The sequence below is a fragment of the Megalobrama amblycephala genome, linkage group LG17, assembly GCF_018812025.1.
Source record: "Megalobrama amblycephala isolate DHTTF-2021 linkage group LG17, ASM1881202v1, whole genome shotgun sequence".
Classification (NCBI taxonomy): Eukaryota; Metazoa; Chordata; class Actinopteri; order Cypriniformes; family Xenocyprididae; genus Megalobrama; species Megalobrama amblycephala.
The window spans coordinates 23,281,866-23,508,631 of NC_063060.1; the positions used below are offsets into that span (position 1 = coordinate 23,281,866).

The window sequence follows — 226,766 nt, forward strand, 5'->3', positions numbered from 1 at the left end:
TGCACTAATTAATCATATAATGAATAACCATAGAAACAAATGACAAACAGGAACATAAGAACGAGGAAACAGAAAAAGATGAGCAAACTAAAAGTCCTTGAAAATGAAACCGAAACAGATTAAACTGAGCATAATTGTGACAGTACTTCCTCTGTGGTTAGGGTTAGGCTTAGGGTCTCATCGATCTCCATGTGAAAACGCTCATGCCTGGCTCCGACTTACCTGCATGCTCACCTTCTTCCTGTTACATGCTTCCCTGGACTTAAGATCCCCAACTTATCCAACTCCTTCGTCACCTGCAAAAGAGAGAAATAAGCTAAGTGTGATTGTTTGCAACCTCTCTCCAAATTACTCACTTACCTGATTGTCTGCTGTTCACTCGATTCTCTACCTGTAAATAAAGTTTCTGCTCAATGATACCTGATGATTATATGGATGAAATGGATAATGCAGCTAACATGCGAACAATCATCTCTAAACTTAAATCATCTTAATAAATTAAGAGAGAAGTGAAGGAACACATGTGATCTACAGGAAAAAGACAAGTGAAGAATTTGATTTAAAGACATTGTGGAGTTCGTTAACAGACAAGATAAAAGAGCACAGCATCCTGTGTTTGAAGATCTGCAAGATAAACCTCAAGCAACAAGGAAGTCACTACATGAAGCTCTGTCAGGATGAGTGGTATATATGGTAAAAAGAATTTCACCTCCATGGCAACAGCAGTAAACAAAGCCAAACAAAGTTCTGACTCAAGTCCATCTAAGAAGAGTCTGACAAATGCTAAGCAGATATGCAACAAGCCTTGTTTCTTTTGCAGAGATGAACATATTTTGGAACACTGTAGAAAGCTACAAAAGTTACTTCACTAGAATAAGTTGGACTTTCTAAAAAGCAAATGTCTGCATTTCAGTTGCCTGAAGTCGAGGCACATAAGTAAATCTTGTGAGGAACAATTAAGTTGCTGTCTATGTTCATTGGTACATCCTACAGTCTCTCAAAGAGCGATTCCAGTGAGCAAAGATCACATCCCACAGCAGAAAGAGGTACATAGGAGCCACAGGAGGTAATTCATGGTGTAAATGAGGAGCTGTGAGGACAGCTCTGGGGTGGACGGTAAATGGACCATTGAGGGAAGGTAACTGTAACCGAACCAAAGATAGAGTAACTCGAGTATATTCTAATCGAATATCTGTTTCCAGATTAGAAGATTTGTGGAGCCAGCAGTTCAAATATGACTTCTCTGAATGGTGCAAGGAAGAAATAATGGGAATGTCAAAATCAGACCTACTGTTCATGGAAAGGGGCTCTCAATCAACTACAATGATTGACGGGCACTTCTGCATTGAATTACCATTATGATGTGGAAATGCCTAACAACCGCAGCCTTGCTGAGCAGCGTTTGTTAAACCTGAGAAAAAGTTCCTCAATAATCCATTGTTTCATTATGACTACTGTATGTTGATTTTATGAATTATATAATCACCAAAGGCTATGCAGTGAAGGTTACAAACCTAAGTTGTAATGATGGAAAGGTACAGTATGGTACTTCCACACCATGGAGTGTATACCATCCCACCAAACATAAAATTCATGTGGTAATTGATTGTGGGGCTTCGTTCCAGGTAACTACTCTAAATGAAATAAACTTCTTCAAAGACCAGACCTGACCAGTATTCTAATTGGAGTTATCATGAGATTTCACCATGAGCCTGTGACATTTATTGCAGATGTGGAAGTGATGTTCCACCAGGTAAAAATTCCCTCTGAAGATGCCGACTTGCTCAGATTCTTGTGGTGGCCTGATGGTGACCTTGGCCAAGCTTTTGAGGAGTACAGAATTTAATACATCTGTTTGGCACCACATGATCACCAAGCTGTGCTTAATTATGCACTGAAATGATGTGCGAAAATGATGTGCTGACACCCATATGGATGTTCAATCCTCCAGTTGGATCTCACCACGGAGGTGTACAGAAGCGTATAATCAATTCTATTAAGAAAATTCTCAATGCCAATTTGAAGGTTCAGAACCTAGATGAGGAGGGTCTTCAGATATTTCACTGTGAAGTGGAAGCTATCTTGAACAGTTGACTCATACCCCTTAATGGTCCAAATGATCTAGAAGACCCCCCGACCACCACCAATTTGACTATATTTCGCTTATTTTTTCTCAAGCCAATGAACAGACTTAAACTCATTATGTCCTAAACTCACTGCTCTCTCTAAGTTCTCTCTCCTCTCCACTTCAATTAGTTTTCTTCTATGTTCTACATATATTCCTGTCATAAGCACAGTGGTGTGTTGCCAAAATCTGAGCAGGTGAAGGGCCGCTGTTCGACGGGGGAGCTGCAAACCTCAGACCCCTGCTCAGAACTGAAAGATATCGTGATAGGCTCCTTAACTGCACATAAACAAACAGTACAGAGTTTTGAGAACATATTTTAACATCCAAATTAATAATATTCAGTATTATAACAAATAAAAATCAGTTTATTCAAGGAAAAATATGTTTCCAACTGATGCTGACTGACACATTCAGCTGACTGACATCTCATTCCCTGTATATTGCATTGCATTAACTAAAATACACTGATTATGAGTATTTTTAAAACGTAGAATAATCTAATTACAAGTATTTAATTTTTGGAATCTGATTATGTAATCCAGATTAATTGAGATTAATATTATTAGTTACTGGCCACAGAGCTACAGTGTTTTCACTTTTTGAGGGAATCAAGCTTTCAGTTTTCTCTGCTATTAGGCTGGGATATAAGAAAGTATTAAAAAAAATGACACACATCACCTTTACCTGCTCTGCAGATTGATATTTTAGCACTTGAATCACTTTGAGTGTTTCACTTAAATGCTACTAGATGTTTCTTATTCTCCTAACATTTTCCCCCAGGGAGACCTAAGTATTGTTTGACAACTACTGATACATGAGGTGATACATGTCAAGCTTTCTGACTTGAATAATTATGTTTACAGCAAGTTTTGAAAGCTGATTTTCTGTTCAGAATAACAAATTTGAGTCAAAAGACATTCCGCTACCCTGCACTGACTGGCAGATAAACACAGTTGCATGCATCTATTTTTGAAAGCATCTTTTATCTAACACAGCTGCACAACAGAGATAAAAGACATTACAAATTGAAAATGTATGAAAATTTCCCTTCAATGTGCGGCATTATTGCCATTTTATGTCTGTAAAATGAAAAAGAAAAGTAGAAGCTGATCAAGCTTACAAAGATTTTTTTTTTTTTTTTTTTTTTTTTTTTTTACATTTCCAATTTTATTTATTTTTTGAAGTAGCATGTAAAAAAAAAAAAAAAAAAAGTGGAATAACATGAACCATAAAACCAGTGCACCACATATTAAAAAAGTAAATTTTAATTTTATGTTGACTTTGGGGAAAAGCTCAGAATATGACAACTGCAAAGATGTTTTGTTGTTGTTGTTGTTGTTGTTGTTGTTTATAACATCTTTTCAACTGAATATTTAAGAGAAATGTAATTTCTAGGAATGACTGTTCCGTCGATAATTATACAGAAGCAAATTCTAGTAACTGCTATTAGCTACTATATATTATACCTAAGAATACTATACTGTTTTTTTATACAGTAAGAAATATTGTATACAGGTTCATAATTAATGTAAATAGTGCATATTGTATAATTATTAATTATAAAGTGAAGATCATGGTAACCCACTAGTGTTATTGCATCCTTCTAAAGGAATTTCTTATTATTTGGAACAGTTTTCTAAAGTAAAAAGCATGATAACTCTCTAGTAATGATTGAAGTCATTGTAAGCTTTTGAGGTTTTTGTACGTTTTGGATAGTAATTCCTTCTGACAGATTTGGTAACACTTGAGTCTTTGTTACCATGATCTTCAGAATACTGATCCAAATGCCCAGCAATTCCTTTAGAAGGATGTATAACACTTGAGTTATTACTATCCAAAACCTTACAAAAACCTCAAAAGCTTACAATAACTTCACCATTACTAGAGAGTTACCATGCTTTTTACTTTAAAATACTGTTCCAATTAGTAATTCCTACTGAATGATTTGGTAATATTTGAGTCATTACTAGTGGGTTACCTTAATCTTCACTTTAGATTTAATAATTATACATTATGCATTATTCACATTAAAGGGTTAGTTCACCCAAAAATGTAATTTCTGTCATTAATTACTCACCCTCATGTTGTTCCACACCCGTAAGACCTTCGTTCACCTTCGGAACACAAATTAAGATATTTTGATGAAATCCAAGATGTTTTTTTATCCTCTATTGAAAGCAACGAAATTAGTATTTAACCCTTTCTAGCGTGAGTTTAAAATATTCTAACTGTCCCCCCAGAGTGAGTTTTTTTAAGGCGACCGTTATTTTAGAACGTTTGCCTTTAATGTTTCCATGGCGACGCGTCTTGCGTGTCACGAGCGCTGAACGCAGCAACAATAACACTGTATGACAGATGGATCGCTATTATTTAGTTTTTCCTTTTATATTTAAAATATTCGCAAAATTGCTTACCATGTCATCAACTATATGATATTCCGATTCTCAAATATGTGTAAGTGAGTGTGCTTTGTCGTTTTAAAACCTTTATAAATGATCTTTATCTTGATCTATAATGCGAGATGTGCGCCGCCATCTTAGTTTGCGCTGCAGTTCACAGAGTCCTGTCAGTCGGATTTACAGCAGGTGAATTCATCAATTTCTCCCGCAATATATGCAAGTAAGTGGCTGGTGAACTGGAAGAATAATAGAGTAAACTTTATAGTTACTTAGGCCCATTATGTGCGTCTGATATGAATAAATGTCGGCAAATTATATTTGTTATTGCTGCTTCCACTGATGTCGGACATCAGTGTGTATTTTATAAAACTCTTAATGTATTGTTTTAATGGTGCTTATACATATTTAAATGTATGAAACCTTAAAAGAAACATTATGTGGCTGAAAACGCTGCATAGCTGTGATATATGACAAGAGCTGCGCGCGTCCGTCTCGCAGCCAGAGCGCGAAAGCACAGTTTGAATCTGGCAGTTATGTGACGTCGCTGAACGTTCGAAATCCCATATGTGGTACCATACGCCCAGGGGCACAGAAATAAAAATCCCATATGTGGGACCATACCGCTCAAAGGGTTAATGTCTGGAAAAGTAGTAAAAACACTGTTAAAAATGTCAACGTGACTACAGTGGTTCCGTCTCTCCCCTGCTATGCTATTTTCCTTGCAGCTTCCAGGTTCTACGTCTGAACGGTGACTCAGTATTGGCCGACACCTCTTCACGTGAGCAGCACGAGCATGCGTGTAATGCTGAAGCAGGAGCTGGCCAATAATGAGCCGCCGTTCAGACGCAAACACGGAAATGCAGCACTGCTCTAACTGCTTAACTGACTGACAGGGAAGAGGAAAAATCATTGAATAAAGTCGTAATTTTTGTTTTGTTTTTGCGCACAAAAAGCACTCTCATCCCTTCATAAAATTAGGGTTGAACCACTGTAGTCATATCAACGGTTTTTAACAATGTCCTTAGTACCTTTCTGGACATTGAATGTACTAATTTTGTTGCTTTCAATGAAGGATAAAATAAACCCCAAAAAGAATGTGAATAGCGTTTCATTGCAAACTGCTTCTGTGAAAGCTTTACATCATTTAGCAAACAAATGAAAGAAAGTTTTTACACTTTCACAATAGAAAGGTCAATAATTATAAAATGGTTTAATTTTTTTTTTTTTTTTTTTTTTCCAAAATTATTTTAAAGGAGTATAATGCCTTGACAAAGCTATCCGTTATCATTCAGGGTCATCTCAATGGCAGTTGCTCAGCTGGTGCATGACACCCAAAATAATGCAATTTGAAATTTTTCCTCTTTGCACCTGGGCACATAGTTAAACAATTACTGTGGAGTCACAGGAAAAAAGACATCATGACATGTTGACAGTGAAAAATGCACATGAAGTCCATTGCACACTTAAAAAAAAAATAATAATTAGGGACTGTTAAAACATATATAGTATGTTTTAACAGTCCCCAATATTCATAAATTAGCAGACTACAGTCCAAGACTGAGAAACATGTGGTCGCCCTGTAGTGGGCAGCAAAAGTCTTTTCAACACTATCTTAGGCAGATGCAATGGCCTTAAATGAATTACAGTAAATGAGACTAACACTTTAAAATCATTAACATTATTCATTAACATAGATATTACAAGGAGAGGGTGACTTATGAGGACATTACCCCATGTCCCCATTTTTCAAAAGGCTTATAAATCATACAGAATGAGTTTTTTTGAGAAGGTAAAAATGTGCACAGGTTCCTGTGATGGGTAGGTTTAGAGGTAGGGGTAGTGTAGGGGGATAGAATATATGGTTTTTACAGTATAAAAACCATTACGCCTATGGAATGTCCCCACAATTCACAAAAACAAACGTGTGTGTGTGTGTGTGTTCTAGATATTTTCTCTGAAGTGACTTAATATCTTATGCAGTTTTACTTCTCAAGGGCAGTGAATGTGAAAAATGAAAATTAAACATCTTTGGATTAACTATCCATAAATTTTGCAGCATAAGGCTATTGTTTGCATGTTTCAATGCACAGCATCAGTGTATTACTGGAGGCCATTGAGGATTTGTTGAAGAGTCCCTGACACATCAGGGTCCTTGCTAAACATCAGCCTGTATTGACGGTGTCAGCCATACCATTAATAAAGTTGGCACATATTTGTCAAGAATTTGATCTGTTCCAGTAAATAAAAAAAATAAAAAAATAAAAGAATTGATGTTTTTCATCAGGTGTTATATCCCTGAAAACCCCCTACTCATATGTTATTGACAGTGGCTCACTGTTATCTATACATCTCTGTTTTTTCACACTTTTCTGTGAGAAAAACCCTGCATCCTGCCCAGTGGGTTTTTTATATCCAAATCTGACAAAAGTGTTGGCAAGGAAGTGATGTCACTTGAAACTTACTGTTTGAACACTGTTGTTAAGCAGGTGTCTGGGGTTACTTTGAACTGCTAGGGAAATGAATTTACTGGAAGTCACAGGTTTTCTTATGAGCACGTACAGGATCATAATACAACAATCTTTTTTTTTTTTTTTTTTTTTTTTTTTCAAAATCTGAAGTGATAATGTCTGATGTTTTGTTATGATTTTGCTGTCTACTGAATCAATAATGAATACCATGGTTTTTTGTATATTGGAATACGGTATCCTTTGTAGAAACATGGTAATCATTTAGTGCACTTTCAAATATCATAACATCATTTTATATAACTATAAGAAATTTTATAAGGGCTTGGTGGGCATGAATTCAGTTGGACAGATGTCATTTAGCTTTCCTTTAAATTGGAATGAACTGAAAAGTCATATGTGTCTTTTACAGAGAATTGTATGTTGTTTTACAGTAATGAATGGCAAATAATATTTAAAGCAGCTGAAGAGTCATGAATGTAAATCTACTCAGGGCTTGAAACTTCCTCTGCCAGGGCTGAGTACCAGCAGGGAGACACATGCCCTACTGCCAGCCCTGTTTGCCTTTAATCAGCATGTGCAACTAGGAGAAAGAGAATGCTAGAACAAATGTATGATGAAAAGGCAGTTATGGAGAAAGGAGACAGAAGGATGTCTATGATCACAGATGCCATAGTGCCCTAGAATAGATGAGAGCAGTTGGCCAGACTCTACCACATGAGGGTCCCTTTAACCACAAGCCACTAACTATTCAGTTTGAAGCCATTTCTGCTCTCGGGAGGAATGAAAGTGATCCACTGAGGATGAGGATATGTTCATACAGAACAGTATGCTCAGATCTTCTCAAGCTCCAATATTCCAACTTCAAGAATCAGCTTCCTGTTAGTTCATGAATCTGAATTTGAATTGAACTGTCTTTAATACACATCCAAGCCGAACTAGAATGAAACATGAATTGCAATTCAAAATTTCAATCCAACACAAACATTAAAAGTTAAAAAAAAAAACAATAATGTAACAATAGTAACAATAATGATGTATAAAATATATAATGCAAATGTACTTATTTAAGCTGATTAACTTCACCATTAACCCTTTCATTTAAAGTCATTTTTAGATTTGAGAGTGACATCCACAAAAGTAAAGACTCATAACTCCAAAACTATAGCAAGGAGAGTCAAAAGGTAGATATCACAAAGGTACGTATAAACTTTTTATATTTTTAGAGGGGAAAAAATGATTACATTTGGACATTCTCATGCTGAGAAACTGCTGATAAAGTACAAATCTTACATTTGGGAGCAGTTTAGTGAGAACATACACTGCATAGCTTTTTGTAATAATAGTGCACCAATACATAAAGCCTTTTTTTTATTATTATTACGTGGTACATATCAGTTATTAATTTCGGACTTCCATTTTTTAAGGCAAGTAAAACTATTGCATTTTTATTTATTTATTTGTTTATTTATTTATTTATTTTACTTTACTTTACTTTAAAGGTGCCCTAGAACTTTTTTTAAAAAGATGTAATATAAGTCTAAGGTGTCCCCTGAATGTGTCTGTGAAGTTTCAGCTCAAAATACCCCATAGATTTTTTTTAATTCATTTTTTTAACTGCCTATTCTGGGGCATCATTATAAATGAGCCGATTCAGGGCTACTGGCCCTTTAATTCTTGTGCTCTCCGCCCACGGAGCTCGCGCTTGCCTTGAACAGTGCATAAACAAAGTTTACACAGCTAATATAACCCTCAAATGAATCTTTACAAAGTGTTCGTCATGCATGCGGCATGCATGCGTCGGATTATGTGAGTATTGTATACTGTTATATTGTTTACATTGATTCTGAATGAATTTGAGGCTGTGCTCCGTGGCTAACGGCTAATGCTACACTGTTGGAGAGATTTATAAAGAATGAAGTTGTGTTTATGCATTATACAGACTGCAAGTGTTTAATAATGAAAATAGCGACGGCTCTTGTCTCCGTGAATTCAGTAAGAAACGATGGTAACTTTAACCACATTTAACAGTACATTAGCAACATGCTAACAAAACATTTAGAAAGACAATTTACAAATATCACTAAAAATATCATGATATCATGGATCATGTCATTTATTATTGCTCCATCTGCCATTTTTCGCTATTGTTCTTGTTTGCTTACCTAGTCTGATGATTCACCTGTGCAGATCCAGACGTTAATACTGGCTGCCCTTGTCTAATGCCTTTCATAATGTTGGGATCATAGGCTGGCATATGCAAATATTGGGGGCGTACACCCCGACTGTTATGTAACAGTCGGTGTTATGTTGAGATTCTGAGGTCTTTTAAACAAATGAGATTTATATAAGAAGGAGGAAACAATGGAGTTTGAGACTCACTGTATGTCATTTCCATGTACTGAACTCTTGTTATTTAACTATGACAAGATAAATTCAATTTTTCATTCGAGGGCACCTTTAAATACTGGGGAAATATACTCTTGTTATAGTTACACGGTAAGTGGTATTTGTTACCCGCTTGTTCTATGAAGTTACAGGGTAAGTGTGACATTGCGGGCTGTAAATTAAAGTGGTGCTTGTTACCCTCTTGCTCCATGTAGTTACAGGGTAAGTACAATAAAAACACATATACAATCTGATATCACTGACTCTGAAAATTTTATTTGAAAAACAACTTTAAATTAACTTTTCATTTCAAATACTAAAGTCCTGACAGAAAGTAGCCTGTTTTGTCCCTTTCTTTGTTTTTTCTTGCTTCTTCTTCCTCCTTGTTATTCTTCTTCTTTTTCACTCTTTCCACTCATGGATCTTAAGAAGGAATCCCATGTCTTTTGCTATTCTTTATTGTGTATTAAAAGAAAATACAGTATACCCAGAAATGTTCTCATAATTTACTCATCTTTTCGCTTCAGACCAACTGTCACCAGCGTGTCGAGTTCACGTTTGACAAACCTGTTGTGAAGCGCAACGTGAAGTGTGACGTATGCGCACTGTGAAACTTGTGCAAGAACTGGCATCTCTGTTCTCCTTTCTTGAATGTTTCATATTGTTATTATCTGTTATTGTTTGTATTTTGTTGTGAGCATTATAAAAAAGAGAGAGAGTTTCTGTGTATGCTTACATCACGCTTCAAGTCAAGCATGAACTCAACCCTCTCATGCATGCGCAGGTGACAGCTGGTCGGAAGCGATAGTCTACAGTTTCAAAAGTTTAAAATATCTGTATTTTTCTTAACTTATCGTTTCACTTCAGAAGACATTGATTCATCCATTGGGGTCATATGGATCACTGCCATTATTGCTATGTGCTGTTTTATGCTTCAGCTTTTAGGAACCCATGAGCTTGCATTAGCAGAGATTATTTATTTTTCTAAAAACCTTCGGGTAACACTTTATTTTACAGTGTCATTGTTACACATGTTACATGGAGTTACTGTAGTAATAACTAGAAATTATGCATCACTACATGCAGTTAACCCTAAACCAAACCTTCATCCTAACCCTAAACCAATAGTAAGTACATGCAGTTAATTATTAATTAATAATTACACTGTAACACTGGCACCTTAAAATAAAGTGTAACCAACCTTCGTTTTTGTTCATCAGATTGTGTATGTGTTTTTATTGTACTTACCCCATGACTTCATGGAACAATAGGGTAACAAGCACCACTTTAATTTACAGCCCACAACGTCACACTTACCCTGTAACAACATGGAACAAGAGTATATTTCCCCAGTATTAAAAAAAAAAAGAAGCGATGGTTTTAGTTTAACTTACTTTGAAACACGGAAGCCCAAACTTAATCAGTACACTTTTGCAATCAAAAAAACTGTATAAATGCACTGATATGTACCCCGTAATTAAAAAAAAAAAAAAGTGTATTGGTACACTATTATTATAAAAAGCTATGCAGTGTATGTTCACGCTAAACTGCTCCCAAATGTAAGATTGTTGCCTATCATAATAGTAAAGTACTCCTTAGTTCTAAAATACTTACAGTATAAATAATTTCTTTATTTTCCTGGTTGTTACCTCTTTATTCCCCAAACTTTACATATTGTTCCCTACAGATAGGTACTTTATAGGTACACTATAATTACTGAAAGTTACACTGTAAATTTGTTTTAATTACACAGTACTTTCCAGGCTGTAATCTAAAGCATTACCAGTTTTCATTACGTATCTTTGTTATTTGACATGCAATAACTAATAAAAGGTAATAAGGTTGGAGGACAATTCATTTTTGGTGAAGTTCCTCTACATGTGAGCTGCATTTGGATCAAATTTTGTGGTGGTAGCATAAAATAATCAAAAGTTACAGCATTTGGAACCAAGGTAGCCTTTTTGTTTAGCTCTTGAAACCCCCTCGATTGGGCATTTTTTAAATCATTCCTCCATGAGGAATATCTTGTGATCAACGCAAGGGATAATGTTGATTTAGGACTCTTTTCAATCAGAAGCACTGTAAGTAATATTGTGCCATTTTCTACAATCTATGCATGTTTCAGGACAGACTGTCCTCCAAAAAAAAGACCCTATAGGTTGTTTTTCAAGCACCTCATTGCGACCTATATTTACGTTTTAAAGTCATGTGCCCTCTAGCTGGCGTAAAAATAATGACAGTGTCGTGTTACATCTGTCGTCATGAAATGACATATGACTGTCGTTACCAATCAAAATGCGTGTTCATTTAAAAGCAATGTGTGGACTCACGATCGCATGATCACATGATTGCATATTGTTATATATTGCAATGCTCTGCCAATTGAGCTACGTGAAACACAAAACAATGCATTAAAATGAAAATGTCCTGTCTGTCGACGCTCCTATGGGTCGTATTTCAGGGAAGTGACAAATGACCTATATAGGTGTATTGGTTGGAGAACATGTTGTTCAGGAAGTTACAAGTGAAAAAGCCATGTGAAAGCTACATCTGATTGTATCCCTAACTCCATGAGGAATATCTCATGATCAAAGCATTATGTTTTAATTTTAATCATGAGAATCTGCTTTAAATAATGATGTGCACTTTTCCATAAACTTTTCGGAATATGTTTCATGAAGTTACAAGCAAAAACGTGACATAAATGCAGCATTACACCATACATACATCAACATTAATATGGAGTTGGTGCCCCTTTGCAGCTATATTTTGTGGGAATGTTTGCCCATTCACCCAGTAGAGCATTTGTGAGGTCAGGCACTGATGTTGGATGAGGAGGCCTGGCTTGCAATCTCCGTTCCAGTTCATCCCAAAGGTGTTCGATGGGGATGAGGTCAGGTCTCTGTGTGGCCCAGTCAAATTCTTCCACTCCAAACTCCTCCAACCATGTCTTTATGGACCTTGCCTTGTACACTGGGCCACAGTCATGCTGGAATAGAAAAGGGCCTTCCTCAAACTGTTCCCACAATGTTAGAAGCATATCATTGTCCAAAATGTCATGTTATGCTGAAGTTTTTCCTTCACTGGAAGTAAGGGACCTACGAAAACTGCCATATACCATTATCCTTTCTCCAACAAACTTTACAGTTGGCACAATGCAGTCAGGCAGGTAACGTTCTTCATGATTCGTCACTCCACACAACACGTTTCCACTGCTCCAGAGTCCAGTAGTGACGTGCTTTACACCACTACATCTGACGCTTAGCATTATACTTGGTGATGTGAGGCTTGCATGCAGTTGCTCAGCCATGGAAACCCATTCCATGAAGCTCCTGCCACTCAGTTTTGTACTCATATTAATGACAATGGAAGTTTGGAACTCTTCAGCTATGGAATCAGCAGAGCATTGGCAACTTTTACACACAATGCGCCTCAGCACTCGGTGACCCCGCTCTGTGACATTACTTGGTCTTTCACTTACTGGCTGAGTTTCTGCTTTTCCTAAACTTTCCAATAATGCCGCTTACATTTTACCAAAATTTCATGAACTGACTTATTGCAAAGGTGGCATCCTATCACAGTACTACACTTGAATGCACTGAGCTCTTCAGAACGACCCATTTTTTCATGATTATGTCATTTAAATGCAAATATCTATAGGTGCCATCCAAAATTCTGGAAATACTCCATTTGTTGCATGACAATATACATTTTTATGGGTAATATCATACTGAAAGGAAATACTATTTACAGCAGATCCTTTGAATTCAACCATTTTAATCCTACTTCCTTGAATTCAAATTTGAATGAATGCATTGGTTTTTTTTTTATTCTGACTGAATTCAAATTCAATTCACAATGTGAACTGGAATTTTAAAGGCATTCATGATTCGCTTTTGAATAATGCACAATCCTGAAACTGCAAAACATAATGAACTCACTGCAGTAGGAATCAGGTGTCATTTCACAACGTCAGTAGATGTATTTTCACCGGCAGTAAAGACAGGAAGTAGCTTTTCTCGTCAGCACATTTCAGTTTCAATTTCTGTCTCTCTCGCATTTCCCTTTTTTTTGTCAAGAGTTTATGAGAATCTGATGGCTGTAACAAATGAATCATACTTATGAAGAGTAAATCTTTGATGTAAAAAAGACTGATGAACAACATCCTGAGAGGAGAGCTTCTGAATAACTCAGTCTCAAGCTACTTCAAAATAAAAACACGTCTTATGGTAATACGGTACTCATTGACAGATTAAAATCGTTCATAGCTGAACCATACCAACCAAGCACCAATAGTGTTTGGGGGGTTTTATGCAAACAGAAAAGAAAAGATGTTTTCTTCACTCTTTTCCAAATGTTAAGGTGTCACTTGTCATTCACAGCTTTTTAGTTCCTCATGAAAAGCTGTTTTATGGTAATAGATGTGTTAGTGTGCAAACCAGGAAGATCCGACTGTGCCAAAAGCAGCATATTGTTTAATATTTGACATGACAGAGGAACATTTGCATAGTGTAGAATTTATACATGACAAGATAATGAAATGTTTTTGTAAACCATTTTATGTTTAGCAATAATTTTACCAGAGTGTTCTCCAAACAAATCCTAACAAAGAAGTCTTAAAATGTTAAAAAATAAATGTTTTCTGATGTTTTTTTTTTTTTTTTAAATCTATTGCAAAATATATAAACAATGGTCAAAGCATTGCTAGTATAGCTTAATTATATTTTCAATCTACATATATTTATATTGTCCCAAATATATTTAAAAATAAATACATTGTGCATGTACCCAAAATGAAGATTTGAAGAAAGAAATGTCTTGCATTTGAAGTACATTTTTGTAATTAAACAAAATATATTTTCAATTCGAGCTGCACTGTTTGCAACGTATATGTTATATTTGAATATATTTGCCAAATATTTTGACAAATTGCCTGGCCTGGAAGCAACTAAAGATCGTTACAGTTGTCAACAAGCAGGAAGTGTTTAAATCTCCACATTCATGAATGTTGATGTCTGTGTATGCAAAGTGAAAAGTTTTACTAACCGCTGGCCAGAGACTTTAATTGATCGACTTGAGATCAAGCCCTCAAAAGGACACTCTGAGGATTGTGTGGTTTTGTCAGTGTGCCTCTACTGCTGTTGATTAAATGAAGATGTCACCCTCGTCTCTGTCTGTGGACATTTCTATTCCCTCCTCTCATTTATTGTGCCGAAATGGATTTGTCCATCATTATAATGGCTCTGCAGAGGCAACAGCCACAGTGAGTATACAGAGGGTGTCTTTCTCTTCATTTTCTTTGATCCTTTAACTAACACTACACTGAAAAAAAAAATGGTGTAGAAACAATATTCACTCAGAAATGTGTAGCAAATTTTTTATATATATATATATATATATATATATATATATATATATATATATATATATATTCATCATTGTTACTTGTATTGCACAAACAGATTAATAATACAAAAAAATATGACTTCAAAAAATATGACTTACTCCATGTTGCAGTTAAAATAACACTTTTTTCAAAAGTGTGAAATATGTACATTACTCACAGAGTACATTTAAGAGTTTATTTGTAAATCCAACAGAAGTGTGTGTGACACATCACATCTCAAAGTTGATATGTTAGAAGCAGGAAAAATGGGCAAGCGTAAGGATTTGAGCGAGTTTGACAAGGGCCAAATTGTGATGGCTAGATGACTGGGTCAGGGCATCTCCAAAACTGCAGCTCTTGAGGGGTGTTCCCGGTCTACATTGTCAGTATCTATCAAAAGTGGTCCAAGGAAAAAACAGTGGTGAAGCAGCGACAGGGTCATGGGTGGCCAAGGGTCATTGATGCACGTGAGGAGTGAAGGCTGGCCCGTGTGGTCCGATACAACAGACGAGCTACTGTAACTCAGAATGATCAAGAAGTTAATGCTGGTTCTGATAGAAAGGAGTCAGAATACACAGTGCATCTCAGTTTGTTGCGTATGGGGCTGCATAGCCGCAGATCAGTCAGGCTGTCCATGCTGACCCATGTCCACCGCTGAAAGCGCCAACAGCGGGCACATGAGTATCAGAACTGGACCACGGAGCAATGGAAGAAGGTGGCCTGGTCTGATGAATCACATTTTCTTTTTACATCATGTGGATGGCTGGGCGCGTGTGCATCGCTTACCTGGGGAACACATGGCACCAGGGTGCACTATGGGAAGAGGGCAAGCCGGCAGAGGCAGTGATGCTTGGGCAATGTTCTGCTGGGAAACCTTGGGTCCTGCCATCCATGTGGATGTTACTTTGACATGTACCACCTACTTAAGCATTGTTGCAGACCATGTACACCCTTTCATGGAAACAGTATTCCCTGGTGGCTGTGGCCTCTGTCAACAGGATAATGCACCCTGCCACAAAGCAAAAATGGTTCAGGAATGGTTTGAGGAGCACAACAATGAGTTTGAGGTGTTGACTTGGCCTCCAAATTCCACAGATCTCAATCCAATCAAGCATCTGTGGGGACGTATTGAACAAACAAGTCAGATTCATGGAGGCCCCACCTCGCAACTTACAGGACTTAAAGGATCTGCTGCTAACATCTTGGTGCCAGATACCACAGCACACCTTCAGGGGTCTAGTGGAGTCCATGCCTCGAAGGGTCAGGGCTGTTTTGGCAGCAATAGGGGGACACAATATTAGTAAAGTGGTCATAATGTTATGCTTTATATATATATATATATATATATATTAGGGGTGTAACACAAACATGACTGTTCGGTACGTACCTTGGTATTGAAGTCACGGTTCAGGACAGGCTTGGTACAGCCGGGGGAGAAAACGAATTGCTTCTTTTTTATTAAACGGTTTATTGAACAAATTACAATTAACAACTGAGACCAAACTATTAAATTCAAGTGCTATATTTAGACATAATAATCAACACTCAAATAAAAAAAAAATGTACACAAGGCAGGTTTTGCAACATCTAAATCTAATTATATATATTTTTTGTTATTTTTCTACTCCAATTCATTTTTTAAATATAATCATTTTCATGACAAATGTATTTAAACATATTAAATAATTATTTAAACATTATTAACGTGTAAAGTATATATAATGAATTTCTAAGCTAATATAGTGCATATATTTAGTGAATTACTCGCTTCTATAGTTCATTTCTCTAATGACCTAACATGCTGTGGACACTAAATGACTTGCCTGAGGTAAATATAAGTACGTGTGCATGAGATATTATTTTCAAGCTGTTTTATTAATGTCCTTCCACAGTTGGAATACTGTATATATATATATATATATATATATATATATATATATATATATATATATATATATATAGTTGGTGTAACTGTCCTGAGTGAATAAAACAAAAGTCTGAAAAAAACTTTATAAAGTAGTTTGTTGTAATATCCCATCCAACACATGGTGACAGCACCCCATCTTGCTGTCGCTTAAACATATTTAAGTAAAACTTGACCAAAGCATGTGCCTGAAAATAATCAAAAAAAAATGTAAACTTTGCCAGCAAATGGATATCCTACAGCAAGGAAACCCGAGCAGAGAGATATTACAGTAAACGGCGGGTATTTTCCCTTACAGGAAGTCATCTTGACAGGTATGGGAAATGACCTCTTAGCACACTTATCATACAAATATGAGCTTCAGTTTTTGGTAGTTTACACTAGACTAAGGACCTGCTGTGTTGATCTGTGTGTGTCAACTAGAGGGAAGAGCATGAAGATTTTTGTGTTTCTGTTTCCTCAGTTCAACTTCTCAGCCCCCAAGGAGGAAGCATATTTCAAAATGCTCAGTGAGGACGAGCTGCTCGCCTGCAGAATGAAGGACACAAACTTGAGGTACAGTTTTTTTCATACACTTTTCTCAAAATAACACCGAAAGTATTGGGAGGGAGAGATGTTATATTGCGCATTCACTCTCTGTGGGTTTTGATCATTATTTTAGCAATTACATTATGATTAAGTTTGGGTAGGTTTCTCTTTGTTGTGTGTGACTTCCTTTATTTTTTGGAGCTCATCATTGTGACCAAACACAAATCTATTTGACTTTCATTGTTGTAATTTCGCTCTTTTGGGATGTAATAAAGTAAAATTGTATTCACTTCAGCGAAGAAAAGGCAAGAGAACATATCGTCCTAGAATGTAGATCAGTGCAAAATGCACCTGTTGTTGTGTCTACTTCGCATATACTTGTGAACCGTGTTTTATATTTATATGTTATATTAAGAATAATTTATATATTATATTAAGAATAATTTTTTCTTCCTCTTTTTTTTTTCTTTTTTGCTAAGATGAAAACATGTCAAAGTCAGAACCAACAATAAAACTATTGCTATAACTACAAATGCATGTATAAACGCAATAGACATTTTGTTTGTCTGTTGTATGTTTAGCCAGAACTCTTGTTTAATCTTATTTACTGTTTTTCTTCATGACTTTTGTGCTTCAATACCAATAGCTAGCACAATGGTAACACTTCCCCTTATAGCTGTCATGTTGACGAATCTTCGGTTTAGCATCTTCCTGGTGGAAGTAACACATGCGGTGTCTACTTGCATATGTATACATTTATGCACAATGCAACATGATGCGTTGACCTAATTTTCTAATACTTCCTAATATCAGACAGACAGATAGATAGATAGATTTTTATATTTTGCTTTCTCTCTTTGCAGGAATAAAAAAGGTCGACTCAGTCTTCTTCTGACAAAGTCTGGATCACATGAAAATGTCAGTCCTGAGAAGAAGCCACCAGCTAAACCTAAACAGTAAGCCTTTATGATGTTTACACATTAATTTAGTATTTTACTAAATCAGGAAATGTTAGATTCGTTATTGAACTCTGGTATCGAAGTGTCAATGTGTTTTTCATCGATAGGATGATTCAGATGTATAAATGTGACTACTTACTGTATGAAGCACCTTTCACTAAAACACTAATTTGTTTTTTTAACAGCATTGCTCCAGACTTGGCTATGAGATGGAGTGATTCATTTGAGGAGTTGCTGAGTCACTCAGGTATGATCATCTCATCTTAGCATTATACTGCATTAGCATATTGAATGCATTTCAGTGTCATACTGTGTTAAAGTAGAAGTGTGCATCCCATCATAACCACAGGATGTGAAAACTTGCTTGTGACAACATAGTGTTCTTTCTGGTTTTCATGTGATTCTAACCAATGGATAGTTTGATTCAACACACAAGCACTGTTTGATTTGTACCACCTGGAATGTGATTGTCTGTCTGTGTGATGTGCATGTCTATGAGTTATACAGTTATATAGATGATAATAGTAATAAATAAATATACAAATAGCTATTATGGGCCCTCCAGTTGGACATTGTAAAGATGTGCAGATTTGGTCATATCACTGCAGGTGGTGAAATTTTGAGAAGTAGTTCAAAGGCTGTCAAGAAAATTTACCATCATTCAAAGTTTTATTATTTTAGACCAGTTGGTCATACTGCAACCACATTTTCGTTGTAATATCAGGGTAATGTGACTATGATTTTTAGTGTTGCAGATATAATACCTCACTTTCTGTTTGATGTCTTTTCTGAGAAAATTAATTAAGGTTTTTCAGGAAAATCATGTTGAACACCAAAAAATCAGTATGTGACTTCTATTGGAGATTTTACAGGGGAAAAAAATACATGAAATTAAATTAGAATTTTGCAGACCTCCAGAAATACAGTGAAGAGCAAAGCATTACTTTTACAGTTATTCCAAAATTGAATTGATTTTTTTTTCCCCTGTGTTTCATGCTCTTTGACCAGGTTGCAAATGTAGTAACTGTATGAATTTGAAAAAGGAAAATCTACATTTAATCATTGAAATCTGCATAATTCAAGGAATTGAACAAGGAATTGAGGCTTTTAGGCTATTCAGTTCAGTAGTTATAAGGAGAAACAGCAACTTAACACTTTGGTTGGTAACACTTTATTTTAGTAGTCCATTTTAGACATTCTCCTAAATATAAGTAACTTTGGTAACACTTTATAATAACTGCACACTATGAAGCATTAGTTAAGCATTAGTTAATAGTTAATTAATCACTTATAAAGCATTAATAGACATTAGTAAGTAGTTTATAAATACAGCTATAATTGCTTTATTCTTGATTTATAAGCATATCTATAATGTGTTTAATAATTGTATTTTCATACTTTATTAATTATCAATTTATCATTTCTAAATTAAGTATTACATTATTTACAAACCAGTTATTTAGGAGTTGTCAGTAGTTCATTTAGGAAGTGTAAGTAAATGATTAATAAACTATTTAAACATTCATTTATACATCTTATTATTTAGACACATAGTAATAGTGTTACTTATAGTGTTAGTAAATGCTTTATTAACACATATTCCTACTGCAATTCATGATTAATTCAGGTAGTTATAAAACATTTAGAAGCAGTCAGTTAACTATTTTTGTGAGCTCATCTAAAGTGAGGACTGTTTATGCTTTGTAAAGCTTTTATAAATGAGATTTAAAGGTTCAGTGATCTTCTGCACTGCTGTTCTCTAATGATTTAAAGTTAGTGCTGAGGTAGTTTTGACACTGGGAATATGTATTACTAAAGCATTTAATAACACGCTAAGTAACTAATACTATATGTCTAAATAATAAGATGCATAAATGTACATTTAAATATTTTATTAATCATTTACTTACACTTCCTAAATGATCTTATGAACCACTGACAACTCCTAAATAACTGGTTTTTGAATAATGTAATACATAATTTAGAAATGATAAATTGATCATTAATAAAGTATGAAAATACAATTATTAAACTCATTATAGATATGCTTATAAATCAAGAACAAAGCATTTATATCTGTATTTATAAACGGCTTACTAATGTCTATTAATGTTTTATAAATGATGAATTGACTATTTACTAATGCTTAACTAATGCTTCATAGCGTGAGTTATTCTAAAGTGTTACCGTAACTATTTGTCAACTACTAGTCATTAGAGAATTAGTAGACTGTCTGCATCTGCAACAGACATTCTACTGTCTAAAGCCTAACTTTGTTAACTTATTCTACTAACCCTAACCTAACAGTCTACTAATACTCTAATGAGAGTTAGTTGACATGTAGTTGCAAATGAATGAGAGTTAGTTGACTTGTAGTTGCAAAGTTAAGTAAAACCCTTTGGCCTGTTGGTCTGTTTGGTCTAGATGGGGACGGAGACCCAAACATTTCCTCCAGAAATGTTTAGCATTCCAAATTTCAAAATTATTAACCATACAGCTTCCAAAAGAGATGGAAGAATAAAACAGAAACTTGGCAGATTATTTTTTCTGTCCAGCTGAATACTTGTTTGTAACTAAGTGTAAATCATGCATTTAGTGACTATAATGTTATGTTGCATCTCGTTTCAGATGGCGTAGAAGTTTTCACTCGGTTTCTGCGCACTCAGTTCAGCGAGGAGAACATTGAGTTTTGGTTAGCCTGTGAAGACTTCAAAACCACTGAGTCTGCAACCAAATTGCAGTCTAAAGCCAAACAGATACATGCCATTTTCATCGATAAAGAAGCCCCCAAAGAGGTATGCACATATTTGTATTGTGAACAGTAAGAACTTTAATCAGAGTGGATCCCATATTTAATTTTGCACAAATGAAAAAGCAGCTGTGAAGGACAGAAACACAGTCCTTTCAATAATCCAGCTGACAAATTATTCATCATATTCGAAAATTCATGTCATTCCAAACTTTCCTGCTTCCGTGGAACAGAAAATTAGATTTTTTTTTTTTTTTTTTTTTTTTTTTTTTGAAAAACATGCCTTTCTCTCTTTTCCATACACTCTTATAAATAAAGGCTCTTTACTGGCATTGATGGTTCCATGAAGAACCTTAACATCCATGGAACCTTTCCAATGGAAGGTTCAGAAGGTTCAAAAATGGTTCTTCTATAGTATTACTGCTAAAACTCACTTTCGGAAACTTTATTTTTAAGTGTGTACAATTAAAATAAATGGAGTGTTCAAGCTTCAATAAGAGTGTTCACCATAAAAGTATCATAACAGTGGTTCATAAAACTTGTGTAAGTTGTTTCAAGTCTTAAGAAATTTCCTTTTTGAGTCATTGACTCATTTAATACACTACAACATCAGACCCCATAAAAAATTAAACAGATGCCATTTTGGAAAACACCTTGCTTGGTGACAAGCGACAATACGTTGCTGTTAATAAAGCTGCGCTTTGGGTAACCTCAACGGGGGTCATAATAAAAACAAATAAGGCTCTGGTAAATGATCTGCGGTGTAGTGCAACGCTGCATCAGCATCAGAGACCTACCATTGTGTTGTGCAGAGGCCATTGTCGGCCACATGACTGGGGGCAGATATGTGACCGTGTGGTTTTCCTGCTTTTGGCTGAAAACTCCCCCTCAGACGCCCACGCAGCTGAGAAAATAGACTCTGAAAAAACTGAGAAGTGAAAATGAGGCAGTGGGACCACTTGCTCTAGTCTGACCAAAGTGAGAGCGAAAAAGCAACTGAGACAGAAAAGTACCACTGCTGAAAGCCAACTTTTCTTATCAGTGCTGGTAAAGGAAAACCTTAATATTGTATCACCTGTATTTATTCATAAATGAGGAGCATTGCCAGCATAAATTAGCTTCTAACACCCTATATTGAGATCTGAGAGAATTCACCACTACAGAAATGCTGTTCAACAGACACGTGTGTTAGTCTGTAATATTTTGGAGAGTATAGCAACTGTGGCCTGGACAGAGGGAGAATGAGTCAGTGGACTCGCTGTGGTCAGAAAAGAATGACAAATTAAACACACTGTACAATAAAGTGCAAATGTCTGAGACTACTAATGAAAATGCATCTTTTTTTTTTTTCTTAACATTTGCTAATATCTTTAGTAAATACTTCAAAGTGTTTCATATTTGGTTTTGCCAGTGGGTCAATGACATGACGCTCTTATTTTGGGCTGATCTGTTAATTTATCCACAAATGCACTAACAATGCATATAATAATTTGACCTTTTTATGACGAGGCAATAATTTGACCTTTTATGACATTTAGTTCAGGTTGTAAACTGTTGTGTTGTCCACTTCTAAAAATGTAATGATATTAAGAAATCAATAATTTGTGATATTTTTTGTGATGTGTATGTGACATTATTGCAATTATTATTATTATTGAAAATGATGACCAAGATAATTTCATTTTATTATTTTTACTGTCATTGAATTGATAAGATTTTCAAATGAAAAATAGTTTTTCATTTTCTTTATTGCATAGCATGAATGATCACAAAAAAAAAATCACTTCCTTTTTAACAATAAAAACCCCTTTTTGTTTTTGTTTATTTGTTGGTTTTTTTATTGTTGTTTTTTAGATACTAAAACTAAAACTAAAATACAGATTTTTTGTTGTCTCAGACATTTACAGTGTATGTTTTGGATTTTTGTTGCACATTAAAAAAAAAAACAACAACTGAAAAATAGACTGAAAAATAGTGAGAATCTCCTGATCATAACATTTTTATAAAGCAGAAGAAAACACAGATCAGCAATGTGGCGAAATCATAGTTGGCCCACAAAAATTCTTGCATAACTCCACAAGTATGTTGTCTTTCATCACAGTGTGCAATGAAAATTTAATTTTTGATGGCTTCATGTTTTACGTTTTGCACCTTACTTCTCAGATCAACATCGACCATTCAACCAAGGCCACAATTGAGAAGAACATCCTCCGTCCGACTAAGTCCTGCTTTGATGTAGCCCAAGATAAAATCTACAGCTTGATGAAAAGAGACTGCTACCCACGATTCCTCACCTCCGACATCTACTTGACCCTGACCAAGAGGACAGGCCCACCCGCTATGACCAGAAGAAGGTCCCGCTCCTTCGTTTTTAATGAGCGCCCTGAAGGCACAGCAGCCTGGTAGATTTGTACTGTAATGCAAGTTTTTTGTTGTATATTGAACAAGAGATACCTTTTAGCTATTTATTAACATTAGTTCCTGTGAGCTATAGAGTATTTAAATACTAATCATTCTGTTATGATTGATTTCATGCCAAGCCTAATTTAATCTACATGTTTAAAATGCCTTAACATTGTAAATATCTGTTTAATGATAATGGTCTGTATAATAAACTGTACATAAATGTCATGTAATTATAGGCCTGCAGCCTTTTTTTTTTTTTTCAGTCTCAAAGACAGTACAAAAGCAATAATTAGAAGAATTTCAAAATAAAACCACATTTCAGAGGAACATGTGAGGTGGAACTCAAAATTCTAGGAAAGATGATGATAATGATTATGATGAATATAATATGAATATAATCAATCTGGTCCAATAGAGAACTGATGTGTTTTTGTAGGCCAACCCGGAAGTTAGCATCAACCTGGTTCCCTCAACAAAAACCCAATAAGATTTTCCATTGTCTTTTGGGTTATTGCAGAAAATAAGCTCTGTAACCAACAAAAGTGTATGATTCTTACAGGTTTTGTTCATCATGATAATCTTCATAAATGTACTTTTATGAATCTTGAACCCCAAATACAATAACCAGAAGTAAAAACCTAAACAGTGACTATAAATGAACTACACCACTGTCACACAACTTTAACAAAACCACAATTAAGCTTTCAACAACTTTATATAAAAACATTTTCCCTAAAAGTTTTAGGCAGAATAGTTTTCAAGAGCACGATTATAAACACAATGAGGCTGTGAAAGTAAACTAGTGAGTCGGTGTGATGACGTTTAATGTTCGTCAATCTCTGTAGTTCCATTTAGACACCTGGGTAACACTTTAGAATACTGTTCCATCATTAATGAATAACTACAGAGGAACAAATGAGTAATGAATTATTAACACTCTAGTAACTACTATTAACTAACAAGAAACTCTGATTAATGAATTAGTAAGTAATAGTGCTCAGTTGAAGGTGGTAGTTCACTATTAGCTAATCAGTAACTACTATTTTTTTCATACCTCCCAGACAACTACTAAGAACTACTATATACAGGTTCATAACTAATGTGAATAATGCATAATGTATAATTAATTCTAAAGTGAAGATGATGGTAACCCACTAGTAATGACTGAAGTATTACCAATTAATTCAGAAGAAATGACTAATTATTTGGATCAGTATTCTATAGTGAGAAACATGATAACTCTCTAGTAACTACTGGAGTCATTTTAAACGTTTGAGGTTTTTGTAAAGTATTGGATAGTAATAACTCAAGAGTTGCTACATAATTCTAAAAAAACTACTAATTATTTGGATCAGTATTCTAAAGTGAAGATCATGGTAACCCACTAGTAATTACTGTATAAAAATGTACAAAACCTCAAAAGTTCTTAGTAGTTCTCTCGGAGGAATGAAAAAACAGTAGTTACTGATTAGTTAATAGTGAACTACCACCTTCAACTGAGCACTATTACTTACTAATTCATTAATCAGAGTGTCTTGTTAGTTAATAGTAGTTACTAGAGTGCTAATAATGCATTACTCATTTGTTCATGTTTAGTTATTCATTAATGAAAGATCAGTATTCTAAAGTGTTACTGACACTTGTTATCAACCACCTTTTTCACGACAAGCAAAAGCTTTAAACACACACACACACACACACAAAGGGGTTTTACTGATGTATTTTAGGTTAAAACATGAAAATATCCTTAACCACAGACCTTATTTCAGGCATTTACACTTTTTTTTTTTTTTTTCAAAATCCTAAACACAATTAGTACAGCATTCATCTGTTGTGACCATATACCATTAACACAATTCATGTTGTGTTCACACAATATGCAGTCAACTGAAATGTTTCTAAAATGCTTAAATTTTCTTTTGACACAAGCTTACCCCATGCCAAAATCATGGATCTTTCTGGTCTTGTTTACAATGCTTAAAGGTGCAAACAGAGAAGCTACGGTGGCCTTCTGGCCGACACAAGACAAAGATGTCGTCGTCTGAGACAGCAATGGTCTCTGCTTCTAATAAACCAGACGACTACTACTACTACTACTTCCTCTTTGTGTGTATTCAACCTAATGATGATGCAAGCTGCCTCTAAAAACACAAACAATTTAGAAGAATAACAACATAGTGACGAAACGTGCTCTGTAGAGCAGTTTGTCCGTTAAGGGCTACAGTAGAAACATGCCGGCGCATAATGGCGACTTAAGGGGACGTGCTGTGTATGTAGATAGAAATGGCTCATTCTAAGGTAATAAAGGTCTTTATACACTACTGACTGATGTATATTATATTGCATTGCTGTCAACAGATCCTCCCAAATTTTACACATTGTACCTTTAAACACAGTTTGACAGAAACCTTAAATATACAAACCCGATTCCAAAAAAGTTGGGACACTGTACAAATTGTGAATAAAAACAGAATGCAATGATGTGGAAGCTTTAAATTTCAATATTTTATTCAGAATACAACATAGATGACATATCAAATGTTTAAACTGAGAAAATGTATCATGTTGGAAAATGCAAGGTCTTCCCTGAAAGAGACGATGTCTGGATGGGAACATATGTTGTTCTAGAACTTGGATATACCTTTCAGCATTGATGGTGCCTTTTCAGATGTGTAAGCTGCCCATGCCACACGCACTCATGCAACCCCATACCATCAGAGATGCAGGCTTCTGAACTGAGTGCTGATAACAACTTGGGTTGTCCTTGTCCTCTTTAGTCCGGATGACATTGCGTCCCAGTTTTCCAAAAAAAACTTCAAATTTTGATTCGTCTGACCACAGAACAGTTTTCCAAATTGCCACAGTCCATTTTAAATGAGCCTTGGCCCAGAGAAAACACCTGCGCTTCTGGATCATGTTTAGATATGGCTTCTTTTTTGACCAATAGAGTTTTAGTCGGCAACGGCGAATGGCACGGTGGATTGTGTTCACCAACAGTGTTTTCTGGAAGTATTCCTGAGCCCATGTTGTGATTTCCATTACAGTAGCATTCCTGTATGTGATGCAGTGCCGTCTAAGGGCCCGAGGATCACGGGCATCTAGTGTGGTTTTCTGGCCTTGACCCTTACGCACAGAGATTGTTACAGATTCTCTGAATCTTTGGATGATATTATGCACTGTAGATGATGATAACTTCAAACTCTTTGCAATTTTTCTCTGAGAAACTCCTTTCTGATATTGCTCCACTATTTTTCACCGCAGCATTGGGGGAATTGGTGATCCTCTGCCCATCTTGACTTCTGAGAGACACTGCCACTCTGAGAGGCTCTTTTTATACCCAATCATGTTGCCAATTGACCTAATAAGTTGCAAACTGGTCCTCCAGCTGTTCCTTATATGTAAATTTAACTTTTCCGGCCTCTTATTGCTACCTGTCCCAACTTTTTTGGAATGTGTAGCTCTCATGAAATCCAAAATGAGCCAATATTTGGCATGACATTTCAAAATGTCTTACTTTCAACATTTGATATGTTATCTATATTCTATTGTGAATAAAATATAAGTTTATGAGATTTGTAAATTATTACATTACTTTTTTATTCACAATTTGTACAGTGTCCCAACTTTTTTGGAATCGGGTTTGTAGTATAAAGCCTCTACTTCTGCAACAACAGTAGCTCAAAAGCATATATTAAAAATACTGAAACAACTGATAAGCATTTTTAGGTAACATCACTGAAATATTGATAAATAGTTGACTCCAATCTCAGTTGGAGGCACAGACAGGTGTGGAAGTTCTTTTCATTACTTGGACAGACACAGTAAAAAAGGGACTCTTTGAATTGGTTTTGATCAACGTGGATGTCAAACAACACAGAGGAGCAGAGTGAGAAAAAAAAATGTCTGGGCGAGGGAGAGGAATAGATAGAGGAGAGGAGTAGTTGGATCAGAACAAGGGAGAAGAAGAGGTAGGGAGAGGAGGAAGAATGTGTGATGGACTGCATCTCTATGATTTTTTTTTTCTTTTTTTCTTTTCTTACACATGTGAAACATATGAAAACTTATTTTTGCCATGGAATATATTCATATAAATATTTTACTATAACGATTCCAGTACCACTGTTCCACATATGCAGGATATGCAGTATGCGTAGCTGTAACGGAGAGGGAGTCCACTGGAGGCGAGCGTAGGTAGAACCCAAGTGCAGTTTAATAATATAAATCCATAACATGAACAACAAAACAGACTTGACTTGACTTGACTTGACTTGAGACTTGACTTTTGACTTGAACATAGACATAAATCCTGACACTCACCAAAGCGGGTTACATTAAACAAAGCTAGACAAGATTACAATGGAACATGAGGGCTATTTATACAGGGAGACTAATGACAAAACAAGGAACACCTGTGAACAATGAAGACAGAGGACCAATGGCAAGACAGAACTGAAATCACATGACAATGACAACCAATCAGAACATGACACATGAGACAGGGAAAGCACATGACAAGAACACATGAGGGCAATGGAATTACATGATACAGAACACATGGCAAAACAAACAATGCATAACTATGAAAACAAACCAAAAACCATGAACATGAAACAAAACCAAAACAAGACATGACATGACATTACAGTAGGGCACTAACAAAGGGAGCACCATCCCACCCCATCTATATCAACACCCCACCCCACCCCCAAAAAGCAATTTCGACGGAGGGAGCAACTTAAGTTCCGCATAGGAGACCAGTGACTATTTGATCAGTGGCTGCCCTGAGCAATTCTGGCAATTATTTTTTTTTACTGTACATTCAATAAAGTAATGACTCGTTCACTTTTGGACAGTGTGTTGCTATGTTGCCAAGAATGCACACATTCAACACTCAACCAAAAATGTTGAATGGCTTACAGTAAAAGGAAACTGAATTATATATTTAAAAAAAAAATGGATTTCATTTTGTTTGCAGGTAGAATTGAAACATGACAAGTAATGAAGTTTGTATTTATTTAACACAATGTGGTTTTGGCCAGAAAATTAACCATTTGGCCAATTGTGTGATGTAGGTGTGATGCTGTGTTAAGAATTTATAAAAAAGTACTTTAAGTATTGGTGAACGCTTGTAACCATTCAAAAAAAAAAAAAAAAAAAAAATGCAACCATTCAAAAAATCCATTGACTTCAAGACAATACTAAAATGCTAACTCATTTTTGGGTTTTGGCCTACAAGAATACATCATGCCTGCAATACTCTATTGTAGCTCATTTTAGCCAAGAACTTTTACCAATGAACAAAATCTGGTAACACTTTAGAATACTGATCCTTCATTAATGAATAACTACACAGGAACAAATGAATAATGCATTATTAACACTCTAGTAACTACTATTAACTAACAATAAACTCTGATGAATGAATTAGTAAGTAATAGTGCTCAGTTGAAGGTGGTAGTTCACTATTAACTAATCAGTAACTACTGTTTTTTCATACCTCTAAGAGAACTACTAAGAACTACTATATACAGGTTCATAATTAACATAAATAATGTATAATGTATAATTAATTCTAAAGTAAAGGCCTTGGTAACCCTCTAGTAATGACTGAAGTATTACCAAATCCTTCAGAAAGAATTACTAATTATTTGGATCAGTATTCTATAGTGAAAAGCATGATAACTCTCTAGTAACTACTGAAGTCATTGTAAACTTTTGATGTTTTTGTATGTTTTTGTACAGTAATTCCTTATGATATATTTGGTAACACTTAAGTAATTACTAGTGGGTTACCATGATCTTCACTTTAGAATACTGATCCAAATAATTAGTAGTTCCTTTAGAAGGATGTAGTAACACTTACGTAATTACTAGTGGGTTACTATGATCTTCACTTTAGAATACTGATCCAAAAAAGAAGTAGTTACTTTAGAGTTATATAGTAACTCTTGAGTTATTACTATCCAATACTTTACAAAAACCTCAAAAGTTTACAATGACTACAGGCGTTACTAGAGAGTTATCATGTTTCTCACTTTAGATTACTCACTTCCAAATAATTAGTAATTCCTTCTTAAGTATTTGGTAATACTTCAGTCATTACTAGTGGGTTACCAAGGCCTGTACTCTAGAATTAATTATACATTATTCATTATTCACATTAATTACGAACCTGTATATAGTAGTTCTTAGTAGTTCTCTGGGAGGTATGAAAAAAACAGTAGTTACTGATTAGTTAATAGTGAACTACCACCTTCAACTGAGCACTATTACTTACTAATTCATTCATCAGAGTTACTTGTTAGTTAATAGTAGTTACTAGAGTGTTAATAATGCATTACTCATTTGTTCCTGTGTAGTTATTCATTAATGAAGGATCAGTATTCTAAAGTGTTACCCAAAATCTGATTGGAGCTCACAGTGGTTTTGTGTCTAGTCTGTTTTAGCCAGTGTGCAGGTGTGCCGCCTGAGGCTGTGACTAGTTGTGCTGTGCAAACATGGCTAACAGGTACTCAATGTTTGCAATTTGTCGAGGTTTCATCCCATTTCCAGTGATTTATTCTCTTTTTCCAACAAATCATTTTCTTGGAGATGGCCACATCCAGATCTACCTCCTGATGTGAATCATTAGAGCTCATGTCAGGCTTCCAGCTGTCTTCAGCGAGACCCACGTCTGCTCCACTGTCATCCTATCATATCAAACTGCTAGTGTCTCATAGCAAACATCAATTATGCATGCACAGAAAGACTACTGGAATGCATAATGTCTAACTTTGGGTTCCACCAAGCAGAATGGAATTAAAAATATTTATATTCAACATATTACTCAGTTTCTATTTGCAGCATGAATCTGCAGAATAATTTAAACCATTTATTTTGAATAAATGCATCATGGCCTCAAGTAAAAGGTGAATGCCAAATACAAACCCGATCTCATGGGAAAATATAACTTTTACGCCATGGGAATTTTGTATGAATTTGTACAATGTGAAAATAAATTTGTACGATTTTTAGAAAATACATAACTGTCATGGGGGCATAAACAGATCAAACAGAAATGAATGAAATCATACAAATTCATACAATTAACCCTTACACTGTGTTGAAAACCCTGTAACACCTTTGATGTTCCTGGTCAAAAATTTCTGGCCTTTTATAAAATGGTTAGTTCCTGTCCTTGATTCTGATTTGTCAATAGCTGTGTTTTATTCACGATAAAACACCGCTTCACCCAACGGTTCTGTGTATCACTACACAACACCCTTAGCAACCACTCTTAGCAACGTAAACTGTATGTTCTCAATTGATGTTGTTCATTGAAGCCTATTGCATTATGTAGAGTGTTGTGAGAAAGGGATTGAGTTAGCAAGTTTATTACCTGCATTCAGATTTAGCATTTTCCTTCAGGTCAGTCCTGTGTTCATAATAAAAAATCTGTTTAAATGTCCGATGCCTTATCTTGTCCTTTTAACAGTTAAGTGGTTTTCCCATTACTGACAGCGCTAGTCAAAGCATTTATCAGTTGCGTCTTGTTCACAATATCAGTCTTTTCAATGTAAAAGTCTTTGCTACCGACTGACACACTCATTAAGAAAGTCTTTGCCGACATTGAATGGCGTAATAATGCAACTTCTGTTACTGTTCACGGTCAGGGACTATTTTTTCCGGCGGAAGGAAGGCTTAGTGAAAGTTTACTTCATGAAAGTTGCATTGATACATATTTTTGGCTTTAATATTTTCATTGTGTGGTAACCATTTTATAAAAGCTATAAGGTACTCGAGGCTAGTGCTGTATCGTGAATAAGTCACGGCTGAAGGGGTTGCCTAACAATGCCCTCAGCCGTGACTTATTCACGACACAGCACAGCGTCTCATACCTTAAAAATTGCTTGTAAATCACTCATTATGCTATATTATCGTAATGCTACATCCAATATTTTATCTTTTATTTAGGACAGGTTTTGTATTTATTTTTGAAACTGGCTGATCATACACCTCATTGATCTGAGCCACATTGATCTGAAGATAAAGTTTATCTCTGTGAAAAAGAGATAAAAAAAAGTAGTGGATATTATATCCATGTAGTGGATATTAAATAAAACTATTTAATATCCACTACATATTATCCAGAACAATTAATTAACTTCCCTTGCTGTTTTCCTTGGTCTGAACCTAGATATGCTGTGAACAGAGAGGGCCTATTCAGTAAAATGGATCCCCAGACTGAGAGGCAAAAAGACTTTTCTTGAATTATTGGAAAAAAAAAAAAAATCTATTTTGATGTCCTTACTAAGCTGGACACTATTTTGATGGTGTCTGGGGCAATTGTAACGCAGTGTTACAATTGCCCCCGACTGTACCACCCTGTGACAAGCTACACTGCTAGCTAGAAACAATGAAGCTAATGTTTGACAAAGATATCAAATGTTAGACAACAAAATGGTCATCAAAACAAGACAGGTTTGAATTCATAGACATTTATGGTTAAGACAGGAGGAAAATACTGTGGATGAAAAAAAATACCTTTTATACCTCAGAAATGAGTCTTTGTAGAAAAAATGTAACAAGCATGATTTAGAAGCTTGTCCTTTGGCATGCAGAGAGGGATTTCACAGAGCACATGCAAAATGAGTTTCATGGTTCTGTCTCATTTCTGATTGGTGTAATTTGAGATATTACAATTGTCCACTGTTACAATTGCCCCCAGTCTCCCATAAGCTCAGATCAATAAGGCCTACAATCAGTCAGTTTCAAAAATAAATACAAAACCTGTCCTAACTGAAAGAAAGCAAGTTAACAAAAAGATTGAATCCAATATTTGGTGATAATATATAATAACGAATGATTTACAAGGAATTTTTAAAAGGCCAGTAAATTGTATGAATTTGTATTATTTCATTTGTTTTTGTACGACCTCTATGAAGTTATGTTACGTATTTCCTAAAAATCGTACAAATTTATTTTTCAAACCAAACACAACATAAGTGTTAAGCACAAATTGACATGAGATTTTGTTGAACAGTACGTGTACAATTTGTACTTGTCCCCCATTAGAAGCTTAAGGATGCAGTCTATAAATCTTTAAGTTAATCAGACTAACACTATAAACCCATAATGATCATAATTAGCTCTAAAATCGAGCATCTTGGTGGAACGATTATTTTAATAGCTATTAAAGTGAACGAACTGAGGTTTCATGAATCATAAATGGATGTTGACTAATGAACTGTTTCATGAGCTGTGTGAGATTAGGCAGAAATGTGTCGTCAATACACACAGAAGACTGATTGATTTTATCTCTGACTGAAGATGTCTTACCATTAAGTAACCTAAATGGACATTTGCTCTGTGTGACCATATTAAACAAAGCTTTTTTTCCGTTTGAGAGTGGCAAAACTCTTGATGTGGGAAGTGTAATAGAGACAAGTGTTACAGTGACATTATCAAATGTATTGTTGTGTTTAACACCCCACAGTGCTACTTTTAGATACACCAGATGTTTCTGCAAAAGCATTTGACCCTGACGGGAAAGAGAAGCAACACTTAAAGCGATAGTTCACCCCGTAAAAAAACTCTGTCATTAACTTACCCTCATGTCGTTCCAAATCTGTTTCACTTCACTTCTTCCTTGGAATATTACAAAATATCTTAGGTTTTTTTTTTTTTTTTTTTTTTTTTTTTGTCCCTACAATGAAAGTCAATGGTGTTCATTTTTGTTTGGACCACATTGACTTTCATTGTTTGAAAAAATTGTTGAAACATTTTTCAAAACATCTTCTTTTGTGTTCTGCAGAAGAAAGTCATACATGTATAACGGGTATACTTAGATTTGTATGCGTACACTAGTGTGCGCGCACAGCCGAATGCACAGCCTTGCACAGCATACTTCATTTGACTCATACGCATACACAGGCGTTCAACGCATGTGCAGTTTTGAGCAATCTCTTGCCACGAGCTACAACCCATGTAAACATCTTTGTATTCTTCATTGCCTATTAATAAAGGTACTTTCTAACCTATTCACACAATCTGTCATCTATGTAGGCCTCCTTTGTCCATGTAGCTTGCATGCGTTCCATTCTGTACATGCAGTTTTTCTTTGACTACCTTATGAATCAACGCCCATTCAAAGTACACGCTGTTACAAAAATCTGGAGGTGCGTGTACAGTACGCAAGTAAAAAGTGAACTATAGTTTGGGCTTTAGGGTGAGTAAATGATGACAGGATTGCAATTTTTGGAAAGAATGGGGATCAACAATATGTTTTTTATTTGTTTTGTTTTTTGAATAAATGAATCTTATTTGAAATATCCTCTCTGCTTTGTGAAATGAAGCCAGAAGTATTTACTCCTCTATATGATGTTTAAACCACCATCATCTTGCTAAGCTACACAAATGACAAAATGTGGAAAGGATTATGGATGTTTTGCTGTCATCCTAGAGCAGATTAATAAACACGTACAGCCCATCATCTCTCCATGCCGTCATTATGCAACCATGCAGCATAATATAGGCAGTTAATGATATCCTTTAGCTGACACTAACAGAAAATCAACACACAAGAGCTTGAACCTTATGTTTGTTTGTGTGTCACCATTACCAGACAGACGGGATGGTAGTGTGAAAAAATTTTTGTGCACTGATAACACAAATTCATCTCTGTTGATGCTTGTAATAGCGGTGGGGGTGTTGTGCACGTGGATTCTTACTGTGCAGCAGGCCAAGAGGAACAGAGATGAGAGGAAGTTCATTTAGGAACCACAGCTCCCCCTGCTGGATGACAGAGTATGTACACTTTGACACATGACATGAAGGTAGTTAGCAAATAGACTGTAGCTACTGTGTTCCATAAACAGGAGTTATATGGGACTTTGAAGTCGGGGAAATCTTTTAATCTCATGATGGTTTATACAACCCCATTTCCAGAAAAGTTGTAATATTTTGTAAAATGCAATAAAATCAAGAATCTGTGATTTGTTATTTCTTTTTAACCGACAAAATTACAAAGTAAAGATTTCCAATGTGTTCACTAGCTGGTCAACGTAATTGTATTTTGTAAATATAAGCAAATTTTGATGTTGATGGCTGCAACACACTCCAAAAAAGTTGGGACCAGTGTGTCACATCACCTTTCATTTTAAAGGGGCTCTATGTAATAATGACACCCAGTGTTCAAAATAGGTACTGCAGTCCAAATTCAAAATATTGTTTGCCCCGCCCCCTCGTTCAAAGACGCGGGTTGCTAGCAACAATAGAGTACCTCAGGGATGACGCATTTTTGTAGGCAAAACCCGGAAGCGAGTTAGCATTTTAGGGCTTCCGGTTCCAACGCCGTAAAGTCTATGGGTTTTTTTAATGGATTTTTGCTAAATCACCTGAAATAAGGTCTGTGGTTAACAAAGCCTCTAAATATTTTCACATTTTGATCTATGACATAAATGACACCAATTATAACCTGCTTGTGATTTTTTAAACCTTTACTGTGTCTTAAAAACGGCGGTTGCTAACAAATTGCTAAAAGGGACTACTTCCTTTGGCGGGGACTTTAGACGTCTTCATGACAAACAAGATATTTGGACTGCATTTCTCATGAATGCATAGGCTTTCAACCGAGGGAACCCGTACGCCGCTAACTTCCGGGTTGGCCTACAAAAACGCGTCATCCCTGGGGTACTCTATAGGGAGCACAACTGACAATAAAAGCTGAGGAGACTTACATACTGTAAGCTGATGAGCTGATTTATCTGTTTCAATATGCTGTTCTTCATAGAGATATTTAGATGGATTCAGAGGCTTTTTAGGTCAGGTAGAATCTGCGATTCTCTGAACCAGTTTGTTTGCTGGTTTCCATGGTTGCAATACGCGTGTTTTCCGCCAACTGGTAACCTGTGATGTCGAAATACTATTGGATAAACTGGCAGCACACGGTTTCACACAGACCAAAACAAAGACAGACATTCCGACATGGAACGCACATTTTCAAAGTAGAATATCTGGCTGTAGCATTGTTTTTCTGAGGAACAAGTAGGTGAACTTGGCATGTTTCCTAAATATCTACAAACATATCGGGGTATTTTTATGCTGTATTAAAGTAAAAATCTTACATAGAGCCCCTTTAATTACACTTTTTAATCATTTGGGAATTACTAATTGCTGCAGTTTTGCAAGTGGAATCTTGTCCGATACAAGACAGCTGCTCAACAGTCCATGGTCACCATTGTCTGGTTCTCCTTTTCATAATGGACTATACATTTTCAATAGAAGACAGATCTGGACTGTAGACAGGCCAGTCAAGAGGCACTTATAGGAACTGATTTATAGGAACTAGCCACCAGTGCGGTCCCCTGAGAACTAAATGTTCTCCTAGGGCCATTTTCCTGGTTACATTCACACCGTCAATAGGAACTCTGAAGTGATGTATGCCGGCAGACAGAGATGTCAACAACTCCGTAGCGTAAAGGTAGAGAAGTGCCTGGAGTTTGTGCAGTAAGTATATTTCGTTCATGACAACAGGACAGTGTTTGGCATGGTAATGGATGTGACAATGTTGATATGTTTGGTCTTAGTGGAATAGATCTGCTATGCTGCTGCTGCTGTTACTGCTGCAAGTACGGGACTTGCTACTGCCAATACATACACAACAAGCTGCTGTGAGCAAGTAAGTCATCTGCTTCTGTACAATATAGCAAACATGAATTACCTGTAGATCTATACAGTTGGAGCCGGGGAAAATGGAGAGGTTCTCAAAGTGCGTTGCAAATGCTACAACAAATGCTGACTAAGTATTTGAAGTTTGAGCAGTGAGCTCAATGGCTATTGATAGAGCAGGAACCAATCACCTGTGCCCTATGGAGTATGATGTGATTGCAAGCAGACTCATTTAAGGACCTATCAGCCTGCACTATCTAGAGAGTTTCATGACAGAGCTGTGTGTTTATACATTTTTTTATTTTGTTTTAAATGGCAAGTAGTGTTTCGTATGGCATGCATTCGGCCAATCAACATATACTTATGTCACTGGTAGTTCCTAATGTTCTGGGTTAGACCCTTCTCTGAAGTAGGAGTTAATTTAGTCCCCCCAAAAGGCCTTCCTTTAACTAAAATTGTTCCCAGTTCCTGCTAAGTGAATACGCCAAAAAGCAGGTACTTTTGCAAATAGTTTTAGCAACTATGAAAATGTTCCTCCGGTGCGAATGCCCTTAAGCACATCCTATGGCGTATAGTGTCTACGAAGGCTGTAGCCCAAAGAAGGCTGAAGAAGGCTCTGTTGTTGCAGGTGCAGACTGAGGCTTGGCATTGTCTTGCTTCCCAGAAAACATGTACTGCTCTGTACAATTTTACACTATGTAATGTTCTATTTATTAAAACCAAGTATAAATTTCATCAAGTTAGTGTTTTTTTTTTTTTTTTTTTTTTTTCGCATTTTTACATTTATTCCAAAATAATAACTAAAGGCAGTAACAATTTAAACAATAAATTATTTATAAAGTAATATTCAGCTTTTCTTTTTAATAGTCAATTTATTTTCAGCAGTCATCAAGCTTTTACACACTGGTCACTCACTCACAGACACAAAGATGTACCTTTAATTTCACCACGCTGATTGCTCACTAAAAACCATGTCATTTGCCAAAAAAAACAACATTTGCGTTGTTTTTTTTTGTAATATCGATTATTTTGCCATCCATTTTTTTTAAGGAGGCACTGACTCTCTTGCCTCCTCGGAGGAAATGCCCCTGCTTCACACATATGCAAATCACCCATACCATTTGCGCTGATGCACTCCTATACCATGACAGATGGTTGCTTTTTCAGCTGTTGCTGATGAAAGTCTGGTTGGTCCCTGTCATCTTTGGGACAGAGAACTCAGTGTCCATTTTTCCCCAAAACAAGCTGAAGCGTGGACTCATCTGACCACAGCACACATTTATACTGTCTTTTGGAGCATCTGAGATGAGCTCGGGCCCAGAGAACTTTTTGCTGCAGTGGCAGACTGTGTTAAGTGACAATGGTTTTTCAAGTACTCCTGAGCCCATGTGGCTATATTTAACACAGTTGCATGACAGTATCTCATGCAATGCCATCTGAGGGCTTGAAGGTCACTCACATTCAATAGAGGTTTCCTGCCTCGCCTTACACAGCCTGAGATTTCTCTAGATTCCCTAAATCTTTTCTCAATATTATGTATGGTAGATGGTGAAAGACCAAAATACTTGCAATCTTGTATTAAGATGTGATTTTTGATCTGTTTGTTAATTCTCTTATCAAATTTAGCAGAAAGCAATGACCAATCTTTGCTGATACCTGGTAGGAAATCCTACAAAATTGTTTTATGATGTACATCGCCTGAACTGTTATATAATAGTATTGAACAAAAGTTATTGATTGTTTATTGTAAATTCTCATTCATTCACAGCTAGTTTTTAAGTTAACAACATATCACTACTGTAGCCAATTAGCCTGTTAGCTTAGGCTTTTCATATTGAAAATGTTCGATTTTACATTTTTATGCAATTTTGTTTGATCAGGCATTACCAGTGGCTACCCGTGGGGTCCTTGACAGACTGAACTATATGGGCAGACTGAACATTTCATGATACCAGATCATAACTGCACAACTTTACTTATTATTACCACCCAATGTTTTGCAGGCACAGCTTGATTTTTATCTGGATTCTCCCAAAGAGAATTCTAAATTTAGTTTCTTGTTTTCAAGCTTGACAAAGGGAATGCCTGATCTCACTGACCCTGTTGAACACAAAAAACACACAGACGTCAGAAACACACGCAGGCTTACACAGGTGCTACAAACAAATGACATAGACAAATGAGTCAGTCTCCATCAAGACAGTTTTCAGCTCTGTGCACTTCCCAGCCCAGTGTAAATTTAATGATGCATTACAGTCAATTCTACCCAGTCTGGAAATATGAAAATATAAATTATTAATGTTGTTACAATTTCTGAAACTGTGCACATCTCTGCTTTCAATTTTGTGGATGAACCAGAGTATGAAAAATATTAACAAAAGTGAGATGAGCACAAAGTAGACTGAATACAAAGCAAAGGGACAAATAAAGTTGAAAGTGTGTGTTATTGTGCTTCTGAGTGTATGAATATCCTTGGTTTCAGGACTCAACACAGGTGAGCATGTCCTCACCCTTGCCAGCTTTTTTGGAAACCAAATTCTCCTGGCCATGTGTAAGTCATTATGCATGCAAATCTGCCAGAGGATTTTCCATTGCTTCTAGAGATTTACATGGCCACTGACAGACTGAGACAATATTAAAGGAGAGCTCAGAGGGGATCAACTAGAAATTGTTCTTTTTGTATGTGATAACATTCAGATAAAGGCACTTTGTTCTGTCCACAAATTGAAAAAAGTTGGTTTAAAAAAAGTTGAAAAAAGGGACATTCATCTGTTGCCTAACCTTCAAATGTCAATAGGAACTCATGAATCAAAACATAACCTGTGGTAGGAAGTTTAAATACCACTTTTCCACTGGCCGCAACAAGCAGGCTTCTGCATTATTAAGCACTAAAGCATTATATATAAAATAAGACTGTTAAGTTTTAAATGATTAAACAATAGATACAGTGGACAGCATAAATGAGTACACTCCCTCTGAACAAATACAAAAGATGTATTTTCTTTATGATCACTAATACAATTTATGGAAAGATGGCAAAACTAAAATGTATTAAACATATACATAATAACAACTGAGAAATATATGTCATTAATAGCCATAAAATAAGTAAATTAGCCAATTTTGTTTAAATTAAGGATTGCAGAAATGAGTACACCCTAGATTTAATTCAACAAATGTATAATATTCTAGCACTTAGTATGCCCTCCATAATTTTGAATATACTGCTCTGACCCTTCTTGGCACAGATTGTACAAGTTCATGACAAATTGTCACATCTGTCCTGTTTAACTCCTGGATGATGAGCTCCTTAAATGCCCTGATCTTTAATGGGGAGTGTTGCTCAACTCGTCTCTACAGAATCCCCCACAGGTGCTCAAGAGTGTTAAGATTGAGTGCAATACATGTCCACAGAAGGTTTTTCACCTTGGGAGAATGCATATCTTCATGTTGAAAAAATGCCCAACAATGCAGGGAATGAGAAAAGGGTAACATCTTCTGTTTCAAGTTTGTGTATTAAATTCCACAGTGGTGTGGGAATTCATGACAGCATTGATAAAGCACAACTCCCTCACACCTTCAGCACTCATACATCCCTATATAAGAGCTTTACTACACTGAACTTTACTGTGGGAACCAGGCACTTCTCTGTACTCCTCCTCTAGCAACACCATAACATTTTGGATGCTGTTAGATCCAAAATGATTGATTTGGTCTCATGAGACCAGAGTATTGATTCCCAGAATCTATATTTTGTAAATATTGGCTTTGGAAATAGCTAACTGACTTTATTGTGCTTTGGCTACAGTAGGAAGTTCCAGTGAGAACAACAACCATGCATGTAATTTCTGCAGGCTGCATCTTACTCTGTGAGATAAACAGTCACTCTTTTCATAGCTTTTGCTGGCTCTGAGACACTCGCTTGGTATTTCTCCTGCTCTTTGTCTAGCAAAAAAAATCCCTCATCACTAAATGAAAGCTTAAAATGAAGGCCTGATTATTTCAGGGGCCTTGTCACAAGTCCATTGTTTTTGAATTTCTGTGTTACTTTTGCTATATTTTCACACTTAAAACAATGATTTGGTAATCCTCTTGTACCACTGTCCTCTTTTGTGCTAAGAAATAAATCTCCTGACAGTTCTCTCCCAAGTGCTTCCATTGTTGTCAGCATTAAGTCTAAGAATAATTTATTAATTTATTAAAATTAATCCTGAATAATTTTGACATGCTTCTTTGGTAATTGATTTAGCAGACTTGCTGGAAATGAAGCTCTAGCACAAGTTCTGCCAGGAAGACTCAAACGTTATGTCACTTATTAGTTCAGATCTAACCAATCATTATCTAACACAAAGATCGGTACTTACACATGTCTGAGTTCGCAGATGCTGACGCCAACCTCAGCGCCGCCGCTCCCACCACGCGCATCACGCACTGTGCGTAGGGCACCAAGTGCTGAGGGGGCACCAAAAATAGCCTAATGAATTTTTTTTTTTTAAATGCCGGTATTATTTCATTAGCCTATAGAAATATTAGGCACATTTTAGCCATGTATATGTAACAAAAAAGGGGGAACAAGAAAGATATTTAATAATTGCTCTAGTCTAGTCTAGAAAGTACGCACCCCCCACCCCACCCCACCCCCGCCCGTGCCGGATGGTCCGTTCCGGTTGTTCGCGCGGGCGCCTGCCTGACGCAGTTTGACAGATTTGAGCATGTCTCCGAAAAGACAGCAGGAGTCGGGTGCTGAGAAACGAAAGAAGAAGAAACTGCGAGATGATGCCCGTTTTGCCCGAAGATTTTGCACTTTACTTAAATGTGTGTTTTTAGCTGTTTTTAGCTGTTCTACATAGCCTACTGTGTTTACAAAGTAAGTAAAGTTGTGACTTTTAGTCCTCTAAATCTTCGTTTTATTTAAGAAGACAGACTATTCTTGTTTGTACTTATTGATGATTATTTAATTTAATTTATTCAAAGTGACATTGAATTTGCAAAAAAAAAAAAAGTCTGGATTATTTTGATAATTTTTTTTTATTTTGCTATTCTGTTTACTGTTTACAAAGTCAGCAAAGCTGTGAAGATTTTACTTTCTCTTTTTAGTGTTCTTAAGTTTTATACTGTGATGCTGCTATTGTGTGTTATTGGTATTGAGTTATGTTTGGTAATAAAAAGTTAAACTGGCAAAAACAAACGTTTTTTTTTTTTTTTTTCTCGGGGTCGGGGTGGGGGGCATCATAAAGGAATTATGCTTAGGGCACCAAAATGGCTAGCAGCGGCACTGGCCAACCTTCACCTCCATCCTCCCCACCACCACCAGGATGGTCCCTGTCCATACTTCCAGGGGGTCGGCTACGCCCCTGCCTTCATCTTCAGGCAGGAAACGCAAAGTTCGCAACCCTCAGGATGTAAGCTACGGATGGGGCCTACGCCAAAGAACCTTATCTTGTGATATTTTGCTTGCTGATTGGTAATAAATATCATTGTTTCATTATCTTGCCTCCCGAGTCTTTCTGGTAGAACATTATATCTCTAAAGAACCCTAACATGTCTTCTAAGTAATTGAGTAATTGCTGACTTTCAGAAGTTTCAGAGGGGGTGTACTAATTTGTGATGTGCACTGTATAATGTTCAAAATGATGAAGTATTGACATTTTCTGGTTGTCAAACATTGGTGGATCATGTTCACAGTTAATGTGATGAAGGTGTAAACTTGAGGAGAACTGACTTCATACATCCACTAAAATCATGACGAATCCTTTCGGTTTCAAATCATTGCAAAAATGGCTTGAGTTCTGAGAAAAGCCCCAGCATCATTTGTTTGCAAATGCCTCTTGGTTTGGTGTTTTGTTTTGTTTTTTTTGTTTTGTTTTTTTTTATTGACAGACAGACAGATGTACAGACTATAATAGTGCAGTGACCAACAATCTAGTAGTTCCATAATTCCAGAAGTGAAATAAAAATGTGTGAATGTATAAGTGTGTGCGTGTCTGGGTGTGTGTGTGTGTGTGTGTGTGTGTGTGTGTGTATGTGTGTGTGTGTATGTATGCCCATTTATTACCGATGTAATGATTACCATTGTCACACCACTCTCAATGAATCAATTAATTTTATTAATATAATATAATTTAATTAATATAATATAATATAATATAAGAGAACTCTGGTTTGGTGTTTTGTATCTAATGCAATGACTTTAAGAAGTGCTTCTCAAGTGTCCAAATGCTTTTTGCCATAACTGTGTGTTATATGATATGATATTTGAGATATTTTAAATTTTGTAACTTTGATTATTTATTGGCATTGATGGAAAATTGAACAGGAGTCCTGTATTCCGGTATCATTGACAGGATTAGATCATAAATAGGCAAATACTTCAATTTAGGTCTATTTCAGCCACATGTTATTTGGTTATGGCAGGATTTCCATTCAGTGATTTTAATACTGTGGACATATGTGGTGATGACCTAATGGAGACCCACCTGGACCATCACACAGGCAGGTGTTGGTGTAATACCATCCATATCCAGGGGTGGGCAAGTTCAAACTTTTATGCACTATTAGCACTACTAAGTTGTTGAGCATAATTAAACTTATTCGAAACATTGCCCCATGTATAAACAAAATATTTATGTATTACATTAATGACCTCTTTGTGACCTCAATACATTAGATGTTGAAATTTGCACTCAAATACAGAGAATATTATGTGGAAGAATTCTTAGCGGCTCTCCAGCACAAAACTCAGCACAAAAACTGCTCTTTCCTATGTGTGTCGCCCTGTGTAACTTTTGCATAGCAGGTTTCAAGACAATCAATCAATAAATCAATCAATCAATCAAACAAACAGTCAATCAATAAGAAATGTTACATCTTGAAGTATTAAAATGCATTTATTGCCCCTGACTCATTTTAGATTCAATCACTGAATATTTATTATTTACATATTTAAATATTTAAAATATTATTTAACATTTTATATATTTAACTTATGGCTGCCCTGTTATTTTCACCTTGGGAAAGTTGTAAATTCTGTCATTATTTACCCTTGTGTCATTCCGAAACCTGTGTGATTTCCTTTCTTCTGTGGAACGTGAAAGAAGTCATTTTGAATTTTAGCAACTGCATCAGATCATCCAGAACTGTCCATTTCCATCTAGAACTGTCCTTGCCTCATCTAGTTAAAGAAATTTAATGTCTTTTTAAGTATTTAAGTATTTAAGTGCCTTGTAGCTAAATGCATCATGAAAAATGGTGAAGCCACCCTAATTCATGTTTATGATTGTGTTTTCACAGATTAACAAATGAAAGCATGTATTAAGAATAATATGATGCTTTCTCATAAGCATCACTATTGTACTTGCATTATCTCACAACACAAACACCTCCGTGATGAAGATGTTTTCTACGTGACCTTACAGACTGAGGAGGTGACCCTGCCCAAAGCTTTGCATGCTGATTTCCATGTGTTCCATTCATGCCAGTAAATGTGTTTAGACCCTCCAGAGCCATAAAGAGTCAGAGAGTGAAGGAGACTCCATGCAGAGGACACTGCTGACAGAGATGGCCATAAAGTGAGTCCCTGCTTATTAATGGCATACTTATTTTTAAATGATATTCAAGACTGCTACGCTTGAATTTACTGGTCACAGGGAATTTCAGATTGTAAGGATTTGAAGTTAGGAATATTATTGGCAGAATACAATTTGTTTGCTAGACGTTTTGTAATCAATGTATTTGAAATATGTATCACAATCAGCTTCACCAGTGAAGGATCTCCATGTAATTTTCAAGGGTAGATTTTGTTGCTTTTCTCAGGAACCTGTTGATGATGTGGACTCCTGGGGCGAGTCCATCGAGAAGCTTCTGTCCTGTAAAGGTAAGAAAATTCAGTTCTGAATATACTGGATAAAATATTCTGCGCCATTCACTACACTTAAAAAACAAAAGTTGCTGCCTTAAATTCCTAAGTATAATCAACTTGGATGTTTAAGTCAGTTCAACTCAAATTACATGAAACTGACTCAAAAAAAATGAGTTGAATCTTGTATAACTTATTTAAAAAAAGTTGAAAATTGCTTAAATTATTTGAAAGAGTTCAAGCAATTTAAAAACATATGTTGTCATAATTTATTGATCATATAATTTTTTTACAGTGTAGAGATCCATTTAGGAAAAATCTTAAATATTACTCTTACAATTTTGATATTCTTTATCGGCAATAATAAAAAAAAAAAAAGTGTCCACATTTGTGTTTAAATGATTATCTCAAAATAATAACATAATGAAAAAGACATAAAATATGTTATAAGCTATATTTATAGAGAAATATTTATTGGAAATATCAGATTTTTATATATATACATGCAATACATTTCGTGAATCAAGATACTTGAAGATTATTATACAGTTGATGTGCCAGGTGTTTGATGGCATAATGCAAATAAAGAGTCAATTGTAAACACTAGTCAAATTATGTTTGACTAAAATCAATGGTTCATGTTGCAGTGATACATCTTAATCTCATTCCTGTTTAAATATGTATCAAATATTTGTATCTTAAATGTAATGTAGGTGCTTGAATTATATTCAAATGTTCAAACTTTTCAAATTTCAGTTTCGTCATATAAATTGGAGAACGAATACTTAACTATTTTCCATAATAAATTCTAACAATGGTGTCATGCTGCAGCGGGACAGATGGCTTTCCAGGACTTCTTGAAGTCGGAATACAGTGAGGAAAATATTCTGTTCTGGCTGGCATGTGAGGAATACAAAAAGATCACGAGTGCACCAGAGATGATCAGCATGGCAAACCAAATCTACACTGAGTTTGTGCAAACGGAAGCACCCAGACAGGTGAACTACAGCCCTCTGACTAAACTCTGCTCAAAAGTTAGTTAGAGAGTCCTTTGCTGCAAGTTTCACTTTCATCCTTGGGGGGTTGCAAGAATTCAGCATTTTAAGATGGCAGTCAGATATTAGTTTAGTCTTAAAGGGATAGTTCATCCAAAAATGAAAATTCTGTTATCATTTACCCACCCTCAAGTTGTTCTAAACCTGTATGTCTTTCTTTCTTCTCTCTTCTGAAGTATGTGGGAAATCAAACAGTTGCTGTTTCCCATTGACTTTCATTGTATAGAGAGAAAAAAAAAAATTATGGAAGTCAATGGGGACCAGAAACTGTTTGGTTACATGTTGCAGGATTTGTTCTTTTGTTTTTAACAAAGTGACTCATGCAGGTTTAGAACAACTTGAGGGAGAGTAAATGATGACAGAATTTTTTATTTTTAGGTGAACTATATTTTTACCTACACAAGTCCCATTTTATCTACAACCAGTGTTGGGGAAAGTTTCTTTTAAAAGTAATGCGTTACAATGTTGCGTTACTCTCTTAGGGGCTGTTTACACGACACCGTTTTCAACAAAAAATGGAAAACTTTTTATGTGTTTTGGCCGTTCATTTACACAACAATGGTGTTTTGGTGGCCTGAAAATGCAATTGTTTTTGAAAACGATACTGTTTTCACCTCTGTGTAAACAGTGATGGCATGTACATGAGTATTACATGTTTAGTCTATCCACCTTATTTTTCAACACGGAAATAAGGTTTTTTCTGTGAATGTGAAAGACTTCCAATTTATTAGCCGCTATATAGGGAAATAACGAGAAGAAGGTGGATAGGCATGGGCGAGGCAAGTGCTCTGAAAAAGAATGCATATATGTGCAGGCGCATAATCTTTCTTTACAAAGTAACATAGCCAACTACTTGTCTTATTTGAATAACTAACTAATAAATATTTTGTTGTAAACTTAAAAGTAATGTGTTAGTTATTTGAAAAAAGTAATCTGATTACCTAACTCGCGTTACTCGTAATGTGTTATCCCAACACTGCCCACAACAATTGTTTGATCTATTAACATTTATCTATTTATCTATTAACACCCCAAACTCCAGCTATATCATTGAGATAGCTAAAATTGAACAAAACACAATGATTTATTTGTTTGCTTGCTTGTTTTATTTATTTATTCATTATTCATTCTTTCCTTAATTTTTTTTTTTTTTTGTAAGAAAAAAAGAAAGAGGGAAAAAAGAAAAATGTATTGCCGTTATTTTCAGGTCAACATTGATTCTGGGACTCGCACAAATATTACAAACAACATCTCAGAGCCGACCCTGAACTCATTTGATACTGCACAGAAGATGATCTTCAGTCTAATGGCGAGAGACTGCTATCCCAGGTTTCTGAAGTCTGACATCTACCAGTCCGTTCTGCAAAAGCATGGAAAAAGCTGACTTCATAATGACTAATGGTACATCGAGTTTAACTATTGCCAGAAACTTTTTTTTTAATGGTTTTACATTTGGTAAGCAAGACCTTTTTAGATTTGGACTGCTCTGAAATAGCTCTATTTCCATCATTATGTTGCCATATAAGTTTTTTTTGAAGGAAAAACATGTTTACAGTGTCACATTAGGATCTATTCTGATTTTCATGCACTGTTGCCTTTTTATTTTTCCTCTTCACAGAAAATCAAACCATTTAGCTATGTCTTATATTAAACAATAACAGAAAAAAAAATCATGCATCACAAAAATGTTACAATTCATCCCATGTGGGATTAAAAACGACCTGTTATGGGCTTGAACTAATTCAGTAATTTCCTGATTATCAGCATACTGTTGAGAAATCAAGAATAATAACAAAAATAAGAATTTGAATGCTGCTTTTTTTTAACAACTTGTATAGCCAATTAATCTACAATTCATTTACATAATAGCGCAACCTACTGGTCAGACTTTTTTTTTCAAACAATTTATTATTATTATTATTGATGATGATGATGATAATGATAATGATGATGTAAATCTTTTTTATTATTAAAAGATTTTTTTTGTTTAGGTTTTCTTATGATTGATGTTATGACCGTCAGGAGGAAATTTGTAATATGAATTTAAAGAACCATTTAAATATGACCACTTTATACAGGAACATCCTAGACTTCTTATATAAAAAGGTGAAATATATATACAGTATAATTTAAATAAATAAACATAAAACATGAAAAATTGTGTGAGTACTTTATATAGTTTTTTTTTAAATATTTTTTTTATATTTGTATAATTTTAACTTCGCAGTTTTGTGGACCATGAGTAGATGGCTTATTTAATTTACAATGAGGTAGACTCCAGGTCAAGTGAGTTACAGAATCAAACTATCATTTTAAAAAGAACAACTTTTGTTATGTTATGTCGTGATCATGAGAAAACTACTTTTGTTATGTCGAGATCATTAGAAAATATTAAGTCGTGATAATGAGAAATTAACTTTTGTTATGTCGAGATCACACAAAAATTAAGTTCTGATCACGAGAAAACAAGAAAGAAAAATAATAATAATCCATAGCCTCTTAAGGCTTCCGTAGGTATAAGACTCATGTGTCTGAAACAGTTTGCTCATTCGTTAGTCCCTATATAATGCCACATAGGCTACTGTGCACTATAGGGAAGGGGTGAATGACCTAGAAAAGGCTCTGGACAGTTGTGAAACAACTTCACATATATGTACTTTAGCTTATGGTATACCTAAGTTTGGAAAATAATGATGAAATAAAATATTTTGCAACTATACACCTTTGTGGTTTAATGGATGGTATGAATATAAATAATATACATTTTTTTTCTATCACAGAACTCTCCCATCCAAGCTGGGAGGTTTTTCTGCACACAAAAATTGTTTTGACATTGTCATTAACTCATGTGGGTAATAAAATTCATGACCAGTACCATATTATAATTTAAACTACTTGGTTTGAAACTATGCAGTCCCATTGGCATTGCATTAACTTCAGCCAGTGTTCATAGATTTTACACAAGGAGGTCTATATTACCTGGATAAAGCTATCCGGAAGTGACCTTGGACACAGTTACAGTCAGTGAATGCACTGTGGGCGGTCTGAGACTAAGGTTAGAGCAGCCATTTATTTTTATTTTTTTTATTTTGCAAACTTAATGCATACATACAGTTGACCACTTGGTGGCAACAGAATACTACAATGAATAATTTTCTGTAGCAAAGCAACATCAAGCTGAAATGAATCACACAAACTCAAGACACCTGTACGCTAAAAATTCACAAAAGTCAGAATGTTGAATTAACCTGTTTTACTGGTTTACATGCAAACCAAAAACCAGGCAACATATTTTATTAAAAGAAAAAGTAGTGTAGTGACAGCAACACAGTCATTCATGTATTTGTATAGGCCTATTCCATTTGTTGAGATGTAATGGTAAATAATTTAGACAGTACCACTTCTACTTCGGCGACATGAGATGAGAACACATTTTAATAATTTTCTGGGTCAAGAGTTTGAGTTTGGGATATTTCCTCCTCCCCTGTACTGCAAGGTCACTGTGATTTTGCCAAGTAAGTCATGTTCCTGAATCAACATATTTTGTTGATCCTGGAGCAACATTCCTGTCTGAAAATTTAGTCTTAACCCTATTCCTACCCCTAAACCTAATCCTACCCATAACTTATCTCTAAAATCAGATTGGAAAGATAGGTGAATAACATTGATGTAGAAGCACCTAACCCTGGTTGCAAGCCTAAACTTGACATAAATGTTAAACTTGTCCCTCATATCTGATTGATTGTTTGATTGATTGGAATGTTGTTCCAGGATCAACAAAGATGTTGATCCAGGAACATGTACTTGGTGAAATCACATTCACCTATACTGCAAAGCGGTCTGCATGTGCTTATAGAAGGGCACTTTTCTGTTACATTTCCCACACATGCACATTTCAAAAAGCCGACTTAATGCAGGTGTGTTTACAAATTTGCCACAACACCAGAGGCCTGTTGCATGAAGCTAATTGAACAAAGAGTTGGTTTACGGTGAGTGTCCACTACAGCAGCAACGCTGACAATTACATTTGGAAATTGGCTAGCTTTGTTTCCAAATGCCCCAAGTAAATCTTAAGTAAATATCCTATTTCCTTTAACATTTTTATAAACTTTTATAAACCCAGGCAGTATAATCACAATGAAAGCATCCAAACTGCATTTAACATCAGTGTGATTATACTGGCTGGGTTTATAAAAGTTTATAAAATTGTTATATAAAAACACATTGGATGTTTTGCAGTTGTTATATATATACAGTGGGTACGGAAAGTATTCAGACCCCCTTAAATTTTTCACTCTTTGTTATATTGCAGCCATTTGCTAAAATCATTTAAGTTCATTTTTTTTCCTCATTAATGTACACACAGCACCCCATATTGACAGAAAAACACAGAATTGTTGACATTTTTGCAGATTTATTAAAAAAGAAAAACTGAAATATCACATGATCCTAAGTATTCAGACCCTTTGCTCAATATTTAGTAGAAGCACCCTTTTGATCTAATACAGCCATGAGTCTTTTTGGGAAAGATGCAACAAGTTTTTCACACCTGGATTTGGGGATCCTCTGCCATTCCTCCTTGCAGATCCTCTCCAGTTCTGTCAGGTTGGATGGTAAACGTTGGTGGACAGCCATTTTTAGGTGTCTCCAGAGATGCTCAATTGGGTTTAAGTCAGGGCTCTGGCTGGGCCATTCAAGAACAGTCACGGAGTTGTTGTGAAGCCACTCCTTCGTTATTTTAGCTGTGTGCTTAGGGTCATTGTCTTGTTGGAAGGTAAACCTTCGGCCCAGTCTGAGGTCCTGAGCACTCTGGAGAAGGTTTTCGTCCAGGATATCCCTGTACTTGGCCGCATTCATCTTTCCCTCGATTGCAACCAGTCGTCCTGTCCCTGCAGCTGAAAAACGCCCCCACAGCATGATGCTGCCACCACCATGCTTCACTGTTGGGACTGTATTGGAGAGGTGATGAGCAGTGCCTGGTTTTCTCCACACATACCACTTAGAATTAAGGCCAAAAAGTTCTATCTTGGTCTCTTCAGACCAGAGAATCTTATTTCTCACCATCTTGGCAAACTCCATGCAGGCTTTCATGTGTCTTGCACTGAGGAGAGGCTTCCGTTGGGCCACTCTGCCATAAAACCCCGACTGGTGGAGGGCTGCAGTGAAGGTTGACTTTCTACAACTTTCTCCCATCTCCCGACTGCATCTCTGGAGCTCAGCCACAGTGATCTTTGGGTTCTTCTTTACCTCTCTCACCAAGGCTCTTCTCCCCCGTGTAGTGAATTCCAGGGCCCAGTTTACGGCCGGGCCCCTCTCGCTCCGTAACAGTGGATAAAGGTTTGCTACATTTTGATTGGATCTTGGTGGACTAACACAAACAAACTGTCCACCGTTATCAGATAAAGATTTAAGGACAACATCCAGACCTCTCTTAGAGGGTAAGAAGAAGACCTCTTGTACCAAGCCTGGGAAGGACAAGTGTAACACGGTTCGTAGATGTGGGAAGAAGGAGGCGGGAACCGGCGAACGTTCAACAAAACTTTAATACCAAAATAAACAAAGAACAAAACGAAAGTAATGCCGGCAGACCCTCGCAGACGTCTGCCGGCCACACAAACATAATAAAACATAAAATAAAGTCCAGGCCTGGTCCTCTCTCGTCCTTCACTGATGTCGCTCCTCCTTTTATGCCTCCGGAGCTCCTCCGTGAGAGACTCGAGGCCAGCACGCTCATTATCACTCGCGTCACCGGCCTCGCGCCGTTCCCTCACGGCTCTCGCCCGCCCTGCTCGTCACAACAAGGCTTCTCATTGGTCCACAGGCAGTTACTGCCCTTCACCCATCTAGACACTACTTCCTAAGGTTGGCCAGAGACTGCCATAAAAATTCCTCTGGACCTTAGCAGAAATGGGTGAAACAAAGAGATCACAAAGATCCATCCAAATCCATTCAAAACTATGTTTGAAAACCTTAGAACTGATGCAAACTACACATCCATTTCATACTTATTCACAGAAATAAGTATTCTCAGTGACAGCTATTTGTAGTGCAACATCTGATACAAATTCAGCTGTTAATGTACAATTGAATGACAGTTCAATCTTTTTCCATCATGTTCAGTCTCTATTTGTTTAGAATATTGCCAAAGGTATTCTGGTGGTGGTTTGGAAAGTGAGAAATGCATTGGTAAACTTTAAAGACACTGTAAAGACTTCCAACTTCCAACAGATACACCGCTCTGAGTCTGCCCGTCAAAGGGGAAAGACACAACAGATACACCGTTCTGGGTCCCAACTCTATAAGGAGTGAGACATTAACAGATATTGTTCTGAGTCTCCCATAGGAGAAGACAGAGCAGATACAACACAGTTCTGAGCCTCTGGTCCATCCAGAGAGACAACAACAGATCCCATGATCTGAGATTACAGCTTGTGAGGCAGCAACAGAGATGATCACGTTCTGAGCCTCTAGCTTGTCAGGAAAGAGACATCAACAAACACTACGTTCAGAGTTTCCGTCCAGCGAGACAGTCACGACATCTGCAACAAGGTTAAGCTCAGGAGAGCAAACCTTCACTTCAAGGTACCTTCGTCTGCGTGTTCCAGATTGTTAAGGACCTTCTACACCTACACCAGGGCCTCATCTGCGTGTTCCAGATTTTAGGACCCTTTGGTGCTCCAGGAGATCAGCATCCCACAGAGCTTCGTGTTCAAGACTGTTGAAACAGATTCTGGCTCCTCTCCCCACTGCACTGTCACCCAGCACAACCAGTGGAAGACGTCACCGTCATCGGACTCGACCAAGTGGAACGTAAATATCACTAAACCAAACCTCTTTCCAGAGACCTTGGCATTGTTGTATATTATCAGTATATAATTTCCTAATTTCCATTAGATGTAATATAGCTGATGTTAGTTAATAACAAATAATCTTTCGTTTATTTGTTTGGTGCATAATAAGGTTCTCCACCTTATTATTTTCAGAGTAACAGTTTATCTTTCCATAAGATAGTGTAAATCTTCCATAGCCACACCCAACTTAATCACTTGTATTCTATGTAGCTTATGCACCATATTCCTTCATCATTCATAGTATTCATTTAGTAGTTGTGTTAGTTATTCTTGTTTATCTTTTTGTTAATAAAATGTATTTTATTACACTTGTGTCTTCCTTGTGCTGATAATACAGAAGAGGTTCTACAAGTTAGCAATATCACCAATCTTTCAGATAAATCAGCTGACCACTTTACATTAATTCTAAATGAATGAAAGCCCCTGTTGGGAGTGTTCTCATACTGCCAAGGTAACAGACCTTGACTGGTGCCCTGAACTAGGGAAAAAGGGGGAAGTGGTCATCTGATGTACTCATAATCACACCTTAAGTGACGTGTGATCCTAAAATCACAACGTCAGCGGTGACGTGAGTACCAATCCCTACTTTACTTCGCGTCCTTGGATGGACAAAGTAAAAATCACTACACCCGATAGCTCAGTTTGGCCGGACGGCCAGCTCTAGGAAGGGTTTTGGTCATCCCAAACGTCTTCCATTTAAGGATTATGGAGGCCACTGTGCTCTTAGGAACCTTAAGTGCAGCAGAATTTTTTTTTGTAACCTTGGCCAGATCTGTGCCTTGCCACAATTCTGTTTCTGAGCTCTTCAGGCAGTTCTTTGACCTCATGATTCTCATTTGCTCTGACATGCACTGTGAGCTGTAAGGTCTTATATAAACAGGTGTGTGGCTTTCCTAATCAAGTCCAATCAATATAATCAAACACAGCTGGACTCAAATGAAGGTGTAGAACCATCTCAAGGATGATCAGAAGAAATGGACAGCACCTGAGTTAAATATATGAGTGTCACAGCAAAGGGTCTGAATACTTAGGACCATGTGATATTTAAGTTTTTTTTTTTTAATAAATCTGCAAAAATGTCAACAATTCTGTGTTTTTCTGTCAATATGGGGTGCTGTGTGTACATTCATCAGGGAAAAAAAATGAACTTAAATGATTTTAGCAAATGGCTGCAATATAACAAAGAGTGAAAAATTTGAGGGGGTCTGAATACTTTCCGTACCCACTGTATATATATATTTAATGTTTTGCAGTTGATATATATATATATATGTTATATATATATATATAACAACTGCAAAACATCCAATGTGTAAACCACTAGCTAAACCTGACAGAGATTGGCTGCTCCCCACATTTTCCACTTGCTATTTGCATGTAGTCGAGAATTGCCCAACCTTTTTGATGCTCTCAACACTTTCTCCGGTCCACTGTCAATCCCACAATGCACCGTGCTGTTAATTTATATCATCAAATAAACATGAATGAACATCAGAAAGAATGTTGTTTCAACCGCAGAAAGACGTCAATACATACCATTTTTCAGGTTCAAGTCCACCGAATTAATCTACTAACTTCGCCAGGAGTTTGATTGACAGGTGATCTAACCAATCATAACGTCGAATCTGCCATTTTGTCCGACAAAGCAGTCAGGGGAGTTAGCAGATTAACATAGGTGGACTTGAACTTGAAAAATGGTGTGTACTGATGTCTTTCCACGATTGAAACAACATTTCTTATGATGTTCATTCATGTTTATTTGATGCTATAAATGAACTAGTATGAGGAGATGATCGGTTCACGAGCCGCTTAAACTGAGGCAATACAGCGATCTGTCACGACACATTAAAGAGCCACAAAATGGTATTTATTGTTTAAATTTCTTTAAAAATTACAAAAATTGAAATTTGAGACTTTTTTTTATATCAAAAGTAACCTATCTTGTGTGTTGATGCGTTGTCAGTGTCCTCTTTGCTCCGCAATGTATTTTTTACTGTGTGAGAACATGATGTGTCGTGTGAGAGCGGCATGGCTTGTCGGACATAGCAACAGTAACTAAAGGGGGCGGGTCTTTGCGAATGGTCAATTCCAACCTGGGGCCTATACCATGAAGCCGGTTTAAGTGGATAGCCAGGTATGTTTCAGTTTAGTTTATGCCAACACTGGGTTTTGGGCACCATAAAAATGGCTCGGCTTTTAGCGGTGTTTATCGCCGTAGTAACTTACGATCAGGTTAAGCATGTGCATGTGGAGTTAAAACTCTAACAATCTCCTCCCAGGAGTCACAATGTAGTTTCTTTGTCATATTTCCTTGAACTTTTAAAATCCTTGCACAAACATTTCAAGTGGAGAAGATGCACTGTTGGAATTCTGGCCTAGAGCGTGCTATTTGTAGCACAAATTTAAATTTAGCTTGTTTGTTTCACACACATTTACAGAAGACTTGCATAAATAAAAGGCATAAAGACAATTGAATATACTCAAGAACAATGTACACGGTTATCAAACTTTCCTATTCGAATGTATTTTAGGAGAAAACACATGCCTGTTTACGTCCAAATTAGTTTAGAAAAATTTGCATTGGTTACAATATAGACATTGGCATGCAAAATATGTGGCTGTATGTGGTTGTTTTTACATCAGCACACGTATAGACTGCAGAACAGTCTCACATGAAACCAGTATCAACGTCATATACTTTCGACCTAGAAAAAAAACATAACACCATCAATGTATCTAAATTAGGTCTAAGTGTCTGCTGCTTTCATTTACAACTTGCGAGGTTTAAAGTTAAACAGGAAACAGGACGTTATCAGAAATTTCCAAAACAATATCTGCTTGCTTACAGTAAATATGTAGTTTAAGTCAGTGTTATGATGCATTAGGTGGCTCATTTTTCATTATCGGCTTAATAGTCAGTATGCTTTAATAATCTGCTATACAGTCAGCATGCTTTGAAATTGTTTTAAGATTCAAGATGAAATAAGTCAGAGACAACTAAGACAGACCGTTGAGGGCTTGGACAACACTAAGTTGGTTTTGGTTTTCACACTTTTACTGCTTTTTCCTCTTTGCTCTTTTGCTCTTTGGATGTCTTTGCTTCAGTGGTTGACATGGTAACAAACAGATGTGTCCTGCGTGTTTGTACCCTCATGTGTACCACAGTGACTTCCTCTTCTGCACTTTTTTATTTTTTTTTTTGGTGTACGTTGATATCCAAAGAGGAAACGTTCGCTTCATTGTCATGAGAACATACTGTTTCAGTAGACATGATGTCATGCTTGCTTTTTCCTCAGGGCCTTTTTTACCAGTAATATTCATTATAGCATTGTCTTTTTGGCAATGGCACATTAAACTACATTTTTACACTAAGTTTACACATTGTTTTACAGAAAATGTGAGTGGTACTTGATCCATCACAATGCTAGTGTAATGGTTTAGTTCTGTTCATATGTTTCTAGTTTAGTTAGGGCCTGAGCACCGATGGTGTGAGGACCTTATTGTAATTGCTCGACCAATTCTTCTTCTTCTCTGAAATGGAATTGCATTTTTGAAGGCCTAAACGTGCTCAAAAACTCATGAAACTTTGCACACGCGTCAGAAGTGGTGAAAATTTACGTCTGATATGGGTTTTAGGTGTGGCAAAATGGCTCGATAGCGCCACCTACAAAATTTCAATTAAGTTTCACGTACAGGTATGAAATTCGGTATACAGATGTAACATCCCAATACCTACAAAAAAGCCCCTGGGTGCAAAAACTGTAAACCCAACAGGAAGTGAGATATTTTGAATTTTCTCTGCAAAAGTTTGGCAGTTTTTGCCATTTCCACACATTCTACTTTAACAAACTCCTCCTAGAGCTTTAATCAGATCAAGGTCATATTTGTTCAGTCTATAATCAAAAGGCCTTAGTGATGTTAAATTGTGAAGATCTAGAGTTTTCACTAAAGGGTGTGTCCATGGCGGCCTGACAAAGTTCAGGAAGTTGTTGTAACTCTGTTGTATTCAGTTACAGTCATAGCGCCACCTGTGGGTAACAGGAAATGACGTTATACACTGTGATTAACTCCTCATAGAGATTTAACCAGAAGCACATCATATATGGTCAGTCTAATCTTAAGACAAGTATGAAATTCGGTACACACATCTAGAAGCCCAATACCTACAAAAAAAGTAACTTGGAGCAAAATCTGAAAACCAACAAGAAGTCAGATATTTTGAATTAACTTTGCAAAATTTGTGCAATTTTTGCCATTTCCAGACGTTGTACTTTAATGAACTCCTCCTAGAGCTTTAATCAGATCAAGGTCATACGTGGTCAGTGTAATCTAAAGGCCTTTGCGATGTTAAATTGTGAAGATCTAGAGTTTTCGTTGATCGACGTGTCTGTGGTGGACTGACAAAATCTGATGTTTCGCCATGAAAGAGGAAGCTGTTGTAACTCAGGCATTAAGTGTCCGATCTGCCCCAAACTTCACATGTGTGATAAGAGTCCTGGCCTAAAGACATCTATATGCCAATATTCAGTTAGTCATAGCGCCACCTGCTGGCAACAGGAAATGGCATGCTTTACACTGTAATTCACTCCCAGAAACACATTTCAATATGCCACGAAGTGCCAAACATACTAGAAACATGTTAAATCATGAAACACTTGGCTAAGTGCTAATGTATGCGTTTAACACCACGAAACAGGAAGTTGTTGTAACTCAGGCATACAATATCTGATCTGCTCTAAACTTCACATGTTTGATAACAGTCCTGGCCTGAAGACATCTACATGGCAATATTCAGTTACAGTCAAAGCGCCACCTGTTAGCAGCAGGAAGTGTGGCACTTTGAAATGACTTTACCATATTTCCCTTGTATTTACTCGCTTACATGCATGTCGCCCACTGTTCACTGTTTTCCTACGGCCAACAGGTGGCGGTGAGCCTGGGTGCAAGGGCCCTTTCATCGCTGCTTGCAGCTTTAATTTTTATTGTGTTCATGTCTTGTTTGAGTCTTGTAATTAGTTTCCATTGTTTTATGTTCATGTTTGCCTGTGCTCCCATTACTTTGACCTAGTTTTTCCTATGTGTCTGATTCCTATGTCACCTGTTGTTTTCCATTTACCGTGTCTTGTTTCCTTTATTAGTCCCTGTCTATTTAAGCCCTGAGTTTTGTTCTGTCTAGTTGTTTGTTAAATGTTGTGTTGAAGTGGTCGTTCTGTCCTGTGTTCCTTGTACCCTCCCTGAAAGTTCTTCTGTTTATTAAAACCTGTTACTGCTGCATCTGGATCCTGTGCATACTTACTAGTGTTGTAGCCAAGACCACCTAAACCGAGACCAAGACTTTGGGGGGTTGAGACAAAGACAAGACCAAGACATTTTTACTGCCTGAGAAATGTCTTATTTTTAATCAATAATTACAATTAGAATAATGAAGACACATACATCCAATCAAATTATTGACGTTAACAAAGAAATCAGGCAGTGCAATCGTAATTTAGCGATATCCCCGCAGTTGTGGTCTTGACTGGTCTTGAAATAAAATCCCAAATCTTTTTAGTCTGAGACCAAGACAAGACTGATACCAAATGTTGCCGAGACCAAGAGAAGACCAAGACTTTCAAAAAAATGGTCCAAGACCAAGACCGGTCTTGAGTACTTACAACACTAATACTTACCCTGCAACCACCGTTGTGACAGCTAGGGTGTTGTGGATGATTACCATTGCCAGACCATTTCTACTGTATGTGTTCGCTAAGATATTCTGATTGTTTTTTAGTTTTTTCGGTGCAGTTGTTTGGGTATTCCAGGGTCTCACTTTACCTGTAATGTTATCACTGGGAATTCACAGTTCCCTTTCCAGCTGTTGCACTTTGTTTGTAGTTTCAGGGATCTCATTTGACATCCTTTTTTATCAATTCTGTCTTGAGTCACAAATCTATAATTTTTCTAGCTAATTATTGTTGTTATTATTATTTCATAGCTAGACTGCAACTTACTACAGAAAATGAACCTGAATGACCTAAAAAAAAATTTTTTAAAAAAGTTGGACACTTACGACACCAGATATCCTACAATTTAGTGGGCTATTTCATAGTTATTTGATAATGTTAATTTAAAAAGTGTTTTGGCAATTACAATTATTTATAATTATTTTCTTTTACGTTTTTTCTTTTTTACTTGGACAATAAACAGAAACTGTAAACTCTGTGGACATGTAATGCACTCAATCTTAACACTCTTGAGCACCTGTGGGGGATTCTGTAGAGACGAGTTGAGCAACACTCCCCATTAAAGATCAGGGCATTTAAGGAGTTCATCATCCAGGAGTTAAACAGGACAGATGTGACAATTTGTCATGAACTTGTACACTCCGTGCCAAGAAGGGTCAGAGCAGTATATTCAAAATTATGGAGGGCATACTAAGTGCTTGAATATTATACATTTGTTGAATTAAATCTAGGGTGTACTCATTTCTGCAATCCTTAATTTAAACAAAATTGGCTAATTTACTTATTTTATGGCTATAAATGACATATATTTCTCAGTTTTTATTATGTCTATGTTTAATACATATATATATATATATATATATATATATATATATATATATATATATATATATATATACATACATACATGTTGTTTGCAGAATTATTAGGCAAGTTGATTTTCTGATCATATTTTTTTTTCCAAGCACATTTTACCAATTCCAATCCACATCAATCTTAATAACTACTATTAATATTGTTTTTAATCATTTATAAGTGATATATAATTGTTCATGAAGGCTGGAAATGAAAAATGCCTTATATTCAGGTGTGCAGAATTATTAGGCAGGTTTTCTTTTACAGGCAAAATGAGCCAAAAAAGAGATTTAACTCAGACTGAAAAGTCAAAAATTATTAAATACTCATGAGAAGGACGCAATACTAATGCAATACTAGAACTTGCAAAGTTGCCATGACCAAGGGACAGCAAAATGCTCATTGGGTCAGCGGGGTCATACAAAAAAAGGTGGAAAAGAAAAGACACATGTTAACTGCAAAAGAATTAAGAATTAAGGTGAAGAATTAAGTGTGAAACCATCAGGAACACTTTAGTCTCCAGCACCACCATTTTCCAGAACTGCAACCTACCTGGAGTCTCCAGAAGTGCAAGGTGTCAGGATCTCAAGAGATTTAGGTTAGCTAAAGAATCCTAAAAAATGACCCGCTCTTAATAAGAATCACAAGCCGAAGTGTTATAAAATACATGAAGACTGGGTTTTTATAGGCCTTATAGATAGACAGATTGAGAGTGGCTCCTGAAGGACCAGCACCACATCCGCTTGTACCACTGTTTGAAGAATTCATCTTCCAAGAATCTGGCAGTAAGGTGTTTGAGTTCACTTTTAGTCCATCTCTTATCCTGAAATGTCCGTCTTGCAGCGATGGACTAAAAATGATCTTCCAAAACTTACTGCCAGATTCTGGAAGATAAATTCTTCAAACAGTGGTACAAGAGGATGTGGTGCTGGTCCTTCAGGAGCCACTCTCGTCAAGCTGTCTGTCTATACAGCTGACCCAATTAGCATTTTGCTGTCCCTTGGTCATGCTTTAACTTTGCAATTTCTAGTATTGCATTAGTATTACTTCCTTCTCATGAGTATTTAATAATTTTTGACTTTTCAGTCTCAGTTAAATCTCTTTTTTGGCTCATTTTGCCTGTAAAAGAAAACCTGCCTAATAATTCTGCACACCTGAATATAAGGCATTTTTCATTTCCAGCCTTCATGAACAATTATATATCACTTATAAATGATTAAAAACAATATTAATAGTAGTTATTAAGATTGATGTGGATTGGAATTAGTAAAATGTGCTTGGAAAAAAATATGATCAGAAAATCAACTTGCCTAATAATTCTGCACACATATATATATATACACAACAGTTCTGTCTGGTTCTCGAATCTGATTGGCTGATAGCTGTGCGATATTTCAGTGATAACAGCACTCCTACCTTTTCACCGTAGTCAGTTTAAACAATCTGAATAAGCGCAAGTAAGTACCATTTTCATTAGCCTTCGTACCTACAATGTTTGTGCACCGTGTAATCAATGAGTGACGTATGCGTGAGAGAGATCACTTCCGGCGCTTACGTAAATTACGCCAGAGTGCGCACACACCTCACGCACCGGATGCCGTACGCACGCTCAATGCAGTTGGACATAGTTGTGTATTATAGATAAAAAATCTTATAAATACTGTTCAGTTTCTCGCACAAACTGATCGTTTTGTGTCTTAGGACATCAATGTGTCGTCACAAGCCACACTGGCCTTCCAATGTTTTTCTTATTTTTGTCACCTGATTAAGTTTGTGTTCCTTGCCACCTTTGGGTTGTTTTGTTGGGGTTTAAAAGACACTTTATTTAGTAATATTTAGTAATATTATCAATTTGACTGTACTAACAATATCAGATGAGAACAAAACCTGAACAGAATTGAGCTGAATGACGAGGCTATTGTCTTCTGTAGAGCTGCTTTATAGCTGAATCGAATTTTGCAACATCAAAACTTTTATTGAACTGAATTGAATCTGTGGCTCTGTGAAGCTCCCACACTGGTCCAGGTCCTTCAGAAGGTCAGTCTGGTAGGCCTGCAACATCGCCATAGTGTGCAGGGCTCCACCTGCTGCCGCATAGGCCTTTCTAACCAGCCTCAGCCAGAGTGGGCTTCCAGATCTGGCCTGAGAGCACTGGAGCTAGCGGGTGAAGTCCGAGAAAGGGAATTACCTGTCTCAAATTCCTCTGCCAGCTCCACCTGCGATCCCCAAGGCACAGATGCCTGGCTCCTATCCCTTGTGAAGAGAGCCAGTTAAAAGCAGAGCTTCCTCACTGTAAAACGATAAACAATTACGTTTAATGCTGCTGCCCTTTTATAGACATGCCCACGTGCCAGTGACGTCATATGACTTAAAATGCGCTTCAGACACCAGAGCATGCTGAAAGCGTACCTATTGTGTCAACATGATGGAGCGTCAAGTTCCCTCAAACGGGAACTTATTAACGCTGCTACGTGAGTGTTCCTAACACAACGGATGGAACATTTGACATATTTCTCTCTTCTGACCACTGTAATCAATCTCTCCATATTTTTTTCTTCCTATTTTGTAAAGTCATAGAAACACTATCATGGAATTTTTTTTTATTATTATTAGATCAAATGGAAAATTCAAAAATCATTTTAGTTTACATTCACCACCACTATAGAAGTTTGCCCAAATATGAGGACTTCCACATGAGAGCCCCAGAAGCCTGAACAGTGTCCATTATGAATTATATCATTTGATAGAGCCATATAATAGAGGTCCACCATTTTACCAAGATCCATCCATTCAAAGATTCTTTTTTTCTCCTCACCACTGGTCTATGGGATTTATTATATTTTTATAATTTATTTATTTATTAGTTTTGCTTCTGTATACCAAGTGAAAACTCTAATTTTGAAGGTTACAGGTTGAAGTTAAATACTTTTTATACTCTAACAAACCTCTAAACATTGAACAATAGTAATAGTGATGCCTGCCTTAGTAAGCACCATTACACACATACAGTAAATTTTGCATCAAAGAACATTTCCAGGCATCTGTACCCCTTAGGCAAGAAAACTGTCACGTGAAACTCTTTGGTACATTATGTGATAGACAAAATGATGCAAATGGCATCCAATACCAGAGATCTGGCTCTATCTGCTCGTATAGTTTGTACTGAGATGATACAGTCATTGAAGTGTTTGTGAGAAATAATCAATAAATTATGTTTAAGAGGGTAAAAACAGGTCAAAATGATAATGTAAGAATTAATTCATGTCAAATGGAGTTGCAGTTGCAATTTCCTGTCTGACACTTTCATTTTTACTCATCCTTTTCTCAGCTCTCATTCTTGATTAAGTGGTGGTGCATGAGAGGAAATGACTGTGCAAGCATTAGGATGTAAATTGTGAGAGGTATGAAACTCAAAGGGTATGAAAATTTTTCAAAATTTCCCAAACAATGATGCTTGCTTATATTATGCATTTAGGTTTACAAGAAAATCTTGTCTTGTAATTTAAAGCACCAAGGTGATGGTGACTGACTCAGGTGTCTAGCGTAAACTGTAATTTTGTCTCATGTTAAGGACATCTTGGTGTCCTTTAAATGAAAGTCATGTAATTCAAGATGCATATCAGTTTCCATGTGCAAGGTCAGACCAAATGCTTTGTTCCTTTCCACACTGGAAACATCAGTACCACATATATAGCATGTACAAGAGAAGTGTATACTGCAGGGTCCAAAACCCACACACTACTAAAAAATTTACATAACACCGTCATTGTTGTCGTGTAAAGTATCCTTATTCTATTTAACAGAAAACGCTGATCCAAACCTGCCTAAAAAGCATCAATTGAAGTCCAGATATTAGATTGTGTCATAGGCAGAGTTTCACATTTGCGCTTGGGGGGGCGGAGTTGTTGTTTTAAAAGAATTAAATATATATTAAGTATTAAAAGGATTAGGGGAATAAATAAAAGTAAAAACTGTAAAATAAGTTCTACTGCAGTGAAGTAGGCCTAATCAATATAAACTATTTGCAAATAATATTTTGTTTTAAAATATGCACGTTCACTCTTACTGATATCTGATATGTCGAAAACGCAAAACGTTTTATTGTCTTGTCATATTCAGTTATGAGTTACATGAATCAAATATAAATTCTACCTAAGAAATTCAAAACAGTGACATTTTTTATGTGTTTTTTAGGCTTATTCAAAATATAAATAAAAAACACAGAAAGTCTTTTTAACATTATTTCTGGCTAACACACACACACACACACACACACATATATATGTGAGGCGCACTGGCCTTGAGTCTCTCACGGAGGAGCTCCGGAAGCATAAAAGGAGGAGCGACGACAGTGAAGGACGAGAGAGGACCAGGCCTGGACTTTATTTTATGTTTTATTATGTTTGTGTTACTTTCATTTTGTATTTGTTTATTTTGAATTAAAGTTTTGTTGAATGTTCGCCAGTTCCCACCTCCTTCTTCCCATACTTACGAACAGTGTTACACAGTGTGTTTCAGACAGACTGGGAATAGAGGTACTGCAATGTTGTATAGTATGTGAAAAAAATGACCATTATTTATTTTTTTATTTTAACCTTTTCTATTACACCCAATAAACAAAATAATGAACTTTTAAAACATCATATAACGTGTTGTCATATGATCCCTTCAAGCTGTAGGACCTGAAAGCTAAAACCTAAAGGTCATGTTCTCCAGCATGATATGAAAATTATCTAAAGAGCATTTTGAGCTTCAATGGAAGAACATCTGACATTCAGTACGAGTTCACATTATCAACGTCGCAAACTTAATTGATTAGTGAATTAAAAATACCTTAGTGCTCACAACTTATTGGGTCAAACTCAGCAGTCATTTGTTTCTCAAAGCACATTCTCTTTAACCTAATTTATGGTGCAGTCACATTTACCGTTTATAAAATTTTGCACATGAAATCAACTCAATAACTCAAAAGTTCAATAGGAATCAAGTGTTTTGTGTGAGGGCAAAAGATTTCCCCATGCAGATTTTGCTTTCGCGTACAATGGGCCTTTTATGCCCCCAGACTTTTGTCAAAATTTTCATAATATGAATGCACTTTAGGGAAAATAGAAATGTAAAGTCAACGTAAAATCAAAGGTGACCCTAGTTAGTTTCATAATACACATTTTTGGACTTATTGTGCACATCTGTCATTGCATGTTTTTCAAAGATTTATTTATTTATTTATTTTTACAAAATTAAACTACTTTTTAGCTGACATTGCCCATACTCCACAGGCAGGGAAAATACTATTAATTAATAGACAAAGAGCTGTTGTAACTAGTGTGCAAGTTGAAATACCTGCTCTACATTTTCATATTATTAAATATCCTGTTTCACTTTGCCACATTGCATTATGGAAATAAAATGTGTTTGCTGATGCTATTTCACTTAAAGTTTGACCTATGTAAAATGAAACTCTGGTTGTTTCAGACATGGTTGCAGCTGAAGGCCTTGGCTGTTACTCAGTGTGAATGTTTGTCTACACATCAAAGCACTTACATTAATAAAGCCTTAATCATCATGTCTCCACACATTTCATATAAAATTTTTGTATTTTTAAACTCGCATAAGGAAGCAAACACAAGCACAATTTTGTTGCAAACACAGTTCATTGAAGTACATTGAAGCAAGCCAATTGCATGTTTAATTTCCTGAGAGAGATTTGAATATGAACATGCACAAGCTGCAATGTGCCAGTTGTTCATGATATATACATCTAATCTTTCCTTGTTTGTTTTACATTAGTAACAGTATGCTCTAACTCTAAATCTGAGAGATACTGAAAAACGTTACCTATTCTGATGAGTCACGATTTCAGCTGCAACATTCAGGAGGGTTAGAGTTTGCCGTAAACAACATGAAAGCATGGATCCATCCTGCCATGCATCATTGGTTCAGGCTGCTGGTGGTGGTGTAATGATGTGGGGGATATTTTTTTGGCACACTTACCCTTAGTACCAATTGAGCATTGTTTAAATACCACAGACTACCTGAGTATTTTTGCTGACCATTTCCATCCCTTTATGACTGCAGTATTTCCATGTTCTGATGGCTGCTACCAGCAGGGTAACACACCATGTCACAAAGCTCAAATCATCTCAAACTGGTTTCTTGTACATGACAATGAATTCACTGTACTCAAATGGCCTCCACAGTCACCAGATCTCAATTCAATAGAGAAACCTTTGGTATGTGGTGGAACAAGAGATTTGCATCATGGATATGCAGCTGAAAAATCTGCAGAAACTGTGATGCTATCATGTGAATATGGGACAAAATTTCTGAGGAATGTTTCCAGCACCTTGTTGAATCTATGCCAGTTCTGAACCAAACCGGTACTAGCAAGGTCTACCTAATAAAGTGGCCGGTGAAATTATATATAGCTTATATAGATTTTAAAACATATTTCAATAAGTTTTAGTTACTTACATCCATCCATCTATTATTCAAACATCTCTCAGAGGAATGCTGGAGACTATATTTTTGTCGTATGTGCCATATGGGTAAACAAGTCTCAGTTAAAATCAAAAACAGAAGTGAAACTGTTGACTTGAATGGGGCTTTCTGTTTTATTGCAGTGACTTGCCTCAGTAGAAGGTACATTATTTTCCTCAGCAAAAATCCCTAAGCATTGGGACCATTTTACAAACAATTCTACTTGATTTTCTGCAAAATCATATTTCTTATGAACCACAAGCAAATGTCCCTGCACTTCCAAGGATTTGCTAACTATGTGTTAATCTTGTTACCACTTTACTAACTATAGTGGAGCTCATTATTAAATAAGCACTTCTTGAGATCTCAAGCAATTCTTGAGATAAGAAAAATTTGAGATATTGAAAAATATTTGCGGAAAGCTGCATTTGAAAATGTTCCCTAATTTATACATGTACTTTGTGGTATAAGCTATGTAGAGAAGAGTGAATGAGTATATAATGTGTGACACAGCAATGGCATCATTGCACGCTCGTAACCAAACATTTCCCTTTCTTTGTGTGTTCACAATTCTTTTAGATAGCAAACAAACACCTTAGCCTACTAGCTTAGCATAGCGCTAATCGGCTAAGAAAAGCACTTTTGATTAGCTAGAAGAAGATATCACGGGACACCTATAACTAAGACACTATTAACATTTGAGAGGTCTTAAGAAACTATATTGTGGGCCTATTTCAGACCCCTGTTGAACATTAAACACATTTTTATTGTATCAAGGATTGAAAATATGATACAACAAAATATCTTTGTGCTAACTAGCCTTTTCATTGAATCTAATCAAGAAATTTGTTACATGGTTACGTGTTACATTGTAGCCATCAGTTCAGATGACTTTATTTCAATACACCACATGATAGTATATTAATGATGGAAAAACGCAAACAACACGTGAATATGACAAAAAGAACAGCCATTGTTTGTTTTCTAAATACAAACACAGAGCTTGTAAAAATGAGCTCATGTAAAAGTCAGCATTTGCTTATCTGTCCATGAACTTTCCAGTCTGATTTGCATCTCTGCATCTGCACAGACCTGCTGTAGCTGGTTTCATATACAGAAACACTATTGCGCCTGTCTCAGCTAGTTAGCGTCACCCCAAAAACTTCCTCTCTTTTTTTTTTTTAGTGTGTGTGTGTGTGTGCGCGTTTGTGGTTAGGTGATTCTAAACTGATGACGCCAATACTGCATAAAAAGGGTTGTGAGAACAGCCCGCTCTTATTAACTGAAATAACTGAAGCACACCAACACCTATCAGCACCAGAAAAGTTTTTGTTAAAATGCCAACCATATTGTCATCTTCAACTGAAATAAAGAGCATGAACGAGGAGAATAAAACAGTCAGTCCCCGGTAAGTGTTGTTTATTGTTGTACTTACTTTCAAAAATGTGAGTGTTTGGTAAAAACAGAATATATCATGGAATTGGTGCATTTGTCTTAGAAATTTAACCGAACATGTTCTCAATCCTCAGGAGACTAGACAAGTGGCGGTTTCGTTGTCTGTTGACAGACAAGTAAGCTACTTTCACTTTTTTTTTTTCACTTTCTTGTGAATATAATCACAATTGTAATCCACTATTGTGGATTGCTTTTGAATGTATACTAATTATGTTTTATTTAAACAGACTGAACCCCAGTGAGACCCTACTGTGGTCCCAGTCATTGGAAAACCTCCTTAGATCCAAATGTAAGTGGCATGTATTAATTCTTATAATTATATTCTTATAATTCATATATTAATGTATTGATTCTAATACACTTGACATTGTGCACATGTCTGTGAATTTTATATATTTACAAGATCATTTTATCATAGCATTCATGACCAATTATTTTCCTTTGTGGATTTAATTGACTTCATGTAGGACAGGGCAAAAATATACGAACAAAACCTGCACTGTTTACTAGATGGTCAGATAGCTGGATCAAGGAACTGACTTAATGTATGCAAAGCAAAAGAAAAAAGCTGCTTCAGTTATACAAAAGCTACTTGGGCATGTAAGCCTCGCAAAAAAAAAGAAAAAAAGTAAAATGTATGGATATTGCATATATATATATATATATATATATACTACCTTTTTTTTTTTAGAAATTACTTTTATTTAGCAAGTTTATCAAAAATGACTGTAAAGACATTTACAAAATAATTCTGTTTCAAATAAATGCCACTCTTTTAAACTTTTTAACAATCAAACACCCTGAAAAAAAATTAGCATATGATGTAGCATGTTAGAATGATTTCTGAAGGATCATGTGACACTGAAGACTGGAGTAATGATGCTGAGAATTTAGCTTTGCCATAACAGGAATAAATTACATTTTAAAATATAATAAAATTTAAATCAGTTATTTTAAATGGAAATAATACTTCACAATTTTACTGTATTTGTGATCAAATGGTGTGCACAAGCGACTTCTTTTTAGATTCATATATTTCAATGTCCAAATAGTTTTTGTGTAACCAAAGCTCCTTTTGTCTTTCGGTTCATATTTTAGAGATCATATTTGCATACATATATTTTTTTGGCTGCCGAACCGATGCATTTGCATTGAGCAACAGATTAACCCTGCGGTTTGTTCTTGTAGATGGCATGGCAACATTCCACACCTTCCTCAAGTCCGAGTTCAGCGATGAGAACATTGAATTTTGGCTGGTTTGTGAAGACTTCAAAAAAATCAGGAGTTCGTCCAGGCTATCCTCAAGGGCCAAGAAGATATTTGAGCATTACATCAAGGCAGAAGCTCCCAAAGAGGTAAGCACACTAGCACAGTGTGAAGATGTGGTTTTATTGAGCGATAGAGTTATCGATCAACGTCAATATGCTTCTCACTGCTTCTCCGTCAATCTCTCAGATAAACATTGACCACGTCACGAGAGAGCTTATCAAGCAGAACGTCCAAGCTCCAACAAGAGTGTGTTTCGATGATGCTCAGAGGATTGTCTTTGGTCTTATGGAGAGGGATTCCTATCCCAGGTTCCTTCGCTCGGACATGTACAGATCCCTTCTGGAATCAGTCTCACAAAGGATTAAGGTGTGAGAACATCTAAAATGAGGGACTGTAGGACTTCAAACACATCTGTGGGACTTTTGGTGCAATGGACAAGATGGCCGTGGAGAAATCAGGCTTTGTCGATATGTAGGCCTGGACTCGGGTTGCACTGAACATTGTGATCCACATAAAAGCTTGAATAAGCTACTGTTTATATGTGCTGTATTACAATGCTCTATTGTCCTGCATGGCTGTGGCATTCACAAAGACAAATGAGCCTTCTGTACAGCTCACCTGTGATGAACCACAGGAGATCTGAAACATGCTGCAACCACAGGAACGCCATATGGACCTTATTTAACTTTTATTATTTTCATTTCTGGATGAGTGTCAAATCTGGTTGGCTTGAGATGACTTGGGAATAATGCTAATGACATTTTAAAACCTAATTCTTTAATATGAACTCGTAACTCAATGAGCTACAACAATTTCATGTCAGATGAAATGATTCATAAACACGCAATGTACAAAGCAAATGTAAATCTGACTGTTTTTGTGTGAACAGTGTGGAACTGATGGGATATTCTCACAATAATCTGTATAACACAATTTCAATTCGTCTAAGATTTCTCAGATGAATATTATTTCAGCAAGCCAACAAATAATCAAAAAAAAAAAAAGGCTTGTATTTTCTGGATCCATCAAAGTACCACTGATTTCTCTCTATAGAAAAACACAAAAAAAGTTGGTTGTCCAGGTTGTCTTTTAATATTTAAGCGGCATTTAATAACTTAATAAACATGCAAATGGAGTTATCGTTTGTTGATGTTATGGGGAAAATTTACATTCAACATTCAGAAATGTATTTGAATGTCACTGCATTAAAATATTGAACCATGTGACAATTATTTTAAGTGACTTTATTTTAGTCCACTTTGGCCGTTCATTTTTGGCAATTCTCTGCAACTACATGTCAGTTACCAGTCATTAGAGCATTAGTAGACTTTGATTTGATGCTCCCCCAACAGACATCCTACTGACCATAAGAATCTTTGCAACAACATGTCAACTTATTCTACTAACCCGAACCCTAACACCTGTTCTCAACCAGGGGGCCTCAAGATGACTTCAAATTATTTTTAAAAAGACAAAACAACTAAAAATATCTAAAATGTTTTGGGGTAGAAAGTGAAAGTGTTGTGATTGAAGGGCCTTCAAATATTTTTATGGACAGTCTTGAAGCCCAAAAGGTTGAGATCCACTGCTCTAATGCGAGTTAGTTGACGTGGCTTAAAATTAATGAGAGTTAGTTGACATGTAGTTGCAAAGTTACTTATACTTAACAGAAAGCCTATATTATAGAATATTGTTCCATATGTTATATGTGAGATTATAGAGATTGTATGCAATATTTTGTGAGATTATAGGTGCTCAGATTGTTTTTTGGCCACTGTAAGTAAATCAGACATTTAATGGAAAGTTCTAGGGACATTTCTTTACAATTAAAAACAACTGTAAGACACAGATATAGATATTAGAAATTGATATTGGACATCCCCTTCAGCATGCTGCTTTCTGTTTCATGACCGAAAGCTTGGGGGGAGGGGTGGGGGTAACATCACATGGTGACGCCTGAGTTTCTGCCACCACTTCCCTATTTACACAAACAGTGTGATAGTCATCATACTCTTTTCAAATATCACAGACAGAAGGGAAGTTGAGGCGCCCACTCAATACCCCTCTATAGGACAAAACTGATCATACCACACACGTAACGTCTAGTTCTTTTTTTTTTCTTTTTTCTAATGCTCACTTGCAAAGGAAAGTTTGCATTTCCTCTCTGAGAATATTGCAGGTTTTGTCAGGTGCTCTGTTAAAATTCTGGGTAATTTACTTCCATTGTTTTGTTGCTTTAAACAGAATAAGCACCATACTGTAAATGATTTTATATCATATGATTCATTAGAAAAAGCTTTTGATGATATGTGTACATTGTATTAAACAGAAAACTCCAAAATTACCCCAAATTATCACTTGGTCTTTAATTATTTTTTTTCTAAAATTAGTCCAATAATGTTTGTAACTTTAAATATCACCTTGATGACAATAAATTTGTGATCTCTATTAAGCATCATCTATAAGCATCAAAATAGTTATATGTTATTTTTCTGTAAAATGCTGTCAAATGTATGTTTCTTTGGAAGTAAAAACTATGAATTACCATAACTTTTGGTTAAAAAAAAAAAAAAAACACAGTAAAAGGACATTCCCTGAAATCCCTGCATGACAAATCACATGTGATTATATGTTATTTACAAACCCCATTTCCAGAAAAGTTAAAAAATAAATAAATTTTAAAAAATTAAAAATCTGTGATTTTCAGGGAATCCAGAGAAATCTCAGTACACATAGGTCAACGAAGGAGACCTCAGATAAATGTGCCTGGCCTTTGAGGCCTCAGATGGCCCTGCAGGAGAAACTGTCATGCTGCTGTGTTAAATACAGGCATATAGGCTTTTGAGTACTATGGAAAACCAGTGTCACTGAACACAGTCTGCCACTACATCAAGAAATGCAATTTGAATCTCTGTTACACAAGGAGAAATCTCTACATCAATTCTACGCAGAGACACCAGTGAGTTCTCTGTGCCTGAGCTCATCTCATATGGTCCAAAAAACAGAAATGTGTGCTGTGGTTAGATGAGTCCACAATTAAGTTTGTTTCTGAGGGGGAAAAAAGGAGGGTGAGCTCATAGTCCCACAGATGAAAGTGACCATCCAGACTTTCATCAGCGACAAGTGCAAAAGCAAATGTCTGTTATGGTATATGGGTGCATCAGTGCAAACGGCATGGGTGACTCGCATATGGGTGAAGATACCATTGACGTGGAGACATACACTATATTGCCAAAAGTTTTGGGACGCCTGCCTTTACATGCACATGAACTTTAATGACATCCCATTCTTAATCCGTAGGGTGTAATATGGAGTTGGCCCACCCTTTGCAGCTACAACAGCCTCAACTCTTCTGGGAAGGCTTTCCGCAAGGTTTAGGAGTGTGTTTATGGTAATTTTTGACCATTCTTCTAGAAGCTCATTTGTGAGGTCAGGCACTGATGTTGGCGAGAAGGCCTGGCTCACAGTCTCCGCTCTAATTCATCCCAAAGGTGTTCTATTGGGTTGAGGTCAGTACTATGTGCAGGCCAGTCAAGTTCCTCCACACCAGACTCACTCATCCATGTCTTTATGGACCTTACTTTGTGCACTGGTGGAAAAGGAAGGGGCCATCCCCAAAATGTTCCCACAAAGTTGGGAGCATGAAATTGTCCAAAATGTCTTGGTATGCTGAAGTATTAAGATTTCCTTTCACTGGATCGAAGGGGGCCAAGCCCAACCCCTGAAAACCAACCCCACACCATAATCCTCCCTCCACCAAACTTTACACTTGGCACTATGCAAATGCAGTGGTTCGTCACTCCAGAGAGCAAGTTTCCACTGCTCTAGAGTCCAGTGGCGGCGTGCTTTACACCACTACATCCGACGCTTTGCATTGCACTTGTTGATATAAGGCTTGGATGCAGCTGCTCAGCTATGGAAACCCATTCCATGAAGCTCTACGCTCTGTTCTTGAGCTAATCTGAAGGCCACACAAAGCTTGGAGGTCTGTAGCGATTGAATCTGCAGAAAGTTGGCGACTTCTGCGCACTGTGCGCCTCAGCATGCGCTGACCCCTGTGATTTTACGTGGCCTACCACTTCATGGCTGTGTTGCTGTTGTTCCCAATTGCTTCCACTTTGTTATGATAACACTAACAGTTGACCGTGGAATATTTAGTAGTGAGGAAATTTCACAAATGGACTGACAGTATTGCACAGGTGGCAACCGATCACAGTAACACGCTTGAATTCACTGAGCTCCTGAGAGTGACCCATTCTTTCACAAATGTTTGTAGAAGCAGTCTGCATTCCTAGGTGCTTGATTTTATACACCTGTGGCCATGTAAGTGATTGGAACATCTGAATTCAATGATTTGGAGGGGTGTCACAATACTTTTGGCAATACAGTGCTATTGGGATTGTACAGAAACATATACTGCCATCAGGATGACATCTTTCATGGGAAGTGCATGGTTATTAGATCAAGACAATGTCAGGTCTCATTCTGCATGTGCTACAACAGCATGATTTTGTAGACACAAGTGGATGTGATGACTGGCCATCAGATATGACTCCTATTGAAAATGTATGACCCATCATGAAAAAAAGGAATCAGACAGCGATGACCACAGAGTGTTGAGCGGCTTAAAGGAACACATAGGCTCATTTTCCAACTCCCCTAGAGTTAAACAGTTGAGTTTTACCGTTTTCGAATCCATTCAGCCGATCTCAGGGTCTGGCGGTACCACTTTTAGCATAGCTTAGCATGGTTCATTTAATCTGATTAGACCGTTAGCATCTCGCTCAAAAATGACCAAAGAGTTTTTATATTTTTCCTATTTAAAACTTTACTCGACCGATGGAAAATGAAAAGCTGCGATTTTCTAGGTCTGACTGTTTCTATAGAAACTGGAGCTTCTAACAGCCGATGCAGCGACGCGATGACTTTACCAATCATTCAACGCACCACCGTTTCTGTTTAGAAAACGTTTTGCAACGAATTGTTGGGGCTGAACGCAACCCAGATGTTGGTGCTGCCAGAAAGGTGGATGAAGGGGGAGATAGTCAGTTCAGCCCAATATCATCGGTTGTCGGCGGGACGGGAGGATGAAGGTCGAGGCAGGATATAGTCGGTTCAGCCACATTCACCAATAACAGCGTATTATCAGTGAATCCCAGTCGTCTCTGATGAAAGTTTGTAAAACTATTGAGTGTTAAATTATCACTGCAGAGGGTGTTGGTGGTGATTGTCTACTCTTTATCAAGATGGCTCTTCACAAAATTAATCCACCCCTTCTTCATATCATCGTTTTTAGGAAATTTAAATAAGGAGATCGAGCCGTTTTGTATATTATCGCAACCAGGTAATATGCATTTGCGTGACGAAGCTACATAGCAAAATGTAGGCTGTATAGACCTTATGTAGCCCTGCCCCTTTTCAGCGCTGCGCTCGTTGTCTTTTGACTTCTGGTTTGTATTTCCACAGCAATCTTAAGTATTTATGAATGAACAGCTCATTTTAAAATCTTCTGGGTCTACTGACATTTGTTAAGACATCTGCTTTAAACTTTACAATGCCATGATAACTTTCATTAACTCTACTACAAGTAAATACACTTCACCAGCTAATTATTCTTTAACAGCGATGCCATAGAAATGTACAGGGCTAAGGCAAAAACAGAAGTTCAAAGACATTATTATAAAGATGGGTATGCTTGTTTCTCTGGCGCATAAGGTAATGACAGTAACTCATAGGCGAGCCACTGTTACGGGCAGGGCCATGCTCGGTGGCTCCAGGGGGTCATCGACAGTTATTATGGTGAGGGGCGGGGCCTGGTCGGTGGCTCCAATGTGTGGTCGAGCCACCATTTTAGCCCTGCCCAAAAAATCCTGAAAACAGAATTGGTGAAAAACTGTTTAACGGTCTAACTCCACAATTCAGTTCTACATAGTTCACAGTCTTTGTAATGTTTTTCAGCATGTGTTTAGAAACAATTCTCAGTATTGACTTTACACAGACTTTAAAGATTACGAGGCAACATTAATTGAAAAAAAACAAAAACAATGATGTGCATGTATAACACATTTATTATAAATACTGCAGGTAACACTTTAGAATACTGATCCTTCATTAATGAATAACTACACAGGAACAAATGAATAATGCAGTATTAACACTCTAGTTCCTACTATTAACTAACAATAAACTCTGATTAATGAATAAGTAAGTAATAGTGCTCAGTTGTAGGTGGTAGTTCACTATTAACTAATCAGTAACTACTATTTTTTTCATTCCTCCTAGAGAACTACTAAGAACTACTATATACAGGTTCATAATTAACATGTATGATGCATAATGTATAATTAATTCTAAAGTAAAGGCCTTGGTAACCCACTAGTAATGACTGAAGTATTACTAAATACTTAAGAAGGAATTATTAATTATTTGGATCAGTATTCTAAAGTGAAAAACATGATAACTCTCTAGTAACTACTGAAGTCTTTGTAAACTTTTGATGTTTTTGTATGTTTTTGTACAGTAATTCCTTATGATATATTTGGTAACACTTAAGTAATTACTAGTGGGTTACCATGATCTTCACTTTAGAATACTGATCCAAATAATTAGTAGTTCCTTTAGAAGGATGTAGTAACACTTAAGTAATTACTAGTGAGTTACTATGATCTTCACTTTAGAATACTGATCCAAAAAAGAAGTAGTTACTTTAGAGTTATATAGTAACTCTTGAGTTATTACTATCCAATACTTTACAAAAACCTCAAAAGTTTACAATGACTTCAGTAGTTACTAGAGAGTTATCATGTTTTTCACTTTAGAATACTGATCCAAATAATTAGTAATTCCTTCTTAAGTATTTGGTAATACTTCAGTCATTACTAGTGGGTTACCAAGGCCTTTACTCTAGAATTAATTATACATTATTCATTATTCACATTAATTACGAATATGTATATAGTAGTTCTTAGTAGTTCTCTGGGAGGTATGAAAAAAAACAGTAGTTACTGATTAGTTAATAGTGAACTACCACCTTCAACTGAGCACTATTACTTACTAATTCATTCATCAGAGTTACTTGTTAGTTAATAGTAGTTACTAGAGTGTTAATAATGCATTACTCATTTGTTCCTATGTAGTTATTCATTAATGAAGGATCAGTATTCTAAAGTGTTACCATACTGCAATATTCCATAAAAAATAAAAAAATTGTCAGTTTAGATTTAATGGTGATATTATTGATGTTTATAATTGTGTTAAATCTGGCTCTACTCAGGCATTCAAAACCTACGTTTTACTGCATAATCTAGTGCGTCATAATACACGCTCAGGTTGACACAATTCATGTGGCTGAGACGTCAAAGCAGAGGTTAACAGTGTATAAGCGCACATGCAAGCCACATCCTTTTGATGAACTCATTCTGATTGATAGACAGATAGCAAAACAGCTGAAATGGAGGTTGCAAGATATAGAACGGACAGCACATTTAAACATCTTGAAACCCCAAAATACACGTAAGCAAAAACATTTGAACCACAAATACATCTTTTCAGCAGTCTCATTCACAGATGCATATCTTGGACTTGATTGCACCTACTCTGGAAAAACCCTAAAATCACATTCTTAGGAGGAAATTAAGAAAGTACACTTATTGATTGACATTTGTTTTAAACTATAATTAAAGTCTATAAGCCTATGGACCCTTACGAAAAAGAAGTTTATTCAAGTGTGCTATTAGTATTCTTCTTTTAAACTAAAAATAATAAAGTATACTTTCAGTCTAATTTATATACTTCTCAGAAATATACATTATGTACTTCTCAGAAATATACTTAAACTGCACTTAAGTATACTTGAATTATACTGACAGAAAAGTCTAAGTATATTTGGCCTATACTTGTACTCAATCTTTTGATTGAGATATACTTGAAAGTATAATTAAGTATTCTAAGTATACAGTACTTGGCTTGTAGTTGTGTTTAATCTTTTGATCGAGTAGCCTAATAAATACTTGTATTTCACATAGTTTTACATACTGTTTCATACGATGTTTGAAAATATTTATAAAGAAACAGATATGTTCCTAATTCTTAGTTCCTCAAATCGACTCTTTCCCCACCTGGATTTTCAGTCTATCTGTGTTTTCACTGTTATACGGTAGGGGGTACTTCTGAAAGAGTAAAGAATCTCCAACACTATCTCATGAAAAAATTCTTTCAAAATTCTAAACAATGATAGAAGATTGCATATGCAAATGTAAATTAACACAATCATCAAACATTAAACAGCATGTAAATCAAAACTTCCTAACGTTACTGAATGAAATGTTGAACCCATAAGAGGAAATGACTGTGAAGCTTTGGGGGTGTTGATGGACTCTACTCCATCTGTGTTTCGATCATTGTTCTGTATTCCATCCGGACGTAGTGTTTGACAGAAATGCAATTTTCTCAGCTTTTTGTTTAAAATGTTGCCTTTTTTTAAACAAAACTTACCCACATTTAAGTGTAGAGAAAAAAGGATTCATGAATGAAATGTTTTACAGTTACAGTTAAAGGTATATTTCAAGTATAAAATATAATTGTTGGTAACACTTTACTTGAAGGGGTGTGCATAAGACTGACATGACACCTTCATAATCTTGACATGACACGTGTCATGAATATGAAGGAGGTTTTATGCATGTTTATGACAACTGTCATTAAGTGTCATTCGCTCAATTATGTCATTTTTAATGCAAAGATGACATTGTTTGAGATGTCTTTGTTACGACAACTTGACATAAACCAATACATCATAACCTGTCAGTGTCTTTGTCATGACAACTTGACATTAGCAAAACATCATAACCTGTCATAAATATGACATAGTAGATTAATTATCAAACTTAAAAAACGACTTAGCTTTATGGGTTAACATTACATTACATTATTTTGGTAACACTTCAGTATAGGGAACACATATATAAACGATTAACTATGACTTTTCCCTCAATAAACTCTTAATTTACTGCTTATTATAGTTAATTGTTAGGTTTAGGTATTGGGTAGGATTAAGAATGTAGAATAAGATCATGCAGAATAAGGCCTTAATATGTGCTTTATAAGTATTAATAAATAGCCAATATTTTAGCCATATGAATGCTAATAGTAATAAGGAACTAGTTAAAAGACCCTAAAATAAAGTGTTACCAACAGTGTCATCTTTTTTACGAAATTTGAAATTGTCTATTATCTGACCTTCTGTTGGAGGAAACTTAAAAAAACAAAAACAAAAAAAACATGAAATGAAAAATAGTCATGACGCTGTTATAAAATTATTTGTCAGAGTTTTGTCACTTAATGACATTTTAATGACAAGTTCAATTTGTACCACTGTACTTGAGGTCAAGATACATATTCACTTGAGGTCAAGATACAGTACATGACACTATTATAATGGCCTCATGACAGCCAATGTCAAAACCAACCACATGACAGTTTAATGCAATGTCAGTCTTATGCACACCCCTTCAAGTAAAGTGTTACCTAATTGTTCCTATAATACCTAAATAGGAACATAGTAGTATACTTAAAGAGCTAAAATAATATATAAATATTAAACTATAAGTGTGAAGTTATGTTCACTAAAAGAAAACTTACAAATATAGTTGCACTAAACTAGTAGTTTACTGAGAGTATACGTCAAAGTGTACTTTCATATAATAAAAAAATGTATTACTAGTATAAAATTGTAAACTACTAGTATATAAGTTCACTTTTAGTACAGATAAATGAGAAACGTAGCTGTGAACTAGTTGTGCACTTAAAGTTTACTACCATTACACTTATAGTACACTTAAACATGCTTCAGTTGGGCCAATTTAGTCCCAAGCAGTATTGACATAATACACTTACAAGTTTACCACTAGTACATTCATACTAGTATACATACTACATAAAGTATACCTTAAAATATTCTTGAACATTACTTAAGTATACTTCATTAAATGAACTTCAAGTATACTTCTTTTTCGTAAGGGGATATAAGGCCTCTTGTTTGTTTTTGTAGGAACTGTGGACGAACCAGACAAATGAATCATTCAGATGATTCTTTCAAAACATAATTCTAATTCAGAATTGAGGTTCCGGCTCCGGCCCGTCTGCAGATAAAGCCAGGCTGATTACTTTTACGACACATGCTTCCTGATAGTAGAAGAAGCGACATACCAAAGGGTCACCCAAGAAGACAGAGAGACAATCCAGACCCTTTTGTTTCCTTACTTCACAGGAAAGCCAAAGAGACTGTTGAACAAATAAAACTGCTTCAAAATTGTTCCAACAATTTTAACGGACTTATCAAACATCTTTTAACTACATACATTTTGCATTATGTGTCCACAAGTACTACCTGTAAACAGTTAGGCTTTAGAACACTCACAATTCATGTAAATGTGTTAACTCTTGACTGAATGACTGAAAGTATGCCTTATTTGGACTTAATTTGATTCTTTTCCCCTTTCCTATATCCTGACTTGAATGAAATCTGTTTAAAATGTATTGTATTCCATTTAATAGAAATTATGTTAAAATGGCACTCTCTGCTGAAGCAGAAACAGGATGTAACACTTATGTTTTATTGGGGGCAGAGGAAGGCCCGCTTGAAACAGGACAATGTCTGATTGGCCAGGACTCCTCAGAGGTGTGACAAACAACTAAGTTTAAATGATCATATTGCAAGATAGTGAGCGGGAGAAGTTGGTTAGTAAACGAACAGGGAGTTGGTTCTGTTCTGGGAAAAGAAGCCAAGACAAGTACCAAGAACAATGGAGTAACAAGAAAGAACAGACAAGCAGCTCATTCAAGCCATTCAACCTTCACTCACTTTTCTTTTCTTTTACTTAATTCTCCTTTACCGCTGAAAGTCTCGTGTCCTAAGTTTCGCCGCAAAGTTCAACCAACGACTTTTGCCGCTTCAACTCCAGCGACAAAGAGACTTCCTTCATTGTTCCACACGGACCTGATCTGGACCAATCATCGACTTGGGAAACCCCTCTCTGCACGACGAGGGAAATTCACCTTTAAGTCAACGCAAGCAAGTACCTCCAGATGAAAACTGAACTGGTGCTTTTAAACGAATGATTCATGGTTCGTTCTGGTCTTTGAAATGCATTGATAGGAATTCGGTTAATCAGATCTCTCTCTCTCTCTCTCTCTCTCTCTCTCTCTCTCTCTCTTTCAAAACTCTTTCTCTCTCATTTCCTTCTTACTGCAACGCGTATGAATGTATGTGTGTGTGTGTGTGTGTGCGTGCCTTTGTGTTAGATTAGTTTGTGTTAGAATAAATAAAATCTCTTGTAGATTTTAAAAGGAAAGTGTCTTGTATTATGTGCTTTATGATTTAATGTCTTAAACTGTCGATTTCAAGTTACCGTGCTCTAATCAGCATTTTCACGATTGTTGGATATTTATATCCGTTACAAGAGCTTATTACGGCTCGAGCAAATGAACGCTGGACAAATCAGTTGCTCGGTCGTAATCTAAACAACTCTTTATTCATTTGAGCTAATTTTACTTCCTAGGGTGTTTTCCCTACATTTTCCTTCAGATTGTCTTATGCTTAAGTAAATCAGTGCATTCAGTCTCTTAAGAAATAGCTTCATGTGATCACTAAATGACTTGGTGCATTCCAGTTCCACACTAGACACTAGTGAAATATCTACAAACACTTTAACAAGCATGTCGTCACACTCTGCAGTGTCTTTTTTTTTTTTTAAACATACAACATATAAGCTAATACTTCCAAAATGTAAAATTATGCAATCTACTCCACTTCACTGCAATGCTGCAATCCTCCAGATTTAAAGTTTCCATTCTTTTAATTCTGCTAAAAGGTCATACTGTGACATGTCAATCAGGAGAGGCTGCTCATTGCAGAGCCATGGGTGGAGTGTGAAGTCCAGCTCCCCCTCTCTGGATGTAATTTAGGTATAATGAGTGGAGCTAGAAGGTCCAACCACACCCTAACCCTACCCATAACTCTTTCCCTCCACCCATTAGATCCACAGAGGTGGCACTGGACTAGGTCCAACGCAACCCATGAAGTTCAGAGAAGTGGAGCTGGATGTCATTTGGCTCCGCATTGAGCACCACTTGCTTTAGATGGGTCTAATAGCTGAAAGGAGCATTCAGTAGTAATGGTGTTAGATGCTGCACTATCTATATTGTATCTGCGTTTTATGTAATTTACAATGAGCTAGTGTGTTTTAGAGAGCAGTCTACAAAGTAATTATTTCCCTTACCTGTCCAACAAAAAAAAAAAAAAAAAAAAACAACTTGGGCACCACTACTCCATTCTCTCAATCTACACCTTGTGTATGCTAGTGATGGGAGAAACAAAGCTTTTCAAAACTTTGAATCATTTAATCCAATTGATTGGCAAAATGAATGTTTCGAGCACTGTTTTGAAGTGCTCGAAAGGCCACAAAATGGTGACACCTGCTGGTCAGAACAGTGCAAATGCAGCAAAAACTCAGCCCAAACATGCAAGAAACATTTTTTACAAACCAAAATGTTTTGTTGAAATTGTAATCTATTAAACGAAATTAACAAATCCTCAAATACCATTAAATATAAAGAGTCTATGTAATATGTGTTATGTTATTAGTTTGTATGGCTTGTTTTGTTTTGTTATAGATGTACTGCAACACTTTATATTAAAGTGCAGTTCATAGTATGTCTACAGAAGGGGTTGTTAGGTTGTTATATATGGGTATGTTTCTACACATTATATTACTTTTCCTAAAGAGTGCTGAGCCTAGTGCCCCTATCTTACCTGTTTGAGATTAAAGGAGGACTCAGTATTATTTCAAATACACTCTTTGGAAGTTAGTCGGGCCGATACCAACAACAAACGAGTAACCAATCAGCATTAGGGGGCGTATGACGGTCGAGTAGAGAGAATGAGCAAGAGGGAGATTTGAAAATAAGAAGAAAAACTGCAGAACGAGAAATGGGATGCGATACAAAAGAGAATATCACTGGAATGAAGGTTTATGACTGGGCAAGTCCTTTAGGACCCGTGTTTATATTAGAAAAGCTTTCCAGTGCTGGAGAGAGCTAAGTGGGAAGGTCCGAAAACAGACGCTGAGACTGCTTTGATCCCGCTACTCAAGTGAGTAACACTGGGTTTTGATGGTCTAGAGCCACTGTGCTGTTTGCGACTAACAACGAACACTTTGTATTTACTCTTGTGTACTGTACATTCATTTTTTGTGCTTCCTTGTCGTTTGTTCATCAGCTGTGCTTTATTTTTCGTGAAGCATTTTGTTGCGCATCAGCTGTGATAAACAGACATCCACTCTCCCATTGCGTGTGTAACAGTGGCCAGATAGTGAGAGTTTTGCAGTTAAACTACTGCACACTGACGACTGCTAATGCGGTATTTAGCATCATTGTTAATGCACTCGCCTCGCATTCCAGCAGCGATCGGGCCGGGGTTCAAAACTGACTCGGAGCAGGGTGGTTAGGATTGGAGTGTGAGTTTTGGAGGCGGAGCAATGAAGAGAGGGGTGGGTTTGTTTTGGCTGAATGTCCAACAGCATTGTTCAAATTCTACTTAGAGCACCTGTAAAAACTCACCTATTGGATATCAGTGTTGGGGGAGCTACTCTGAAACTGTAGCTTGCTACAGCTAAGCTAAGCTACAAACTAAGCTACTCATAAGTTAAAGTAGTTAAACTACAGTCAAGCTACCCTTCTGAAAAAGTAGGCTCACTCAGTGGTGTGCACAGGGGGAGGGCAGGGGGCTTGAGCCCGTTTGATCGCGAAAGTGAAAGTGCCCTCGCGGTGCCCTCGCGTTCCCATTTCTCCCCCCCGGAACGCGTTTTCGGCCAAGGGAGAAACCCACAACCCCCACCCAGAACTCAAAATGGAATGTAGCTTTTGGTCGTGCTACACCGCTACTGGAGTAGTTAGCTACTGGAAAAGTTAACTACTGCTACACTGTTTTAAAAGTAGATGAGCTACTGAAAAGGTACTGAAAAATTTTGTTAAGCTAGTAGCGATGCTACTTGTAGCTATATACGTCTCCTGTTGTCCAGTGCTTCTCAAATCTGTCCTGGGGACCCCAACCACTGCAATTGGGTGGACACACCCAATTCAAGTCTTGCAGACTCTTGTTTTCTCTTTAAATTTCATTGTGTTGTGCACAACTGGGCCACCATAGTGCAGCGGCGCTGTTTCAAGTCGAACAACTTCTCTTTCTAACATTCGTTCAGTATCTCACTAAGGGGAAGGTCTCAGGTGTGACCGATCGTGGAAGCACCAATAACACCACGTCTGCCAACCATGGCAGATCAATCACTGCGGTGATCAGGGAGTCCCACCTGTTTATAAACCGCAGCTACCTGCTGTTTCGTAAATCTCGCTCTCTTCCGTGTGGAAGATTTCGGAATCTGTTCTCAGCAGACTTTGTGAATTATTTGCTTAACAGTTTACAGATGAAGCTGCAAGGTAACATCCCAAATGCAACACATTCCTTAAGTTTGTTGGATCTCCTAAAGGATCTCCCAACCCAGTACTCCAGGAGGAGATATGCGTCATCGCAGATTCAAAGAGTTATCTAAGTGCTTCACAGTAAATAGTCTACTTGGGTCTCAGGTTGACCTTTCACAGCTGCCTCTCCCTTTTTCAACAAGGGAGATCAGTCTCTTTCAGAAAGTGTCTTCGGCTACTGGGTCTGATGGCCTCAACAGTGTCAGTGGTTCCCCTGGGATTGCTGTGAACAACATTGTGGTCAGGACAGACAATACAACAGTGATAGCCTACATAAATTGGCAGGGAGGAGCACATTCTCACAAGCTTCACATGTTAGCGAAAAGACTGATCATGTGGAGCAGCAGGACCTTCCTGTCATTACACGAGACGCATGTTCTAGGAATAATAAACAGGGAGCAGATCTACTGTCCAGAGGGAATCCTTTGTATGGGGAATGGAGACTCCACCCCCAAGTGATCCTCATGGTGAGGCAGAGATTCGGTTGGGTTGCCGTAGGTCTCTTCGCATTGCTGGAAAATGCGCAATGTCCCCTGTTCTTCTCTCTGGCTGGCGTCAATGCACCGTTGGATGTGGATGCTCTAGCCCACGAGTGGCCAGACATATTATGTGTTACGTGTTACTTTTGTCACTTTTGTCTTTGATCAAGCCGACACAACGAAGGGTTCAGGAATGCAGACATAATGATTCTGATCGCTCCATACTGGCCGGGGAGACTGTGGGTTGTGGAGATTGCGCAACTGCTCTACGACCAGCATCAACACGTTCTTTATATAATCTCAAATTGAGTGTGTTTGAGAAATGGTGCAGAGATAGGAACATTGTTCCTTTCTTGTGTTCAGTTTTGGACGTACTGTGTTTCCAACAGGACCTTCTGGATAAGGGCAGAGCCTTTTCTACAGTTAAGGTTTATCTATCCGCTATCTCAGCATGTCATATTGGTCTTGACGAGGGTACTCTGTAAAGTTAGTTTTCCTTACCACTGTTCTATAGAGTTTGCAGTCCTGTATATTGACATGAAATATTAATTCAAAATCATCTACGTACATTATTTTGCACTTTTAACATTTAAAAACTCAAATTCCAAAGCTTGTAGTAGGTTCCTATTGGCAAGACTGACTTAGTACAAGTGACATTTTGCCAATAGCCTACATACAGGGAGTTTTATTGTGTAAATAAGAGTAGAAGAATAACACAGTTACAGTTAGAAACAAACTTCTAATATCTCTGCAATATTAAAGTCAAAATCTAAGTATTATCTAAATAAAAGGTCTGTAAACATCTTAGTAAATAAGTAAGATCTCAACAAAATCTGAGTAAAATATTCTTGCCTAAGGAAAAATAAAGTTTGACAAGATCTCGTTGAATCAGAATGCCAATGAGCAAAATTGAGTCAAAATTGAGAGGGTATCAGATCGAGACTGAATACACATAAAAACTGTCATCCTTATCTACTATGAAAACTGTACTCCTAAGCAGTTCCCCTTTTCATATCACCGAGAACAGCAAACCACAGAAGTCATTACTGCAAAATTTAGATATCAAATTGTAGGCGTCTTAGTGTCCCGAAGGTGCAGTTTACCATATTGTGCTAGACATCACATGATGGAAAATTAAAGGTCTAGTTCTTAATTCTCAGAAACATAGCGTACTTGTGAAATTAAATTTCTATAAGAAGGTAACCTTGGCTTTTGCCTCGGCCATGTACATGCCTAGTCAGACATGGCATTCAAATAACTTACCAAAAGACAATATCACTTCCTTGACTCCCTAACTTACCAAAAAACCAGGAGAAAAAGGATTAACAAAAGGAAATGGCACCCTCCTCCCTTAGAGTTCAAAATAATGCATTCAGTAGTGATGTTTGATTCTTGAACGAATCGCTCTTTTGAGCTGGTTCTCTAATCGAATTGTAGTTCCGCAAGACGCACAGCCGAAGTAGCACGTCTGACTCAAAAAGAAACGAATGAGTTTGTTCAACCAACTCATAAAAGTTTGCCAAGGAGTCTGATGAGTGAGTTGATGACACAATGCTGAGGCACATACTGGAAATATGAAGGTATTGATAAATATGAAATATAGCAGCGGTGTGAACGCACAGTAAGGGGCCGTTCACACAGAACGCGTCTTTGCGTCTAAAAACGCGAGACGCGGCGCTCAGGAGTGTTTTTTAAAAAAGCGCAGCGTAGAACGCGAGGGTCTCGAGACGCGCTTTTGAGACGTGAGGCAATAACGACAATAAGGGAAATAACAGAAATAGGCAAACGGCAGAATTGACAGATACAAGTTTTGACATGGAAAAAAGAAAATAAGATAATAATGAGCGCCTCCTCCGCCATGTTGCCGTCAAATAAAACAGTTGTCATGCCAACTCGCTACTGTAAACAGAAGCTCGCAACGCTTGCCCCGCCTCCGAGTTCTTCTGATTGGTCCACTGTTTTGGAACTGACATTGATGAGCGGCGCTGCGTGTAAAAGCTGAAATTCTTTTAACTTGACACGGCGTCTTAAAAACGCGGCGCTCATGTGAGAGGCGCTGCAAAAGACGCGAGACGCGAGCGTAAGGTCATGCACGTCCGTCAAGCGCGTGTTTACATAGAAAAACAATGGAAAAGTAGCGCATTGGAATAGAAAAACGCGTTCTGTGTGAACGGCCCCTAACGCTGCATTAACGCTTGTCATTTACGTTGAATGGGTGACATAATGCATTGCCGAACTGAATTGTGGGTTCCGTCACATCGATTCACTCGCGTTGCAAGTGGCAGAAGTTTAAGATTTCTGAACTTTTCAAGCACCAACGCAGGCGTCAGCCAATCAGATCGCTTTATGCAAACACCCCAGCCAGCACAGCATGGTGGGGCCCAGATGGGTGTCACCTGGGCTGTCTAACTGGGGCCCAGACATTTTTGTCCACAGTTTCCATGGAGGCCCCACACAGGTTAGCCCAGATGAACTGAACACTGCTCAGTGTGCACACTACAGGCTGTTAAATGTAACACAGAAACATGCTGGAGTTGATGAGATAATTAGGTCATAACAAGCAGAATCACCGAAGGACAGAGGAACAACAAGAACTACAACTTCAGTCACAGCCTTCGATGAAATCAACTGAAGATAAAAGACATTAAATCTCTCAAGATCTGATTAAACATCTCCACAAACAGCATTACCAGCTTCACTTATTACTAACCAGACTGACTTTATTTCTGACATACATCTACAAAAGTTGTTATTGAGAATTACCAGAGGTTTAGATGTTGATGATTTGTTGAAAATAAGTTTGGTTTGATGTCACCGTGATCGAGGTCAGTGCTTACTTCAGTTAGGCAGTTTGACTCATGTTTGATTTAGTGTTTCTCTGGCTGCTCTTGCTGTTTGTTATGGCAAGACAGGCAAGAGAAAATGTGTTTAGCTTTGTCAGCTGTTTGATGATAAGACTATAATTGTCATCATGTTGTCACTTTGTTCACTGATCTAATGACTGAGCTTGACTGAACTCAATAAGAATATTTAAACTTTACCCTTTAAGAATAAAGTTTTAACCAATTTTTGAACAGCACTAAGATGAGCACAATAAATGACTGCTGAATTTTTCTATACACCAGGTGGTCCATGGCCTGAACAAAGTTGAAGGCAAAAGAGAATCTATAGGCTGGATACTTTGTTGGTATCAAGTGATAATACATCTTCTGTTTTAATATAAAACCAATCAATATCTGCAGACTTCACGTTAAATGATCTCATGCTGTTCAAAGGATTGGGTTAAAATAAAATATGGTCAATAGCGTCATCTAGTGGCGATCAGCGGCTTACAAGTCAAAACAAGTAGGATGGGTATCATTTTTATGAGAACTGACAGGCCAACTTTTGATTACAACATGGCAAATTTACAAGTAAAATAGTGTATGTGTAGTGTAGTTTTATGATATTAAGCTTACTACTCGTTTTAAAGAAGCCAAAGTCTTTTTAATGTTTAAAAAATAGGTTGCTATATGTCAGCTCCAGTTCCAGTGCGCAGTCAAAAAAATTATTCAGGCCCTTCATAGATATGACACATTTAAATTTCATTCACTTTACTTAAACATATCTATTTAGGAGTAATACGCATTTATATTTAATGAGTCTAACATAAAATATTTAAATAGTTTAATCTAAAAATCGTTTATTGGTTGGAGTGGAATGAAATGGGACATTTTTGTATGCAATGACGTGACTACATAGAGCAGATTGCGCCGTTTTGGTGGTCCATGTAGCAGCCACCCAATTAAATGACTTTACTACTTTTTTACTGTAATATAAAAAACGTTAAAACTAATGATATTTTAATGAAAATATTGTCTCATACATATGCAAATATTCATTACTGCATTCCAAGTCGCACTGGATGGCGTTGTTCATTGGTCAGGTCGTGCACAAATGATGTATATTAATATTATTCCTTTCAGTGCACCTAATAAATAGTCTTTTATCAGTTAGTAAAGACAGTTTCAAGTAATATTGCAAAAATGTATAAAACAAAACATCTTCTTTAGCACCTTTAATGTCGAACTCTGTATTTTGTATTTATATTCTCTCCTTTAATGGTAGCATCCCTCTTATATTTGATACTGACACAAAGGAGAAGGCACAGGCCTACAGAAAGATTTTATTGTCATCAGATGTAGCTTTGCACACTACCAGCATCTATAGAATGATCAGCATTTTATTGTTCATAGCAGAGGGCTCTCATAAATTGTTATATTTTACAGTTTGTCAAATGATACGATTTTGTAGTCTTTGCATACACATGTGACCCCTCGAAAGCCTGATACCACAGAGCCCCCCCACATAACAAATCCCAATTTAACCCCTGACTGTGCTGCTAAATCTACAGCGACATTTAACAGTGCACCCATTGTCAGAGACCCTCACGAGGGCATTTTTAGAGCCATTCTTGCCTCACCCTCTTTCTCTTGAAGATGATCAGTAGTGGCATGTAGGCTACGTCTTCTGTTTGCTGTTCAAAGGATTGGGTTAAAATAAAATATGGTCAATAGCGTCATCTAGTGGCGATCAGCGTAAAATGTAGGATGGATATAATTTTTATGGGAACTGACAGGCCAGCTGTAGTTTTGATTACAACACGGCAAATTTACAGGTAAAAAATTATGTATGTGTAGTGTAGTTTTATGATATTAAGCTTACTACTCGTTTTAAAGAGCCTTTTTAAAAGTCTTTTTAATGTTTAAAAAAGAGGTTGCTATATGTCAGCTCCAGTTCCAGTGCAAACTAACCTTATGAATATACCGCACAAGATTTCTAAATGTAATAAAAACATTAAAATGAATAAAAATATGTTTGTAAATTATTATTATTGAGCTCTATTGTGTTTAGAGTCGGTCATAAAATGATTTTAGAATGGCAATTTGAACATAATTCATCCAGATAAATACAAGCAAGCAAACAAACAAATAAATAAAGAAATATGTAATAAGTCCTTCTATATGACATGAAAATTACGGGTTTTTTTTGTTTTTTTTGTTTTTTTGTTTTTTTGTTATTGTTGTTTGTTTGTTTTTTGTTGATTTTTTTAAGAAGAAAGTCTAATGATTTTTTGACAATAAATCTAATGATTTGTTGATTTTCAGGGTTGAGTTTCCATGACACTTCTACTCGCTTGGGATCAAAATTAATAGGTTATGATGTTTTTTTTAAATAAATTTGGGTTCAGACCACATGGTCAACCGCCGGTCGCTTGGCTGTTATCTGATTGGTGGATACAAACCGGAAGCAGTGTGACGCCATCGCTGTCTCAGAGCCTTCAAAGCGCGCGAGGACGAGGAATAGCAGGAGGGTTTGCTGGTATGTTGCATCTGTTTTACACACTTGACTTATTTACTTACATTTAAAAAAAATAACAACAACACCGTACTCATACACATATAGCTTCTGCTCGTCTTGTTGTCATGTCTGCGATGTTTATGAGGAACTAATGGTTTCAACTTTTAAAGTATTTTGCTTGCCCGCTAACATTTTAGCAAAAGGCAGATTTCAATGTGATACAATTATTTATAAAACGTAAGAAACTCAATTACGTATTACGTATTACGTATTACAGTTTCCGAACTCGCCTCTACCAGTGTCACAAGTTGTTTCGTTTTCATGGTTTGATTTAATTGGATTTAATATTACATTTCATTCAGAACTCAAAGTGTCTGTGAGTTTAAATAAATGTTTTATATGTGTGGCATTGTGTTACTGATTATCTGATCAGTATTCGTGATTAAACCTTTTTTTTTTTCTTTTTTTTTTTTTTTACATGTGTCATGGTGTATGAAAGCGGATAATGGTTTTCTGTGGTTATGTCACATTTCCTTTTATAGTGGTTTCACTGTCTTGGTTTTTATCAGACCTTGATCAGTTTTGCCAGTTCTTTATGGAAAGGAATGCTCAATGACTAGACAATCAAAACTAGACTAATGCCAAAACATGCCACATCACATGTTATGCTTTTTCAGCTTTCCTTATTTGTCGTCCTACTTTATAAAGCAAGTAACTGCATTAAACTACACATACACTATTTTACCTGTAAATCTGCCATGTTGTAATCAAAACTACAGTTAACCTGTTTGTTCTTATAAAAAATTACATCCATCCTACAAGTTCTGACTTGGCTGTTTGTCAAAGATTCTTAAAGGGTTAGTTCACCCAAAAATGAAAATTGTGTAGTCAGTTTAACCTCATGCCGTTCCATAGATATTTTTAATAAAATCTGAGAGATCCATCAGCCATGTTTCCATCCACCTATTTTTACATGATTTTTGGGATGTCGCATAAAAGATGTTGGATGTAATGCCAAGATGCACCTAAATTCCAAAAATGCACCTATAAAGCGTATGTGCCCAGTTAACGTGGATAATTTTTTTATCTGATAAGAAACTACACTGGGGAAACATTTACTGAATAAATAAATCCCTTGATGTGTAACAAAAAAACCTCACGTGACTTTGCCTCGGCGGATGATGTTATTGGATAACTGGACTAACCAGCAGAGCAATTTCTTTGCACAGCATTTCAGATGTTGATTTAGTTTTTCTGAAATGCCTGAGCTAAAGTCTGCCATCAAAATGGTTTGGTATAATGAACTCCCAGAAGTGTCTCACATGATTGCGTTCCCAAACACCAGGCATATACATGCAAGAAAACATGACAATGTGTAGTGCGTTTCGTCTGTGCGCTCTGAGACACAAGTCATTTATGATGTAGAAGAGCCACAGTGGCTTCCCTAATTGCAGCAACGTCCATTTTTATTATAGATATTTTGCCCTGATTTCCCAGGAAGTGATGATTTTGTTCTCTTGAACACATGGGATAGTTTTATTCGCAAATGTTTTATGCAATATTCCTATTTTGCACATAATCTCGCAACTTTGGATGGAACAATACCTACTGAAAGTCTTTTCTCCCAAAGCTCTGACTCATGATATGGAAGTGTAATGACAATAAAGTTATTATATGACTGTGTGTTTATTGTCAATGATGAATGCTTGATGTTTGTAGAGGAAGAGCATGTCGAAGAGGAAGAGCAGTAATTCAGGACTCACTCCTGATAAGAGAAGCCGGTTATCTCAACCCGAACCAGAGGAGGAAGAGGAATCGGGCTTCTTCAGTTCAGGAGATGGCAAAAACTCATCACAGAGTGTAAGACATTTGCAGCAGAGTACAAGAAAGAGTCTTAACTGATTTTTTTCCCCTCTACATGTACTTTGTTGTCCTAATAAGAGAATGTGTGCTAATAATGGCTGTATCTGATCATAAGTATGCACACTGGCATAGACTTTTTCTATGTTTATTTTCAGGTCACAGGTGAGGTGGGCATCATAGAGAGTATCTCTCTAAAGAACTTCATGTGTCATTCGTTGCTTGGTCCCTTTGAGTTTGGTCCAAATGTCAACTTTGTCGTGGGAAACAATGGAAGTAAGTTCTTCTTCTTTGTTTCTTTTTTTTTTTATGCCATTAAAGGGATAGTTCACCCAAAAATTTAAATTCTGACATCAATTACTCACCCTCATGTTGTTCCAAACCCATAAATCCTGAGAAACCTGAGAAATTTCTGGCCCTCCATTGAAAGTCTGTTCACTTAAAACTCTTCCAAATGTTCATAAGGAGATCTTAAAATAAATCCATATGATGCGGTTTAATTCAAGTCTTCTGAAGAAACACATATAAATATTTATATACATATAAAGTATATATATTTTAGACTTTTATACATTGTTAAACATTGATCATCAAACATGCATAGAGCACATCAAATATAGTAAACAGAAATTCAACCGTATTTGCGTGACGTATGAGAACAAACTTCACTGGTTCTTGCGAAAGCGCAAACACGATGGAGTGACGCGCGAGAATGAACGTTTTAAAGCATCTGAGTTTTGTGTAAATAGACTTTCAGTGGAGGGACAGAAATCTGTCAGATCTCTTTAAAAGATATTCATTTGTGTATCAAAGATAAACAAAAGTCTTGTGGGTTTGGAGTGACATGAGGGTGAGTAAAAAATTACCGAATTTACATTTTTGAGTGAACTAACCCTTTATTTGACATGATGATAGATTATTTTTTTCTTTTTCTGTTGGTTGTAACTGTAACAGTGTGGGGGAAAAAAACAAGCCATGGCAATTTGCCTGATTTGTGTAGTTTTAGTAACCGATTGTGATGTGAAGAAAAGACATTGCATAAAAGCAAATCTATGTTGATACTTGTGTTTTTGCTGAAAGGCAAAAATCCAAACCCCCTTTTGTTAAATGTATTTTATTGGACTGCTCTGCTTTAAATATAAAATAAGAATAAATGCTTCAAGAAAATGTTTCTATTTTATTTTTATATGTAAAATAAATTTAAAACATCTTGTGTCATTTTAATTTATTGTATTATTCCTGTTGTTGTTGTATTTATACAACATCAATGTAACTGGTAGAAAATACTTATGGCATTAAAAAATATACTACATGCCTACCTTATGAGTTGGTTCTTCAAATGAACTGCTAAAAAACTAGTTTGAATCAGTCTGACAAGTTTTTCACTCATTGAACCCATCTGATATTGAAAATGAACATGTAGCCTCTAGTGAACATTCTTAGTCAACACACTTTAGGCAGTAACACGGTGTAACTAAATTTATTTAAAAAAAAAAAATTCTAAAGAGATAGTTCACCCAAAAATTAAAATTCTGTCATCATTTACTCATCCTCAAGTTGTTCTAAACCGATATGAGTTTCTTTCTTCGGTTGAACACAAAAGAAGAGATTTTGAAGAATGTCTGTAACCAAACAGTTGCTGGTTCATATTGTCTTCCATAGTATATATAAAAAAATACTATGTCAATGTGGACCAGAAACTGTTTGGTATTGACATTCTTTAAAATATCTTCTTTTAAGTTCCACAGAACAAAGAAACTCATACAGGTTTAGAACAACTTGAGGGTGAGTAAATGATAACAGAATTTTTATTTTTGTGTAAAATATGGATACTACAGTCCAGACCACTAGGGGGCTACAGACCCCTGGTTGAGGAACAGCAGCTCTTTAAGTGTGAAATGTGGCTCTCAGGAATGTTTCTTGCATTAATTATAAGAGTTTGAACCTTAATCAACTGACAGCTTTTTTAAAATAAATACATATATTTAATGTCTGGTAAAAGGGAAGTCATTAGAAAATCATTAGATGGCTTACTACAGTTTCACCAAACGTGAAGACATCTACATAATCAGATTTATAAATAGACCTATCAGTGCGAATAATAATAATAAAACAACCTATTATGAGCTTTGTAAAAAGCTTGTTTTACATTGTCATTTAATTCTGGCAAGCTTTTTAGGCTTCTTGTGTATTTGTGTGTTAGGTGGGAAAAGTGCAGTGTTGACGGCTCTGATTGTGGCTCTGGGTGGTAAGGCTCACACCACCAACAGAGGCTCCTCGCTCAGAGGATTTGTTAAGGAAGGCGAGAGGTACAGCACACCTATCCTGTTTATTATGCATGTAATCACAGTCTGTAAATAGTCTCTAATGCTGGTTTTGTGTCTTTAATGTTCAGCTCTGCAGACGTGTCTATCACTCTGAAGAACAGGGGTCGTGATGCGTATAAACCAGAAGTTTTTGGCCAATCCATCATTGTAGATCTTCGTATCTCCAGTGAGGGACTGCGGACTTACAAACTAAGAAATAAAAAAGGTATACTTATTTTTTTATTTTTTATTTTTTTCCCAAAATAACAACAATTTATGTAAAATTCACTTTAAAAAAGACCCACATTTCTAACTTTCATTCATGGAGATAACATGGGCAATTTGCCATGGTTTAGTGTTCAGATTTTTGCCATCTGTTGAAAAATAGATACAAGTAAAAAATATAGCTGCAAGCAGCAATGCGGGGCCATGCCCCAAAAGCACCGCAAGCAGAGCAGCACAGATTAATAATAAAAAATCTGTTCAGTCGTTTCTGTGTGGCTCAGTCCAATGATCATCTGATCAAATTTTGGTAGAGCAGCACAACAAGCAGAGCAGCACATCAAGCATATCAGTACAGCAAGCAGAACAGCACAGTTCGCAACATAACTTCTGAATAAAGATTAATAAAAAAAAAAATGTTTGGTCAGAATTGGACAAAATTTGAAGAAGGAGTAGCGAGAAAACGGAATACTGTACTTTTCAAAATGGCCACTACTGACTGAGTGGAGTCATAATGTAAGATGTTGAATGTTATCAGTGTAAGAGAGAGATTGGTTGTACTAAGTTTCATTTTTCTAAGTCAAAGGTTTCAAAAGTGATAATCTTTACAAAAGTGAATCTTTGAACTGGTGGTGGCACTATAGAGTTGGTCCTAGATGCTCGAAAGTTGGTCAAATTACTTTTAATTACCATTACTACAAGTGTGCCAAATGTAATAATTTCCTTATGGTTCATAGAACTGCCATTCGGGAAGAAGAAAAACAATTAATTTGTGCACAAATGCACTTCATGTTGTATTTGATAGCTTCAAATGAGCTCATTCTTATACACAATGCCAGGAACAGATGCAACTTCTGCACCATTTCCTGCCACAGTAACTCTTGCAGTCTGGACATTTATCACTGAGTTTCAAACCCACGATGCAAAGCATTCGGGACATGAAACTACAATCTCAGGTGCCTGTCACTCATCTTGTTGCACCACTGGGCAGACATGTGTTCACATTAGAGATGCACCGATGTATCAGCCAACAATCGATATCAGCCGATAAAAGCTATTATTGTCACTATTGGCCATCGGGCGATTGTTTAAACACTGCCGATGATCAGGGCCAATTATATCCTGTCAATCAAAAGGGTGCAGAAAGACATGTTCAGATTGCAACTCATACATACTATGTGAAGAAAATCACTCTTGTTGAATTTTAACGCATTAACAGTTTAAAAATGCTGACAATAAAGCAGGCTCTTTTTGACCCTATGAATCACCCGTAGTTCAAGCCAGGGTTGGCAGGTCTGCTTTTTTTTTTCCTACATCAAATATTATTTGTAGCGCCTCCCATCCAATAATCGCAAAAGGCTTTGTGCTTTATTACTTCTGATAAGCATAAAAGTTTCAGTTTTCTGTCTATTTGATCATGAAATTCAAACAATAAATGGCGTTTTGGCACTCTTAAATGTGACATGTCAACGCCTCAAGTCTTTTCTTCTTCTTCAATACAAGTTATATCTCGAAAAACATGCATGAACATCAAAGGTATGTTGAAAGATACAGTAGAACTTACCGGAATGTATCATGTCTCATGTAATCACTTTATTTGTGTTTCAACCACGGAAAGACATCAATGAAACAGCTTGTAGACAATGTCTCACATCATATCTCATTTACCTCAGGAATGTTTACCAATGTTCACAGTTCCTTGGTTATCTATACATAAACACTAGAGAGGAGCTTATTTACTGTTAATTATATGTTTGTGTAAATTTGCCATGAAGACAACAAGTGTTTATGAAAACTACCTTATGTGATACTAAGTTTTATACATTTCAGTTTTTATTTGAGTGTAATTATTATATCTGAAAATAAACAGCAGCTGAATATAATACCTCTGTTGTTAATTGTAACCTCTTATATTGTAGCGTACCAAATGAGAGGGTTCCCTGTATAGTTTGCAACACTATTTAGGAGAGGGTTTTTTTTTTTTTTTTCTTCAAGAAAAAACAATCTATTGGCATCGGCCGATAATGTGAATAATCGGCTTTCGGTATCAGCAGAGAAATTTAGTATCGGTGCATCTCTAGTTCACACAGATGCCATAGTTCAGTAGTTCAAGTGAGAATCAGCTCAAAATTACCAAAAGTTCAGATGTGAATGAACACAGAATGAACACAGACTTCTAATCCTAGAGGTAGACAAGAACAATGCTTATTGGGATTATAAAGGAATTCAATTGACACAACTTTAAAAAAGGTTGTCTCACACAAAACTCGAACCCACAATATCTGGATTAGATGCCTATCAATCATCACATTGCGCCACTGGACAGACACGTTCACACACCTGTTGAAGTTCAGTAGTTCAAGTGAGAATGAACTCAAAATGAGGAATTTTATAAAAATGCAATGCATGTTATATTTAATAATTTCAGTTTATTTCATTCTCAGAAAGACTCAGTATCTGTAACAGAATAAACTTTTACAAATTAACCATTTAGCATGCTAAGCTAACTAACATAAGGACACAAACACAGGCAGAGTCAACTTTGAAGAGATATTTCTCAGGAACGATAGCGAATATCAAAAATCTGTTCAGTCATTTTTGTGCGGCTAAGATCATCTGAGACGATTTTGGACAAAATTTGTAGGAGGAGTAGCGAATAAACTGTTTTTCATTTACTTCAATATGGCGGACAGGTACATTCAAAGAAAATGACAAATGACGCATGGTTGGAATCGGCATTAGGGAGGATTAATAATAAAGTAAACTAACAATTACAATAACCCCTAAAAATGATCACTTTAACCAGTAGATGGCTGTAGAGCTCCACTATTTGCTATTTGAATTGCTATTTGTCTAATTGACATCTTTTCATAAGTTTTTATGGTTGGATTCATATCTACATATTATGAAATCACAGTTATAACAATAAAAATAACTTTTTGTCAAAGTTTTTTTTTTTTTTTTTTTTTTTTTACCTTTTTTTTTTAAGTCAGTTTTGTACTGGTTTGTGCTAAATTTTATTGTTTCATCCTCTGTCTCTCTTTCTCTCTCTCTCTCTCTGTGGGTATGTGTGCATTGTTCTTCGTTGATCTTGGATGTGTCATGGTGTCACCACTTTATTTTTGTGATGATTGTGCATTTTGGCTGATTTTATTTGACAAATTATAACAGAGCAATTTTTGTTGTCTCACTAATTTATTCCTGTGCATGTTTTTGTGTTTGTGTGTGTGTTTTGCCACTTCATTTCTGTCTGTGTGTTCTGTGTCGTTTCTGATTTTGAGGACAAATTTTATCCAATTTGTAAGAACAGCCTGAGTTACTTTTTTCCTCACTCAAACATAAAACCAGATATAATTCGAATTTATTTTTTTATTTTATTTATTTTTGTGTAGATCTAGAAAGTGTTGGCAGCGTTACAAAGTCTCATGCCATTTGGATAAAGGGAACTTCATTTCAGCAAATGTCATTTTGGGGTCAAAAAGACCCAGAATAGCTTAGAAGTATTAAGCACTGATAAGTAGTGCTGAAAACAAAATAAAACCAAAATTGCCATTATGGCTTAGTGTGACTTTGTGAGTCTGTGTTTTCAGCATGTCTCGGTGTCTTGTTATAGTAAATGCTGCTCCACATGAACTCATCTCTGCATTGTTCTGAGATTGGGCCCCTTATATCATGCATTTGGGAGCGCAACAGGCGCCAATCATCTTCCCATACTTGTAATGAGGAGCAGTTACAGCATAAACCAGCTGTTGTCATCAAAAAAAGCTTTTTTTTGTTGCTCCTGGTTTTCCAAAAAAATAAAAGCTTGATGGTTTAACATTTGAAATAAAGATATTTAGATAGTCATAAATATTGTGATTTTACATTTGTACTGTTAAATAAAAATATCCTAATTATATACGTTTTCTTTAATGCTCATTTCTATTGTAAAATATTAAATATTTTTATTTGCTACTAATAATATAAAATGTATTATCATTGTTTTAGAGTCATGTTGATGTATAATTACAAACTTTTTCGTCAGATTTTGCAGCCTTACAAACAAGCATAGCAAACCTGAAGCTTTTTTCAATTTTTGTTTTTAAAAAGCTTTTTTTTTTTTTTTCATAAAAATCGCAATTTTATTTTTTATTTTTTTCCCAAATAATGGAGCCCTGAACTTTTCAGGTATGTGCTATCGTGACAAAGGAAAGTGAAGATTTGCTGAGGCGCTCGTAATTAAAGCCAGGATTTAATTCTTTCCTGATGTGTAATCGACAGCCAGTCGAGTCAGATGTGCACATATGCACAACATATGTGGCATCTGTGGTGCTCAACTGGTTTTGCTTTCGATTAAGTATGAAGTTGCCAATCATACCAAATTGAGTGGTTTCATGCTCAGTGATTCAGTGAAACACTGTGGTTGGTACGGACCATGTTCATAGTCAACCTGTATTTGTTGTAATCTTTTTTTTTTTTTTTACCTTGCTGTTTTGTTCATAGGTTTTGAGGACAAGGGCATTCACGTAACCTGTCCATGTTTGCATCTACCTAATTTGCTTAGCTTCTACCACATGACTGCTGAATTGGCACAAAAGTTAAATTTGATTTATGATTTGCCTCCCTTTATAATCAGGTCACCTAGTGTCATCCAAAAAGGAAGAACTGATCTCTATTTTGGATCACTTTAACATCCAGGTATTGCTAATCTTCACATTTTTCAAAAAGCTTGGTCACAAAACTATTTAAGGAATCTGTTTTGATGCATCTGTTTGGTTCTTCCATCCTCAGGTGGACAATCCGGTCTCTATCCTTACCCAGGAAATGAGTAAACACTTTCTCCATTCCAAAGGAGAGGGGGACAAATACAAAGTGAGTCTTAATGTGTGTGTGTGTGTGTGTGTGTGTGTGTGTGTGTGTGTGTGTGTGTGTGTGTGTGTGTGTGTGTGTGTATTTGTTTTTCTTAAGCCTTAGGCAAACTTGTAATTTGCTTTGCTCTTTTTTGTAGTTTTTTATGAAAGCTACTCAGCTTGATCAGATGAAGGAAGATTACAGCTACATCATGAAGACCAAGACCATGACCCAGAATACAGTGGAGAAACACAGGGAGGCGAGTGCTAAAATAATCACACTTACATATTTGCTGTTCTATATCTTGGGTGGAGCAGCTTTGGAAACAATGTGTGATTTGGATTGCTAAATAGTTATTTTTAAGACGACCTCATAGTTTTTTTTCACTCTTATTTCTGACACACCCTTTCCTCTTGCGCAGACTCTACAAGAACTAAAGATAAAGTACCACGAGAAAGAAGAGCGCTATAAAAACCTGGCTTCACTCGATGAAATGCAGCAGAAGTTGGATGTGCTGAAGAATCAGATGGCCTGGGCTCTGGTCAGGAATCACAACATGAGCTCTGAATGCATGAATCAAATCAAAATTCCAAAACACATTCATCAATTTATTAAAGGTGCTCTAAGTGATGTAACGCGTTTTTAGGCCAAAACATTTTTTGTCACATACAGCAAACATCTCCCCGCTATCCGATAGCTGCCTGTCCCCTGAACACACTGTAAAAAACGCACTCTCTGTAGTCGCCACAAGCTCCAAAAATGGTAATAAAAACAAACTGGTGCAGCCTGGACCACGAATCATAATAAACATGCTCCAGCCAATAACCGACAAGAATGATTTTAAATGCGCGTTCATGACTGTTTCAGGAAGCACGGAGGGGAGGGGGAGGAGGAGGGAGGGTCTAGCTAGCCTCTGTTTTGTTTGACAACACTTCGAACGTCAACAGGAAGTTACTCCGCCCAGGATCGCTTAGAGAACCTTTAATCGTATTATATTTGTAATGGCTTTGTAATTTTGTTATGGTGTAAAGTAGTTTTTCTACTTATAACATCACATTTCTATTAAGTTGCACACAACAAAAAAAAAGGTTAATTTTATCTATGGCGGTGAATGAAAGAATACATTAAATATATTTTTATGTTCCCATTTTTTCAAATAGCAAATGAAAAACTCAAGTGTTTTCACAACTTTCAAAAAGATGAAAAAAACTGAGAGAGATTGATATGGCAGTCAGAAGAGAGAACTTGCATCGTCACTCCCATAGCCGTTTTATTAGAAACACACCCTCACAGCAATGTTAACTAGTTTTTTGTAATTTGATGAAAAGGTAATACAATACTAAGTATAGAGTTATAAATGTACGTATATTTAAAAAAAAAAATGCAATATTTACAATGCTGATGACCGTTAAAACACGTCATCACAGTCTGTGAAAAAGTTCCATTCATGGGTTCATCAGTTTGAATCTGTCAACTCACTCACCACTTGTTAAAGAACCAGAATCATGGTTCTCACTCCTACAGGATACTCATGCTTTAAAGAGGACCTATTATGCCCTTTTCCAGAGTCTTGATTTTTGTTTTTGGGGTCTACTAGAATAGGTTTTGCATTATTGCAGCACCTCTCTTCACAGTCTGTCAGTAATACTCTGTTTAGTTCCTCTCTCTATGAAGCCCCTCCTCCAAAAAAGCGCAATGTGCTCTGATTGGTTGGCTAGACCAGTATGTTGGTCAACCACTTCAAGCATTTTTCATAAATGTTACACCCCTTATCATAACCGCAAGATTTAACACACTACTAACGCAACTCAACCAGGCCTCACCCACCTTAAATTTGCATATGCCTTAGGCGGGAATTATTTAAACGAGGGATGTTGTGACATGTTTGTTCCTGGAAGAAAATTCAAGACTACAATCGAGGTGTTTCAGGGCACTGATAAAAAGAATAAACCCCTTTGAAGTGACTTTGTGCTTTGTGTGCTATGTTTGCAGACCTTTTTCATGCTTAAACAGCAACATTACACGCTAAAGAAAGCTGAAAATGTCAAAGCATAATAGGTCCTTTTTAAATTTCTTATATAACTGAAGATTGTGAGTTGATTTTGCTGTCATTGTCACCTAATACTGAAATGTATGTCTGTGTACATCAGGTGGCAGAGTTGGAGCAGGGAGTGAAGCCCAAGAGAGAACGAATCACAGCTGAAGAGAAATCCACTATCAAATATGACCAGAAGGTGGAAGAGTGGGAGGTGATTGAATATTATTTGCAGTTTCTGTGGTCCAGTATCCTCTAGTGTCTTTTAGATAGATATTTGATTACAGGATACAGTTTGGTCTAGATTTCAGCTTTTCCTGTCTTAAGTAGGCGGTTTTTGGCAAGAATGTGAATGGCGTTTAAAGCAATCACTCACAACTTTTGTTTTCACAATTCAAGGTCGGTTTTATCTGAAATATGTTATTCCACGATATAGATTGAGATTCAAGTGTCTTTATTGGCATGATAAGAAGTCTTTACATTGATAAAGCATTGGCAACATTAAATTATAGACAAAACCAAAAATGTTGATAAAATAACAGTGAGAAGGAAAAGACCAAATAGTACACAATGATTTGGTTTGTTATTCGGTTTTGTTATTCCCATTCAAATGTGGGAGTTGTTCTTGACTGGCATCTTCCCAGTCTACTGACATTTGTTATTACATCCGCTTTAAACGTTACAATGCTCATGATAACGTTCATTAACTCTACAATAATTAAATCCACTTCACCAGCTAATTACTCTTCGACAGCGATGCCATAGAAATAAACAGAGCTAACGCAAAAATGGAAGTTCAAACACACAATTCTAAAGATGGCTGCACTCTTGTTTCTCTGATGCATAGAGGTCTATAGACTGATATGAAAAAAATGAAGGTAACACTTTATTTGTCCAGTATCCTTGTTACACATCTTACATGTACTTACTATAGTAATAACAGTAAATTATTCATAGTTACAAGCAACCAATCCTAAACCTAACTCTAATTATATAGTAAATACTGTACATGTTGTTGATTAATATTATGCAGTCAATTTTTGCACCTTAAAAATAAAGTGTAACCAAATTGAATTTGTCACATGGCACAACAGTCACATGGTTGTACTGAAAACACTTCATATTTGTGGAGATGATTTTAAGTTAACTTACTACAAAGTGCGTCAAACAAAAGCATGTATAACATTCAGAGATTTAATGCCGCTAACCATCAAAGGGTTAGTTCACCCAAAAATGAAAATTGTCATTTATTACTTACCCTCGTGCCGTTCCACACCCGTAAGACCTTCGTTAATCTTCGGAACACAAATTAAGATATTTTAGTTGAACTCCGATGGCTCAGTGTGGCCTGCATAGGGAGCAATGACATTTCCTCTCTCAAGATCCATAAAGGTACTAAAAACATATTTAAATTAGTTCATGTGAGCACATTAATATTATAAAGCGACGAGAATATTTTTGGTGCGCCAAAAAAACCCCAAAATAACTTATTTAGTGATGGCCGATTTCAAAACACTGCTTCATGAAGCATCAGAGCATAAATGAATCAGCATATCGAATCATGATTCAGATCGCGTGTCAAACTGCCAACGGCTGAAATCACATGACTTTGGCGCTCCGAAAAGCAGATTCGATACACTGATTCATTTATGATCCGATGTTTCCTGAAGCAGTGTTTTGAAATCGGCCATCACTAAATAAGTCGTTATTTTGGGGTTTTTTTTGGCGCACCAAAAATATTCTCGTCGCTTTATAATATTAATATTGAACCACTGTACTCGCATGAACCGATTTAAATATGTTTTTAGTACATTAATGGATCTTGAGAGAGGAAATATCATTGCTCCCTATGAAGGCCTCATGGAGCCATCGGATTTCAACTAAAATATCTTAATTTGTGTTCAGAAGATTAACGAAGGTCTTACGGGTGTGGAACGGAATGAGGGTGAGTAATAAATGACAGAATTTTCATTTTTGGGTGAACTAACCCTTTAAGTTTTTCCTAAAGCCAGCCAATAATATTGAAACAGCCTGTTTTTGCCATTTCTTTCCATCTAGTTTTTATAATAAGATTAATTTGTTGACACAAGGCCTCTGGAGAGAGCACAGGCACTTTTTTCTAATGGGCTGCAAATTTATAATCACAATGACTGACATGACTTCTGTTTTTTCTGAAGCGCTTTTTTCCCCTTTTTTCTTTTCTTTAAAGATCACAATCAGGTTTGGTAGACCAGGATTTCCTTATTCTTATTGTGTTTTGATAACAATGTGAAACATAACCCAAATGACAATAACAGCTACAGTTATTAATGCTCCTGTAGCATGCATACATTTTTCATAATGGCATGGAGTAGAGACCATGGTCTTGGCTCTTGGGCACAGTACATCAGGACTGTAATCTCATCGATATTCCAGTTGCTTTCATGCTGTTAACTTTTAGCAACAAGCCTCAAAGCTTTCTGACATTATTACAGAGCTCTGTTGAGTTGTGCACTGGCAGCAACCCTAGTAGTTCTTTCACTGGGAAGAAAATCTTGATGAAAATGGTTTTATTCACAGTAATGTGCAGTATGTCTATTTTGGGTTTTGTTTGATTTATAGGGGAAAGTTCAGGAGGCCAACCGGAAATCCCAACAGTTGCAGGATCAGCTGGAGGGTGTGACGGAGCGGATGCAGCAGCTGCAGCCACAGTGTGCTGAACTAAAGAGCCGAGTACAGGAGTGCAACCGACATCTCAAAACAGCCGAGGTGCATAATCACAGCACATGCTGACAAACATGCATGCACAACATAATAAGTAGGCCATGTTCAGACTGTCAGTCCAGATCCGATTTTTTTGTGTCTATCCGATTGGAATCCAGATCATATTTAGCAAGTGTGAACAGCAAGGGGAAAAAACACATAAAATCCGATTTTTACAAATCATTTTCAAATTACATTCATATGTGGTTTGAAATCCTATTCATATCACACTTCTGGAAATCAGTTTCAGTCTGACCGTTCTGATCAGATTTTGTATAGCTTTTCTGCCTGTCACTTTTTTCGCACCAAGTAAGGATGTTTACATGAGAAATGCAGCAGATGTACCATTCAGTCCATTATAAAACACCTCAAATATTGCATGTCTGCCCATTATATTATCAAAATCCAATTTAGATCGCAGTTGGAAGTTATTGCAAGCTTAAAGATGGTTTAAAGTGGGTTCTCTCATAAATTGTGATGTGTAGCTTGATGCTAATTGTAGCTCTAAGGCACCTGTTACTTAGCTGCGATTATATTTTATGATGTATTTGGTTAGATAAGCATTATAGATCATTATGAGCATTCTCAGTCAGCGCCACCGCAATAGGTGTGAATTAGGCGAAGGCTATCAATCGTTTCACGTTCAGTGTGAAAGCATAGTTTGTCAGCTATTCGCTTTGCTTTATTGCGACACTTTATCTAACAGTTGTTTTCAGGTATAGAAATTGAATAAAGTAATCAAATGTAAAATAACATTGCATTTAATCTTATTTAAGTTTTAATTATTAAATTATTTAATTATTAAAGTTATAAAAGCTATTCAGTCAAGAGAAGTGAGTGATTTACTTTTTTTTTTTTTTTTTTTTTTTTTTGATTAACATTAAAAACACCGACAACAGGAATATTAAGCTGCTGTCACTTTAAGACATAATGCATGGATCCAAAATACTGATACTGATACACGTGTGTTGTCTTTCCTGGACTATTCACTTGAGACATAACATACTATGTTTGTTTGCTAGGTTACTCACTAAGATGGGCATGTTGACACAATTTTTGTGTAAAATTTTCGTACAAGTGCAATACTTAAAAGAGAACTCAGTATTTTTGCGCTGTCTGAGACGCAGCTTTCTGTGTGTGTGCTTCAGATGAGTGCGCACAAATCTGTTCACAGTATGTGCAAGTTCTCTTTCACGTCTTCCTGAGCTTAAATGTTTAAATCGGCAAGGCTTAAATGAGTTTAGTTTAAACACAGATAGCAACATGTGCTGTTCAGGTCTCACCTGCGCTTACGTGCTTTTAACACCCGGGCGATAACAGCATAAATGACTGATCGTATTAGAGCATAAAGCACTCCTGTGTTTTGTCCTTGTTTGGTTTTTTTTTTTGTTTTTGTTTTTTGTTTGTTTTTTTATCTTCACTGTTGTAACGTTTTAGGAAGCCAGAATGTGTATCCATCGACAGAAACATACATTAGCCGAACTCTGTCTCTGTTTTAGACATTGTTATTTTCAACAAACCATATTATAGATGTGTCGTCAGATTTAAGGTTTACCACGGTGCAAGTGTGTGCTGAACTGTTGGTGGAGAACGGTATGGTTCAGTTTTTGCAAAGAACCGTTACACTCCCACTATTTACATTTAAGTTACACATAAAATATATCAGTATCAATTCTTCAAAATGAGAATCAATTAAATCCAGAAATCGGGGGAAATTTACCCAGCCCTTCTACCAACACATTGTCATTGAATCCAATGCAGATATTCTGCAAAATGAAACAGGACACACAAGTCGGATCTGAACAGTTGCCTTTATGAACTCACATCTCAGTGGTGATTGGATGATGGAGGAGAAATTCTCTTTGTTTTTTGGGGGGGCTTAGGCTGGACTTCATCGGAAAAAAGCGAACTTAAGAGACCTTGAGAAGGATAAAGATCAGCTCAACAAGCGTATCCAAGAACTTAAACAGAGGTACTTCAAAAGTGAAGCGAAAGGAAACAACGTTACACAACATTATCCTTGTACCATTTCCAGCTGTTTCACTATGACCAATTCCCTCCTCTCTGTCCAGCATAAGTCAGGCGAACTCAGCTGACACACAGGCTCGTGTGGAGAAGATGAATCACATTCAGGCTAAGCTGGAAGATCTGAGTTTCCAGGGCTCCACTCTGGCTCAGCAGATCGATCAGTTTAAACAGGCCTCTGCCACTGCTAAAGAAAGGCTGGGTAGAATGAGGTTAGTGCAGATGTTGGTAAACATGTTTTCTATATAAACATTTTCCATAAACCTAGAAATGTAAAAAAAAAAATTGTCTAGAAAAGTCACACCAGTTATTTATTTTTTAATAGAAATAGTGAAATACAAATGGATTTTGTAAACTTTTATTAATATATAATATATAATTAATATATAAAAGTTTAAAATTCATGGATATTTCTATAACAAAATATGTAAATGGTGTATTAATATTCTTTTTTTTTTTTTTTTTTTTTTTTTTTTTTTTATAGCATCTTTTAAAATATGATAGTAATGTTGTTAAATAGTGGTACTGGAATCTCTCTATAGAGTGCCAGCTCATTGAGAAAAAGTCTTTGTTTAAGAGTTTTAAGACATGAACCTAACCAACCAGCTATAAGAAAAAAAAACACAATATTGCAAATTTTAATTTGGAGCAATTAAACAAAATTGAACAAAAAGACAAAGGTACAAGGTACAAGACTGTACCTAATGGCTTTAATGAGGAAAAGAACTAGAATCCCCTGAAGCATCGCAAATTCTATAATTGCATTAAAAAGATGGAGAAATGCAAAACAGATTTTGATTATATAGAAACAATATATTTTACATTTATTGCAAACCATATACAGGGCTCCAGGCTAACTTTTTCACTGGTGCTACCAACTTTCTCGGTTGGTCGCACCAGCATGATTTTGTCTCACCGTTTTTTTTCCTTTTTTTTTTTTTTTTGCTACAACATGGGATTAATCAATGCATGCTGATGAATAGTCATCTTAATCTGCATTACCTTAGTTTTGCACTGATGTAAAAAGACTGACAGTGACATGAGACCTCATGTTGGCAAAATGTTTTAATCTTTTAACTATCAAATCAAAAAAACTGTTGGTCAAAAACAGAACGGTCTGACTTTATCTTTGTGAAATTATATGCTACACACAAAATAAGCATGAAAAAAAGTTATTTTGGTGTGGCTTTCCTTTGCTTCTCTAATTGGTGGAGATAATGTTATGTAGGTTAGTTATGCAAGTTTTCACCAGGAATTCTGATTTTGAACAGTTATTTAAAAAATAAGTTGAAATAATTTAGGCATGGCTTCAACAAAACCATTTACCATCTATTAACAGCCTCATAGCTCACAGCAAGTCTGTTTGACTTGGACTTGGACTGTTGGTCTCTGTTACTGACATTGACCATAAGACCTCTTTGTACAGACAATCCCAGCATATTTTCATGCTTTTTATTAAAATTCTGACCGTATAATTCATAATGAAACATGTTGTTTTAAACTGGGGGGAAAAATGGCCTCCGCTGGATCTTGAATGTACAACAAATGCTTCTTTTGTTACTAATTCTTATTTTGTCTGTTGACATGTCTCACTTTGTCTGTCTTGCAATGTTTTGTTTCTTTTCATTCTGTAGCCGTGAAAAGCAGGACCTGCTGCATGCGATGGAGTCTAAGCAACGACAATTGGTTGCTATGGAAGAGAGTCGAAATAACCAAATTTGTCGTTTTGGTGAGCAAATGCCGGCACTGTTGAGGGCTATAGATGAGGCTGACCGGCGGGGTCAGTTCAAGAGGAAACCTGTTGGACCGCTCGGTAAGTAACCTTACAATGTGGACAAGCTACTTCTCTCTCATTTCAGGATGTAGTTTAGCTCTTAAGCCCAGAGTATACTTCAGTTTACGCATACCCTGTACACTCAGCTTGCTCATGCGTCTTGATTTTTATTTTTATTTTTTTTATGCCAGTGATAACAAGTAAAAGGGCCAAAAGATACCTTGCAACTCTAGTTTGCAAAAAATTTTGTTGGTCATAACTTATGGAGAGAAAAAGCACAAATACTAGACAAGGATGGAACTCTTTAGTTCACACACACACTATCAAATGGAGTATACTTCAAAAGGCTCTGTGTTCAGCTGTATGCATATGCTAAAACTGAAAAGCAATGTCATATAGAATTTTGCTCATAGGGTCTTTTGTTTCTAGGATTCTGCATTCGACTGCGGGATCCAGAGCTGGGTCTTGCGGTGGAGAGCTGTCTGAAGTCTCTGATGTTAGCTTTCTGTTGCGATAACCACGCTGATGAGAGAGAGTTACAGAGAATCATGAGTCGCTGCTTCCAGCATGGCAGAAGACCTCAGATCATCGTCAGCACATTTACCAACACAGTCTACAATGTCAGCAGCAGGTAGCTAGTGAACACCTGTCCTGACCTGCCATCTTATTTAGGAATGGTTGCCAGTGTTTTCTGTAATTTGTCTTTTTCTGCTTTATTTTCATTCCCTGCATGTTTGGTTTGAGCATATTAAATGCTTTTAATTGAATGGTAATTACACATTTGGGGTGCTTTTTTATAAAAGGTAATATTTACAGGAAAAAACACACTGACCTCCCACCCTGGATTTCTTTTATTTTTAATGTCACTTGTGCACCAGTAATGATTATTTACAATAATCAGAGTTAGAACTTAAGCGCAGTAAGATTGTGACAGAAATTAGGAGAAGGTGGGGTCGGCTGAGGTGAACTTGTCTCTTTATTTAGCACTTTTCCAAACAAACAAACAACACTACAGTGGCTTACACTTAAACAATACCTCTCTTCTTGGCTGAAACATCAACACAGTAAGGCAGCTTTTGACAAGTCGACCTGTAGTCTCTCTCCCTTGTCTATTAGCCAGCAGCTTTTATTCTCTCCCCATGCTGAACAAAATAACGACTTAATTCAACAATATCTAGTGATGGGCGTTTTCAATACACTGCTTCATGAAGCTTCGAAGATTTACGAATCTTTTGTTTCGAATCGGTGATTCAGAGTGTGTACCAAACTACCCCCCAGTGATGAACCATTGAAATTTCAAAACACTTAACATAACAAAGCTTTGTTTAAGTCATGTGACTTTGGCAGTTTGATATACGCTCCGAACCACTGATTCTAAACAAAAGATTCGTAAAGCTTCGAAGCTTCATTATGGTTACTACAATTATGAGCAATATTGCTTAAATCTCATAATAATCACATTATGAGTATACATGTAAAACAGAGTATCCGAGGGGCATTAAAAAGCATTAAAAGTCATTAAATGGATTTTGTGAAAATTAAGGCCTTAAATGGCATTAAAAAACATTACGTTTTATTCCTACAGGCATTCAGTTTTTTAGTTTTGAAGAAAAACAGTACTACCAGTTTAATAACTTATTGATATGCTGTCCCAAAATATGTACATTGTGATACACACTCGGAACCAGTTTGGTAATTGCCTCCGGCCGGTGCAAAATTGCCATAACGCCGTTTTTTGATAACTTGGACCTGGAGACGGAAGGCTGCATCAGTGTTGCCAACTTAGCGACTTTTCTCAAAAAAAGCGCATTGTGACAAATATAGCGACTTGTTGAAACCTTATCTATCTTCCGAGACCCCCTGCTGCACATGCGCGAGACCGTGCTTTCCTGCCGCAGGCGCACCTGTCTCTGCGTCTGTTCTGTTCAGTGAGTGACTGAGAGGATCAGCACATTCAGTTGAGGATGTGTGCTCTGTCAGAGAACAAATAAAATAGATACTATTGCTTCTATTGCTTCTAACCTGAGTGATCATTTTACATTTACAGCCAAAATCACAGCAAATGTCTTTATCTTATGTGTATGGTGATTTTTGTCAGACAACGTTTTGAATACAAATCAGGATTATAACATGTCAGAGCTCGACACTAACGCTTGTCAGTTAGTCTAGGATAAGTTTATTTTTTTGAAGGGGCAAGTGAAAGAGAATTTTACTTGTCCGGTCAGACAAGGAGCCTGATTAAATCGTCAAAAAAAAAAAACAATTGGGAATCACCAAAACGCAAGAATGACAGATTTGATTACATTTAGTGTAAGTAGTGATCGATAGTGGATAATAATAGGCTGTATAATGGACTGACGGTTACAAGGTTGCTTGCGCAGCCTTGTTTTCATTAGAATGAAATGATTCAGCGTTTTTAACGAATTGGTTGAGTCAAGCATCCCAATGTGCATCCTATCCGCCCTAAATAGTATTGAATATTACTATTACATACTATTTAGGATGGATAGAATGCACACATTAAGACGCAGGCAATGACTCATTCATACTCAACTGCCTCATTCTTGAATGAATCAGCCATTGGAATGAATTGTTTGAATGAATGACTCAATGACTCGCATATTAAGACGGTTACTTGTCGCCACCTACTGGTGGTTTATTTTTATTTTTAAAAGTATCACTTTCCCCCCAACATTTCTTATTTGAATTTTCAAAAAAAAACAATCCAATAACATTATTTAATACAGATGTATTTTTTTATTATTATAAATGATTTCATTTGATTGGTAACAGCCCTTAGTGTTTTATTCTAATCATACATTTTACATGAATCATACAGGATTGGGTGGGGGGAAATTGCCCCTGGTAAAGGTAAATAAAAAAAAATGCCCTCAGTGTAAATATCACAAATATGCAGATTTATATATGTCAAAGCTGGAATATTCTGAAAGGATATTGCTGCAGAATAAATTTATATTTACACCAAAAAATAAAATAAAAATTCCTATTTTTTTTCCAGACAAGCAACTGTTTTACTCAGACAAGTGAATGATCGATTTACTTGTCCGAAGGACAAGCACATGACAAGGCTTAATGTCGAGATCTATATGTAGTATTTCATATTGTCTGACAACAAAACAGAAAAATATATAGATGAAACAATTTTATTGGGAATTTGGCTGTATTAAAATACATTATGTGAGCACAAAGAGGTAGCAGCAGAGAAGCAAACAAATGCAAAGGGCTGACACTTGGCAGAATTCGAATGCAACTTAATGACATAATGAATATTCTAATTGCCGTATGACTTCATCTATTGACATTTAGTGATATATATATATATATATATATATATATATATATATATATATATATATATGGCATAAATTTTTTTTGAAAATTGGCATTAAAAAGGCACTGTCAGATTAGTTTCATCTCATGCTGGTTTTTAGTACTAGTACTAGGCCAGTACTAGTTTGTCCCTCAAAGTACCAAAGAAGACTTGTATGATTAAGAAAATGATGAAATATCTGCATCTTTTTCATTTGTTTTCAGGGCTGCCAGTCACCCTCAATACCCAACAGTGCTCCAGGCCCTTGACATTGAGAATCCAGTTGTGGCCAACTGCCTGATAGACATGAGAGGAATTGAAACCATTCTGCTCATCAAGGTGAGACCAAGAGGAGGACCACGAGCATTTAACTGTTTGATCATGATGCTTTTCCACATCCTGTGAAGTGAAGAGCTCTGTTCATCTTTCCCACAGAACGCTGCAGAAGCGAGAAGGGTCATGCAGGGTGGACACCCACCACGCAATTGCAGGGAGGCCTTCACACTTGAGGGGGACCAGGTCTACAATAATCGTTACTACTCCTCTGAACAGAAACGAGCACAGTACCTCACCAAAGATGTTGAAGAGGAAATCAGGTTTGAAAACGTTAATCTCAATTTTGAGATGTATGGATTTGTTTCAGTGCATGGCTAAAAATAAATTAATTGTTTATCCTAGTCTTTGGTCTTTAAAAATCCCAAACTTGAGATGAAAATTTCTACATGTAACATATTCTAAACTAAAGCGCGGTTTAATGATAACAGTCCATAATTATAACAGAACATCTAAATGATTTTATTAGAATCACTTTCACATATTCATCAACTCAAACATCAGTTGTGGTAAACGGAAGCTCAAGCATGAGCTTGAGGTTCATGAACCAATGAGGTTCATTCTCGTGTGTTATGCAGCACATTTGAGCTTCCACAAAAGGTTTGATCTCACGTGTCAAGCAGGTTCGGTTGAGATTATTTTTATTATGCTGATCAATGTTTATATGTGAATAAAATCCTAAATTCAATCTGTTCATCATATAAAATGATTGTGTCTCTTCAGAACGCTTCGGCACGCTATTCCATGTTAATCTGAGTTTTTGTCCTAACCAGCCATGACGGCGATATGCTGAGTTTGATTTTTAATGTGAGTTTGAATATCATTTTGCATGACCTTTTATAGTCATACTGAAAGTGACAATGGATAATTCACCTCAGATGTTGAAAATAAATGAAAAAACGTTCAAACTGTGAACTCAACGTGAACAAACAAGTCAAGTGTATTCTATGACAAAGACTGTATCAGTCGCTCAGTATGTCTTTTTAATGATGTTAGCATGGTGTAATATTTATGAATTTGATTATGTACGTATCCATTTTGTTGTGAGTGCAATGAGGTTGCAGAGACTCCACACACGCTTTTCTAATTGGCTGTTGTCACGTCTCATCACGTCATGCCTGATGTGGACAGGCAAACTGCTTGTCTCTGAAATCTTATCACATTGTGCTGCGTTAGAACTTGGTGTTATACAGTTCTTGGCATTGTGAAGACTGCAAGTCTATTCCTCACAACAGCTTTTCCGTGTTAAATTCAGTATGGTGTCTAACCTGACTAAGGTCTATAAACAGAACATTGTCGTCCGATGGTTAGGATGCTAATATACTTAAAATTAAAGTTATAATTTTTGGTGTGAACAGAGTCAGACCTTAATAATGCAGACATTGGATAGGTTGCGATTTTCTAGTGTGCATGTGTTCATGCAAATTGGATATATTTTGAAAGGCTACTTATTTGGCTGTATGTAAGTGTTTGCGTCAAACTGAGGTATATTTTGTGCTTAATTTTTCATAGAGATTCCTAACTGTCTAGCTATTTCCACCAAACTTTGCACCATCCTTCAACCTGTTCTGATGTTTGTGCTTTTTAATCAGATTTACAGTTACAGTTCCTCTGAATTCTTCTTTTGATGGAATCTGTCTCAAAAATGTTCATGATTTATGATTTCTGGATCTATTTCAATCTGAGTGTGTATCTTAGCAAAAGTTGATATATATATATATATATATATATATATATATATATATATATATATATATATATATATATATATACAGTATATGTATATTAAACAGATTAAATGGTCAAAAGTGACAGTATAGACATTTATAATGTCACAGAAGATTTATATTTTAAATAATGATTTTCTTTTTAACTTTCTGTTTATCAAAAAATCCTGAAAAATATATATCAAGGTTTCCACAAAAATATTAAGTAGTACAGCTGTTTCAAAATTCTCTTCAAACAAGACTTTGCACTGAGATCGTGTCATGAACTGTGTGTGTGTGTGTGTGTGTGTGTGTGTGTGTGTGTGTGTGTGTGTGTGTGTGTGTGTGTGTGTGTGTGTGTGTGTGTGTGCGCGCATTTTTGTTTTATTTTACTTGGATGTTTTACATTAATTTGATGTTGACTTGGATTTGGAATTGATATTCTTATGTACTGTTTTCTATTGAGCTTATAAACATTAAAGAATAATCAAAACCTTTTTTCTTTGTTCTGCAGACATTTGCAGTCTGCCTTACATTCCCAGAGAACACAATTGGATCGCTTTCAGCAGGACATGCAGCAGATTAATGAGGACTTAATACAGAACCAAACTCTTCTTCGCAGAGCCTATGAAGACCAAAAGAAGGCCCAGGTCACTAAACACCAGCCGTGCACAGACCACATCATCGTGTTTAACTGAACGTGGCCTAATATATATATTTTTTGTTGTTGTTGTTTATTTTGTCTAACAGGAACATTGTCGGAAGCTTCAGGCAGAGCTGACGGAATTGCAGAATGTTGAGGAACCACAGTCAGAGGACTTGAAACCTTTGGTACCAAACAGGTTCACTCATGAATATAAGTGTGATGGCGGATTTCTGTTAGGGGTGGGAATCGGAGGGTACCTCACGATACGATACGATCACGATAAATGGCTCACGATAACGATAATATCGCGAGTCAGCGATTCTGCGATAATCGATATATCGCTAGACAATCCTATAATGATACATCGCGATATTGGTCTTAATATGAAAACAAAATGCACGTGAAAAGGTTAAGTGCATGTTAACGGATAAATCCAATCTTATATGTACATTTAATAGAGTTCACGTCACCGAAAGCAAGAAATATGAGGTGCATTTTATTGACCATCAGTTAATTTCAAAATCAAAGACTGCAATAGGAGAGAGCGGCAACAGCACTGGTATAAGGTCTCATTACTTTTAATGAAGATAATCGTGTTACGCGTCTGCGACTTACTTTCACTTTCATATGCGGCAGTTTGCGCGTCAGCTTGCTGAAGAGATCTGCGGCGATGTGTGATGCAGTAGCGTTGTCATATCTGACTCTCACATGTTTCAGTTTTAGTATTTTTGGGAGAAGTAAAATTTACATATGTAGTTTCAACAACCAGATGCATTTAGACTGAGCATAGACAGTTTTGACTGGAATGCGTCCCAGACCATCTCCTGAAGTGGTTTGAGCAATCGGATTTAAATCCGTCTCAAATGCGTTTTTAGGCATTTAGGCATTTAGACCTGGTCTTTTCACGATCAGATAGCTATCCGATCAGAGAAAATGCATGAAGTCACCAGGTGCAAACAGACCCTTTGACGTTCTTCAAGCGCTTAGATATCCACGGGAGCGTTCGAAAGCAGGCGTCTATCAGAGGATCCCTAATATATGCTTTCAAATGCTCCCGTGTATATCTAAGCGCTCGGTGAAGAACGTCAAAGATGTCTACGACTGTCACATCAATGGTATAAAAGTGCGTCAAGACTTTGAACTTAAACGTGGCTGGGGCATCTATTTTACTCACACTGCTGTCCGCCATCCTGTTAATAACCTCTTTTTCTTAGGCTAGTTAACTTAAGTTCACGTTTCCCTCATTCATGTGTTGAGCGCCGCCTTGAAGTAGGACGCTTTGAGCAAAGAAATCTATATATAGCGCTTTATTTTTTTAAATTAAAATATCGATATTTGGCGCAGCGATACGATTCTCGTATCGCACAGAGAAGGATGACGATATATCGCCATATCGATATTTTGTCCCACCCCTAATTTCTGTGTCTCATTATGTCTCTGTGTTCAGGAGGAGGAACTGGAGGAGCTCAGCAGCCGGATAAGTGCATGTCAAGTGGAATTTGAAGCTGCGCGGAAGCAGACGCAGACATACAAGAGGGAATACGAGGAGGCCGATCAGCTCTACCGGCAGCAGAGGGAAGCTATTAACAGGATCGCAGAGGAAGCTGAGCCCATTAAGGTCTGAGAAGTTTTATTCAAGAGTGTGTGTAACATCATTAGTTCCTCCTGACCAACCGCTTCTGGATGACTTTTAACCACCAGATTCCTCTCAGCTAATGTTTAAATATGGCAGCTTCAAAAGCACCAAAGTCTTGATTTTGTTTTTGGAAAAAAAAAAAACATTATTTTTCACATATTATAAAATTATTGCGGCACACATGCTGACTGGCACACTGCCAAAGTGTGCGCACAAAAACATGCCACTCTGAGAAGGTAATCGTGAATTTGGCATGTGCTCAATGTTAAAAGGTGTTATTAAGCAGTGTAAAAGAACTCTATAAGGTGCACGCCCTGACTGACACACAGTATAATTGCATGCACAAAAAGCCATGCAATGCAATATTTTATTTTTACATTTGATTATTACATTTCTGTACTAATTCTAACTATATGTTAAATAAACCTATTGTACCTGAAAAACTTAATTTAATTCATATTTTTGTTATATTTCTTTTTTCCTATTGTTTGTAATTTGCTTCCTTTTTCTTATTTTTAATAACAGAAATGAGATAATTACACAAAATAACTGTATTGTGATATATATTGTTACCGTTAAATAAATTTTCTCACATTGTGAAATAAGAATTTTGTCTATCGCCCACCCCTAATCCAACCTAGTAAACAGTTTTGTTTTATGTGATTGAGTGTAGGAGCAATTGAGCAACAACGATCAGGAGGTGACGAGGAGTAAACACCACAAAAAACACTATGAAGACAAACGCAAAGCTCATGTGGAAATGATTGAGACACTAAAGAGGGACCTGAATGTGAAGGAGCAGGAGTTACAGGTGACCAAACATTGACATCTTACACTGATTTATTAGATATGAAAAGATTAGCGTTTGTTTGACTGAATTTAGTTTTTTCTACAGGCTTCCATAGCAAAAGCCTCAGAAATCTGCCCTGAGCGTTTGGATGTGAGGAGGACTGCGAAGAGTTTGGACAGTGAAATCACCCGCCTCAAACACAAGATCAACACGCAGCAGGACCAACAAGGACACAGAGACACTATTGTTAGGTACGTATACACAGTTCCTGGGCAAATCTAACAAAATATTTCAGAAGAACGTGACCGGATGATATTTCACCTAATCAAAAGAAAGAAATAAGAAATCATAGTTTACATTCTTTATGTAAACAGAAGCTTGTTTTTTAAAAAAGTGTTACAATCTGTTACATTGTGACATTATTTGCAGGTCATTTAAACACACCTGCTCTCAGATTCTCCCCTCAGTTCTTAAAATGAACCAATTCGTATATGAAACTATTTTCTCAAACATACATTACTACACATATTAAATAAATGTATCCATGTCCAAATATGCTATCAAAAAGTTAAAATTTTCTATATATTGCTATTTATCCTAATTATTGTTAACGTATATTCATTACTTCCATTAGCCTATTGTTTCTACCTTAAATTAAATTGCTAACAGTGACTGTAAATTAAATTGCCTAAATTATTACATTATTAGCTAACTGTGTGATTATATGTACCTTTCTGAAATTACATAATTTGGACACAGTCAACTCTGACAAGATTACTCTAAATTGTAATGTTGACATGCACTCCCTGTAAAGCTGCTTTGAAACGATATGTATTGTGAAAAGTGCTTAAAAAAAAAAAAAGGAATGTTATATCGGAAAACAATACCAAAAGTAGCAAAAAGTCTCAGGTAAGAACATGTTTTTGGACATGTAACATTAAAGTGCTGTGGTGTTCTTTGAAGTATTTTGGGTAACTATGTTAATACCATGGTATTCATTCAGATTTCCATGGTATTATCTGAGATTGTACTATGGTGCTGCCACAGTACTTTTTTGTAATGTTTTGCCTGCATATTTGTGAAATGCATCTACATGCAGGTATGATTTATTTGCCATGATGTTAAAATGCTGAATTTGTTGATCATTAAAACTTCTAGGCAGTACCATGAAGCGAAGGAAACCTTCAATAACATAGCCCGACAAGTAAAGGGTCTGGAGGCTTTCATTCGCCAGTTGTCCGAGATCATGAACAACAGACACAATGTCTATGCTGAAATGAGAATGTAAGTTTTACTCTTGATTCATTACAGGCTCTTGATTTTTGCTGACTGATTTGTAGGGGTTGAACGGATCATAGTTGATCTGTACGCACTAGGCCTGTACGATTCGGCACCCATGTGATTCGTGGATTAATTGCAAAGTTTAACCATCATCAAGTGAAAGTTTATCATTTGCACATGTGTGTCTTGCCAGTTTACACATTCAAGTGGTTTTTAAACCATTCCAGAGCAAGAAGAAGAAAAAAAGAACTCAATTCTGTACTTGTGTGCTGTTATCTGTATGCACAGCCACACACACCCGAAGCACGCAAACACACAAAAAGAGGTGTGTTTCGGATGCGCAAACACTGAATTGATTCCTCTTTCATATGTCCTTGTGCTTGAACGGACACATACACACAAAATTGTCAAAATACCCATCTCGGCAAGTATTCTCGTGTAGACAGTCTCAAAGTGAATGTAAACAATTGAGAAATAACTCAGATGTGTATCATTGTATTGGATCCGTTCATTAGGTCTTAAATTGACAAAAAACGTAATATGATCTGAGTTTTGTGATCTGTTGAAACACTACAGATCTGTGATGGTTTTAAATAGATAAATGTATTATACATTACTTTTTTTTTTTTTGATGTTTTAATGTCATAAGGATAAGTTACTGTGTGACATATTCAATTATTTTTCTGTGTTGACAAATTTCCTATTAAAACAGTCATTTGCAGTGGGACATATCAAAGGGCTTGTGCATTTTAATGAGGATGTTGTGTGTTTCCAGGTATCTTTCTGTACGCTGTAAGTACTACTTCGATTCCATGCTTTCTCAGAGAGGGTACATAGGGAAGATGACTTTTGACCACAAAAATGAGACTCTCTTCATATCAGTAAGTCATTGCATGATGATAACATAACGGATGTAGTTGTTTTCTTGATGAATTAGCACGGGATGACTCGGATAAAATATTAATAGATGCATGCTGTCTTGTAATTTAAAGGTCCCGTTCTTTGTGATCCCATGTTTCAAACTTTAGTTAGTGTGTAATGTTGTTGTTAGAGTATAAATAAAATCTGTAAAATTTTAAAGCTCAAAGTTCAATGCCAAGCGAGATATTTTATTTAACAAAAGTCGCCTACATCGAACGGCCAGTTTGGACTACATCCCTCTACTTCCTTCTTTAATGACGTCACTAAAACAGTTTTTTGACTAACCTCCTCCCACAGGAATACACAAGAGTTGCGTTTGTAGAGTGTGTTTGTCGCCATGTCGTCGAAACGCTGTTATTTTCATCCCGCAGTCCAATCACCGGGTCTGATTCCGGCTCAGATTGATAGGGTAAAATTAAAGACATGTTTACAATAACACTGAGCGCGTGCATCTCCACGTTATGGTAAGAGGCGTGACCTTTCCGGGCAAGGAGCGCTAAGCTGCTGTCGAATCACAACACAGGAACCGCTGGCACAATCAGAACTCGTTACGTATTTCTGAAGGAGGGACTTCATAGAACAAGGAAGTCATCAGCCCGTTTTTATGACAGTGGAAACAGCGGTATACAGATAAGTAAATTATGTGAAAAATACTGTGTTTTTTTACACGCAAAACATGAACACATGTTATATTGCACACTATAAACACAATCAAAGCTTCAAAAAACCACGAAAAACGGGACCTTTAATTTTATTAAATAGCCCATGTTCTCAGAGTATTTTACTGTGCATGAAACCGTGACAATACTTGTCTTTTATGATCATCATTGGTCTCTTCCTCAGGTTCAGCCAGGAGAGGGTGGTAAGGCTGCTCTGAGTGACATGCGCTCACTGTCTGGGGGAGAGCGTTCGTTTTCTACTGTGTGCTTCGTCCTGTCGCTGTGGGCCATAGCTGAAGCTCCATTCCGGGCCTTGGACGAATTTGACGTCTATATGGTAAAAATTTATATATATATATTTATATATGTATATAATTTTATATATATAATGTTTTTTTATATATTGTAGTAATGTTTGACATTACTATTGTTTTTACTGTGTTTTTGATCAAATAAATGTATCCTTAGTAAGCATAAGAGACTTTTTACAAAAACATTAGAAATCTTACCAAACCCGTAGTTTCAATAGATTTCGGCATTTCTGCAGTCCTGTTTTCACTACAGAAACGAGTATATTGAAAATAACACCTTGCTGAAAAACATATTCTCAGGGAGGTAATATTTACCAATTAAATAAAAAAAAAAAAAAAAAAAGTTCTGTGTGAATGTATAGTTGCTGGTTGCTATTTTTTCACCATTTAGCTTTTTTTTTAGTTCATTTAAAAGCTTTTACAATGTTGAAATTAATGTAGTTTAATAGGTGGCTGTAAAGTCTGTATACAGTTGTGGCCAGAATTATTGGCACAATTATTGGTCAAAGATGACTCTAAAAATAAATCTGCATTGTTTATCCTTTTGATCTTTAATTTATAAAATTAGCAAAAATCTAACCTTTCATTGAAGGAAAAGAATTGAAAGTGGGGGGGGAAGTAACATTATGAAATAAATCTTTTTCTCCAAAACACGTTGACCACAATTATTGGCACCCTTTTATTCAATACTTTTTGCAACCTCCTTTTGCCAAGATAACAGCTCTGAGTCTTCTTCTATAATGCCTGATGAGTTTGGAGAACACCTGACAAGAGATCAGAGACCATTCCTTCATGCAGAATCTCTCCAGATCCTTCAGATTCCAGCTCCATGTTGGTGCTTCTTCTCTTCAGTTCACTCCACTCATTCTCTTTAGGGTTCAGGTCAGAGGCCTTGAGATGGCCATGTCAGAAGCTTCATTTTGTGCTCAGTGACACATTTTTGTGTTGGTTTTGATGTTTGTTTTGGATCATTGTCCCGACGGATGATCCAACCACAGCCCATTATAAGGTTTCTAGCAGAAGCGGTCAGGTTTTGATTTTTTATCTGTTGGTATTTGATAGAATCTATGATACCATGTATCTGAACAAGATGTCCCGGACCTCCAGCACAAAAATAGGCCCACAACATTAAAGATCCAGCAGTATATTTAACAGAGGGCATGGGGCACTTTTTATCCATGTGTGCACCAAAACCATCTGGTGGGTTTGCTGCCAAAAAGCTCTTCTTTTAGTTTCATCTGACCATAGAAGCCGGTCCCGTTTGAAGTTCCTGTCTTGTCTGACAACTGAATATGCTGGAGATTGTTTCTGGATGACAGCAGAGGATTTTTCTTGAAACCCTCCCAAACAACTTTTGGTGATGTAGGTGCTTTTGATAATTTTTTTTTTTTAGGCTTTCTGAGACTCAAGACTCAACTAATCTCTGTAATTCTCCAGCTGTGATCCTTGGAGAGTCTTTGGCCACTCAAACTTTCCTCCTCACTGCGCATTAGGATGATTTAGACACACGTCCTCTTCCAGGCAGATTTATAACATGTTTAGTTGATTGGAACTTCTTAATTATTGCCCTGATAGTGGAAATGGGGATTTTCAATGCTTTATCTATTTTCTTACAGTCACTTTCTATTTTGTGAAGCTCAACAATCTTTTGCAGCACATCAGAACTGTATTCTTTGGTTTTACTCATTGTGTTAAATGTTTAAGGGAATTTGGCCTTTGTGTTTCCTCATGTTTATACTCCTGTGGAACAGGAAGTCATGGCTGGACAGTTTCATGCTCCTAGTCACCCTGGTGTGCTAAAAGATGTAAATATGAATGGGAATATACTTCAGAGATATTTTACTCATAAAAAATTCTAGGGGTGCCAATAATTGTGGCCAACGTGTTTTGGAGAAAAACATTTATTTCTTAATGTTATTTTCCCCCCACTTTCAATTCTTTTCCTTCAATGAAAGGTAAGATTTTTGCTAATTTTACAAATTAAAGATCAAAAGGATAAACAATGCAGATTTATTTTTAGAGTCATCTTTGATCATATTTATGAAGGGTGCCAATAATTCTGGCCACAACTGTACATATTAATTATAGAAGTAGAAATAAAAGTTTATAGTTGTATTTGGATTAATGTGCCCCTATTATTTTGTATTTGAGGTATTCAAGGTCAAAAAAACACTAATTTTCTCATAATATACATTGCAGCATCACCTAATTTCTCAAAGAGTCTGATAACGGTTAATTCGAAGATTCGGTCTCCCTATACCCCTCCTTTTCGAGAGCTTTCTCTGCTTTGATTGGTCAGATGATCCAGTCTGTTGTGATAGCTTGACCGCTTACAGTGTGTGTCAGAAATGAATTGCCTATTACCTGAATTTCAGCTCTTCCTCAGCACTTGTACACACAGTGATACGAACAGTAACAATGGCGTTGGTTTTTCCATATCAATTCCAGTGCGAGTCCTCATCCTTTTGAAGTGCATACAAATTGGATTTGTGTTCACAGTGCTGAAAACAGCATCTTCTCACCATGAACAACACAAACTAAATCTTTCAGGCCTCAACAACAGCTACAGTTTTTGAGGGCAGATCAAAGTAGATGTTCATAGACAGCCAATGAAGACCATTGGTTATAACAGGAAGTGAGACTGGAATTGCTGAATTGCAGTTCAGAATCGATTCTTTGTTTCTTTTAGGAGACAATAACGTTGTCATGCACTTTCATCTTTCAACTTTGCAGACCTTTTACATTCACAAACAGCTATATTACACACTGTGTGAAAGGGAACATTCAAAAAAGCATAAAAGGGGCACTTTAAAAATAGTATGTCACACTGAAGGACACTGCTGTCACTGCTTGATATGTCAAGTAACGTGTTAAATTAATGTCATGCTTAAAAAGATTTTTCATTTAAATCAAAATGAATATGAAATAAGTCTAAAGAGCATTGTGTGAATACAAAAAGACATTTGTCATGGCTACTGATGAGAATCAGGTGAGGGAGTCATTAAGAAGAGTGTGCAGTCACTCTATTGTGTGTTTGCTCTTTCAGGACATGGTGAACAGGAGAATTTCGATGGACATGATGTTGAAGATCGCTGCCAGCCAGCGCTACAGACAGTTTATTTTCCTCACACCACAGAGCATGAGGTAAAGAGCTTCTCTGGTGTTAATGTAAAACTGTAGTTAGATTAAAAGATCTGATTCTGTTATTGCTTTATTCTTACGATTAATAATGTACTGTTCTTCTTTCCTTTTCCCAGTTCTCTTCCGTTAAACAACATGATTCGTATCCTACGTCTCAACGACCCTGACCGTAGCCAGTCAACTCTTTCTTTCGGTCAAGAATAATGCTGCTGTCCTCTGAACTGTGGTTTACACCTCTGCACTTTATAGTTCTCTATCTTTAAATTATATTTCTCTATAAATGTTTACAATTTTTTTTTTTTTTTCTTCAAAGATGTCATTTAAAAGTATGTACATTTATAAACTAATTTAGTTATTTAAAACCAAAATTTGCAGCTCTCGTTTTGTTCTGCACTTTAAATTTTTCTAAAAAAAAACCTAGTTTTTAAGTTTTATAATACAAATGTGATTACGATGTTAGTTGCATTGAAACTCGGTTGAATAAACCTTTTGAATAAGTAATTTTTTATTTCATTTTTTCATTCTTCCATTGTTTTATTTTTATCGTTGACTTAAAAAAGAAATTAAAATGTTTCCTAGTTCAACAAAAGGAAAACCCCATCTGTCACTTTATTTTGTGCATCCATTCACCAAAGTCATGTGGTTTTGTACTGCTGTGGCCTATTTCATAAAACTACCTTAAAGGATTAGTTCACTTTAAAATGAAAATTACCAAATGCTTTACTCACCCTCAAGCCATCCTAGGTTCATATGACTTTCTTCTTTCTGAAATCCATGTGGTTGTGTAAGGAAAATATATCTATACTTAAGTTATAAAGTAACATATCTAGGTTCCGCCAGACCGCCTTCCGTATTGCGCTTTTTTTTTTTTTTTTTTTTTTTGTGTGTGTATGTTGAATACAGAAGGCGGTCTGGTGGAAGCTAGACGAGGAAGCGTTTACTAACCCCCCCAAACTGTGTGGAGTATGTTTATAATGAATGGATGCACTTTTTAATTTTTACAGTGAGCTAATCCTTTAGCTCTTTCCCTGCCATTGACAGGATTTTCCAGCAGTCCATGTTTTCACTGTTTTATGGTAGGGGGGCCTATTATTAGCCTGGTAATACCAGACTCTGCTACTTCACTTTGCTTCGTAGACAGAGTCTGGAATGGCATAATAGAGAAGTGTTTTCTCTCTCGCTAGGGGACGCTTGTCTGAAGTTTAAAATCATTGGTTACCCGTAAGCCAATCAGATACGTTTAGTTATGACGTATGTTATCCGCCTGTACAGCCGCATCGAAGCACAGACATCATGCATCGAACTCAAATCTATGATTGAACTTCCACTGTAAACCTGTTGTAAACACATGATGATGTGAGCGAAATACCGGAGTGAACATGGCTGTAAACGACTTTTGCAGATTATGCGAAGTTAATGCATCCCGAAGTTTGCATCCCGTGTCTCGTTTCCCATTTCCGCGGTCGTTTCGGTTTTCGATTTCTCTAACCTACAATGTAAAACTCGGCGCTTAGCATCTACGTCACGGCTCTCAGCCCGCCCTCTGTTCGTTGATTGGCCCGGCTGTTTCCAGACCGGTGGCAAACACAAAGCTCTGACGCTGTATCAGACTGAGTACAGAAGCGAAATGAAATTGAGCGGAAGTAGGAAGTCTGACGTAGTCAGGCTAGCCTATTATGCATTTTCTGAAAGAATGCAGAATCTCTCAGAATCAAAACACAGGCAAAGCAGCAGCAGAAGCAATTGATATAAGCATTGCTTATGCACATGTAAAGTAACACGATCATCAAACATTAAACAGCATATAAATCAGTACTGCTTAACGTTACTGAAATGTTGACCAAGGACAAGGGTATAGGACTGTGCAAGCTTTGGGGTGAACGAATTTGACTTCTGAATGGGCAGAATGCAAATAATGCTGTAAATTGTGGTTTTCCAGTGCAGTTTATGACATGCAGTCACAATGGCACTGATTCAGTTCTGTGGTAATCTCTGAGCCTGTGCTTCAGTTGCGATAAGCAACTGGTGGTGTCCATCTATCTTTGTCAGTGAGTCTCTTACTTAACTCACTGATCACAGTTCCTATTTGAATCAGCTTGTCATGGCTGGTTATATCCTGACATTTTTTGTGGCGGTTCCCCTTGATAAATACATTTGTGGTTTTTGTAATTGATGGTGTGCCAACTGGCACCTGAACATTTTGCATTTTTTGTTGCCTTTTCATCGCTCAGTCATTGTTCACTGATCCCTATGAAGTATAGTCAGATATGTTAACCAAACAATTATTTAAAGGATATTGAAATCAAAATTAGAACTTTTGTCTCTGTGTTTAACATATATTCACTTATATATAATATCATATATTATATATTGTTATAGGTTCCAAAGCCATCTTTAGCAAAAACATGCATTTAAATTTTATAGTATTTCTTCTAAAAAATAATGACTCATCAAGCACTACAGAGATTGTTATACAATCAAATCCTTCCTATAATGAGAATTTTCCTCCAACAAACAAGTATCAAATCATAATTCATGGCTGAGATGTAAAGCCTATTTTATATTGATTGAATTAATTCTTTAATGTCTTGATATGTCCGGTTTAAACATCCTGTTTCAATAACACACTGGACAAAAACAGTTCTAAAGTGACTGCATTTGTCATTTAGCAGAGCATTTGTTATATCAACTCTAGAATTATTGGCACCCTTGGTAAATATGAGCAAATATGGCTGTGAATATAAATGTGCATTGTTTATCCTTTTGATCTTTCATTTAAAAATTAACAAAATTCTAACCTTTCATTAAAGTAAAATAATTGAAAGTGGAGGGAAACTAACATTATGAAATAAATGTTTTTCTTCAATGCATGCTAGCCACAATTATTGGCACTCCTAGAAATTCTTATGAGTAAAATATCTCTGAAGTATATTCCCATTCATATTTACATTTTTTTTAGCACACCAGGGTGATCATGAACATGAAATTGTCCAGCCATGACTTCCTGTTCCACAGGAGTACAAAAATGTGTAAACACAAAGGCCAAATTCCCTTAAAGGATTAGTTCACTTTCAAATTAAAATTTCCTGATAATTTACCCACCCCCATGTCATCCAAGATGTTCATGTCTTTCTTTCTTCAGTCGAAAAGAAATTAAGGTTTTTGTTGAAAACATTCCAGGATTTTTCTCCATATAGCGGACTTATAATGGAGCCCAAACGGTTGAAGGTCAAAATTACAGTTTACAGCGATCCCAGACGAGAAATAAGGGTCCTATCTAGAGAAACCATCGCTCATTTTCTTAAAAAAATAAAAATAAAAATGTTTTAACCATAAATGCTCATCTTGAACTAGCTCTCTTCTTCTTCTCTATTAGAATTCCGGCAGTGTAGACACTGCTAAGTGTATTACTGCCCTCCACAGGTCAAAGTTTGAACTAAATTGTCATATACAATATGCTAGTGCAAGTATATAACAATTAGTTCAAACTTTAACCTGTGGAGGGCAGTAATACACTTAGCAGTGTTTACACTGCCGGAATTCTAATAGAGAAGAAGAAGAAGAAGAGAGCTAGTTTAAGATTAGCATTTATTGTTAAAACGTATATAATTTTTTTTTTTTTTTTTTTCTTTTTTTTGGGAAAAGACCCTTATTCCTCGTCTGGGATCGTGTAGAACGTTTTGAAGCTGCAATGAAACTGTAATTTTGACCTTCAACCGTTTGGGCTCCATTGAAGTCCACTATATGGAGAAAAATCCTGGAATGTTTTCATCAAAAACCTTAATTTCTCTTCGACTGAAGAAAGAAAGACATGAACATCTTGGATGACAAATTTTCATTTGAAAGTGAACTAATCCTTTAATCATTCATCACAATGAGTAAAACCAAAGAATATAGTTCTGATGTGCAGCAAAAGATTGTTTAGCTTGGCAAAATAGAAAGTGGCTGTAAGAAAATAGCTAAAGCATTGGAAAAAGACCATTTCCACCATCAGGGCAATAATTAAAAATTTCCAATCAACAGGAAATGTTACAAATCTGCCTGGAAGAGAACATGTGTTTATATCATCCTAATGCACGGTGAGGAGGAGAGTTTAAGTGGCCAAAAACTCTCCAAGGATCACAGCTGGAGAATTGCAGAAAATAGTTGTCTCTGGGTCAGAAAGCCTAAAAAAAAAATTATCAAACAGCACCTACATCCCCACATGTTGTTCGGGAGGGTTTCAAGAAAAATCCTCTGCTCTCATCCAGAAACAATCTCCAGCATATTCAGTTGTCAGACACGACTGGAACTTCAAACGGGACCAGCTTCTATGGTCAAATGAAACTAAAAAATAGCTTTTGGCAGCAAACTCACCAGATGGGTTTGGTGCACACATGGATAAAAAGTACCCCATGCCCTCTGTTAAATATACTGCTGGATCTTTAAAAAGTGATAGTAAAGACTTATATTGTTTGAAAAGATTTCTATTTTGAATAAATGCTGTTCTTTTTAATTTTTTATTTGTCAGTGAATCCTGAAAAAAGTATCAGATTCCAAAAAAAAAAAAAAAAAAAAAGCACAACTGTTTTCAACATTGATAATAAGTATCAATCAGCATATTAGAATGATTTCTGAAGGATCATGTGACACTGAAGACTGGAGTAATGATGATGAATATTTAGCTTTGTATCACAGAAATAAATTACATTTTAAAGTATATTAAAATAGAAGACCATTATTTAAAATTGTAATAATATTTCACAATATTACTGTTTTTTAAATAGTAATGTGTCCAACTCCAAACTTCTGACCGTGTGTGTATGTGTGATTTCATTTAATTTTAGGCCATAATGCATTAAGTATTTTAATTAAAGAATATAAATAGATGTGTTTTAATTCAATTACAAAAAAAAAAATAAAAAATTATTCCAGTGATTACGTGAATGAAAAAAAAAAAAAAATGTATCACTTATAATTAACAGAACTAACACTTGGATTTATTAAAAAAAATTAACATTACAAAAAAATCACAGCATAGTGTGACCTTTAGGTAAGAAAGCAAGACCAAAATAAAGCATTATTAATTTTATTGCATAAGTTGCCAGTTTAGTTGTATAAATATGTTAAGAGCTATAGCTGCCACAAATCATCAGCTTATTAAAAAAAATGAATGCAATCAAGCAACGATTGTTCTGGCAATAAAACAGGTAGCATAATAATTAGTGGCTGTACAATTTAGTGTTAGTAGACAAATCTAAATTCAGGGCTCAAGTACTTTAGGTAATATAGGTAGCTTCCAGTTCACCCCTACAAAACGAAGTATAGGTCTAAAATGGTTCATCCAGAGGTCAATGCGATTCCTGGCCATCAGTCCTTGGTTGCATCGGCATAGAGCAGGAATCCAGAGAATGTGCTGTCGTCCTCGCTGCTGGAATAAACACCGTTCCAGTCCCGCAAAGTCTCCAGCCATACCTGGTCACCAGATGATAAACGAAGCACTGCCATGTTGGAGGCCTGGTCAATGTCCTGGCCATAAAGGGAGTCACGAGTTCGCAGTTTCCGAATGCCGTTCACCACCAGGGCTGCACGCAGGGGCCGATTACGCACAGTTATGTAGTAGGAAAAGACGTAAACTCCCCCATGAGTGCAGTTGAACTTACTGGCATGGGGGTCCCAGTGGCCCTCCTCATTGTAAATGACTTTGTCAAACTTGATAGGCAGGCCAGGTGGCGGGAACGATCGGCTAGGAAAAAGACCAACGCTAAATGCTGAACGCTTCTGAACGGCAGGTTCACCTTTAAGACCCTTAAATCCCCGGACACCTCGTGCTCCCTTTAGGCCTCGTGTGCCTTTCATCCCTGGCATCCCCCTCTGCCCTGGTGGTCCATGGGGTCCTGGAGGACCAGGCTCTCCCTGCTTACCTGGGGGTCCTGGGTCTCCCTTCAACCCCTTAGCCCCAGGAAGCCCATCTGTGCAATTCAGACCTGGCACGCCCATGTCTCCTTTTGGCCCTTGAGGCCCTGGCTCCCCCATACTGCCTTTCTGCCCTTTCTCTCCAAATGGACAGTCTCCTTTGTCACCTTTCTCCCCTTTGATGCCATCTGGTCCGGGGGGGCCAGTCAGTCCTTGTATGCCAGGCTCACCCGCTTCTCCCTTTGTTCCATTCCAGCCGGGCTCTCCCCTGTCCCCTGGGTCTCCTTTCAGGCCGGGTAAACCGGTATCTCCTTTGTCTCCTTTGAGGCCCAGTTCACCTGCACACATTAACATCAACTAGAATTCGAAATTTAAGGCCAATTCTCAGGAAACTGTTGCTGATTATCTGCTTGAAAAGACTACTTGTGAACATTTACATTTTCCCAGCTCTGAATATATTTAGATAATATAGTATTGCTCAGTTCTGGTGTGCCTTGTAAGAAATTATACACTGTAATTAAAAAGAAAAGATTCAAAAGAATCAACCTTATTAGGGCTTCACCATAACAGAGTTGAAGTATCAAGCTTGATAAGGTCGATGTAAATGTAATGAAATGCTTATAAAGACTGTAAAACAAACCTATATCACTTAGAAAGGTGTGGTCAAAACGACTCTGATATCTTTGAATATGAAGAATATAATATAATAAATACCAGTAGTTAGATATTACTTCTAACCCTAAAGTTCTATATTATTTCAACCCCGTCACAATTCATTTGCAATCCTTATACTTGGATAACTGAGTAAATTCTGATAGTACTGCTCCGTTTCAGTGTGTCTTGTAAGAAATTAAACATTCTAATTAAAAAAGATCATCACAACCCATAGTGGGGCTTCGCCATAACAGAGTTGAAATATTGAGCGTGATGCGGTCAATGTAAACATAGTTGAATACTTATAAAGACTGTAAAAGAAACCTATATCTGTTAAAATCATGTGGTCAAAGGGTCTTCAATGATGTCACTCATTTGAATATGTTAAAAAGATCAAAGCATTATTTTGAAAAGGGGGAAATATCACATCGCAACAGGGTGGAACAGAAATTGTATATTAAAAAACAAATGCATAAAGTATTTTAGAAAAAAAAAATCTACATGTATTTATTCTATAAAATATAACTATTTGAACTAATCCTAAATATAGTTACAGCCTTCAAAATACTAATATATATTTATCAAGCCATTATTTTTAAAGGGTGGAAGCATAACAGGGTTGAACAATGTGTGGGACAAAAACAAATTCTGGGTTTTATTTAAAATATAAAATTAATGCTCTTAAAATTCCTACATACTAAACAGATTTTTTCTTGTTTTTGTTTTTTTCTAGCAGTAGCAGTAGTAGTAGTAGTAGTAAATCATGGCACCGTTTCCTGAGAACAGTCCATAAATCAGCATAGCAACCATAACATAAAGTGCATCAAGGATTGGGTTAGAGCTTTTGTCACAAATGAATGTACCTTTCTCTCCTTGTTTCCCAGTAACACCGGGAATCCCAGGTAGCCCACTCACTCCAGGATCACCTTTCTCTCCTGAAGGAGAAAAGGACATCTGTCTACAAATGATTTGCACGTCTACTCTTTTCTGACACAGTTAATCAGAATAGATCTCAATCCTTAAGAATACACAAAGGTTCACAAGAGAACAAAAACCCTAAACACTGGTGTATTTATTAACTTGAGTGGTTACTCCTGCTTGCTCAGGATAGAAAGAGAGAAGAATCAGAGATAGAGAGCTCTAGTCACATTTTTTTTTCACAGTTTGGCAGACAACCTTTTGTGCAATCTCAGGGAACTAGCGTTACCAGTTTCGAGACAAATTGTAGGTTTTGCCAACTTGTGAGAGCATGCAGTACTACAGGAAAGGGAAAAGTTCAGTCTGTTTGATCTAGGCGTGGCAGTTGTTCGTTCTAATATGGACATGGGTGAAGCCTTGAAAATACACACAAACTCCATGAAATTCTAAGGTCTAGGTTTTCTCAAATGTTTTTCCTTGCAAAACAATGATATGTGTATACACAATCAACAGATAATGTCCATAATCCTTTGTTTATAACCTTGGATAGACTAACTTCTATATATGGAAGTTGTGGGGAAAAAGGTCATTGTGTAAACAGTATTTGCCTAAATTCCTTTTGACTCCTTTATATTAAATCTTAAATGTAAAACTTATGATTATAACATCTAATATCTTTTATACAACACTTATTTCCAGTCCTATTTGATTGGTCAAGCAACATTCAAAAAGTGCTGAAATAACAGTCCAACTACACTGGGAATTTTCACTCTTTGTATTTCTTTTCTTGTTTGACACTTAATCCCATGAGGCCACAGGAGTTGAGTTGTGAATGGCAGTGAAGCGAAAATTGACGCCTCAGGTGTGCGGATTTCATTCATACTATATTCAACATACATTTTTAATGATCCCAGCGTTCATTCCTTGTTAAATGTATGCGATTGTTTGCGATTTCAGACATAGTCACTAATTTATTCGGAAATAATCAAATGTATTATGAGTGAATGGCTGCTTCCATCCAGTTTCGAATTTAACTTGTGCACCAAATTGGAATATTGCATAAAATATTTGTGAATAAAGCGCTGTTTCCATCCAGTGAGTCAACAAGAACAAAATCAATAAACTGTTGCTAAATATCACTAAGAAAAAAATGGAAGTTGCTGCAGTAGGAGAAGCCACTGTATATAATAATTTACTTACATAGTTAATTACTTGTGCCTCAGAGCACTTTTTGGAGGCGGAATGCAGACGTTGTGCAAGACTGTTCTGGAAGGTAATTATACTAAACCACTTTGATGACAGACTTTGCTCAAGCATTTCAGAATTACCAAAATTTTCAGATGCTGTGCAATGAGATCGGTCCGCTGCTTGGACAAGTTATGCCGTCCCATCGCAAAGTCATGTCTTTTTTTTATGATCATCGAAGAATTTAATCAGTAAATGTGTTTCCATCGAAGGTTATGCACAGGTTTTCTTATCAGATAAAAATGTATTCCACTCATTTGAGCACATACGTTTTTTATGTGCATTTTTAGAACTTATACGCATCGTGGCCTTTCCATCCAGCGTTTTTTTTTTTTTGTTTTTTTTTTGCGATATCCCAAATGCGCCTAAAATAGGTGAATGGAAACAGTTATTGAATGGTTCACTCAACCTAATTCGTTCAAGCTCAGTGGTTTATTAAGAAACTACTGTTCATTGCTCAGAGATGTAACAGTTAAAGGAACACTCCACTTTTTTTGAAAATAGGCTCATTTTCCAACTCTCCTAGAGTTAAACAGTAGAGTTTTACCGTTTTCGAATCCATTCAGCCGATCTCCAGGTCTGGCGGTACCACTTTTAGCATAGCTTAGCATAGTTCATTGAATCTGATTAGACCGTTAGCATCTCGCTCAAAACTGACCAAAGAGTTTTTATATTTTTCCTATTTAAAACTTGACTCTTCTGTAGTTACATCATGTACTAAGACCGACGGAAAATGAAAAGTTGCAATTTTCTAGGCCGATATGGATAGGAACTAGGAACTATACTCTCATTCTGGTGTAATAATCAAGGAACTTTGCTGCCGTACCATGGGTGCAGCAGGCGCAATGATATTACGCAGCGGCTGTGACCCCCTGCTTGCACAGGGAGCATGCCTTGCAACCATGGAGACATTTGTGAGAGACACTGCGTAATATCATTGCGCCTGCTGCACCCATGGTACGGCAGCAAAGTTCCTTGATTATTACGCCAGAACGAGAGTATAGTTCCTAGCCATATCGGCTTAGAAAATCGCAACTTATCATTTTCCATCGGTCTTAGTACATGATGTAATTACAGAAGAGTCAAGTTTTAAATAGGAAAAATATCAAAACTCTTTGGTCATTTTTGAGCGAGATGCTAATGGTCTAATCAGATTCAATGAACTATGCTAAGCTATGCTAAAAGTGTTACCGCCAGACCCGGAGATCGGCTGAATGGATTCGAAAACGGTAAAACTCAACTGTTTAACTCTAGGGGAGTCGGAAAATGAGCCTATTTTCAAAAAAAAAAAGTGGAGTGTTCCTTTAACTCTGCTTTGGGTTTGCTATGGAACGATTTTCTTCGCTGGAACAAAAAACAGACAAGTAACTGCCAATATTGTGTCTAAAATGTAAATTACACAACATTTACGTCTTGTTTACTGAACTCTTTTGATCATCTCTTGCTCATACTTAAGTTGAACACAAGCACATGACAATACCATACAGACCATTTTCTCCATGTGGCCCTGGAGCGCCAGTGAGTCCATCTTGACCTGGAGGTCCAGGAGGTCCCATCTCCCCCTTTTCTCCTGGAATACCTTGCAAGATTACAAATAAAGTACGAAGTTTAATTTAGCATTTGGTACAGATATCAGCTAGGCAATTACCACTCGTCTTCTTACCCGGCAATCCCTTTTCTCCTACCGGTCCTGGAGGACCTCTCTCTGGTGGACAACACTCACAGAAGTTGAAAAAGCACTCGTTGTAGTCCAACGTGTAGTTCCCAGGGCCCACCCCAGGAGGAACCATGGCCTCCGTGTGGTAGTCAGCAGAATAAGCATCACTGGAGTAAGTGGTGCTGTCGGTGGGGGAAATAGAGTACGCATCCATCATGGAGTCTGTGACTTCCTCTGTGATGCCAATGGCGGTGGGGCTCACAGTGGTAGTGATCGAATGAGACCCCAAGCGGGCTGGCGGCTGTGGAGGACCTCCTTCATCTCGAGGCGGAGGCTTCTTAGTGGGTTTCAGTCGTGGCCACTGTGTGGTCTTGGGTAGTGATGCTTGAGTCCTTGTTGTTACCTCCAGCAAGGCCATCAGCAGGATGACTGGGTGGAGAATACTGGGCATTGTCCCAATAGCTGCACACAAACAGCAGCTAAACGCACCGAGGACAGAAGTGGATACTAAACGGATGTTGATAAAATAGATCTTTGCATTACATGAAGAAAAACATACAGTTAATACTTACCTAGTCATCTAACTTCAGTGCCACTTCTCCGTTCCCTTCTCTAAGAGAAATCAGCATCCAGATCACTACCTTTTAACAACCTGTGCCTCCCCGTCCCCCCTCAGCCCAGCCAATGAGAGTGTTTTCTGCAGCATGGGCAGGTGACATACACTTGGCACAGACCCGAGGATTTGATACCTGAGGAGAAGCTAATGTGATGGCTTTAGAAAGTAACATATCAGTCCACCTCATTCTCATGCATCTGTATCCCTTACTGTGTTATATCACGTAGAAGGACAATTAATTTGCAATATACACACATATACCTGTCTATGTATCCTCTTCATTCATCATGACTAAGAATCAACAGGAAATTATGAAAAATTATGTAATTATACATAATTGATTAAATGCATCTGGTCACTTTGTTCACACAAAGAAAGAGCACATTTTTCAAGGGCAAATGTGAACTTTATACATGACTGTACATCCACTAAAAATGGCTCAGAAAGTGTTATTTCTGTGAACATGACACTTAGTATTTTGTATACAATGCAATGAAACCAATACATTTAGGTGTAACTTATGCACCCAAATACTTTTTAGGTCACTTTATGAGAGTATCATATAATGGAAAGGGTACAGAAGAGGATTAGGGCCAAGCAATAAAAAAATAAAACCATCTCGAGATTAAAGTTGTTAAATTTCGAGAAAAAACTCGTTAAATTTCGAGAAAAAAGTCAAGATAAAATGTTGAGAATAAAGTCATTAAATTACGAGAAAAAAGTCGTTAAATTACAAGAACAAATTTGTTAAATTATGAGAAAAATGTTGTTAAATTTCGAGAAAAAAGTCGAGATAAAATGTTGAGAATAAACTCATTAAATTACGAGAATAAAGTCATTAAATTACGAGAAAAAAGTCATTAAATTACGAGAACAAATTCGTTAAATTATGAGAAAAATGTTACATTTCGAGAAAAAAGTCGAGATAAAATGTTGAGAATAAATTCATTAAATTAGCAAATTTATTCTTGTAATTTAACGAATTTGTTCTCGTAATTTAATGACTTTTTTCTCGTAATTTAATGACTTTATTCTCAACATTTTATCTCGACTTTTTTCTCGAAATTTAACGAGTTTGTTCTCGTAATTTAACGACTTTTTTCTCGAAATTTTTCGTTTTTTCTTTAATCTCGAGATGGTTTTATTATTGCTTGGCCCTAATCCTCTTTCGTAGAAAGGAGCTCAGACTCTGCCGTTCAAAAGTTTGGGGTCAGTAAGAAGTCTCTTATGCTCACCAAGGCTGATTTTATTTAATTAAAAATACAGCAAAAACAGTATATTGTGAAATATTATTACAATTTAAAATAACTGTTTTAACATATTTTAAAATGTAATTTATTACTATGATGGCAAAGCTGAATTTCAACATCATTATTTCAGTTTTTTGTCACATGATCCTTCAGATTTCATTCTAATACGCTGATATGCTGATCTTCTTATTATCAATGTTTAAGCAGTTGTGCTGCTTAATATTTTTGTGGAAACCATGATACATTTTTTTCAGGATTCTTTGATAATTAATAAAAAGCCCAAAAGAAAAGCAAGTAAATTTACTTGAATAAAATTTGCTGTATGATTTACTTGGAAACAATTTTCACTCAGAAACCTCTAGTAAATTTCACAAATAATTACAAAGAAATGGGAGGTAACACAATTAAACATATTTTTTAAGGTAGAAAGACAGAAATGGTCATTTCTTGTAAAAACTTAATACTCTTTAACTTACAACTTTGAAAAATATTTTTTACAGTGTAAATAAGTTTCCGTAACATTATAAATGTCTTTACTCTCACTTCTGATTAATTTATTGCAACCTTGCTGAATAAAAGTGTTAATTTCTCTCACAAAACATTCATACAGACCCCAAACTTTGAATTATAGTGTAAATCTTTATATATTGTTTATTATAAAAAATATTAAACTGATGATATCAGTCCAGGAACACTGATGCTCTCTTATGTGCTCCACAATGTGAAACAAAGGTTGAGTAAGTCATGATTTTCCCAAGGATCAAAGAGAATCAGAGACTTTTGGGGGATTTTTGAACGGTCTCAGTGGAGAAAACACTAACACTTGGGGGGCGAATGGTCGTGTATCCTAGACGCCTTCAAACCCTTCCATCAGACACACAGTCTGCTTCCTAACAGTATAAATGTACAAAATTTGAACGAAGAAACCCGGGGTCAAAACTGCCTTCTACAGAAATGTGGCCTGAATTCTGTGTAACTGGTCCATTTGGCCGAAGCTCAAAGGGAAGCCAAATAATCAAAGCAAATGAGACTTTGGCCCATGAAACAAAGTCATGGCAGTCATTCTGTGGACCTCCTTCAGGAAATCCAGCACTAGTGACTTTTATATCTCAGGGGCTTACTGACCAGAGTAACCCCAGAGTTAAGATGTTCATCTCATACCTCTCGATGTGATATGATCTGTTCCAGCGGTGCAATGACATCATTCAAGGAAAAACGTTTAAATTACACCTCCAGTGTTTGTCAGATCGGTAGAGTGTGATTAAAGCGTGACTGTGTTCATGACTAAGGTATGACATCTTAAACTGGGCATAGTCAAACTCTTCAACAATGTATGTTTTATCTAAACTTTTAGGAAGAAACTTTCTGCCACAAAGCTAGGGTGTTTTGGGGTGTGTTTTATTTATTTAATTTTTTTTGCTATAGTGTTTCGGTCAGGCATGTTTCAATTTTTGAACTGACATTCATTTTGATTTTTTTAATGTCAAAGTCAATTAAGCATTCTCTTTTTTATTTCTTAGTAACAGAAATAGTATTCTAACAAAATTGCTTATTAATATTTGAAAAAGAAAAAAACAACTTGACAGTGTGTACAGGTCAAAGTCTTTTAAATTATCACTGTGACCTTTTTATGAAGGTTAGTTCAGGGCAGGCTGTAAAATATATTATGTGACTCGCCCCAAAAATAGCTATTTATGAATTAGTATAAATGTAAAATAATATGTATGTGTAAAATATTTTTTTATATTCATATATTAAACTATTTATAATTATCATAAACAATTATTTGTAAGTATTTCTGAATAAAAAAAAAACACTTTTTAACTTAAAATATTTTATATAAATATATTTTAAAACTTTTTGTTTTGAAAATGATGATGTATTTAAGGTGGAAGTAATTTTTTTTTACATTACTTTTTAGTTATTAAACACAATTTTTGTTGGAAAAAACTTTTTCAAAATTGACTAAGAACTTGCCAACTGTTTTAACCCTCAACCCTTTCATTGCTTTTAAATCTAGATTTTTTAAATATTTTTAGTAGGCCTATTCTCAAAAAAAAAAATTATTTTGTCATGTTATATCACACATGATGCAAGATGAGTTACAGCACACTCTTAAAAATGACCTATTACACCCAACTTTAGTGTAATGTCGCTGCTTGAGCATGAAAAAAGTCTGCAAAGATACAAAGCACAAAGTCACTCCAAAGCGAGTTATTCTCTATATCAGTAAGCACAGTTTCTGAAATCCTTGAAATGCCTCGATTGTAGTCTTAAAGGGATAGTTCACCCAAAAATGAAAATTATTCCATGATTTACCCACCCACAAGCCATCCTAGGTGTATATGACAATCTTCTTTCAGACAAACACAATCGGAGATATATTTAAAAATATCCTTAGTCCTCCAAGGATGTGCGTTGAATGCGAATGACTGTCACGCCAGAAGCTCCTTATTTTACTTTATAAAGTTTTAAATAAGGAAAATTTTCTTACACAAACGCATTGATTCACTTTTATTAACCACCTGGAGTCATATGGATTCATTTTTTTTATAGATGGATGCATTTTTGTTGTCTTCAAAAATTGGGTGGCCATTCACAATCATTATAAACCTTGGAGGACTAAGGATATTTTTAAATATATCTCCAATTGTGTTTGTCTGAAAGAAGATAGTCATATACACCTAGGATGGCTTGAGGGTGAGTAAATCATTAGATCATTTTCATTTTTGGGTGAACTAACCCTTTAAGTTTTCGTCTGGGAACGAACACGTCACAATATCCCTCATTTAAATAATTAATACCCAAGGCATGCAGAATAAAAAGGGGGTGAGTTTGTTGAGCTGCGTTAGTAGTGTGTTGAAACTCGCAGTTATGGTAGCCTACGGGGCGTGACATTTCTGAAAAAGCAGCTGACCAATCACAACACACTGGCCTAGCCGACCAATCAGAGCACATGATGCTTTTCAGAAGGAGGGGCTTCACATATACAGGAACTAAACAGAGAGTTACTGACAGACTGTGAAGAGAGGTGCTGCAACAATGTAAAAATTTCTGAACATTCAAACCCTATTCTAATAGACCTAAAAAAAAAAAGAAAAAAATCAAGACTTTGTAAAAGGGCATAATAGGGCCTCTTAATAAAGGTTTCAAAAAGGGTGTTTCACTGCAATGCCACAGAACAACCATTTCGGGTTCCCCAAAGAACCGTTCTCTTTTCTTAGCACAGTTTTTTTTTTCTTGGAACATTTTAATAATCTAAAGACACTTTTTCCTCTTTAAAGAACCTTTTGTGGAATGGAAAGTTTCCATGAATGTTAAAGTTTCTTCATGGAACCTTCAATGCCAATAAGAAAACCTATATTTTCAAGAGTGCCACTGACATTGAATTATAGTCTCTAACTATTACTAACAATAGTAATAGTGACGCTTTCCTTAGCAAACAACACTAAAACAAACAGCAATATGTTTTAGCAGGTATTACCCTCTCCACTTACAGTGCCCATTCGATTGGTCTAACACTGTTTCTGTGTACACAAGGGCACCATTTGGGAGAATGAGATGAGAGGTGTGGGGGGATGCTGTGGGTTGTAACTTGAGCCTGTGATACCAACCCTCTCGTTGCTGCTACAGAGGCCATATGCATTAGCTTCAAGAGGCCCGAATGCCCTGTGCTAAATGACATGCCCTTGATGCCAGGTAGGCAAAATGGAAACCATTAGTCAAACCAAAGCTCTATTTCCCTACAACTCACTAAGCTTCCAGTACTGCTGCACCACAAAATAAATCCCATTAGACTTCTACTATGAAAATGAAATCAATAAGATGTGCATCCATTATCCAGCCTCTAGAAGGCCAACAGTATGGTAGGCACTTTTCTGAATCACAGTATTGCATCAATTTTTTCATTAATATGTACTTGCTGCATCCCTAAATGGATTCTTCACTGGGCAAGTAACTTCATGTCAGGGCATGAAGTAAAATAACTTCAAATAGTTAAGGATTTCCATCAATGTGTTGCATTGTTTACAACAATCTTTCATCAACAAACGTGTAAAATGCATATAGCAGCTCATGCACGGTAACATGGGCATTCATTATCTTATTTTATTCATTCCTTCTTCATTAACATTTATAGGACGTATGATTGGTCACCAGTTTTTCACCAGTTTTTTTTTTTTTTTTTTTTTTAATGGAACAGTTTATTGAACCTGAAGACCAAATGCCTATATAAGATACATAATGAGAAAATCAATCAATAAATAAATAAATAAATAAAAAGTGTGATATTTGATACATAAGGCTATTATGGACCATATAGTGATATAGGAGAATAGTAGGTGGGGTGGGTTTTATTCAGAGGCCCAAACTAACAAAAAGTATGCAGTTTGGTGCATATGTTGCCAAAAAGAAAGATGAAATTCTGATAGCTTGTAATTTACATAAATCAATTTTTATTATCTATAACTAACTATTTACATTAAATGCACATAAATATCAGTTTGTCGCTCTATCTCCCAATAATGCCTAAGTAAGATGATATTTAAATGCTTAGTTTTATGATCAAAGCTCTGTAATTGAAAGATTGTATGATTGAATGATTGAAAGGTGTACAAATAAATGTTCCTCAAGAGCCTGTTGTATCATTTGATACATTGTAAAATTTTTCTAGAAAATTATATATGGATAATGTAGAAGATCGTATACAACAGATAATTTAGAGAATTTACAAATTCATCAAATATGATACAGTAGGATTTTTAGGGGGGTTTTTTTGTTTTGTTTTTTGCCTTTGCATGTTCAATTTAGTGTGGCAAATTACTATAAAAAGTAGGAAAAAATAGTTTAAGTTTAGTTTAATTTAGGATTTTCATTTTCATTTGCTTTGGTTTTGTTGGTTTGGGATGCTAAAGTTGCCATTTCACCATAGGCCTATATTTATGTAGGCCTATAGCCTATTTATTTTTTGTAAAGAACAATAAATACAACAAACAATGGTCAGCCATATTAAATATTCTAAAACTGGCTCCAGCATGTAACAAAAATTAATACTATAACCTATTTACAAAAAAAAAAAAAAAAGTCTAAAATGAAAGGAATAGGCTATTATGTAAACTATTCTTCTCCAAACCCAACAATAAACTGCTAAAAGTTATAAAAATACTGAAAATAATTTAAATTTCACAAGACATATGAAATTTACCCCCCAAAAAACAACTGTACAAAGTACAAAACAAAACCTCAGTTCTGCAGCCAGTGTCACTGTCAGTGTGGCCCTTTTATTATTATTTTTATTATTAAATGCTTGAAAGACCAATATCAATTGTCATATCATAACAATAACACAGTACGAGTATGGCCCTGTTTTTTCTTCTGAGCACAGCTACGCATGACGTCACGACCCTTCACAGTCATCGACTGGTACGTCACGTTGCGGCATCTGTAGTACAAAAATCAGTTTGTGGAAATGTAGTCTGACGTAGATTCTCAAGCTAACGGACCGATATGATGTAATTTCTTCAGCGTTTGTGTCTTTTCCCGTTCCACCCGGTGCTGCAGTCAGTCAGTCAGTCACGCAGCGCTCGGAGGACGTCAGAGAGCAGCGGCAGCAGCAGCAGCAGCATGTGCATCGACGAATCTGCGATATAGAGTGGTTTAAAACTCTCACTGACGCGCGCGAACGAGTAAATAACCGTCCGTTTTGAGCGGAGACGCTAGCTAGCGGCACGGATGGCTTTATGGGAGGGAATGGGTTCGCTGTCGTTGGGGGTAATGGGATCTGTGCGGTTATATGCAGCCCGTCGGTAGGGCACCAGAGTCAGACTGCAACTGAAAACACCGGGATCTCTCCCCATCTGCAGCTCATAATATAACCACCGGACATTCGAGCGTTTGCGTCGCTGTGTTCGGGCTTTCAGGGGGGATCACACACGTCGGACTGCAGATGGGCTTTAATATCGGTCAAATGAAGTAATTTGAAGCCCATACTTCAGTCCCCGTGTGCAGTCTTGAGCGTGTGATGATAGGAGACACAATGACGCTTTTGTCTCTTTTGGGTCGCATCATGCGTTATTTCTTGCTCAGGCCAGAGACCTTGTTTCTGTTATGTATAAGCTTGGCCCTTTGGAGTTACTTCTTCCACACGGATGAGGTGAAAACCATCGTTAAGTCCAGCCGGGATGCCGTGAAGATGGTGAAGGGAAAAGTGGCGGAGATGATGATGAACGACAGACTCGGCGGTCTGGACGTGCTGGACGCGGAGTTCTCCAAGACATGGGAGTTCAAGAACAACAATGTAGCGGTGTACTCGATACAGGGCCGAAGAGACCACATGGAGGACCGCTTTGAGGTCCTTACCGACCTGGTGAACAGGAGCCACCCTTCAATCTTTGCCATTTTTGACGGACACGGCGGGGAGGTAAGAAGTGTGGATGCTGATGATGAGAGTCGTCGTGAAAGCTTTGCAAACGAAATATCCGTGGTTCCCATTGTTAAAAGATTAAGCCTAAAAAGAACGTTCGTATAACGTTAGGAATTGGTTTCCCAAAATAACCAAACATAAGGGGACGGTCTGTGTTAGTTGGGACGACCTTCAAAGGAATAGTTCATGCAAAATGTGTTTACTCACCCTCATGTTGTTCCAAACCCGTATTGCTGACTCCCTTGGAACATAAAAGCGAAAACTATGAAGCAAATCATCGACACTCTTTCATTTACTAAAAGCGGATGTTCAAAATGATAACAAATGCAAAAAGTTAATAAATTACCAGAGAAGTATCACAAAAGCGGTGCCTTTGAACAGGTGCTTAAGTAGCCGAATGACACTTAAAGCAATAATTCATCAAATGTTCACACTTTTTTTAAGCCTGTATAAACTTTTATTTTACTTCTGGTGTGATTGTACTCCATACAATGAGTGAATTGTCTTTTGTGTTAGAAAAGAAAAGAAAAGAAAAGAAAAGAAAAGATGGTCGTGCAGATTTGAACAACATGAGTGTGAGTAAATAATGAGTGAACTGTCCCTTTAAGGCTGTCTATTTACAGGAGTTTATAGGCTAGTCATTCAGTTCAGTTTATTGTTCGATATTTAGATTTTATCAAACCAATGGGCTAATTAACACAAGTTGTCGTTCTGACTTAAGTTAGTCGCAGAATTTACCATGTAGACATTGCACATTTTCTGTTACTGTGTGTGTGTGTGTGTGTGTGTGTGTGTGTACATCTTTTACCCACACTGCTCCCTTAATATCATGGTATCAGCCATTAATTTTGGTTGACCACAATTTTTAAGATGTAAACCCCCTCAAAATACTCATTTTTCAGTTTTGCTTCTTAATAACAAACTGTTAACCCAAAAGTTTTTTAGTGTGTTAAAAATTAGAACCTTAGAGATCTACACAAACTGCCTTTGTAATGGTTATATGAGAAATCTAATGCAGCCAATTGAGATTCCCATGATACTTGTCTGAAGCATTCAGTCAGTTCCCCCTTCCCCCCCAGACATCTGCTCCGACCAGCCTTATTCTCCAGCCTATATTGAGCTCAGACAGATGTTCATTTTATCTTTTTCATTGTTTGGTAATACAGATGAATGCTTGTTGGCCTAAAGTTTGAATGCCTTAGATGCTGTTGAGTAATGAAATGAACAGCTCACAAGAGCTGAATTTAATTTGAATTTTACCGATCAGCCATTTTCCTCAGCGTTCTAGTCGGCTGTTTCTGACTCCCACGGTCATATATGGAATGCTTAAAATCTATTTATAGTGGTATTTGTTTAAATGGCCAGAGGCCTCCCTGCAATCCACGCAGTTAATAGATTAAAATGTGCCAACCTCATGCTCTTCGGCCCCTGTAAAAGGTCTTTTAATCTACGCTATCTCCTCTCATAAATGTTTGCTGACCCAAACGTCCTGACATTATGAGTCTTATCTGTTGATACTGGCTCATTTTTTTTTGGTTGTGAAAGTCCATGATGGTTATTACATGAACTGAACTCCTAATGTTGGGTTACTTACACATCCACTCATTAGAAAGAAGAGTGCTTGCATTGCATTTTTATTACTACATACTATTATTACTACAAACACTGTAGACATAAAGACGAAAGGGAGGATGAGATGGGTATTTTAATTTGTTATTTATTTTATAATAATTTTATTATTAATACACTTTATTCAATTTATTAAGTGACAATAAATACTTTTACGTTGTTACAAAAAATGCTGTTCTTTTGAACTTGCTATTCATCAAAGAATCCTGGAAAAAATATATTACGTTTTCTGCAAAAATATTAAGCATCACAACTGTTTTAAACATTGATGATAATAAGAAAATCAGCATAATAGAATGATTTCTGAAGGATCATGTGACACTGAAGACTGGAGTAATGATGCTGAAAATACAGCTTTGCCATCACAGGAATAACATTTTTTTAAATATATTAAAATTGAAGCAGTTATTTTAAATTGTAGTAATATTTCATAATATTACTGTTTTTACTGTATAAATGCACTTTTTTCCTTCACAACAGCACCAGAGGAGCAGAAAAGCAACACTGTTAGGTTTAATTATACATTTATTTTTCCAGAAATTATAGAGGGAGTCTTTTCCATCCTCCCATAATGTTCAGTGCATAAATCTGATACCCAAACAACAGTATGATCACCCCACCCAGTCAAAAGTCTGAGACAATTTTTTGTATTGACTTTTTAAGCTGCTTGCATAGTCAATTTTTCATTTATTAGAGCTGTGAATGGCTGGACAACAGCTGACTGATTGAAACACCTCAGCAGTAGATAGAAATGATAGTCAACAATCTGTCATATTGTGGTTAGAATTTGCATGTGTAATCAGCATTTAAATGTCAAAAGTCAAAACTAGGACTGGAAATATTTGATCCAGGGTGTCTGTTAAAAATATCCTGTTAAAAAGAGAGTCTTGCCCTGTGGTGTCTGCTAATGATGAGCGCTCTCGCTAACAATGACTAGCACAGTCGGCCTAATCAACGCTTGTCTTAACGATTCTGTCTTGTGCTCTTGCTCTATTCCCTGGTGATCTGGTTTTCTCATTATAATCTTGAATTAGACCTAGTAAATGGAGCTTTTCATTAGCAATGGTGGTACAAAATAGTATGTGCCTGTATGATCATTCTTCTTTAAATCTGATTCTAAATGCACTGAATGGGTGAATCCCTTGAATACATGTGTAGGTCACAAAATCATAGGGGGGAAATTGTTTTTTTTTTATTATTATTATTATTTATTTTATTTTTTTTAGAAAATGAAACCTACACCATTAAAAAGTTGAGTTTTTTAAGATTTTTTTTAAAAATGTTTTTGAAATAAGTCTATGCTCACCATTTTTCATGTGAAAATACTAAAGGGGAAAAAAGTAATATTGTGAAATATTATTCCTACTTATATTTTAACATCATACTCCAGTCTTCAGTGTCACATGATCCTTCAGAAATCATTCTAATGTGCTGATTTGCTGCCCAAGAAACATTTCTTCTTGTTATCAATGTTGAAATCAGTTGCTGCTACTTAAAGGATTAGTTCACTTTCAAATAAAATTTTCCTGATAATTTACTCACCCCATGTCATCCAAGATGTTCATGTCTTTCTTTCTTCAGTCGAAAAGAAATTAAGGTTTTTGATGAAAACATTCCAGGATTATTCTCCTTATAGTGGACTTCAATGGCTTCCAAATGGTTGAAGGTCAAAATTACAGTTCCCTTCCCTATTCTACTTACGAAACGAACGCAGCGCTTCAACTGTTTGAAGGCCATTGAAGTCCACTATAAGGAGAAAAATTCTGGAATGTTTTCGTCAAAAACCTTCATTTCTTTTCGACTGAAGAAAGAAAAACATGAACATCTTGGATGACATGGGGGTGAGTAAATTATCAGGAATTTTATTTTTTGAAAGTGAACTAATCCTTTAATATTTTTGTGGAAACTATAATTCTTTTGGGGGAAAAAAAACAACTTTTGATAGAAAGTTCAAAAGAACAGCATTTATTTGAAATAAAAATCTTTTGTAACAAATGTATTTACTGTCACTTTTGATCATTTTAATGTGTCCTTGCTGAATAAAAGATTACTTTTTTTGGTTTTATGAATATTTTTTAAGATTTACTTTTTTGTATTATTTATTTTTTGCCTTGGGAAATTTTGCTCACAATAAATGCAGCAAATACTGCCAAGATAAATGCTTGTATTAATGTACTATTTATTTATTTAAAATATGTTTGTGCAGAGTTGCAGTAATGAGAATTGGGTTTGAAAATGTGCTTAATAGTCATTAAAATGGTCCTAATTGATGGTCCTAAAAATAGACTTGCTTTCTTTAAACTTGTAAGTTCCCTTAGATATTTCTTGAGATTCACAGGAATGCACTGACACCGATATGTTTGAGTTAAACACAGTAAAGCCCTAAATCTTCCAAACACAAGTGCGTAACACCGGTAATGAAGCACTCATTGTGTTGGTGTGTGAATGAAGTAAAATGGCTGCTTGACTGTAATGTGTTTGCGGTGGGAGGGTCTTGAGTGGAAAGAGGTCACTGCGGGTCACCACCGCCCCACTGTCTTTGTTCCTGAGACACAATGATGAACATACTTTGAATAATTCAGATTGTGACATCCTGCAAATTGTGCTATATCCAGGCTCACGATATATTGATGACCATGATTGTTATTAGCTAATATTAGTAGTGTTGAGGAAGCTACTATGAATTTTTCTGTTGGTTGACTACTACGTTGAAGTCATTTAAACAACCAGTATTATTTGGATTTATTATGAGATTATACCTACAGTCTGGACAATTTAGGAGGCACAGATCTGAAAGGCTTCTTTTCATAGCAACTCTGTGCTATTTACAGGTTTAAAATCACTGCCATGTGAAAAGTGACCGTGAGCTATATCTGCTTATTCTGTAAGTGTTCTGCATGAGCGCTGCTTCTGTGTAAATAATGCATAGGCTTCATCAGAAGGCTCTGCCGTGTCTTTTCTGAAAAGCAGCAACTCTCTGTTGCCCGGGAAGTGGCTTTCGAAAGAGACTGCAGCGTTCTCTTGGCAGACAGGTATTATGTTTGCTTCTCTGGTTTCATCATTGTATTTATAGCGTGGCATTGCTGAGTCACTGGCAAAGGCTTACAGTTGAAGATGCACAAGGCTGTAGTGTGAGCTGCTGAAAGGAATCCAAACTATCCTGACTGATGATGGGCAAACAGAGTTAGGCAATGAAATGATGCTCTTTGATTCTATGTTTTGGTGATCTGGCAGTATTTGGAAAGGGCACCCGCTCTCGAGAGACTTTCTGTCCCTTCATCTGTATTCTGGTGCAAGCTCTATCTGGCGAGAGCTCTTAGGCCTCTTTTAAAGGGATAGTTCACCCCAAAAAAATGGAAAGTTCTGTCATCATTTACTTAGCCTCATGTCATTCCAAACCTGCATGACTTTCTTTCCTCTGCAGAACACAAAAGAAGATGTATTGAAGAATTTTGGTAACCAAACCATTTTGCTGTCTGTTGACTCCCATCATAATGACAAAAAAAACCAAAAAACACTTGAGACATTTCTGAAAATATCTTCCATTATAAACAAAATGAGGGTGAGTAAATGAATTTTCTTTTTTGGGTGAACTTTCCCTTTGAGTTGAAAAATGAGTAAATCCCGTTTTATTTATTTATTTATTTATTTATTTTTTACTATTACCGAAAAGGCAGTATCTTTTACTATCATACTGTGTGTGGGTGAATCTCATCAATAACATGTCTGGGCCATGTTTTACCCTGAATCAAAAGAAAAAAATATATATATATTTTGCATTAAGAAAATTTAAGTGACATCAATTCATGACAGTTTTGAAAATGTACCTTTAATTCTCATTTCCATAATGCAAAAATCCTATTATCATTACTGTAATGTGAAAGAATATATTATTTAATTTGTCATATTTGTTTTTCAGCCTTTAATTTATGCGACTTAAATATAAAAATCATTGTATTACAGTAATTCATATTCTAATCAGTCTAATCAGAATCACCATGAAGAATAAATGGAAATGTAAAAAAATGTAATGGTTAGGGCTGTGTGTTTGTGTGTTTTTAAATTTTGTATTAATGTATTTATTTTTTATGGTTTTCAATTGAATTGTAAATTATATTTAATGGAAATCCACTGTTAAGAAGACAAGTTTTAAAGAAAACTTCATTAAATGCATGATGTTTCCAGAGTCAGTGAGTAATGCCATTAAATAAATGTGATTTCAGTATTGACCAAAATTATAGTGACACTGATTTTTGCCATAATCGAACAGCCCCAATTATGATAATGGCAATAGGTGCTTAATTGTCATGAAAATAATGTCACAAAAATTATAATGGTCTTAAATAAAATATTTTATATTTTAATAATTATATTTTAAGTAAGCAATAAAGTACGAGAGGCTGTGCTGTATCGTGAATAAGTCACAGCTGAAGGGCGTTGTTAGGCATGATGCGAAGTGGAGAAGCCTCCCTTCCGCCAGGAAAAAAAATAGTCCCTGACCGTGAACCGTTACATTATTACGCCATTAGATGGCGGAAAAGACTGTCTTTATGAGAGAGTCACTCAGAAGCAAAGACTTCTATATTGAAAAGACTGAATTGTTGTGAACACGGAACAAGACGCAACTGATAAATGCTTTGACTAGCGCTGTCAGTCACGGGAAAACCCCTTAAATGCTAAAAGGACAAGATAATACATGGGACATTTAAACAGATTTTTTATTATTCATAGGAGTGACCTGAAGGAAAATGCTAAATCTGAATGCAGGTAATAAACCCACTAACTCAATCTCTTTCTCATAACACTCTACATAATACAGTAAGCTTCAATGAACAATATCAATTGAGAACATACAGTTTACGTTGCTAAGAGTGGTTGCTAAGGGTGATACACAGAACCGTTGGGTGAAGCGGTCATAGCCATGTTTTATCGTGAATAAAACACAGCTATTGACCAATCAGAATCAAGGACTGGAACTAACTGTTTTATAATAAAATATAAATATATTATTTTTTTGATATGGAGGTAAAATGTGACCTGGACATGTTTTCGTGAGATTCCTGTTTATTAGAAGCAGCCCACTTCATGCCCCCATGTGCTCATCTGCATTTCTTCTCTGTTTTATTCCCCGTGTCATTAAAGTCAGCATGAAAGGAAGTTGCAATAGTCTTCCCTATTGTGTTGTAAATCCAAGTGAAACAGCTTCTGGAATGTGAAAAATGTAGGGCGGGTCTCGATTTCATCCTTCAGGAATTGATTAGGTCGAAGGAAGTTGGGCTTTGCTAACTAAACGGAGGCAGATCTGAATACCAGTTTGCTGTCAGTTGTGGAGGAAATTTAGCCCCACATTACATCAAGACATACATCATGAAGAGAACAGACGTCGTTTTGCTGAGGAGGGGAGGTTAATGTTTTTTGATTAAATATTACAAGGACATATGAATTTTTTTAAAAATGATGTGCATGGATAAATCAGTTAGCACTGCAACATAAAAATTGTCGTTTTTGATTTCATGGCAACTTTAACAGTTTTCAGTTGTCAGTAGAATTACAAATTAACTTGATGAATTTCAATTGAAAAAATGCTGAAGTGAGTATTTTTGTGACAGGAAGTTTCTCATTGTTTTTGCGGTTTCTCTCTAAGGCCGCTGCTGATTATGTGAAGGCCCACCTACCCGAGGCTCTGAAACAGCAGCTGCAGGCCTACGAGCGGGAAAAGAAAGACAGCCCTCTCTCCTATCCCGCCATCCTTGAGCAGCGCATTCTGACTGTGGACCGGGACATGGTGGAAAAGTTCTCTGCCTCCCATGATGAAGCAGGTGAGCAGGGAAGAGCGCGTGTTTTAGGTTGATCTTATCTTTGTGCTTTGGCTGACTGGAAACTGTAAACAAGGCTGAATTTCTAATCTTTGTTTTCAGGCACAACATGTTTGATCGCCTTGTTGTCAGACCGTGAACTGACTGTGGCAAATGTTGGAGACTCTCGCGGCGTTCTCTGCGACAAGGACGGCAACGCTGTGGCCTTGTCACATGATCACAAGCCTTATCAGCTGAAGGAGCGCAAGAGGATCAAGAGAGCCGGTGAGTTTGCCTGCTACTACAGGCATAAGTGGTGATTTCGGTTAGACGGAACAGATTTTAGATTTTGCTAAAAAAATAATAATAAAACATTTAAAAAAAAATTAAAAATAATTATTCAGCTACCACACTTTCAAAAAACTTTTTTTTTTTTTTTTTGACATTTTTAAAAATGTATCACCTTTTTCACCTAAGCTTATCTACGGAAGAGGATTAGGGCCAAGCAATAATAAAAAAATAAAACCATCTTGAGATTAATGTTGTTAAATTTCAAGAAAATACTCGTTAAATTTCGAGAAAAAAGTCGAGATAAAATGTTGAGAATAAAGTCATTAAATTACGAGAAAAAAGTCTTTAAATTACGAGAACAAAGTCGTTAAATTACGAATTTGTTCTCATAATTTAACGACTTTTTTCTCGTAATTTAATGACTTTATTTAATTTAATGTAACTTTTTATTTATTAAATCATTTATTTTTTTAAATAACTTTTAATTTATGACCTTTTTAGTTTATAACATCCGTAAGATAAAAATGATTGTTGTTGTTGTTGTTATTATTATTACTATACGTTTTTTTTTTTGTTGTTGTTCAAACAACATTTTTAATAACCTTTTGATTTATAACCCCCATAAAATAAAATAATAATAATTATTATTGTTGTTGTTATTATTATTTATATTATTAATAATAACTTTTTTGCTTGTTAAAAAAATAATACATTTTTTAAAACATTTTATTTATAACCTTTTCATTTATAATCCTTGTAAATTATTATTACGTATACACCAATAGTATTATTATTGTAATATTTTAATATTTCATTAATATATTTTACTTATATTTTAATAAAATAATCACAATAATTGCCCCAGACCCCGCTAATGGAGGTTTTTTTTTTTTTCATATTATAATAAAAATTGTGACTGTTTTCTGTAGTGTATACATTCTAATGAGAGCATATTTAATAAGATTTATCATTTACATATTTTTTAAAAATGCATATTTCTAAAAGTTTAAATGGGAAAAGTCACAATACATGAATCTTTTGTGTATTTTAATATGACAGTTTAATTTGAATGAAAAATTTGGTTAGTTAACGGACAAAATTTGTTTAACACAGTTATTAGGTCTGTTTTTGTTAAGATAATCATTTGTGATGACTTTTAACATTTTAAGTTTGCACTTGTGATTGCTTTCTGGCCATTCCAGATGACTTCACTGTGTGAATATAACATGTGTCTGTGATCTCATCCATCAGGTGGCTTCATCAGTTTTAATGGTTCTTGGCGTGTGCAAGGCATCCTCGCCATGTCGCGCTCACTCGGTGACTACCCTCTGAAGAACTTGAACGTGGTCATCCCAGACCCAGATATCTTGACCTTTGACCTGGACAAGCTACAGCCGGAGTTCATGATCCTTGCCTCCGACGGCCTGTGGGATGCGTTCAGCAACGAGGAGGCCGTACGCTTTGTGCGCGAACGCTTGGATGAGCCGCACTTCGGTGCCAAGAGCATCGTGCTGCAGTCGTTCTACCGCGGTTGCCCCGACAACATCACTGTCATGGTGGTCAAGTTCAAGAGCAGCTCTGGGACAAAAACTGGAGAGTAGTTTTACTCAACCAATAAACAGCCTTGATTGTCTTTCCATTAATGCATATTGCCAGAGGATAGATGGTGTAATGTAAGAGACAAACCTTTTTTCTCACAATTACAATAAACAGGCACACATAAGCATGTGCAAACACATGCATTCCCAGATTTTTTTTTTTTTTTTTTTTCTTTTTTTTTTTTTTGGTATGTGTGCCAAATGGACACTTTAAAAATTATTTTGAAATGACTCCTTTTTCAAATCATTACACTGTAAAGATGATGTATCCTGGCCTTCCTTATATAGAGCAATATTATTTGTGAAACAGCAATTGGCAAAAATGGTAGAAGGACTTTATTGCCTTGAAGATGCACTCGTAGTATTTTGTTCAGGAGAACAGATCAGAACTTTATTTTTTTGTTGTTTGGATTGTTTTTCTCCCACTTGTTTTTTTTTTTAAAGGGTGATGAAAATGTATCCAGCTCTTGAATTTGGATGTGCATGATCCATTCATATCAGTACAGGGTATTTATGCCAATTTACACTGGTGCTGCTCATCGGTTAGTTTAAATGAGGGTGGTATAAGGTTGTGTTAGATTAAGAATGTTTGATTTAACTTTCATTAAACTTTATAATCCGTCTATGTCCTAATCATTATTGTCAGAAGGAACTCTGAGTCCAATCATTCCTGCTCTTTTAAATCACTGTTTTAATGATTTTGTGAATATAAAAGTGTCCAGATTGAAGGCAATTTTTGTCATTATTTTGTGGAGAATGTTGAATTAATACTGGATTACAGTCCTCAAATTTCCTCCTAGTTTACTTGGAGGGAAAAAACGAAATTGGCACCAGCCCCGATCTACACAAAAGTTGAATTTCTTGCACTGTGTGAAATGTATGTGGGAGATTAAAGCGATAAATAAACCTAACAAGTCAAAGCTGATAATGCTTGTCTTTGTTATCTCTGACACGGATATGATATTCAGCAAGGACACGTTAAATTTATCAAAACTGACATGAATGCTTTTGAAATTTCTATTAATCAAAGAGTCCTGAAAAAGTACACACCTCTTAATTATTGAATTCACCTAGCCATGCAGTCTGCATTTACAAACATTTGTAGAAAGAATGGGTCATTCTGAGACGCACAGTGAATTCAAGCATGGTACTGTGATAGATATCCCATACTAAATATTCCATGATCAACTTTTTGATCATGTAAAATTGTAAAGTGGAAGTGTTCAGGAACAGCAACGAAAACAACTTGGCTACAAAAGTCACAGAGCGCTGTGGCGCATGGTGCGTAGAAGTTGCCAACGCTCTGCTGATTCCATAGCTGAAGAGTTCCAGACCTCCACTGCCATTAATATCAGCACAAAAGCTGTGGCGGGAGCTTCATGGAATGGGTTTCCATGGCTGAGCAGCTGCATGCAAGCCTCACATCATCAAGTATAATGCCAAGCATCAGATGTAGTGGTGTAAAGCACGTCACTACTGGACTCTGGAGCAGTGGAAACGTGTTGTGTGATGAATGATGAATGTTAGCTGCCTGACTGCATTGTGCCAACTGTAAAGTTTGTTGGAGGAAGGATGATGGTATGGGACTGTTTTTTTAGGGTTTGGGCTATAGGTCCCTTACTTCCGTGGAAAAATTAAAACTTCAGCATAACAAAACATTTTGGACAATGATATGCTTCCAACGTTGTGGGAACAGTTTGAGGAAGGCCCTTTTCTATTCCAGCATGACTGTGACCCAGTGTACAAAGCATGGTCCATAAAGACATGGTTGGATGAGTCTGGAGTGGAAGAATTTGACTGGGCCACACAGAGATCTGACCTTAACCCCATTGAACACCTTTGGGATAAACTGGAACAGAGATTGCGAGCCAGGCCTTCTTGTCCAACATCAGCGCCTGACCTTGCAAATACTCTACTGGGTAAATGGGCAAACATTCCCACAGAAACACTCCAAAATCTTGTGGAAAGCCTTCCCAGAAGAATGGAAGCTGTTATAGCTGCAAAGGGGCACCAACTCCATATTAATGTTGATGTATTTAGAATGTGATGCCATTACAGTCCCTGTTGGTTAACTGTCAATACTTTTGTCCATATAGTTTATTTATTTATATAATTTTTTTTTTTTTTTTTTTGGTCATTAGAGGGGGATAACTGGGAACTTTGTTGACTGCTTAAATAGCCCTTTAAATAAAACACCACTTGTACTTCCTGCAGAATTTCAGTCTGTCCTTGATGTTTTTCTTGGAGAGAAGTGGCTTCTTTGCTGCCCTTCTTAACACCAGGCCATTGTCCAAAAGTCTTGGCCTCGCTGTGTGTGGGGATGCACTCACACCCACCTTCTGCCAATATTGAGCAAGACGATGAGACGGCCTAGATATGAAGTGAACTCCCTAACACACTGATGCCAGGAGAACAACAGCCTCTCTCTCAAAGTCTCAAAAACCAAGGAGCTGATCATAGACTTCAGGAAACAGAACAGAGAACAAAGCCCCATCACCATCAACAGAACTCTGGTAGAAAGAGTCAAAAGCTTCAGATTTCTTTCAGGGTCTTCTTCAACATTATTGTCTGCCTCAAACACATTCTCCTCTGTCACTTTCACCGTCAAAGAACTGAGACAAAATCTCATTGACAGAAAACCATTGCTTAGAGGTCATTTTCAGCTGAGAGAGAGCATAAAGAGACAGCTTACAGAGGATAAAGAACAATGGTTTAGAAGGCTTCTGTGGAAGCTTTTATATGTTTGCTCCTCCCCCTATATTTGGTGAACTATCAATGTTCTCACAAAAATTATGTTTTCCTCTTCCCCACAGCACTGGAAATATAAAAGTTCTCGCAAGAATGATCTTTTCCCTTCCCCACCGGCACTGGAAATATCTAAGATCGCGTTAGAATGATCCCCACCACCAACACCACCTTGTCGTGTGAACTATTAGTGGTTGTCGCAATACGGGTGTGGTTATGTTAACATATTAACATTAACATATTAATGATATCCTAGATTGGTCACTGTAACAAAAATACATTAGATCAGGTAACACCTTCATAAGAGATAATCTTAAAGGGATAGTTCACCCAAAACTATGGATGGAAACATAGCTAGTGCCGAAGTAATAAATCCAAACATGAATCTTGACTACATTGTTGGTGATTGTGGTTACGAATCATTTGTGCTACAATACAAAAGTAATGTTTGTTCTTTTAATAATAAAAAACCCTTAAAATAATTTGTAATAATTGGAAATAATATTAGGAATTTCACTGTTTTAGCTTTTAAGAGCAGTTTATTAAAGGGATAGTTCACCCAAAAATGAAAATTTGATGTTTATCTGCTTACTCTCAGGGCATCCAAGATGTAGGTGACTTTATTTCTTCAGCAGAACACAATTGATGATTTTTATGCATCGTATAATGCATGTCAATGGGAACACCATCTATAAGAGTAAAAAAAACATGCACAGACAAATCCAAATTAAACCCTGCAGCTCATTACGACACATTGATGTCCTAAGACACGAAACGATCGGTTTGTGCGAGAAACCGAACAGTATTTATATCATTTTTCTACCTCTAATACACCACTATGTCCAAATGCCTTGCGCACGGTGAGGTGTGTACGCGAATGGCATAGTTTAAAGTATTAGTCCACTTTCAAATAAAATTTTCCTGATATTTTACTCACCCCCATGTCATCCAAGATGTTCATGTCTTTCTTTCTTCGGTCGAAAAGAAATGAAGGTTTTTGATGAAAACATTCCAGGATTATTCTCCTTAAGGGGCTCGCACACCGGACGCGAAGCTCAGCGCCGCGCAGCGCCACAACACGTTTTTAAAATTCGAACACATTATTTTCTATGAGTGTACGCACACCGGCGGCGATATTCGGCGCCTGTCCGCGGCGCCCAGAAAACAATAGAAAACAATGTTAAGACATGTCGCGGCGTTGCGCGGCGCTGAGCTTCGCGTCCGGTGTGCGAGCCCCTTTATAGTGGACTTCAATGGAGCCCAAACGGTTGAAGGTCAAAATTACAGTTTCAGTGCAGCTTCAAAAGGCTTTAAACGATACCAGATGAGGAATAAGGGTCTTATCTAGCAAAACAATCTAGGATAGGGCTATTTCAGAATTGATTTCGTATTGTTGTTAAGTCTGTGCATGTCAGTGGACTCCAACCATTCTTTTAGTAGGCCTATGGTGGATTGTTGTCCACATTTTGTTTATATAGTTATGATTACTTGGGAAAGTCGTTGTTGTATGGCCAGAAGGAATCATGCCAAAGCCTAGGTTTTTGTGAAATGCTGCCACTGGCCAAACCCCTCTAAAACCAGCCTGAGAAGGTTGGGAGACCAGCAAAAACCAGCCTTGGCTGGTTTGAGATGGTCTTTTCAGCAGACAGGGCCTTTATTGATTTCATGTGGGAAATAGTGATACAGTATATGAGCTCATAGATTAAGAGGAAATAACAAACAAATAGAATAAGCATGACGCATGGTTGTTTGCATTCTTCCTGACTGACTTACATACTGATCTGAACACATATTTCAAGAGGTCTCGGCCGCAGTAACCTTACACTGCAGTGCCGTATCCGTGCAGCATACCGAGCTTTAACCGTGACGCGCTGCCGGATGCTGAACAGTCCATCGTGACAGCAGGGACCAGGTGTAAAGCCTCAGAATAGCACCAGGATTGTAGAGTCCAGTATTTAAGGCCCCTATGACTCGTGCCTGTTGTCACTGAGTAAGCTTTCTAAAAATCTCCCCCTACACACTCTTACTGGATCTGACACCCAGTAGTTCAGAGGCCGTAACGTATAAATGTAAAAGTCTGCGCTCCGCTTTGGCATCAAGTTTACAAGACGCTCAACGGCCTACTTTTCAAGGATTTTTCCAAGCGCAACCGGAGCACAAGAATGGGTCAGTGCAGTTCAAGGACATCCGAGCAGTTTAACGAGTTCACGTCACTTACAACTATAAAGTTGTGTGAGTTGTGTGAAAAACGCACTCCCGGCATTTCGCAAGGGAAATGGCGATCGGACGTCTTTCCGAATGAAGCGGCAGCGGACAGACGGCGCCGCGGCTGCAGTAGTCACGACGACTGCTCTGGGCTGGTTTTTGTGGAAGATACAACAGGCGGGGTGTGGATAGATAAAACCCTCGAAAGACAAAGGTGAGCCTGTGGATGTTAAGTTATGGTCGCTGCTGTTCTTGTTTCTCCCTGAAATCTATACTGAGGATTTCTAAAGGTGACGCCTGCACAGTCAATAATCCAGTGCTGGAAGAAGTATCTGGAAGGCTTGGGATGGTACTGTTTAAAAGGATTCCTGAATGTCTGAGGGAGACATACCACACTTTTTTCCTTCTTTTTTGGTTCCCATTTTCTGGAATGAAAAGATTGAACCATATTTATTTGAAGACTTTTTCCAAGACATTTATCATCAAATATATATTTAAACTCTGCTTATGACTTCCTGCCAGGTCATGGTCATGCATGTGGTCAGTTGATAAATGTAATGGGAAGCCCATACTTATTTCTTTAAACTTATGGTCACATCCCAGACTCAGGGGCAGGCAACTTAACTGAGAACTTATAAATGTTTATTTTATTTCAGTTATGTTTTATTTTTATTTATTTTCAAGTTCAAGTTCCTATGTACTTCATGTATGTCAGCTGACATCATCTTTACTTTCTTTTGGATCTTAAACTAAACAGTGAAAGATTTTTTGCAACCATGTTGAACATGAGATTCTATGAAAATTATATATTTTTTTATTTAATCATGGAATATTTTATTCAGTTTAAATATGTACAATATTTAAATGTATGTTTTGTACAGAGATGAATTCCACAAGACGCCATTCTTAGCATATCATTTGGGAGGTGTCCTGTGATACTTTGACCCAATAATCATACAACTCTATGTAGATAAGCAAGATATAATACATCACTGAGTAACGCAGACACCATCTTAAGTAAACTCACATTTGCTAAGAGAAGACTATAAGAAACGTCGGTGTTTGTGAACATCAGACATTTACAATGGGCCATTCAGGATCCAGACACAAACCTGAAGCTCGTATCCTCCTCCTAGGGCTTGACGGAGCTGGAAAATCAACTCTTCTTTACAAACTAAAATACAATGAGGACTTCCACACAGTTCCTACGATTGGATTCAATGTAGAAATGATTGAAGCCAAGAAGAACAGGGAAAAAATCGTCCTGACCGTGTGGGACGTTGGTGGCCAGATAAAGATGCGAGCGCACTGGAAGAATTTTTACCAAGACACAGCTGGAATTGTGTTCGTCGTGGACTCTTCTGACATTAAGCGTCTGGACGAGGCCAAGGGCATCCTGGAACACACCTTAAAGAGTGAGCACCTCAGGGGACTCCCGGTGGTGGTTCTTGCCAACAAGCAAGATATTGTAGGAGCTGCTACAGTAACAGAGATCACAGAGCAGTTTAACCTGAGAAAGAGTTGCAATGAACGAGACTGGTTCATTCAGCCGTGTTCTGCGCTGACTGGAGCAGGTCTGGTGGATGGCTTCAGACGAATGGCGCACCTGGTGAAAAAAACACCTGAGGAAAATAACATCAAAGAGACTGTGAAGTATATTAGATCAAAATCTGTTATGAAGAAATAGCCCACATGGTAACTTATTAACCACTTTTATGGAAGGTTGTGTATACTATCCTACTAAATATAGTTGGACAGTTCATAATCATGTGTGACCCTAATGTTTAAATGAACGATGTGCAAGATACTGAAAGCTACCTTGAGTTACGATTCAGAAATTTATGAATAACCAAGCCTTTGAAGTATATAAAGAACTTTTGTAAAGAAATGCCCATGCTAACATCAAAACCTGTTAACCACACTTACAGAAAGTTACATCATACTAATGTTCAGTCGTGATCTGAATGAGAAATTGAGTTAAAAAGCACCATAAAAAGGTGGTAATGTTACCTTAAGTTATAATTCATTAATATTTATTGATATCTGCTGTGACGTGTGTTTCATGTTATTTAAAGTCCTATTTAGAACAAAACTCATTGTAAATCATTAAATATGGTTCACAATCATGTGAATTGAATGAGAGAGTTAAACCATAAAATGTGCTAAATGTTACCTTGACTTGTTTCAAAACATTCTTAATACTGTATATGTTGTGACAAAGAACCTACTATTGTGCAATTTTTACTTTATTGCACACAAACTTCAAGTACATTGAGATTTATGAATTTAATGCATGAATAGTGCAATAACCAGCTTGCATATTTTTCTGTGACCACAGAATCTGCAGTAATATCAAGGACCAAGACGAGATGTAATAAAACTTTTATTTTTAGAAAAGGTCACATTGTTAGTTTCCATTTTTCCACTCATTTGTAAGTGGGGGGTCATTATTCAAACCCGCTTCCCCCTTCTGAATCAAAAAGAGCATCATCATTAGAGAACAGGCTGTCCTCTAATGGACTGAAACTTCCAGTCTCTGGAGTGGTTTTAAACTCCAGCTCATCCATCACAGGATTCTTTTCAATCGAGTTGAATAAGAACTCTGGCTTCTCAGCAACAGGTGCGGAGTAGACACCCTCAGTTCGGCCCAGCAGAGATCCAGTTGACTGGGTGGCGTTTCCTTGCCTCGGAATCAGAAACAGAGGACCCAAGGTAGCAATCTTCCAGTCTGTTATAAAGGGAGAAGGGTGTTATTTATCAATTAAAGTATGAGTGCCACATACGGAAGAGTGAAACATTATCCAAACCTTTGTTTGTGTCCGTTCCTCTCTTTGACAGACTGCCATAGGGATTTTGCTTTGCCTGTATGAGAGCTCTAAAGGGTTCTAATGATTCACCGGGTCTTATGAGATAGAAATCCGCAGACCCAGGCTGATAGCCCAAATTTGGCTGCTTGACAGGAGGGGCTATTGTGACGCGGAAAGGCTTGATTGGTTCAGGCTCGGCCGCACCTTGTTTGGATGGCTCACAGCTGTTACACACCTCATCATTTCCATCCACAGACTGCCACCTGCACAGTCCATATGGGTTCTTACATCAGGAACCAGTGATTGATACCAAGGTTTAAATATTTGAAAGTCAGTCATTACCTTCCATCAATAAAAGAACATGCTCGATTCTGGGCGCTCCCAGAATACGCAGCAGGGATGGCCTTTAGGTAACATGTGATGTACACCTGTTGTTTCAAATACAACCAGGAAGCAGCGCAGAATTAAACAACTTGCTTAGATAAACGGTATTCACCCAAAAATGGAAACTGACGTTTACTCACCCTCACATTCCTAACCTGTATGGCTTTTTACACATTATATTTTGAAGAGTTCTGAGTTTGTCTATACAATGGCAGTCAGTGGGGTCCAAAATAAGACCACATTAACAAATCTTGCATTTCACAGGACAAAGTCATACAGGTTGGGAATGACATGCTGACTTCAAACAGGGGTAAAATCGGTACAAGAGTTACATAGTGTATTACAAACTTCCAATGACAATATTCATCCTTCAGTAAACTATCCTTTAAATCAATCTTAAAGTTCTGCTCACCAAGTTGCTTGTCAACTTGTGGAACCTGAAGGCATCCAATAGTAGGTTTAATTTGTTGCCTTGGCTCCTCTGCAAGAACTTGGAGTGGGAGTACAAACCCCTGCTGTCTGCAAGACATCTGAAAGTGGTCTACATGATTAGACAAACTGCTAAATTCAAGTGAACAAACAGACTGGTACACTTAAAAATAAAGCTTTATTGGCAGTCATGATTCCATGAACATTTAACATCCATGGAAACATTTTAAATGCACAAGAGGTTCTTTAGATTAAAAAGTTTTCCACACTAAGAAAATGGTTCTTTTAAGAACTGTTCACTAAAAGGTTCTTTGAGGAACCCTCAATTGTGAGCATCCAAAGGGACGTATAAATTCTCTCATTTTTACTACACAGGACCAATTTCTTTCAACACCAAACTGGTAGTTAATAAAACCAGGTTTTAAAGGAGGTTAGATTAAATCTAATAGATGTATTAAGTGCAATATTGTAAAGTCTGAATCAAAACTCACCCACGGTAATCTACAAAGGAATATTTGACATCACTGGTCTCCATGTTAGAAGTTGGTGTAGCCACACACCAGTCAATATAAAGAACCAGGGGCAAATGATTGGCCAAGGTAACGGAGGCTTGAAGGTGTATCGCATCCCCCAGAAAATAGACATTTGAGCCCCTCTCATACTGCCAGTCATCTTAAAAAAAAAAAAAAAAAAAAAAAAAAAAAGGAGTTAATGATAATAAATAATTTTGAAGCAGAACTTGGCAATTTTAAATACTATACCACTCATCAGCCGGAGACTAAAGTCCAGATAATCAAAAGACCTAACAGTGGCAGCAAATGGAATCCAAGTGGGTGCCACAACCACACTGTCAACATTATACCACCTTTAGAAGATTTGAGGGAAAAACGAAATTATTAAGAGGTCAAATTAGTCATTAGGAAGTCTGAGGTTTGTAAGCTTACCTCCGGAATTGGCACTGAACAGGTATGACTGCACCATCCTGGTGAAGCACACCATCAGGAGATGGTAGAGGAGAATACACAAGGACATTTGAATATACCAGAGAGTCCTCAGTTACCTGAGACGACAAATTAAACCCATTATGAATTTGTAACAAACCATTTTTATTATAGTATTATTGGTGTTCCCCATTTCTTAAAGTCCACCAAGCTGGTGCACAGCCTGCTAGTCAATCTAAGTGGAGGGCAGATTAATGACCAGTTTTAACTACTAATTTTCCCAGCAGAATACCCATCTAAAAATGTCTACATGTGATATCTGCGCACTTACAGATAGTTTGGTTCCACATTCTTTGAAATAAGCAAATATGGTGAAGTCTGATTGTCCAGTTTGCACAGCTCCACATGATGCTGGCGACACTTTGCTGGGCAATGATTCGGGACCCAGCCGCAGCTCCTCACCGTAAACAGGAAGACCCGAGGCTAACAGGTCTGCGTTTATCACGACCTCTATCGCTTCTTGATGGCAATACACCGATACAATTTTCTGACGTAGTTGTGGAACGGGGTCGTTTATTTTAGGCGGACTTTGTGGAATCGCGGCCTGAAACTGACTGTTCAACAGCTGCTGGTTTGCTAAAGGCCGTCCTTGCTGGAATGTTCGAGGATAACATTCAGTAAGCTGAGATATCATAAGAAAGACAGCAGTACAACATATTAACGGGCTACTCCGCCACATCTTGCTTGCTAAATAAATATATATCACATACAAAACCAGCTTGTCGACCATAGAAATAAAAAACCCCGTGGTCGCCGTTTTTAACACGCATCAATGAAAACTGATTCTAGCTTGCGCAATAACTTATCACTCACCCAAACCACCTACACCTGATTTCTATTTATTCAAGCCAATTAGGTTTCATGCAAATATTCATGCAATGATGTTGACGCACCTGTGTCGAAGATATCTGGCTATGGCGTGTTTTAAAATGTGAATATGATTTTAGATACCTCTATTTTAAAGCTTCTGATGAAAAATAACATTAACTATTAATACGAAATCAAGATTTTAGCATAAACTTCAAATAATATAACGATGTACATTAAAAATATAATTTTCAATATAGTTTTAGAATAAGTACAGCAATCACATAGCAAAAAACTATTTGCAACACACTTACAATAACCATTTTATAAAGTCTATGTAAAATCATTAAGACTATGATTAGACCTTCATAGCTTTTATAAATGTACCTTAGAGAAAAACATTTCTGGTGTGCATCTTGAGACAAAACAATGGCACTGACATTTTAAGATTTCAGTGCAAGCTGCTTTCAGTTCAAACATGCATTTTATTCTGGGACCAGGCTTAAGTATTGTCTGTGAAACCAGGGGAAAGCCTGGCAAAATACCATCATACATTTTTGGGTGGTATAATAGAATTATACCACACCAAATTATTCAAAATCACATTATCACAATCTGTCAGACAAATGCATTTCAAACAAATGAATGGATATCATGTAATTGTGATAAAACTGTAGCTTCTTTTTTGGTTATAAAGTTAACATATATCCTGAGCAATTTGTTCACAGTAAGCAAAGTATTAAAACAATAGAGACATGTAGAAATCAATGGGTTTATTTTGGGTTATAAAAAGTCTAAGGCAGAGAAGATAGAGAAATAGACTACAATGTTAAAAAGGCACAATAAATTACTAAGTTCCCTCTGCTGTGCCACATTAAAATACAAAAGCCTTCCCTCCAAAAAAACTGGAGTGCTGTTTATCACTCATTAAGGCAGACTTTTTAGTTTGAGGTCTTCAAACAGAAATCTGAAGTTTGTGAAAGTGAGAGTCAAATACATGTTGAGATAAAAAAAAAAATAATAATAATAAGTTTCCTATTCTACAATGAAAACTTGAGAATAAAATGCACCATAACAGACATAAAGCGGCAAATCCTTTCAGTTCTTATTTCTGTGTTTATGGCATGAGGTATTAACTGGCAAGTGGACAGCTTTGTGCTGTTGCGTTTTCGATTATACATCATGGCAGTGGTTCTTATTTTTCCCCCAGCAGAAATGTCACAGGAACAGGAAAAAGCCTGAGAAGACAGATTTTAATTGTTAGTTTCAGTTTTGTAATGTTTAGCTTTTAATCAAAAGCAATTTGATAATCATCCTTACCAATAGCAGATGGCCATCATGGACCCTCACAAGAAGGAGCAAACCTTCTGTGTCCTAAAGGGGTTGGTGCTTGAAGACACTCCGGTCAGCAGGGGATCTTGTAGGGCGTTTTGAATGCAGAACTGCTGAAGCTCTGCAGCCGCCTGAGAAACCTAAACAGCCAAAAAGTCACAACATGTCACAATTGTCTGGAAACTGTGGAAACCTTAATGAGTCGGTGTTCGGGCGTAAACACGGAAGCACTGCAACAAAAATAGCATAGGAGAATGACAGAGGAGGGACGAATTTGTTATTTTTGTTTTGTTTTTGTGGCTTCATAACATTAAGATTGAACCACTGTAGTCACATTGACTATTTTAACTGTTTTTACTACTTTCTTGGACCTTGAATGTGGTCATTTCATTGCTTTCAATGGAGAATAAAAAAATAAAATCTTGGATTTCATCAAAAATATCTTATTTGTTTTCCAAAGATGAACGAAGGTCTTGCGAGTTTGGAACGACATAAGGGTGAGTAATTAATGACAGAAATTAAATTTTTGGGTGAACTAACCCGTTAAATGGTTTGTATACACAATCAGCTGCAATGCTAAATACAAATTCATACTAACAGACACACAAATATATCTGAAAATGGATATAATGGTGGTGCGGTGTGTATTTATTGCCAACAATTCCTATAAATAAATAAGGGAGAGAAATATAAATATATAACTAAATTTAAAAATAATTATCTAAAATAAATTTGATTAAAATAATAAATTGATTACAGTAAATAAATTGATTTAAACAACGAATACAAAAATTTGATCAAAATAAATAATTGTGAAAATAAAAACTAATTTGAAATTTAAATAAAATATTAGTACAGTGTACTAGTACAGAGAATAATAAAAACGTAATAAAAAAAAAACGTAATGTGGCGTAACCGATACATTTATCATGAATGATTTCCTCAGTACTAATTAAGTCTTTATACTTGTAAATATATAACTGCCTTTTACATTTTAGCATGGGGTCCCTGACATTAGGATGATCACATTTAGGGGTCCACGGGACCTGAAAGATTGAAAATGACCCATCCCCCGCTAAGCCTGTTTAATATTTAGTTTGTTCAATAGATATTTGTTCTACTTCACTGGAAAATAAAACAACTTTAATGAAATCGAATGAGAAGCCGCTAAAACAAGGCTAACGGGTTACAGGTCCACGCCCAAGCTCAACCGGCTGCTAACTCACTAGCTCACTAGCAGTCTCAACAGAAATCACACCGCCAACAGAAACGAACCGACCTTTACTCTGTTGATGTTTGCTTCGAAGCGCAACTGCTGAACGACTTTCTTCATCGCAACAATGCTTGATGAGCCCGACATGATGTCTGATATTTCCAAACGATGTGCAACAGCGAAGACAAAAGTTGTGAGCAGGCGGTTTCCGGTTTGGTTCAGTCCGGAAGTGCACAAATGAACCGATTCCGTTTTGAGTCTTTTCGAACCCTACTATGGCGAAGGCTGCAGTTAATGAATATTAAAAAGGCTAGTCTTCAGCATAGTAGGATTGGTTCATTCGTTCGCTGCTGTGCGGCGTCAGCGTCAGCCATTTAGCAAACCAGTTAAGGTTACTGGGCAAACGTAATTAATATTCATAATCTAATCATAACGCACAACATATATACGCCACCCGATGGCGATTAGATGCAATATTACTGCTCATCGTTTTTCTCGCTTTTGCTTCTTTATATTGTAATAAATAACCCCTTTATACAATATAATTGTCACCCGCTCATAATGACGCAAGAATGCTGTGTAAATATTTTAATGCTTCTCAATATTCATTATGTTGCAATGTGTATAACAAAATAGGAATTATTATGGAAACAGGACAGTCCAATAAAACGCGTCTTAGACAGCTGTCTTAATAAGATTGGTTTGTCTATTTCACAAAGCACAACTGATTGGTAGATCTTTCAAAACAATTCCCCCACAGCAACCTTTGAAGTGGCTGCTATATATAGTTCCTATCAAAACACTTTGGATTTCACCTGAGAGATTTCATTTCTTTCACGATCACGCTATTGCAGTTTTTGCTGAACATTTGCTTTAAATTGATCCTGTCTTTATCAACCTGTGTCACAATGTTTTTCTATCCTACTGTGCTCAATCATCGGACTGGGTGCTTTGCCACGATATGGTAAGTTCTCATTTCTTTCTGAGAGTTAGACCTATTGACTGTTTGTTTGAGAAGGTGTGTATATAGGCTATTCACTGCATGCCAAACTTGGAAAATTAGGGTAAATGTTATAACCTGTCAATTTTAATTCTAAAACTGAGGCATAGCTAGTAATATCTATCTAACCAAATCTATTTTCAGGTTGGCGGCCACTAAAGGACGAAAGATCAGTCGGAGAGATATGCTTAAAGTCAATGTCCAGCGCACCTGGTTAGTATCCTTTCTATGAAATGAATAAATTAAATAAATAAATTACTTGTGAACATTTTTCTACAAAATCGCATTTAAATACTATTCTAAAGTCATTTTTGAGTAAAATTTATATATATAAAAAAACTTTAATGGAGTTATTCTAAATGTGATTAACAGCAATGACATCATGGATTACGTGTTGGTCAGAGTCCCGCCCCCTGTCTCAGGATTGCCCCGCCCCCGTTTCTCCCTGTACCTGTCCTCCCAGCTGCAGTATGGAGTGGTGCTCGTCTACCACAGACAGTGTGAATTTTTGTTAGGTGGGCTGGATCCATTTGTCAACAATAGTAATTATTAAGGTTTACTAAAGAGTGGTTTAAAGGATTAGTTCACTTTCAAATTAATATTTCCTTATAATTTACTCACCCCCATGTCATTCAAGATGTTCATGTCTTTCTTTCTTCTGTCGAAACAAAATTAAGGTTTTTGATGAAAACATTCCAGGATCTTTCTCCATATAGTGGACTTCAATGGCCTCCAAACGGTTGAAGGTCAAAATTACAGTTTCAGTGCAGCTTCAAAGCGTTTTACACGATCCCAGATGAGGAATAAGGGTCTTATCTAGAGAAACCATAGCTCATTTTCTAAAAAAAAAATTAAAAATTATATACGTTTTAACCCTAAATGCTCATCTTGAACTAGCTCTCTTCTTCTCTATTAGAATTCCAGCAGTGTAGACACTGCTAAGTGTATTACTTCCCTCCACAGGTCAAAGTTTGAACTAATTGTTATATTTGCACTAGCATATTGTATATGACAATTTAGTTCAGACTTTGACCTGAGGAGGGCAGTAATACACTTAGCAGTGTCCACAAATTGGAATTCAAATAGAGAAGAAGAAGAGAGCTAGTTCAAGATGAGCATCTATGGTTAAAATGTATAAAATAAAATAAAAAAAATGGTTTCTCTAGATAAGACCCTTATTTCTCATCTGGGATCGTGTAGAACACTTTGAAGCTGCACTGAAACTGTAATTTTGACATTCAACCGTTTGGAGGACACTGAAGTCCACTATATGGAGAAAAATCCTGGAATGTTTTCATTAAAAATGTTAATTTCTTTTCGACTGACGAAAGAAGGACATCTTGGATGACATGGGGTTGAGTAAATTATCAGGAAATTTTCATTTGAAAGTGAACTAATCCTTTAACTGGAAGACAGCATAACACGAGAATGTTTTTGCTGTTTTGACTGCATTTTTATCTTTTAAGATGACACAATGGGTTCCTAAAAGGATCATGATAATAGTATAATTTAGAGATTTTGACTTGTCCATGATTGTTTAGTGTTTCTGTTAATTGTGTCCTTTTCTCAGAGGACACTCAGGGGGCAATTGATAAACTGCTCCGCCTTAACCGGAAGGCTAACATTGATTTGATGGATGAAGAAACCAGGTCAGGCACTATGTCATTGTTTCATTATGAGCTTTCTTTTATATTGTTATGATGTTAGATGAAATAACAATAGTGCTAATGCAGATGAATGGAACCATTATGTCTGATGAACATTTTCTGTGATCCTTTATATAATGCTCTTTGAATTCAATACTTCAGATTTCTTTCTTTTATTTATTTATTAGTTTATTTAACAGGGACAGTGCACATTAATAAACAATACAATAAATGAATCAGAATTATTTTTTATCATCAGCATCACTCTAAAAAAATAGCCAATCAAAATGACAAAAATTATTAAAATTAACATTTCATGTTATTTTTTTTTTAAATTTCACAAACAATTGCCAAAAACAGCATTTGCAACCAATTTTAACTTTAGTATTTTAGTATGCCACATTTTAAGTAAATTGTCAATGGCTATGAGTAAAATTTAGCAAAATGTCACAATTAAAGGCCTTTTCAAGTCAAGCTTAAAAGCAAAAAAAAAAAGTTCAAATATGAATGAAAAAGAGATTCAGAGTTTAATGCATACACTGTTTAAGATGTTTATCACATTTACAGTTTCCTCAACTTCCTCCTCCTTCTTGCTTTCAGGCAGAGTCACATGATCCCCGATGCTGTTGCACTATTTGATGAAACAGAGGGGGCGAGGGATCCGTTCTTTGGAGTTATGGAGTGCGGGTACGGCCTGCCAAGTCCAAGCAGCTATATTCAGGTGGATGTAACTCAGAATTTCAATTTTGTGGGCATAAAGATTTTTTTTTTTAAAGAAATACTTTTATTGAACAAGGATGCATTAAATTGATCCACAGTGACAGTAAAGACTACAATAAAAAAGGTAAATGCTGTTCTTTTGAACATTCTATTCATCTGGGGGGAAATGTATAACTGTTTTCACTAGAATATTAAGAAACACAACTGCATAACTTCATCTGATAATAGGAAGTGTTTCTTGAGCATTAAATCAGCATATTAGAATGATTTCTGAAGAATCACGTGACACTGAAGACTGGAGTAATGATGCTGAAAATTCAGCTTTGCATCACAGGAATAAATTACATTTTCAAATATGTTAAAGTACAAGTTATTTTAAATTGTAATAATATTCCACAACATTACTGCTTTTACTGTATTTTTGATCAAATAAATGCACCCTTGGTAAGTATAAGACTGACACCAAACAGGTAGTGTAATTTCTAGATTTCGTTAATTAATTTGATTATTTAACAATGAAGTTAAGTCATGTGTAGTCTAACCTCTCACACTGTGTCTCAGCGAATGGAGGGGGTTTTACCAGAACATGTCCCGCCCACTAGAGAACCAACACCACTTTCAGATGGTGAGCACTTGATACTGTAGTTAACACTGAAAAGTGATACATCACCATTAGCAGTACACAATTACATATATCCATAGTCTTTCAAATTATGCTATAGGAAATTACAAACGATTTGCACTGACATTAAATAAAAATCTAGAAATTTGTGTTTTTTAAGCTCCCTTTTCCCCTTTAGGCATCACAGCTAGTCAGGAGTCCATCACTCTGACAGAAAGAGAACCTGTTATCATGCCTGAGCCAGAGGTACAGCTGTCAGTCACTATCATCACTGTCTGAACTCCAGTTGTGCGTATCCAGAATGTTGTCTCTCTGTTTCCTCAGTTTGAAGGAGCAGATCTGCAGGAATCCGACATGATCGAACTACTGCTGGAGCAGCCAGATCACTTTCTTGAGCGTAAGTGATGGCGGCATGCTGTTTTCACTGTAACCCATAATTATGTGCAGTAATTATCCTGGTGCCAGATGAAGATACAAGTTATACTTGCACAAATTTTACCCCAAAATCAAAAGAAATTATATATATATGTATATGTATGTATGTGTGTGTGTATTTATATATATATATATGTGCTGGCTTTATGTTCATTTAAATAAAAAACAAATGTAAAAAATAATTAAAAAGTACTATATAGAATGTGAAGTATTTATACTTCATTGAAGCTGTTTGTGCTGGTTTTAAACTATGCTAATTTTAATAAAAAATGTAAAAATAAAATAATAATAATAATTAAAAATACTATGTAAAATTTGAAGCATTTATACTTTATTGTAGCTTTTGTGCTGGTTTTAAATTATGCTCATTTAAATAAAAATGTAAAAAAATAAAAAAAATAATTAAAAATACTATGTAAAATGTCATATACTTCATTGTAGCTTTTGTGATGATTTAAACTGCTCATTAAAATAAAAAAGTAAAAAATAACAATTAAAATACTATATAAAATGTGAAGTATTTATACATCATTGTAGCTTTTTGTGCTGGCTTTAAACTATGCTCATTTAAATAAAAATGTAAAAAAAAAATAATAATAATAAATTATTATTATTTTTTTTAAATACTCTTTTGTTATTGCAGTAATAAAAATTACAATTAAAAATAATGAGGCAACTCAAAAATAAAACTTCCACATCTGTTATGATAATGAGAATTTGTTCATGTCAGGTCTGGTGAGATTTGCCCAAACACTCATTATGAGTCAGTTCTCAGTTCATGTGGTTTTATCAGTTGGCCATGTGCATTTTCTGTCACGTTGTATCTTGTTTTATAACACAGAGATATTATAAATCAGTTTTAGGTTTAAATTTGAGAAGGGGATGTTTTTTTTGCAGGTGAAGATGAGAGGCAGCCGGAGATAGACAGAGAAAGAGAGCAAATAGAGATTGAGACAGAAGAGGACAGAGAGCTGAGGATGCCTGATGAAAGAGAGCAAATAGAGATTGAGACAGAAGAGGACAGAGAGCCGAGGATGCCTGATGAAAGAGAGCAAGAGAGAGCAGCTCTTGAGAGAGAGACAGCACGAGATCTGACAGCATCAGTCTCTTTAGATCTGTACGTTTAGAGAATTACACTTCAGAAACTTGCACTTGCGCTTTTTTAAGTACGCTTTTAGTAAACAAAAGATGCTAAAAATGGAAAAATTCCCATTTTCGAAAAGAAAGCTTTTAGAGTTGATGGCTTTAAAGTCCCCATGAAAACAAAATCTTGAATCCAGAATCTCCTTCTTTAATTTTCTCTGTGGTTTGTCCATAGTTAGGGCTGCACTATTAACCATTTTTGAATCGTGATCATGATTTCTGCTTCTCTTGATTAACTAAGCATATTAATTATTTATTATTAATTAATAATTATTAATTATTAATTATTAATTTTTTTTTTTTTTTTTTTTTTTTGATATTTCATTATCTTGCACTGGTAGCAAGCTTTCAAGCTTGGGCTTCCATGTCAAGTTTTTTAATTTCCACAGTCAGAGCTTTCCTCTTAAAGGGTTAGTTCACCCAAAAATGAAAATTCTGTCATTTATTACCCACCCTCATGCCGTTCCACACCCGTAAGACCTTCGTTAATCTTCTGAACACAAATGAAGATATTTTAGTTGAAATCCGATGGCTCCGTGAGGCCTGCATAGGGAGCAATGACATTTCCTCTCTCAAGATCCATAAAGGTACTAAAAACATATCTAAATCAGTTAATGTGAGTACAGTGGTTCAATATTAATATTATAAAGCCACGAGGATATTTTTGGTGCGCCAAAAAAACAAAATAACGACTTATTTAGTGATGGCCGATTTCAAAACACTGCTTCAGGAAGCTTCGAAGCACAATGAATCAGTGTATCGAATCATGATTCGGATCGCATGTCAAACAGCCAAACTGCTGAAATCACGTGACTTTGGCTCCGAACCGCTGATTCGACACGCTGATTCATTATGCTCCGATGCTTTCTGAAGCAGTGTTTTGAAATCGGCCATCACTATATAAGTCGTTATTTATTTATTTTTTTTGGCGCACCAAAAATATTCTCGCCGCTTTATAATATTAATATTGAACCACTGTACTCACATGAACCGATTTAAATATGTTTTTGGTACCTTTATGGATCTTGAGAGAGGAAATGTCACTGCTCCCTATGCAGGCCTCATGGAGCCATCGGATTTCAACTAAAATATCTTAATTGTGTTCCGAAGATTAACGAAGGTCTTACGGGTGTGGAACGGCATGAGGGTAAGAAATATTTTTGGGTGAACTAACCCTTTAAATGGATAGATTTTCCACCCAGACTTTGATGATTTGAAACACCAGCAAACATGTATGTTGGAGTTTAGTGACCTCCACTGTGATATTCTGCTCAAATGAAAGTTCAGTATAGCCAGTCTGTGTTCCTTTACAAAGCTGCTTGTGCTATTTGCTGCAACAAAATCTGCGATCAAACCTTTTCAGTAGCTATGTTTCCTATTTTTATGCGAATTTTGGGATATTGCTTAAAAAACGCTGGATGGAAACGCCAAGACGCACATAAAAAACGTATGCGCTCAATTAAGCTGGATAATGTTTTTAACTGATAAGAAGACATGCGCATAAACTACGATGGAAACACATTTACCGAATAAATCCCTTAATGTGTGACAAAATACTCACGTGACTTTGCCTCAACAGATGAGGCAAAGTCAGTTTCAGGTCAGTTTCATTTTACATCATCTCGGATGTTGTTTTAGCTATTCTCAAATGCCTGTGCCATTTTGTCATCAAAATGGTTGAGTATAATGACCTTTCAGAAGTGTCTCACATGACTGTGTTCCCAAAAATCAGCATCCAAAAGCAATATAACATGACAGCATTTATTGCGTTTCGTCTGTGCACTCTAAAATGCAAGTCATTTATGATGAATGAAAAAACAGCCAGAGTGGCTTCCCCAGTTGCAGCAACTTCCATTTTTTTTACAGATATTTTGTGCCAATTTCCCAGGAAGTGATTATTTTGTTCTCCTTAACACATTTTTTTTAAACAAATGTTTTAGCGATACTTCAATTTTGCGCATGAGTTCAATTCGCAACTTTGGATGGAAACATAGCTAGTGCCGAAGTAATAAATCCAAACATGAATCTTGACTACATTGTTGGTGATTGTGGTTACGAATCATTTGTGCTACAATACAAAAGTAATGTTTGTTTTTTTAATAATAAAAAACCCTTAAAATAATTTGTAATAATTGGAAATAATATTAGGAATTTCACTGTTTTAGCTTTTAAGAGCAGTTTATTAAGGTTTTACCAACTTTCATTAAAGGATTAGTTCACTTTCAAATGAAAATTTCCTAATAATTTACTCACCCCCATGTCATCATGTCTTTCTTTCTTCAGTCGAAAAGAAATTAAGGTTTTTGATGAAAACATTCCAGGATTTTTCTCCATTTAGTGGACTTCAATGGAGCCCAAACGGTTGAAGGTCAAAATGACAGTTTACAGCGATCCCAGACAAGAAATAAGGGTCTTATCTAGAGAAACCATTGCTCATTTTCTTAAAAAATAAAACATTTTATACATTTTAACCATAAATGCTCATCTTGAACTAGCTCTCTTCTTCTCTATTTGAATTCCAGCAGTGTAGACACTGCTAAGTGTATTACTGCCCTCCACAGGTTAAAGTTTGAACTAATTGTTATATACTTGCACTAGCATATTGTATATGACAATTTAGTTCAAACTTTGACCTGTGGAGGGCAGTAATATACTTAGCAGTGTCTACACTGCCGAAATTCAAATAGAGAAGAAGAAGAGAGCTAGTCCAAGAGGAGCATTTATGGTTAAAATGTATACATTTTTTAAAAAAAATTTAGAAAATGAGCGATGGTTTCTCTAGATAAGACCTTATTCCTCGTCTGGGATCGTGTAGAGCTCTTCGAAGCTGCACTGAAACTGTAATTTCAACCGTTTGGGCTCCATTGAAGTCCACTATATGGAGAATAATCCTGGAATGTTTTCATCAAAAACCTTAATTTCTTTTCGACTGAAGAAAGAAAGACCTGAACATCTTGGATGACATGGGGGTGAGTAAATTATCAGGAAATTTTAGTTTGAAAGTGAACTAATCCTTTAAGTAGAGAGTGTGTTAATGTATATGATAAAAATAATAAATCGAGAAATTAGATGTGGTAAAATAAACCCTACATATGAGTTGATGTTCTCTTGATTTGTGCTTGTGTGAAAGTGCAATAATTCTGATGAAATTTAAAAAGAAATTTCTCAAATAAGAACAATGGTGATTAATAATTGTGATTTATATCTTCTAACCAAAATAATGGTGATTATCAGTTTAACCATTATCATGCAGCCCTAAAAAGCCTAAAAAGAACTCTAAATGTTATACGGTTTAAAAAACACCAAACTTACGCTCTAAAATGATGATTTCCCAGGGCACAAATCACTGGCGCGTCAAGCCAGGAAGTTGTCCTGCTGCCTGAGGAGGATTTGGGGCTGCCCATTGAGATGCCTGTGTTAGAAGAAAGAGAAAAGACGCCAGTATCTGTGTCTGTACCCATACCATCCCCTCCGCCCGCCGAAGAGGAGGAAATGGCTGTTGAACCAGAGAGAGAGAGAGTGGTGAGAGAGAGGAGCCCTCCTCTTGAGGTGTGTTAGGTTGTAATCTGGTCTGTCTTGATGCTACATCAAAGCATTTGACACATTTGTCATCAAGCCATTCTCCCATCTGCCCTATGTCAGCCTGCTGTAGTGAGGCCTGAATCTCCTAAAGAGCAGAAGAAGAGGAGGAGACAGCTGCTCTTCATTGATGAACAAATACAGATATCTCAAGAGGAAATGAGGGCCCGGATTGATGATGTGGAGACAGAGACCAGGCCTTTGGTAAGTCTAGAATAGTTCTTATTCTTCATATTTGCATTATTTTGTGCATAAAATTGTTGTCAATTGTGTTTTTTTTTCTCCTAGGCGGCACTCATCAAACCACCCTTAAAAAAGAGGGGTGCTAAAGAACTACTCGGGAACCCTTGCTTGAGTAAGTCGGTGAATCTCACAAAGAAATTAGTCTTTTTTAGCCTAAAATCATAATAATTTTTTTTTAAAGAAACTAATACTTTTATTCAGCAAGGATGTAATAAATTGACCAAAAATGACAGTAAATACATATATAAAAGTTACACAAGATTTCTATTTCAAATAAATGCTATTTTGAACTAAAAAATGTATCTCAGTTTCTACAAAAATATTAAGCCACAACTGTTTTCAACACGATTAGAGTCTTAAAAAAGTAAACATTTTACAAACTCCAAAATTGTAGTGTAAATATATGGTAAAAAATGCTACAAAATATGTTTAATTTTCCTGAAGGAAAAATAAAAATTCTTTATTTTGGGGTCTAATATGACCTATATGGATATTTCCTGAAAATTTTCCATGATTTATACAGTCCATAGCTAAATTTAAAGGTCACATTATTGAAAGTTGAGTGTTATGCTTACGCAGGCCTTCCACCTGAAATCCTGGCGCTATGGAAACGGGCAGCGGTCGTGAAGCCCATCCCACCATCCAGGCAGCGCTGGGAGGTTCCCGTAGCAGAGGAGATACCAGAGACAGAAGAGGAAAGACCAGAACCAGCAGAGAGAGAAGAGGAGAGAGAGCTTAGCTCAAAAGAGGTTAGCATGCATAGCATGTGGTCCACTAACACTAAGTATTACACTTTAAGATGTAACTTATTACACACCAGTTAATATTTGAATAATTTAACAGCATGTGGTCAAATGACATGCAAGTAGATCAATAAAATATTTTAGTAGGTGTTTTATTTTGCTTGTGATTTATTATTATTCACTTTCCATTAGCTCACAAACCCTCTGCAGTTCCTTCACAATATATATTTATATATTTATCATCAATCAATTACAATCAATCAATCTCATACATTTGAACTTATTGCTTCTTTCACAGCTAGCCATATTTGAACCATGTTTATACTTTTAACTGATAAATGTAATTGTTTTCACAAAGAAAAGATTTATGCTGATTCTAAGCAATTTGAATAAATGCATTTTGAAAATGTGATTATTTTAATTAAATCAATAGATGCAAATAGTTAAAGGATTAGTTCACTTTCAAATGAAAATTACCCCAAGCTTCACTCACCCTCAAGCCATCCTAGGTGTATATGACTTTCTTCTTTCTGATAAACACAATCGGAGATATATTAATAAATATCCTGACGCATCCGAGCTTTATAATGGCAGTGAACAATACGAATATGAGCTGAAGAAAATACCTCCATCCACATCCATCCATCATAAACGTGTTCTCCAAAAGGCTCCGGGGGTTAATCAAGGCCTTCTGAAGCAAAGCGATGCGGTTTTGTAAAAAAACAAAATCCATATTTAAACAAGTTATGAAGTAACGCTATGTCCTACACCTTCCGTATTCAACTTACCAAGAAAGTGTGAACTGGCCTCGCGTCAGTTACACTTTTTCTGTAAGTTGAATAGGTAAGGCGTAGGACATAGCGTAAGCTTTTGGAACTGCTTGAGCTTTACACTTTCTTCGTACACAAACACATTGCTTCACTTCAGAAGGCCTTTATTAACCCCCCGGAGCCATGTGGAGCACACATTTATGATGGATGGATGTGGATTGAACTTTCTTCAGCTTATACTCATTGGTCTGCCATTATAAAGCTCGGATGCATCAGGATATTTATTAATATTTCTACGATTGTGTTCATCAGAAAGAAGAAAGTCATATACATCTAGGATGGCTATTTACCTGTTTCTGTAACATTTTACAATAAGGTCTCATTTGTTAAAATACATTAATACATTAACGAATATGAACTTTAAGCAATATATTCTTACAGCATTTATTAACCTTTATTAATGAAAGTTTAAAATGTTCATGTTAGTTCACAGTGGATTTACTCATTTTAACAGATGCAATGTTTGATCTTAAAAATGTATTGAGATTAACATTAACTAAGATTAATAAATGCTGTAGAAGTATTGTTCATTCTTAGTTCATGTTAACTAATAACTAATGTTAACAAACTAAACCTTATTGTAAAGTGTTACCTGTTTCTTACTCATCACTTTAAGTCTATTAGTTTGTTTATGTTAAAACTGTGATCCAAATGGAGGGAAATTTTATATGCAATTTAAAAACATACATCTTAAATATTTTCAAGTGTACAACAAGTGGTTCTGTTTTAGTGACTGATCTTTTGTCCGGCATCCCAACTACTGTAGATTCCCAGAGAAATGTTGGAGTCTGACCTCCTCCAGCAAGAAACACCAGGTAAAATATTAGTACATTACATTAGAACATACACTGATCAGCCAGAACCATCTGCCTAATATTATGTAGGCCTCCCTCATGCTACCAAAACAGCTCTGATAAGTCGAAGCATGGACTCCACAAGACCTCTGAACATGTCCTGTGGTATCTGGCACCAAGACATTACCAGCAGATCCTTTAAGCCTTGTAAGTTGTGAGGTGGGGTCTCCTTGGTTTGGATTTTTTGGTCAAGCACATCCCACAGATGCTCAATCAAATTGAGATCTGGGGAATTTGGAGGCCAAGTCAACACCTTGAACTTTTTGTCATGTTCCTCAAACCATTCCTGACCAGTGTGTGCAGTGTGGCAGTGTGCATTATCCTGCTGAAAGAGGCCACTTCCAATCAGGGAACACCACTGCCATGAAGGGTGTAACATGGTATCAATCTTTAGGTTGGTGGTACATATAAAAGTAACATCCACATGAATGCAGGACCCAGGGTTTCTCAGCAGAACACTGCTCAGAGCATAACACTGTTTCCATGGGCCTGCCTTCTTCCCATAGTGCATCCTGCTGTTATCTCTTCCCAAGGTAAACAATGCACATTCACCTGGCCATCCACCCGATCACGGTCCATTTTTGATGCTCACATGCCCATTGTAGGCTCTTTCGTTGGTGAAAATTGGTTAATTTTGGGCACTCTGACCGACACACTGTGTGTTCTGACACCTTTCTATCATGGGCAGCATTACGTTTTTCAGCAATCTGAGCTACAGTAGGGCTAGCCAAATGGGATAACATTCACTCCCCACATGCATCAGTGAGCCTTGGGCACCCATATCCCTGACAGCCTGACTTTTTGTTGGTACTAACCCACTGCATACCACGAACACCCCACAAGACTTGGCGTTTTAGAATTCAAGAACTGACTGTTCACCTGCTGCCTAATATATCCCACACCTTGACAGGTTCCATTGTGACCATATAATCAGTGTTACTTACATCACCTGTCAGTGGTTTTAATGTTGTGGCTGATCAGTGTATATTCCTAGAATAATGTTTCAGATTACAGTTGATTGACTTTATTTCAATAGTGACTGTGGTGTGTTTTGAAGGGAGGGAAAGAAAGAGAATAACAAGTTTAGCTGCTACATTTACATACTGAATGTTCATGTTTTATTGTATTTGAAGCCTCTTTGGTCATTTTGGAGACACCAGATAAGGATTTTTCTCCACTCGAGACACCTGAAATGAGACGGTGAGAGGATAGATGGTAAAAGAGAGACAGAAAGTGTGAGACGGAAGTAGCTGTCGCTCTCATTAGAGACACATTCGAGTTTCACATTCAGTCGCTGCATAATTAAGTGCCTCTGAATAATTACTTATGCTTTTTATGGGTTTAGATCCCCTGTTCCAGAAATTCAGTTTGGTCTAGAGGACATCCCAGAGGAGAGGGTCCCAGAGATGGAAGATATTACAATGGATATTGAGGAACGGTTAAGGTACAGCGTAAAACTCTCTGCTTCTTTTTGATGTCAATGTAAAATTTTTTTTTTTACACTATTGTGTTAATACAAGTGTATCCGGTATATGCATTTTTTATTTTATGTTATTTGTTTGTTATTTGTTATTTTAGATCCCCTGTTCCAGAAATTCAGCTTGGTCTGGAGGACATCCCAGAGGAGAGGATCCCAGAGATGGAAGAAATTACAGTGGATATTGAGGAACGGTTAAGGTACAGCGTAAAAATCTATGCTTCTTTTTGATGTCAATGTAAAATTTTTTTTTTTTTTTTTTTACACTATTGTGTTAATACAAGTGTATCCGGTATATGCATTTTTTATTTATGTTATTTGTTTGTTATTTTAGATCCCCTGTTCCAGAAATTCAGCTTGGTCTGGAGGAAATCCCAGAGGAGAGGGTCCCAGAGATGGAAGATATTACAATGGATATTGAGGAACAGTTAAGGTACAGCGTAAAAATCTCTGCTTCTTTTTGATGTCAATGTAAATTTTTTTTTTTTTTTTTACACTATTGTGTTAATACAAGTGTATCCGGTATATGCATTTTTTGTTATTTATGTTATTTGTTATTTTAGATCCCCTGTTCCAGAAATTCAGCTTGGTCTGGAGGAAATCCCAGAGGAGAGGGTCCCAGAGATGGAAGATATTACAGTGGATATCGAGGAACAGTTAAGGTACAGCTTAAAACTCTCTGCTTCTTGTTGATGTCAATGTAAAATGTTTTTTTTTTTTTTTTTACACTATTGTGTTAATACAAGTGTATCCGGTATATGCATTTTTTATTTATGTTATTTGTTTGTTATTTTAGATCCCCTGTTCCAGAAATTCAGCTTGGTCTGGAGGAAATCCCAGAGGAGAGGGTCCCAGAGATGGAAGATATTACAATGGATATTGAGGAACAGTTAAGGTACAGCGTAAAAATCTCTGCTTCTTTTTGATGTCAATGTAAATTTTTTTTTTTTTTTTACACTATTGTGTTAATACAAGTGTATCCGGTATATGCATTTTTTGTTATTTATGTTATTTGTTATTTTAGATCCCCTGTTCCAGAAATTCAGCTTGGTCTGGAGGAAATCCCAGAGGAGAGGGTCCCAGAGATGGAAGATATTACAGTGGATATCGAGGAACAGTTAAGGTACAGCTTAAAACTCTCTGCTTCTTGTTGATGTCAATGTAAAATGTTTTTTTTTTTTTTTTACACTATTGTGTTAATACAAGTGTATCCGGTATATGCATTTTTTGTTATTTATTTAAAAGTTATTTATATTTACATTTATTATACAATAGCCAAGTCACATGTATTTATATAGCGCTTTATGCAATACAGATGGTTGCAAAATAGCTTCACAATAATAAACAGGAAAATAACAGTGTTAATGTTGCAAAGTTCTTCAATTTTGGAACAAATACAATTTCAGCTGTAAAGCAGCTCTGCTGAAGACAATAGTGTCATTATCAAGCTCAATTTAGTTAAATAGTGATTCAGTTTAGTTCAATACAAGTGTCAATGTTGCAAAGTGCATTATTTAGCAGCTCTACAGAAAATAATAGTTGTTATTTAGCTCAAATCAGTTCAATATTGATTCATCAGCTCTACAGAAGATAATTTTTGTTATACAGGAAGTTTTGTCCAGTAGTGTCAGTGCAGTCAAATCAATATTATTACTGAATATAAGGTGTCTTCTCAAGTTTTACAGAATAATATATTATTTTATGATTATTTTATATATATTTTTGCTTTGCCCATTTCAGTGTATTGTGACTCTAGACAGATTTATAATGTATTTATTTCTTCTGTTGAAGGCTGCAGGATGTTACTGAAGATTTAGTGACCTTTCACTCTCTGCTGCCCCCTCAGCCCAGCCGTAGAATTGTTGCCCACATATTTTGGAGATTGCTAGGTAAGACTGTGGCAGAGGATTTACCATCCCATCATGCCTGACTCTTGTTAGTGTAGCCAAAATGAATGAAATGAAATTGGGGGTTGAAATGAAAATTAAAGAAATGAAATTGGGTGATTGCCAAAAAATGGAGGAATGGGGAGCAATTTTTGCAGTAGACTTGTGGGCCAATTAATGAAACCAATATTATTTTCAACACAAACACACAAAGAAAATCACCTGCTAGATGCCAATAATGGCGTGAGTTGGAACGCCACAATTAACAAAATAAATATAACCAAATGCTCCAAATTCTTAATTTATTGAAAAGTTTAATCACCTGGGAAGTTATGCTGTCTTGTCGTTTCGTCTTGTGTTTACAGAGCAAACAGTTGCAAGACAGGTCACAGTGCGACAGGACGAGCCGTTTGGTGACATCATCATTTCACAGCCATAGATCGGTGGTAAACTGATGACTTGCCATTGTTCTCAGACAAAACTGTTATGATACATATTCACATGATTTTTTAAATCAGTGTTCATGTTTATGAATTTTTAAACAACTGAAAGGTCTTCAGTTGTAGTAACACGTTACTGATGGTTTAACACATTTTTGTCATTGTTTATTTAATATTGTGATGTTTTTTAATCTATGATAAACAAGTTTCATCTTTTTAAGAAATGAAATTAACTTAACTCAGTATTTTCTATATTATTCTGATGATGCCATGTTTATTACATTATTCCTGTTTTTATTATAATATTAAATGTTCTCTGTGTTATAACATGAGGCTTCACAAAATATAGTTTTCTTCTTTTATTACAAACTCTTATCTTTACAGGTTCATCTCAACAACACAACTGTGCAATATATATTTATCAGGTTGTTTACCGTAAATCAGTTTTGGCACAAAGTACATTAGGCACTAGGTTTACCACAAATACCAGCATAGACAGAAGTGAATATGCTAAAATACATGTCGTTATTTCACATACCTTCATAAGCGATCAGGACAATCAACCATTGTCATAAATATCAAAATCACAATTCAACTGAACCCCAAAATTGTACTCATTCTAGAACAATGTCTCATAAAAAGTAAAATTTTCCTCACTACAATGTCATAGCTCTATATGTCAGTGCAAAAGTCCAGAGACATGTATGCTAAACCCAGGGAGCTTTTTTCTCAAAAAAATTATCTTGGAAAATAATCTAAAGCCCCTGAAAAGAAAAAATGCAGTACTATTTGCTTGTGTAGACTCAAGAAATGTAGACCTTTCATAATAAAACGTTCTATAAAAAAGCAAATGAAGTGTCATAATATTGAGTACAATTATAGTGTCTAATAAAAGCAAACATTATCTGTAGGAAAAGCTCTAATTTACTAAAAATGTTTCTTCTACATGGCAAAAATTTGTAGTGGATCTTAAGGGGAATAAAATGTATATGAATTACAGGTTTTTTTTTTTTTAATTCAAACATTCTCTTATTGTAACTAAACAACTGTTTTATAAGGAACTGTGCAGTTTTTTAGCAGAGAATAAGACTGAATATCATTTTATTCTATCTTATGAAACCCTTTTTTTATTTTCTAATATTACGCAACCACTTTTTAGCATCAAGGCCTCCTGAGAATCATCAAAACCGATAATCAGATCAGTTGAGAAAGCGGTCTTTCAGGGGAATTGCACCAATAACAACACTGGTTGCCTGAGGAATCAAATAATGAAATGGTGGAATTGACTCTTGCTAATAGGTGTATCTTGACAATGGCGTGTCTTCTAGGAGATCATCCTGCAGAAAAGCAAAAACATTTTTTACTTTAGATACCAGCACTTCTCTGATTTGATCATAATCAGTGTGGATTTGCCAACCACATTTGCAAAACATGACACAATCACCCTTATCTATATGTAAATCTATCAAATTCACAAAAGTCTCGATTTTAAAGGTGCCATCGAACGTTTTTTTACAAGATGTAATACATCATAAACAAAGTTTACACAGCTAATATAACCCTCAAAATGGATCTTTACAAAGTGTTCGTCATGGAGCATGTCTAATCGCGTAAGTATGGTATTTATTTGGATGTTTACATTTGATTCTGAATGAGTTTGAGGCTGTGCTCCGTGGCTAACGGCTAACATTACACACTGTTGGAGAGATTTATAAAGAATGAAGATGTGTTTATGCATTATACAGACTGCAAGTGTTTAAAAATTAAAATAGCGACGGCTCTTGTCTCCGTGAATACAGTAAGAAACAATGGTAACTTTAACCACATTTAACAGTACATTAACAACATGCTAATGAAACATTTAGAAAGACAGTTTACAAATATCACTAAAAATATCATGATATCATGGATCATGACAGTTATTATTGCTCCATCTGCCATTTTTCGCTATTGTCCTTGCTTGTTTACCTAGTCTGATGATTCAGCTGTGCACAGATCAAGACGTTAATACTGGCTGCCCTTGTCTAATGCCTTGAACATGGGCTGGCATATGCAAATATTGGGGGCGTACATATTAATGATCCCGACTGTTACGTAACAGTCGGTGTTATGTTGAGATTCGCCTGTTCTTCAGAGGTCTTTTAAACAAATGAGATTTATATAAGAAGGAGGAAACAATGATGTTTGAGACTCACTGTATGTCATTTCCATGTACTGAACTCGTGTTATTCAACTATGCCGAGGTAAATTCAATTTTCAATTCGATGGCACCTTTAAAGGGCCCCATTATGCTTTTTTGGATATTACTTTTCATGTAGTTTGAAATATAGCTGTTTGTGAATGTAAAAGGTTTGCAAAGTTTCAAAGATCAAAGTGTATGATCAATGGGGTTATTGTTTCCTAAAAGAAAGAACCGATTCTGATCTGAAATGAGTCTTCAGTAATTCCAGTCTCACTTCCTGTTACATACCTACATAGGTTTGTAACAAATTAACATAATGCTATGGTCTTTATTGGCTGGCCACACACGTCTACTTTGACCCGCCCTCAAACACTGTAGTTGTAGCTGAGGCCTGGAAGAGTTTGGTTCATGTTGTCGACATGTCAAGAAGCCGCGGTTTTCGGTGCTAGGGAAGTAAATCAACCTTTCATGCACTTTCAAAGGATGTTTCCTTAAAACAAGCAAAATTATCTGCCAATGGGGTAAGCAAAATAATCTTATTTCAAACCAAGAATAAGCTATATAATCTTGTTTTCAGTTTGGACTAAGATTATTTTGCTTACCCCATTGGCAGATTATTTTGCTTGTTTTAAGGAAAAACATGCTTAATTTTGATTTATTTTTCCTGAAAACAAGAAAATAATTTTTACTTGTCAAGAAAATGCTTCTTGATTTAAGAACTTTAAGATATTTTGACTAGAAACAAGACAAAAACTCTAAGTAAGAACAGCATTTTTTGCAGTGTAGGAGGCAAAACAAAATTAGGAGCCTTTGAAATAGCATAATAGGGGCTTTTTAAAGGATTAGTTCACTTTTAAATAAACTTTTCCTGATAATTTACTCACCCCCATGTCATCCAAGACGTCTTTCTTTCTTCAGTTGAAAAGAAATTAAGGTTTTTGATGAAAACATTCCAGGATTTTTCTCCTTATAGTGGACTTCAGTGGCCTCCAGACGGTTGAAGGTCAAAATTACAGTTTCAGTGCAGCTTCAAAGGGCTTTAAACGATACCAGACGAGGAATAAGGGTCTTATCTAGCGAAACAATGGTCATTTTCGAAAAAAATACAACTGTATATGCTTTATAAACACAAAATATCGCCTTGAACGTACTTCTGGTTTCCGCATTCTTCAAAATGCTTACGCTGAATGTCCTCCGCCTTCCCTATTCTACTTACGGAAAAAAACGAAACTGGCGCCGCGTTCATTCCGTAAGTAGAATAGGGAAGGCGGAGGACATTCAGCGTAAGTGTTTTGAAGAATGCGGAAACTGGAAATACATTCAAGGTGATATTTTGTGTTTATAAATCAAACAGTTGTATTTTTTTTGAAAATGACCGATTTTTTCGCTAGATAAGACCCTTATTCCTCGTCTGGTATCGTTTAAAACCTTTTGAAGCTGCACTGAAACTGTAATTTTGACCTTCAACTGTCTGGAGGCCATTGAAGTCCACTATAAGGAGAAAAATCCTGGAATGTTTTCATCAAAAACCTTAATTTCTTTTCGACTGACGAAAGAAAGACATGAACATCTTGGATGACATAGGGGTGAGTAAATTATCTGGAAAAGTTTATTTAAAAGTGGACTAATCCTTAAAGTATTATGACTTGCTGCCCAAATGCTGTGTGCAGAAATATGTAATTATCCAAGATTTATGATATAGGCATGAGACTCACCATAGGGAGATCTTGAAGCCGATGAAATTCTGGATGCTCACTTCGCTGGCGGAACCTGAGGAAGAGGACGGCCGAAACCATGGCAGTGCAAATTATGAAAATGGTGACCAGAGCGGCAAGCAGGGGGTCCAGGGGTGATGTAGGGCGGTGGGGAACCTTCCCTGATTCTGGAAGATTGATAAATTGAGCGGAAACTGATTATCACTATCACAGGAACTAATAAAACTGAAGAAACATAATGGAGCTCTGCACAGACCACAGAAGTAAATGCAGATGGAAAATTAATTAAATTATCATCTGTCATTGTGCTTAGACCTCTACTGCAAGACCAAAGACACCACTCAAACTGTATCAAACATTTTCCTGTTTCTGGCCTTAGTTTAAACATAGGCTAAAGGGTTAGTTCACCCAAAAAATAAAAAAGCTTGAAAAAAGGTTCCATTTACCATATTTAATAATGTGCTCTATGTTTGTGCATTGATCAGTGTTTAAATATGAATAAAACCTATATTAAATCATATATATATATATATATATATATATATATATATATATATATATATATATATATATATATATATATATATTTAACTATATCAGTTCATAATATAAAGTGATTGTGTCTCGGATTAAACCACTTGATTCATATGGATTACTTTTACAATATCTTTATGAACTTATTAAAAATGTGGTCTAAAATCTTATGGGTTTGAAATGACATGAGGATGATTAAATGATGACAGAATTTTCATTTTTGCGTGAACTATCCCTTTAAACTAAATGGCAGGGACAAGCATTTGCTATCCACACACCTTGATCACCCACATCCAGTTCAGAGGGCTTGTCCTGGTCTTCCAAAGGAGCAGGTCCAGTGACATCTGAACTGCTGGTCAGGGCAAACTGGGATGTCTGAGGGTAACTGGGGGTGAATGGTCGAGCTGATTGTGTTGTCTGGGACACACTGCTGGTTAAAGTGGAGAAGGTCTGATGTCCTTCACTTGGACTGATGGATGTTGCAGGAGCTGTGGCTACTGAATCTGAAACAGTGCTCTTCAAATAAGAAAGAGACGGACTGCCAACAGAAAAACCTGCAGGAGAAAAATTGGCATAATAAACACAAGCTTTGAACAAAGAAGGAAAAAGGACTGAAAGTAAGATTTAAGGATTTGAAGATTTTATTAAGTTTTTTTTTAAGAAGTTATGAAGAGCATGTTAGAGCTAGACTGTGAGTGGTGCTAGTCTATGCAAAACTCTCTGCCACAATTCAAAACAAGAGGGTGTGCAGTGCTGATTTCATGAAAAGTTCATGAAAGTTCATTAACAAGTTAATTAACACTGAGAACAAAGATTAATCTAATTAGCAATTTATAGGACGACATGCAGATTTCTTTTAGATTTATACATCATATTTAAAAAAAAAAAAAAAAAAGGTCAAAAATATTTCAGCATCCACAAATTCAGTTTTGATAAAAAATGCTTTTCGTCTGATATTTGTCTTTTAGATTTTTTGCTACAATCACAGACAGACAGATACAGAGTTACAGATAGATAGATAGATAGATAGACAGACAGACAGACATAGATAGATAGATAGATAGAGAGAGAGATAGATAGATAGAGAGAGAGATAGACAGATAAATAGACAGACAGACAGATAGATAGATAGATAGATAGATAGATAGACAGACACAGATAGACAGATAGATATAGATAGATAGATAGATAGATAGATAGATAGATAGATAGATAGATAGATAGACAGACACAGATAGACAGATAGATATAGATAGATAGATAGATAGATAGATAGATAGATAGATAGATAGATAGATAGATAGACAGACACACACAGATAGACATAGATAGATAGATAGATAGATAGATAGATAGATAGATAGATAGATAGATATATAGACAGACACAGATAGACATAGATAGATAGATAGATAGATAGATAGACACAGATAGAAATAGATAGATAGATAGATAGATAGAGAGAGAGAGAGATAGATAGAGAGAGAGATAGACAGATAAATAGACAGACAGACAGATAGATAGATAGATAGATAGACAGATATATAGACAGACACAGATAGACAGATAGATAGATAGATAGATAGATAGATAGATAGATAGACATATATATAGACAGACACAGATAGACATAGATAGATAGATAGATAGATAGATATATAGACAGACACAGATAGACATAGATAGATAGATAGATAGATAGATAGATAGATAGATAGACACAGATAGACATAGATAGATAGATAGATAGACAGACAGATATATAGACAGACACAGATAGACATAGATAGATAGATAGATTGATAGATAGATAGACAGACATAGATAGATAGATAGATAGATAGATAGATAGATAGATAGATAGATAGATAGATAGATAGATAGATAGATAGATAGATAGATAGATAGATAGATAGATAGATGATTTCCCATGGAATAGGATTAGCTAGTTGCGATTAGGTTAGTTTTGGCCGTGATTGGGTGGGTTTTGAATAGCAATTGGGCTTGTTTTGTTATGCAAATCTGGCAACCCTGGTCACGGGCCCCTCCTTCAGTGTTGGTCTATGGTATTTTTTACCCGTTTTATTGTCTGCCAGGCAAGTTTTGAAGAACTTCTGTTTTAAAGTTGGTTTCTTCTAACAGTCATACTTAAGGTCTGGCATAAGTGCAGTAAATCAATAAGTAGATATTCAACTGCCCTAAATATAGCTGTGTTTCCAGTGAAATGACAGTATGCGAGAGGGATATTATTTACAAACACAGTCATGTTCCAAAATCTTACACCCACGTCCAGCCATTATTTACAGATAGACGTTTGATCAAGTGGGTGGAATGTGGCACTTTCCCAGAGAGTCTCACAAGTTGTCTTGATTCAGTCACATAAAGGCCAGTGTTTTATCTTTAAAGTGGAACACAGTGATGTACACACACATGAATCCCTGTATTCATGCAACGATATGCGAGTAATGCCACTATCTTTACTGTCATCACAGCTTGTGGTTGACCAATAAGAGTTTTTCAATGGCCGATGCCAATAGCAACATCGAGAGAGCAGCTGTGATATATTATTAACTGTAAATAATATTAAATATTTAATCGTTTCATTTGAATGTGATAATGGTTTGAAGACTGTCTCAATATGAAATTTTAACCATCTTTCAACTCTTTGTAACTGTTCATTTTTACAACCTTATCTTCCACTGTCTATGTTGTTGTTCTCAACACTATGGATAGCAAATTTGTTTTCAAAGCCAAGTTAGACTGATTAATAACAGATAGCTTTTGCAATTACATTAGGTTAAATTTGATTAGTCTTGCCTGGTACTGAGGCTGTCTCTGTGCTGTGGGTGGTGACATCTTGTAGCGCAGGGGTCTGTGAGATGGCTGGTGACGGAGAGGTGTCATTGGATGGCTGAGATGGAGGAGGAACAGTAGGTGTGACCTTGCTGGTTGAGAAATCAGTTGGAGGAGAGGAGATGCTTTGATAGGCTGTACTGGGTCTTGATTCCAAAATGTCATTTTTTGAAGTCACGTGATCTTTAGGATTGACTTCATTCAGAAGGGAACTCACGTCTGGGGGTGAGTCTGTTGTTCGACCTTGGGGAGAAGTAGAAAATATCTGCATGAGCAAACCATTCCAGCTTGTTTATTTAGAATGTATTGCCCAAAATTGCACAAAGTGCAAATAGCGTCCCTTGATGGCAAATGCTATTTACACTAGCTCCACCCACCAATGTCTGGTTGGGCCATTCAAGTTTTAAAAATTTGCATAGAGTTCAATTTCTTCAGTGGCGCAGCAGTAGTGAGTAAAGCTCGCAAACCTGGCTTTTAACGCGATCGACGCGGGTTCGAATCCGCCTTTTGCCAAGCTCGCATTTTTTTTATAAAAATGAAAATAACGTTCTAAAAGTGGAAATAAACCTTGAATGAGTGTTTAATAATATTAAAAGTGTTTATTGGGTAGGGTTAGGGGAAAGTGTAGGGAGGGTTTTTATTCTCCCAATAAGGCAGCATCCATTTAAAGGGGAATGACACCCAGTGGTCGAAATAGATACTGCAGTCCAAATTCAAAATATTGTTTGTCCCGCCCCCTCCTTCAAAGACGCGGGTTGCCAGCTTGAGCACGCAACAAGAGGGAGCGCAATGGACCCTTCGCTAAGCCCCGCCCTCCTTAGTTACTGTTGCTACGCCTGTCAAGCTTTCGTGTCTGGCAAGTCATTTACAGTATGTATGCACCGGTGTCAGACATTTTCAAGGAGATAATTAGTCATTTTTGGCGAACAGGTGAAATATCTGCGAGAGCAAAACAAAAGGCACTTCAGTATGCATTCAAGGGATATATCCACGACATAATATGTAACCGATTAGAAAATAATTTGATCAAAATTGAAGCTAAAGCTCCCAGCGCGAGCAGCAGCCGCCTCATATGCTGACCAAATGGGAAACACACAAAAGGGAACAGCTTTGTTCATCCACAGCAGGTTAAGTGAAATTTGTGAAAATAACCTAATAATTATAAATCAAACAGCTTGTCCATAAGTCTTGTGGAATAAACACATGACGTTAGCCTGACCACTTTGCAATGATAACATTCTCCCGCTTATATTTTTAACGCGCCAGGCTACTCCGTCTTGCCTTTAGTCATCTTATTTTATGAATTATTATTATTTTTATTTTTTTTATTATTTTTCAAATATATGCATTATGAACTAATAACCGTCATTATTTTCAAGCAATGATGTGCTGAGTTAGCTAGCTAGCTAACCTAACGTTACCCGTCAGATTGTCCTACCCGGGCTTACTGCAATGTGCACACATCAATATTACATCATTGTTGTCATGATAAATAACACAAAATTACTGTATTTGCATTATTATAAGGGTAGGTTTAGTGTTGGAGTAGGTGTAGACATTAATAAAGCACAATCTGATAAGTAGCATTTTTCGCTATCGATTTATACTTGTTCTAACGATTAATGCTATATCATCTATTGTGCTACCACTACTGTACTTGCATTATTCATAAGGGTTGGGGTAGGTGTAGATGTTAATAAAGCCATAAACCACGTTAATATCACGCTGGAAGCACAATCTGATAGGTAACGTTAGCATTTTTCACTCTCAGATTTTGCTAACGTTACCTACTGTTTCAATGGGAGGTAGCAAAATCTGACAGGGTAGCACAAATTGTCAGAACACCGGCATTTCTCCCCTTCGGTTTTAGGTTTCAGGAAGGGAAAAAATTCCACTACTCCGTCCAAACTTTTAGGATACCGGGTATCAGATTTACACAATCCACACGCACAACACTTCGGCATGTTCCCTCGCTCGAAAGCTTGACAGACCGGTTGCTACGGTTGCTAAACCACGACTGGCCTGTGGCAGTTTTCGGGCGTGGCTTAGCGAAGGGTCAACTGACAATGAAAGCTGAGGAGACTTACACACTGTAAGCTGATGAGTTTATTTATCTGTTTTAATATGCTGTTGTTCATGGAGATTTTTCTGATGGATGCAGAGGCTTTTTAGGTCAGGTAGAATCTGCGATTCTCTGACCCAGTTTGTTTGCTGGTTTCCATGGCTACAATATGCAGCGTTTTCCACCAACTGGCAACCTGTGATGTCGAAATACTATTGGATAAACTGCAGCACGCGGTTTCACACAGACCAAAACAAAGACAGACATTCCGACACGGAACGCACATTTCAAAGTAGAATATCTGGCTGTAGCATTGTTTTTCTGAGAAACAAGTAGGTGAACTTGGCATGTTTCCTAAATATCTGCAAACATATTGGGGTATTTTTATGCTTTATTAAAGTGAAAATCTTACATATAGCCCCTTTAATAATTTTAATATAATCATTTACACTCTATGATATTACTGCATCCTGTTAATGCACAAAAATACTGAGGTGCAAATAGTATCTGCCAATATAAAGTATAGATAGCATCTAATTACTATTTACTCTTATTGCAAGGAACTGATACTCGTACATGGTGTAAAATAGAATCTATTGCTATTTTCACCTAGTGTAAATAGCATATCACTAAGAAAATGCTGCTATTGTCACTTAGTATAAATAGAATATATTGCTATTTTCACTTAGTGTAAATAGCATCTATCGCCAAGTAAATATGCTATTTTCACTTAGTGTAAATACTAAATAGCATCTATTGCTATTTGCACTTAGTGCAAATAGCCGCTGCCTAATTAAAAATGTCCAAAAACTTCTTATAGACAACTGTACTTGTAGAAAAACATGAGCATTTAAAAGGGAATATGTTCATTTGCAACAGCAGGGTTCTCCAGCCCTGCTCCCCGAGGGCTACTATTCTGCAGTTTAGCTCCTCCAACCCTAATCAAACACACCTGAAGCAGCTAATCAAGGTATAGCAGGTTAGTGTGTTGGAGCAGAGTTGGCTACTACTGTGCTACAGGAAAAAAGCTGTGTTCTCATGCTGAATCGGTTACGTGGGCGTTCAAGGCCAGATCTGAACAGCCGAGTTTAATGGTCACACACTGAATCCTCAGAACAAAGCGGTTGTGACCTTTATGTGTCAAGAAGGAGCAGAGGAACAAACAAAGGAACAAACAAAACAGATAAAAGCAGATTTTGTCCTCAAATCCTGCACGTGCACAGGTTTTTGAAGATTTAGAAGACAGAAAATAAGAAAAGAATATCACGCTTCACTATTCTTAGCTATGCCATAAACTATAGTGGCCAGTTAAACTAGGCTAGATGCATAAACAGTGAAATGTTACTTTAGAAGAAAAAAACATTTTTTTGTTTATGCAGTCAGGAAACACATGCCAGATTCGAACACATGTCTCCCACATCAGCACCAAATTGATGTGTAGGATCAACCTACACGTTCCAAAAGTTAAAGAAATTAACACATGAGAATAGTTCATCTAGATTCTTTAAGCGAGAACTCGTGTTAATTTAACTTTTGGAACGTGTAGGTTGATGGTGCTGATGTGGGAGACATGGGTTCGAATCTGGCATGTGTTTCCTAACTGCGTAAACAAAAAATTTTTTTTTTTTTTTTTTTAAAGTAACATTTCACTAGCACTTCAGGAGGAAATACAAATAAATACAAATTGGAAAGTATTTAAAATATCACAGATGAACTGTTTTTTTTTTTTTTTCTGTTCCCAAATATATTGTTATAATTTTTTTTAGCTTGCAGTATTGTAACATGCAAATTGTCAATGATGACATACTTTTCAAAAGAAGGTAGATAGATAGATAGATAGATAGATAGATAGATAGATAGATAGATATGTTTAATTTATATGCAAAACAATGTAATTACAAATTAAGACGAATAATGACTATTCCGAAAAACCATGCGAGCAAGACAAAGCCTGTAGAGACTGTAACATTACAGAATCATGTTGCTGGATCCATACTAGAATCAAGTAAATCATAAGCCATGTGCTTACCTTTTATGATAGATAAATGAAGAACCATCGCCGTCCATATAACAAAAGCGCTTTGTGTCCTCATGTTAAGATAAAGCGACTCAAAGCGAGCGCGCGCAGACACCGTGTAGCTTCGCTCTGTGATTCCCGGGATGATCTTTCCGTTAGATGACAGCGGTCATCATCAGCGCTAAAAATATCTCAAGGGGTCTGGGCTTCAAGAGCGGGGTGTGGTTAACCGCAACCTATGGTCAAAGCTTATTATTTATAAAGAGAGCAAAGGACCACTCGACCGTTTGAATCACATCGAAACGAATGTGAAGAGACCGAGTGATTTGAGTGAATTGGCTCGAGACAGTGAATGACGTGTAGCGTCAGTCCTGTCAGCTGTTATTTAGTGCGACCCACGTGTGTGCTGGTGGACCATCCTGTTAGAGCTGCCCCCCGCGCGCGCGCACAAACACACACATGACCTGACGAGACTCCACAAACACCCCCTCAAAAAAGTACCACTGAATACTGGCCGTCACAGAGCACAAGAATAGGATATAAGGAACCTAATTGAGAATGGAGTCAGTGAATGCAGAGGAGTTCACAGTGGAGGCGGTGGAGAGGGTGAGTAGACTGTAGCTACTGTATGGCCAAACTGACTCACAGAAACACAATAACATGTCAGTCACTCAACCAATTTGTGTATGAGACTAGTAACATATTCCTTATAACATTTCACATAAATGTTATATAAAAGTAAAAGGGAAACTGTTACCTATTAGTTTAGATGGTCACCATTTGGACACTGCAGAACTCTTTTGTCACTGCTTAAAACATCATATTTTAACAACAGTTATTTTTGTGCCTAAATCTAGTTTTTCACTTTGCAAAAAACTATTTGCATTTTGCACTTAAGGGTGTGAATTATTCCTAACACTTGAGTTTAAAGGTATGTGTGATAACCATACATTTTAGTAAGCAGCACAAGATGTAAATCAAAACTGCCAGAGTTTGGAGATATAAAATCTGAGGCTAGAGCAAATTCAATAGAAGTAGATTTCATCAGCTCCATTCAGGGCTGATGGTAAGCTGTAGCTTTTGGTTTGGGGAATGCTGTCCCTGAGGCCTCTATTCCTTCATATTCCCATAATTCCACTAACAGTCGAGCAAAGCCACACGTTTGTATTTGTTTGTTCTTATGCGGTTCGGGACAATATAGGAATGGAAGTGGAAAGTAACTTGATATTCTCTGTAAGCTGTTCTAGTCTAATAATAACTGTCAGCATGTGGGGGATTTGGTGGCTGGTTGGTTTATATTATGCTTCTCCATTGTGTCCTGTGATTTCAGTTGCATCTTATCTATGCACTCAATACACACTTTTAGGGGAAAGAATATGGTAATATCACCTACCGGTCAAAAGTTTAGAATCATTAAGGCTTTTTTTGTTTTATGTTTTTGAAAAAGTCTCCTATGTTCACAAAGGCTGCATTTATTTGATCAAAAATACAGTAAAAACAGAAATATTGTGCAATGTTATTAGTGTAATTAAATATAAATGTTTTGATTTAAATTTGATTTCAATATATCTTCAAATTAAAATTTAATTTTAAGCATCATTCCTCCAGTCTTCGTTGTCACATGATCCTTCAGAAATCATTCTAATATGATGTTTTGCTGTTCAAGAAACATTTCTTATTATTATCAATGTTGAAATCAGTTGTGCCGATAAATATTTTTTTGAAACACTACCATTCAAAAGTTTGGGCTATTTTTTTTTTTTTAAACAAATACTTTTATTCATCAAGGGTGTGTTAAATTGTGACAGGAAACACTTTTATAATGTTACAAAAAAGGATTTCTATTAAAATAATAAATGCTATTCATCAGTGAATTCTGAAAAAAAAATCATTGTTTTCACATACACATAAAAAAATAACAGCAAAAACTGTGACACTGTAGACTGAAGTAATGGCTGCTGAAATTTACCAATAAATGCAACCTTGATGAGAAATATAATTTTTTTTTAAACATTATAAATGTCTGTCACTTTTTGTCAATTTAGTGCGTCCTCGCTGAAAAAAAATAGTAATTCATTTCTTTAAAAAAAACTTGCCCCAAATGTTTGAATGGTAGTGTATCACAGTTTCCACAAAAATATTAAGCAGCAAAAACTTAAATTTCTTGCGAAGCAAGATGGTAATTTGTAGAAAATGGTAGTAAATAGTAATATTTAGCAAATAGTAATATGTCACAGTATCACTGCTGATCAAATAAATGCAGTCTTTGTGAGCATAAGATACTTCGATCAAAAAAATTAAAGGTGCCGTAGAACATCTTTTTAAAAGATGTAATATAAGTCTAAGGTGTCCCCTGAATGTGTCTGTGAAGTTTCAGCTCAAAATACCCCATAGATTTTTTTTTTTATAAATTTTTTTAACTGCCTATTTTGGGGGCATCATTAAATATGCGCCAATTCAGGCTGCACGGCCCCTTTAAATTCTCCTGCTCCCCGCCCACGGAGCTCGCGCTTGCCTTAACCAGCATAAACAAAGTTCACACAGCTAATTTAACCCTCAAAATGGATCTTTACAAAGTGTTCGTCATGCAGCATGTCTAATCGCGTAAGTACAGTATTTATTTGGATGTTTACATTTGATTCTGAATGAGTTTGAGGCTATGCTCCGTGGCTAAAGCTAACATTACACACTGTTGGAGAGATTTATAAAGAATGAAATTGTGTTTATGAATTATACAGACTGCAAAATTCATTTCAAAAATGAAAATAGCGACGGCTCTTGTCTCCGTGAATACAGTAAGAAACGATGGTAACTTTAACCACATTTAACAGTACATTAGCAACATGCTAACGAAACTTTTAGAAAGACAATTTACAAATATCACTAAAAATATCATGATATCATGGATCATGTCAGTTATTATTGCTCCATCTGCCATTTTTGCTGTTGTCCTTGCTTGCTTACCTAGTCTGATAATTCAGCTGTGCACAGATCCAGACGTCCTGCCCTTGTCTAATGCCTTGAACATGGGCTGACATATGCAAATATTGGGGGCGTGCATATTAATGATCCCGAATGTTACGTAACAGTCGGTGTTATGTTGAGATTCGCCTGTTCGTCGGAGGTCTTTTAAACAAATGAGATAAGAAGGAGGAAACAATGGAGTTTGATACTCACTGTATGTCATTTCCATGTACTGAACTCTTGTTATTCAACTATGCCAAGGTAAATTCACTTTTTAATTCTAGGGCACCTTTAAAAAAATCTTAATGAATCCAAACTTTTGACTGGTGTTATATTGTATATACAGTCAAACCAAAAATTATTCAGACATTTTTTGAAATTTTGGATATATTTTTACTAGTGGGTGCAGGACACTATAGTTCATTTATGAGGATAGCAAAATAAAGTAAACTGTGACATATTATACGCAAAAATTCTTCATACAGTGGACTACCAGTAAAATTGATAAAAATTTGGAACCAAAATTTATTCAGACACTTTGACCTGACCATGTTTTTCTTAAGTGTTATCTGACATAATTAAGATTATTTTTTTCTGACACAGTTTAACTCTGAGATCTTGTCATATTTTATTACCATTTTTTTAAACTTAGTGAATAAACTGTAATAATGAATGAAATGTTCAAGGTGTCTGAATAAATTTTGGTTTGACTGTATATATTAGAAGCAATCTTTCCTGGTGTTCTTTAGGCTCTTCAGCAGCTCTACTATGATCCTGATATGGACAAGAAGAATGTGGCCCAGAAGTGGCTCACACAAGCCCAGGCATCACCAGAAGCATGGCACTTCTGCTGGGCTTTGCTCCAGCCAGACAAAGTAAGCAGTAGGGGAGACTAAGGCACACTTTAAAATGTATGAATTTCATTGCATTAGATTTGTAGTTCTTATTTATTCTGTTTTACATTAGGTTCCTGAGATCCAGTTCTTTGGGGCAAGCACATTACATGCTAAAATCTCCCGCCATTGGTCCGACCTCCCGACTGGCCAATTAGACTCCCTTCGCTCGCAGCTCATCGCCCAGGTTGGCCAGTTTGCATCCGGGCCCAAGATGGTGCTGACGAGACTCTGTGTTGCTCTGGCCTCTTTGGTCCTTCACATCTTACCCGAAACATGGCCAACCGCAGTACCAGATCTTCTGTGTGCCTTCCAGACAGGGGAGGGTGTGACAGAGGCTGACGGTCAGGCCCGATGCCTCGTGCTTCTAGAAATCCTCGCCGTTCTGCCCGAGGAGCTTCAGAGCAGCAGGATCACGGCCTCTCGACGTTCCCAGCTCAGAAGCGCTCTGGCTGTGGAGTGGAGCTCCATCTGCTCCCTGCTCCAGCAGTTACTGCAGCGGGCTGATGCACCCTGTGGGGTCAGAGAGCGGGTGATGAGGTGTGTGTCCTCTTGGCTCACGCTGGACATCACTTTAAAAGACAGCGAGGGGCTGCTACAGAGCTGCTTTGCCCACCTTAAGGAATCTGAGCTCTTTGACATGGCTGTAGAAACCATCGTCAACATCATCTCACAGCCTGATTGTCAGAGGTGAGATACACCATTATAACAGAGAATATAATGTCAAAACAAGCACTATTTCCTGTCACTCATTATAGTAATAGTTCTGAGTATAGTTTCACTCTATATCATGTTAACCGTTTCCTTTCTCGTGTCACGTTATTGTACTATTAAGCTATTTTAAATGTTCCTAATTCTGTTTTGGAGGTCTCCTACAATATGTTTACATTCATCCAAGGTCAAAAAAAACTTTAATTTTCTCATAATATACATTGCACATCACCTCATTTCTCATAGAGTCTGAAAATGGTTTGCTTGAAGATTCAGTCTCTCTAAACCCCTCCTTACTGAGAGCCTTCTCTGCTCTTATTGGTCAGATGGCCCAGTCTGTTGTGATTGGTCTACCGCTTACAGCACATGATGGAAGCCAAACGCCCATAACCATATATGAATTTCAGCTCCTCATCCTTGTGAAGTGCTTGCAAAGTGGATTCACAGTGATGAAAACAGCGTCTGAACTTCAGTGTATGAGGGCATAATAGGTGTACTTTAAGATTTATATATTTAAATTTCACATAAAATTTCCATCCATTTGGATTATGCAGTTTTAACATAAACAAACTGGTGTATATGTGTCAGTAATACATAAATGAAACAGGTCAGTTTTCACAATTAATAGCTGATTTGATTGAAATATGATTATTTAAATAAAATCAAATAGATGCAAATAGTTAATAATTATCTATGCCATGATTTTTTAAAGGTGCCATAGAACGTTTTTTTAAAAGATGTAATATAAGTCTAAGGTGTCCCCTGAATGTGTCTGTGAAGTTTCAGCTCAAAATACCCCATAGATTTTTTTTTTATTAATTTTTTTTTAACTGCCTATTTTGGGGCATCAATAAATATGCACCGATTCAGGCTGCGGCCCCTTTAAATTCTCGTGCTCCCCGCCCCTGGAGCTCGCGCTTGCCTTAAACAGCATAAACAAAGTTCACACAGCTAATATAACCCTCAAAATGGATCTTTACAAAGTGTTCATCATGCAGCATGTCTAATTGCGTAAGTATGGTATTTATTTGGATGTTTACATTTGGTTATGAATGAGTTTGATAGTGCTCCGTGGCTAAGGGCTAATGCTACACTGTTGGAGAGATTTATAAAGAATGAAGTTGTGTTTATGAATTATACAGACTGCAAGTGTTTAAAAAATTTAAATAATGACAGTCTTGTCTCCGTGAATACAGTAAGAAATGATGGTAACTTTAACCACATTTAACAGTACATTAGCAACATGCTAACGAAACTTTTAGAAAGACAATTTACAAATATCACTAAAAATATCACGATATCATGGATCATGTCAGTTATTATCGCTCCATCTGCCATTTTTCGCTATTGTCCTTGCTTGCTTACCTAGTCTGATGATTCAGCTGTGCACAGATCCATACGTTAATACTGGCTGCCCTTGTCTAATGCCTTGAACATGGGCTGGCATATGCAAATATTGGGGGCGTACATATTAATGATCCCGACTGTTACGTAACAGTCGGTGTTATGTTGAGATTCGCCTGTTCTTCTGAGGTCTTTTAAACAAATGAGATTTATATAAGAAGGAGGAAACAATGGAGTTTGAGACTCACTGTATGTCATTTCCATGTACTGAACTCTTGTTATTTAACTATGCCAAGGTAAATTACATTTTTAATTCTAGGGCACCTTTAAGTGTAGAAATCTTACCCGTTTAATTTATGTATGACTCACAAATATGCATCACATTAAGTTCTATACAAATGGATAGTGTTTATGGACAGTACACTGAAAAAATGGTAACCTAAAAATGGTAACATCTAAATTTATTTTAATTAAGTAAAATTTTTTATTTAATATCTCTTAATCAACTTAAATACATCAATGTATGGGATAAATCATGCAGAAATACTCTTTAAGGTAACAAATACCATTTTATAGTGTTTGTTTATTACGAGAAATTTTGAAGTGAAGTGACATGAAGGCCAAGTATTGCAACCCATACTTGGAATTTGTCCTCTGGATTTAACCCATCCAAGTTAGTGCACACACATTAGGAGCAGTGCGTAGTGAACACACACACAGCAAACTGTGGACACACACACCTGGAGCAGTGAGCAGCCATTTGCTGCGGCGCCTGGGGAGTGATTGGGGCTTAGGTGCTTTGTTCAAGAGCACCTCAGTCGTTTCCTACTGGTATTGAGAATTGAACTCACAACCTTCGGTTTACAAGTCTGATTCTCTAACCATTAGGCCATGACATTTATCAATTTACAAGGTAAAAATTGATAGATAACTGAATAACCATATTAATTTTACATTATTTGAAAGAAATTCTGAGTTGTGTTTGCCAGTGCATCTAGCTGCCATAATGTTGTCGATCTATCTCTATATGATTGTTAGGGTATTCTGTTTGGTTTATAGGATGTCACTATGAAGTTGCTAGGGTGTTCTGGATATTTTAGGGTGTTGTAGGTGGTTACAATGGTGTTGCTAGGTAGTTATTGCATCTGTTCTTCTAATATAGCATGCCACCATATGATCCCTTTTCTAGAAATACATTATTTTAGTTATTGTATTTTGATTACAATATATAATACTTTATTGAAGCCTGTGTATGTAATGCATATTAATACAATTTAGATGTAATGTATATGAAAATGAACTCGTATTCAAACTCTGAAACCGATAATCTGATAATCATTTTCATATTAAGGAAAAAAATTAAAAAATAGCAGATGTTATAAATCTACCTCTCTATACTACTTTGTTACTGAATAAAGAAAATTAAATAAACAAACAAAAAAAAAACAGTAAAAGCTACATTAATATTTCACAGTCTGATAATATTCAGTATGAAAGATTCATGAGATTCATATTCCTTTAGAAATGTGCTATAGAAAAAAATATTCAAATAACATCCCTGCAGAGCTGAGAATCTTAAAACCAATGGTTTTAAATTATTAGTTGGTATTTAGTTTGTGTTTGCATTTTTAAAGAAATTAACAAATTTTATGCATAAACAGAACAATTAAATATTCAATATTGGCTGCTAATTTGAGGGAAAAAATGTGTGATTATATGATCTGATTAAATTGTCCCCTACACAAGGAAACTAACCATCACTTGAAACTAATTGTCAATCAAGTCTATTTCCTTCAAACCCCCAGTGCACAGAAGGTTGACCATAAAAATTCATTATTACTCTGTGTGTTTGTTCATGTGGAGGTTTGCAGACAGTCTGCTGAAGGTTGTTCCTCAGGTTCTGGGTCTTCAGGAGCAGCTAAAGAAGGCGGTGCAGGATGGAGACATGGAGACGTCTCATGGAATCTGTCGCATTGCTGTAGCTCTGGGAGAAACACATTGCAGGTTGGACATAATGATTTATATGCATCATTAATCTCCCATTATTAAAAGTCTAATATGACCTCAGATGGCCTGGGCCTATTTGAGAAGGCCAATTCATCATTTGACTGCCCTTGTCTGTTTGATGAAACCTTTTTCCCCTTTCAACTTCCCAGGACTCTTCTGGAGCAGGTGGATCACTGGCAGGGCTTTCAGGCTCTAGTGAGCATGATTATGTCCTGCACTGGTTCACCTGGACATTACCCTGTGGATGAGACCTCCAGCTCTCTCACACTCACATTCTGGTACACCCTACAGGTACAGGTCCACCCAGAAACATCAATCAAGTGTGGTGCCAACTGGTATTGCATTGACTTGAGCAGATATGAGGTTTTGAATGCTGGTGGTGTCGTTTCGGCTGCTTGTTTCAGGATGAGATTACGTCATTGGATGCTGAGAGGCAGACACTCTATCTACAAATCTACAGACCTGTGTACTTCCAGCTGGTGGATGTTCTGCTGCAGAAGGCCTGTTTTCCCAGAGATGAGGACTACGCCACATGGTCCGCAGATGATAAAGAGCAGTTCAGGACCTACAGGTTAAACTAGATTTTTAAGAAGGAAGTTATATAACAGCACAATTCAAAAAGCACAATTATTATAATTATTTTCCTTTAAAAAAGCAAAAATCAGGGTTGCAGTGAGACAATTGAAGTGAATGGGGCCAATTGGTACAACCTGAATTCCGGAAATGTTGGGACATTTTTTAAATTTGAATAAAGAGAAAACTAAAAGGCTTTCAAATCACATGAGCCAATATTTTATTCACAATAGAACATAGATAACATAACAAATGTTTAAAATGAGAAAATTTACACTTTTATCCACTAAATTAGCTCATATCAAATTTGATGCCTGCTACAGGTCTCAAAAAAGTTGGCACAGGGGCAACAAATGGCTGAAAAAGCAAGAAATTTTGAAAAGATTCAGCTAGGAGAACATCTAGCAACTAATTAAGTTAATTTATATCAGGTCTGTAACATGATAAGCTATAAAAGGGATGTCTTAGAGAGGCAGAGTCTCTCAGAAGTAAAGATGGGCAGAGCTGTGAAAGAGTGTGTAAAAAGATTGTGGAAAACTTTAAAAACAATGTTCCTCAATGTCAAATTGCAAAGACTTTGCAAATCTCATCATTTACAGTGCATAACATCATCAAAAGTTTCAGAGAAACTTGACAAATCTCTGTGCGTAAGGGACAAGGCCGAAGACCTTTATTGGATGCCTGTGAGGAGGGAGACCTTCCAGCTTCTCTGATGGTATAGGAGGTGCATAAGTGCATACGGTATGGGCAGCTGGCATGTTTTGGAAGGCACTATGAATGCTGAAAGGTATATAAATGTTTGAGAGCAACATATGCTCCCCTCCAGACGATGTATATTTCAGGGAAGGCCTTGTGTATTTCAGCAGGACAATGCAAAACCACATACTGCAGCTATTACAACAGCATGGCTTCGTCATAGAAGAGTCTGGTGCTGAATTGGCAGTCAAGATCTTTCACCTATAGAGAAAAATACGTCAAAGACGACCACGAACTCTTCAGCAGCTGGAAACCTATATCAGGCAAGAATGGGACCAAATTCCAACACCAAAACTCCAGAAACTCATAAAACCTTGATGCCCAGATATCTTCAAACAGTTTTGAAAAGGAGAGGAGATGCTACACCATGGTAAACATGCCCCCGTCCCAACTATTTTGAGACCTGAAGCAGGCATCAAATTTGAAATGAGCTCATTTTGTACATAAAATTGTAAAATTTCTCAGTTTGAACATTTGTTATGTTATCTATGTTCTATTGTGAATAAAATATTGGCTCATGTGATTTGAAAGTCTTTTAGTTTTCATTTTATTCAAATTTAAAAACGTCCCAACATTTCTGTAAATTTTAAAATGCTCACTGTTTCAATAGTTTATCCACAAGACAAGCGGTTAGTCATTTTTTACACCAAAATCATGTTGACATGTATATAAACAATATCATGTTAACATGATTTTAGTGTAAAAATGACTTGACTTAACTCAAATCAGATAAGTTTTAAAAGAAGAATTATTGTAAGTGCTTTCATAAAATTATGATCTTCACATTTCTGCTTTGAAATCCTCCAAAAATTGCCTCCATTTACTTCCATTATAAGTTCCTCTTCATAAGATGTTTTTTAGATAGGAAAAGGTTTAATACTTAAAATCAGGATTGTGTTCACTGATGCCCTGGAAAACACCATTAAATATTTCAAATCAGTCTGCTTACAGTTTTTCTGGATTGCTAAAACACTATAACTGATTCAGTTGTTCATTTATTTTTAATTTGCATGATAATGCAATAATAAGCATGTTTAATTGGATCTCAGGGTTGACATCTCTGATACTCTGATGTATGTGTATGAGCTGCTGGGTCCAGAGCTTCTCAGAAACCTGTATGATAAACTAGGCACACTGCTGACGGACACTACACGCCTCTCCTCATGGCAAGTCAGTCCTAATGTTACACTAATGTCTTATAAATATGGTGTATATATAATATAAATGTCATGTATTATAATGAACAATATCTCTGTTATCTCCCTCTCTCCCGTGGAGGATATAGAGGCTCTGCTGTTTGGTTTTCAATCCATTGCTGAGACAGTAGATGTCAGTTACTCAGATGTCATTCCAGGACTGATCGGTCTGATTCCTCTGATCACTGCAAACAACATCCAGCTGGCTGAGACCATCATGTTCACCATAGGTCATTTATAAACATTAGTATTCTTCAGATATAACCTTCAGAATAAAAACAAATGGTAATAAAATGGCTGTGAAAAATATCTGCATCATTTTGTTTTAGTAGTTGCTTTCAATAATTAAATGATCATTAAACTACAGCAATAAAAACATATGGATTGTTTTTTTTTTTCAGCAAATAATAATAATTATTTCTTTTGTTGTTATTTTTGCCATTATACAGTATTTGTGAAAGTTATTTGTAGGGTTGAAAGTAACTGACTTCTGTCATTGTTTCTTGTAGGCTCTTTGGCTGAGTGGTTGGCCGATCATTCGCTCATGTTGGCGAGTGTCCTTCCTGTGGTCTTGCATGGTCTGTCCAACCCAGATCTGTCCGTGTCTTGTGTCTCAGCTCTGAAGAGAATCTGCAGAGAGTGTCGGCATCACCTCCACCTTCACGCCAGTGACATCATGGCCGTCTCACAGGTTTTAAAAAAACTTTTGCCTAGAAGTACCACTGTTGTTGTACCAAACCAGTGTCAGTGAGTAATGTACTAAATTCACTGTGGTGTTTTCGGTCTCTCAGGCGGTGCTTGTCAAAGAGATCCATAAAGTAAGTCCAAGCCATGTGTGTTTGATTAGTTTTGGTTGGCTGATATATAGATTTCATTCAACCCATATTTAAAAGATTGCTATGGTCGGTCATAAACAGCCACGGTGTGACTTTTTTTATAACCACTTTAGACTCATGGAAGTCTAGTTTTGTTTTTTCTGTGGTTCTTCAGATTGCATATCTAAAAAAATGTACCAAGCTTTTACTCTACTCAGATTGGGAAAATCATTGAAATTGGTTAAAAGTGGCCAAAAAGCTTATAAGGATTACCAGATCTTTAGCTATCTTTAGTTAAATCTTTATCGTGCTTAATTAATAGTTATATGACAGTAAGACTGACAGTAAGTCTTCTGTACAGAGCCCGCAGTGCATGTGGATAATGCAGGCGCTGGGTTTCCTGCTCTCAGCCCTGCCCAGTGAAGAGATTCTGGGGAAGCTGCTCTCTCTGGTCACCCCCCACATCCAGCAGCTGGAGAAACTGGCCAATGAGCTGGTGAGGTGCAATAATGTCTGTGTATGCTTAATTCAAATACTATTAGAGTAATCCGAAACCTGAAGAGAAAATGTATTTGTATAGAACAATATAAATATAGTTACAAAGAAGTTTTATAGTTAACTTTAAACCAACATGTCGCTCCAAACCTGTATGACTGAGTTTGGTGGAACACAAAAGAAGATATTTTGAAAAATATCCATTCAGTTAAAGGTCCCGTTCTTCGTGATCCCATGTTTCAAACTTTAGTTAGTGTGTAATGTTGTTGTTAGAGTATAAATAAAATCTGTAAAATTTTAAAGCTCAAAGTTCAATGCCAAGCGAGATATTTTATTTAACAGAAGTCGCCTACATCGAACGGCCAGTTTGGACTACATCCCTCTACTTCCTTCTTTAATGACGTCACTAAAACAGTTTTTTGACTAACCTCCGCCCACAGGAATACACAAGAGTTGCGTTTGTAGAGTGTGTTTGTCGCCATGTCGTCAAAACGCTGTTATTTTCATCCCGCAGTCCAATCACCGGGTCTGATTCCGGCTCAAATTGATAGGGTAAAATTAAAGACATGTTTACAATAACACTGAGCGCGTGCATCTCCACGTTATGGTAAGAGGCGTGACCTTTCCGGGCAAGATGCGCTAAACTGCTGTCGAATCACAACACAGGAACCGCTGGCACAATCAGAACTCGTTACGTATTTCTGAAGGAGGGACTTCATAGAACAAGGAAGTCATCAGCCCGTTTTTATGACAGTGGAAACAGCGGTATACAGATAAGTAAATTATGTGAAAAATACTGTGTTTTTTTACACGCGAAACATGAACACATGTTATATTGCACACTATAAACACAATCAAAGCTTCAAAAAACCACGAAAAACGGGACCTTTAAAGACAATGGTGTCCACCAGTGTTGTTTTGTATCGACAACACGAACCAAACTCTCCCAGGCCTCAGCTACAAATACACAGTGTTTGAGGGCTGGTCAAAGGGCTGGCATTATGCAAATTTGTTACAAACCTATGTAGGTTTGTGTAGGAAATAAGACTGACAACTCTGACAACTCTTTTCAGGCAGTTCAGAATTGATTCTTTCTTTTGAGAGACACTAACTCCATTATGTGCACTTTGATCTTTGAAACTTTGCAGACCTTTTACATTTACAAAAAAACAATATAACACAATATCCAACATTTATTTAACATTTATAAAACAGACCAAACTGTTTGCTTTTCTCAGTATTTTTCCTCTTTTACCTTTGATGCAGCCCAGCCCTGCTAATAAGATTCCTACTGTCCACATCCTTGGCCTGCTGTCGAATCTATTCTCTACATTTGACCTGAATAAGCAAAGTGAAAGATTGGAAGTGATGAGGCCTGTTCAAACACAGCCACACAACAACAACCCGGTATGACAAATATCAAGGCTCAAACTCCAATCAGTTTTGTTCATTAGCAAGCGTGTTTGAATCAAACAGACCTGTAAAATGAACAATCAACAGTACGTGTCGTTTGACAGCTGTTCTGGTCATTTCTCAGGTGGTGGTTGTGCTGCAGCAGGCCTTCCCTTTAATCCAGACTGTTCTCAACAAGTGGCTGAATGAACCTGAGGTGTTAGAGGTAAGTTTAGGTAAACGTGTTTGTATGTTCAGCGTATGAAAGATTCACTTTTCTCTCTCCTCAACTCAGGCGGTGTGTGCTGTCTTTGAGAAATCACTGAAGACCCTTATCCATGACTTTGCACCACTGGTGTCCCAGCTCTGTGAGCTCATTGGTCAGATGTTTGGCGCTTACCCACAATCCTCGGCTTTAGACCTTGCACGACAAGTAAAGACACGGTCTACTTCATAAAACAAACATTTTTGTGTTTGCTTGATAAGTTGAGTGTCATAATGTGTTTATGCCTTTCACGTTTCCCTCCAGTTAGTTCACATTTTTGGCTGTGAGAAGGATCATCTTTCTCCAATTACTTCCCTTTTAGAGCTGATTACCAACATCACCATGTCCATTTTTCAGCTAGGTAAGAGATTAGAATGAGTCACTATCAACATATCAACAATAAGTTCTATTGAGGTCTGTATTTAAAGTGACCAATCCATAGATTGCTGCAGTGATGACAATTTTTTGTACACCAATCCGGAAGTTAGCATCAACCTGGTTTCCTTGACAAAAACCCAGAAGGATTTTTCCATTGACTTTTGGATTATTGCAGAAAATAAGCTCTGTGACCAACAAAAGTTTATTAAGATAATCCTCACAAATAAACACAACGGCTGCATCTGAAATCGCATACTTCCGTACTTTACAGTAGAAAAACAGTATGTGACAAGAGTAATACAGTATTCACAGAACTCATAAAAGAGTAGGCAAAAAGTACCCAGATGACCTACTTCCAGTGAGATTTTGAAACGTGCATCCAATGCTCACTTCACTATCCCATGAGGCCATGGCAGAGGATTTGTGAATGCCAGTGAAATGAAGCAACTGACACTGGTAGGTCACATAAAAATGACAACATGATGAATGTAGTATGACCACGTTACATTCATACTACACACATTCATACTGTATAAAAAATAGCAAAATAATTAATTATTCAAAACAAGTACTTAATTTTGGACACAGCCAAGTTTTGTGAATTTTAAAGCCTAAATAATCATCAGAAGTAAAAAAACAGTAGTAAAACACAAAGTAAACGTAAATTTAAAAGTTAAACGTAGGCTATAAACAAACTACATGACTTCAACGTCACCATTACTAAGCTTCCGACAAACCTCTATTGCTTTCTTTCTTCTGTGGAACATAAAAGTGTTTGAAAAAGTGTTATTTTTTTCTTACAATAAAAAATAATAAAAGCCAGTGTTGTTTTGGACCATCTAAACATACTTCAGAATATTTTGTTTTGTGTTCCACAGAAGAAATAAAGTCATACAGGTTTGGAATGACATGAGGGTAAGTAAATGATGACAGAATTTACATTTTTGGGGCAAGCTATTCAATTCACATTTATTTGTATAGCGCGTTTCACGATACATATCGTTTCAAAGCAGCTTTACAGAGAATGCAAGTCAACATTACAATTTAGAGAATGCAGTTAGCTAATAATGTAATAATTTAGGCAATTTAATTTACAATCACTGTTAGCAGTTTAATTGAAGGTAGAAGCAATGAGCTCCTGGAAATAATGAATTACATATTAACAATAATTAGGATATATAGAAATTTAGGAATGTGCATGTTGATCCAGATGTTGCATTATCTGTAGTACTAGCAGGAGTTGGCGCCGTCTTTTCAAAGGTGTTGGTCATCTGAAGTCTTCACAAGAGGCTGGATCCAAACTGAAGCTGATGTCCTCTCTAGTCACCTCGGGATGGGTGTCCCGAGATAAAACAGAAAAGCAAATGGAGAATAATTAGCGTAGCTGCTGTTCATTACATTAAGCAAAGATAGTCATGTGCAATTGATACGATATGAGATGCATTATGTGAATGCTTGGCTAAAGAGATGCATCTTTAATCTAGATTTAAACTGGGTGAGGGAGTCTGAGCCCCTAACATTATCAGGAAGGCTATTCCAGAGTTTAGGAGCCAAATGTGAAAACGCTCTCCCTATCTATCCATTCAAAGCTATATTAAGTATCTTTTACCACTATAAAAATGTTCTACCCCTAAAGAAATGAATATTACATTTGACAAATATTATTAAAATGTTGTACATGACTAGCCAATAAAAAGCTTGGTGGCTGCCATGTTGAGATCACATGACCAGCATTTTACTCACTTTATCTCAGTAATCAAACACTTGTTGGCTAGTGAAACAAATGAAAGAATACCATCAACATGAAGACTTTGCACAATTTTACAATTACTGTTTTTAACGTTTGACTTATAGTCATTCTAACCATATGGAAATGTTGTTGTAGGCTCCAGAAATCATCCAGATGTGGTGGAGTCATTTATGCAGCTTCATGCTCAGGTCTGTGGTTGTTTATTTTTGCCTTAGTCTTCAGACTTTAGACACTAGTGTACATATTTGCATAGATTAAATATTTTACATACATTTTCATTGTTCAAAATGACCTTTAAAAAAAAAAGACCACTTAAAGAGTTTTTCCATGTTTCTTTTTAGGGTTGTTTAACTTTCCATGTTTCCTTTTCCTTTTTAGGCCTGTTTTTTATTTTATTTTTTTTATAAGATTTTCTCTGATGTCTTTGCAGGTTTTGAGAAGAAAGCCAGACCTTTATCTTTCAGACCATCTTGATATCAAAGCTGTGTTCTACTGTGGTGAGTGTCACTTCAGCAAGCTCATTATCAATGCTCAACATTTATTTATTTATCCATTAACTGTCTATGTGTATGTAGGAATCTTGTCATTCAAATTCCCTGAAACTCCAACACTGAAAGCAACCTGTCTGCTATTTGTAAGTACAGAACAACACGTTTAACATGTTCCAAGAAGCAGTTCATCTTCACAGAGAGCTTTAGTGGAACATACAGCCCAAATGCTAGTGCTTGTACTTTAATAAACTGTTTCTTTATCATTAGTACTTGTAATATTAGTGACCCTGCACCACAGAAACTTGAGTGGAGTATTTATTAACCAGACTGAGCTCTCTTGACACAGACGGAGATGATCTCTCATTGTGAGGATGTTCCTGCAGTAAGGGAGGTGCTACAGGATGACGGCAAGCTTCTTCTTCAGACCCTACTAGAGGTCAGATATTTCTGCATGTTTCCATCGGCAATTCAGTCATATAGAAATCAGTGGTTTTGGACAGGCTCTCTGTGCATTAGTGGTTGGGATTTCTCACTCTTTCTGCAGGTTACATCATTACACCAGTAGCTGACAGGTGACCTTTATGACTGAGTCAATGAATCATTCATTCGACTGGTTCAATCACACTGATTCACTTAGTATGGTAACAAGACTCTCCATATGAGTGAGTCATTGAATCTTTCACTCAATTTGTTCAAATAAAACTGATTCAATCCAGAGTTCTTTACTGGCATGTTTACATACAATATTGCCAAAGCATTACACAAAAAACAAGTAATGACAAGAAAAATGCAAAAACAAATAACAAAAAATAGCAGTAACATTAGTTAACTACATTAGTTAACTAACAATGAACAATACTATATCATATAAAATAATACATAGATATTTATCAAGACATTATGAATGAAAGAAATACTATAATATATGTACAATTATGGTCTTTGTTTATGCAGTTGGTTAAGGGTGTGCAAATGAAAAATGAATTGAAAATTAATTCATTCAGGAGCAAATTAAGTGACTGTGTTTATGAGTCATAGAATCATTCGCTCAACCTTTTCATTCAAACACACTTGATTCATTTATTTTAAAGAAAATAAATCACTGTTTTTATGAGTGAGTCATTTAATCACTAAAGCAATTCGTTCAAAAACACTGATTAATTCAGGAGCAAATGAAGTGAATGTCTTTTATGAGTGAGTCATTGAATCATTCATTTAACCTATTTGTGCAATCACACTGATTCACTTAGTATGGAAACAAGTAATTGTCTTTATGAGAGGGTCATTGAATTTTTCACTTATTCATCTCATTTCATTTCAGCTCATTCATTCAAAAACACAATAAGTGACTAGCTGTATCCTAAATCGCATATTTCCCTAGTAAGCGAAAAACAGTGTGTGAAAAAAAGCACGTCCGAATTCACAGAACTCATAAAAGAGTAAGCAAAAAGTACCCGGATGACCTTCTGCTTCCGGCGAGATTCTGAAGTGTGCATACGATGGACACTTTACTATCCCAGGAGGCCATGGCAGAGGATTTGTGAAAGGCAGTGAAGTGACGCAACTGACACTTCTAGGTCACATGACAGTGACAACATGCGAATGTTGTATGTAGGTCTACACAAATTCATACTATATAGAACATTTATCAGTCACAAAGTGCAGTATTTACTTATGTGATTTCGGACGCAGCCACTGTGTTTATGAGCGAGTCATTGAATCATTCACTAAGCTAATTTGTTAAAAAAAATGCTGATTAATTAAGGAATGAAACACAACCACTGTGTTGCTCAAAGACCAGAAAACTTTTTTAAACTATTTTCATTGGCAGCCAAAAAATATCTAAAATGCATGTTACTCAATATAAACCTGTTTATTGAACTGTTTTATACAAGCAATATCATACTCACCAGCTAGTTTATCCAAATTGAATTTAAAAGTATTTGTCCTGCAGTCAATTCCTGTTTTTAAGTGTTTTGGAAACTAAGTTATGGCTGTTTTTTTATTTTTATTTTAATGATTAATTTAATAATTTATTCCAGTGTTAAGAAAGTGTAAACACTGAACCTTATACAAACAGATGGAAGTGCTTTGGGAACAAGTACCTCATATGGAAAGTTACATAGGAATATGTAGCCATAAAATACTGCATACATTGTATAGCGCATGTAAGGACCTATTTCATTGTCCAACACAGGCTATTGGGGGTCAGAGTCCAAGCAGTCTGGCTGAGCACTACGCGGAGGTCTTGTTCTCACTGAGTCGTAACTGTCCCAGTGTTCTGTCTCTGTGGCTCAGAGAGGCTCTTCTGCCCCCTGGCTTCCCCAGCTCACATCTCACCGCTGAGCACAAAGAACACTTCTGCCAGCAGATCCTCAGGTAGGGCCATGACATTAGCATTAGCACCAGAACACCAGACAGTCAGGCACTTTCTAAACATTTAATATTAATTTCTTCTGTTTAACTATTCGCACAGGGAACAAGCGAGTAAGCGACGGATGAAGGACATTGTGAAAGAGTTTGCTCTGTTGAGTCGGGGACTAGAAGGGAGTGAGTACGCAGCGAGCTACTAAACACTCTCCATGCAAGACCCAGAATGGATCTCAAGTCATCATTGCTTTAGTATTGTGGGGTCACTCTTTTGAATACAATCAAGCCACACTGTCAACAAGTTATGATTGAAAAAGCAATCTGAATGATTGAAATAATTAGATATGATTTTGGTTTTTTGTAATACTGTCAGATCACCTGTAAACATCACAACAGCACTGACTTCACTGCAACAAAAAATATATATATCGCTATTTTTATGCAAGTCTTATATTATTTTATATTATCTAATTAGCTTAATTTTAAAGATGTTCAGATCATTTTAATTTTTTAAGAATTTATTAATGATGATTGTTCCAGTTCTGCAGAAATCTGTGGAGCTTTGCAGGCTGTTGCTGTGTGAGCTTGATCAGTTTTCACTGAAACTTTAAAACTTTAAATCTTGAATAAATCACTACATATTTACACTACAAAAGTTCAAAGGTTTGTGTGGGGCAATATTTTTTATGCTGACCAAATCTACATTTATTTGATCAAAATACAGTTAAAACATGAAATATTATTAAAATCTAAAATAACCGTTTTCTGTTTGAATATATTTTAAAATTTATTGCCTTGATGACAAAGCTGAATTTTCAGCATCATTACTCCAGTCTTCAGTGTCACATGATCCTTCAGAAATCATTCTAATTTGCTGCTCACAAAACATTTGTGCTGCTTAATTTTTTTTGTGGAAACTGACATTTTTTTTCAGGATTCGTTAATGAAATTTATTTGAGATAAAAATCTTTTGTAACATTATAAATGTCTTTACTGTCACTTTTGATCAATTTAATGCCTCTTTGCTGAAAAGTACTAATTTCTTTAAAAAGATATATATATTTTTTTTACTGACCCCAAACTTTTTGAACAGTAGTGTACATACAGTATTGCTAGGCATACAGTAAATATATTATTTGTCTGTTTAACATAAAAAGCGACAGGATTAGTGTTAAGTGTATTTATTTCTCACAGATTTCATGATCTGTTTTGATACACACATATAAAATATGTAAATTTTCATAAGCCATTTCTGTATAACCTCATGACTGAAGTCATGATAATGACAATACAGGTCATATAGGTTCATTTCTCTATTAATACTTCTACGTATACAATAGCACATCTGTTTGGACATCCACAATGTACAATAATAAGAAGAACTGACTCAATCTTAACATAAACAACAAGCCCTCACTCATTTTTATGGGGTAAAACAGAAATCTGCTCAATAAAAAAAGTGAGAGTGGAGGAAGTGCTGGGGTCTCTCTCCGTCGGTGGTCTAGAGTTGAAGTAAGGACACAGAACAGAGTTCAAGGCTTTCATTCGTTCACGTGATTGGATGGACTTCTGTGAATTACCGTATCCTGGTGAACAGGTTCAACACTGATTTGGATTCCTGGAGACAGAAGAAAAGAATGTCAAACAGGTAACAGTGAGGTGCAGGACGAGCTACATGTCTAAATGTTACACTTCAGCCTGACCTTGGTGCAGCGTGTTTTGCTGAAGACGTTCCAAAACCTCAGTGTCTCGTCTCCTGCTCCCGTTACGATGGCCTCGCCGTCCGGAGACACCGCCTGTACACAACCAGACGCATACGTTCACTTCTGATGCGTGTCTGAATTACCACAGGATAACATTATTAAATTACAGATCTTTGATTTGATTACTCTTTGTCTTCGCCGGTCATTTGTACTTAATTAAAAACTGGATCCAGAGACAACCATGCCATCCACGGTGTCTCTCTGAACTAAGCTATATAGTGAGCTGTCCTGGTATACTTGGAAAAAGTTCTTTGTTATTGGATTTGATTAAACCAAGGCAAGAAAATAAGCAAAGATTAGAAAAAACACATCTTCGGAGCACAAATGAATTAATTTTTGATGAAATCTGAGAGCATTCTGTCCTTTAGACCGCCTTCACAACTACAACTTTGATGCTTCAAAAAGTTCCTAAAGAGATTGTAAAACTAATCCATATGAATTGAGTGGATTAGTCCATATTTTCTGGATCGAACAGATTTGATTTAGGATATACTAACATATAAACATTGATCAGTGAACATAAATAGAAGCTCAACCGAACCTGAATGACGCACAAAATCAAACCTCTTCCGGAAGCTCAGACGTGCTGCGTAACCAATGAGGTTCATTCTCGTGTGTTATGCAGCACGCTTGAGCTTCCGGAAGAGATGTATCTTGTGCGTCATTCAGGTTCGGTTGAACTTCTATTTATGTTCACTGATCAATTAATTAAATCTGTTCATCATAGTCTCTTCAGAAAATTTGGACTAATCTACTCAATTCATATGTATTAGTTTTACAATCTCTTTAGGAACTTTTTGAAGTGTCAAAGTTCTAGTTGTGAAGGCAGTCTATGGAGGGACAGAGAGCTCTCTTCATTTGTGTTCCAAAGGTGATTTGTTTTTTTGTGGCATAGATTCAACAAGGTGCTGGAAAAATTCCTTAGGGATTTTTGTTATTATTGACATTATAGAATCATGCAGTTGCAGCAGATTTGTCAGATTTATATATCATTACACTCTGATAATTTCCTATTTGTTTGATTTTTTTTTATCTGCATCTTGATTGCACCACATGACTTTGATTTGGTTTAGTTTTCCAAATATTAATAACTTATAACAACACTTTTGTTGAAATATTTTTTTCTATTAAGAAAATAAAATTATGCATATGTGTTTTCGTGGCCCAAATAGTGATATAGTTATAATATGGAGCTCAAACTTGAGGGGAAAAAAACCCTCAATATTACTCAGAGGCCCAAACTGAGCAAAAATATGCAATTTGGTGCAGTTGCTGATATTTATATGGCCAAAATGTTACAATTTTGAGCTTGTGATGCAAATCAATGAGATCTATAACAGTATAGCAAACTAATATATATATAAAATGTCACTGTATCCCACAAGGCTTAAGCTAGTCCTAGACTAAAGTGCATGTTTGAGCTGTTTCAACTGAAAGCAACTTGCACTGACATATCTTAAAATATGCCAGTGTTATTATTTTGTCTCAAGATGCACACCAGTAATGTTTTTTTCTAGGGTATGTTTATAAAAGCTACTTAAATACCCTAATTAAACTAAGGCTTAATCCTGGCTTAGGCTAAGCCCTGTCTGTGAAACCGGGACTATATCTCCCAATAATTTGTCTTAGTAAGATGATTTTTAAATGCTTATTTTTATGATCAAAGCTCTGTAGTTTTTATTGTGGGGACAAAGCAAAATGCAATGCAACAGAGAAATTAACAAATAAATGTTCCTGAAAATCCTGATGTATCATATTTGAAACTCATATTTTAGCATGATTTTTCAAAAAATAAAATAAAAATGTATGGATAATCCAGTAAACCTAAGTCCACCTAAGTTGCTTCAGTCCAGTATATCTTCATTTGAAAATATTACTAACAAGATAAAAGTTATTCTTACATTTACTTATAAAATTCAATAAAGATTTCACAGAAAAAACACACAAGTCCCACAAACTGAAGGTGGAAGTTTTACAATTATTCTAAAAGGCCTTTTACTTGCTGAAAAAGTATAAACTATCAATCATATGACAGAAGGCATGGTTTTTTTTTTTTTGGTTTTTTTTTAAGCAAAGTTTTGATCATGTTGATAATTTAGAGGCCCTAGAAATATGTGTAGGGTCAATAAAGTTTTCTTTTCAAGAATTTTATTCTTTTAGTCTTTTTTTTGTCATTATAAGAACAGTTGTATCACCCTGAGATTTTTGTCTGTATTTAAAATAACTGTATGTATGAATGAATTTCCACATTATTTCAAATAGATTACTAGATCCGAATAAAACACTTACCAAGTAGAGCACTCGGTACGAATGTCCTGTGAGCTTGGCCACCTGGGTGAGTGATGGGTATTTCCACACCAGGATCTGGTTCTGAGAGTAGCCGTGTGTGCTGACCTAATGGACATCAATGATGAAACAAGCATGGGAAAAAAAAAAATGTACATGACTTGACTGAGAATGTAGCTGCTTTTCTTACCAGCTCGTTGGCGTGTTTGGACCAGGCCAAGTTGCAGACCTGTGAGCCGGTGTCGGTACTCTGTAATGCCTGTCCGGTCAGAGTGTTCCAGAAGCGAAGGCAGCGGTCAGCCGTTCCCCCTCCGGAGGCCAGCAGGCCGTGCTGGTGAGGAGACCAGGCGATGGCCTTCACAGCTGCCAGGTGATCGCTGTACTGCTGTACGGGGAGCAGGCTGGAGCTGTTCCACACTAATAACTAAAGCAGTAGAAAAAAAGCACACGGGTTTGTTTAGTGTTATGCTATTTTGACTGAATTTTATTATTTTTATTTTATTTTTTTATTTTTTTGCAAAAAAAAAAAAAAAATGTTATAAAGTTGAGCTATTAATAATAATAAATCTGAAATCGGTACTCTAAAATTGTCCATGTACCACTAGTTTTTTTTTATTTAAAGGATTTTTTTGGTTCAAAATGTAAAAAAAAATTTAAATAATGAGTCCATACATCATCAATCCTTCTTCCAAAATGTGTTTTTGTCTTACCCTGATTCACTATGGTGAGCCTATTATAAGTGTTTAGATTTTAGACCTGTCAGGATGTTTTTTGTTGGATTTTTTTTTTTTTTTAAGTTTTTTTTTTTTTTAAACCGCTAGAGGGCCAAAAGTTGCATAGTGAAAGCATTGAAAGCAGAAAAATGAGAAAAAGGTGCCTTGATATATATAGTTGCAATAAATGCTTTAAAAATGCTGGATGACTAATATTCTGTTGCACAAAGAGAACTGATGATGGAATTTGCTGATCTTTGGTTGACCGATCAGTAGAAAGGAGCGTTTCATGCCCACCCGCGTGTGGAAATCGAATATTCCAGTCCCAGAAGATGCAACCGACTTTACTTCAGTGTTGTGACGTATTTCCACAATAAGAAAAAAGTATGTACTCTTTGTATTCATGTTTGTTTTATGAGGAATGTTGATTTTAAAGGTGCCATCGAACGTTTTTTTACAATGTAATATAAGTCTAAGGTGTCCCCTGAATGTGTCTGTTAAGTTTCAGCTCAAAATACCCCATAGATTTTTTTAACTGCCTATTTTGGGGCATAATTAGAAATGCGCCGATTCAGGCTGCAGTCCCTTTAATTGCTCGCGCTCTCTGCCCCCTCCCGAGCTCTCTACTCTATCATTGCATAAACAAAGTTCACACAGCTAATATAACCCTTAAAATGGATCTTTACAAAGTGTTCGTCATGCAGCATGTCTAATTGCGTAAGTATGGTATTTATTTGGATGTTTACATTTGATTCTGAATGAATTTGAGGCTGTGATCCGTGGCTAACGGCTAATGCTACACTGTTGGAGAGATTTATAAAGAATCAAGTTGTGTTTATGAATTATACAGACTGCAAGTGTTTAATAATGAAAATAGCGACGGCTCTTGTCTCCGTGAATACAGTAAGAAACGATGGTAACTTTAACCACATTTAACAGTACATTAGCAACATGCTAATGAAACATTTAGAAAGACAATTTACAAATATCACTAAAAATATCAGGATATCATGGATCATGTCAGTTATTATCGCTCCATCTGCCATTTTTCGCTATTGTTCTTGCTTCCTTACCTAGTTTGATGATTCAGCTGTGCACAGATCCAGACGTTAATACTGGCTGCCCTTGTGTAATGCCTTGAACATGGGCTGGCATATGCAAATATTGGGGGCGTACATATTAATGATCCCGACTGTTACGTAACAGTCGGTGTTATGTTGAGATTCACCTGTTCTTCAGAGGTCTTTTAAACAAATGAGATTTATATAAGAAGGAGGAAACAATGGAGTTTGAGACTCACTGTATGTCATTTCCATGTACTGAACTCTTGTTATTCAACTATGCCAAGGTAAATTCAATTTTCAATTCGATGGCACCTTTAATATACTTTTATACCCTTTTCAAGAAGTTTAAATTGAACTCTAAAAATCTAATTGGTCTAACCATTAAGCAAAAAATAACATATTCCTCAAATTTTGAATACACATGAGTCAAGTATTTTTTTTTACAAATATCATAAATTATTCATTCATAAATATCAATTTTGGGAAGTCTCACCACATGACATTTCCTGAACTAACCTTTCCTTGTCATAAAAAGTTATTTTCTGCATCTTGATCACACCACATGATTTTGATTTGGTGAAGTTTTGACATGAATAACTTGGCATGAATAACTCGTTGCTTGTAATTATGCATAATATATAGTTATAATGTTACACACTTCTGTAAAAAAAATTAAAATGTGTGAAAATGGATATAAATGCAATGTACACGAACCTAAAATCTTGACAAAAAGTCAAACCATGTTCCCAGCCAAGTCTTGTATGTTCAATTATGTCTGCTAATCAGATTATCCCGTTTATATGACACCCTAACCTTGTTATCGTTCCCTCCAGAGGCGAGGTGCTGGTGGTCAGGTGACCACTTGAGGCCACACACTTCCTGCCTGTGGCCCTGGAGACGTCTCTCCACAGGAGGAGGTGTCCTCACATCCCTTTGCAGAATCACTCTGTCCCGGCTACCCGACGACAGCTGCTCTCCATTCCACGCTAGCGCTCCTGAGAGACAAGAGAGGAGGTGAGACTGAAACTGTTATAATATGAAGATTATTTATTCTTTATGAAAATCTTAGCTCTCTTAGTGAAAAAAAAAATTCTGAGAATGATTTAAAGTCCCAAACCCATAAGATATTTGTTTATATTTGGAAAACAAATGAAGATGGTTTTAATGAAATCTGAGAGATTTCTGTCCCTCCACTGAATGTCTATTTGCCCAAAACTCAAATCATTTATAAAGAGAACGCAAAATAACATTTTCACATGACACAAACCTACGCGTGCTGAATGTCCCTCCAAACTGGTCAACTTCCTCCCTCCAGCTGCATCCCAAATCTGAACAAATCCCTTATGAGTCCCTACAGCCACCAGACTTCCCTAAAGAACAACAAAGAAGTAAATATTATCCTCAATAATTACAAAGCACAAATTAAAACACAAGTTTTAATTTTTATATAACATATAAGAGGTTTGTGCTGACCCTTTCATTCCAGCACACTGATGTCACAGAATCGCCATCCACAGATAAGTCACACAACCGCGTCACCTGTGTAAGTTTGTAAAATGTAAAAATGAAACGCTCATTACTAGTAGTTACACAAGATCACGTATGTGACTGTGTGTCCTTAAAGTCCGTCTCATACCTGGCTGGTACAGGCACTCCACAGGTAAACACAAGCCCCCAAACCAACACTCAAGAGATTTCCAGCTGACCAGTCCACCTGTTCACAAACGTTTTCAATCAAATCACTCCACCGCAAATGTTAAGATCCTTTGTATGAAAGAAAGGCATATTATGGACACTATATAGCACCATTCCACCTTGTCCTAACCAGGCGCGATGCGATAAGATTCCAGTGACAACAGACATGACAACAAGACACGACAAAAATCAATCAAAAATCACAGCCAATCAGAACAGCGAGTGGGCGGAGTCTGTCGGCAAGCTCACAATTTTACAATTTTATGCAATTTTACTCGCACTACACCATTTTAACATTATTAAAAGTACACATTGAGTGATTGAAACAATCTTTGTCATATTTGTTCACATTGAGTTCACAGTTTGAACGTTCTCTTTCCTTTCATCTATTTTCAAGATCTGAGGTGAATTATCCATTTTCGATTTCAGTAAAGTCACACAAAATGATATACTCACATTAAATTCTTTTACCCCTCTGGTGCTGCTCGGCTGTTTTTGACCGAAAAATTGTACATTTTGGTTTTAGAATTTTTTACTTCATTGGCATGGTAAGAAACTTGGTAAAGGTTTTGCCACTTGCTATATGAACCAAAATAAAAAAATCATGTACATGATGCAAAAAGGTTATATGGTCCATAAATCCATATGAATTGAACTTGTATTGTTTGCTGTCAAAAATGAAAATATCAACTTTTTAAATATCAACTTCAAATTTGTTTCAATTTTTGGCTTTGATTTACTCGTAGTTTTAGAGTAAAACATGTTTTGAAAAATATATAACATTTAAAATATATAGTAAGAATATAGTACATTTATTTCATTAAAAAAAAAAAAAAATCGTCATTTTTGACCGCCACCCGAGCAGCACCAGAGGTTTAACATTAATTATTACACGACTCTGTGGAATACTTGATTCTGATTGGTCAATCGCGCCGTCCAGCAGTATGTTATTCCCCGATAACAACCGCTGAAAACAGATAACACAGGCTCATCTGGGTAACGCTATATGCTTGCTAGGAACGTTTTTTTCTTCGTCAAAGTTTTGCGTTTTGGTGAGCTAATAAAATATTACAACTCAGTCAAATCAATATTTAGTATACAGTTATTTAATTATGTCATCTGGTATTGTGGACTCTCTCGTTTCATTCAAACGCAGTTGCTGCCATTTTGTGACTATTGTTTTGTACACTGTTGGATTATAAGATAACAAACAGGAATGTTTTATAAGAGTTTCATCTCAGATCAATATCTCTTATCCCCATAATTATTTATGTGGCGAAATGCCATTTAATAAGTGGTGTGACTGTACTGTATATTCCTTAAATTTCCGTCTAGTTTAAACTTGCCGTGCTAGCAACTGCTCTCTCCGTTGAAGCTGTGTTTTTAAAGCGCTAATAAAATATTACGACTCAGATCAATATTTCGTGTCTAATTATTTACTTATGTGGCAAGCAGCCGTGTAATAAGCGGGATAATATACATCCAGCCAGTTGTTATCTCAGAATAAACCCCTGCAAGACTTCCTGATCACCAGTTTATTCTGAGATAACAACCGGCTGGATGTACATTATCCCTTACATAAAGCATATAATCAGTACCTGAGTTATCATTGCCATACTTTGTATGTAGTTGTTCCAGCCACGATGTCACAGAAATAGAAACCGTTTCTTAAATATAATTGTCACATATCGCTGTCGTGGCTGGTTAGGACAAAATCTTGTGTCTGGTTAGTGTTAAAAAAGTATTTTAAAGAATTCTTTGAAATACTTCTGACTGGTCAATTGTGACATTCTCCAGTTAAATATTTTTGTATAATGACCACTAGACTATATAACTGACATTTGTCCCAGGGAAGCAATTTCTTACAGTCAGCTGGTCATTATTGCAGAATTAAAGTAAAAATAATTACTTATTTAATATTTGTAAACCACATGGAGCTTTGTAAATGAAGTGTACCAAGTTGAGGTAAAAGTCATCCTGCAACTCTGGGGCATCGAGAACCTTGAACGGGATCTTGGAAATCTTGCGTGCTGGCTTTCGGGGTGAACGCAATAGTTTGTGACTGCAGACAAAAACAAATAAACACTTAGTTTAAGTTTAATTTTAATTTTATAAAAAATTCGCAGGCATAATTATCTAATTATCTAATTATAATTATCTAATATATGGATAAAATTAATAATGTACAAAAAAGTCACATTGTTTTTCTGTTGTTATAAACATCTAAAAATAAACAACTAAAAATAATTTTCGTAATCAGTATTTTTGTACAGAGCCCCACACATGACATGCGGGAGGAGAAATCGAAATCGGCTTCATTTTATTCATTCATTCTCTCGTTTTAGTTAAACCGTGGCCACAGTGTACTAATTTGTTCCCTAAGTTTTAGGAATGAATTCTTAATTTGTGACCACTATATCTTGTCGCTCACCCCAACATGTCATGTGCAGGGCTCTGTATATTTGTCTTCTTTTATGATAAAAAAAAAAAAACTAAACTTACTAAAAGCAATTAGCCAAAATGGTAGGAAAAAATAAACTTAATTCAAGATACATTTCTAAACATTTTATGTGTTTTTTCTTTAAAAGTAAATCAAACACAATAAATTATCATAGGCTCAATTATATTTTGAATTAATGCAGAGATTAGAAAGGGATGATACCTTTTGTTACTGAGAGGAGAGAGGGAATAGGGGGAGATTTCATTGTCAAAAGGCACTCTCTTTGTGTGGATGGTGTACTGAGAGACATAAGAAAAACAACAAGATTACTTCTATAAACTAAAATGTGAGAACAAGCAGAAAACATGCTTTTTACATGGCAATGAATCTCACATGGAAGTGTCATGTAAACTTGTACAGTGTGTTGAGTGGGCTCACCCTGAAGAGGCTGTGTGTGTCCTGTGTGAGAATGGTGTGTTGACGATCATCTGTGTGAGGATCAGGCACGGTTTCGATTCCTGCTCCCAACAGCTCATTCCTTAGAAGGGCAGCATACGCCACAGCATCTGTAAAGAATACTTTTTTGTTTGCTTGCTGTTGTTTTTTTTTTCTAATATTTATATCTTTTGTTTCATACATGTACATACAGGGGTTGGACAATGAAACTTTAGACCTAGCATACAGCAAGCACTAAACCAGACTAAATCAAAGCACTAACCAAATGTTAAGCAAGCAATCTCATTGGATAAGAGGCCAATCAGCTTGTGCCATGCAGACTGCATAAAATCAGCCTGCGTCCTCTACAGTTTCATAACTGAACTAGATATATATATATATATATATATATATATATATATATATATAGTTTCACTGTGAAAATCGAGGGCATGTACAAGAAGATGCAGAATGACTTCACCTTTCCCTGTGTCTGTACTAGCATCCTTCGCCCGCTGATTCTGATTGGGTGACCAACAGTTCTCCTACAAACAAACAAGCAAAAATGAATGGGAGTTTGTAGCAGTGCATTGACTATAATGTACTGGCTTTAATCATTATTTTCTTACTGTGGATGAGTGTAAACAGTTCAGATGAATGGTAACTTACATTGGCATAGTGGAAGTTTATGCTCCAGTTGCTCCCGGCACGTGTGGGGATAAACCTGTCTCCTGATTTCACCGTAACCGGACTGCACGCTGCATACCCTGACTGCACAAACAATAATACATAACTGGAACACACAATCATTATGTGTAACATTTACATGTTTTGCTAAATACAATTTCTGCCTCTTTAATGTATGCATTTAATACAAATCAAAAGTGGAATAAAAAAAAAAATGTCTCTGAAATTCAAAATTCAGGTGCAAAAATGTAATGTCCTGTAATGAAGTGTTCTTTTTTGAAACAAAATATATTTCTTAATATTCTATTCTAGATCTAATATTATTATCACACACCACACTGGGGTTTAAAAGACAATTAATAATTGATAATTGAATTTACCTCGGCATAGATGAATAACAAGAGTTCAGTACATGGAAATGACATACAGTGAGTCTCAAACACCATTGTTTCCTCCTTCTTATGTAAATCTCATTTGTATAAAAGACCTCCGAAAAACAGGCGAATCTCAACATAACACCGACTGTTATATTTGCATATGCCAGCCCATGTTCAAGGCATTAGACAAGGGCAAAACGTCTGGATCTGTGCACAGCTGAATCATCAGACTAGGTAAGCAAGCAAGAAAAATAGCGAAAAATGGCAGATGGAGCAATAATAACTGACATGATTCATGATATCATGATATTTTTAGTGATATTTGTAAATTGTCTTTCTAAATGTTTCGTTAGCATGTTGCTAATGTACTGTTAAATGTGGTTAAAGTTACCATCGTTTCTTACTGTATTCAAGGAGACAAGAGCCGTCGCTATTTTCATTATTAAACACTTGCAGACTGTATAATTCATAAACACAACTTCATTCTTTATAAATCTCTCCAACAGTGTGTAATGTTAGCTTTAGCCCATTAGCCACGGAACACAGCCTCAAACTCATTCAGAATGAAATGTAAACATCCAAATAAATACTATACTCACAGGAATCGATGTATGCATGCAGCATGAATGATGAACACTTTGTAAAGATCCATTTTGAGGGTTATATTAGCTGTGTGAACTTTGTTTATGCTGGTTAAGGCAGTCGAGAGCTCGGGGGCGGGGGAGCACGAGATTTAAAGGGGCCGCGCACTGAATCGGTGCATAATTATGGCTCAAAATAATAATAAAAAAAATCTATGGGGTATTTTGAGCTGAAACTTAGACACGTTCAGGGGACACCTTAGACTTATATTACATCTTGTTAAAACTGGTTCTAGGGCACCTTTAATATTACTGATTCAACTGCACTGGCACTATCAGATAAGAACACAAATTGAACTGAATTGAGCTGGATAATCATCGACACTGAATAAACATTGAACTAAACTGAGCTGAATACTGACACTATGGCTGTCTGTAGAGCTGCTTACAGCGGAAATTCAATTTGTTTCATAATTGATTCATTCTACTTTATTAACACTGTTATATTCCTGTTTATTACTGTAAAGTTGCTTTTACACAATCTATATTAATCTAATTATTCAGATTGAGATTGTATGTTAATGAACTGCTTGCACTGAAGTACTTGACATAAAAATAGTGTTTATACGGTTAAAAATCTATGGAAGCGTTTCCTCCACGGAATAAAACAAAGGTCATTGCAACTTTTTTCCTCTCATTTCTGACTTTATTTCTCAAAATTTATAACTTACAATTCTGAGAGAAATTGCATTCTGAGAAAAAAAGTCAGAATTGCAAGATTTAAACTTGCAACTGCAAGAAAAAAGTCAGAATTGTGAGTTTTTTCCCTCAGAATTGCGACTTTCACAGAATTAAAAAAATCTTGAAAAGATTGAAGTCTTGGCCATGTTAGTCTTTTCACACACACAAACACACACACACACACACACACACACACATCAGCCTACAGCAAACAATGAACCAGACTGTTTAAGTATTGAACAAGCAATCTCATTGGCTGCAGGATCAGCAGAGGCCAATCAGCTTGTGCCATGCGGTAATTTTAATTATTTATGATTTAATGCCATATCAGGAGCAGCAAAGGCTATATTCAGTATTTCATTCAGTATGAAATATGAAATATAATCAGTATGATTACAATGTAATTTCAATACATTGTTTACAATAATTTAATAATTTTTCTTAATATATTTCTATGGATGTAAAAAAAAGAAAACAGCAGTTTGTGATGTTTTCCTTTATCCCATGCATATAATATTGTCTTTTAAGAATCTGCTCAATAAAAATATATTTTAAAAAAATAATAATTTAACAATTTTGTCTTAAAAACAATCAATATGAAAAAACATGCATATGTAACAATAACAACAATAGTAATAGTAACAATTATTCAATTTAATGTATGATAAAAATTCTAAAATTATTCCATTTTTTTAAAATGTCCATTTAATATATTTTATGAATAAAAATGCTGTGTAAAAACAATTAAGATATCTCACAATTCAGGAAAAAGAAAGTCAAAATTGTGAGATAAAAAAGTCGCCTTTTTACCATAGCTTTTTATATTTTTATTCCATGGTGAAAACAAGCTTCCATAGAAATCTTATTAGAAATATGGCTATATTTTTCCTGATCACAAAGCTAAAAAAAAATGTATTTAAAAAAAAAAAAGTAATTATCAAGTTAAAAGATACACAGAGGTCTACGGATCTTTTCATGCTTACCTTGGACGGGTGGCCCTCCGGGACGTTCTGGTGGTTGATTTGCCTTAACAGGCGTCTTTCATAGTCCTGGTCCATTTCTACTGTAACCCACAGTTAGACTCTCTCCCTCAGTCTGCAGATGGGGGTCCTCCAAGGTCTCCCATCCCTACAGAAAAATGATGAATGCATTATTAATAACACTGTACTCATAATGCTTTACTTATTTTCTGCTCCCATGACAACTGTCAGGATGTGTCAAGCTTTCATCAATCAGCAGGAACAGACTTAATATTGTCATTTGCCAAAAGTTAGTCCCTGTACTAAAACGTGTGTCATTTCTATAGTTCATCACCTTTTGATTGTCACCTGAACTGTTTTCTGACCTGGTTTATTAAAAATAATTCTAATTAAAGTGTTACGATATATGCTATATAACAAGCATAACACCACTTTAACCATATTATCAATCTAAAAGCACACGTTTTCAATTAATTAATGATGATTTTATTAAAAAGACCGAGTGTTAATAGAGGAAAGAGCGCATTAATGCCAGCAGAAGGGTTGTAAACACGCGTATGTGATCAGTTGCCATGGCAGCTCGCTAACAGCTCTGAGCTAACGGAGCATTTACGTCTTACATTATGACAACGATAACAACGTTTTTCGAGTTTAATAGATATAGAAAAAAACTCGTATTAGGAAAAAAAAACATCTTACCTCAACCTAGTGCTCAGGAACCCCACATTATACTGACATGTATGTTCAGCTACGTGCGCAATGATTTCCTAAACATTTAGTTCCAGTTTTCCCGATGCTGCGACAATGGATTAAGGCTGTTTTGGTAATGTGGTGTCAATTTTTCGGTCTTTGGAGGTAATAGTACGATCATTGAGCAGAGGGCATCAATGTTTATGTTCATGTCAAGATGGCGAGCAAATCAGCTGAGGTGAAATAGTGTAATTCCGCACACTACCAGAAGAGGCGCAGTGTGGCGCTGTCAGAGCAGTGAAAGCCCTGCACGGCCCTCTGTATTATAATGTCATATACCAACAGTGCAGATTAGTAATATTGACTGTATGTTTTTGACTAATGTGTGATTAGTAAGCTGATATATGATATATTGGGGGGCATTTTTGTCTGATTCGGATTTTCAAAAATACATAGGCTAATACATTAAAAGTAATTCATTCAGACATTGACTTTATATGTCTATGTTTACCACCTGTGTTAGCCTAGGTGGTTGTCAGTATATATATAAAAGGTACAAAACAGATTTTAGTAGCAGTGTGGCCTTACTAATTTTGCAGAGTAGTATTTGAAATATTTCAAAAATAATCAGTAATTTGATTTGGTTGTATATATAAATAATTTTAAGGCTATAGCAAGGCTCTCTTTTCCCACACAGGAATAGCTTGCCTCTGTGGAAATGTGACATCTGCTGGTGGCCATGTGATAAAATGAAGCTCCTCCACAAACTTGTGTAATAAAGAGAAACAGTTCCCATTATTACTCAGCACAGCCCTTATATTTGCTCACTTGCTTAAGCTGCATTCGATTTTGTAAACGGCTCATTCCAAACCAAATAGTATGCTGACAGACTAAAGAGTTTGGGTTCATTTATTGCATATAAAGTCAACAAACTCAACTTGATCTCAAGGTGCTATTGTTGCCTGCGACCATTTGAAGCTGACAATATCACAGAAAATAAGTAAACAAACTTCATGTGGTGATTATTAGCAAAGTGTTGAAAGAAATTGATGTTGTTTAGACTTTTAGACTTTTTAGAGTGAACCATGTGTTTTATTATTATCTTTTTTTTTCTGAGAAAACCCATATGTTTCCACATTGTTGATCACCTACATTCACCTACAGTCCTACATTCCACATCACCCTTGTGAAAAATAAGTGTGCATAATTGTTTTGAATTTATGTACTTCAAATCTTAAAAGTATATTTAAAAAAAAATCTTGTGTCACGTTTAGTGTAGTACGGAAGAGGATTAGGGCCAAGCAATAATAAAAAAAATAAAACCATCTCGAGATTAAAGTTAAATTTCGAGAAAAAACTCGTTAAATTCGAGAAAAAAGTCGAGATAAAATGTTGAGAATAAACTCATTAAATTACGAGAAAAAACTCGTTAAATTTCAAGAAAAAAGTCGAGATAAAATGTTGAGAATAAAGTAATTAAATTACGAGAAAAAAGTCATTAAATTACGAGAACAAATTCGTTAAATTATGAGAAAAATGTCGTTAAATTCGAGAAAAACGAGATAAAATGTTGAGAATAAAGTCATTAAATTATGAGAATAAAGTTATTAAATTACGAGAAAAAACTCGTTAAATTATGAGAACAAATTCGTATCTGATGAGAAGCTGAAGTGCAGGGTGATGTCATCAGAATCGTTGATCTATAATATTGGAGGTGAGAGACTATGTTTTGAATGTGAATTTTGTCATTGTTTTGAATCACACTAGCTTATAGATAACCTTAAGGCTAACATAGTCATGCTAAAAGCCAAAAAAACTTTTTGGAGGACTTTAAATACACAGTGATAGTAAACTCAAGGGTGAACAGGTGTGTTGATTGAATGAGTGTCCATAGAAACTAATGACTGGCAACAAAGAAAACTGATGACAAACAAACAAAAATTCCATGAAAGTGAAACTAATACAAACTAAACTGAATGTAGTTGTGACAACTTGCAGATAATATATATAATGAAATAAAATGCCTCTTAAGTGTACTTTGTCACAAAATTAAGATGAAGTAGAGTTCAAAAAGATTTCAATTAACAAAAGGGTCTCTTACATTTACGCTTTTATCCAAAGCAACTTACATTGCATTATTCTATACATTTGTATGTGCAATCCCTGGGACCAAACCCATGACCTTGGCATTGTTAGAGCCATGCTCTAACCACTGAGCTACAGGATAGCTCTTAATGAAAGCAAACTCAGGTAATCCATGAAGATGAAGGAAATATAACAGCATGTTCAGTGCTGCCAATTTAGCAATTTTGTCGTTAGATTTAGCAACTTCCCCGCCCCTTTTGAGACTTTTATCAAAAGCCTACCGACAAATCTAGGAACTTCTTGGACAAACCTTTTCTGGATTCCGTGACTCGCCTGATCTATATTTATATTAATATAGATCAGTGGACTCACCACTATGACATCATTGTTTGTTTTCATGAATTGTGGGGACATTCCATAGGCAAAATGGTTTTTATACTGTACAAACCATTCTATCCCCCTACACTACCCCTACCCCTAAACCTACCCATCACAGGAAACTTTTACTTTCTCAAAAAAAAAAAAAAAAAACTCATTCTGTATGATTTATAAGCCTTTTGAAAAATGGGGACATGGGGTAATGTCCTCATATGTCACCCTCTCCTTGTAAGTCATACCCATGTCATTATACAAATTTGTGTCCTGATATGTCACAAAAACATGCACACATGCACAATAACCGACAAACACAAAGAGGAGGTGAGGAACTTAAATACACAGTGATAATAACGAGATGACGAACAGGTGTGATGATCTGTGATGAGTATCCATGGCAACTGATGACAGGCGGGAAACTAAGACAAAGAAACACATGTGCCTGATGAAAACAAAACTAAAAGTCCATGAAAGTTTTACTTCAATGTACGTAAATTATTATGTTTTAATATTATTTTGTCTAGTGTGTAATTTGATAATACATTGATATTACAAGTTAATATATTTCAAATATACTAAAAAGTAACTTTATTATTAAGTGATATATTTACATAGCCAACATGCGTACAAGTTTTAATAGAAATTGCATCAAAGTATATTTTAGTTTACCATTAAATGCTTGTCAGTACCTTGCAGTCCACTTTAACCATATTTCAAAGACGTAGAAGTACTTATAAAATTACATATAAAGATATATAAAGTCCATGGGTCAAAAGGGTTTATTTATTTTGTTTAAATATTCTATGGAAGTCAGTGGGGCCCGTCAACTCTTTGGTTACGGACATTCTTCAAAATATCTTCTTTTGTGTTCAGCAGAAGAAAGAAATTCATACATGTTTGGAAAAACTTGAGGGTGAGTAAATGATGAAAGAATTTTCATTTTAGGTTAAAGGATTAGTTCACTTTCTAATTAAAATTTCCTGATAATTTACTCACCCCCATGTCATCCAAGATGTTCATGTCTTTCTTTCTTCAGTCGAAAAGAAATTTTGATGAAAACATTTTGATGAAATTTTGATGAAAAGGTTTTTGATGAAAACATTCCAGGATTTTTCTCCATATAGTGGACTTCAATGGAGCCCAAACGGTTGAAGGTCAAAATTACAGTTTACATGATCCCAGATGAGAAATAAGGGTCTTATCTAGAGAAACCATTGCTCATTTTCTAAAAAAAAAATAAAATTTGATATGTTTTAATCATAAATGCTCATCTTGAATTCCAGCAGTGTAGACACTGCTAAGTATATTACTGCCCTCCTCAGGTCAAAGTTTGAACTAAATTGTCATACACAATATTCTAGTGCAAGTATATAACAATTAGTTCAAACTTTGACCTGTGGAGGGCAGTACTACACTTAGCAGTGTCTACACTGCTGGAAATCAAATAGAGAAGAAGAAGAAGAAGAAGAGAGCTAGTTCAAGATGACCATTTATTATTAAACCTTATATAATTTATTTATTTATTTTTTTTTTTTAAGAAAATGAGCGATGGTTTCTCTAGATAAGACCTTATTCCTCGTCTGGGATCATGTAGAACGCTTTGAAGCTGCACTGAAACTGTAATTTTGACCTTCAACCGTTTGGGCTTCATTGAAGTCCACTATATGGAGAAAAATCCTGGAATGTTTTCATCAAAAACCTTCATTTCTTTTCGACTGAAGAAAGAAAGACATGAACATCTTGGATGACATGGTGGTGAGTAAATTATCAGGAAATTTTAATTAGAAAGTGAACTAATCCTTTAACTATCGCGCCTTTAACAGTGATTAACAACTAAGGGCAGGGTCAGGTGGGCCAGTAGATAGGCCCCTGCATTTACATGTGATATGTCATACCTCACTGATGTGATGATATGAATCCTCAAGTTCTGTTGTTTATGCTGCTATTTGCGCATGTAAAACTGAAATGAAATTTTGGTATTTTTAATGTGTCACAGACACTTATCCATTCTAATTTAATTTAATTTAATTCTAATTTAACATAATTTGTCAGTTAACGGTTAATGACCAGTTAACAAGTGTTAACAAAATGAGCATCTCTGAATAGGGGCCCCCTCATTTTGGGGAATAAATAAAATTATGGCTATACGCCACTGGGGTGGGGTGCCCCCCTTTCGTCAATCACTGTGACTTATTTTCGAGCCCTGAATATAAATATCTCAAAGCCAGTCATATGCTGCCGTATAATTGCACTCATTACAGCCTGAATAAATTAGACCTTGGCTTTATTTGATTAGTGTCATGCTAGTACAGCCGCACACTTCTCAGTATGAGGGATATGTAAATAAGTCCAGGCCTGCCTATGTAGTGATCCAACTGTGTAAAACAGTTCACATATGTATAACGAGACTGCATGAGGGAAAAATAGGAGTTTCCCATCACAGCAGGCACTGACAACAGGGCTCCTCAAGACAAGCAGTAACAGAGCCAGCTGCTCTAGAATAATCCCTAATGAACACCTTACTTCTGCGGGTTTAGGTTCAATCATTGTTGTTTTGATGAGGTGCATGCTGATTTTTTGATATTTGAACACTGGTCATGGAGCAATTTTGTTGTTCCATCTGAAATGTAATATGCAAAATAGCAATATATTCTGTATTTGAATTCAAACCCATATGTATGTGCAACATTTGCATCCAATCGAAAAAGTATTTTCATTAATATTTAATTTAAAATAAAACATAGCATTTCATAAGTTATAATGAGCAAATAAAGGGATGTTTTTAAATTACTTGAATGCAAAAAAAAAAAAAAAAAAAAAAACCATTTATTCTCACAATTAAGATATTTGAAATTGCATTTACAGACAATTGCATTATGTCAACATCCCCAAATGTCAATAATTTCTCAAGTCTGTTTTTTTCCCACTTTAAAAAACCGATACTGAGACCAGCCCTGGTGAAAGAGAAGTGCACTTCATTGGAATGAATGTGCACTTTTAGTGTACTTCAAATTTAAAAAAAAAAAATATATATATATATATATTTTTTTAAAAGCTGTACTTGCAGATAATAAATTATTTAAGGACACAAATAAAATACTTTTTACTTTTTTACTTTTTAAAAAAGTGCACTTTGTAATAACATCAAATTAAAAGAGATT

The 226,766-nt window shown here is 36.3% G+C and overlaps 13 protein-coding genes and 1 long non-coding RNA gene across 18 annotated transcripts in view; 8 read left to right on the plus strand and 6 right to left on the minus strand.

The window, feature by feature from the left end:
- The window catches only part of LOC125249973, a 7,596-nt gene extending 3,349 nt beyond the window's left edge, over window positions 1-4,247 (minus strand). Inside the window, exons 1-2 of the long non-coding RNA XR_007180701.1 lie at window positions 4,206-4,247; window positions 223-296 (exon numbers count right to left, since the gene is read on the minus strand). This is a non-coding gene — a long non-coding RNA (uncharacterized LOC125249973). The remainder of the gene's footprint in view (window positions 1-222; window positions 297-4,205) is intronic.
- A 12,738-nt stretch (window positions 4,248-16,985) lies between these two features.
- On the plus strand, window positions 16,986-23,562 carry rgs18 (regulator of G protein signaling 18). 2 transcript variants are annotated; one of them, XM_048164392.1, is made up of 6 exons: window positions 16,986-17,004; window positions 17,154-17,245; window positions 18,082-18,174; window positions 18,363-18,424; window positions 20,806-20,972; window positions 23,090-23,562. In XM_048164392.1, exons 2-6 carry the CDS (start codon window positions 17,193-17,195, stop codon window positions 23,330-23,332), a joined length of 618 nt encoding a protein of 205 aa, XP_048020349.1. In that variant the 5' UTR covers window positions 16,986-17,004; window positions 17,154-17,192; the 3' UTR covers window positions 23,333-23,562. The 2 variants fall into 2 exon arrangements, with proteins under 2 accessions (XP_048020349.1, XP_048020348.1); XM_048164391.1 differs by lacking the exon at window positions 16,986-17,004 and having other exon boundaries at window positions 17,047-17,245.
- Window positions 23,563-43,027: 19,465 nt separating this feature from the next.
- On the plus strand, window positions 43,028-47,051 carry rgs1 (regulator of G protein signaling 1). Of its 2 annotated transcripts, XM_048163806.1 has the most exons (4): window positions 43,028-43,548; window positions 43,774-43,853; window positions 44,667-44,833; window positions 46,098-47,051. In XM_048163806.1, the coding sequence occupies exons 1-4, from the start codon at window positions 43,514-43,516 to the stop codon at window positions 46,272-46,274; spliced, it is 459 nt and encodes a 152-aa protein (XP_048019763.1). In that variant the 5' UTR covers window positions 43,028-43,513; the 3' UTR covers window positions 46,275-47,051. The 2 variants fall into 2 exon arrangements, with proteins under 2 accessions (XP_048019763.1, XP_048019762.1); XM_048163805.1 differs by lacking the exon at window positions 43,028-43,548 and having other exon boundaries at window positions 43,563-43,853.
- An 18,969-nt stretch (window positions 47,052-66,020) lies between these two features.
- Window positions 66,021-68,746, plus strand: rgs13 (regulator of G protein signaling 13). The gene is made up of 5 exons (XM_048164121.1): window positions 66,021-66,204; window positions 66,326-66,367; window positions 66,479-66,540; window positions 67,440-67,606; window positions 67,707-68,746. The coding sequence occupies exons 1-5, from the start codon at window positions 66,134-66,136 to the stop codon at window positions 67,890-67,892; spliced, it is 528 nt and encodes a 175-aa protein (XP_048020078.1). The 5' UTR covers window positions 66,021-66,133; the 3' UTR covers window positions 67,893-68,746.
- Window positions 68,747-87,745: 18,999 nt separating this feature from the next.
- Window positions 87,746-120,921, plus strand: si:dkey-119f1.1 (Structural maintenance of chromosomes protein 6-like). The gene is made up of 27 exons (XM_048163237.1): window positions 87,746-87,892; window positions 89,591-89,731; window positions 89,890-90,007; window positions 91,935-92,040; window positions 92,127-92,263; window positions 96,875-96,936; window positions 97,030-97,110; window positions 97,247-97,348; window positions 97,511-97,630; window positions 99,240-99,338; window positions 101,726-101,872; window positions 103,750-103,838; window positions 103,939-104,103; window positions 105,526-105,704; window positions 106,095-106,296; window positions 109,221-109,335; window positions 109,432-109,592; window positions 111,550-111,685; window positions 111,786-111,866; window positions 113,129-113,299; window positions 113,991-114,128; window positions 114,213-114,358; window positions 115,266-115,391; window positions 116,164-116,269; window positions 117,153-117,305; window positions 120,326-120,423; window positions 120,537-120,921. The coding sequence occupies exons 2-27, from the start codon at window positions 89,600-89,602 to the stop codon at window positions 120,622-120,624; spliced, it is 3,258 nt and encodes a 1,085-aa protein (XP_048019194.1). The 5' UTR covers window positions 87,746-87,892; window positions 89,591-89,599; the 3' UTR covers window positions 120,625-120,921.
- A 4,551-nt stretch (window positions 120,922-125,472) lies between these two features.
- On the minus strand, window positions 125,473-132,009 carry otol1a (otolin 1a). The gene is made up of 5 exons (XM_048164881.1): window positions 131,362-132,009; window positions 130,796-131,268; window positions 130,622-130,711; window positions 127,833-127,904; window positions 125,473-126,653 (listed from the first exon to the last, which is right to left on the minus strand). Exons 1-5 carry the CDS (start codon window positions 131,367-131,369, stop codon window positions 125,770-125,772), a joined length of 1,527 nt encoding a protein of 508 aa, XP_048020838.1. The 5' UTR covers window positions 131,370-132,009; the 3' UTR covers window positions 125,473-125,769.
- Window positions 132,010-138,083: 6,074 nt separating this feature from the next.
- Window positions 138,084-149,314, plus strand: ppm1la (protein phosphatase, Mg2+/Mn2+ dependent, 1La). The gene is made up of 4 exons (XM_048163198.1): window positions 138,084-139,073; window positions 146,350-146,524; window positions 146,624-146,785; window positions 148,043-149,314. The coding sequence occupies exons 1-4, from the start codon at window positions 138,675-138,677 to the stop codon at window positions 148,390-148,392; spliced, it is 1,086 nt and encodes a 361-aa protein (XP_048019155.1). The 5' UTR covers window positions 138,084-138,674; the 3' UTR covers window positions 148,393-149,314.
- Window positions 149,315-152,715: 3,401 nt separating this feature from the next.
- On the plus strand, window positions 152,716-155,739 carry arl14 (ADP-ribosylation factor-like 14). Its single transcript, XM_048164851.1, has one exon. It carries the CDS (start codon window positions 154,424-154,426, stop codon window positions 155,024-155,026), a length of 603 nt encoding a protein of 200 aa, XP_048020808.1. The 5' UTR covers window positions 152,716-154,423; the 3' UTR covers window positions 155,027-155,739.
- On the minus strand, window positions 155,710-158,766 carry zp3b (zona pellucida glycoprotein 3b). Its single transcript, XM_048164847.1, has 8 exons — window positions 158,232-158,766; window positions 157,904-158,019; window positions 157,721-157,824; window positions 157,451-157,631; window positions 156,943-157,060; window positions 156,489-156,574; window positions 156,147-156,409; window positions 155,710-156,067 (listed from the first exon to the last, which is right to left on the minus strand). The coding sequence occupies exons 1-8, from the start codon at window positions 158,688-158,690 to the stop codon at window positions 155,787-155,789; spliced, it is 1,608 nt and encodes a 535-aa protein (XP_048020804.1). The 5' UTR covers window positions 158,691-158,766; the 3' UTR covers window positions 155,710-155,786.
- Window positions 158,767-159,525: 759 nt separating this feature from the next.
- Window positions 159,526-161,553, minus strand: gng5 (guanine nucleotide binding protein (G protein), gamma 5). The gene is made up of 3 exons (XM_048164852.1): window positions 161,379-161,553; window positions 160,088-160,239; window positions 159,526-160,005 (listed from the first exon to the last, which is right to left on the minus strand). Exons 1-2 carry the CDS (start codon window positions 161,457-161,459, stop codon window positions 160,114-160,116), a joined length of 207 nt encoding a protein of 68 aa, XP_048020809.1. The 5' UTR covers window positions 161,460-161,553; the 3' UTR covers window positions 159,526-160,005; window positions 160,088-160,113.
- A 48-nt stretch (window positions 161,554-161,601) lies between these two features.
- Window positions 161,602-177,170, plus strand: LOC125251772 (meiotic recombination protein REC8 homolog). 3 transcript variants are annotated; one of them, XM_048164844.1, is made up of 23 exons: window positions 161,602-162,276; window positions 162,457-162,525; window positions 162,685-162,827; window positions 163,883-163,961; window positions 164,559-164,679; window positions 165,240-165,303; window positions 165,479-165,546; window positions 165,625-165,697; window positions 166,633-166,852; window positions 170,214-170,427; window positions 170,521-170,661; window positions 170,746-170,812; window positions 171,280-171,449; window positions 173,040-173,088; window positions 174,261-174,327; window positions 174,473-174,571; window positions 174,706-174,804; window positions 174,939-175,037; window positions 175,168-175,266; window positions 175,401-175,499; window positions 175,629-175,727; window positions 176,396-176,493; window positions 176,856-177,170. In XM_048164844.1, exons 1-23 carry the CDS (start codon window positions 162,221-162,223, stop codon window positions 176,927-176,929), a joined length of 2,367 nt encoding a protein of 788 aa, XP_048020801.1. In that variant the 5' UTR covers window positions 161,602-162,220; the 3' UTR covers window positions 176,930-177,170. The 3 variants fall into 3 exon arrangements, with proteins under 3 accessions (XP_048020801.1, XP_048020802.1, XP_048020803.1); XM_048164845.1 differs by lacking the exon at window positions 174,706-174,804; XM_048164846.1 differs by lacking the exons at window positions 175,401-175,499; window positions 175,629-175,727.
- A 106-nt stretch (window positions 177,171-177,276) lies between these two features.
- Window positions 177,277-188,639, minus strand: si:ch73-344o19.1 (uncharacterized protein PB18E9.04c). The gene is made up of 5 exons (XM_048164850.1): window positions 188,306-188,639; window positions 184,179-184,457; window positions 181,640-181,915; window positions 180,828-180,994; window positions 177,277-178,267 (listed from the first exon to the last, which is right to left on the minus strand). The coding sequence occupies exons 1-5, from the start codon at window positions 188,367-188,369 to the stop codon at window positions 178,223-178,225; spliced, it is 831 nt and encodes a 276-aa protein (XP_048020807.1). The 5' UTR covers window positions 188,370-188,639; the 3' UTR covers window positions 177,277-178,222.
- Window positions 188,640-188,682: 43 nt separating this feature from the next.
- On the plus strand, window positions 188,683-207,533 carry ipo13a (importin 13a). The gene is made up of 21 exons (XM_048164843.1): window positions 188,683-188,899; window positions 192,007-192,132; window positions 192,224-192,840; window positions 196,069-196,209; window positions 196,362-196,503; window positions 196,617-196,783; window positions 198,591-198,711; window positions 198,820-198,967; window positions 199,247-199,428; window positions 199,529-199,555; window positions 199,914-200,048; window positions 201,314-201,454; window positions 201,585-201,665; window positions 201,735-201,872; window positions 201,969-202,065; window positions 203,968-204,020; window positions 204,263-204,329; window positions 204,408-204,466; window positions 204,670-204,759; window positions 206,521-206,702; window positions 206,800-207,533. The coding sequence occupies exons 1-21, from the start codon at window positions 188,852-188,854 to the stop codon at window positions 206,894-206,896; spliced, it is 2,859 nt and encodes a 952-aa protein (XP_048020800.1). The 5' UTR covers window positions 188,683-188,851; the 3' UTR covers window positions 206,897-207,533.
- A 325-nt stretch (window positions 207,534-207,858) lies between these two features.
- On the minus strand, window positions 207,859-221,400 carry fzr1b (fizzy/cell division cycle 20 related 1b). Its single transcript, XM_048164849.1, has 15 exons — window positions 221,155-221,400; window positions 220,459-220,603; window positions 217,759-217,860; window positions 217,571-217,634; window positions 217,093-217,220; window positions 216,877-216,953; window positions 216,171-216,276; window positions 214,156-214,233; window positions 213,993-214,058; window positions 213,787-213,889; window positions 213,333-213,514; window positions 210,933-211,166; window positions 210,746-210,850; window positions 208,397-208,489; window positions 207,859-208,311 (listed from the first exon to the last, which is right to left on the minus strand). The coding sequence occupies exons 2-15, from the start codon at window positions 220,531-220,533 to the stop codon at window positions 208,270-208,272; spliced, it is 1,455 nt and encodes a 484-aa protein (XP_048020806.1). The 5' UTR covers window positions 220,534-220,603; window positions 221,155-221,400; the 3' UTR covers window positions 207,859-208,269.
- Between the last annotated feature and the right edge of the window lie 5,366 nt (window positions 221,401-226,766).

Coding starts and splice junctions, on each gene's coding strand:
- rgs18 (XM_048164391.1), top strand. CDS start 17,124: ATGAAGATTTTTGTGTTTCTGTTTCCTCAGTTCAACTTCTCAGCCCCC. Junction 18,425..20,805: donor GGAGTTGCTGAGTCACTCAG/GTATGATCATCT, acceptor ATCTCGTTTCAG/ATGGCGTAGAAGTTTTCACT. Junction 20,973..23,089: donor ATAAAGAAGCCCCCAAAGAG/GTATGCACATAT, acceptor CTTACTTCTCAG/ATCAACATCGACCATTCAAC.
- rgs1 (XM_048163805.1), top strand. CDS start 43,706: ATGTATTTGAAATATGTATCACAATCAGCTTCACCAGTGAAGGATCTC. Junction 43,854..44,666: donor GAAGCTTCTGTCCTGTAAAG/GTAAGAAAATTC, acceptor GTCATGCTGCAG/CGGGACAGATGGCTTTCCAG. Junction 44,834..46,097: donor AAACGGAAGCACCCAGACAG/GTGAACTACAGC, acceptor CGTTATTTTCAG/GTCAACATTGATTCTGGGAC.
- rgs13 (XM_048164121.1), top strand. CDS start 66,134: ATGCCAACCATATTGTCATCTTCAACTGAAATAAAGAGCATGAACGAG. Junction 66,205..66,325: donor AATAAAACAGTCAGTCCCCG/GTAAGTGTTGTT, acceptor CTCAATCCTCAG/GAGACTAGACAAGTGGCGGT. Junction 66,368..66,478: donor CGTTGTCTGTTGACAGACAA/GTAAGCTACTTT, acceptor TTATTTAAACAG/ACTGAACCCCAGTGAGACCC.
- si:dkey-119f1.1 (XM_048163237.1), top strand. CDS start 89,600: ATGTCGAAGAGGAAGAGCAGTAATTCAGGACTCACTCCTGATAAGAGA. Junction 97,631..99,239: donor ATCAGATGGCCTGGGCTCTG/GTCAGGAATCAC, acceptor TGTGTACATCAG/GTGGCAGAGTTGGAGCAGGG. Junction 114,129..114,212: donor TGAAGGAGCAGGAGTTACAG/GTGACCAAACAT, acceptor TTTTTTCTACAG/GCTTCCATAGCAAAAGCCTC.
- otol1a (XM_048164881.1), bottom strand. Junction 130,712..130,795: donor AGGAGAAAAGGGATTGCCGG/GTAAGAAGACGA, acceptor TAATCTTGCAAG/GTATTCCAGGAGAAAAGGGG. Junction 127,905..130,621: donor AGGGCCACATGGAGAAAATG/GTCTGTATGGTA, acceptor TTTCTCCTTCAG/GAGAGAAAGGTGATCCTGGA.
- ppm1la (XM_048163198.1), top strand. CDS start 138,675: ATGATAGGAGACACAATGACGCTTTTGTCTCTTTTGGGTCGCATCATG. Junction 139,074..146,349: donor TTGACGGACACGGCGGGGAG/GTAAGAAGTGTG, acceptor TTTCTCTCTAAG/GCCGCTGCTGATTATGTGAA. Junction 146,786..148,042: donor CAAGAGGATCAAGAGAGCCG/GTGAGTTTGCCT, acceptor CTCATCCATCAG/GTGGCTTCATCAGTTTTAAT.
- arl14 (XM_048164851.1), top strand. CDS start 154,424: ATGGGCCATTCAGGATCCAGACACAAACCTGAAGCTCGTATCCTCCTC.
- zp3b (XM_048164847.1), bottom strand. CDS start 158,690: ATGGTCGACAAGCTGGTTTTGTATGTGATATATATTTATTTAGCAAGC. Junction 157,825..157,903: donor GTTCAGTGCCAATTCCGGAG/GTAAGCTTACAA, acceptor AATCTTCTAAAG/GTGGTATAATGTTGACAGTG. Junction 157,061..157,450: donor TCCTTTGTAGATTACCGTGG/GTGAGTTTTGAT, acceptor GACCACTTTCAG/ATGTCTTGCAGACAGCAGGG.
- gng5 (XM_048164852.1), bottom strand. CDS start 161,459: ATGTCGGGCTCATCAAGCATTGTTGCGATGAAGAAAGTCGTTCAGCAG. Junction 160,240..161,378: donor CAAACATCAACAGAGTAAAG/GTCGGTTCGTTT, acceptor TTGGCTGTTTAG/GTTTCTCAGGCGGCTGCAGA.
- LOC125251772 (XM_048164844.1), top strand. CDS start 162,221: ATGTTTTTCTATCCTACTGTGCTCAATCATCGGACTGGGTGCTTTGCC. Junction 171,450..173,039: donor GAGAGCTTAGCTCAAAAGAG/GTTAGCATGCAT, acceptor CAACTACTGTAG/ATTCCCAGAGAAATGTTGGA. Junction 173,089..174,260: donor CCTCCAGCAAGAAACACCAG/GTAAAATATTAG, acceptor TTGTATTTGAAG/CCTCTTTGGTCATTTTGGAG.
- si:ch73-344o19.1 (XM_048164850.1), bottom strand. CDS start 188,369: ATGAGGACACAAAGCGCTTTTGTTATATGGACGGCGATGGTTCTTCAT. Junction 181,916..184,178: donor AGAGACAGCCTCAGTACCAG/GCAAGACTAATC, acceptor TTTCTCCTGCAG/GTTTTTCTGTTGGCAGTCCG. Junction 180,995..181,639: donor ACTGGATGTGGGTGATCAAG/GTGTGTGGATAG, acceptor TCAATCTTCCAG/AATCAGGGAAGGTTCCCCAC.
- ipo13a (XM_048164843.1), top strand. CDS start 188,852: ATGGAGTCAGTGAATGCAGAGGAGTTCACAGTGGAGGCGGTGGAGAGG. Junction 199,429..199,528: donor ACATCATGGCCGTCTCACAG/GTTTTAAAAAAA, acceptor TCGGTCTCTCAG/GCGGTGCTTGTCAAAGAGAT. Junction 200,049..201,313: donor AGAAACTGGCCAATGAGCTG/GTGAGGTGCAAT, acceptor CCTTTGATGCAG/CCCAGCCCTGCTAATAAGAT.
- fzr1b (XM_048164849.1), bottom strand. CDS start 220,533: ATGGACCAGGACTATGAAAGACGCCTGTTAAGGCAAATCAACCACCAG. Junction 216,277..216,876: donor TCTCCTCTCAGTAACAAAAG/GTATCATCCCTT, acceptor TTTTGTCTGCAG/TCACAAACTATTGCGTTCAC. Junction 208,312..208,396: donor GCAAAACACGCTGCACCAAG/GTCAGGCTGAAG, acceptor TTCTGTCTCCAG/GAATCCAAATCAGTGTTGAA.